The following is a 288,358-nucleotide window of genomic DNA, read 5'->3' on the forward strand; positions in this document are numbered from 1 at the left end:
GATGACTAAAAGTATTTGGCTTCCTGTGTGCGAATGTAAGACTTTTTAACCTCTGGCACGAATGAAAGTTCTGTAAGTTAAAAGGTCTTGATGTAAGTTCAACCCCTGGCATTGGGTGTAAAAACCTTGTAAGTTGGACATACATCGCGATGAGTGCCATTATCGAATTTCAAGGATTTATGACCAGCGATGGAAAATTTATTGTCAAGGAATTGGCAATCATCGCTGTCCAGAACAAATGTTGTAATACGTGGCTATTTAAATCGCCGGCGAGAATTCTTTATACTAAAGAGGCGACTTGGCTGCGTAACAATTATCACGGCTTGACGGAATATTCTGGAGACGTGGATTATTCTGATTTGGAGAGTGTATTATCCAATTATACGAGGCCATATAAATATTTATATACCAAGGGTGTACAAAAGGCATCTTTCTTAAACGGTCTTCTTCCCGAGGGAATTTGTGTTGCTAATCTCGAACTGTACGGCTGTCCCTCGCTCAAGAAATTAACTACACATGAGGGATGCTTATTACCTGCACACCAGAATACCACACAATGTGCAAGAAAAAACTGTTTCAAGTTGGCTGAATGGTGTATTCAAAATAAAATTTGTAAATAAAAAATGTAAAAATTATTATTGTTGTAATGAAAACCAGTAAAAAAATGTATGTATGCTTTAATAAATTGTGTAAAACCCGTATCCGTGTTTTATTTCTAACCTTATATCCCATAAAATGAGTAATAAAAAACAATGTTCAATAATAAACTTTTATTTACTTTAATATACAAACATTTCATCTTCAAATTTGAGTACAAATTTGATCACTCTCAGACGGGTGCCTCGGATATGGTCCGTGGTACAGTATCGCACTTTCGATTCTTTATGGTCTGTGTAGCAAACTGGCTTCACTCCGTCAACTTCCACGCGATCTCCTTTGCTAACAAATTGCGATCCACCGTCAAACTCAGTTCTTCCTCGACGCTCTAGAACATATCCTCCATTTACTCTCGATTGCGGGCGATGTGCTTCGTACACGTCCAGCCAAATGAAGGGAAGCTGCTCCTCGGCCTTTAGACGCCTCTCAGGATCGGAGATGTCAGATGCCTGGGTGATGTTGAATCTCACGACTCTCCCACTTCCATCTTGAAAGCCGGAAAATTTCACTTTTTGCCCGACGACATCAAACTCACGGTTCTGGTGTCGGAACACACAGTAGTACGTAGTTAGGAAAGAAACTGATAGCATAAAATCGGTATTTTCAATTCTTTCTCTCGGGATGTATATTGAGTACGCATCCTCATCTTCTATTCGCTCCATGCGCAGATATGCGTCACCCAAGCGAGCACATAAAAAGTCAATTTTCACGCTCATGTTGACGGAGAATGAGCTTCTTTTCGGAAGAGGTTATTTATATACATAAGTGGGAGGAGTCACGTTGCAACCTCACTTGTTAAGATCTTGGTAACTGCCAATGGGATATGGCAGCATTAGGGTAGTAGAAGCCGTTCCTGAAACACGCCATCTTGGATTTTCTAGAAGCCGGGTCCTATGCCGGATGCTGGGATGGTTATCGATAGGACAGAGGTGATGGCCTGTGTCCTATGTTTTTATCTGCCAATTCTATTTTACAGCACTAGGGTATTTGATAGGAAATTAACGAGATAATTGATGAAATCTATATATTGTTCAATTTAAAGGGGACACTTTAAGGCATTATTCTGAAGTATAATTACCTCTTCATTCACTTGGCACCGTTTGTTGTACTCTTCAATCGATAGTTCTGGAGATATAAGAGGCGATGGCCTTGGGTCATGATTTTTCCTGCATGGGTTGGGTTGACGTTATACAACTAGATTGCATATGAAGGAAAAATGCTCCCTCCCGCCCTCTTTCACGTGACGTTATTTGTTTTTCTCTACGACCCATAGTTGTTGATGTATCCGGGTTTGAGTTTCAAGGTGAAACTTGCGCCAGGATGATTTTTCCTGCGTGGGTTGGGTTGACGTGATGCAATTATATTGCCTGTGAAGGACAAATGCCCCCCTCTTTCACGTGACGTCATTTGTTTTTCTCTACGACCGATAGTTCCGGGTTGGAATGTCAAGGTCAAACCTGCGCCAGGACAAACATTTTCCCCCTACTAATTGAGACAAAAGACGGAAAGATGTCAGTGAAACTAACTTGTACATATCCTTGAAAGTTCTTATTAGTGCAACACCATTGCTTGGTTGTACCTGTTCCTGTCACAGATTAACGTTTTACGATTAGATGAAAATTTGTCCTCACGAAGTCTGTTAACATTGATTTATATTTGAAGTTTAAGGTTTAAGTAAATGGTGGCAATCAGTTCTTTACTGTTGGTAGGTTATTATTTAAAATATGCATAAATGTGGGACTTTTAATTATAAATTATGATTTTAAACTAGTCAAACCTTAAGTGATAATGAAGTGTGCGCCAAGATTAATGTTATCAAATATATTTCCGATTTTTTCCTTAAAATTGTTAATTTCTGGTATTTGATGTAAATGTGCTGTTTTTGATCTCTGTAAAGGAGTCATCATTATAACAAACTGTCTAGATTCTCGGTACCCTGGAGAATTGAGGTTTACAAAAATATCTAAATTTCTTCGAGAATGTGGAAAAAATACTCAGATATATTGCCCAATTCCCATATTATTCCCCTGAATTTCACCCTAAACATAATAGTGCATGTTATTTTTATCAGTAATATATTTTTGGGAATTATGATATCTGAAACTCAGGTAATTATTCGTTAATTACGTTAAACTGTGTTTCAATCATTCAAACATCACCATTCTGGTATTCCTAATGCCGAAACAGGAATTGCGTTTTTGAAAGCAGCAATTTCTGATGTATTTTTGAACGCGGTATGTGGATTTAATAGTTGTTTGACGGCTTTTAAAATCTCCAGAGGCTCCTAAATCAACGTTAAATTTATTTTGCTGCAGAGTAATGTTTAAGTAAAATTACAACAATGAAATATGTGATTAGATGTATATTATATAATATTACAAAAGTACTGAGTAAAGCATTCTAATCGATTCTCGTTATTAAAATGTCACGCAAAAAATTTACTTCCCAGCTCATTTTTTTCTCTTTTCTCATGTATTTTGAGTAAATGTCTCGCCCTTAGCATAAAATTATCATAAATATATCGGTGTCATTATGGCTTTGATGCTTGAAGTGGCAATTATTTTATGCAACGGAATAAGAGTTTAGTTCAGAGATTTGATTAAGAAGTTGGTGGGCGACATTTTGATTTGTTAAGCCGTAGTATAATCAATCTAAATTTTGTTCACTCTGAAGCCATTTGATCCTAAGTGGCCTAAAAAAACTTTTCAAGATCAAGTAGCTTAAAAAAGACACTTGTTCAGCCAGTGTGATGCAATGAAATCTGATCATGACAAGTATAGTGATAAACTGAAAATATCTGCGCCTTTAAAAATTAACGCGCTCGCTTCGTAACTCATCAGTGTGACTGCGAAGCCGTAAATACTTTCCAGACTCATGTCACGATTTATATTGAATTACTGCCAGTTTTTAAACCAAAACAACTGATTTTATTCATTATACTCACTAGGTTTAAACTAAATAAATGCCATGCTGTTTGAAAAATGAAATTTTTAGCATCTAAAACTTTAGTTCAGGAATTTAAAAGTATTGGATAATAAAAATGTTAAAAAAATGCAAAAAAACAGCACGTGGGAAGATCTAAAATAACTAATTAATAAATTTAAAAGACTAAGAGAGGGATTACAATCTGTTTCACCTGTCTGTTTTATTGAGATATGGATAGAGGGGCACAATGCTCGCTAAGTATTTTCCTTTTTTGGTTTCACGGTATGAGACGGCAAATCGATTTTGTTCAACTTTGATGAAAATTCATCCCCACATTGAGCAGAATTTATAATTGAACGCTATATAGTATTTATACTCAAATTATCAGTATGAATGATTTTAACAATCTAAAATTAATGCATATCAACGCATATTAGGGATGACTCCGTTAAAAGTTACTGTCGCCGCAACTCCCAGAGTTCTTTGAATAAATAGTTTGCTCAACCAAGAGGGTAATATTGCTTGGGAGTTTCGTTATATTTTCTCTAATCTAAATGAATAAACGGAGATTAAATATAGTTTTGTGCGTATACTTGGATGATATAACTATGCTTCGAGTTGATGGTTTATATATATGTATATATATATATATATATATATATATATATATATATATATATGCTTTCGTAGACGTAACACGGAAGTGCCGAATAGTACAATACACAGTAACACACAATATAGAAACAAAAAAAGAAGAACACTCACACGTTATTTCTTGATATTTCGACGGAAACAATCGGTCTTCATCTGAAGATATAGAAGTAATGACCAATATATATATATATATATATATATATATATATATATAATATTGTTAAACGAAAAACAGGTTTTCATAGATTAAATTTTACCCTTTGTCTGAGTTGATAAACTCCTGATTTCCCCACACAACATTGCATTATATCAATAGGAATAATAAGTGAGTGGTGGAGGAAACATTACTTATTTCAAGGAGTAAATATATTGTTAAAATAAATGAAAATATAAGGTGGTGGTTCATCATAGGCAGATTTGTTATATTGTTTCAGCGAAGTAGACTCGAGAAAATGAAGGAATTACTTGAAAGACGGAGATGAAAATGCTCCCACTCACCTATTCAGTGCGAATTTCGCATGTGTGATATCATTTTTAATTAATATTTTTTTACTTATCAATAACACAATAACTCCTCGTTGTTAAACTTTAGGGTTTCAGGACTTGTAGAAGTATACACACCCCTCTTGGGAGGCATTCACATCATTAACTGTGCCTATATGAGAAGTGCGTTTCCCTTTGGGGATTTCGGTATCCATAGAAGATACCGCCACCTCCTTATTTCATAGAGCTTTCCGCATGGTATTATGGCTTCCCATTGAATGGGATTTATTTTCACTGTCCTCATTCAATGAAGCTTCTTGCGTAGATAACCTTTTGGTTTCCAATTGTGTTACCCTTGATGGTAATTAATGGATTTTTAAAGTTCTCATGGATGTTCTCAAATTCGCAAATCTCCTTATTCTGTAAATTGCTGAAATGTATGAAAGGTATATCCTACCCACCAGAAAGAATCTCGAATAATTGAGGCTTTGCGTCTGAGTTAAAAACTAAAGTTCTCTTGTCTGAATATAATTTTCCAAATCATAGTAAAAAGAATATGGCTTTTCAATGCTTTTCAAATGTTTGCAATTTTATTTATATATTTCAAAACACAAAGTTTATTATATTTAAACATTCATTGATTAATAGCAAAAGTAGAAAAACTTTTTCCATCACTTTCCTTGCTTTCTTTTGATTAAATTTTCAGAGATAGCTTTGGAATTGACGAGTTATTTTCTAAGAAAGGAAATGTGTACTCTTCCCTGAAGGCATTTATTTTTTTACCCCTCATAAATTCCTAATGTACCCTCCAAATTGAATATTTATTATAATGTTTTCAATTGAAATGACAAAAATTATAATTACGCACGTGTGTTTGTGTCATGTGTATTTATAACAAATGTATAAAAAAATGTACCTACTGTTCAAATAACACTTTCAATGATGAGAAAATGTCGACTTTTGACTCAAGTGACATTTAAAACAGACGCAACGACAAAATATTGATAGAATACCTGTAATAAACTGAAAAAGTTCTAAGGATAACTATATCTTAGGACCACGATGCGGAATTAAAATGGTAGTGTCCAAGGAAAATATAACGGTAGCTTTATCGGCACTATACTCTCATCAGATTTTTGTAAAATTTCGGGAAACTTTGCCAGATGAAATACTGCGCACTCGAAATGGAAGCAGTAGAGTTTAAATGAAGGTTGGACGTAGTTACGTGGGATTTGAAGGAACAAGGGTCTATGGAAGGGGAGGAAGGAGGGTTATAAAGACAAAGGAAGGAAGCCAGGGCGATAAGAAGGAAGGCGGAGGAGACCGATGTGGAGTCGGGGTCGTTGGAATGAGAGGCGCGGGGTTTGAAAATGAGAGAGAGAGAGAGCAGTTTTTTTTCGCAGTGATTGGGGGCGATAGGGAGTGAGGAAGCGACAGCCTTGGGCCGGGCGTGCTATAGGGTATGGGGAAGCACAAATAGAGTGGGGTGAGAAAGAGAGAGAGAAAGGGAAGGCTAGGGGGGAGGGAGAAGGGAACTGCGGTGAGGGACCGTGGAAGCAGTTGAAACGGTCCCACAGTGCCAATGAATATTATTTCGGGCGCACAAGCAAACTCAATTTCGTGTGTTATACGGTTTCGGAGCCAAGCCAAAAGCACTCTCTTCTTTCATTTTCGTTCATTTTTCTTTCTCTCGCCCGACTTTCCGTCTCCCCTTCCACTTTTATCTCGTGTCTCCCCTTCGGCCCTCCCTCCCTCCGACCGGTTTCTCCCCTCTGTACCTCCACTTCTCTGATGGCAGAGAGCTCTGGGAACTCCATGAATCCATAGCAGTCGACTGAGATTGAATTTTCCTTCGATGAAATGACAACACCTCTTGGTCAACGTCGACAGCTTGCGATTGAAACCCATCGCGAGCGATACGCGGAATTCGAATGCGTGGAACGATCCGTGAGAGGCGATTTTCTTTTCATTAACTTTAACACATTTTATCTTTATTTCCCGGGAGAGCGCAATCCGTTACTGTTCCACTTTATAACCGACCTGGTCGTAAAAATAAGACAATATCAAAGGTGCAATTTGTCATGGGGAACTGTATCGTTAAGAGGATGTGTTGCTCCAGCAGGTGCAATTGAACTCCTTACTGAGATCGTGTTATTATTCCATCACTTAAATCACCCATACAGATGCGTTTCGTAAATATTTGTTCAGCTTATATTGGGTTTCGGGGATTCTTTTCGTCAAAATTTCACCAGTACTTAAATGCTTTCTCTGTATCTTGTGGCCACAATTTTGGTTAATCCTTCTCTTAAATATCAGTTCCGTTTGCTCTCCTAAGATTCAAACTCATAATTTTTTAACCATTTTTGACGCCATATCTAAGAAAATCACTTGCACTTCTAAGCGTGTAGCTTTGACTATGAGAGATTTTACATTTTACCTTGCAATGCGCCACTAATCACTTACTTGAACGTCCGTATTACCTCACCTTCTACAACGAATCCGCTATCCGAACAGCAGATTCCTGGAGTTATATTAGATCTACCTCTGAAAGAGTTTTCAAGTTAAACACTTCCTCTTTCATCCTTTTTCTCTCTTCTCCGTCACCTTTATTTCCATCCCTCACCCCTTCCCATTTCTTTCGCCCGCCTGTCCTCATCCGTTTCTCTTACGCTCTCGTTCCACTTTTTCCTCCTCTTACGCGCGCTCACTCTCCTTCGCCCACCCCCCTCGCCTTCCTTTGTCCTTTTTCCATCCCTCCTCTTTTCTGTTCTGCTCGTTAAATTTGCTTCGAGGCAAAGAGTGGTTCTATCCACGTCGACCTCCCTCGCGGTGTATTCCTCCTCCCACATCCCCTCCCCTCCTCTCTGCTCCGCACCCCCCTCAATGCTCCTTATTTCTTCATCCCCCTCCCACCCCCAAACGAGCCTCTACTCCTCTCCCACCCCACGGGTACCTATTCTTTTTCCGAACTTCCAAGGCTTACTCTCCCCTTTCCTCCGAAACGCCTCCACCCCACCCACTCATCTCTTCCCTCACCCTCAAAACCCCCCTCCTCGCCCCCCCTCCTCGCCCCCCCCCTCAAAACCCCGCCCCCGCATTTTCCCCCTTGTCCCTTCTTTTCGCAGTGGAGTCCCCGCGATGCTTCGAGGAGCAAGGGGCTCGAGAGCGGGGCGCCTGGGAGTTCCCAGAGTGCTTCGGATGGATATATAGGGGCGGCGCGCGCTCGCGTGTGGATGTGTGTTGGTGTGGCGAGGAGGAAGGTGGAGAGGCGGAGAAGGCGGGGGTGCGTCGTCCACGACGGGTGAAATAAAGAATGATGCGGGGAGGGAGTGCGCGGGGTGGTTGTTGTTTGGACAAAGGCTTGTGCCGTCGTGACGGAGTGGGAGGGAGAGAGGAGAGAGACTTCAGAGATGCGGAGGGGGGAGTCGAACGAAAAGCAATAAAAGAAGGGAGGACCAAGAGAGCTTTGCTGGAAGGATCGTTGCTCGAGTGGACCCTCTTCGATCCCCCATATCTCGCGCATACGCTCGTCGGCATGCCTACTTCGCTCTTATCTCCTCCTCACTGGCCACTCCCAGCGAAGAGGGTTTTTCGACATTTTCGTTTGCAATCCTTGTATCCAACCAGCAATAAGTGCTCGTTCACGAGAGCATAGATGTAAAGGGGGCCCCATTCGAAGGATTCGACTTGAATAAAGCCACAAAGAATAGAATTTTCGTGCTTAAAGTTAAATATAAACGGAATTAGAATATTTTTCGACCGATTCTGCGGATGGTTGCTACTTTGGCTTGTAAGTTTTCAGTACCAGTTTCTCCTTTGACGAGGGTATAATATTTTTCTGTATTAAAAATTACATTAAGTCCACAGTTTGATATGACCATAGAGCCTTTGCAGTATCTAACATATCCGGCGACATGCTCTAAATGAATTGGTAAAAAAATTGCATCACATTTTAATCTATGATGAATTGAAATCCTAATAAGCTCATTCTAGAAACGGACATTTCTTAGAAGTAATATCGATTTAAGTTTTTTCCTTCAACGCTTGATGTGTGTATTTACTGGCAAGTAAGTTTTGTTGAACATAATGAAATCATTATGTTAGCAAAGTTCTTTCCCAATTAAGGAGATGCTGAGTAGTTTAAAATAAGTCATTCATGGTCCAGTAAATCCAGCATCCTTACCGTAAGACATGGAAAATGGGAAGAACAGAAACTTTATTTCCGTGATTTTGTTTTAATACCGGCCCTGAGAGGAAATAGTACGTTCGATGGCCAAGAAAATTGATAATAAGTGCTGTTTTATAAGCATAATAGGAAAAATCATCTCCGCCAACAATTTGCGACCCGCTTTTCGCTTTCTGTAGAAATGAGAAAACAATGTAGCACACATGATTCATATTTTTAGTTATAATCATAATATTAGTATCAATCATTTAATCGATTATTTTGTATTTTCACAGCTACTAAGAATGTCAATATTTGATGCTTAACCGTGTATAAATTAGTTGGAAGAATTTAAAAGATCTGTTCAATAAAGACTGATCATACAATTTTTATTCACATAATTTATTTAGCTAAAATTTAATTTTATAATCAATTATTATTTGGTTCGTTCTATGTTTTTATATATGGATAAAAAATTCATTGATCTAAAACAATTATTGCGTCCGCGGCAGGTGCTGCAATTCAAAACATGTTCAGTGCGCATACGGCAATGATGGGGGTAACGTGCGAAGCTGAGTTGACATATTACTTTGTTCTGAATAAGTCTTCAGCCAAAGGTTACGCAATGGTACATGAGAATCACGGATATTCTATTTTTCCTAATTGCGCAGCTGGAAAATGGTTCAAAATCTATAAACAGGGGAGACAATCAAATTCAAAGGGACGTGGACCCGAAGTTCCTGTCACTGCTCTTACGAAAGTAAACCATTACCCCCATGCTGCAAATTTTACTGTCACCCACACGTTGTCAACAGGAAATTTGCTCATGAGAAGTGTTTTCACACTGTGTGTTTCACAAAATCCAACGCGATATTGCAATTGTATCACAAAAATCAATGCTGCTTGGAAATAACTAAGGGAATTAAAGATTGGCATAAGCAATGGATCCCGGCAGATTAGACCACCGAGTTAAAAAAAAGCTACGTATGTACTGATTTAAAAGTTTGTTCCATTCACTATATTTACAAATTAGAGAATTGATGTAGAGTTAAAAATATCAAAGGTAATAGACCATAGATATCTTTTTCATTTCCAAGTCCCTTGAACAAATACTGGTGAAAACAAATTCATGAATCCCAGAAATGCCAAGTATAGGATTTAAAGGTTGACTACGTATAACACGTCGTGTATTATAAATTGACTCACTCACTCACTCTAAATGGACTCACATGCTGTAAAAGGGATGCAGTTATATTGCCAAATTAATAGCGGCATGGCAAAACACCCAGGCTATGTATTGATATTTGACTTTATCCTATTCATAATATTAATTAGTTTAATGAAGGAAACGAGTGCTTATATTGGCTAATTTTTCAGTAAAAAGCAATGAATAATAGGAAATAAATAGTCTAGGTTTATTTAATTAAATTCTTTCAGCAATTGATAAATGTATAAAATCTATCTTAGTAATAATCTATGAAGTGTTTCCATCTTCCTGAGTTTTCTGTGGTTGAATTTGAATGCGTTACGATCAAATTCATATATTTACGGTTTTACTTCATTTTAAGTGGATAAGTCAGGATTGGAGTACTACTATATTGAGAAGGGAGTGGTTACACTAGGAGGTGAACAAATGACTGCTGTTGATAACAAATTCTCTATTTGAAATATTTAAATAATTGTGTTTACTCCCTTCCGGGAAATAATGCCATCGAAAATTTTAGCGTTTATTTAAAACAGGGAAATAGACAGATAAAAAGCGCTCACATGATAGCAGATTTAGAAGTGGAATGCTAATTTTTATCCAGTCTAATATTGTGCCAAATGCATACTCACCTTGTAGTAGTAACGAAAGTAATTATGCCGAAAGTGTGTGACTTTTATGCCCGTAGATATAAATAACATCTCAATATTCCATGCAGTAAAGGATGGATATGTATCTATCTTGAGCTTGATCAAACTCACTAATTTTTCACTCTGTGGTTTTTTTAGCTTGTCCAATTCATTATCACTGTGGTTTATAAACTTTAGATTATTATTACTATACAAACACTGTTTAATAATTGAAAACTCGCTATACGGTGAAAACAAATTCAAGGATGTAGGTATAAGGAAAGCGGACAGGTAGCACACCGATAACAAACACGACATTAGTTGGGAAATTGAAAGGATGTGTATTCCAAGTAGAAAAGCATTTTCTGTGGACCTTAAAAGGTCATGTTTGATCTTAAATAGCAGTTGCATTGTCAGTTAGTTGCATATTCATTTGCGTATATGAAAAATCGGAAGATTTATATGGCTTTATATAACATTTTTAGTTAAATAAATGCTTGAGAGAGTTAGCTCATACATTGCTTTATAATGCATAGCAAGAAGTTGAACATACAACATTGCAACTTTTATGAGCTATCCTATTACTTAAATAAAGATTATGGAATATTATTATGACACTGGTGGTATTTTAATATCTTGTTAAAATCATCATGGCTTGTAAATCGAGAGGTAATAGTTTGTATTAACTATCCAAATATCCTTTATCTGCCAAACTTTTTATTTCTGCATAAGTAATGACGTAACAGTTGAAGCCTTAATAGACCCTTAATTCCGATAGCAAACTAGTAGTTTCTGCTGCAAGCGTCGAATTTCGTCCTCCAGCCCTTAATGATGGCAGTGAGTTTTTGATAACCGTTTCTGGATCTTTGCATCCGAATATGAACTTTTGCAACAGATTCAGAGTTTTTACATTGATCCCCGCATTATGGAAACTGTCCCTGAATTTTAAGGCAGCCGACTCTACTGTTATACTCTCCTTGTATATCTTTCCTGTATACTTACGCAATTGTGCTAGCAAATTTGCACTTGTTTTAATTACATCCCTTTTCATTGGACGCCCACTCATGTTACTCGAGGTCGCGCGTTGTCCAGGCAGTCACCATTCATAGGAATCGCCCACTCTGGTATCCATGTTGATAATCATATATCAGGGAGTTTCTGGAGTTGGATTTATTCTACAAAATGAGATGTTATTTGTGCTATTTCCCTACTACTTTTTCAGTGATTAAATTTTTGTTTGCTAACGTTCTTTTCCTTTCGCCTAAGGTTTCTAAACAGCTAGCTTAGAAATCTAATTTAAGCAGAAAAATAAAATTCACAAAAGATGGAGACGACTAGAAGTTAAAGAGTTCAAATACTGATTGCTACGACTTTTAACATGTCTCTTTTGAAAATCGTCGATTTACAAAGTAAAAGTCATTCTTCGTTTGGAAAAAAGTGTGCTCACGAGTTTATTTCTTTAACAAATAAGGGTTCGATTAATTCATAGATATCTTCAACGGTCATTCAAAATTAAATTAAAAATTAAATCCGGCATTGGGTCTAAAAAAGCGTTTGTACATTTTTTCTACAACTTCGGTATAAAGACGACAACATTTAGAAGAAGAATCATCAATTAATTATTCAGACAATAAATTCAATCAAATTAGATGGAATTAGTTACATACGCTCAATTTCAAATATAGAATTCAATCTAGTCCACAGAAATCAACTCGAAGGCTGGCTTCGACGAGTGAGGGTTGAGGGCACCCCGGACTAAGCTTGCGAAATTCAAACATTCAGAGGTCCAGTTCCTTTCTCTGTGACTCCTTTCGGTTCTATCCAAGTTCCAATGATCAGAAAACCACACCGTGGAATGCATTTTTATTCTTGCCAAATAGAAAAAATGCAGAAGAAGATAGGGAAATAAATTCCCTTCATTGAAAATGCTTGTACCCTGGAAACCATAAAGCTAGCGAGTAAATATGAGAATAAGGAATATTTCTGAATAAAAAAACACTAAAACCAATACCTGAATCAAAATAGCTGAACATAACATTAATCAAGGGGTAGAAAGATCTATTTAAATAATTAAGGTTTGCTGTTATAGTTTTACCTTGCAAATATTGCCAAGAGAAACTATAGAAAAATTTGAATTTTATTTTTTGAAGAAAATATAACGTTTTTATATGATATATAGATTTGACATGGAGGGCAGGGGATAAGCACTGGAATACAAATGAGTTCTCATATTCTTAAGGGGGAGGAAACAAAAGAGGCCCATCGCCTTCAAGAAGGAGCCAAAGTACCTCTTTACCGATTTCTTAAAATTTCAATTAATATATAAAAATACATTCAAGTCCAATTTTTTGTTAGTTTCCTACTTCACGATTTTTGTAAATTTATATGAATACCCGAGGGAATATATTTTATGAATCTGAATCATTAATACAATATTAATGATAATATTATTGGTGTTATCCAGGTATCTTAAAGTTACATCATGTAGGTATGCTGTAATCATCGATGTAGATATAAAAAATACGGGCATCTCGAAATATTGGTTTTGTAATCATTCCAAATATTAGTTCACTTCTATCTTCCCACTACATACATATTCGTGAAATAATCCTTTAAAATTTAAAATGAAATATTTAAATATTCAATTGCTCCAGGCTCAACTTTTTGGGAATTCATGTTAACTAAATGAAGAATATAATGCATCTTTCCACTGTCCATTTAAATGGACAGTACATTACACATGAAGGACATTGTATTCTTCATTTAATTAACATGAAATATTTACTTGACTTTGGTAAAACCAATAAATGTATTTCATTACATAATATTTCCTAGGAATTCATATATTATTTTGCAAGAGTAGGAAGAAAAATTTGAAAAAATAATCTGCGTTTCCATAACTGAAATATTTTAAGTCGAAGAGGTACATTGTGAAGGGTTTTCTTATATGCTAAAATTGGAATCCTGCCCTAATGCTTGATTTTTGAACAGCTATCAGTGCATAACATCGCAGTATCCAAATCCCCGAAAACGTTTGAAATATTATTATCTTCAATGAAGCATTTTGTGTTTTTCTGATGCTTTATTATGGTTTATTGAAGCATACATTAGCGCATGAGTTCATTTCTCCTCGGTGAAAGTTAGAAAACTGTTTCATGATATACAATTTTCTTGTTTCCTATGCTGGAAAATCTTGAATTGCTTCATTTTCGTTGACTTTGTTCTTTTATCCGTCCTTTTGGAGCATCTCAGAAAGAGAACAAACGCAGAAAAATATATTATGACAAAATACCAATGAAAATGTCTTTCTTTCAGGCTCAGTGAATTTTTCGACGACATTTTTTCAGGAAAAACGGTACATATTGCCATTTTGAATAGTTTCAACTCAATTACCTTTACTTTTTCTGAAGACATATTGCTGTTTGCAAATTCTACGGTTCAATTACGTGTACTTCTTTTAAAGAAATTTATTTCATGGATGTCACATCCATTATTTTACAACTTATGTGGGCACAATAGATGTATCGATTCGGTATGAGGGATGGAATTCAAGGTTCTATGGATGAGGATATTGTATTTGAGTTTGTCCTTCTTACCGTTGCTGTTTCTTTCTAGCATTGGCTACATATTTTTTGAAAACATTCCTATAATTCTCATAAAAAAATAATTATTATTCTTGCATAACAACTTTCATATATTGTAGTTAAAAGTGTGCGAATTTTATGTTTCACATGTCGTAGGTACGGGAATACTGATGGTTGCTGCATATTAGTAAATAAACTGATGATTGGTGCTTATTATAATGGCTATTTTTAGTTTGCCGGTCATAGCTTCCGCTCTTCCTAAAGTTAATGGCAATAAAAATGAAAAATATTTTTCCCGATATTATTTGCTTTCAAATAACGACAAATGCTCGCAATGAGTGAAATTCCGTTAATCGAACACTGGAATCAAAGTCATAATCAGTTTAATGTAAAACTTGGATCTCCTTCGTATTCATCCATTTGGCTGTAATATCTGGTGACAGTGAATATAAGGAGCACTAGTCTCCCTTGGAAAATACCATTCATTATATTAGTTAAAAAAATTTTATGACAATTTAATCCTTTGCATAAATTATTACATTAGGCATAATTGTTCCATATTTCGTTCGCATGAGGTAATTAAAATATTCCAAATCGATTAGCACCGCCTCTCCTACAGTCAGTTTTGGTGGATGCTAAATACTATTTAGAGGTTAAAACAAACGTTGAATGTTTTATGCTTAAGTTAAATATTTATTCTCCCCGTAGCTCCTAATGATTTAAGGGCGTTTCGTCACTTGCATAGTATTCTTGCATACTTGGTTTGGATGCCAAGTCCCTAGACATGACAAGTGCCACAGGACCATAATTGCGTACCGTTGAAAACGATTCCTCGTCGGGGGAGGATGTGCTCCTACGCACGTACGCATCAATAACACTGGACAATGTAGACACTCATTTCAGTCAGTTTGCCAATTTTTCAAGGCCACGTGGCCCCGTCTTCCCCAACACGTTCCCCCCACAAAACGCCTTGCAGCTCTTCCTCCAGCCGGCTCCCCAAGCCAATCTACTCGACCCCTTCGTCTTACCCCCACCCATCCAGGACTCGTATAACCTCGTCCCGTTTGCCTTCTCCAGAATCTTCATAAACCTCGCCAAACGGCTCCGAGACTTAACCCCCTCCTCCCCGCGCGGCCCTCCAGTACTTGCCCTCCCCCATCGCACTCTTTCTCTCTCTCCCTCCCTCTCCCCGCTACCTCTTAACCACTGGCCTCCTGCACCTAATCCCCGCCGGAGCGCCTGAAGCGCCGCAGAACACCACCCCCCCTTCCCACCCGTCCACTCTCCGCATCGCTACTCCCACGCCCAACAGTCACTTATACCCCCCCAAAATGAAACATTCCATTTTGCCTGGAGACCCAAATGCTATTACGTTACGCTTTTACTCATATTTGTTTCCAAAAAGAAAATTGAGATGAACTCAGTTATGCGAGGGGGTGAGTGAGGAAAAGTGTTGCGCGAGCTGCACGCTCCGGGGGGGGTTGCCGGCGGGGGAGGTGGGTTGCTGGGCACTGGCATGGGGTGGTTGGGGGAAGGGTTGGGGGAGAGGGGACGACGACGTGACGTGGAGCTGCCGGAGGGGCGGATGAGGTAGAGTAGAGCCGGAAGTTAGAGGAAGAAGAGGGTGCGGGAATGGGTGCGGTGTCGAGAGGACAGTTTTTCGAGGGATGGAGGGCGGAGGGTGGAACGGTAGAAGTCTGGGAAAAGAGGAGAGACCAAGTTATATGAGAACGAAAATTGACGAGCGTTAAAAAGCTGGTATTGGGTGGGAAAAGTGGCGTTTTACGTTTGGAGGGTGTAGATCCCTACCGTCATGAAAAACTCTCAAGCCCTTTGCATGGGTATCACGGAGTCTAGGTGCGTCCACCACCTCGGCGAGCCTTTCGTGAAGTATTGAACGTGCACGCCGGCCGAGTTAGCTCCTGGTGGAATGCGGGTGCTCGGCAGCTCTGTCGCAGATCACAGGTTCAACTTCTGACCGGGGAGTGGACGTAGCATTCCAGGAGCATTTTACTTGGGAAATAGTACAGACCTAATGATATGCTTAACTAAAAAGACTAATTTGATCAATTTAATATGCGCTAGCCAGAGGTTTTCAGTACACATATCACTCGTAATGGGAATGGTACTGCGGATCAAACAACGATCTTGGTTGTTCAACCACTAATAATCAAGCACAAGGGCCTATTTAAGTTGAACACGTATATTAATGCATCGATCACGATTTTCTATGGTAGATGTTTTTATAGTGAAGGATGAGTGGTCGCACGAAATGGCGGTAAAGCTTTGATGAACCATTTCGAATTTTATTTACTCAGAGATTTTATAAGAAATTTGAAAGGATGGATAGATAAGGATTCGTGAGGAAATATTTGAGGACATCCATGCCTCGTAAATAATATGCTGACGCTTTTAGAACTACTGAGAACGTCAAAACCAATGGAATGAGTAGTAATATGAACGAATCAGCAGTATTTTTGCAACCAATGCGCATCGGCGTTTCTGAACCCTTCGAATGCTTTCAATGTTCGACGCAGGAGGAAGAAGATGGTAAGAATTACTCCAAAAAACAAGATTATTCAATTAATCCGTGTGTGCTCTAAATTGCTCCACGCACAATCGCGTTGGATCCCCCTCGCAGGGTTCCATGATCCACCGCACAGCGTGCGAGCAAACTAGCGTTGAGCCGGCCCGAAATCGGCCTCCGAGCGGAGAGGACCCTCAAACGTCGCGGGAGAAGCTGCGCGGCGGAAAAGGGAAAGAAGAAGGGAGAAAGAGAGCGGCGGGGGGAGTTGGAATGGAAGAATGGGGAGAGGAAGTGGGGGAAGGGAGAGAAGTGGGAGGAGGAATGAGAACGAGCGACGGATGGAGAATTGCGACGCGGTCTTTATTGCTTTTTCGTCGCGTCGGCGGCTAAATCGCCCGCCCTCGCCGAAGGAGGAGTGGGCGGGGGATGAGAGGAGACCGGAAGAGGGGTGATGGGGAGAGAGAGGGGGTGTGGAAGGTAAAGGCGGAGGGAGCGAGGGGGTTTTGCGTCCCCACGTTTTGGAGCACCCCAAGGAACTCGTCGGAATGAGCTTTGTTTCGTTTCGCGGCGGCGTTTCCTCACCCCGTCAAACAACCCTGCCCCTCCCCACCCTCGAGGGTGCTTTGCGCCGACGAGGTTGGGAAATTGGACGAAATTGATTTTAAAATATTTTCCGTTTTCGTTTTTCTGCGTACCTCTCAGAGCACGAAGAACGACTCTCTAAGCCTCCACCTTTTGTCGTACGTGCCTGTGTTTTAAGGATTATTTGAGTGTGTGCGCGTAAGCTGCGCAGAGGATGCAATATTAATTTTGTGATGGTTTAAATGTTTTATACTTTTTGGGTGAGTCGTGTTATACTTTTTAGATATGATGAGGATGGGTTACATGCTTCTTAGACACAATTAATTCATCCGTCGATCAATGAGTCAATAATAATTCTTTCTCCGAGGATTATGGCTCAAAAAGATTAAAGAGGTAGATATATAAATTTAAGTATTTTATTTTTATTATAGTTTTTTATTTAAAATAGAAGATCATCATTTATGCTAACCCTCTGTCTCAACAAAAAAAGGTTCTCATGCTACAAAAATAAAGCTCCAAAGACATTAATGTTCCCGTTTCAAATTAATAGTAGTGGCTCAAGAAAAAATTGGTTCTGATAGTGAACATTTTATAATGGGTGAAAGAATATCCAAGTATATACTATATAATCTTTTACCGAAATGCTGCATTAAGAGCTGTATTTCAAATATTCACGGCCTTTCCTCCTCATTATTGTGCATTTTGTATTCTTCTCCATCATTTTGAATGCAACTCTCTTACCAACTTCATTCTCGCAATATCATTTTTTTGCTGAATGAGTTAGACGGCAAATTTTCTTTCATAAGTGAGGTTTAAACAGTGGAAAGAAAAGTTTCCACCAATTAAGCATTACTCATTGCATGTTGACTTATTATGGTGACGCCTGAATAACGTTCTTGCCTACCAACCGAGAGATGAAAGGTTCGATTCCCGCCGTATTGAGATTTCCTTCACCTAGAACATAGACGTTTGCAATTGTATTCAATGCTTGTGTAATGCATAGTGGTTAGGTAGATGAATTGATTATATGGTCTTAATCTCGTCCTAATTTAGTGATAAATATATTATACTGTTTGGAGACGACTCTTATCCTTATGCGTACTTGCATATGGAGGCTTTTCTCTTTCGGTTTCTATTACGTACTCTTGTGTAAATCGTAGATAGAATTTTAATTATCATATTGCTACCGGCACACAAAGCTACAATGATTACAGTCGTTGACAAAATGTAGCACAAACTCAACCAAAACATCCTTACGGCGCGAAATCCAGTTCCATAATTTGGCGTGGTCAGTTGTCTAAATCCAAGATTTGATTGGACCCTGGCAACTTTCAAAGAAACGAAGCATCCAAAGGGTGAAAACCGCAGCATTTGATTGATAATTGAATTTAATATCCAGCTCAAAAACAGCAGCCGCCTTATTTTGATTTTCAGTTGCGAATGTAGTAACTAAGCAATATCTGTAAATCGATGCTTATATTCAGGCGAGAGAATTTGAGAGTTTTTTTGTGAAATTGATAGCTGAATAGCTGTACTGTGTCGATATGCCTGTGACTATATCAATATAAAAAAGAATTAAATTGCCAGAAGAATAAAATATACAAAATTGCAATTTTGCTATTATTTCTAGCTATCATTACAACAAGGCCGTGGATCTGCTTTTTCAAATAAAAAAGAAATAATTTCACAAATTCAGGATTTTTCTACTAGTTCATCTCGAGAATTTAAATTTAATTAAGAGATGGACCGTAAGATATTAAAAGTAATAAAACAATTGCCCTTGGCTTATATCTTAATCAATTGATCCACTAATATTAGTTATTACTAAATATTATATTATAAAATATTAAATGCTCAAATTTTCCATTTTATGAATTATTTAAAGAATGAAGAAGAAGTCTTTTTGATTTTTGGCGGAAATAAAGCCTTTTCATCTCATCATACCGTCGTGCACTTACCGTTGAGCCTAATTACCTGTTGTTGTAAAATGTTTTTATTACATCGGTCTAACTTATGGTTAATATCGGAGTCCACCTCACTCCTTATTTACCATTCAAATTACGAGAAAAGATTAGCGTTTTGTCTACAGCAAAACGAAAAATGGTTTGATCACTTAATTAGGACATTTCGGGATAAATTTCAAGATTTACTGAAGGATATATTGGTGGACAACTCAAAATCACAAAATCAGTAATCCTTGAAGCTTCTTCTACTGTTTATTTCTGGACAACGGAAAACTACTAAATTTTTGGCGAGTGTATTTCAGTAATTGATTACTTGGCGCGTTTCCAGTTGAGTATATCGTATTTAGTGCAAAGAATTTACCAATATAAAGCTGGGATGAATTCAAGGTGCACAGCCATGCTTTTCCAACAATATATAATATTTGGTTTTAGATCTATTTCCTAAGAAATATACGACGACGTATCTGACCAATAGCCCTTAATCTGCGTGTCATGCTTAATAATAATCAAACAAAGTGTTTATTTCAACGTTGGATGAGGTTCCTACTCCTTCTTTTAACTTTAGACCTCACTTATTTGCACTGCATGCAGTTCTTAAGAATGCCCATTCGTTTTCTTGCATTGCATTTGAGGTTAGCAGGCTCTTTACCAGCATTTACCTAGTCGCAGGAAAATTTTTGCAGTTGGCCTGTTCAAAAGCAAAATATTCCAATGGAAAAATCAATGGAGTATAATAATCAGAAATCTTGATGCACTGAATGGTTGAGGCCTTAACTTTGTAGAATTCCATTTATAACTTAGGAAAAATAATATTATTTAGAAAGCAAAGATAATATTATTTTTCCTAAGTTAATCAGAAATCTTGGTTTATTTGGACTGTGTACTACATCATTGGCAACACGGCCAAGTTATCTGGAATAATTTACATAAGGGAAGACCAATAAGGACACCGTTAACTACTATTTGTACAACGCGTGTCATTTAGTTAGGAGGATAAATCATACCCTATAATTAGTTTATTTTAAATATTATGTGATTAAGACAAAACAGGTTTAAAGACTATACCTATGTGTTTGCTTAACGTCAAAATAAAAATTTTGAATATCTCTACAATCATCAATCATCTACCTTAACATTTAGAAGCTACTTCTTTATTTGAAATAACTTATCTGCATCTCCAAGAGCCGTTCATCTTAATCATTTTTGTTATTTTTTATTAGCTCAGTGGCTGATACCATGGGAAAACACAGTAGCGTCTGGGTTGCCGTATAAGGCGTATAGTTGAAATTTATTATTCCTTATTAAGATAAGGGTGGTAATAAATCAGTGTTTTTTGATCTAAACAAACATTCCCTTCGTGCCAACAAGAGGTATCACAAACACGTTCACGGGGGATATATTCTTCCGGGTTTTTCGTTCCATGAATCCACGTTGTTCCCTTAAAGCTGGACGGGAGAAAAGGGAGGGGGGTTCCTGTTAAATTTCACCTCATCGTATTTATTTATTCCTCCATTTGATAACCCAACAGAAAAAAATATTACCAATGCCTGTTCCGTGGGGCTCATATCCCAGAGCAGTAAATTTGATTCCGATTCTGATTCGCTCCCACGCCCTCTTCCTCGTCCTTCCCCCTCCCCCCTGCTCTCCGTTTACCGCTTCCTCATCCACCCGTTAGTCCGCCTATCTCCCCTGCCCCCAGTTCACCCAACTCCCCCGCCAACACCCCCCCCTTAAACCATCTCTCTTCCGAGCAATTGCTCCGCAGAGAGTCATTACACAAATTGAAGACGCGAGGCCGCCCTCCCTTCGCCTCCTCCTCCCCCCGCCCCGCCTTCCTGCCCGTCATCATCTCTCCGGATCTGTCCCATTCCCTCTTGCACCGCCCACCCACCTTCGGGAGGGGCTCACCTTACACTCGGCCTTCCTTCCAGCCCTAGCACTCCCCGCTCTTCCCCCTCCCCCTCCCGCCTGCACCACTCTCCCCCTCTCCCCTCACCCCCTCCGCACTTCTCGCCTAAATCTCCTCCGCCTTTATTTACCCTTCTTCCCGCCCGCCCTTCCTTTAGCTCCCGTGCCGGCAATCCCACATCCAAACAAATGTAACTCACTTCCGTTGTCGCTTCAATCTTCTCTCATTTTCACTCTTCCCCCATTCCGCGCAACCGCCCTCCTCATATTCCCTTCCTCATCTCCTCCCCCCGCCCCCCAGTTCCTCGTCGCGATCCCTCTCGTGTTTTCCTCTCCCCAGTCACGCCGCGTATCGTTCCCGCTCTCCCAACGCTTCTTCATTCGCTCCGACGCCCCCCCCCCCCACTTTCTCTCCACATGGACGGCCTAGTATAATTTTTGAATCCGCCCACGAAGGTATGACTTACTTTTTCTTTCGCGACCTCCTGTCTAACTGCCGTGCATTCTCACTCACCCATCACCTGGAGAGCAACTTTAACTCATCGTTCCGCCCTAATGCTGGGCAGTTTGAGCAACTTTCACCTCGCTCCTCTCGCTAAATTTCTTCATTTCGACTGGATGCTTTAAACCTTCCTTCCTTCTCTTCCACTATGCCGAGGAGCTTTGGAATGGGCAAAGCTAAGTGCTAATTTAAGTGGTGTAATCATTCTAATGCTCTTGTAAAGAAAAAACTAATTCATTCGCATACATAAAGTATATGGTTATAAAGTTAATATGTTCCTAATTTGTTTTTAGCCATAGAAATTCTAACATAATGGAGGTTTTGTTAGCATGTAATATTTAGCCTCCGAGTTATTGATCGGTTCGATTAGCAAATTATTGAGAATTATTTATGAACAAAAGTACATTTAGGAAATACAGAGAAATCAATGTCGTTCTTTCACGCATGTCATAAAAAATAGATTAAGGTCAGATTTATATTGTGTTATTAAGATTGATTTATAACTCTTGTCATAATTTCACTTCTAATTAAAAAATAGTTTACGTATACTCTTAACTGTTTTCCCGTTTTTAAACTTCTCACATTCATTGACTCTTGCGTAATTATTCATTATTTTGAAGATATTTTCATGTACAAAATTTGGAAGTTTTTCTTTAAATAATAGTTGAAATATGCGAAACTTTCGGAAAAAATTGACAGGATCAGTATGTAACAATTTACAATACCGTAGTAGCTTTTATCCCGCACTATGATCACAAGAGATTCTCCTCATTATTGTAGAGTAAAATTACACGTATTTAGAAAGATAAGAAATACATCAGAACTGAAATAACCTCGTTCGACAAATTTGATCACTAACTGACAGAATTAACTTATTACCTTAAGAGAGCAGAATCAAATGAGCACTGTATTGTATAGAAAATACCTGGTTTTCAGTGAATTATGCTCAATAAAAGAAAATATCCCTTTTATATACTCCCAATGAGAGAGCAAAACCTTTTGCATGCCCAGCTCTCGTATGACATCAGTCTTTCAAATATGATTTTCTTCAAGAAGACAATATTAAGTCAGTTTTAAAGTTATAAATTGTAAACAGACGGCAAAAATGAAAATAACGGAAAACATTTGGTTAATATATGTCAAAAGAATGAAGTACATTTGGCTTATTGTAGGTAAAAATCTTTGAATGCTCCGAAGAAATTAAGCATGTAAGTATCTATGAATGTTTTTACAGCATGTTCCCTTCACTAGTTTAAACTCCTATTTGACTTACTTTAAGCAGCCGGAAAAACATTACAAAGGAGATTTAGCCCACTAAAAAATTCCACTCACAGAAGTAACTCAAGAGCAATCCTTTCTCAACCAATCTTTTTCATTTTAATTAAGGAAATTCTGAGTATTTCACCACCTCCACTAAAAAGAAGATTAACTCATATCTCTCTTACCGTCCATTGTAACGAAGCATAAAGGATTTTCATGGACTTTCATGAATATAAATCATTTGTATATAGCTTGTATATGCATGTGGAAGCGAATAAAACATAAGCCTTAATAAATCAAATAGAGGCAAAAACATGTATCGTTGGCAGAGATTATAAAATAATAAATTGAGTTGCAGAGGTCTAAGTAAATTATGCTAGAAACTCATGTTAAATTTTCTGAATTAGTCATTTATTAGACTAAAATGAGTTGTCTCATAATATCAGAACAAATGTAATGTATGTTGCTTAGTTTTTAAAACTTAATACCAGCTTAAATAAATTAGGAATGTTTATAAACAATTTCTTAATACTATCTTGAAACATTTTCATGGTATTTTGACCAGTACTGTATGGTCTATGAAAATGTGAATGAGGTTTTAAATATTGGATTATAGAGGGATATCGACACTTGTGGTTAAACCATGGTCCCTTATATGCGATAATCTCTTTTTTTTTACAAAACTTCTTACAACCAGGTATATACTAAAATAAATATATATTCCAGTCTACTAGTATTATGATTAGTTATTTTGGAATATTAATTAACCTCATCTAACACATCCATTCAAAAACTAATCTCGTTTCTTTTTTTCATTACAGGTGAGTACTAAGAAAAAATCCGAGGTGTTATGCCATAAAGTAGTCTGCAGAACCTCTCTACAACCGTGTAAGTGAAAATACGTACTATATTTTAAATAGAAATGTTAGCGATGCTCAAGTATAGAATTGCTAGTGCTCCATTGATATCAATTTTGCTTACATGAAGAAGGAAATTGTTTGGCCACACTTGGCCTATAAATTACATGACATGTCTGCACTCTCTAAAAAAACTCCGATGTTTTTGAATCAATGTCGAACTTACCAACGAATATCCGGTGAAAATATTTTTCTCAAGCATATAATGGAACATTTTTCGAAACATAATTCCTAAAAAAGAATCCAGATTAGTTGAAGGACTTCCTGAATCAAATATACGTTTTTTTTAACGACTTCACTGAAACATAAATAATATATTTGCACTAAAATAATGATCACCAAAATTACTATATTCTTTTATGTACACCATCTTCACAGTACACTGCAAACCACCCATAAGGCATGTTGTTGCAGGCATGTTGTTAGGTCACCAGTAATTAGTAATAACACAATAATAGCAATTGTGTAATACCTTAATACATGTGTTGGAAGTTAGTGGGAGTCGGAGCTAGGTATCGGCTGTAGTTATTTCGTTGCTTAGTTTAGTTTTTGTCGTAATCTTCATTCCTACGAAGAATTCCCTGATTAAACTGACCGATGCTAGGGTTTACCTCCCTTATCACACTCGAATGGTCCACTCAGTCGATATAATGAAGGAAATTAACGATTTAATCGTCATAAATCTGAATGTTCTGTACATTTCTGATAGGCATTGTCTCGCCTTATAGCTTCATGATTGAAGGGATTCCCGTCTCTGTTATCATTGTGTGGCTCGCCTTCTTAACGGAACATCCCAAACCTTGTGGTCCTTCGTTGCTTTTTTTCTTTCTCTTTAATCACCTACTTCTTTGACGGTCCAAATACTTGCCGCGTATTCCAAGTGCGACCTCACCAGTGTAAAGTAACATCTCTTCCTTACTTTCTAAAATGCATTCCTCTATAACTCGTTAATTGAATCCATTTTTTTTTCAAGGCGGATTCACAAATATTCTGAAGTTTCTCGCTTTATGACTAATTTTTAAGTCCTCACTAGCTACGAATATTGTATTTCGACCTAGTTATTTTTTTATGAAATTTTGAGTGTCCTATTTCCTTTTCCCAAAGTTTTAACTTTTCATTACATTTAATTTTAGTATCCCCATTCCCTGTACTAATCCTAAATATAATCTACGGAAGACTAGTCCGAAATCGACTGGTGTCTTTTACTCTAAATAGATCACCGCGGTGTACTACTGGTGCGCCAGGTTATATCGTTGTTGTAGATTAGAAAGAGTTTGGACGTAAAAACATTTCTGCGGCAGGACGGATATCCCAAAACAACATCTTTCAAGCTGATGCAATATACAGCTACATTTTGTTAAATTTGCCATAAGTATTCTGTTATCCAGTTAATCGCATTCTTTATTATACCTAATTGTATCAAAATACAACTTGATGACTAGTATAGGGCCATGCCGAACACTTAATTGAAGCCTAAAAATATTACATCAATATGAGTATTCTTCTATCCTGGATTTAAAACGCAATGAACAAAAGGGCACAACTGGATTTCTCATTTTTTACTCTTCCTAAACCGAAGGCTTTGGTATTTTCCTTTGATTTCTTGGATCCTTGTGATCGTCTCTTTTATAGATTTAGGTAAAAGGAGCCATCTTCCATTATACAAGCATTGATTTGTGACGGTTTTCTATTCCTTACGACCATTTTTACATTGTTATGACCAGAATGCGTTGAAATAAACACTGGGATTCAAGCAATGAAAATATTTCTCAAATTTATCTTTAACTGAATGTAACGATAAAATAGTACTCTTTGAAATTAATTCCATCTCATTTTTTGAAAGTCAAGCTGGAAATTGAAGTCAAAGTTGAACCGGAGGATTTTATGAACGAGAACAAGTAAACATGTTACATTAATGGAAAGATATCTGTTTCAGGCGAACTTATAAATGGGGATGCAAACTATTATAATGATGAACTTAGCTTATTCTGGTCCTAATAAAGCTAAAAGTTTCCAGAATATCATGGAGGTAATTAAACGTAGATAGCACTTTTTCTAAAATTTGTAATTAAATGCATATAATTTCTTTAAAATGATAAGCTTACTATAAACCGATCTTGAAAATTTTAGATGAATAGTTTAATGATTCTTCAATCTTTTACGTTGACATAGAATTAGTATAATTGCTGAAATGACTTCGTTTGCGCGATATTTAAATTAAAACTTTTCAGGAACTCGATATAATATTATTAACAATGAATGATATTGAATGGTTTACTTTTCCGTGGTGAGGATGCAAAAAGTCATTTAGGGACAGAATATTGAGAGTAAGGTTGTTGTGGTCGGCGAGCGACAAATAAGAGGTGAAATAGAAGCAGAAGTGGCAGGCCTGCATCCTCAAAGAGACAAAAAAACACCTCACAACCAACTAGGCTTCGCGTCCATGGACAGACTGAATGTGTTAATTGCCGAGTACGAAGGAGCAGAATCGGTGGCCAGTAGCTTTCAACTGGCGTTGGAGCGACAAAAAGTTCTTGTTTCTCCGCGAATTCAAAACAACAACCAAGAAATTTATCCAAATGATTACGTTTCCTTCCAAGACGGTCTTGCACTCTCATGAAGAACCCCTTCTCTCAAACAACACTTCCCTTGTGCTAACCTTCCACACTCGTACCCTTTCTCAAAGTCTACCGGCATTTTCAATGTGTTGAAGGCTGGATAACCTATGGTCTCAGTTTTCCTCTAATTAAGTTGCTTGTCCCTCTCTCCTCTATCTACCTGGTCCCGTACAGCACCTTCCCCATGGAATTTATTCTTTAATTTGGTGTGTCCTTCCTCGCCTTTTGATTAACCATCTAACTAACTGTTTTGAGCTATTTCCTGGTTTAAGTGCCACATAAAATCAAATAATGATAAAGCAGACAAAATTTCGCCCATATTTAAGTTTATTTCTTCCTAATTTTTTCATGAACATATTAGTTTTTTAACTTATTAACAGGGATAAACCTGGCTCGGTTTGGAAACCGTGGAATAGAGATTTAGAAATTGAAGTTTTAATATACTTTCAAATGCAAATAATTGCAAAATTATTTTTTCCAAGATTATTCGGGTCTCCCACCGTGTCCACGTTCGTAGGTTTGCCGACGTTTCGATGGCCGAGTCGTCCATCGTCTTCAGGGCATGTCGTTACTCAGGTATTTGGCCGCCTTATATACCGGCCAAATACCTGAGTAACGACATGCCCTGAAGACGATGGACGACTCGGCCATCGAAACGTCGGCAAACCTACGAACGTGGACACGGTGGGAGACCCGAATAATCTTGGAAAACATTATTCGCCGGGAAAGTACCAGATCATTCTTCAATTGCAAAATTAGTATACTTATATTTTGTAAGGAGATGATAATATATTACATATATTCTCATCTCCTTACACCAATCATTTTCGTATGCTCTTCCTTCTCTTCAAATAGAACTCTCTCTCTATTCCATTCTATCTCCTTTGAACTTTCCTTAAATCTCCATACTGACAGTTTCTATTACGTGCAATGCCTCCGTTCTTCAGACAGAACTACTTTACCTTTTTGTATTACTATCGCATAGATATGATTTTACTAAAGTCAGTTACATTACGTCCGGTGGAGTTTGACTTTCCTAGAATTGTACAGAAGAGAATTCATTTCCATGACACATAAATAGAATAGATAGCGTATTAAGAGAAGCTAGTTTTCCTTATCGAAGAGAGGCATCTAAAAGTCGATAGTCCTATTTTATACGTACAGTTATAAATGTCTGCATTTTTTAATAATATTTTTGTGGACACAATAAAATTTTCAACAAACCTGCTCGCTGAGCAATTAGCATCAAAATTATTTGGATGATATGCATAAGATATGAGGTCTATTATTTTCATCCAAGTTTTACCATCCACCACTCACATCCCACCATATTCCTACTGATTGTCTAGTTAGCTGGCTTTAGAGAACTCTTTGTTGCGCTTTGTTTTAGATTAAAGGCCGTGCCTTTTGAATATCCACGCCTTCCCTCACGCTCCGTCACAGATTTCTTAATTTCTCACCCCGTCCGTCGGTCCCTTTCGCTCGGGCCTCTCGCTCCGCCCACTTAAGATCTCCTTCCCTTCGACCAAGCCACCCTTCTTCCTCCCTCCCTCCCTGGCCTTTTCCTTCCCCCTCCGACCTGACTCCCGGGGCAATCTCCCTTCTCCTCCCCAACCCTCCGCTTCTAAAAACCACCATTTCACTATTCACCCCTTCCTCCGCCATGGGGGATCCCACCACTCCTCCATCTCGGCGCTCTTCTCACCCCACCCCCGCTCCCCTTGCCCCCTGGAAGGGATTTCGATTCCTTTAAGGGTGACGTGAAGAAGATTAGCTCAAAAGTTGGCAGAGAGAAGACTTCGTGGAATGGATAAGGATGAGGGCGTTTGAGGGAAATGGGGGAGGGGGTGGACTCTTAGGGAGGGTATGGGTGACGACGTTTAGGGTAAGGTGAGTGGGGTGGGGGGAGGAGAGGGGGGGTAGAGTGGTAAGAAGGGATTTAGGTTTGGGGGCGCGGAGTTTGGAGGATGGGTCGGTGGCCGCTCCGAGTGGGGAGGGAGGGGTGCGGGTCGGTTGGCAATGGTGGTCTCGTAGGTTTTTGAGAGAAAAGGGTTGGATGGCTGGAAAGGGAGGGCGAGGGGGAGGTAGGATTGGAGGGGAGAAGCGGGGTAAGTGGGTTCCCTGGCAAAGGGGGGAAGAGGAGTGGGCTCGGTGGGTTTGTGTGTGAGGGGGCTGGGGTTTTGGGAGGAGCAAGAGTAAGCTGAAGTTTGTGTCGGCGAATGTCGCTTTAGTGTGCGGCGCATTTGGATACTAAGGGAACTTAGGTGTAAGCTCGAGGTTTGAGTTGGGTTCAGAAATGGGGCAAGAGGGGGTGGGTGGTACGGAAGGGGGCAGGAGTTAGGTGAGGATCGTTTTTTTGTCTGAGATGAGTGGTTGGGGTAAAGATTTTTTTTTCTGGCATCGTTTGCCGTTCCCGGCGATGCGTTCACGCAATGTAGGCGAGATTGGCCAAGTTTGGTACTTGAATGCTCCATTTTTGTCTTATTATGCTTTGATAAGCCCTAATCCAAAGCACTAACATAAATACGTGTCTAGGACATCATATTCATGTCAAATGATTATGAAAACATTTTAATTTTGTTACAAAAATGGAATTCTATTTTCTTATGGTGGCTTCTTCCTTTGATTGCTGTGATGAAAAAAAATCGTTATTTTTCACTCCTTAGTATCTTTATGCTAAATGAATTGTTGATTATACTCAAGAAAACTAATTTGTATTAAAGTATGAACTTTAAAATTGTGTATTTTTTGACATGCAATGCTATTTTAATATGCTGGGGAAGACCATTGATAATCCCTGCTATCATAACTTTTATCTATCTGTAAAATTCTCTCCCTAATAACATACTATATATATAGATTTTTTCCTCACAGAAAATCTTTTGAGCAAGAAAACAAGTTAAATGACGAAATAGTGAAAGATTTATAAAATTGATATTAATGATAGAGTAAATATTATTAAAACACAAATTTCCTCGTATCAAAGCAAAGTACTCGCATACTTTCGTATCATATATCTTTGTATCAAATAAATTTTAGCGTTGATTACCGCGGCTATCTACGTATCTTGCTAGTGATTGTGTCACCTTAAAAACACTATTGAGGAAGGCAACAGGACACCACCTCAAGTATTTATCTCAAGGTTTTATGAAGGACATAAGTTTAAGAATGAATCCTGGCGGCTGCGATAATCTGGGCTATGAGTCATACCCAACAGCGAGTTGGGCAAGACTTCTGCAGTTGTCATTACACCATATAATTGCAGAGCTAAATTGAAGGCAGCAACAGGCGACTGAGTGAAGAAAAGGTGAAGAGAAAGCCAATTAGAATAGGAACTTGTAATGCCAGAACAAAGTTGAGGGCAGGGAAAAAGGACAAAATATAAACTGGTAGATTGAAAGAGGACATACTATATGTTTTATGGGCATAAAATTATATGCATATTGTGGGTAGAAAAAATCGTTAAGAAAATAGGAATGCAGCGATGAACGAAGAGAAAAATAGGTGTTTTAGGATTAAGGAATGACTGTAGGGAGAAAGCATTAAAGTTCTACGGAAATGTTGGATTGAAAATAGCGAAAACCAACTTTACACACTACAGTAGACGTAAATATGGAAGTATAGTGGAAGATGCCCGAGGATTCAGAGAGATGTTACTTACACTATATTATTGTTAGGTACGATTTAGAAACAGCGTAATAAATTCACGCAGTTTCTGTAGATTGAATGCGGCTTCTAATAATAATTTATCACTAATTAAGTTTATTAGTGCCAAATTCAAAAGGATGCAACAGGGGAGAGAGACGGTTGACGAGATATAATAGAGAAGAATTAATTGGGACGAAATAATGTAATACCATGGTGTATTAATTAGAAATTACAAGTGAGTACAGAGTAAAAATGTGTGCAATGGAGAAAAATGTGAACATGTCAAGAATCGAATATGATAGTATATTCTAACTCGAAAATAAAATTATAGGAACAGTTAAAAGGAAAATAACAAGTAAATCATGAAATACTGTGGAGATGTTGAGAAGAGAGATGAGAAAAGTAAATAGAAGAATGTAAACGGAGAATTAGGTAGAAGGAAGTATAAGAAGGTGAATAATAAACGGAGGTGGCATATTTACAGGGCGAAATAAGCGTGGTGGGAGAGACAGTGTGAGAAGATGGAGAGTTTACAAATGAAGGGTGTAATGAGTGCGCTGTGCAGAAAGCTGAAAGATATGTCAGCCAGTGTGAAGAGAATATTCGTGCGCACTATTAAAACCACGGCAGGAAAATTACAAATTTCGTCCAGAAAGTTTCGAGAGAGATGGGAAGAATACAAAGATCAATTTGCTAAGGCGTTAGGCCAGTAATTTTAGACATAGATATATACTACTATAATGTGGGTTAGGATAGCTTAGGACCAAATATACTTAATGATGAGATAGAAAAGGGATATGAAATAAGATAAGGCCGTATGGTTTGATAAATTTTCATTTAGCTAATCCATGGTTTAGAAAAACGTGAAAGGAAGAATTTCTATTGGCTACTTTGCAACAGGATGTATTTGGCTGGAAGATTTCAGCAGATCCGCTTTAATTTCCAAGTCAAAAAAGTTAAATTGTGCCATGTATGATAACTACAGGACAATTAGTTTGATTTCGCTCACAGAAAAAGTGGTGCATACGATCATCAATGAGAGGATGATGAGAGGAGGGTATGGCCACTTAAGAGTGGATCAATATGATTCGGAAAGAGAATGACCCAAGTGATGCGATAGCAATAATTAGAGATAAGATCACTAATAGGAAGAGAAATAGCATACATTCAGGGGGTACTTATTTTTGGAGATTGCGAGAAGGCGTTTGATGGAGTATATTGGATAGAAGTACTGCACATGTTGCAGAAAATAAAAATAAGTAGGAGGGAAAGGAGAGACTTATCTGTAACTTACAGATGTGCCAAATCTGATCCGCTGCCCCCTTGGCGCCTTTTGGGTATGCTAATGCCGACGCCGGGTTTCTCTCCACCCGTCCTCCTTTCCCTTTCATCCCTAATGGTGCAAATGAGCTACGCTATCAGTCGCCTCCCGTGAAAACTGCTACCATAAGCTACTACCTTGGTCTATTTCCACTGAGGGCAAATTGAAATTTAACACTATAAAATTTTCAATCTCAATTTAGACATCTGAATGTTTAAATACATAACGAGACTGAAATTTGTGTAGTGATTTTCAATGCCTTCTTTAATTTGTCACAATTGTCATATATGATTATGCGAATTTCTGCTTGTTTATGATCAATTTTAGCAAAACAATAGATTTCACAATTACGTCATTAATATTTGTACATTACTTATTGCGAAAAATTAGGCTAGCTGGGCATATTTATATTTCATGTGATCAGGATAAAATTTTTAGTCGTCACAAATTAAAAAATGATCAAATTAAGGGTACTCGCTTAGGAAATCAATACAATTACAGTAAATTTGCTTAAATTTTGAGAAGGTTTTATATTTTAATAAAAAATAATAAATAATAAAAAATAATAAAATAATTCATTCATGTCACATTTTCAAGATAAAACACCTAGAAGCTCGTTAGGTTAAAACAATGCAATCCCGGAAAAAATATCCCAAATCTACGCATGAAGAGAATGCAATTATCTCTCTAAAGGATAATTTATTGAAGATTAAGTATGGAAATGCACGTAGATGTGGTGTTCAAGCTCAGTTACGAGCCCTCCGGTGAGGCCAACTATTTTAAGACAATGGAAATGGAGCGGATCTCACCGGAGATGGGTACAGTGGGCAACGGGATGAATTACCCTCAGTAGCACCGGGGGTCGCAGCGATAGCCGAATTTTTTCCCAGAGAAAACACTTAAATATCATTAAATTGGACAAGAGATATTTCCTTCTTGCAGGAGTAGAAACAAATTTTTAGATAAGGTATGTTTCAAATTTTTATGCAGGTTGAATTTCCTGATATTATGCTTTTGAAGCAGCCATTTGGCTGTAATTTGATACCTAGAATAAAATAAAGAAAAACATTCAATTTGATTTAACCTAATGTAGCGCTGAAATGTACGGGTGCATGTTCTAGGTACTCAGAATCGTCTATGACTAATGTACATGGAATTTAATCTCGCACATACTTTATTGCCAGTTTTATTTATCTATCTAAGTTACAGCGAAATGAAATTGTATAATTGAAAATTAAATTTTTACCTCCTTGCAATAAAGAGGACTTAAAATGCGTAAAATGTAGCACAGCCTTATGTAAAGCAGAATGATATGTCTTTAGTTGCTCCGGTGGCGTACGCATGCCTCCCTTTAACACTCAGATTCGTTTCTCACATCACCTTCTCGGTCTTTCGAATTATATATTAATCAAGGAAACTAATCCTGGAATTGGAAAAAAAAACTTGGTGAATGCCTGAATTTGTTTAATATAAACCACTTTTCCGAAGTGTAAATTTTTCTTCCGGTACCAAAGTGTTCATACCGTATTAGTAGAATTTTGTTTTTGTGGAAATTTTATTTTAAATAAATATAGCAATTTGATAAGCTGTATTTATATTCATGAAGCTTTGAATTGATGCAAATCAAGTGTCTCTGATGCATGAAATCACTCGGTTAACTGCAAAAGCGCACTTCTTCGAGAAACTCTTTTTGGATAACCGTGGAATCTTGGCAGATTTTTTTTGCGTAAGCAGCTGAGAATTGAGAAGATTCCTCGTTAATGACTCTCTTCTTCTCCATGAATCAATGTTATTTACCGAAACCACAGAATTCCATTTTGGAGTCTCATTTCGCATTTACTCGTATACATATGTGAATTCTCCAAATATATGTTTATATACCCTACGATAATCGTTATGTCCATTGGATTACCCCAATGACGACTGGAACTTGAGATGAAATTTTAACATGTCTTATAGGCGTCTCCTTAAACGTACCCTTGCGCTTATGTGCTTTCATTTCGTAATCTCCTCTCATTTTAACGACCCCCTTTCCAAGCATCCCACCCCCCTGCTCCATAAGACTTCCCTCCAACCCCTTCATTCCCGTCACCCCTCCGCGTGTCGCCAGCCACTTCAAACGCCCTCACATCACGCACCTCCCCCCCGTCCCGCACTCGCTTCCCCTTGGCCCCACCAACAGCTCCACGCCCTCCTCCTCCAGCGACCCTCCTCTCTCTCCACCTCGCTCCCTCCCAACCTCCCCATTTCCATCCACCCTTCATCCACACTCCGAAACCCCAACCTCCCCCCTTCCTTCACTTCCACACCTCCGTGCGAGGCATCCTTCTGAGAGATCTCACCTATTGTCGCTGTAATTGAGTTCCCTTTGCAGCGCGCCACGTTGCCTTTTGTCACCTCAATCCATTTAACCCATCCCCACTCTCTCCCACTCCTCTCCCGTCATCTCCTCCACCTCCCCCTCTCCCTCTGCACAGACTCAAAATGTTTCTCTCTCTCCCCGGCTATATTCCGCCTCAGCCTCTCCTCCATCCCTCGCACTCACATCTTTCCTCTCCTATCCCTCCCTCCCACTGCTCAAACTCTAAAACTCGTGCCCCCCACTGCTCAAGGCTACCCCACCCTCCGCGAGATCTCCTCTACCCTTCCCCCCCGCAACAATTCCAATCTTAACGCTCCTTCCAGGCCAGGCCCTTCCTACGCCTAGTTCCCACAATCCTCTGCTTCAGCTGCCGGCAATCTTTGTTCTCCCAACCCCTCACCCCACCGTCCCCGGCCCCTCCCATCGTCACCTCAACCTCTTCATCCATCCGCCCCCCTTCCTCCCTTTTGCATCCCTCTCTCCGCGCTCCGTTTCCTCTCTCTCACTCAACCCCCCCCACCCCCATCCACACTTTCCCGCTACAACCCACAGTCACCCACCTCTCCCATATCCGGGTATTATTTGCTCTCCCCTCAGCCCTCCTACGCGACTCTTTTTAAAAGCGTTTATCCCATAAAACACGCATACGGCTTTACTCGGCCTGTTTGTGCACTTACTAAAATTAAAACTGTGGCTAAACCACTTAGAGTGGAAGCCTTCGACTCAAATCGACGCAGTCGCATGATGTAATCCCGCAACTGCAGAGGGCATTGTGTTAGTTCTCCGACACTCGCGGTGCGGTGGCTGGGGTTGGACTGTGACTGCGTTCTCTTTTTGTTGCTCCTTCATGAACGCTCTTAAGACGTCTGTGGTATTCTTATAACTGTTTCCCTTTAACCTTTTGTCACAAACACATTTCCCCAATCATTCCTTCCTACAATGTTAATGTTGTATGAGCTTTTTCATAAGATATTTTCAAAGAGAGAGAGAAAAAGTATTCGTATCACCTGTAAACCACATATTCTGCTAATAATCTGTTAAATATTTTCAGGGTACACCCGTAGGTCAAGAGTGTCGAATGTCGAACAAATTTTTTTTTAGTGTGATTTAGTGACCATCACCATAGCTTATCTTTGCATCAATTCCTCATGATGTACGAGTACTATACTCTTTAATAATTCCTCGACGGTAGCGCTGCCTATCATATTAATCAGGGAATTTTGTGTTCAAAAGGAATTATGTAACTAATAGTGGCACCCATAGACGAACCAATTAATAGCGACACAATTTATTTTCTCTTAAAATTGCCATAGATTAGTCAATAATAAAAGCTTCATGCGCGTAGTAAATTTCCTTCCTAATCTTCTCGCTTAATTTCAATGAAATGGTTGACTACAAGAATTAGGTATGTTATTAACAATTATATATATATATATATATATATATATATATATATATATATATATATATATATATATATGAACTTCAGTCTAGATTCCCTATTTTGATTCTTCAGATGGATGGAATGCCAAAGCTATAGGAAAATGATGTTAATCTTTTTAATATCGAATTCCTAACTTTAATTCGAGGACCCGGTGGAAAGAAACTGAGGAATCGAAAATATTAAATTGAAAATAATGAAATAGTACAAAAATATACTAAATTAAATGAAGAATTTTCATCCCTTTGCAAGTTTTAAAAGAATTTCGGGCTCCACCACTACCAAGATTAGAACTGCAGGAGAATTGACTTCATTTGTTGTATCCTTCACCCTTCGAGAGCACGGACATATTTTAAATGAAATTCTTGAGGAGCGCTCACGGGATAAGAGAAAACCTTCCGCTTCCACTGCGGTCGCTGTCGGGAATTCCGAAAGAATTGCTTGGTCCGAAAAACCCGAGAACAAACGGGGACGGAAGGAAGGGTGTAAGCCATCAAACCCTTCCTCGCCCCGTTTTCGGATCAGGCAATTCCCCCGAGGGAGCAGGACTACCTCCAGCCATGACTAAACTCACTCCTTCCTGTCGTTAGCGTGGAGGAATCCGCTCGTGTGCTCATTACGCTCATTTCGCGTCTCCTCGCATTTCACCGACGATATTCTCTCTCGATATCCTTCCCTTTCATATCCCCGTTTTCCGGCTCATTCATGTCAAAGTCCTACACCATCCCTCGCCTCAAACACCTCCCGGGGCTTCCTTTCGGCCTCGATCGCCCTCCCACCCCTTTCCTTCTCCCACGCACCCACGACGAACTCACTCCGCTCGATTTATATCTGCACTTCCGCCATTTATTACAGTGTGCCTGCCACCCTGCTCAAACCTCTCACGTTTCACTCTCCGTCCATTATGTGAAGTTTTTCTCCCCAAGCTCCCCTTGTTCTTCCATCTCGTCCCTTTTCCGTCTCCACCTGCCAGTCTCCCTCTCGACTCTGAGGCTTTCTCCTTCACCCTCCCTCCCCTCCCATTTCTCTTTCCGGAATTAATAACCGCACTTCACTCATATCTTACAATGTGTACGACATTGCCTTTCACGATTCATTGGCTCAGATTTCATCTTGCCTATTATCGTGGTTGTTTGCATTTCATAAACTTGAATCGAGGTTTCTAAGACGAATTTATGTTTCTGGTCTAATATTAATTAAGTTTTTATGGGCTGGTTCTAACAATATCTGTTAACTATGAAAAATCTTAATTTTTTGACTGATAATATCTCTTTGCAGACCAGTTACATGGAAGTGTATGCAATCAAATGTTTTCAGTCCTTTCTTTGATTCCAAATCTGGCGTTTTCCTCTTGTAAAGGAAACATTAGGTATTCTTGTTAATACTTTTTAACTACGTAGATTGAAGAGCTGGGTAATAAATTAGAATGATGAGATGGCTAAATTTAAGAAATCTGAAATTGGAAGCAGTTTTCTTCTTGGATCACGGTACAATCTTGCATTTATTTTTAATATGGGAAAGAGTGTGTTATAGACGGGCATATTTTACTTTAAATGATACTGAATTTTTTATATTCGTTGATGACAATTCATTTTACTCAATATTTCAGCTACTTTGACTCAACTAAATTTCCTTCACAATGTCCAACCTTAAAGTAGAATGTAGAACAATACGTACATTAAGATGTCGCTGTCATTCGTGCGTCTCTCCGTGTCTGCTTCCGCGTCTTCATTTCCACCTAATCGCACGCTCGTAGCTCACTTCTCCCTTCAAAACCTCTTTGTCTTGCGTCTGCCTTTCATTTTCATGCCACATCTCCGTCCATCCGCTTTGGTTTACTCCTTTACCCACTCTACCCACCCTATTTACGCCGTTATTTCTACCTTCCAAGTATGCCATCTACATCTTTATCCTCTCTTGCCATATCTTTCTCCATCAACTGAGTTGAATGAGAGAGCGAGTTAAATGTATGAAGGAACCATATAGTGTCAGTTCGGCCTGAAATATAGACTCTTTTGTGTCCGCTTATCTTTCTCTCTTGTCCTCTTCTCCGCTCCCAACCCCCTTCATTTCGTCCACACCCCCTCCTCCTCCCTTTACAACTCCCTGATATACACTCAGAACGCCCGTCCCACACTCACTCTGCTCACTCTTCTTGATTTCATCCCCTTCCATCTCCCGCACTCCCCTTTACCCTCCTGGTTCTTCTCCCATGTACTTTGCGGGACGTATTTTCCCCCAAAATTCCTCTCTGAATCGCACTTGTGGAATACGATTTCAGCGACTTACGTAATTGCGGATCGCTGTGAGCTGTCTTGCAAAAAAACGTTATCCTCTTGAGTTCCCTGCGCCTGGTTCTGACGGAATCGGAGTCGAAAAGAGGCTTTTCATAAAATATTTATTTCAATCGTATAAGAAGTAGGTAATTGCTTGAATATACGGAAGTTGCGGGGTTAATTTACCCTCAAACCTCATCCTGAGTGCAAGATAAGGTTGTATCTTTTTTATCAAGTGAAATAAACGGACATTTATCCTTATCGTATTTTTTGTCATCATGTAATTAGGACGCTTGAAGATATAGGTAGCCCTCAGAACTGAAATTATGACGCTCGCAGTAGTCACCATGCCTTCGTGCAAAGCGTTTGCTGTTGATAATTAGTGAGAAATGGAAGTAATGAAAACATGCCATTGACTAATTTACAAAAAACTAGCCAACCGTTATCGTATAATATTCATACATTTATTATTATACAAAAGGGATAATACTACACTCTAAAATCGGAAATTTGGACCGATAAGTAAAGTTAGAGTTCACTTGATGCCAACTCATGTTTATTGTGGATTTCTCTCACATTCAAAGCTGACTGATTTCTTTCTCGGTACCAAAAGGGGTTTACCAGGAAGATCTGGATCCCGAAAACATCAAACTAATTGAACTTGGACGAGAATTTGTAGGGGCAGCGTCCGAGTTTTAACCAAAATCATCCAATCAGTGGCCAGCTCAAGATGGCAAATTTCATCGCATAATATCTGGTAATTGTTACTTAATCATTCCCTTTTGCGTAATTTTACTTTGCTACAAATGTACAGTACGCTCCTATACATTGACTTTTGGCATATAAAACGTTGAGAAAAAATTTTCTTTTTAATTGATAGGGCATTTGCGCGTCTGCTTATTTGACATCATCTCTTTCAGATATATTTATTGGAAAGGTTACTATCTTTTTTATCCTCGAACACCGAAATTCAGCCTGATGTTCAAGAACGTCTATCCCTAAACTCTTCTTTCTTCAATCTATTAGGCCTTCATACATTTCAGACTATTTATCACACCTACGCTTACTTTTCCTCCTCGTTTCTCTTGCTGCCCCCCCCTCTCTCTCTGTCTCAACAGAATCAGTTCCAAATGCTCCCCTTATCTCCGTAACTAAGTTCCCTTCCTCTCCGACCGTATTCAATCATTCCTCATTTGATTTCTTCTCTCCATGAAATCGTCTCCATTTAACACCACGCCCACATCTCAAACTCTTCTGGCCCAATCAGTTCATCTTTAATCGTAACTGATGGATCATTTCCAAACGTTCACCCCGACTCATTCATAATTTTCTTATTGTCAAAGTTTCACCTAAGCTTTCACACTTCATCCTTAAGATTCAATTATCACCCCTCAATCCAAAGGCAGGGGTTTTTTGAAGCCTTGTTCCCAAATCAGTCGCTCATATTATACTATTTCTTTAATTTTGGAATATACGTATAGTTCACTGTAATGTGATCATGGGCGTTTGCAAATATTTTCCATAAAAAATATGATAACATTAAAATTAACTTTTAACCTGTACGAATCTATTGCCATTTTTAAAAAAATCGGGCAGGGTTCGTCTGTTGGAACGGTAAATTGACCGAATAGAATGTTGCATTTAAGTGATAGTTATCCCTCTGTCATTTCTAATTTCTTAAATGAAAATTCCATCGTTGATGAGTCTTATGACATCCCGGAAACTCTAGAGTCTAGGCAGTTTTTTCAGCTTGTTTGAAAGCTCTCTCTCTATTACGCTTTCGTGGATTTGGACTGGAGTGAGGTGGGCAAGAGAACTAGTCATGAGGAAGAGGGAGGCTGAGAGGAGGAGAAAGAGGGAAAGACAGTGAGATGGGTATACGTCGGAGATAATCAACTTGAGAGCGAGGCTTGCGGCGCAAGCAGGGGGTGACACAAGCGATTCGAATTACTCGCTCGAATGGGAACGGTGCGGACCCATTGTCGGAATCCTGCCGCACCTTACCCTGGCCGCCGCCTCTCCCTCACTCGAACCCCTTCGCCGGCTCCCGTCTTCCTTTACAGCTCCCCCAGCCCTTCCATCCACTTCCCTCCCTTCTGCTCTCTCTCATTGCCTCACGGTCTAAACTCTCGTGTCTCCCCAAAGTAACGCCCTTCCCCAACCTACTCCAGTCCCTTAACCCCTCCACCTCCTTCCCACCAATCCCTCCTCCCACTCCGGTCCGACCGACCATTATACCGCGTGCCCCCTCCAATGAGTACCCGGCACTCCCACGCCTTCGCTTTGGGGAGAGTCTGAAGGAACGCCTACCACGTCTCCACGTCCGCACTCCCCATTCTTTTTATCGCGGCCCCTGAGCGAACGCGTAAATCTCCTTTCAACCACTTTTCCGCTGGAAATATAGGTTAACCGAGAATGCGAATGTAACTTTTAAGATTAGCCCGATTGAAATGCTTTGGGGAGAGTAGGTAGCCGACCTCATCCTTGCCACCTGCAGGTTCGAGAAACTTACTTGAGAGGGAGGAGAAGTAATAATGATCGTTTAATTATGGCCTTAATTACTGTGTGGAGAGGATACTGAGACATGAGGCCGCATTAACCTGACCAAATCAGTGTATTAATAAAAATGTTGTAGGCTATGCAATATAATGCTATATATAATGCAATATTGGCTATTAAATGCGTAAACTACAGGATAATTCAATAAAAATAATGTGAATCGCAAAGAAAGAAACAGCCCTGATGGTCGTGACGTTGGCGAATGTAAACCAAAAGGATACATTTAATGAGTATACTGAAAATGGAGACTACCACTAGAATAGATAATCCATAGATTGAATATTCTAAAAAATCAACGTAAAATGTTTCATCTGAATGCAAAGGCTTACGGGTCCTAGGGGAGCACACGAAAGTTATTAAGTCCGATGCAGGTTAGAGAAAACCCCTGACTCGATAAGGGACTTGCGATGTTTTCTCCTTTTTGCTGAATATTCGGAGGCACATTAGTGAAGCAGATTAAATACTAACCGAATGTCAACTTGATCAGAATATAATTTGGAAGAAAAGGAGGAACACTAAGGTATTACTACGGGTTCTAGGTTTTTAGATGAGTGAATTCCCTATCCTAGAATACTCCTCCATAGTATGGGATCCATATGAGGTGGGACATATTAAAAAGATAGAAAAAGTTCAAAGAAAGGCATCAAGATATGTACTCGGAAGGTACAAAAAACAGATAGTGTCACAGAAATGTTAGATATACTGAAATGGGAGAGTTTGAAAAATAGAAGAAAAAGGAGTAAGTTAGGCGCGATGTATAGAATTGTTAAAAAGGACGAAGCGTGGGAAGATTTATGGCAAGGGATAGAAAAGCCTAACTTTAAGGGAAAAACGACCATAGCCTCAAAATAAAAATAAGGACTCAAAAAACAAATAAGAAAAAATACTCTTTTTTAAATATAACTATTATTGATTGGAACCAGCTGCCTGGAGGTTTGTTTGAGCCCTTTCCATCCAATTTTAGAAGTTTTAAGTTGAAATGTAAAGCAGCCACTGGGTAATAAACTTCGTTGTAGTTATGAATTTATTGTTTGTATGTGATGTGAACGGCATTTTGTATGTGATGTGGAAGTTTGTTTGTATGTGATGTGGAAGTGTCATTATGTAAAAATATTTTGTCTCTTATCTGTTTTTATGTGTTCGTATGTAATTTTCGTTGTTAGTAGTTATCTTTGACCTAACCTGACCGTTGCCACCAGGAAATTTGCCTGATTGCAACGTAATTGTGTAAATAATAATAATAATAATAATTATCAGAGAGTAATGGAGTAAACGATAGCAAAGGGAAATTGGACGGTTACAGTCAACCTCTTTTGAAATACTGATAATCATCATGACTTTCAGATTCCTTTCGGTTGAAAGATATGTCCAACCACGGTTGGTCGAGGACTTGGCGAAATTATATAACTCAGTTCATTGACCATTTTACATTTATTTACGGCGCCTACCATTTTTCAATGACTCAATAAAAAATTAATAATTACTGAAGCATGAGCATTTGTTTTCCATAATAATCAAAATTGAGCACTTCCCTGTTTCCATTTAACGTAGTGACGCTATCAGGTGCCATTTTCAAATCTTTACACTGAAAATATTCTGAGTGTTTGGAAAAAGCAGATTCAGTTTTTCATAAAGGAAACTCAATATTTTTTTATTTTTATTTAGATGGTAGAGAAAATGATTAAAATAGCATAGTTGTTTCCACCTTGCAGTCAAAAACATAAACCATTGTTAATTTTCCATTGTGAAGCACCCATACTACGAAATGATACTGCAATGGTAAATGCTGAGTTTTGAGAATTTCATGCCATCGGAAAAGTTATAATGAAAAATGATAGATACTTGGGAATTCGTTTCAATTTCTGCGCCTATCCTCTTAGCCATAACCAGAACAATGGAAAGATGACGTACATAAACGGCATCCTGTACGTCTGTGACAATATCTTTCCTTACGATAGTACATTTCGAATGAACTATAGTTCCTTAAAAAGACAGTCTCTTAAATTTAAGTAGAGTTACTTCCTGAATGCTTTGCAGGAGAAATGAGGAATGCGATGGCGCTATTGTCATCCAAGGATGAATTGCCCAAGAGCTTAACTTAAACATCATAGTGAATTAGGTCTATATTATAATTATAGTCTTGAAGCTCTCAGAATCTTCTACGTCAAGCATCTTATTGGAAATTTGACTTTAAAACGACTATCAGATGCGTGAGACGATTGTTACTATGGCCATTAATAGTGAAAGAAAAGTATCCTCCACTTTATGGATGATGGAAGCAATTCTATTGTGGCAGCCGTCTCACTGGATGAAAATGCCACGTTAAGATTTTGTGAATTTTCTTCTGTTTATTTCAAACGATTTCCCGAATGCGGGCGTGTGCCTGATAAAATTGCCTAAGAGATATGTTGCTTATTAACGTCGACGTATAGAAAATTATACTCGTATTTCCAGTAAATTCTACTTAAAAGTTATCAGGAGCAAATTTTATCAGAGAATGAATTTGTCCGTTATTACCAGAATAAATGGTTCATAACGCCAGCCATGCAGGGTGGCGTTATGACCCATTTATGCATGCGTTGGGTAATTAAAGAAAAGAATAGAGGTTTATTTGAAATGTCACACTCATTTGAAAGTCATGCTCGTTTTACTCAGCAGTGCAAATCTGACTGTAATCTCATAAATACTCCTAAATTGAATCATTGGATTCACAAAATGGAAAGGGATTTAATATACTATAAAATGAGTTGAATATTTAGAGATTTTTATTCAACATCGTCTTTCCCAATGTGATTTTCTCTTTTCAAATAGAAAATGTAGTTACAAGTTAAGCGGGAGAACATGATTTGGAACTCGGGGTTTTGTACCCCTGTCAGATCCATTATCTTGTTTCTCATTTTTTGTTGTTTTCCAATCACAAGCATTTAAGTTTACATAAAATCTCATATATTACTCTCATTTTTTGCTTGAAATATATCACTAAAACCATAAGGTGATACTGTCGAGTAAAGTAAATTTCGTTTGCCACCATTCACCAATGCTATAGCAGGTTCTAGGGGTGTATCTTTGAGTGTTAGTGAAGTCCACTGAGTATTCACGATCATCGTCAGTATTTAAACCCGAGGGTTGCTTGACTGCACCCGCTTGCTCTCCACTGTCCAATGCTAATGATCTTGCACCCTGATATGTCATAGAGCATCCCTAACAATTTGGCTCACGTATCGGTGTCCCTCGATCTATTTCAAATAAATCTTCCCTCCACTATTTTACCTGCTATTTTATTGTGAAATTTGCTCTCTCAATGTTTGTCCAATCCAACAATTTCTTCTTTTCCTTATCTTACTCCAATTTTACTAATCCTCCCATGATGTTCTTTATTTTTGCTATATAATTATCATTTTATATTAAAAATTCTCCTACAGTAGCATCTTTTAGGGTCATTTTTGTTCTCTTGCAATTAAAGGTGTAAATGTATATGACCCGTAATACCATACTTCAGACAAACGCTTCAGCGTAATGCTTCCTAATTTGTAAAATAATCTGTGTTAATTGTAGTTGTCTCTTCGAAGTAAACTCCTTCTTAGTTTAAGATAATCTCCGCATGGTATCCGTCGAGCTCCTTTCATCGCACATTAAGATATTTCAGGTGTGTGGATTTTATTACGCTTTTCGAATTTCTCCCCTCTTAATGTAAAATCTGTTTGTTTTTTCCTCTTCTACACCCTAAAGTTTTAGCTTTATGTATATTAAACTTCGGGTTGTAACTCTGAAGTACTTTTAAAACTGTGTTTAGTGATTCCTTTAAGCTTTTCAGAATTTCTGCTGTTATTATCATCTCATCTGCGTAATAGAGCAATTTCTTCCCTTCCACTCTATTTCCTTATAAAAATTTTATTTTTTACCTCCTTTATTTTCTGTTTCATGTACATTTTTAATAATTAGTGCTGGTACTTCTATTTCATTTTCGCATAAGAGTCACACTGCGGCGAATCAGTGCTGGTGTTGATAGATATTTCTTCAGTCTTGTTAATCCATTTCTAGGTCTTCGGCCAATTTAAACACGTTTTTCCACTCTATATTTCCGAAGGCCTTCTAAAAGTCCACAAATGTCACGCGCCATGGCTCTTTTGTTTGTTTTTTCAAACGGTAACGTTAGGTAGGGTATATTTTTTTATTTACCAGTGGGTTGTCTTCTGTTATTCCTTTTATCCCTCGGATGATTGTCCGAACTATTGTTTGGGATTCACGAAAAAGTAGACTACACACTCAGTGGTCCTCATATTTCTCGACCGTGTTCTTTTGTTTTCCCCTCCTGAAATCTTCCACTTTCCTGGATACCTTTCATTATTTCAAACAAGATCTTTTTGGTATTACCTTTAAAAATATAAATAATTTTTCAACCGATTTCTTTGCTCAGGGTATCATATGTTTCTTAGTTATCACTGCTCTGCCAAAATCACTTTCTAGTATGTCCAGGCCATGGCCGTATTGGCTATCCTCGATTTCAACTCCCATTAGGCAGTCTTCTAGAAGTTCTCGTCCATGATCCATTTTTTGTAGGTATACTATATATATTTTATTTTCATTTTAGTCAATACGCATATTCTCATTTGTAGCTCTGTAGTACTTAATATAAGACTTGTTTGAATGTTGAGGGTAAATATCAATAAGGCATACATTGCTAGTAATATTCATATTATCAAGGTAGAAGGCGGGCAGGTCTTTTCCATGTACCGTCTGTAGCTTTCTATAAGGAAAATCACAAAGCTTGAGGGAAAATAGTGATGTCTAATTCAACTAGAATTGAATCTGGGCCCTCCATTCAGGAACTTCACGATCCATCCTCTATTCTACTGTTTTCCGTTCACATATTTGACGTTAAGGACCTTTTTCATTCCCCAAAGCGACCTTCTTGAAGCAAATTTTTCCTTCTTTACATTGCTATTGATTTCTTTGCAGCAGTTTTTGATCCATTCTTCCCTGGTCTTAGACTCTATGAACGTGTTGCGTAAATTAATATTCAGGTATTCCTCTTCTTCATTTCCAGGTTTTTGTACTCACTTTTTTATTTTTGATAACCATTATCATTTACTTCGTTACTTGCAATCTGTAACCTGGTGTCATATAAGAAAGCGATTTGCTCTTTTGTAACCTCTGTGATTTATTTCTGCAAATTATTACATCACTATAGTCCTGTGATTCTCCCTTTTCCTTTTTCTAATTTTTTATCGATAGCGGCGATAAATCATCCACCCTGCGTATTTTTCCTCCCTCGTTATTATGTTTCAAATTTATAATTTTAAAAATCTTCATCTTATAGGGGCATGGTTATCCGTCCATTCTAACCAGGTTTTGTTTAATGTACATGCATACCTTTTATGTGAATGCTCAGAGTCCCAATCCAGAGATCCAACCGTAGGACTATTTTACTTCCGGAATACGAGGACAAATTATTGCGTAGATGAAAATCACAATGGAATCTTTAAAAATATCAATGGGAAATTGCTTTAGCTTTCAATGGATGGTAGGAATGGATTTGGATGGCATAATTTGATCTGATGTCAGTTACAAGAGTATTTTACTTGTATGAAACGCACGCATGGAAAGGTGAGTTTATCAGTAGCGACCTGGCTCAAGATTGCACGGTGTCTCATGCTGCTTTATAGGCCTTATTTGGCTCGATAATCCTCGGAGAGGTTTGATGATTGACGGTAGCAACTTCTTCTATATCCATCTAATGGCCCCAACTTCACCCTAAGAGTTTCAACAGTTTCATCCGCTTAAAATTCTCCTCTCAGGCAAACATCTCCTGGATAATTAACAGATTTTGAACGTGAAACGTGAATCTTAGCTGAAGCAATATCAAAAGGACTTATATGGAATAGGTTTATGGGAGCACTGATGAAGCGACGAGATGTGTCTAAATATCAATGGAGTTAATGTTGAAGAATAAAAATAGTTTTGGAAATTTTGATTCATAATGTGCAACAGAAAAGTGTTCAATTTTGTTTAGAGTAACTCATTATAGGCTTTTATTCTTATTCATTACCAAATTTATGACTTTATTCAAATTTAGGAGTTGTATACTAGAATGCCTTGATTGGGCAGTTAAGCCTTCCTATATACACACATTTATCAGAAGAAAATAATTAATTCTAAGATATTTGCTACAACTTATGCATCTTGCCGTTATAGGAGTTTACATGTTTGGGCCATATTAATCAATCTGAAAATCTCACTTTTGAGGTAATATTAAATTTAATTGAACTGAACAGGTTTGGGGAAATTACGTCGATTGTTTATCCATATTATTAGTATTTTAGTCGTTTCCAGTTTAGTTTATCTTATTTGAACTTGAAAAGTTGGCCGAAGTTTTAGTACCTTAGATACTTAAATAAGAAATTTCAGTAACCATTGGGTTACTTCAGTATTAGTAGATCGCTCCAGTTTTTGAAATTATTTAAACTGATTTTTTAAATGTCTCTTTCAGTATGTTGATGGGTGGGTATGCTGTCTACACGCACTGATATTTCCACCTTTACGTAGTGTCTTTAAACCTTCCTTTTGTGAGTTGTTGATACGCTCTTCTGGTATAGAACTTTCCTGTTTAACTTTATTCTATTTGCAGGCTGCAAAATCGACTAATATTGTCACAACAAATATTGCTCGTCGCGTGTATATAATATTGCCCACCATTCACAGCCGAAAACTATAGTTAAGACAATTTTTAACAAAAGCACACTATTTTGAAAGCAATGCTTTCCTCATTATCTCATAGACATTGACACAATAAATGACTCCAAGTAAAGTTATTGTGTGCAATTTTTATCGTCGAGAACTATAACCATATAAATTTAGAGAAATACTATAATTTGGAATATTCCGATAAATTCATCATACTCAATTTTTCATGTAAATTGTAAAATTGATGAATTAAGGCAAACGGAATTGACATTCCTACTGGTGGTTTCCATAAAAAAGAGTTTGCTTTATTCAAATTTCACTAATAAATCAATCTAGTTATCATGATTAATTATCCCTAGATGCTGAAATTCTTTTCAGTATTGCTGAGATATATTTAATAACCTTCATGAAGAAATTAAAAAAAATAAATCGAGGGAAAATTTGATGGTATATTGGCTCATTAATCATGTGAAAAAAAGAAGCCAAATATAAAAGATATTAAAATTTGAGCAAACGTATTTGGTGACGGGTTATCACATTTTATTAACATTAGATGCAAGTGTTTTTTCATAACTCAGTAACTGTAACTGCAGTTTATATTACTTTCCCGGTAATTTTATGATATTTTTAGTGTACTGTGTTCAGCCATGCTATCAGAGTCATCCTTTAATACATGAATCAAATTAACCAATTATTAAAGAAATGGTTTAGAAATAATTCGTGTCTTCACTGGGATGTCTTTTAATGTAATTACTCACGATAAGTTAATTTTCTGAACTTTTTTCATCTCAATTAATTTTCTGGCCACCATACTTAAACGTGTTTACCGGCATTTATCGCTGACTTCCAAATTATTGCATTGAAGGACATTCATATAGCCTAGGCTGTTCTTTAGATTTTGTCACTAATTCTTTTCAAAGATCAATAAGCTTTCGATTAATATAGCGTGGAGAGGTAAGAGACCTAAGCTGAATCATCATTGATTTAGAGATTCGGCCTTCAATGGAAGAGCATAGTGACGGAGAAAAGAGCATGCCATTAGAAGGAATATAAAACTGCACTAAGCTGCATGGGTAAATTCCATACTTGTTCCTTATTTTGGCCTTAAATGCAGTCATCAGTAACACGACATTTGGTTTCATTTCACATGCTTCTCCATTCATTTGTTTTGAAATAAACCTGTTAATACTAAGTAAATGGTAACGGCGAATAGAGGATGCGGGTTTTTCAGAGCTATGGCGAATTACAAGAAATGGTGATTTAAGCTCTTAAATGGTATTAGCGACGGCTTTTATTTCTCACGAAAGACTGTTGACTATTTTTGTACCCACTCTGGAAGAATATTTTGGGCATGAACAAAACATTTTCCACCTTTATGATCAATTAATTCATGACTTCTCATAACCAGTGCCAGGATCAGTTATCCAGTTGGTATCGCATTAAGTATACTAATATTTTCTTATAACGAACGATTCGTCCTTGCAGAAAGCCATGAGTAACCATTAAAATCTTTGAAATTGCACCTAGGTATCTCCCTTTATTCTAGCCGACACACGTTCAAAAGGCCACATTTTTCTGGCTCCATTTGTTTACCACGTCAAAAACTCCCAAACAAGCAATTTAAGCGAATCGTAATTTGATCATTTTGCGCTTACATCATCCTGCTCACCGACGTTATTCATGGGGAACATATTTGGCTCCAATATTTTGTTTCGTGATTCATTTCGCAGCAGGGCTCGTTACAGAAGCCTTTAACGTATGCGATGCGTGTTGAGTTATAAAATTAATGCTCTACTTCATATTGACCCCTCGTATATATATTCTCCCTAAAGGGGAATTTTATTGCGCCTTACGCTTTCCTTCCCTTCTCCCTCCCGCCACCTCTCCTCTCCCTCAAGATTAATTAACGTTCCCACTCCCGAAACCCCCGCACTTCCATCTCCCTCATCCCCGCTCTCGTGCATCCTTATAAAGCATAAGCCATTTCGCCATCGTACTTCTTTCTCCCACCCCCCCACAACTCCCATCTCCCCACACTCCCAACCCCCAAACCTCCGACCGCTGCTCCGACCCTCCCCTACCCTTAATCTCGCTAAAATCTGCCTCATACTACTCGTCCTCCTCTAGACTCTCTCCCTCCACCTCCCCCGCCGCCAGGGTGCCTCGCATCCATCACTACCTTTTGCCATCCACAACTTCCTCGTATTCCCTAACGCCCCTTCTCTCCCCACCCTCGTTCTCCTGCCCTCCTTCCCCTTTCTCATCCCCCCCTGGTCCGGCCCTTAGTATTCTCGGCCGTCTATAATATCACTTCTCTCCCTCTCCTCCTATCCACATCATACATACATATCTCCCACGTTTGCACACGCCACCGCTCATGTTTTCCCAGTGCTCGCTCGCCTTCTCCTTCTCCCGCCCGTTCCACGTTTTTCCCCATCCATACGGAACGTCTTGAGAATGATGACCGGCAGTAGAGTGAAATTTCTTGAAGTTATAATGATAACAGATACCACTTTGAAGTCGTAGATTCTGCGAGCAACAAATGTGAAACATTCAATGATAGATAGCAGTAAATTCAATGACATTGTTCCTCACTCCTATGTCTCTAAGTGATTATACAAAGTGTTAGCTCGGTGCTACTACAGGCAAAATAAAAGGGCTCCAATTGATGCAGGTAGATAACGCATAAAAGAAGTTTTCTAACAGATAAGGCTTCAGTTTTCGTGCCACACCGTTAATGCACATGGCATGGTGTCAGCGCCTATGGGAGCATTCTCATTTAGCATCTTATTTTTCGCTGGACGTCTCAAGCATTCTCTTTCATGCCTTTACACCCTCCTCCTCTCTAGTTTGTTAATTTACGACCTGTTTATAATTTAACTTGGGATTTAGTTTTCCAACGCCTTTGACCTCGCTGGAAGTCTGAAAAGATTCAGCCGAACTGGCATTCTTTTACGCATAAATATCTCCCACTGCCTCTTTTTTTTCTTTTCCCCTCCTCCCATTCCATTTTCACTTTCACCCCGCCCTCTCCTCCCCCTCCTCCCCGCTGTTCTTTCCTTTGTCGGCGGCACTCTCATCCAATGCAAATCCTGCCCTCAACCGCGGCTGCCTCGTCCCCTTGCCCAGGAAAACTTTTCGAGAAACAGACTACAGCATCAGGTGATTCCGGAGATATTAGATTACCGCCTTGATGTATTTTCGGAGTCCAGGCAAACTACATTTGTTCTCGGCGCTATCATCTCGGGAGAGGCCTCCTCCATTTTCAACGACCTCCTCGTCTCCCCGTCCCACCACTCCACCCCCGACGCTCCATACCCACCCCGTCTCCTCCGCCCCCTTCCCGTCCGACCTCGTCGTCCTCCGCCTCCCGTTCCATTCCACGTCGTCAGCCTTTTCAATCATTCCCAACTCCCTCTCACACCTAATCCTTCATCCATTCACCTCTCTTCCTAGTCCTTTATCACCCAACTTCTATCTTCCTTGTCCTCTTTAACCGCCACCTCCCGGTTTTTCCTCATTCTGAATAACCATATCTTATCCTTGTTTCCTCCCCTATGCGTTTCTATTCCCTCTTTGTTCCCCTCTTCCTTCCACCTTTCCTTGTTGACCTCCTTTATCATTAAATTTCTCTAATCCTGATAAGAGTTAAACTAAAAATATTAATCACAATCTGTCCTCACCATTATGCCATTTATATTATCGCCATTCAGTGAATATCGTAATATAATATAATTTGTGTTACTTTAGATATTCTGCTATGTGCACTAATCAGCGCAATGTTCTGAGTTCAAAACTGAATCCAAACATTTCCCAGAAGTATAATTTCGAGTGTTCCGTTTCTCTATTGGAATTCTATGTAAGTTTTCTTCCATGCTTGAATGCATTTGCTCATTATATCGGCTCTATTATTCCAAGAAAAGTATATCTTGCTGAATCAAATCTTAAGAATTCAGGTTAGGGTGTGCTGAATAACGAACAAAATCCTATTTTCGTCTCACATATTGTGATTCGTGTAGGTTCAAACACGTGGGTTTATATGGCATGTTAGTTATAAGCTATAAATGCGGAAAAAACCTTTTGAAATCACTCCATTTTTTTGTTTCTTGTATTCATTTACTTTGTTAGATAGTATGATACGATGTTTAGATTATTTACCCGCCAGCTAATTTTTTTCACGACCACATTTTTTTTCCTCTCCCCTTAATTCCCATTTTTGAAATTTGGAAGTATATATGTATATGACTTTCGTCGCCAATTCATATCTGAGCTTGAATTGACGGCGACCAGGACTCACTTGATGGTCGAAGTGCTGCTGCCATGAGCGATCACTTCGGCGTCCCAATTCTTCTCCTGGCGAGTCCCTTAGCTAATTCAGGGAAATCGCCAGGCCGCTTCGAGAGACACTTAGGCAATACGGCAATCCATACCTCGCAGTTCCACCTGCAGGTGGGAGAACTCCCGCCCACATTTGAATTTTCGAGATGATCCCCGGACTTTATTCCTCACAACCGTCTCGTCTCTCCTCTCTCCCCTCCCCCGACTTCAAAACCTCCCTTACTTCACCCCTCTACTCCTCTCTCGGCGAAGACCCGCATAAATCCTTGTCGCCCACGTTCAACTTTACGACCACTCTCACGCCCATGTATCTTACACCTTATTCCCCAACCCGACGTCCCCGCCTCCCCCAACCTCCTTTCCTTCATACCCTAGCCCTCGGTACCTACCTACCTACCTTGCCAACCTGCTTTCCGCCGCTCCAACACCCTCTTCTTTCCAAGCCCCCCCCCCCGCTCTCATGCCAGGCAACCCCGCATTTCCCTTCCTGACACGAGTTCCCATCCTTCAGCCACCCTCTCCTTCTTACCCCTTCCTCCCTTACTTTTTCCCTATCTTCAATCCCCTTCCTCCTCACCATATTCCCACTCCTGTCACTACTCGCCCCCCCCTCAAATTCCCTCTCTCCTCATCCCTAACCCCCCTCCCCTTATTTCCAACCCCTCACTACTCTTCACCGAACCCCCGTCTCTCGTCCTCCTGCCTCCCAACCCACCACCTCGCTTTACTGCCATCCACCTCCGGCCGGATAATTTGAAATTCCTCTTCTCTCACAGAATATGCCCTTGGTAAATTTTCCCTGAGGCCTGGGCGAGAAAGGGTAGCATATCTATTTTTTATCGCGCTCGTTGTACGAGGGATGGAATCATCCGTTCAATGTAAACAACTCGCTAATGTTTTCATTAAAACAAAAGTGCATTCTAGGATGAAAAGTTAAGAAAAGTCGAGCCTCTTGGGACGATGTCTTGTCTCATCTAATCAAATTTCGCCGTTCATTTCAGCGAAACTTCTATCCAAATTTTGTCACAGGTAAGTATGTGGTACCTAAATCCACTGTTCAAATACTTAGTTTCGTATTCTAAATTTCGACAGTTTCTACATTATTTAGCTCTTGGGACGAGCCTTGTTCTCTTTTCTCCAAAGTTCTCCAAAAATTAGATGATGAACCGCCAACCAATTACTGTGCGTCATAATACATATTTTGGAGTAACAATACTTTGGGAACTTATGATGAAATAAGGAAGGTGAAATAAGGATGGTCTAAACATGTAAAATAGTTTACCTTTGCAAGGGTTATTACAGACCCTACCAGCAAAATAATTTGAGGCTGTATATATCTCCTGAAATATTTTATTTATCTAAAATTAATTATTATCGGAAAATTGGATTTATTTCTCTCGTTAAATGTAATAAAAATCATTTATCCAGTAAATGAAAAGCATTGGCGGAAGTTAATTGAAATATATTTGCAGATACCTGATGGATACAACTATCAACCATATGGGCTTGACTGTGTAATTTCATTATGGCTCAATGGCTGAAGCCCTTTCACTCTACCTTCCCTCTGAGAATGCAATGATAGTAGTTGTGAAATGAAGACTCATTTACATTACGTCTCTCTTTAACTTTAACGTACAGAGCGCTGGCAACATTTTTTATTTGGGACTCCTATGTGGGCATCTTAAAGTGGGCACTTTGTTCATATGTGTTTATATTAATAAGGGATTGATAAGCACGAATGTCAAAGTTATGTCCCATTCTTATTTTCAACTTGCGCGGAAGTTTTTCAATGAAACAGTCGAAAAATAGTTAAAACATCTCGAATTAAGCGGAAACGAATAATAAATAGTTCTGTTTTGGGTACATTACGTGATATGATTTAAAACTATCAGCATTATTCATTTGAGGTTTACTTATCCCTCGAATGCTTCTATTAACCGAAGAATTGAATCAACCCTTACGGGATTGGTCGCAGCGTGTCTGGGAAAGACTGACACCTAATAGCATTGTTAGGTACTCCGAGTCCGCTCTCTGCCTCTCTCTCTCACTTCTCCAATTTCGAGCTTTCAATGTCTCTGTTAGTTCATGAATACAAATGCGAACGAAACAAATGGACTCATGCGTGGAACTAATTATTTCTCCGCATTGCTTACTTTTCCTCGAGCATGAATTGTGGCGGTTAGCCTGTAATTGGAAAAGTGTGTGGTTAATTTCTCTTGATGTTATGTTTAGATGGTCGATGTTATCTTAGGTTTTGTGGGTAAATCGTACACTTTTCATCATTGCCATGTATGCAGATGGAGACAACTCATTTCACTGAAATGAAAAATATAAGTTAATCGTAAAGCCAAATAGCTCCAGTTTCAAATACTCACTCCTTTATTTGATTAGATATATAGTATGATCATAAACAATTTTTTTACAAACCATAGCACAGTGCTGTAATTATTTTAAAAACAGCTACCACAGTGATTGCAAGCAACGGATTTGTTAATGTTTTATTTTGGTAGAAGACGATTCAACTAGCCAGATCGTCAGAATTAGTAGTTTTCTTCAATAAAAAAATCAATTTAAAGCAGCTTAAAATAGTATAAAACTTTCGAAGTACTAGATTGTAGTTATTCTTTTAAATATAAATCACTGCGGATTGGAAATCAAGTTTAAATACATACTGAAGGTAGAAGGAGTATTAAAGATATTACTCGCTTCACATCTTGAAATAAATTTATCTCATCCAAACCATCTATATATTTTTTACCTAATAATGAGTATTAAAAACTTCATAATCGAGTTGGCATTTTTTTTTCAAGGTTATAGCCTCCTCCCTGGATTCTATATCGTGCTTTATTGAGCACCGTATTCGTAGCTACGTCCTTCATGTAGTTACACATTTGGTGTGCTGCCAATATTTTTGATCTTATAACTAATGGTTTCTAAAATTAACCATCTAAATCTATGAATTTTCCAAAATTTGTAATCACCTAGATAATTTTTACCTTGATATGTAGCTTATTTTTGGCTTTATTCTAATGACCAGCTCTACCACAAATAAATATTGTGTTTGAATTTATTCTTATCACGGAGTATACTTTGGTTAAAAACATGTAACTAAAAGCACCATCCAATTTCATTTGCTGTGAACCATTCTCTGGATTGGGTTTTTAATAATATATGTACCTTAAATAGTTCTCCGTAGTCTATTGTAACTACTATAGTTTCTCCATCTAACTCTTCTTATTTTTGAATTGAATGCCCCTTACGTTTTGTGGAACATCAGTCGACAGGCTCACTTTTAACTACTTGCTTTGACTTAGAAATATTTTGCAACTATTATCCATAGGATTAATTTCAGATATTTTGCGTCAGATGTCCAGGAATGAAAAATGTTCTCTTAAATTAATTATTTTTGATTCTTGTTAATTTTGTGTCACTTAAAATATACTTGAAAAATAATTTATTTTATATTTAACAAATAGATGCTAAGTGATTGACTTTGACCGGCGTTTTTGTAACGAAGCAATGGCCTTCCTTGTACAGCAATACTTGCGATATTTACGCTTTACCCTTTAATTTTATTACCTACAAAGGTGGTGACATTTCTGTCGATGCTAGAGAAATTGATAACTAACTTTTGTATTATCTGGAGCTTTGCAAAAATCCATAAAGGGCCGATGGATATCCTGCGCGACTAACAGGTTAACCAACAAACTCGCACTGTTGAGAGCGATCGTGATTCAGTGAACTGTTGCGGGCGGAAGAGCACTTGTGATATATATATAATTATATATATATATATATATATATATATACTACCTTGATCAAAAAGTTCCCGGAATAACCACCGTGTGGCGCTCCCATCGTTCCGATTTGAGTTCTGTTTTTTTTGTTAAATTGGGACATCTGTTGTTGATATTCCCTTTAAATCTTAGTGTCATAACTTGACATTTGCAAAAGTTACGTAGCCAAGAGTACATCTATCTCTGTGTGTGTTGGCGATTTTTTACAATTGCAGAAATGGATTTAAATTTGCAACAACGAACTGGTATTAAATTTTGCGTAAAAAACGGATTTAGTGGCGCACGGACGTTGGAAATGTTGGAAAAGTGTTTCGGCAACGATTCTCTAAAAAAAACGGTCGTTTACCAGTGGCACGAGCGGTTCAGAAGTGGTCGTGAGTCAATCGAAGAAGATGAACGCAGTGGCAGACCATCGACATCGAAAGTCGGTGAAAAAATTGATAAAGTAAAAGAAATGTTGGTCAATAACCGCAAATTAACCATCAGAGAAATAGCAGAGGACTTGAACATTGCCTATGGATCCGCCCAAGACATTGTGGTTAATGATTTGGGTTTCCGTCGTGTAGCAGCAGCAAGTAGCAGGTGCCAAAAGACCTCAATTTCATGCAAAAAAGAGACCGTGTTGACGTCGCAAAAGACATGATTTGTGAGGCTGAATCCGATCCCACATTCATCAAAAGGATCATTACTGGAGACGAGACGTGGGTTTATGAGTACGACAAGCAATCCAGACATCAGGCAAGTGAATGGCGTTCACCAAATGAGCCGAGACCAAAAAAACCACGTCGTTTTCAGTCAAAAAAGAAGGCAATGCTGACGGTTTTCATGGATTACAACGGTGTAGTGCATCATGAATTTTTGCCAGAAGGCCAGACAGTAAACAAAGAGTATTATTTGGGCGTTATGAGACGTTTGCGTGAAGCAATTCGCCGAAAGAGACCAGAAATGTGGGCAGAAAACTCGTGGATTTTGCACCATGATAACGCACCGTCGCACAGTGCTATCATTATTCGTAATTTTTTGACGAAAAATGCAACAAATACCATCCAACAGCCACCGAATTCACCTGATTTGGCTCCCTGTGACTTCTTTCTGTTCAATCGAGTTAAAAAACCATTACGGGGAACGCGTTTTAGCAGCCGAGAGGAAGTAATGGAAAAATCGCAGGAAGCACTGATGGACATACCGAAAACCGAATATAAAAAATGTTTCGAGGATTGGATCAAGCGCTGGCATAAGTGTGTTGCAGTCGATGGGGATTACTTTGAAGGGGACAATATAGATTTAGATGAATAAACTTGTATTTTTAATTTTCTGAATAAATTCCGGGAAATTTTTGATCAATGTAGTATATATATATATATATATATTTATATTTATATTTTTTTTTAAGGTAATCTACCAGTTAAGGTAGGTTTTTGGATGGACACAACTACCAAACAAATATTTTATTGCTCCTAACAAAACACAAAATCCATCATCCTACTCTATATCAGAAGTACATCCTACTCTTCATCTCTGAGTACTTTCTTCCTCCCTTCATCCCGTCCAACATCCCTATCCTGTTCCTTCCCTTTCCTCTTTTGCCCAACATTCTACCCTCTATCACAGTCTTCAACATTCCACTGCCGGTCAACACACCCTTCATCCACTTTTCCTGCCTCCATAGGATTGCTCCCAACAAACCCCTCTCTTCGCCCACCATACCAAGTACTTCCGCATTTGATTTCTTCTCTGTCCATTTCACCTCCTCCATTCTTCTCCACACCCACATTTCAAAAGCCTCGTGTCTACGTCTATGCTCCTGCTTCAATGACCACGTTTCCGCGCCGTACATAGCTACGCTCCATATCAAAGTTTTTACGAGTCTTTTCTTAATATCCTTACTGAACGTCCCTGTCATCAACTCCCTCCTCCTTGTGAAAGCCTCTTTGCCTAGCGCAATTCTTCTCCTTACGTCCCTACTACTTTGACCGTGTCGGTCCAAAACACTACCGAGATACGTAAACTGTTCTACCTGCTCTAGTTTTTGCCCTCCTATTTTAATGTTAAGCTTGGCCTTTTTCTTTCTAGATCGCATAACCTTTGTTTTATTAATATTGATTCTCATCCCATACCTGTCGCACTGAATTTCCAATTCACTCAGCAATGCTTTAAAGCCCCTTGGCTGACTGACAAACTATATATATATATATATATATATATATATATATATATATATATATATATATATATATATATATATATATATATATATATATATATATATTTATTTATTTATTTATTATATATATATATATTATTATATATTATTTATTATATATATATTTAATAAACAGCCCAGTATCCAACCTTAATATATGCCTGTTTTCAAATCTGCATACTTCCTTCCTCCATTCATTCCGTCCAACATTCCTGTCCTACTCCTGCCCCTTCCTCGCTTGCCTAACGTTATCATCTCTATCACGGTCTTTAACTTCCTTTGCCCATCAAAACGCTTTGAATCCATCTTTCCTTCCTCTTATTGATTTTTCCCCAAAATTCATTCTCCTACCCCACCATATTGAGCGCTTTCTCGTTAGTTTTCTTTTCAGTCGACTTCACGTTTTCTATACTTATGCACACCCACATTTAAAAAGCCTCAAATCTACGCCTATCAACCTGTTTTAATGACCATGTTTCCGTGTTTCCCAAAACAACGCTCCAAATGAAAGTTTTAACGAGCCTTTTCTTAGCATCCTTACTGAAAGTCCCCGCCACCTATTCCTTCCTCATTGTGAAAGCATCTTTGCCTGACACAATTCTACTCCTTTTGTCCCCACTACTTTGATCATTTTGGTCCAAAACATTTCCAGGATAAGTAAACTGTTCCACCTTATCTAGTTTTTGCCCTCCTACATGTATTTTAACATTTTGTTTAGCTTTAATCTTCATAGAAAACTGCATAACGTGTGTTTTAGGTACATTTATTATCACTCCATGCCTATCGCACTGACTTTTCAATGGATTCAGCTGAGTTTTCCACCCCTTGGAAAGCCGGTGGAATGGTTACGTTTGAGATTACTTTTGGCAAGAACTATGGGTGATGAGAAGCTTATATTGACTCTTGGAGAGTACCTAGGTTAAGTAGAGAGGGAGAGGGGAATGGAAAACCCACTTATTTCACGATTCATTATACCTCTTTTATTCACTTTCACCATCTGCCCATTTAATCCCGCTGCTTTCAATCATTTCATCTCTTTTTCAACTAGCCGCAGTCAAAAAGCAAAATACTACTGCTTCTTGTTATTAATATTCTCCAGGCGAATTTGTTATTCATTTCGGCCTGAACTGATGAATAAGATGTAAGCAAGCTTTAAAGTGGTCTTAAAACCAAAAGCTGATACAGCATTATAGGGTCACGCGTTTTGATTCACTTGTGCTTATGGAGTACATATGTGAGCACCATATTTACTTAAGTCCTTATTTTATGAATTTCTTTTTTATTACACGGTGCCCCAAATGATTTGATTTGTGCAAAAATGATAATAAATTTTTTGAAGGTTTTTTCACATTTTTTGAACTACTAAACATTTTCTCGGGCCATTTTGGGTGGCATTTTTAAGCTGTTCGTAATTTTAAATATTTATTACTATTGCAAGCATTAATTTCTTCAAAAATTTATTTCATTTTGCTTTTTCTCACTAAATCATATATTGGGCATTTCTTAGAACATACCCGGAGTGATTTAATGAGGCTAAGGACGGGTGGTACGGGACCTGGGAAATGTCTGCCAATGAATAAATTGCTATCGATCTACCCTACGTAATCGATTACCATTGAAGGGCCCAATGGTAGGGTCGTTCTCTAGTAAAAATGTGTTGCATAAAGTTTCAGAAAGGAAAATTTATTTCAGATATTGCTAAAATGCCTAAATATTCCTCAAAGTACATTCCTTGAGCGTTGGCACACTTTCTCCAGGGGTTTTAACACGACTCGGAGGTTGCCTGGTTAGGGGATTTCGGAATATCGTACAGGGGACGCATGCAAGCTTTTTTGACGCCAATTAGGGTCCCATGGTGGTATCCTTAGAGGGGTAACTTAACTTTTGGGAATAGAAAATAGTCTGCTGTGGCCAAAGTTCCCCAATGCCCTTGCGGTCCGCAAGGGCATTGGGGAACCGCCGTGTCACGTTCCAAGTCTTCGCAAGCAAACACTTAGCCCTGCTTTTGATCGTCCGTCAAGATCTTCGGGACGAGTGTATCGCAGATCTTCCGCATTGCTAAATTTTCAGTGATATTGGTGTGCAACTGTCATATTATCAATGCTAATCCGAACCGTGATCATGCGCACACTTGACCAACAATCTAAATTTAGCACTTTACGCATGTAAGGAAAAATTGCTACCGATACTTTTTATACAAACCTTGTATGTGTGGTAAAAATTATTTTTAATATCCTCTTTAAAAAAAATTATAACTCAGAGTTGAAATTCAGACTTGTATGTTATAGAATATTTCTTCGAAAAGAAACGGTGGCATATTTGGAAGTAAATAAAACAACGATACCTCTATTGTTTAATAAAAACTTCGTTGCAATTTTCCACAGTTAAAACTTTATTTCCGACCATGGCTTCGATACACTGTATCATCATCAGGTGATGATGATACAGTGTATCGTATGACCTGATGATGATACAGTGTATCGAAACCATGGTCGGAAATAAAGTTTTAACTGTGGAAAATTGCAACGAAGTTTTTATTATGTCTCGATTCCACAACATCACGCCTGACTCTTCACTTTTCGTCTCTATTGTTTATTTATTATCTTTCTGCTCCAGATGTCCATTTTCAACCTTTTTGCACACCGGAATCAGTTTTTGGTCCCAATAATGCATGCCCACCCCCTTTTCCCAAACATAAATTTGAATATTCACCCCATACTTACTATCGACAGGATTTAACTTTATTGCATTCAAAGAATCTGAAAGAATCAAATGCAGTCTTTTACATGCGTTTTTTGACCTAATTTCAATGTTAATAGTTTTAGTCTTTTTGGCAATGAAGTAAGAAAACTCGACATACTTCTCTGAGGGGGGAATTACTTTTTCTACGTTGATTATGTGTGGGCGTGCATTTATATACATACATACATATGTGAACAGATATTATGTACAATGCAAACCAAATGTAACATTCTGGATCGAATGAAATAATTTATAATATGCTTGAGTGGTTAGAGTATCGGTACGGCAAGTCGAAAGATCCGCGGTTCAAACCCCGGTCAAGGAAATATTTTTTCCCACTTGTGATCTGCTTAATTCCGCCTTCCCCACCTCTCCTATATCTATTTCAATGAGAACGAATATTTGTTCACTAATTGGCGGGTTTTCGTTTTTGAACACACACACACACACACATATATATATATATATATATATATATATATATATATATATATATATATATATATATATATATATATATATATATATATATATATAATGAATTGGACGGCAACAAACAATATAGAAAACACAAAAAGATTACTCACACGTTATTTCTTGATCATTTCGACGGAATTCCGCTCAGTCTTCATTGGAAGATTTTATATATATATATATATATATATATATATATATATATATTCATATATATATATATATATATAATTATTATATTTATATGGTCATATGTCCATAGTGTCATAATATCTACGACCTGAAGTGATGAATAAGATACAAGTAAGCTGTCTACATTTAAGATTATTATAATAAGGACACTCACTAACATTCGAATACACTAAGGATATAGCACTAATGAATGAAGCACAAAATAAAGTAGGTTCAGAATGTGGAATTCAAACAAGCACCAGCGAATAAAAACGCGTAGCCCTTTCATTTTATGTCAGGTTTTGGTTTTAGCTAGGTCACATCTTATTCTTAGTTAAGGTGGAAATAAATAAATGAATTGCTTGGGAAGTATTTATAGTAAGGGACAGCAGAATAAAGCTTTTAGACCAGAGCGTGAGGGAAAAAGAAATGGAAAGAGATAGAGCAACGGTATTAAATGCGCAGATGATGGCGGTGAAAGTAAGTAGCTAGCAGCAGAAGTAGAATGACACGTGAAAAAGGCGGGTGAGCCACTCCTTCCTATCTTCTTACCTTAGGTACTCTCCAAGAGTAAATATAGGCTTCTCACCACTCATAGTTCTTGCCAAAGGTAAGCTCAATCGTATGCAGCACAGGGGAGCAAAAGTAGAGCAGGTTAAACTGTTTACTCATCTCGGAAGTGATTTTTTATTCTAATATGTGCGAAGGAAGGAAAATTATCAATTTTTGATCATGAATTTTCAATATTATTCTACCATACCTGGTTTAAGCGCTTTGTATTGCTTTATCCATCTAATATGCAATATTGGATTAAATGGGCAACAATCCCTTTAATTAATCAATGATTATGTTGTCTCGATGAAGTGTATTTGATCAAATCATTAGATTTGAAAATCTGATCATCCATACAATTTGAGAAGTGGAAGCATTTATTATTAATGCGTGGATCCGGGTTTCCAGGTATTGTTATAGCATGTATGGTATTATAACCGATAATACATTTGTAGTTACAAACTGTTGCAACATGGAATGCTCTACAATTTTGGATTTTATTGTCTAATGCTTCGTTAAAAAGGTGTAAATCGTTTAATGTTCTATCAAATGAAAGTTGGGTAATTCGGGTCAAAAATATTAATTTTTCACTAAAGATAACAGTACTTTTCACGTTATCTATAAGATAATTTTAAATTTCTCAAGTATATATATATATATATATATATATATATATATATATATATATATATATATATATATATAGAGAGAGAGAGAGAGAGAGAGAGAGACAGAATTCGTTGGATTTATCTTCGCTGTAGACTCAATTGGCCCTTAACATTTGTATTTTCCTCAAGTCTATGGAACGAGGCTATATTAAATGCGCTGGTGCGTAAAGATTATTTACGAGATCAAAGAAAAGGTGGAGTACGCGGAGAAACGATAGGGTGATTTGCGAAGCATTACTCTACCTGCAGAGAAGAAAGAAGACCAGAAAAAACTGATGTCCACTGAGAATAATGCCATTGAAAAGTACAACCTCAAGATAAATAATTTCAAAGAAGATTTTCATTTTATTTTTCTATGATATCTACATTATAGCAGGGATTATAATCAAGTGGTAAATATAGGGAAAAAGTTACTGGAATAAATGGAAAAGTTTTGCTAGTTAGACAGCGAGATCACCAGCGTTGGAAAAAGCACCAGGGATATGGCAAGCACACTAACAATGGCGATGAGAGCTCTATCTGAACAATACAAGTACTAACGGAAACCATTAATTGAGTAATTAGAAATAAAGAATCATTTATTCAAAAATATTTAACAATTTCTCGTCGGTGCAACGTATAAGATTTGGTCAGGATAGAAAAAAAATTGGAGGCCCTGGAAATTCGATACCACTGAAGAATGATGAAAGTAAAATTGGCAGAAAGAGTAAAAAGTGATAACGTGTTTTAAGAGAGAAATTTACGGAGGACACTAATAATAAGAAGAGGGGAATGAATTGGAATAATTCTGTGGAAAAATAATGTACCGAGAGCCATAAATGAAGTGAACAAAGTAGGAAACAGTATTTCGGGAGGGCCAAGGATAAAGAACAGCAGGTCGTTGAAAATTACAGTGTAAGTTGCTATGTGAAAACAAAGAGATTGATAAGGAAGAGAAGGATTTTAAGAACTATTTCCCGTATTAAATGAGGTAAAAAAATCCAGTTTAAATGTTAATATTTAAACAAAAATCTTATAAAATGAATTTGATTATTAAAATAAAAGGATACTGCACGCAACCTGGCAAACTTACATAGCATAGCAGAAAGACGTCATGCATGATTCAGATAAAACCTCCTTGATTGCATGGGTAAAACAGCAATTAGGTATAAAACCTTTACACTGCGAAGTAAACCTTTATATATGAGTGTGCCGTACTTTCGGGATATTGAAATCACAATATATTTGAATATTTTATATAACTATATATATTTACAATATTATGATTTCAAATTCCTTCACAAGGTATTACGCTTTCTGAAAACCGCAAATGAAGCAATCTTCTATAAACATTGGTAACGGCCACAAAAATGAGTTTCGATTCAAAAGATAGTTCCTATCATTTGAAATAATTGCATTATAGGATATAGGGCTTGCGATGCAAAAACACCTGAAACTGCATCACTTCTGTATTAGCAATGATATTGAAGAAACAGTGACCAAGTTAGAAAGGAGTCGGACTTAGAGGAAGTTCCAACTGATTAACCTTACGAGGTCTCTTGGATTTTTAAATTTTTTAATGAGTGAAACGTGAATGATATCGATAATACAATCGTACAAATAATCTGTCGGAAAATAATATATGCTAATCTCTTACCAATTTCCTTTAATTCGTCGTTTAATCTTCCACTAATTGTAACTGTTGATTGAGCCACTTTTGTGATTGACAGCCTCATAAATGAATATTCTGGCCCTGTCGATATGAGGAAAATTCAAATTTTTCCGAAAAAATGTGGAAGACGGTGACAATATCAGATGTTTTCTCCGTATGCCAATGCCATGCGAAGGAATCAAAGGAGATTAATAAGCCCAAAATGAAATGAAAACAAGAGAATATCATAAGCTTGTATGAAATTGACTGTGGTAAAATGAAAATGATATGAAAAGATGTCATTGATTGAACGAACAAAAAAAAAGATTATGGAGAATTTTTAAAGAAAATGCTATCACACGGTTAAGGGGAACTTGGTGGAAGGGAGGCCAGTAACAATCTGTAAACAAATATAAAATAATTACCCTAAATAACAATGTACTGGGGAGCTGGAATTAAAATTAACAATTTAATAACTTTTTGCTATGCAAATACAAATGTGAACATCTATGTATTTTTATATATTAACAGAAATAAAAATTAGCATTGAATTTGTGAGCAGCTGGATCAAATAAAACAAGCGAACGATTTTAATTACGAAATAGCTGGACTTTATTATAAATTTATATTATTAACATTAGCATACAAAATATACAAATTAATATTTGTATTAAATATATACAAATACAACTTATGAATTGTAATATACTTGGTTTTAAAATTTAGAAAATACTGAATTGAAGAGAATTCAGAAAAATGAAATATTTGAAAGGTGGAGGTTAATGATCGTGAGTAGGGATAATATGTTGAAATTCATAAGAAGGACAAATTAAGAGCATTATTGTTATGGATAATTTATCAACTACAGCTATATTTTGATCGGCATATGAAAAATATTGGACGATACAATGGGTTTCTAAACCAATTTGTTTGTTAAATTTAATATCTTTTCGGTCGCAAAATATTTTTACCTATTACTTTATTTTTCTGTCCCCATAATGTCGTACAATAACACCCGCCTTACGTCCATTCTCATCTTACTTTCTTCCTTCCGCCAAAGCCGTCACCTTTGAACTATCTCTTAATATCTACACCAATTATTTTCTTCGAATATACTCAACCAACTAAATTTATATCTACAAAGTACCCTGCAAGGCGCCGCAAGGGCCTGCGGGGGGGTATTGTGTAACTACCTTTCTTCCCAACCATATCCATAACATACTCCTTTGCCTTTCTCTTTGCATATAATACATACTCTATCAAAGCCTTCTATCCTTCTTCTTATCCACAATTCAAAAGTATTGATCCACCACCCACCATCTTTCCCTATAGGAAAGTTTCCCAGCACTACCTCCCAATCTTTTGACCTGCCTTAACTTTTGCTCTTTTTTAAAAGATAAAATCAACCACCGAAATGAATCCCAGTGTTAGTTGGGTAAGTTACGATAGAGCTCACCTAGCTCTGTATTCAACGGTGTGTTCAATTCGTACATATGGTAAGAGGGTCAGTTTCTTTCCCTAATTTGTCCACGGTTTCTCATAAGGACTTGATGCTAAAAATAATCTCATCTTGTTTAAAACTGAGGACTCTTAGAAGAGTTACCTTTACATGATCCCAGGTTCTCTGATTAGTAGTCCAGCGCTCTACCCTGTATACTTTCATTACCAACTAAATTGAAAGAAATTGACCATCGCCTTCCTCCATTTTAAAAGGCCACAGCAGTTAACCCCGGAAAAAAATAAAGGACTTAAAGGAGCAGGAGTAAGGGAAGATGGCGAAAATCAATTTAAGACCTTCCACTTATATAATTAACTTGGTCTTTCATTTTCTTGAGATTACAGTGATGTACTTCGATTTTATATGATGACCTCCCTGTCTATTTTCTGCAATTAACACCTATTTATTTTAACTTGAATTAAATACATCTTGGTGTTCATTTTTTATTCCTAGTGGACACTGTAAAATATTCATCGCCATTTTTACCGTTTTCTTTTAGTTTCTGTACATTTGAAAAGCGGTTTGCTAGTATCTTTTTTTGTTAATATTCTCCTGGCAAGCCGTCCAAGTAAATTATTCAAATTCTAGACCTCCGTCTGTACATAATATTTGAAATGCAATTGATATATTCTTATACATTTCAGTATTTTTGTTACGTGATGTTTCTTGAACCTAGTATTAGTATTCGATTCTTCCCTACTACCTGATACTATTTCTCACAAAGCTATTCCTTGTACTTAAACTATTATTTCCTATTTCACTCCTGCTTCACTTTTCTTCGAACACACGAGTCTCTTCTTTCCGGGTTCAAGTACACTGTTACTCTCGCTTCAGCAATCTCCTCCGGATTTCTATTTTACATCTTATAAACCAAATATAGGAACCTTATTTCATTTTCGGTTTGAAAATGTTCATTTTAACTCTGTCGTCCTCAGTATCGTCCTGCCATTGAATGAAACATTTATGTTTACTAATGAATCATTTTTATCTCTACTTTGGCTTGGTTTTGTGTAGATTTCATGCAATGACAGCGAAGAATGTTCTTACCCCGCCCCATCCCCACACTGCCGACCACGGAGCTCACACCCATGGAACGTGTTTCCCAGATCATTCATTCTATTTCCGTTCATCATGTTTCATAGAAGATAATAGGCACGGTTTCCGTTGTCATATTCAATAGTCTAACTTCATTTCGTGTTTTTAACCTTACATCAACACTTAAAACAGTTTTTGAGGGAATAAAGATGCTGGGCGCGACTGACTACCTGTGGTCTTGCTCGTAAACTCCCATCCGTTTGGCGGAGGAAGCGGTCCTGACTGCTCACGACAGAACAAAGTCTCGCGGTCTCTAGAGCGATCGAATCCCACCAAGTCAAGAGTTTATCGCCAATGAAGAACTATTACCGAGATAAAACGAAAAACTGGAAATGGGGAAATAGGAAACGAACAGTGAGAGGCTGAACTTGAGTCGAAAGAGAAACAAGAGTTGTCACTGCATAAGAGATCCGAGAGGAAAATAAATATGGCAGAAATATTGCGAGGAAGTAGCGCGGCGGAGAGTTTAGGTGACTCGCAGCCCGCTCTATCGATTCTCATAATAGACGAAACCCCAATCCCTCGCATCCTGGCTCTATGCATGGCGGTGGCGAGTACTTTGGGGGTGGGGGCGAGTAAGAGACGAGAGAGAGAGAGAGGGGGGGGGGAGTCGTGGAGGGGTTGAGCGTAAATGGACGCCGAGACGGCCGCCTCTACGATACCCATCTATCCTCCATTCCTTCATTCCAAGTAGGGCATCGCTCCCTTAGGCGAGAGCCACCTAGCGGTATGGAAGGCGACGCTCCAGCCCTTCTTCCCTCCTCCCTTCTTAACCCTTGACGCGCACACACACACGCAGACGTACGTGCACAAACACACGCACACACTCATTATCTCGAGCCGACCTTTGACCTGCCTCTCTCTCTTTCTCCTCTCTCGCCCTCTTCGCCCTCCGCCGCGGCCCGTTGGAAAACAATGGCGAACCGAACACGTTTAATCCTACAAGTGGAGATGGGGAGGGAGGGGAGCGGGAAGGAAGGGAGGAAAATCGAGGGCCGGGGGGAGGAGGTAGGAGGGAATGGAAAGGGTGGAGGGGCAGAGAGAGAGAGCCCGGCGAGGTTTAATAAACACAGAGTGGCGAAGCTGCAGCCACGACCCGCTTTGAGCTCTCCCGGCAAACAACCCCCGCCCTACTCGAGAGCCCTCCCTAAATTCCTATCCCGACACTTCCCCCCTCTAGTGCCTTCCCCGCCCACCTACGTCCCCTTTCCTCTCCGCCCCCATTCCAAATCCCCCTCCCACTCTCCCCAACTACCCTTCCCTTCCCTCTCGCTCCTCCTCCTACCCCTCCGTCCCCCTTACGACCTCAAACCGTTCCATTTCCTCGCTTCCCATTGCCCCGCGCGCTTTATTTCGCGCGAGGAGTGGAAGGATTATCGGAAGGCATCATTTTGAATTGTTGGAGAGCTGAAGGGAAGAGCAAGGGGGGAGGTTCCTAAAGAGGGATGAGGAATGGGTGAAGGGGGTTGAAGGGAGGGCAATAGGGAACGAGGAAGTGGCATGGGAAGAGGGGGCGAGTAGTGAGAAGCGGACCTTGTTTAGCGTGCCCGATTGCATGCCGGGGCTAAGTATTCCCAGGGATCTCAACAACGGAAGGCATGCTGCAAAGTGAAAATAATAAAATATATTGAAGAGCACAGAGGAAGGAGTATCCAAGACTTGAAAGGTTGGGTCTTAATTAAGTTGGAATAATACCTGAATTTATTCCGAAGTTGTAAAAGAGGAACTGGCAGTAAAAATTAGTTGCAGTTCCATTTCATGTTATATTTTCTCATTAAATAAAAATTTACGATAAAATGTGACGGTGCCACTTTCAGGCAGCACGAATATTCTTATAATTAAACTGCTAGTAGCAATTATTATTGTTATTTATGCAGAGAGCGTGAAACTTCTTTAAGTACATAAGTATGCAAAGCTATTAGAGATAAAATTCACTCTAGATTAACTCTCCTTCTATTTCCCAACAAGCGCTTAGTTAATAATGGACTTTTCATAATTTAATTGATTTCATTATTACTGTAATGGTGAGATGACATCACATTCCAGCTTACAAACCTGAATCTGCTAGTTATTGGTTAAAGAAAAATAGCCACGTTTTAAAATTGTGATAGGAGCCACATTTTTTTCATTTGATTAATTAAAGCACATCTCACTCATTAAAATACAAGTATATGATAGTAAAATATATACAAGAAAATAAATTTAAAGATAAAACTTTGCATAAGTCACTGTTGAGAAATTATATGGTATCGGTTTGCTATTTCATTGTAGCAATCTTCCGATAAATAAGTTCCTCTGCTTCTAGTTCTTTGATTCAGGATGTAGTATATAGCATTTCTATTTCCTGTGTTATAAGAAACAATAGTTGCATATTTAGGTGTAACTCATTTAACGTAAATTTTCCAAGATTAAACTTTCACTGCAGATACCTCCGGGATCAGGGAATTAGTACAAATGAGTTTAAAAACTGGAAATGAAAGTTATTATACTGAGGAAAATAAAATTGATTAGGTTTCCTGAAAGTTCATAAATCGTAGTGGGATAGTGGGATATAGCTCGTGAGAGATATAGCTCGTGGAGAGATACAGCTCGTGGACAATAACATGGATAACAGCAAGTGAGTGAAATAGATGTGGTGGATTTTGAGAGTAAGAGTTAATTGTTGAGAAACTATGTACTCCAGATATTTATACTGAGGTAAATTGGGCATTTTCTTTAAGTAAAGAAAAGATATTGAGAAGAACAGGAATTGAAATCCAGGTTTAAATTAAGTTATAGATCGCTATCATAGGGAAATGCTTGAAAATTAGATTATAATTAAACAGCTAATTATCAGATATTATATCGTTGAGTGTTGGACATGCCTATTTACTTTTTTAGCACAATACATATTGAAAATTTAAGGAAAACGGATCTATTCGTTTACTAAGAATAGTTTTTTACAGCCTGGGAAGAAATACACCGGCATTCAATATTAACCATTAGGTAAGATAGTAAAAATGCTCTGTGTTTGAATAGGACGATGTTAATGAGTCAATATTTTAGAAATTTTCAGAATATAATGAGTTAATTCTATAGTTGCCGTTATGTACTAATTAACTATGGGATGTAATCTTCAGCTTTATTTCATTTCATCAATAATAAAGAGGCATTTAGAATCCACGGAAGAAGTATTTAAAGCAATTTACGTCTATGACTCAATTTTTTCCAAACGATACGTGGTAATGATATTTAATCGAGTAGATTGTATTAGTAAGAGTATTGTATCTAGTAACTTAAAAGTGGGATTTAAAATAATTCTTTGTAAATATTTCCTTTATAAGAAAATATAATTTAAAATTACTGAGTCACTATGATTACCTATGGGGACTCATCTTCAATTACTTAAATGCCAGGATTAATGTATTGAAGAAATATAATACTTACATTTACAACCAATCCTACTCATTCGTGAGTTATATTCGCTGCATAGTTAAATCGCGCTCCATTTAATATCAATATTCACTTTTAATAATTTTAAGGATAACCTCAGTAGAACACGTAAGCTTTATCAACCGTATGTGGAACAAACAAAGATGAATTAATCCTTGTTTAAAAATTATTTGACTGTGAATCGTCATTTCACTCTCTGGGATAGGCGGAATTCCGATTTAATCTGAGCAGTATCCATTAACACCAGTGGTTTATGCAGTGGATTAAGTAAACCAGATTGGGTGATCTATTCTCTATGCTAAAAATCAAAATTCTGTGAATATACCCTTCTACCAATGTGCGTGTACCATGTAAGTAACAAACTTCTTTTATTTTCCATGAATGGGTGCGCTAAAAATATTCTGTCAGTTTATCTTTGTCCATTTCCTTTTCCCCTGTGGGAATAATGAAATGGACAAAGCATAAACTGTGTTCTTCATGAATAATTCTGAACTGGATCGTCCACAGACGGCGATAGAAAACTAAACGTTTGACAATATATATTTAAAAGTTGAGGGCAGTTCTCTTCCATAGCTGTACGACAGAGAGCTACACCAAAACCTACGGCTATTTTCGCCCTCCACCTCCTGCTTTCTTTCATTCTCACCATCCTCTTCTCTTCCTTCCCTCCTCCCTTTCCTCCGATTCGAGCCCAGGACAGAGCCCTAGCATCCACCTCACACTGCCGACTCCACACTCCTCCACCGAGGTCACCACTGTCGTTCCTACGGAGTTATCCATCGGCACGCCACATTCACGAGCTCCATCAATCACAGCGCGCCCCTCCTCCATTTTCCTTCGCTCCTCACTCCTAACCATGCCAACGCCCCCCTCTCCCGTAAAACCTAACTCCCCATGCACGTCCCATCACTGTCATGTCAATATCCATCCCACCACCTTACTCTTCACCCTCAACCTCCCCCCGTCCATATAACGCGCCCGGCAGCCCTCTTGAAAAACATTGAACGTAGTGAAGAAACAATATGTAATAAAAATAATTCATGCTTTCCCGTCGTTATAACAGGCTTTCTATGTATAAGAAATTCTATGTCTGCCATAGGAAAAAGCTTGAAATAAAGAAAGATGATACCTATTTTTCATAAAATATCATTTAAAATAGCTGTAGTTTGTATTAGTTGTAGTTTGAAACTCAATTCATACAAAACAGACATAGAAATAAACATTTCGTGTTTATTATGCGTTCAATCGCTATTGCAAATATAGCGACGGTCACGCCACAACTCTTAATTTTCAGGGATTTTTAATTGAATTCGTGCTAAAATATTGAATGTAATTCACATGAAATTCATTTCCTTCCTTTCTTGGAAATCCCTTTGAATAGTGCATCAAATTATCCAGTGGGAGAGGAATTATATGTTCTCTCAATTAAAAAATAGTTTTTATAGTGATTCAGTCTGATATTTTCGGGTCGCTTTTAAGTCTGAAGTAGATTTTATATGTAGTGATTCAATAGGGACTCTTGAGTTGTATTGTTAACAATTCAGCAGCACAAGCAAACCTCTCGTACCATAATTAGATTCAAATGTTAATCGATCTTGTTTGTGGCTCCGTCTCTGTTTCAAATTACATTACGCTCTTTTGATCATGCCGATCCTCCCCGTTAGACATCATAATTTTGCGATGGGTTATTGTTCAACTGTTTCCGCCTTATTAATTCTGCAAACACGCGTAAGTGATTGGAGGAATTCTGGTAATTTGCTTTGAAGTAATGGAAGTGCTCATTTAATTAAATGAAGTTGACATGATTCATTACACAAAAATTTTAATTGATTAGTGTGAAGCAGTAACACTCCAGTATGGTTCCAATTTCAGGCTTTGTGACTAGCATGCAAATTTACTTAATCGTTCAACTTGATATTTTTCATACGAAACTTAAGGCTCTACTGTTTCCATAGACTCTTTTTTTAAAGCCCAAATTCATTTTTGGATGTAAAAAGTTTTCTTCTATCCTCTTTTCATCATTAGCTCGTTTAAATGCAGATTGGTTAATTCTGCAATTGCAACCTAGATCTAATGTTATATTTTTCCGATATGGTCTGGTGAATAGATTACGCACTTTTCATTCACCTGTGAGAATTTTATGTTCATTGACGTGTGTGTGTGTGTATGTATGTATATATATATTTATATATATATATATATATATATATATATATATATATATATATTTATTTATTTATTTATTTATAAACTGAAAAATGGTGAACACATATTTATTTGCATGGATATTTATATAAGGAAAAGGAAAAAGATATAAGAAAGAAAAAGGGAATCCCTTTTCCTTATATCTGTACCCATGTGAATGAATAAATATATTATTTTGTACTGGTGTGTCTATGTTTGTGTAATTTACGTTGATATACCAATGTGTATTAAATAACTGAGTACAAGTATTTATATGCAGAATATCAGCGAAATTTCAAAAATACTACTTTTCCAGCATCTCATCTACTCATTAACTTTATAGGAAAGTTGAATTCATTTAATGAAATGCACCTGTCATGTATTTTATGATCATCAATATAAATATTCTTATGTCACACTTAAACTGGTATGGATGAGTATAATTGCCGTATCTGTTGACTTCGTATTACAATGGGGGAGCGTGTCATTGCCTAGTTTCTCAGCAAAACCACACGGCAGCAGTCCAATGATCTAACTCGTACGTTAAATATTTATAGCAAGTGATTCCATTCATTCTTTAAATTGATAGGCAATGTACCCTCAAACGCAGGGATCGGAATAATTTGTCCAAGTGTCTGTTCGTCCATTTTTCCACCTCTCGGATGGACCGATGGCCGCTCCGAAGCGTGGCCATTAGGCTGCGTCGAATCTCCGCTCCCCCGCAGACACGCGTCGTTATTTATCCGGGGCGAGGCGTCGGAAATGTTTGGAGGGCAACGCGTGTCGCTTGGCCACAGCGCTGAAATTGATGGATGACCCCGCATGGCGACGGCGCGCTTATCGCAGTGTCGTGTGCCCTCTCTCCGTCGTGCATCCCGGTCACGCCGTCACTCCATCCAAGGCCTCTCTCTCTCTCTCTCTCTCTCTCTCTCATCCCAGCAGCATCCAAATTCCCTGCTGCCCCCCTTCCCCCCAGACCTCATACAAAAAACCCCTCATCTTCCTTTTCCCGATCCTTCCTTGGTCACCAACGAGGATTTTTCCCCATCGGTTCGTTTACTCTTCCAGTCAACTTCCCTTGACTCAGCGAACGCATTCCTTCATTGCTATCTTTTTTCTTTCGCTGGAAAGTTTGATTTTGGCGAAGTTTTTAGCATAAGGTACGATCATGACTCGTTCTCCTCGCCGTCTATATTTTCAGAGATAATATGTTCTTCGGTGACGGTTTGATGCTGAAGGACATACGTCATTTATGATATACGTCCACCCTATTTTCCGCAAAAGACCCGTTGGGACATACTGTAATCTTGGAAACTCCCGTTGACCCAATTGCCGAGGCATACAAAGCATTCGAAGCCCCAAATGGATTGAAAAATAGCTAGAAATCATTTCCTGTTCTTTCATACAAGGGAGTAGAACTTTTTCCCTATTAATGTAGAAATGTTTATGCTTGACTTTGGATGCGAGAGAAAATTTGAAATTGATATTCAAAGGATTTTGGGTTTCGGTTCATATCCAGCTTTCGGAATCCCTATAAATTCCTTTTGATGGGTTTTGAATGGAGTTGGAATGGTTCTTTCTTTTTCCAGGGAAGCCTCTCAATCCTTTTTTTTGTTTTCAAAAGTGATTTATTCCGTAATTAAAAAATTAACAAACATTAATTTTTATATAGTCTGTATTGACAGTCATTATCTCGGGCAAAGCAGGCCATTATTTCTCCTTTCATGCATATTCCTTCCTTCCTGCCATAACCTAAATAAACTCATGCCCTCATGCATATCAACTATCCATCCCTCTCCTACCTTCCGGCCTAACAAGACACTTTCTCTTCCTTCACCCTTGTTCCCCTTTTGTCTCCTGTTGTCATCTCATCCGCAGGCATCGTCCTTGGTTTAGTCCTCCTTCCTCTCCATCGTCTCAATTATTAGTCTTTGCCCCTTTGTTTTGGTTTTACCAAAAACAGCTTTCACGATAGAATACAACTAATTACGGCATGAATAGAAGGCCTAAATGTGTTTCGAACGAGCGAGCGTCCGCGTTCATCCCTTCGTCTACTGTTCAATACACCCTCTCCCAAACACCTACATTCTATTATGTTTCCTCCTCCATTGCACTGGCATGCCCAACCCTGTTAATTCCTCCTCTAATCTCTCCACGCTCCCCTTTCTCACTGTCAATTGTTTAACATGGTGAAATACCGCAGGGACTTAAGTTCGATTCATGCAACCCTTACTTCTGTGTTCCCTAAGGGATTAAATGAAGCGTAAACCTCTTTACTCGTCTAATTTTCACCCAATAGTTGAAAAACACGCCAAAATGTTCCCTTTCACTTAAATACCGATAGAAATGAGGCCTAGACAATAGGTCAAAATCACTTGGGGCTAAGGTCCTCGGCATAGGAAGAAGCACGGTGGATAAAAATAGGAAAATAACCTTGCCGAAATATATTTTTGCAAATCAAAGCAAGAGCTCACGAGAAATTGTGCCATAAAATAAGAAGAATACATATGAATCGTTTCATGGGACTTAAAGCTCTTGAAATCCGTCAAAACCTATAAAAACCCGAGGGAGTAATATGGAAGAAAAATTTGCAAAGAAATCAATTGGCGTAAAACCAAAGGGCAAGAGTTTTAAGATAAATATTGGCGGATATCAATAACCAAGCAACTCGTATGAGTAGCAGACTCTCCGGAAGTAAATTGATTCCTATCAAATAGTAAATAATCCAGGACTGTGACTATTATTGATAATAGTAATGCCATCAGATTGTAAAAGCGATGAAGAATAGTTATTCACGTTGTTTTATGCTAATAAACTGGTAATGAGGGTACATTTAAGCTGGCTCTTTTATTGTTCAATAATATGGCAAGCACTGAAACGAACCGAATTTTGTGTGCTCGAGCATATTTTTTATTTAAATCTCGCCCTTTTGAACTCTCCTTTTTATTTCGTAGCCTCCCGGTAGCTCACACAACGCCAGCTTTTATAATCGAGTAAGAGAAGGTTTCCATAGTGGAAACGGAAAAAGCTTAAAGCTTCAACGAGTCAACCATGTTGTCTCACGGTCGTTTCCTTCCCAACACACATCTGGTCCGCATATTTTACTTTCGTGGGAGCTACATATTCTCCGTAGTAGGGAAGCATCATATACTTGCAAATGAGGGAAAGGTCTACGTTAGAAGTAAATATTTCTCGTTTTTTCTTTCCGCGAAAAACAGGCTCAGGCATGGAAAATTCAAGATGCTCTTACTTTTACTGATCCCTGTAGCTGTGGGATTCAAAGCACAAAGTGTTCTCTCTATTAAGATATAAAAGAAAAACGAAAAAAATCCAACTCTTTACACTACGCGAAGTCATTTGAAAATACTAAATAGTTCCTAGCTAATGCTGAACTATGAAGGTCGAAATTGATATTGAACGCAATACATGTTACGAAAATACTTAGGTATGGGTTCAATATTGCATCTGGCTATGTAATTAACTTTTATTTAGAATATTTAGTGAACCTGTACGGCATTACTTTAACGTTATTTTATTGCTATAGTATCAGGTAATATGTTATCTTGGAACTCTCGTTTTACCAACAGTACACCTAATTCGCCATTGTATATACGTAATATAGCGCTGCCTATTGATAGCATTACCCCGAGGGATGATGAAATTGGTCCTTCGTATTGATCCATAATTTTCCTCGATGAAATTCATGGAATTGGTTGATGACAGTAGAACTGTGTTGCTGCTGAAATACCTTGGCATTAAGTGAACACCAATAATTAACTGTTGCAGTGAGTTGCCATTAATTATGGATTATCATTACTTCTGAATTGGTAATGGAGAAACAGAAAACACTTGAGAGTTTTTTTATCTCTGACGAAGGGCAGCTCCTATTGTGGCCAGCAGTCAGCAATGATGTAAAAACATTTTCAGCGAAAACTTTCAGTCTCTCATTCCAATTCAGGAAGTGGTAACGAAAATCATTCGTCAAAGTTGAAGAAGTCTTCTTCGCCTGCGCTACGCTTATCACGAGATGAAATATCGGGAGCCGGATTCTCAAGTTGCGGCTGTCGCAATTGTTCTCGTTGACAGGGCTTAGGAAAAAGTCGTTGGGGTTCTTGACGGTATCGCAAAATTGGCAACGCTGCCCGGAATACAAGCCCCCTCCTCCCAGGAAACTCTTACCCCGACCCCCTCCTCACCCTCCATCGCCCAACCCTCGCTGCTACCCCCTTCCTTAACTGTAAAGTTCCCCCACCACCCTCTTCTCCGCCCCCCTCCTGCGCATTCACTCCACAGACACCGCCCACCTACCCTCACCAACACCGCCTCCATGCTACTTCAACTACCCCTACACCTCCCTCCTCTTTGATTAATTAATTGCAATCGAATCGGCGTTATAGCCTCCTCGCCTCCCGCTGAAGTGGCAACAAAATGCACACGGCATCAGCTGAACACACATTTAAACGCGGTCCCACCCTCTCTCCACTCAGCCCTTATGCCTTCCTCTCCTCACCCCCGCCCATCCTCCCCCTTTGTTTAAACCGCAACTCCCAATCTCCTCGCTCTCGTTTCCCTTTTCCTTCTTTCCATTTTCACTTCCCTCCCATTTCTGTCTGTCCTGCCCTCCGCCTCTACGTACATCTCTTATCCATTCATTCACCCTTTTTCTCTCGCCTCATCTTTCTTTTTCTCTCCTCATTACCTGTGTCTTTTTTCATTTCAACTGGGTAAAATTATTTTTTTTTCTTTCTTTCAGAGTCTGTTAGGATTTCTAGAATCTTAGGTTCCAATTGCGAAAAAATACGGGATATGGGGGTTAAACGTATACTCTTCAAACGCTAACTTATTTAAGTTTCTACTATGAATTTATTTTTGGGGTTTCTGGTATATTAACATGATGATTTTAATCGTATTTCATAGTTACGATACATGTTTATGTAACAAAAGTTTTGCTGTCACATGCACGACGAGTGGCGCATTCGAATTCTAAATGTCATGGTGCGCATTACGGATCGAAGCTCCTCTTTCCTATGTAATAATATGAGTCATCATAATTCAATATACCTTGGTTATTAATTTCACGGTTTTTAGCAGACCGAGGGCTATAGTGTCCTTCTCCTAATAATTTTGTAAGGTTTTAATTTAATTTTACTTCCTCCAATTCCTGTTTCCTGTCTCTTTATCCTAGATTTTACTAATGAAAATAATTTTTTATACCTTAAGTCATGATATATTCTATACTTTAACTTTCTCCTCCGAAGCACTTTCACATCATTCGCCCGGTTGATTCCTCTTTTACGCCCTCAACCTTCCTCTTTATCCTTCCGCTTCCCTTCCCTTCCACACCCATTTTCGCTTCTACCCTCAACAAATGTCTCTTCAAAACCCTTTTCTACCTTTTTTTATATTTTTATTTCCTTTTGTGCCAGCATAAATGTTTGCTCACATTCATTTTTTTTATTCTTTTCAGGTGAGTATTATTAATGCAGCACTTCTTTTGGCCGTTTTCCTTTCGTTTTGAGAGTTGATTTTGGATACCGTGAGTACATTCGTTTGATATTAAGTCACCCGCTTTAATTTAACTTCAGTTTTATTTGCTTTTATATAAGTTTCCTGCAATTCCATTAAATAGAAGATGCTTTCAGACATATCCCTTTTCATTTTTCACTAAATTTAGTAGATTTTTCACCAAGTTCCAAATGTAATCCAGCAAATTCAATGCTTCCACAGGGGGTAATAATTTATAGCGCTGTAGTTGTAGTGATAAATAATAGTGTTTTCTATGATATTTATCCCTTTTCTGGCATGATGTTTCCAATTCCAATATTTACGAGAAAAACTCAAAAATTAAGGGCAATTTCATCATAAAAAATGTGTTTGTTAAAAAACGTTCATGGACGGTTTTGTTTCCTGAAAACCTACTTCACTTTTAAAAATAATCGTCCTTCACTTCAAAGCACTTTCGTAACACTGCACCAGGTTCTTTAATCCCTCAGCATAGGAAATCGTCGTCTGGCAATTTAACCAGTCGACAACGGCAATCTTGAGTTAAGCATCGTGTTCAAACTGTCATCCATGAAGCCACTATTTCAAGTTCAAGAAGGGGAAATAACGATTAGGTTAAGGGTATAAACCGGGGGTAGCGGTCTAAAAACGCTCTTCCACTCAACATTCTTTGCTCTTTCTGGTGATCGGTATGCATTTTCGGTACCCACTTTACACACAATTTGTGATAGCCGAGGTTTCCCGTGTCAGTCGTGTAAATAGCGGTGCGTCCAATAAGAACGGATTTATCAACCAGAGTACAAATCTTCGGCCAGATCGCTGTTAAGATGGCTAACTTGTCGAACGGTTTAATCGGTCTATTTACTTGGCCTGTCCCTCTGCTCTTCATCATGCAAATTTCTGTCATCGTTTTCGAAGTCTCGACACCATTGTCTAACCTTTCCGTCACTTATTATTGAAAATCAATGATTTATTAGTGTACTGTAGGGACAACGTCTTATAAATTTGGGCAGTTTATGATACTTTGCACTCTTTTACACAGTACACACTTCGCAACTGGTGGGAGCAACGATGTTCGCGGACATTTTTATCTGCATTCACCGGTAGGAAAACGAAAAAAGTATCAACAAATTAATTTAAGTAGCTTTGGAAGTAATCAATAGGACTTCCTGCAAGCGTACCACTTTGTTCTGACCCGCACGTATTATAATATGAGAAAACGAAACTTAATTTTCGAATATTTCTCGTATTCAAAACTCTCAACACAATTATCGGGACGTTTAATGACCTCTGTAAAACGTGAGATACTTCGGCTGAATCACAAAATCTTTCTATTGGAGCAGTAACTTTATTTTGGGAAACATTCTTTGCTAGAATAACCATTTTCAGTAAGTGCGGATGGAACAGATATTTTAATCCCCACCTTGGCAAAACTTCATACGCCTGTTTGCCCACGCCACAGCTGGCGATTTCATGAATTAGACCTCACCTCCGTTGGAAAAGAGAAGCTTTCTTCGTTAAGTAAGATGATATAATGATAGAGAATACAGCGGAATAATTGCGCATTGACGATACGGGCCTCGAGAACTTAAAGATGAAAAATCCCGCCAACGGCATCAGAGAGAACTATCGACTAAATCTTCACCATGAAGATTTTGTGGCGGAATTTTATTGGAAATAATAATGCTGAATGACGCCATTTGTCTATCGGAGCATCCATTGATAAGATAGTAAGCCCGTAGCACCAAGTTCCGTCACTATAACGATACGGTATAGTCAACATCGTTAAATTTTGATCTCAGTAATCGAGTACCTTTGCCAGCGTTATGATAATGTCGCCTCAGGCGCTAGAACGCTGCTTCTCAATGCTGTATAAAGATTTATCGCTACCCTCTTCCTTCAGTTTTGCTAACTGCTTCTTGGGTTTATGCCTCGTATTCTTAAATTTTTTTACCGGATAGTTATTTCAGCTTCGAAGATTTGCATGACGACACTATCGCAGGCAGAGTGCAATAACTTAGATTTCGTGGCGTCATCTATGCTAAATCAGAAATTCGATTGCCAAACTTCGCACTAAATAAGACTGAAGCTTCGTCGTATGTAAGCACGGTTTGGTGTTGCCATTACTTTTTTGCCAACTCTCATGTTTACCAAGAATCGTAAATATAGATTCCCAGAATCATAAATATAGATTGAAATGCTTTCAATAAAACCCCTTTTACACGATTTAACTAATAGTACTTTTGTCCGAAAATTCGGCGTATTTATGGTTGGAATGTATCCTGAAATAAATCTTCTCTGTCGTTCATGTTAGTGTTCATGTAAACCTGTAGCATATTGATAAGGGGAAAAGAATTTTCTGTAATCCCTAACATTGGATATTTTTAGGGTAAAAAGGAAAATTATATTTAATATTATGTTGTAACTGCAGCCATGAAGAAGCTACTTCAAGGTAGAAATCAGAGTATTTGCTTAGACATAAAGAAATATCCTTTGGCAGAATTTATATTAAATATATTTTGGGCCTGTGTTTAGCCTAGGAGTAGAAACAAATTATTGAAACCACAATAAAAAGTAACTGTATTCAATTCAGCTAGTTTAAACTCTGCTGAAATGCAGCTATTGCTTTAATGCTGGATCACCCCACTCCGTGCCGCACGCCTATTGGCCGCATTAGTAACAGGATGTTTATATAGTAGAGTTATTCATGGCATTTTCCATGCCTTTATATTTCCATCATAAAACCATAAACACAGTAATCAACCCGAAGGTCGGTTTGGTAGTTGATGGCAGAGTTCACCCAGTACTAGGCCCGGCGGCATGTGAAATTCACACATAAGGGTATGGGGGCCAGTTGCTTTCCCTGTGCCGGTTATGGTTACGCAGGAAGATCTGGTACCCGAAAAATCACACAGACTGCGTGGAGCGGAGGGTGCCCAGAGAAGCTTGCCCGGGAATCAAAACCGGGCCCTTCGGTCCGTAGTCCAACGCTTTTCCCCTAGAACACCGCCCCGCATCACATTTCCATAATTAAAGTAATCATTAACCCTTTATTGGTAGAAACATTGAAAGACCCCTAATCATATACACCAAATGTCATTATTTCACCAACTCATACACTTCTGTATCCTTGAGCGGAGGAATTTACGTCATTTTTTGCTGCATCGCTGTAGATTAACAAAGGTCGTTATCGAAGTGCTAGGAAAGATGACACGTAAAACATCGGATTTCGTTAATATCAAAAACATTTAACTTAAAGCTGAGATTAAAAATCGTTTTCTGAGCAGTGTTACAATATGGTTATTTATTTTTCTAAAATTTCTTTGTAACACGAGAAAATGTTTCCTAGTCTAATAAAATTTAATTAGTATAATTGGCAATTGAATTAAATTCAGAACGATATGTAACTCTTTTAATTATTCATAAGGAAAAACCTTTGGCTAATTTTTAAAATAAAATCTGTTTTGTTCGTTATAACATTTTAGTGCCCGCTTTTACATCCACGCTTAATTATTTTGAATTAAAAACATTACTATTTTCTTTACTTAGGGACTCTGTGCTACTTGAAAAATAGTTTTTCATTCATCTCAATTTATTTAAAAGGTAAAATAAAAAAAAATAGTGAGCGACGGATTTTATGACTGAAAATAATGAAATGCTTAATGAAATTTGAGAAAAAAAATTCGAGCATCGCGTTGTAATACACGGCAAATAGAATGAATATCCATGTTTTACATGCCTGAAAAACTTTATCAGATTAATTGAATCACTCTTTGAAAATAAACCAATCAATGGTTTCTTAATTTAATTCGCATTCTATAAATACTCACACCACTGTCCTTTTATATTCAATAGTAGACAGTTTAGATATTTTCGCGGGAAAGGCCACTATCACCACAGTAATCAACCCTTAGATCGGTTCAATTACTGTCGTGACAATAGAGCACCACTTGCTCTATACCCTATTAAGGTTTCCCAAAAAGTCCTGAAAATCTCACTGGTCGGGTTTCAATGGAGGCGTCCTAAAGCATTCTCCTTTGGGATATGAAAGGAAAATTTTTGTCTGCAGTCGAACGCTCAATGCCTCTTTGCAAAGGTTTGAATAATTTAATTTTTTGATACGTTTAAACACAAACAAGATAACAAAAAACAATAACTGTTAAGGAACCTTCTGCACGAGAATCATTGATCATCGAGAACAGTTTATAATTGGACATTTCGTAGAAAAAGATTTAATCTTGCAGTTTTTGTGAAATTTTAGGGTTCACTTATCAAGGCAGATATTTCACTTCAACCTTTTTTCAATCCATATCTCCGGGATTTCATAGCAACTACTATTGCTACAATTTCATCTAATCACAGCATTGTAAATGAAAAGACATTTTTCCTTTCCTTTATGGAGTTATGTTGGTAAAAGTTTCATTTTCATATATCAACCCAAGTAAATAGTATTAATATATTCTGTAATGGCAAGGGAGTAATATGGCTACATTAATACCGTTTGATGAAATAATAAATCTCTCGAAACACAATCTGTGATAAATGCAATTTATTTCGGATAAGTACGCGGCCATTTAAGCGTTCAAACGTAACGTTTAATTCTTATTGAATATATTCAATAAGAATTAAACGTTATTCTGCCCCTCCTTATTTCTCGTTAAACAGCGTTTTAATATGAACACGCTAAATGGTGTTAAAGAATGATGATGGGGTCAGTGCTTAGCAAAATTTCGAGTAACCAGACGATTGATCGTTTGAAAGGAGCGTCTGCTCTATTACTGAAGCATGCACATTTCTTTTGATATACCATGTGGTGAAATCTTCAGTGAGAAAGTTATTTGAGAATAATTATTCATGATTTTAAGACTCTGTGTCGTTGTGCCTAGTCATAGGTCATCTCCAAGTATGCCCTGTTCAGGATTTTGTACACTATTATGAATGGTTTTCATTGAAATCTCTCCAGTGGCGGTACTGAGTTGTACGACGGCTGTGGAGTGGCTAGAGCTTCTCTCTTCATGACAGAGTACAGTGCTGTTCAATGAGCATCGATTGATGATAGAGGAGAATATCGATGGCTGTTATATGGCCTAAACTGTTGGTTGAACCTTTGCGGATTGAGAGTCTGTTCAACTATGAGGTACGCGCAATAATAACACTGTTTTTAGCCCAAAAATGAGCTTGAAATTTATCATTTAATTTTGCAAAGATTATTAGGAAAATATGACGATTGAAGGAAGTATGTACGTATGTTAAATTGGTTTAAAAAATATCTTATCAATATAAACTTTTTATTCAGAGAGTATCATCATTGAAAAATTCAATGATTCTATTCTTTACGGAAAAAAATATTTGTGGAAAAGTATGCTCTTCCTTAATACAAATTGGCATGTGAAGGAGTTGATCTTGAATTTACTTTGAGCGATATAATCCTTCTTCAATGATACAGCATTTTCGGTCCCAACGAAGTGTAGGATTAAGTCTCTTCCTCGTGTTTAGTTGAATTAGCTCATCTCTTCTCCAAGAAACTCTGCCACCATGACGCGTGTGTCTCAAACCAACTCTTAGATCTAAGGCTCTCTTTTTCTAGGCAGGCCTTCTGAGCGTGGCAGTTAGTCTGTGCCTCTACTTTCAAAATGGCTCCCGGTCTCTGGCTGCATCTTCTGCTCCCCTTTCCATGCCATACAGTCACTCCCCTCTAATCATATTTGATTTCTTTAAAACACTCCTCATCCATTTCCCAGTTTCTACCGCCTGTCATTTGCCTGACTCGGGCCTTCACGCACACGATTGAAGTTCATTTTCTTGTTACCACTATCGCTGTCTTCGAATGGCTTGAAATCATTATGTCTAGTTCCTCTTGGAGTAAGTTTAATTTTAGATTTTATTCCTTCAGCTTCAGCGATGAAACACAAGATACAACGAGTCACGCACCGCGATAAAATTTCACAGTGGTCCTTTTCAGGCTTTTATTCCTTTTGTCTATAATTCGATAGGTGTTACGTCTGCTAACATATCTTTCCTAATTATTTCTTTGTTGGATACAGTGCTTTTTTATAAATCCAGTAATTTTCTATGATAACAAAATTGAAATATTTTTATGCATAGTTTGTTCACAACATTTTATAATGAGTTTAAGTTAATATGGATAGATATAAATAGATCATAGATGTAAATAAATATCTCTCACAAAGGCACTTTCTGCATGCCTCAAAATATTTTTGGCTTCTACATTATCAAATTCAATTTGGAGATAAAAAATCATTGTTGTTTTAGCAAATATTGCAATTCAAGATTTTCATGATAACCCTCTTATCCTCAATATTTCATTTCTCTTATACCTACCTCCCATTTTAGCGTCGTCCTATTGGTACATAAAAAGTCTGCACAAATTTGACTCATATTTCCACGCGTATTACAAGCTTACCGGGTGCTTGTGCGCATAAAGAAATTTTTTTCCAACTCCATTCTTATTGTGACGTGGCCATGATTGGAAAATGCAATAAAGTTCAGTGCATTGCGGACCGTCTCTTAATTTTTAGCAGAAGAAATGTAATTTACGGGGACATGGGGAACTGTAAATGTATTTCGGTCGCCAAATTTTGACATCGTAGAAGATCTCCCGATTCAGGGATAAGGGAACAACTTGTTCCGGAGTCATGTTCCCTAACGACATACATGCAACTCTGAAACCACACCCGTCAGGGAAGCATTAAAAAAATTAACCAGGAAAAAAAATCTCGGCCGCCGGACTACCTCCTACCATGTCCCACCCCCGGCATCCTTCCTACACCCTTCACATCTCCCGGGACACTTTGACTCCATTTATTCTCCACTCCTTTTACCATCACTCCTACTCCTCTCTCGCACATCCACCTCCATCCATCTCCACTCCCCCCCGCAGCCCTTGCCTCTCCCTCACTTCCTCCCCCCGTCCACGCCGCCTTCCTCGTACACGTTTGCTGCTTGCCTCGGGGTGCGGATTCCAGCCGCCAAGGGGTTTCAGCGCATGGGGAAAGAAAAAAGCGACGCACCGCGTAATGGACGCGTAACCGCATTAAGCCCGCTTCCACGCCTGGAAATCACGTTGCTCTCGGATTTCCCTCCCGCCTCCCCTTCGCCCTCTCGACCAATCCCCCCACCCCCCTTCCCTTGTCTCCCGCTCGCCTTTCTCCACCGTCCCCCGCCATCCATTCCCTCCCTTCCACCCCCCGACCCAACTCTTGCTCAGTTACCACGAGCGCTTCCCCCCTCCCGTCCCCACGCCACCGACCCCCCAGTCTCTTATCGCGCCTCACCCTCATGATGCTGCCCGCTCTCCCCCTCCACCCCCGCCCGCCTCACGCTGCTATGCTCGCTTCCCTGGGAGCGTTCCATACCTTCCGAACCCCTCCCAGAATTCCTTTCCTTCCCTCCCTCTCCTCCCTCCCCCCTTTGCTCCTTTTCCCTCAATCCCCGTCACATTCTCTCTCACCCTCCGCACTCATTCCCCCCCTCCTATGACTTTTATTCTTCTTATGAGTTTTACACCTTTACTCGCTTCCCAACCCTCCGCTTTTTTTCCCTTCCCCCGTTTTTTCTCATTCGAAACACCTTTCTGAAGACATTTACGTGATGTTAGCCTGATCCATTACCATACAAGTTCCCTTTTTTCCTCCCGGTAGCGCCACCAATTGCGATACGTTGGAGACGCCATTACTCCGTCGTGCTTTCTGGAATGACTTAGGCTTCAAAATGCTGTGTTATTACGTGATTTGTATGAATATGCACACTGCACAAGCATTCTCTAGAATTCTTTGGTAAAATGTTAGAGATACACTATTGCGTGACCGAAAGGTTATATGAGGATATTTATTCGGCATAAATGTCAGAGTAATTGAACCTAAGGTTGTTTTAATAGATGAGATTCGAACACGACTCGTGCTCAGGGTTTAGCAGTGTAAAATTAGGATCAGGATTAATGAGATTTCGCTATGGAGGTTTCTACGATGGTCGGGAAACACACGTCTTCAGATATTGAGCTTCAGATATCTCCGGCTTGCTTTACACACCGGTGCAGCTCTCATTAGTAACACCACATTAAATGAGTATAGTGACTGTTGCTTTTGGAGAATGTAATTCCATTAATATATATTAGGTAACAATACTGTGTAGGGGCTCAAAATTGTATAGCTCTTACGTCAGTTTACTCTGCAGGATGTTCTATTTAAATTAAGTAAATTCTTTGTAACAATTTCACTTTCTCGTATTCAAAATTTTACACACACTATTTCGTTCAAAAACAAAACTAGCGAACCCATATTTTGTGTTTTCGCCAAATATGCTAGATGATAGATGGTACACCTTATGGAACTAGTTAATATTTCATATTTTTCACAAGTCATTTTAGGAGAAACGAAAGTACCTGTACGCTCATTATTTACGAGAGATTTCCTTGCAACAATGGTGAGTAATGAAATGGAGGAACCTCCACTCCTTCAACGAATGGTCATCTCAGTTTCCCCAAGTCTGTGTTTAATTCCCTCCCTACTTTCCTCCGCCTCCGTCCAAAATATCCTTCCGTACAACCTTCCTAGCATTACGCTCTCTCTGCCTCTCTCTCTCACTCAAATTTATGCCCATTTCGTCTTTTATGAGTTCTGGGCGAATCCCTTTGCTCCCCCTAAACCCCCAAGCGGCCCCCTCCTTCCGCGTACGAGAGGGAGCATTCAGAGAGTCTGCCATCGCACGGCGACCGGAGTGACTCCTCTAATTATCATCAACGTGTGCTCTCCGCCATTACTCCAAAAACTGATCCGCGTCCCACCTTCTAATAATATTTACTTCACGGTGACGTGGGCCCTCGATGTTTGGTTGACCTTCAGCGAGCGGTGTTCATGGAAAAACAGGTGAATTATCCACCCACTGTGGGCCACCCGGAAACTCACTCTTTTTTATGTCGAGAGTGGCTGCAATCGTTGCTGAGGCACGGCGATACTTTCAATATCATTAGGGGCGACGTGAAAGCCAGCGAGTCGGAGCGTTAGTCCGCTCTTTGGAGGGCGGGGAAGGGGATTGCGGGGTGGACCAGGGGGAAGGGGGGTCTTACGGGGCGGGTGAGAGTGCACGCAGAGGTTGATGAGGTTGGTGAGGAGAGAGGTGGCGGGAGGGTGGCAGTGGCTTTGGTAGGATTCGCCGTGTGTGGACCGGGTTCGGGAGGGTTAGCGCAGCGGGGCAGTCGCGGGTGATGTTATGCCTACCTCTCCCACTCTCTCTCTCTCTTTCCCGGCCATTCCCACCCACCCCCTTCTATTTTGAAGGGAGGTGAGGGAGGGGGGCGGAGGGCGAGGTGTGCGGGGGAGGACGGTTGGTTGATGAGTGGAAAGTGGACTCTCCCCCCGTAATTGCATTTGGCCAGCGTCGCCTCCCCCACCCTCCCTCGTCGTCCCTCTAACTCCCCAGCGCCGCTTCTCTCAATCATCTTTTACGAACGCCATTTCCCTCTCCGCCTCCCCCTCTCCTCTTCCTCACTCTCTCTCTCTTCCTCCACCCACACCTCTCCCTCTCTTCCCTCCTCTCTCCGCCCGTGCATTCGTCCCATTCCGTCGGTCACCTTCGCGTCCCGCTTCCCCCGGCCCTTCTTTTTCTCTCATCCGACCGTTAACACCCGCTAAATGCAGATGGTTAGCGCTGGATGAAATTCGCGAAACTATAACTCATCGCCGCCTTTTCACGAGCTTTAGACAAGTCGTAACAAATTATGCGCATAATTTTTGGCGTGCTCGGATGCCTTGCAACCGTGAGTTAGTAACGCGAGTGGCATAAATAAAAACGACCTCCCGCGGCGGATCGCGTCTACGTGCGAAATATGGAAAAAAAACTAGGGTATAACCGTTACTTGAGGGAGGATTCAATGTAACCATTATAATTTGAGTAAAATATGAGGAGAGTAATGGGAAAAGCGATAAAACTAGGCTTTAGAATTAGAAATGGTTGAACACCTTTTGTCGCCCGAAATTGATGTTGACTTCTCGATAGCGAGATAGCGGATAAATGCACAACAGCATTCTTTAAAATTTGAAAATTTTACTGTCACTAATAGAGGATTAGCTTTGATTTTGCCCGTGTTAATTTGTTCATTAAAATTTTTAGACGCACAATCTTTCTCCATTTAGGGTTTTGGGCTGAATAGATGGCGTAGTAACTACTATCATTCGATAGCAATCGAAGATTTTATTCCAAAATTGATTTATTTTATAGTCATTATTGCAAGAAGTTTAACAAATGAAAATTCAGCACTTACTCTTGTCAGTAGTATTTTGGAAGTATTTCATTCTAATTTAACTTCTAAAAAGAGATGAATTTCTGAAAAATAAAAGCAATAAGCTATGCAGATAATTCGAACATTCAATAATTAAGTTTTAAAAACTTGTGATAGAAGGAAAAGTGCGATGAGGAAAACCTAGAGGTAATGCATTGGGTATAGAATAATGGTAGGTGGAAGGGCTAACATGGCACAAAGGAGTTAGCATTAGGTAAAATGAAAGAAGTGGAAGGCTGAAGATCAATTATTTGGACAACTGAAATTTAAATAAATATTGATGGTGAATTCATTTGAAGAAACTACATTCTCATACTTCAACACGTTCATTAAATACCGACACCATATCTGGCTACTAACTACGTCACCTAATATATACCACAGGTTATTGAATACAGCATGTATAAATAAACTACATTGTTTTTCCTAGCGACATGTGATTTGAAAATGATTTAAAATGTTAATTTTATATTTTCTGCATTTTACTTCAAATTCAATTACAATATGCTTCATTAGTATTCTTCAAACATTAAAATTAGGGGTAAAAGCAGGGTAAAATAGTTACCACATTAAATCGATTTACCATATTTTCCTTCACTGCGGCTAATCAATCATCTGATTAAAGCGATTTGTCGTTAAAAAACTTCGTTAAATGAATTTAAGAATATAAACAACATAATCATTTTTTCCCTAAAGAGGAATTATACTAAATAAAACGCATGGCCATCATCACTTTTCGAGGCTCACAAATATCACTTGTAACACATTAATACTCTGTTAGGAGCAAATTTTTGTTTGTTTTGTCTTCACCTCCTGATGGCGGCGGGAGTATCCTGGTGCTTTGTGTAAGAGACATTATGAATTAGAGATCAAGATAGTTCGAGTTAATTTTAATGTACTACGTATCAAAATATTTGATGCATAAAGTATGCAGAACTGAGAGTTCGCTCAAAAAAATGTAGTGGAGCCGCCTGAGTCATGTACTTTATCTAACATTCCGTCTAAAACCTAGCTATTGATTTTCTTTTGCTCACTCCTCGTGCTCTTGTGGGCATGTTAGTATTCGTTTGCACCCGTGAGCACGTCGCTCCTCCCCCCCCCCCCCAACCCGGCTTGATTCGAACTGTAGGATTGCCTCCTCCATACACCCCAACCCCTTCCCCCCTCCTCCCTCCCTCCACCTCACCCCTGGCCCGTTGCCTCGTTGTTTGACTTTCATAATTTTTACCCATGCATGTATTTTTCTTCCTTTTATCTCTGTTATTCTTTCCACAATTTTAGCAGCCTGAAAATGAATTTTCATGTGATGGAGATGGAAAATTGGAAGCTTTAGCCGAGTCGTAGTTTTTAAACAGATGCTGATAACTAAAAACTCCAGAGTGATTTCCAGCAAAAAGAAAACACTGTAACATCGTCTCAATCCATATGTTTGGCAGACCTTCCCATCTGATTGTTCTGTATTTCCTCCTGCCCGAATTTCCATCAAAACATATCTACTGAGGAAATTTTGCATATTTTATTCTTTTCTCCAAGTCACTAGTTACTTCTGCAAATGAAAATTTTGCTAGCAATGAACAAAAATACATGAAAATGTTGATCCTCACTTAGCCTTTAACCGTTCGGAATATTAAGTCATGATAAAGTGAATGTCTGAATGTTAGCTAATTTCAGTTCTCATTTTTAATTGGCTGTTTTACGGATAATTAATCGTTCCATCAAATAATGCGGTTAGAGCAGGTAATTTAACGCGAGGTCTTAAGATAAAATGTTACTATATTTCTAGAATTGTACAAAGGTTGCAGAAAACTCAATCGCTATACCGAATAACGTGCTGTTGGCATCGATTCTTAAATCGGCATATTTATAGTAATAATAAAAATATGCCGATTTAAACTTTAATATAATATATTAAAGTTAACAGACTCCATTTAAGTCATTGAAAACTAATCATCTCTTTTGACAGCTTACTAACCCAGCGCGTATCCAGTGCGAAGTGGATCCCTCAATTTTTTAAGCTTGCCAGCTTCAAACCAATAACCAATCTAATTTCGTACCGTGGATTTCCTTCCACTTTATCAGCTTCACCAAAGAACGTCTTCGTTTCTATAGCTTAATCCTATAATACATGAATTCAATGTTAAGCCATTCGTAATTGTCGAATAAAGCACTTATATTCCAATCATTAAAAAAAGCCTTGACTACTATTCCCAGTTTTTGTCGTTAAATAAAAAGCAAAAATTCACCTTTCCATCAATCAACCTTATTGCGTCCCTAAACCCATTTATTTTCTAAGATATTAATTATATTTCCCCTATTCTGCGTAATTTTTCATCGATTTTCCTGCAAATTCCCTCTTTCTCACCTATCACCACAATTACTCTCCATTCCCGATTGCAATATAAGTAACTGCATGGAAAGAAGCATTCATGCATGTCAAAATCATGAATTTCTACTAGAGGCTGATTTATTAGAATTACTTAACTGCATAAGAATTAAGACTCGTAGACTTGGCAATAACTAGTGAGAGATCTCCCTTAGATGTATATTAGTTTAAGAATGCTATCATGAGCATGCATTATCATAGAATGTAATAATCTATTCTTATTGTGATCATTTCTGATATTTAAATCTACTGATTTCACCGCTTATCATTCCCATGGGCGTGTGTATTGCCTCAGGTGTACGAGTCAATAAGAGCAAATGGAGAATTGGAAAAAATTGTGCGAGGGTTGCATTAAAAACAGGGATATTTATACCTGTATTACTGATATCGCGTACTATTCGCAAGGGAAAATGTCCTGACTGTATTATCTACGGCATCTTATTGTATTTTTGTATTAGTGATCCGATAGGTCAATCAGATCCTTTATGAATAACAAAATATCTTAAGGTATAATCCCACTCACCATCATTTTTTTAGTGCAGTCTCACCCTCATTGCTGATAGCTTCAGGTAATCTTTCCTTTAATGATCCATAGCAGCAATGAAAAGACATTTCTAGTGGATTACCTATTTTTATGCAACGTCTTCTCTATGTCATGAATGAAACTTAACTCGCACAAATTCCATCTACTGGAATCAAATTCTACGAAATGTCTATAGTTTACCTTTACCTTTACGAAATTATACCAGAGTTTTCAATCACTCGCGTGTGAAAATCACTTTTAAATTTTATCTTCAACTTTATTAGCCCATACGGGACCCCATAATATAATTTTAGAAGAGGTTGTGCCATTATTTTTAATCGTGGAAACTTCTTAAAATATATAACTCTGCGTTGTTAACCACATAAGCTTGGAATTGATATTTTCCCAAGACCTAAAACGACAGAGCTATCTCTTAAATTCACTCTTATTTGCAATTCCCAACACCATTTCAGAACTTCTCTAAATAATTCAGCTTTAAAAGAAGGTCTTATTCGCTAGAAAAAGTTTTTAAAAGAGGAAACGTTTTCAAATTTTAAGGTTAAGTATATAATTCAATGTTAACTTGTATATGTGATTGTTATTTTAAAAAGTCAAAGCAAAAATATTGACCTTTTTACTTCGCATGGTAAATATATATAAAAATTTAAACTACGGAATGTTTAATATCAGTATTCAGAATAGAGCCAGTAGTGTAAAATGTTTTGCTGAATGAACTTGGCATTTTTTCACAGACATTTTAGACATTTCAACCAGTTTCAACGTATAGGCCACATCATAAGGTGTGGATAGATCCTCTATCTTCCATCATCATCAGGTATTTTCGTCTTTGCATTGAAACCGGTAGTAGTTATTAAAACGTTTTGAAAGAATGCAAAATTTACTTATTCAGTGATCGTGGATCTTCACAAAGTAGAGCCTTACACCATCGAATTTAATATTTCAATTTGCTACATTTTATCCCTTACAATTGTCTGTTTTAGGTACCCACCTATCCTTCCCTTCTTCAATTTATAAATGACGCTTTCCAATTGTCTTTTTAGTTCTTCATCTCCCCCTTATATTTCTACATTTTATTATACAGCACAACTGAGATATTAAACGTTGGCTTGGTTTCCTCTAATTAAACCTACATTATGAAACCAACGCTTCAGCCGAATCGTATAAACCTGAGTCAAATCTCCTGGTCATGACACCCCAACACGCGTGAGGGGATAGCTTTGCTATGGAATTTTGGTACAATTAGCTCCGTGTGAAATGGTTGACATGCTTTAGGGTACAAACAGGAAGGGATGGCAATTAAAGGTGGCAGGGGAGGGATGGGGATGGAACGGGAAAGAGGGAGAGGTGAGAAAGAGGGAGTATTGGTAGGGTGGACAAGAGATCACTAGAAAAGAGGGGTATCGCCTCCTCTGTCCGTGCTGATATTATTCTCAGCAATCCCATCTTCCTCTCTTCACTCGATTCTGAGCATATATCTCCCCCCTCTCTCATTCCTTGTTCATCTTCCATTCCATCTCTCTCCCTTTCTCTGTCAGGAGAGAGGCCACAAAATACACACTCTGTGTCTCGTTTGATGTACCTCTGCCATTGATTTTGCTTCACGAGCACGGTTGCCAGCCCTCTGTTCAATGTGTACAAATTGAGAGTTTTTAAATACATCAAAAGATCGAAACCTCTATACAGGATGACTTGTTTCATGGGCTCAATATTACCAAAAACAAAAACTTACAAAATACTCAAATCAAGCGCTCAGAATATCTGAATAGTAATTGACGAAAATGTTCACCGTTCCATGAATTTGAGTTATTTAACACCCCTAAAAATCTCCGAGGGCACTTGCGCAACAGTATACGGAGATAGGTTTATATTTCTCTGCATTCAGAAGCCTGTTCACAATAGTGTTAAAACGCATTCTATGCATAAAAGAATGCAAATGCTGTCGCAGGGAGTCCACAGAAACGTCCCTCCATGCGCAAACAATTAAATAATCCATAATCCTTACACATGTGAATCCGCTTACGAACACCCACCTGGCTTAAACATGTTTTAGGGTAGGTAGGAAACCATGGCCGTTCTTATACGGAATATTTACGCTCATGTCATGTCATTTACGCCTCAAGTGCCCTCAGTGACTTCCCGAGATTCTGTGCCCCCCACGGAAGTGTATCTGCTCACCTTGCGTTTGGATATTGAGACCCATTTTCAGTCCCCGGATAGCAGTTCTGTCACCATTCTCCCTGCCACTCCCCCCGTTCCCCAATTTCCACTTCTCGGCTTCGTTTGTTCGTTCCTCCTCCCCCAACCAATGCTTTCACCTGCCCCCTTTTTTCGCTTCCACCCTCTCACTCCTCCACTCTCCCTGCTCCGAGTTTGCCCCTCCCACCCGGACCCGCGATTCCTCCCGCTCCGCCACCCCGCAGCCCCGCAGCGCACCGCCGTCGCCGCAGCTTGACTGATGGCCTGCCTCCGTGCGCCCTCGCCGCCTATTGATATTCGCCAATTAGGTTTTAGATGAGCTCGCTCCCTCTCTTCTTTCTTCCTCATCCCCGTCCCGTGCAACTCACCCCTGCCCCTCTCCTTGCCCTGCCCGGTTTCCCCATTCCCCTTTCCGTCATCTCCCCTCTCGCTTCTCGCACTTCCTCCCCCCCTTTTGTACTCCTTCCTCTCCTTGACGTGTTTGCTCGCACCCGCGCGAGATCTCGATGTAGCACCGAGTGGATTGCGCGGTATTTCATCCAGCGATCTGTCTCCTGGCGCAATTCAGCGTTTTCTCTTATTCTTCTCCATTGTGACGCCAGTTGACGCTAGTGCCGTTATTTATCATTCCGGGCGAACTTAGGAATCAATGGGAGAGTGCAGTGATAGAACTCAACGCGTAGCTAGTAGCATCTAGGTAGAGGGAATTTTCTCATAAAAATGGAAGTCTACTAAAATCAGGTATTCGACCTAACACATAGAGGTCACAGAGGGTCAATTCGGGACAAGTGTAACATTATTTTTCTAAACGAATTGTAAAAACATTACTTGTTGTATGAATTGATTTATATAGTTGGTACTCCATTTTTTTATTTCAAAGATTACAGAGTGAGTGACACCGGAACAGTGGAGGGATAAAATAGACAAATTGTTTAAAATATGAATTCTCCTGAATCTTCGGTGCCCGTGATAGCATTTGATATATTTACGTGTGAAAGACTTAGAAACCCACATTTTATGTATTTATGGTGCTTTGTATTTTGAACTATGACAGGCACTTTGATTTTTCTTATCGAGGTCGGTTTTTTAACTTAATTCTTAATATACATGTGTTAACATCAGACCAAGTTCAGAGCATTAGTCACCCGTACTTTATATTATTCATGTAGATATACCATTTGTCACTTTAATATCAGGAAAATTATTAACATTTCATTTATCAGATCAAATATCCAGATTTTTTAAATGTTTAACCCGTTTTTAAGACATAATATGTGTAATCTATACAATTTAATAAATGAAAAATTGCATATATGAGCTGTATAGTCGTATACCTGTGTTTTTACGGCAATAAATTTCTGTAGAACATTCGTAACACGCCGATTTGGGCATTTGCAGTATTTTATGAATACGATAAGTAAAGAAAGAAATATGTAATGAGAAATTTGCCCATGGCTGAATATATTAAAAAAATATTTTATTACAAAATCAGTAAATGGATAGCTCCATTATAAGGTATTTAAGGTCGAAATCCATACCACAGTTATCAAGCCGAAGGTTGGTTTGATAGGCAAGAATACGGTTCACCTAATTCTAAGTCCAAGGGCATTTAAGCTCAAGCATCAGGGTTGAGGGGACAGTCTCTTTCCATGTGCCGACTATAGTTTCTCAGAAAGGTCTGGTAGCCGAAAAATCACACTGCTTGAGTAAAGCTGACGGTGCGCAGAGGCGTCCCAAGGAATCAAACCCAGGCCCTTCGGTTATTAGACCAATACTCTACCTACCACCATGTTCTATTTTAAGGTAAATAAGATGTAAATATAAAGGCAGAAGTTGATATTTTATGTAGCACTAATATGTTTCCCTTAAAGTAATGTATAACCGCATAAATGTTAAATGGGACATTTTTTTACTTCGTTTAGCCTTAGATTCAGATTTCTGTCATTGAATTCAATTTGAAAATTGTACTTTATTATATTTTCCTATCAAAAGTTAAATATTGCATTTTTTAAATCTAAAAAAAATATTCGTGAATTTTATCTGCTAACTTATATTTCTTTCTATGAAGATACGTAAACCTTTCTTTGTTTTCCATTCGCTGTAGCATATTGTGCTGGTAGTTACTTCACGTCTGAATACGTGTAGCTGCCCGAGTAAGAGAACTGAAACTAGCCTTAACCATTATATGGCCAACCCCCCAACGACCTATTGTAACGACAAAAGTCCCCAAACAATGGCGGAGGAATCTAAATACATAAATTGAAAGATATGCCTAGAAAGTTTTCCTGGAGCCCTTAAACAAATGCATCTACCATTGTTTTACAACAGGCGACCAAAGTTTTCCCCACCATTGAGGCGGGAAAAAAATAGTTGAGAGGCATGCTACTTCTCTCCCTCATGCAAAAGTATCACCTCACACCTCTCGTATCAGCAGTCGAATGCGATCCGGGCAATACATTTTCACGTTTATGCGTCGAATGGAGGAAAAGACACGCTCCTCAAACTCACTCACCTACGAGGAAAACTTCCTTGGCGCTGCCCCTTGAGCCCCCTCTCCCCGCACACACTCCCTCACCCTCTGGTCCCTCTTTCCACCCACCCCACCACCACCTCGCTCCACGAGACAATAGGAAACTCCATCTCCCCCGCTTCAGCGACGGCGGAGCACCTCGGTATGATTTACGCGTCGGACTGAGCGACCCCGTCCCGTCGGCGGCGGCGGCGGCACCAGGAGGCACCGGACTTGGGGAGAAATATCATTGAGGAGGGGTGCGCACGCGGAAGTAGGGAGGAGTGCTCGTGGAGTTGGGTTGCTCTTCCCTGATTTCCCCGAGGGTCAAACAAGAGCGACGAGGCGGAGTACGGAAAGGAGGAAGAGTGGAGGGGGGGGAAGAAAGGGCTGTTGTAGGCTGGCCATGGGACAGAGGGACAAGTAGATAAGTGACCCTCCATTTTCGGGTAAATTGGAGGCCCAAATCATTAAGCGTGAGGATTAATTGCTCGTACATTGGCATATATTATGCTCCAAGCTAATGCTAATTACGCACTAAAAACTTCTAACGCTGCTCTCTCGTGCAGGCATCGTAAGATACATTGTGGAATCAAATCACTTCACTTCTCCGATGGGAGAGCACTTTGACGCGTTCGGGAGCAGATAATTACCCTGCCGTATTTGTAGCACTCGAGTTTCGTCCTGTCGAAAGAAAGCGAATGAACTCTGATTCTACGTCAATTATCTCATTTGCGAAAAAATATTAAATGGCATAACTCTATTTATCGTTGTATAATCACCACAGGGTGTAACGTGTGGTATTTGCAATATGAAAAATCGCTTTGTTATGCAAAATGGTTTTTAATTAATTTTAGCATAGTACCCTCCTTAAACGTGCAAAATGGTAAATTTACGAGGCATATTTGAAAGGGAGGTACCGTTTGTTTATTAAAAAATAGATTCATTAAAAAGTTTTTTATTGAGGGTTTTAGTATCCTACAAATTTACTTTACCTTTCTTCATAATCGCTTCGCATTAAGTTTACTTCTAATCACTTTTTTTAACGCTGCACCAGCTTTTAGTCGCCGAATGAGGATTGAACCAGTGGACAAAGGTCGTCTTGAGTCCGTCGTCGTCTTCAAATCGCGGTCCACGAAGCCACTGTTTCAAGTGCAAGAAGAGGAAATACTCGATAGGTGTAAGGTCGAGACTGTAAGTGGGTGATCAAAAAGTTCTTAAGTAAATTCTTAAATCTTCTCCTTGGTTAAGGCAGCGGTGTGAGGTCGCGTTTTGTCGTTCAGGAGGACTATTCCGGACGAAGTTTCCGGAGCTGTCGATTTTAAATCGCACGTTTAAGTGTGATGAGCGATTTTCAGTACAATGCAGTGGTATTTGCTGTCCCACGATCCAGGAAATCAAGCAAAAGAACGCAATTTTCGTCCAAGAAAACGTTAGACATCATTTTTCGATTCGACTAAGGAGATCGTTAGAATTATTTTCGATTTTGGTGAAGTTAAATGGCGTCAATACACTTACTGTTGTTTTGTTTCTGCATTTGGTGAAGGATATCCATCTCTCATCGTCTGTAACAACGTGGGAAAACAAGTAATCTCCTATCTTGTCAATAGCGGTCTAAAAACGCTCGTCTAATCAACATGCTTTGATTTTTATGTTGGTCGGTTTGAATTTCCGATACCTATCTTATATAAAATTTATTATATCTTAGCTTTTCCGCAATATTCGTGTAAACAGTGGTGCTCCCAGCAAGGGTAAATTTATCAGCGAGAGCAGTAATCGTTAGTCGTCGATCAGATCGCAGTTCTTGGCCCACTTGTTGAACGACCTCATCGGTCTGGACACTGACCCTGCCACTCCGCTCTTCATCATGCATCATTATTGAAGTATCGACACCATTGTGTAATATTTCTTCAACCATTACTCTGCGTACATAATCTAGGCACAACTCCCGATAAAGTTGAGAACCCTATTGTTCACGAAAATCGAATCACAGCACAAGTTCCGCAACTGGCGGAAGCACTGTTTTCGCGGACTTTGTTATCTGCATTCGCTGACAGAAAAATGCATAACTAAAATGACTAACTAAGCAAACCATTAAATTTAGTGTTTCTGGAAACAATTGATTAAAGAAAGAGCATGCGTACAAATTTGTTCTGACCCACCAGTATCAAAAAATAAGAAAATGGCTATTCCTTTTCGATTATGGCTCTTCGTTATCTAGCAGCTGCTTTCAAATCGATCATTGGCTTTAATCGGTGAGAGTAAAGAGTCCCTGGTGCAGCCTATTTCGAAGGCGAGTGGATTCACACATTGTCCCTTCACTCCCTCCAGCATCTCTTTTCCATCCCTACCCCAAATTTGCTTGTTTGACGTCCTATCCTTCATCACAGTCTTCAGTATTCATCGCTATCAAAATACTATGCATTTATCTTTCCTCTCTTGTGGATGAAGGCTTCTCGGGTTTCGCACCAGGTCAGGTTGGGTAGCACCAACGTTTCGACAGCTAACTCCGCCATCGTCTTCAGGGTGAAGTGACATTGCCGGGATTGTGCCCAGTATTTATGTTTGGCGTGGAGTCCGCTGTCTCGTGATTGGTCGAGACGCTTGTTCTCTCGATTCCGTGATTCCGCGATCTTTTTGAGTACGGGTTTCCATGCGTTACTAATCTGGAATCCGTTGTCTCGATTTACCAGGTTCTTGTTCAATCTTATGTGGACTCCTTCTTTGACAGTCCGGTCCCAGTATCCATTGGCCTGACCAAGGACCTTTGTCTTGGAGGATTGTACTCTATGTTCCTTTTCGATGCAATGTTCTGCCACCGCCGATTTCTCGGGGTAGCACAGTCGGATACATCTCTCGTGTTCGATGAGTCGCTTTTCCACTGTTCTCCCGGTTTCCTCAATGTATGATTTCCCACACTCGCAGGGGATTTCGAAAACTCCAGCTCTTTTTAGATTCCGGTCGTCCTTCACGGTGGATAAGAAGGGTTTCAACTTGCTCTGAGGTTTATGTATTGTCTCCACCTTATGTTTCTTAAGGATCCTGCCAATCTTATTCGATATGGTGGACCCATATCAAGACATTTTCAAGTTACATGAGCTGTACCAACTGTTCTAGTTATGACATTTACAATGTAATCTGGAATATAACTTCTGGTATCTCTAGATACAAGCACTTTTAACGAGAAAACATCCAATGGTAAGGGAGTACGGTAAAAAATATTAAGCCAAGAGTTAGAAGCTAAATAAATATGTACTGCATAATTTGGCATATAAGTGTGTAAACCTACAGGTGGTTTAGGTTTTTGCTGTTACAAAAGCTCTCTTGCGTCTCAGTGCCTTTACCGGTCAGGTAAATCATGACCCTTTACAAGCGACTTTCCCAACCATTTTAACTGTTACAGTGGATTTGCGAAAATTTTAACGTCGCAATGAATTGAATATTGATGCCGGTAGCGACCGCTGGTATAGTCATATAATTTACTTGGGATGAATGCACTAATTCAACTGAATTCAAAATCCATCATGATTAAGAATTATGATTCCATTTTCATAATTGTTATGACATTCATATCTTCGGTTGAATGAATGCATTAGACCATGGCACTGCAATGATATTAATTCCTTCAGTTTTTGAAGGTATATTCGGAAAACTTGTATGTATTTGGCAACCGTTCATGACATTACTCACAAAGTCTCCCAATTAAGTTTATTTTTTCATCTTATCTCAGAGCAAGTATTGTCTTTTGGTTCAACCAACATTTCTCAAGATAATTATCATCTTCGATCCTTTAGTATCACTATTAAGACTGGATTTCACTACGAACAAAACGAATGGAGGAAAATATTGATAGAAGAAAATTAAAATATTCTCATCTAACTTTATTTAAATGTTGTCAACTGCAAGGTATTTTTCACGTTAAATAAAGGGTATTTAATATTTCACCACGAAAAAACCGTTTTGGTATATAATTATGAATACATAAAATAGTTGTACAAATTTCACATTATTTATCAAACTCAATGAAAAATTTAAGTGAGATAAATATGTTGGTAATCGCTTTGAAGGTGACTTTGACTTATTGAAAAGTGGCATTTTCTACATCCAGAAAATATCACCCAAATGATATATATATATATATATATATATATATATATATATATATATATATATATATATATTAACATTTAATAAGCGTTCACACTTGTCATGCACTTAAGCAATAGACCCTTAGAAGTACAGTTCTCATCAAGAGTATCAAAATAACTCATGTACCATTTGTAATTGAGGGGACCTTCGCGAAAGGAGAACGCCTTACAGTGAAATTATTCTAACTTTATTCAATAGATTCCCGATTCATTTCATCGAGTACACGGGCATTAAAACCAAGCTTTCCGATCGATGCATCAATAACAATCAACGTCACTTAAGCTAAAAGGAACATGCGTCTTCCTCCCCCATCTTTTCGGAATATCCTCTCAGAATTCTTCGCAGAGCCCTTTATCATCACCCTTTTTCGTTCAACTCACCATTTTCTCACCACCACCCGCCACGGCCCCAGCTATCTTTCTCCCTCTCCTTTTCCCTCCGTTCTTGGCGCCGTTGCCAAGAGACACGGTCGGAAGGGGATGAAAGCATGTTTGCTCGTCTCTTTCCTCCGCGGCCGCTGCTTCGCCCGGCGGCGGCAGCGCAACAGCTCCACCCCCTGTTGCTTCTTCGCCTTGCCTCCTTCTCCCTTTCTTTTCCCTCTCCCCGTCTTTCTCTTCCTTCTCCCCGTCTTCCCTCCTCCGTGAGCACCACCCTCCGTTCCCAACTCTCTCCTGCCTCTCTCCCTCTATCACGTTGCCCCCCGTCCTCAAACCTTCCCGCCGTTGTCCCCCTTTCCCGCCTCCCAAACCCAAAGTCTCCCGTCTCCCGGCCTCCAAAGACAACGCTCTGTTGCGTCACGGGCCTGGCGCTCGTCCAGGGGTGAGGGCAGGGCTCCCTATTCCTCCTCTTCCCCTTTTCGCCAGCCAGTCGCTCCCTCTTATCCCTCCAGAGGGTGGCTGCGGATGGGTTTGGGTGGGGATGGGGGTGGGCTGGGGGACTGGGGAGATTCCCTTTCCTGGCGCTTCGCCCTCGCCCACTCGAGAAGGCGCTCGCTCTGAAAGCTATGGAGGGGAGGATGAGGAGGATGACGGGGATGTTTGGAGGAGGTCGGTGAGAGCGTGTGTGGGAAGGGAGGCACGAACGAGCTCTCTGACTTATTATCGGACGAATGGCGTTATGGGATTTGTCACACACGTGGTAATTGTCCCTGTAATCGCATAAGGATTTCGTTCCCCAGAGGTTTGCTTCCCGATGATTCACGGCTCGCTGCGATCGAAGTCTCCCTGAAATTGGGACAAAGTACAGCCAGTAACGGGAAAAAAGTTTTTTTATCGGGATATTTGAGGGTAGGAGAGAAGCTTACTGGGTAATAAGAGTTAGAAGGAAATATTCATGCATCGACATTTTTAAATACATTGAAAATTGCCAAGCCTCGACGTCAAACATCGCAATTTCAGAAAAATTATAATTTAGATTCATTTAGATTAATACGCAGTTGGTACGGCAAGATAAATGATACCGGTGAAGTGGGAAAATCCTCCTTTGGTACCAGAGAGGCGCAAAAGCATTCAGCCTAAAAGAATGAAACTCTCTCATAGCTTTTCCGTTCCATCAGTCGTGATATACAAGTACTTGTATACATGTTTGTGCCTCGCATCACATTTTAAAATCTTTATATCGCTGATAACAAACGATGGTCCATTTCGGTAAACCGGTTTTTACAAATAGATCCGATGGATAGTTTCTATCTCTAGAACTAAAAATAAGCATTTTGATCAAAATATAATTATTATTAGTTTGAACTATGAGGTAACCTGAAAATTAAAATTATTATTTGGAAAAAAAACACTGCAATCAGTATGAAGGCTTGTCATGATAGGTAAACAAAATGTTACTTTGGATATAAACTGAAAATACCCACTCGATATACAAAAATATTGGAGTACAAAACATTCGGAGCATAAAAATATATATATATTTCCTCCCTTCTTCTATTTGAAATTTACCAAAATGTTCTGATACCGAGAATAATGAATTTCTTGCAATTTTAACTAGAAGGGTTTGAAAGCATGTACAACAGAAAACAAACACAGATAGCCCAGAAATCTATATAACTATAGAAATCTATAACACACATCGAAACTTGACGAGCACCGATGGCGAAGGATATCATTTCTTGGCCACATTCCACTCAGGATACAACAAATACTCTCTAAAAACCACATCAAGACAGCTTTTTAAAACACACATACTTCAAAAACATAATATGTTCACCAAAAGAAAAAAATGACATAATGCAACAAAGCTGGGTTTATAAACTCAATTGCAACAACATCTATATTGGACAGACAAGGAGGATATTCGACATTAGGATCAAAGAACACCGTTCATGCTTCAGAAAGAAAGACAACATATTCCAATTCGCCAAATACCACTTAGATAAAAATCACAGCAGTAACTTCACAGCAGAAATTCTTCGCACTGAAATGAAAGAACGCAGGTTGAATGCTTTGGAGGAGTTGGAAATTTGGCAATCCCTTCAGTCTGATAGGTTTGAGGTGGTCAATGAAACATTATACCTCTCCCGTTCCTCCCTCCTAAAATTCTTAAAAGACTCCAATATCTTTCCCCACCAACCCCAACCCCACCAAGGCAGTGATGATCATCGACCGTCCCTTAATAAAGGTCAAACCATTGTAAGTAAACAACCCCCCTAATTAAATGTAGAAAGCATTGTATTTGTTCTTCTCACGCCGCTATTTCTAAGAACGGTGGAGTGTTGGACTGTGTTCTTCAATTAATGAATGTAAACTTTCACAAATATTAGCCGATAACCTTCCAATACATAGCCTCCCCCTCCCCTTGACCACCAATAGGTTGCTGCACCTAAACTCAACTTATCCCCTCTCCTCTCCCTTAATCCCCTCTTGGAGCCGAATTATATAAGTTGAAAAAATGTTGATGTATGTTACCTGATGATGATGCGCAGCATTGAAATCATGGTCGTGAAATATTAAATCTTTATTGTGGATGTGTAAAGTTTCTATTTTTACCCTCATAGATGGGTTTGTCCAAAACTATCTCTCCTTAGCAATGACATCTGAATCCTCAGGTAAGTTGAAGGAAATTTGTTTTATTAAATATTGTCAATGTTATTCCATTTGATTCGCTTAATAGAATATTGAAAAACTGACACTATGATTAAATGATTTCATACCGAATTATTATATTATATTTTTATTGCGGTTCGTAATGATGGAGCGTGGGCTGCGCTCAGAACAAACCAAGCCCAAACAGGTCAAAAAGATATTCTACCTTAGTTTCTACCTTACGATATACATGAAGATATCTTATATGAAAATATCTTTCAATTGTATAGATTATGGATTGGGTTTTACAGCGGAAAATGCACACATGGGCAAGACTTCTGATTTTTCCAAGAGGTGTCTTCTTTTGCATGGCGTCCTAAGACATTCCAGCGGCATTTCGTTGATTCTCAGAATATTTTCATCGCAGTGAAAGATTTATACGTAATATCCTCTTTATGATGGAGAAAATTTTTAGGAAAACATTTCAGGTTTAATCAATCAAATTTTTTATTTTTTTATGGGTCTAGAGAGAGGACCCATGTGGCATAGTTGAGATGAGAATTTCTTAGACCTGTGACATATCCCTAAAGGTTGTAATCATTGTTTTGCCTGCTATCTCCTTCCGGGCGGTTACTAGGAAAATAGTTCACGATCAGTATGTTATCCCAGCATGCTGTGCCGTCAATAATTGAAACCCTCATAATTTTGAATATTTTCTGAGCTGATGGTATTATGTGATCCTCCTTTGAGCTATTGGCTATAAAAATGAATAATTGAAAGTTTTTGTCACCATAAGTTTTGTTTTTTGCAGTTTCTAAAGCTAACTGACTCAGCAGGTCAATACTTTAACTCTCGCCGTGTTGCATGAAAATGCTTTATTTCGAAAAGAAAGGTATCGGATAAATTGCACTTTATGAAACTCAGGATATTCATGCATGTAGCTCTTGCCATAAATGCATCTAAAATCGGAATGCCGATTATATTGTGCTTATAGCATTGAAATGATTATCTTATGGCATCCGTTTTAGTTCTGCATTTTAAGCAAACCATTATTCAATGGCTTGTGTAAGACAATCTATTGCTATAAACGGGAAGTTGAATTTAGTTTTTTTAACTGTAGCTTCATGAACGAAAAACGTTGGGCAAGTGCTTCTTACTTATACAATGTAATGTTATTCATACCACAAAAAGGTCCTTTCGTCAGTGGAATTTTAAAAAATCTCCTGGTGCGTTTACCGAATAATTTAACATTAAAACAACCTCAGAATAAGCTACTAAGCTCTTTAGATTCAGAATTTAAGAGTTTCTTAGCATTTGTGTGAAATACTTGAACACATTTTAAACAATTATATTGTAGTCATATTCGCACTTTATTTAGTTGAATTAATGAGTAATTATCTATAACTGCCAAAATTTTGATCAATAATCCCATGCTAATTGATACTGTTATGAGTTGCTGATTATTGGGTTGTTGTAATATGCGTTGTTGAGAAAATATACTTAATTAAAATACTGCACTGGGTGAAAGTTTTACTTTAGTAATAAAAAATGGTGCATTTGAATTTGAGGATAAATATTACTACTTTCTGTCTTAATTTATAGAAGCATATTGCCTATTTATTTACCTCTTTTGCATATTTTGCCGAAGCATAATGGCATAGTTGATGCATACGAATATGAGGCAATATAATCTCTAGTCTGTCACATCCATCCAGTATTACTTACCATTTGAAAACTACTAAAATCAGCTTCTAAGTTCACCTAGGTAGGGGAAGTTGCAGTCATACTTTCGGTTCGACCTTGACCCCGACCTTCAATCGTTTGTCACTCAAGCATAACACATTGGAAGTACAAAATTGGCAAAATTCTTCATTTAAGGTGGAAAACTGTATTCGTTAGCCTCCAGCTTTCATCTCTACACGTAAATCATAAATTGCCCCCTATCCTGAGAAAAATTCGTTGACGCAAAGGAAAATGAGTAACGTATTTTTATGCCCGCTAAATAAGGTTGGGGAACGGATGCCCTTACGGGTATGGGGACTACGTAGAAGTTTTTCCAACCTATTTACTGGCATATTCACCAGTTCTCGATGTCGCAAGCCTAGAGAGTTTTTTGTTAGTCTTGCTGTTTATTCGACAACAAAATGCTTTTTTAAGCGCCCTCAGAACTTTCCAAGCCCTCCCCATCCCAGCGTAACTCCCCATTCTCTCCAGATTGCTTTCCCTTCCGTCATATTACCAGCACCCTTTCCATACATCCTCGCCCTCCCCATCCTCCCTTCGCTCTAATTTCCTTCCTCCCTGCCCTCATCTCCATTTATATCCCCATCGCCCCGTTCCCAAACTCCTCTCAATCCCGGTACTTTTTTCCTTCTCGAAATGTGAGAAGGGAAGTAAAAAGGGAGTGGCAACTCCGCAGGCTAAATCAGAAAACATCCAAAAACGCTGACCTTACCATTAAATTTAAGCGGTAGTGAAATAAACGTAATAATTCCATGCAGGCAAGATGGTTCTTAAGGCTGTGCTAGAAGAGAACTACATTCCTGATTCATGTCAAAGTTTCGGAGTCGATGTATTTCCCTTGTATCTAATACTATGTGCTAGTACTTGAAGTGTAACCAACAGCAACATACAGGCATGCTTTTAAAATGCAAATTTTCCCAACAATTACGTTTATTGAATCCGTTTATGGAATCCAGGTGCTTCGGCTACTTTTCTTTTATGGAAATCAATTGGATTCTTTTACTAGCGTACTAAATTTTTATTACTTTTGGATATGGCTTTGAAAATAGTGTTTGTTTCAAACTCTATAAATTGAATCATTAAAATCAAAGTCAATCCCAAGATTGGCTTGTTGCAGTCGCCCGAGGTTTTCTGTTCCTTTGCACAAACCTTATTATTTTATAGCTCTTCATAGTGAATTCTTATATATTTCGTTTTTCTCAATTCGTCTTTGGTGTTTGTCAGTAATTTTCTCTTATTTTTGTGCATGCATTTGACTTTTGTCTCAAAATGTGTCCAAACAGTTTTCTCCTTCATTCAATGTTTGAAAGGTTGTTTCATTAGTTTCACAATGTATTCATTTTATTTTCACACGGTGCTCTATTCTCTCATTTCATTCGTTACAGTAGTTTTTTGTTATTCCTACCGTTATCTCTCAAACAGTCTTAGGAAAGTGAACATCAAATTTTTCCCGTTAGGCATTAGAATTTGCCGCTGTTAGTCATTTCTTCGAATAGAAAATTTTCTCTGACGCTACCCTCATTCTAAGTTATCCATAGTTTCAACTTTTCCAATCTTCTTACTTTTATTCTTCGCGTTGATTCGACAGTGGACTTATAATTTTGTTTATATTTTTGAAATAAACGTTTTCAATTCTTTCTGGACGAGAATATTTGCATGTGAATCTTTGGATATTGAAGGGCGACTAAATTACGACTTTACCTCTTAAAAGTGTTTGTTGGAAATTTTAACTTATTAATTCATTCAATTCCCTTTAATTTTAATGACATTATTTTATACTTAGGCCTTAACTATGAACCCGAAGAATGGTTTAACTAGAGCTGCCGCAAACTTATTCAGCTTGGTAGATAGTTGAATAATCTACTGACCAAAGGGTCTCGGGTTCAAATAAAGGTATTTCCTTCTAACGTTGCCACCTATGTAAACCTAGATCTTATGAATATCTGAACACCAACACTTCCTGGGAATACTTTTGGTGGCACTTCTACCCTTAAAGCTTGACTTCAATCCCATTTAGTCCCAGTGTTTAATGTCGAATGAGATTTACATTAACCTTCCGCACTGAGTTTTGGTTTGCAGACTGTGTTGATGATACACTATTGAGCGTACATTTCCTTTTGAACTTAGTTCTGCGTTGAAATCACACATCCAAGCTAGATGAGGCCCATTTCTTTACATAAGCCTTGCCAAATCAAAACTTCCAGGAATATTTTTCCTGCAGAATGTCGCAAAACTTTAACTCAGTTTAGTTTAACTAAAGACCACATCCGGATTTGAAACGTTAGCCGAGACGTCAATTGACATATACTTTAGGTGGTAGGCTGCACTTGTGAATGATCTCGCTCAAAAAAAAATTTTTCCGTGGAGTTCTTTTCGTGAAGAAAAATGCAGATTAATATGTACAGCTATATATAGTGGTCTTGCCGTTATGAATTCGTCTACGTGAAGAATTCGGAGCGTAAGGAACTTTGTCTATTTTATCACGTACGGTTTACAAAATTCGCTAAATCAGATTAAACAAAACATACCCATGCGATCATGTGTGCATGTCCCAAAATACTGTCCACGGCAAAAAATATTGGCCGTGAGAGTTATAGGTTGGGAATTCCTTTGCCTCTGTAGGGATTCGAGCACCGAGTGGGGATCCCTCTAAGCCTCCGAAACAAAGGCTTATTCAAAGCTATGCTTGCTTCTACGTTTTCGGCGTGCATTCCCATTCCCACCCCCTCGATCCCTCGCCCAGGACGCCTCCGTCCCCTTCGCCATTCTTCACTCACCGTTCCCACCTCCTCGTCAGCCCACTCCTCACCTGCCTCCTCCCACCCTCCTATGACCCCATCCCTCCCCCTTCTCTCCCATCGTCTCTCCCTTCTCACTCCCCGCGGCGGCCAGGAGCTAGGAAAAATAAAGGAAGACGTCTTTCAACGAGACGCACCTCCCTCACGTTCCTTTCGTTTTCTCGCCAGGACCAAAAGGAAACGGTCTCGTTCATTATTTTATTTTTATTCGCTGCCACCGAAATGAAGATGCTGCCGAATATATGAATTGGAACTAAACGAGAGAGAGAGAGATGAGGAAGGGGAGTGAAGGATGGAGCGGGGGTAGGGAGTCGGGATAGGGTGAGGATGAGTGGGAGGGAGGTGGAGACCAGAGGGGAATACATGGGTGGGATGAGGGAGGGGTTGCAAGAGCAGGGCCCGGGAGGAAGTGGGTGGCGGAGTCGAGGAGAGAGGCCGGGGTAATGGGGGTGGGGGAAGCGGAGGATTGAGAGGAAGTAAGAGTTAGCGACGCCGCAAACTTCGCCATCGATTCTCGCCGTCTCCCCCCCCCCCGTCCCCCACCTCCCCGCCTCACCCCCCCCACGGCCTCCTCCCTACCACCCACCTCTCTCTCGCCTGCCTCCCCATTACTTCCCCCCGCCCTCATTCCCGGCCGCCTCTCACTCGTTGAAACCCCCAATAATTTTTCACCCCACCCTTTTCTTATTTGCCCCCTTCAATCATCCACAGCCTCCCGCTCTCTTCCCTCCCTCCTCCTCCGGCCCTAATACCTATCCCCCGAAGCCCTCCCCACCATCTCCCTCCTCCACCTTGCCGTAGGCCCACGCCCACCCTCCCCCTTCTTCCCTTTTCAGCCACCCTCCGTCGACGCCACCAACCCCTGAGTCACTCTCATTCGGGAAATTTTGAAAATTTTAATGAGCTTGAGAGCTCCGAAATGAAAGCGAAGGGACAGCCAAGTGGGTGTGCGGGGAGTGTGAGGGGGGCGGCGAGACCCTCCTCTACCCCTCAACTTCCCGAGCCTTTCCTTTCCCCCCTCCTCGACCCACCCCCTAAACCCTCCCTCCCCTCCTCCTCAATTCTGCCTCCCGCCCCCGAGGGAGATGCCGGAATGGAATCGAGGAAGGGAAGAAGGGGGTGGGGGAGAAAGTGGGTGGTGGGGGTGAAGTAAGGGATGGGGGTTTTTGAGAATGGATCGTGGAAAGGGGTGAATGCTTCGCTCTCCTCAAACTCTCCCCTAAAGCTACGGAGGAGTTTGGGTGTGGAGGGCTATGCAAGAGGAGCCGGAGGGGAGGGGGGAAGGGGTTGGAGGGAGATATGGGGGTGTTGTTGCACGGAGCGGAAGGTTGACTATGTGAGGACGGAGGGATGGCGACGGGGAATCCTAGGTGGAAGACAAAAATATGAGGAACGCGCCGAGGAAGCCAGGTGAACGCCGGGAGAAGAAAAGTGCGGGAAACTGGGAGTGCGGTGCGGGGGAAGAAGTGAGTGTGAGAGCGGGAAAATGAGAGATTGAGGTGGATTGTGGGTGTGGGGTAGAAGAAGGAGGTGGTAGTTTTGGTGGCAGCCTAGGTGTGCGGTGGGCGAGAGGTGGGGGAGGAGTGTCGTGGGAGCGAAGGCAGAATTGGGGGGGTCGGTCGGGAACGGCGGCGGAATATTTGGAAGGAGTTTGGGCAGAGTTTGTTTGCGTGTTTCAGTCGGATTGCATTCGAGGATAAATGAAGAGGGAGGATTGAATGTGTATGTTAGGAGAGTTTTGTGGGGCTTTTGCGGGGCGGGGAGGGGGAGTGGAAGCGGGGAGAGAGAGGCGGGTTTGCGGGAAGTGAAGGGAGGACGGTGGGGAATTGGGGTGTGGGGAGAGTTGGCATAATTTGAGTGTGTATATTGCGGAAGGATATACTTTGATGGGAAAGGTGAGGTTATAAAGTTAAATTACATTAGCAGAGAGGGATTTTAGGCTGAAAACACAGATCATCACCATTTTAATCGTGTGCCTTGACATATGCTTGTAGAGAATCCCTTTTGGCATTTGCTCACAATTCAAATTGGAAAAACACACTTTATGTTTCGTATGCTTTATTATATTTAATTTTTACATGAAGGGATAAATAGGGATTTATGATGAATTTCGATCTGCCCCTCCAGCGTTTTATGGATCTTTGATTTTTAAAGGTATAAAAACAGTCTTTCGTCATCGTCATGTTTCGATGGTGAAGGAAACAAATACCGTGTTATATTTAATTTCCACATTCATTTACCGCAGTTGCTGTAAGATTGCTCTCTCTCTCTCAAAATTATATTTGCTTGCACATTAAACTTAGTGGGAGGCCAGTTTGTGATAAATATAAGTGTCCAATGCTTAATTTGTATTGATTCATTTCTGTAGGGATTTACTGATGCAAAGTTTAATTCTTCCAGGCCAAAAAGATTTCCCAATTTAGCATTAGTGACGCCTTTTCCTGAAAATAATTTCATGAAAAATAATAGTAGAAAATAGTAATTTTTGTTCAAGTTTGTCCAACAAAGTGGAAATTTCATTTTGCGGCGTACGCTTTACCAACATCGTTTTATTTCTGCACTGTAAATGTTTATTAGCATAAATCGTGAGTGCTTTCCTGTAATGAACATTTATGTGCTGGAAAAATGTTTATTTACGGTCAACAACTTCATATTTGTAGCCTCGAACGTAAACACTTTGAACTCCAATGCAAAGTTGTTGACTCTCCATGAATCATTGTTTTTGTGCGGAATTAATGGTAAATTATCCTTCTCTATCCCTGTTAGAAATAACACCGAATATTGAACTTTACGGAAACATCAGAGCTAAAAAAAAGGCATCAGCTGAAAGTAGTCAGTTAATTCATACTCCTATTCAGAGTACTAGAGCCATGAGTTAATATTTACAGCCACACCGGATACTGTCGAGGCAGAGGATATTTATTTTTATCATTTATTCGGATGGTAAATTAATCTTGTAAAATGCATTTTGCCCCGTATATATTCACCTGTATGCTCGAAATTTACGTTTTAATATTTGCTAAAACATCACTTCAAATGTTGCATGTGCTTAGAAAATACATACACGAGGTTAATGCGGGTTTATAGTTATATCTATTGAATGAAAGTTACCAGCTATCAAGTATTGATTGATATTACACTTAGCATTAAATTATTTAACCTATTGTTGTATCACAGGTATTCATTTATCGAAAACAGTGTTAATAGGATGAATGAAATTTATAATAATATTTTTGAGGATGGAATCGTATTCAAAAAATTTGAATCGTCTGCTCAATTGGTCTCCTATCACTTGGTATGTTACCCATTTCCGCATGGGCCTTCAATTGAGTTTTACCACAATTATAAATGTCGATCTTCTCGAAAAGTAATGTAGAAAGCGGTAAGAACCGAGGAATAGGGGCATATTTACGTGTTGATTTCATTTATATAAATATTTTCAGTACAGTAACTTAAAAATGATCATATTTATTAATACTTTTTAATAAATAGCTGCACGAAGAAAAATGTTAAAATTTACATATTTTCACCACCTTAACTAGGACAAAGTGATCAAACAATGATTTTTGAAACAAAATATTAGAGATTTATTTGCTTGCACTGATTATCTTCTGCGGTCATTTTTTTGTTCGGACACAAAAGAGAGATTAGAAGCAAACGAAACTCGTTTCACAAGTCACTTACTGAGAGCTTTCGGCATTATTTTTTTCCAGCGGCACGGTAAGAAAATAGTACGGCAACGAAACAAAAATTTTCATTTATTTGAAGAGAAAAATGGAAGAAATCCTCGGGGATTCCAAATTATGAGACGATTTTAACGTCCTACTTGCCACCAAAAATCTCCGTCTCTTCCGTAAGGGCGCCATTTCAGAAAGCGACGGTTCAGAGGATTGAACCAATAATTCGGGGCGCAAACGGAGACTAGGAAAAGCAATTCGACTGCTGCGTAATTCAACAGCCTTTTTATACGAAATTACCGAGGCATCTTGGAGAATTTAGTTCCATTTGCAGTGATGATGGACCCCTACACCGGTCCACGCGCACCAAATGAAAGCAGAGCGTGGAATAGTGAATAACAGCCCGTCCGTTAAGGACCAAGGGTCGGATTCGGCTAAGAGGCGAAATTTTCATCTCCTGTTCGACCCTTCGCACAAATAATAGTCGAAGGAATGCAGGTACTGGCGGAACTACGCTTGGTAGTTCGGAAGCGGACTTTTTCCCGCCTAGCTGCCTCCGTGCATTCTCAAAAGAGTGGGCCGGCACCAACGACGCCTGGGGAGGGAGAGAGGCGAGAGGTTTCGAAGGGATTGACGTGAGCGGGAAAGCAAAAAAGGGTGGAGGGGAGCCTTTGGGAATAGGAAGGGGTTGACGGTTGCCAGGCAACTAAAGGCGACGCGCAAAGGGTGGGTGGGGTGGGGAGGTACGAGGGAGGTTGAAGGGATGGTGGGAGGTTGACGGGTGGGCGGACGAGAGGGAATGGTGAGTCGGTGGAAATTAGAAAAAGCCTGCAAATGCTACTTTTTCCGACTTCGAAATTTCGAATTTTTACGCTCTTAAAAATGGCAAAAACGTATTGTACGCGTTTGGATATTCGTTCGTTTGTTTCATTTTTGATTGGAAAGAAGCGTCAGCAACCGCCACACGCTGCTAATCGGACCCAGCGGCTCCGAACACAAAGCGAACGACAACTCTCGCGTGATCCTAGTCGATCCTCTCGCGCTATACTCCGACAGTACCACAGTCGCTCAGGATGCGACTCTCCCCTGAATCTCACCATTCTCTAGGCCAACTAAAATCCTATCTCTCCGATTTCATACCAGATCCCATCCAATATCGCTTCACGCTGCTGGGCCCATTCGGCTTTCCCCTAATTCAATTTCATTTGAGTTGCAAGTAAAGTAATTTTTGACCCTATTTGAAATATGTTTTATGTCAAATTTTATGATTTGTCTTTCGAAAGGAATACTAAAAAGTTTTTCAATCGTGTCTTACTTCACTTAATTTTTTCAGATCAATGGAAAAACGTTTTCTTTTAACTCGTCGTTTAACGATAATCTTTTAAGTTTTCTCGGTATCCGTCACAATACTTGTTTAGCTCAAGGGGAAACATAAGTTTTCATCAGATGCAAAGCCAGGAAGTTTAAATATCACCTGAGACATAGATCCCTTTTGGCCAATTGTTGTGTAATAAAGATAATGGCAGGTTTTGCTAAGAGACTAACGTCCATCCCGTAGTTCAGTTTCATGTGCATAATGTTTCTGTAATACCCAGCAACTTGTGTATATGAAGCTCATAACTTCTGAGGAACGATCTAAACTTCATTAAATACTTTTTTTGTCACTCGTTTTCAGCCCAGGAAAGAAATTTTACGACTCAGTTGCTCAGATTCATATTATTCTTTCGGTCAACAAACGTATTTCGTTGCTTTTGGCTCAAATATGTTTAATTAGTACCCTTCAGTTGTAAACTCTTCCGAGTCAATGTAGAATTTACTCAATATTTTAAATATTCAAATGCCATTTTATTCCAAATAGGAATATCAAAACTTTTGTACCTAAGAAACTAGTCACTATATCTTATGATTGAACAATTTTCCTCTTAAAAATTAGAATATCTGAGACTAGCAGGATTTTATGCGTGATTAAAATTTTAGGATTTCCTCAAAGTTTCTCAAATAAAGAATGTGAGATATACCATTGAATCCAAATAATTAGGTATTTGGTTTATATGGACCCAATCAACCTAGATTTGAAATTTGAAGGCAACTAATCTAAGTAGGCATTGTCGACAAGTGGATTTGGGAAATATTTCCAAGCTAAGTTTGAACGCTGGTTTTGAAGTCCCACCTGTGTAGGAAGGAATTTTAAAATTAAATACGGAGCCTAGATTTATATATATTATATATATATATATATATAATTCTAACTATAAACAAAACTATCAAATCGAATGAAGCACTTATAAGAATGATATGCCTTTCCATGGTGATATACTGACACTATTATCATTTATAACATGATGGTAAAATTCTATATTGGTAATGGAAGAGTAATGAGAGAAATGGTACATCTCAATGTAATAAATGATTTTTAAAGTTGAACCTACCGACCAAATCAATTCAAAAAAATTGTGAAACTAAATTGAAATTATTTTGGAGTGGCATTATCTTTTTGGTTTATATTGATTCGATCTTCTATGTTATATATTTATAGTTTACTATATTTAAATTGAAGCATACATCCTTAAATTTCGGTGACTTCTATTTACGCAGATTCCGTGATTTCAGCCAGGATTCCATGTCATATTTCTATCGCTTTCCGTGTGCCGTCTTATTCGTTTCACCCCCTAAAAATATGAACCCCCTATCCCCCGAAGCGCTTTGTTTCTATTTACTATTTAAGTATGTATCGCTCCCTCCCTCCTTCTCACATCCTTTCCTGTCTAGCCTTCATCTCCCTCCCATTCCATCCCACTTCTCCCTCCCTTCACAACTCTCCCTTCCCAACCCCTCCCTTCACGCTCACCACTCTCCTACAAAGCCACCCCTTCGATCACCCCCTCCCCTCCCCATCACCACCCTCTCCAACCGGTCCCTTCCTCTCCTGACGACACCCTTTTGTTACGCATCGCCTGATTGGCATCATCACCCGGGCAACGGGCTCGGCGGTGGAATCTGACATATGAAAAGGGAAAGGAAGGGAAGATAGTGTAGGGAGGAAGGGGTGGGATGAGTGGGTGGAAATGGATGAGTACCGGGGGGCGCGGGACGGGAGGGGGGGATTGGTTCCCCCTCTCTCTCTCTTTCTCTCTCGCCCTCTGACGGCGGGGGGGGGGCGAGGGGCGCAGGAAAGGGATGGCGGTGTGGTCCGGGAGGAGAGAGAGGGTGCCGTGGCGGGGGAGGCGAAGACCTCCACGAGATCGGATCTCGAGTTCCAACTCCTCTCACACACCCCCCTTCATCCCCTTCCCCTTTTGATTCGCCACATTTTCCCCGCCCCACCCCTGCCTCCTCTTCCCCACTCCTCGCGGAGCGGCTCTCCTCCTAAAAATCCATCCTCATCGCCCATTCCGCTTCGCCGTTCCCTCCCCCATCATCCTCCCCCCCTCCTCGCCCCGCTCTCTCGGTCGTTCTACTCTTCTCCACATTTCTAGTTTATTAGCCCCGTCGCGGTGATGGGAGCTCGGAGCAGTAGGGGGGCGGACGGGGAGGGATGGAGGGCCCGGATCGGGGGGTGGGCGAGAGAGCGCGAGGGGAGTGCGATAATAACTCCGGCAAAGCACCGCGTGGCTTAGGCCGGGCGGGGGAACGGAGGAGGTGATGTGGAAGAGTGCAGGCGAGCGGTGGCGGCGGGGGGCCGCCTCTGGGATGGGATGGTGGAGGGTGCTCCCGTCGTTTGGCGGAGAGAGGGAGGTGGACGTGAAGCAGGGCCGGACATAAGCCGGGGAGTTTTTGGACTTGCGAGCCGGAGCGAGTTGAATGGTGATGCTGGCAATTGTGTGATGAGTCCGGTGGTTTTATTAGGTATTTTTACAAAGGTGAAATACATAATGATTAGTATGGGGATCTCAAATGCAGTCCACCCATCAGATCTCATAGGAATGGCGCGGACCACCTAGACAGTTGATTAAATGCGTGCGTTTGAAGAAAAGCTTTACATGTATATTTAATTTGGATATTCCTTGTCCGATGTATCATTAATGTTCTTACAATTTGAGCTCGAAGTAGGGATTAATTTTATAGGGTATTTCTGGCTACTGATGCTAAAATGAAAAAATTATTTTAAAAATTATCCAGGTTCTTCCCTGATTTCAAGTTTTCATAGAGCATACTATTCCTTGTTAATGTTGCCCTTCCTTGATGGGGAATTAAGTCCGCTTAAATTTATCATACCTAGTGTTTATCAAACCCATATTTAATTAGATGTAGACGAGATAATAATAATAAAATAAATTTTGCTCATGTAACTTGAGATCCTAATTTGTATTTGTGTACTTCGTGTAAGAGTCATTAACCGGCTCAGATGAGTTTCGCTGCATATGCTGGAGAAGACATGAATTTTTAAGTTTTCCTGCAAGGAATTTCCAGGTCGTCTAAAATTGATAAAGTATCAAATTCATTGGTTGCTAATGATTGCCAGTCAGGCAAACGTAAAAAAAAATTGAGTTGAATAAATAAAACCAAATGCAACAGGTAAAAAAACTTGTTACTTGCGAAAAGGTATGTGCTATGTCTAAAAATTTTAGTTCAAATTGCTTCAGCCTGCCAGTCACACCGGTCGCCAAAAATTACGAGGTCTTTATACGAGGGTCATCCGGAAAGTAGTACCCGTTCGTGCCGCATGAAGTGCTGACGACGCGAGTAGCCGCTGGACGAGGTCAGATAGCTTCAGTGGCTTGTCTGCCTTCTCTGAGCCAAGTTGCGTGACGCTAGCATTGCCTGTGTTGTTTCTGTGATTGTTTACAATGTTTAAAAAAAATTGAGAACGCCGCCAGTTGTGAAGTGAGGGCAGTGATTAAATTCCTCAATGCAAGAAACGTTCGCCCATGTGATATTCATCGCCAATTAAAGGAGGTGTATGGAGACAATGTAATGGACGAGTCGTCTGTTCGGCGGTGGTGTCGCAACTTCAACATGGGGAGGGGGAACACACACGACGATGAGCGTTCGGGGAGACCGTCTGTCATTACAGACCAACTGGTGAGCTCAGTTGACGAATTCGTGAGGAACGATCGGCGCGTCACAATTGATGACATCTGTGAGCATTTTCCCAATGTTTCTCGAACAATTGTTCATGAAATTGTTAAACACCATCTGCATTATGCAAAAATTTGTGCAAGATGGGTCCCTCGCGTATCTCAATGAGCTGGCGGCGAAGGACTATGCAGCAGGAATACAGAAACTTGTCACACGTTATGACAAATGCCTTAATTTGCTTGGAGATTATGTTGAGAAGTAGTTTAAAGTATCCTCTTTCAAATAAAATTTTTTATGTTTGTTAATATTGACTTTTGTGTCTTTATTTCACGAACGGGTACTACTTTCCGGATGACCCTCGTATGTAGGGTATCCCTTAGGACTCCTGTGTTGAGCTTCTGCTATATTGAAAGCGATGAGAATGGAGGATAGCTGACAATGAAGAATGAGAATTTTGAGATGGAACGCGGTGAGCAGGGGAGACAGAGGCTGTGAGAGAAAATGGAATGAGCTGTGTGAATTGAAAGGGAGAAGCACATGACGCCGGAGGGACGGGTTTCAAATGCGATGGAAGCGATGCGGAAGAGTGTGGCAATGCAAGGTAGGATTACGCCTTCCCTAGAGTAATACCTTGCCAAGCAGAAACATCCCTTTCCTTACAAATGAATTTCGGTACGGTCTTCCAATGTAATTCGTAGCAATGGATGCAATTAATGCACTTGCAGTTTATTCATGGCTTAAAGGCAAATATTATTGCAAAGAAAATACGCCTTAGAGAAAAATAAAACTTTCTGTAGATCAACAGTCCCGAATAAATTTCTATAGTCGCTCTTTATTCACTCGACACATAAATGAATATTAAAATTGAGTGTTGATTTAGAATGCATTATTTCTCCTTTCCCAGCATTTAATTAGTAATAACCAACGCTGAAATTTCAAATTCTTGGGAGATTTAATGTGCATTTCATATATTTTTACTTAATTTTTTCAATGTTCACATAATAATATGAGGATTTGCCTTTTTTATTTTCATTTTATTCCGAGAACATTATTTTTCGTCTAAGCATTTGAGAACCTACGTACTAATGTGAAATATAACGTGTATAAGTCTTGCGGATTTTTGTAGATAATTAGGACACAATTGCACCCAGTTCTAGCATACTTTGAGATAGAACCTTTCTAATAATGTGTAGGTATGTATATATGTCAAACATAATGCATGTGAGTGTTTGAATCATTTTAAAACAAAGATTATAAATTAATAATATGCATAAAATAGAAAAGAAATTCTAACCAATAGCTGCATATATCTCATAGGTGTAAAATAAATAAGTCGTGTCAGTCAAATTAGGAAAATTTTATTTCGAACGTATACATAGTACCAATACTTTTAACTTGCCAAAATATAATTTTAATCAAGTTTATTTAGGAACATCAGGTCCTTGGATTTGTGCTGTGTATTTAAATTAACTGGGCTTGGCTATTTCATTAGGGTGAGGCATAATAGAAGTTTTGAATCCAACAATACTATCACACCAACATTGCATCACAGTTCATAATTTTTCAAGAAAATATGATATTATATATTGAAGCATTTGAGCTTACTGATCATTCAAGTGAAGTTTTTGATGGTGATTCAACTGAATTTAGGTTTTACAGACATGAATAGCATATTTGTGAATTTTCTTGAAAGCATTTGGTTCAGCAGCTCGAGTGTAATATAGCTAAATTTTTATGAATTAATGAAATTTGACATGAGAAAAATTCTCGTTTCATACGAGAGTGAGAATAAATCTTTCTGCATATCCCAAATTTCCTCAGGTCCATTCCGATTAAGGCAGAAGCGAGTGGTTAAGTTTCTCATGTTTTAGAATACTGGTCCTTGGTGTTTCCTAAAATCACGGCGAAGAAGTCAGTATATAGAAGCGGGGCTTCGTCGAATGAGGTGTCCCTGGAATAGCGGAGCCGAGTGGGGCAGCGGACGATTCCCCAGCGGCGATATAAGAGAGGGATAGAGAGCAAAGGGCAACAGTTTGTGGCGGTGAAGACCGGTGTGGAAAGCCCTCACAACGCCGACGGAAAGCCCCTTACACACTCGCCTCCCATATCTCTTTCCCTTCCTCGTAACTCTCCCCCTTTTTCAATTCGTCAGCTTTCTCTTCCCCTCCCCTTTCATTGGATAGCAGCGGCGTACAAGCGGAGAGCACTCCTGGTCGGGAAGTTGCCCGTCGGTGGGACTGGAGCATTCCCTCTCCGATTTCACCTTGGACAGCGCGACATCCGGAGGGAGAAAGGGAGATGAAGGGAGTAAACAAGGGAAAGGTTTAGGGAGGAGGAGGTGGATAGAGGCAGGGGTGGGGGCGGGGGGGGTCGGTGGCGGGGATGGGGGGACAAAAGAGAAGGGGTGCGGGTTGCCAAGGGAGACCAGATCGTGGCGACTGTGTCCCATCCTCCTTTCGCACACTCCTCCCTCCACCCTCGCACTCACCTTCCTCTTCTCCCAATCCCCGTCTCTCTCCAACTCTCCATTGCCTCCACCTTCGCAACTCCCCTTTTCCGTTTCCATGGAGACGCATTCGGAGAGAGGGTGGGATCCTTTCCCCCTCCCTTCCCCTAATCCTCACCCACAATAAGATTCCCCCGACCCCCCCTCTCTCCCCCCCTCACTCTTCCCCTTGCCGAATCCATCCTCCTTCGCCAGGCCCACCGGGTCGCCTGCCGCCGCCTTCCCCTCACACTTTCGTCCTTCGACCTTCACCCTCTTCTCCCTCCAACGCAACTCTCCATTCTTCTTTTGTCGTCCCTTAACCCTCCGACCCCTCTCGCCGCCATCCTCAACGCCGCTACTACTAATACTGCTCCCTTCTCTCTGGCAAAACCCTCCTGTAGGACCCCCATCCTTATTCCCCTTTAAGCCACTTCAACCCCCTATTTTCTTTGGTTCCCTCTCTCGCGCCCCCGTTTTTCCCTCTCGCCCCCCCTGCCATACCACCCTTTTCCGCTCCACTCATTTTTTTCCCTCTTCCTTTTCACTTTCCTCCGTGTCCCGCTTTTTTCTTCGGGGCTTATATATTTTTCGGTCCTCTTCCAACCTCCTCACTCTTCCTACCAACACCGTTCTCGCCTTATTTTTTCACTCCCTCCCTCGCGGATTATGAAAAAACGCCTCTTTCATATAATGAGTGTAGAATGTGTGCGAGTCGGCGGCTCCTTCCTCCATCCCAAAACCCTCCCTCCCCCGCCGCCCCTCTCTCTCACTCTCTCTCTCTTTCAACCCTCCCCCCCGCGCCCCCCGGGAAGAAAGAGTGGGAGGGTTTCGGGCTGGAGGGGGGCGGGAGGGAGGGGGTTTACGAGGGCGGGAAGGATAGAGAGGGGGTGTGGGATTTCCGGCTCGTGGAGGAGGCGGCGGGTTGGGGAGGAGTTTTGAGGCTCGAGGTGGAGGAAATGCTCGCCTCGTCCTCGAGGAGTGGGAGGGAGCGGAACGGGAAGGGAGGGCGAGGGGATGGCGGCTGCGCCCTCGGAGGGACACCTCGCGCGCAGGCGCCGCACCTCCTTCGCCTCCCTCTCACCTCACGTCACCCGCTCGCTCTCTCTCTATCCTCGGAACGTGGAGGGAGGAAGGGAAAGCTTGCCTCACCATCCCCTTCCCCCGATCTAATCCTCTCCGATCCTCCCCCTTCCCGTCAAGTGCCCTCCTCCGGCTAGAAAAACTGTGTTCTCTTTCGCCTTCCCTCTTCACGTACATGCATCTCCGTACATAAGTATGCATGCACACATACGTACACTGGCATATATGTATATATATCTCTCTCTCTTTCTCTCGAGGTGAGTCACGTGGGAGGGGGTGGGGCGATTAAGAACGCACCCCCCCCTTAACCCGCTCGGTGGAGGGAATATGGGAGTGGAAAGGGGAGGTCCACGTCGGGAGGGGAAAGGAACAGGCGCCGGCGCCACACTCGCGCCTCGATCTCCTCTCCGGCGACACGGCCCCTCGCAAAGCGGCGGTAGCGGCTACAAAAGGAAGCATCGAGCAAAAGCCCGGCCGTGCGACGCAGAGCACACGCCTGTTGAACGTGGTCCGTGCATTGGCCGCTCTCGTATCCCCCAACTAGAGAGAGAAAGAGAGCGAGCGAGAGATATCGGCGGGGAGGAAAGAGGGGCGGAAGAGGCCCGTGTTTCCCACTCTCTCCCTTCCCTCTTGTACATCCTCTCCCTCTCTCCTCTTCTCTCCCTCCCCATCTCCTCTCTCCCTCCTTCCTCGAGGGCGCATCTCGGCTGAAAAGGGGGCGGGGCCACCTCGGGAAAAGGGGGCGGGGAGGAGGAGGAGCGAACAAGTGAGTGTGCCGGGCTGAGTGAGAGGAAAAGAGGCCGGCCGCTCCGAATACACACGCTCGCTCACCTCCTCACTCGTATCTCTCTCTCTCTTTTTCACTCTCTCTCTCTCTAAACTCTCCGAATCAAAAACGCCGCCCTCGAAAAAGACTCGGTCTCCCCGATTCGGCGAAGGGAAATCGGGGCCCAGAGATTAAACTGAGGTTTTTTTCCCCGCGGCAGGCCCCCCCCTCATTCCCTTTACCCGTGCCGGTTTACCTTTCCACGAAGGGCAATGGATACACGGTGCGCCCACATCGGACCGCCACCGTTTTGAATACCCTTGCCCAGGTTCCGATCGCGTGGATAAAATACCCCTCTTCCCGTCGCCCGGCCGTCCTCGCTCCACTTCTTCATACCCGGACGCGATCATCCGCGGGAGTCCCCTCCTCAAAGTTTTATCCCGCCCCACTCTTTCCTCCTCTGGTCCACGATCCCTCCCCCTCCACCCCCAGCGAGCCATTCACCACGTGGACCTTTTGTTTCTATCTTCCCCTTCCACCCTCCCATCTCTCTTTCTCCCTCCGGAAAAGAGTCATTCGTCGAAGACGACCCCGCGACCAAATCCCACGTCAAAAACACCGGGATTCTGCGATCCTCGCCGGCTCGACCGTTGACGCTCCATCTGCAAGAGAGAACGGTATCTTCCTCCGAGGGGACTGAGCATCGAAACTTCTCCGATTTGGCGAACGCTACGCTAAACCCTCGACCCCTTTCAATTGTTCCGTCCCGCTCCTCGCTCCCCCTCCCCACTGTACTACCCTCCACCCGGCTCTCTCCATACCGAATCGCCCTTCCCGTCACAGCTGAAGGAAGACGTCCCTTCGCCGTCCAAAGAAGACCCCCATCACGTACCTGCGCCCTCATCTCTAGCCGCAAACAAGCCCAATCGTCGCCCCATATTCGTTGGCGGAAGTAGACGTTGGAGGCCCTTTCTTCCGAGATCACCTTTAAAGAGACGTCCGAAACCCGAAGACACCATCGTCGGAGTCCTAGACAACTAGCGGAGTCGTCGACCTCAATATCTCGCGCCATCCATCTATGTTTCCAGAAGGCCTCAGGTGTGTGAGACCCTAAGTCCTCCTCGTGTGGGAATATCCTTGGTGCATTTATTCCTCATGTTACTAAGGTAGTTCGCCCGCCACCCATGGTTTTATTCAGTTCAAAACCATTTGTGCGAATAGATGAAATTTATCTCGGTTGTGACTTGTATTAAGTCGTAGGCATATGGTGAATGTAAATGCACTGGATAAGTTTCCGAATTTTTATCATTTTGAAAGTAATCTTTGGTTCAATTATATGTCTGCTGATGGTGTTTTCAATGGTGGATCACCAGGAACTACAAGTCGTGATATGGTGAAAAGCAATGTCGCTTCCAGTTTTTTGTAATTGTATGAGTTAAGGCTTCGTAACGAATCATTCCAAGCGCCGTTGGTTGTGATAAAAATGAAGCGGAGGAATAGTGAGAGCTTAACTTATTTTTTTTACACTTTTATAAAATTTCTTTTCTGACGATGACTTTCTTGTGAACACGACAGTTCTATGATTTTTCCGCGGATAGAAACTGTTTTCCGACCGAATTTGCCAAATTATACCATTTCATCTCATGCTTAGCAATCGCAATCAACTTCACTGCTTTCATTGAAAAAAGGATGGCGATAAACAGTATATGCTATTAAACATTGTTAACATCGCGAAAGAGGAAATTTCATTTCCGGAGAACCACAAAATTGATACGAGTTTTTTCCCGTCCCAGTCACTTGGAGTAAGAGAAAATATTTAGTTTTCTTGCCCGTTCATAATTCATCTTAAAAGCAAATTATATGAACAAAATAGTCAAAGAATTTTCCTTAGTCTGAATTTTCCATGAAAAACTTTACAACTGACTTTAGGTTAACAGGTTTGCAGATATTTTAAATTCCTCCTTCCTGCTAAATTTGAATTCTATTAGACCTTTATAAATCACTCTCTAATCCCGAAATGGTTAATAGTAATTTTTCCTGATTGTTAAATATCACTGTCTTTTTAAGCACAATTAGTATTTGTTCCTCATTATTTTCGTTCTTCACTCGCTCTACAACAGTCCCAGAGTATTGAGCTTTAGAACACCTTTAAAAAAATCGCTGTATATCTACGTTCAATTCTCTTTTCCTAGTATTAGCTCCAGGGCGCTCGAAATCTCATACCGGCTATTTTTCTTAAACCCCCTGAAAATCTCCGACAATGCCCTTACGCCGCATCTCTGCTGGACCCTTCTCACCAGCCTTCCAATCGAGCCCCTCTCCTCGTCCCCCTCCCTCGCCGCGTTCCACTCTATACCTCTCTCACCTGTACCTTTTACACCCTTCCACCTCGACTCCTCTTCCCATCAATCATGTCCCACCGACCTCCGCCCACCGACCTACATTCTGGGCATTTCCCGCTCTCTGCTGTGGCGTCTCTTTCCGCGCCTTCCTTCAGCCTCCACCACCACTCCTCCCCCCCTCTCTCTGCATTCCTCTTCCTTTCCCTTCCCTTTAATCCTTGCGCCTACAGTGGCATCTTTTTTGCACTTTCATTTGCGTTCAACTATCTGCTTTCATCCTCATTTGTTTTTCATGACACGTAGCCATCGAAACTTTCTCGAATGCGTTGAGAGATTTTTTTAACATGAGATGGTGTAACACAGCCGAATGATGGAATTGACGAAATGATTGGCTGGCCAGGTGTGAAAACTATTTTGCTATATTCACTACACGTCCGAAGCTTCGGAACAATGATATTTTTAGTTTTTATGATTTTTATCGTCGTGAGCTTTGCGTGCCCACAATATATAGCTTCAGGAGCTTTTGTAAAATCCTTTGTATTCATTCGGTGGGTAACCGATACCATCATCCCTCTTACATCTGAAGAGAATGAATATTAAATTATACGTGTAAAAATGTGTATCTTATTAACTTTTGACCAAAATCAAGAAAGGGAAATTGATCATTTATTCAAACTATGACCATCTCTCTGAGATCTTGCCGTTTATGTGGTCAATAAAATAATTAAATCCAATACATATATCATAGTACTACTTCCTCTCTTTGGTGTTTCTATTGATCGACAGTTATGAAAGTGACAAAAAAACCGCCTGAATAAATTTAAGATATGTAAAGCTGAAAGATGGCACGAATATTTAAGTTTCTCCTCCAGGAAATTTTCGCAACACTTTCGTCCCAATCACATTGTAATTTCCTCGCAAAGGCCTAAAGTTTTCGTAGCAATTCACAATTAGTTTTACTCATCGGAATATTCATCGCATTTGCAATTTTAGGGAAAAGTATCTCGTACCAGTGGCGCAATCGGCTGCTCTATTTTGGAAATTTTTTATTCACTTTCATGCTGATTCCATCCTTAAGAGACATGCTCACTCACAATTTTCAGTTCATTTCGAGTATATCGCTAGATATTTAAATACTGGGAAATAAAATGATGATTCCAGGAAAATGTAGTAAGCTATTCGGAAGACAATTTTTTTTCATCAAATGTTCTTTCTATTTCCCCTATCCGTGACGTCTCCTACTTTGAGTCAGTCTGAATAGTTGAAGCCTCCATCTTTATCGCCATGCATTCCTCCACCGTCACCGAGCCTCGCACGTTCTTTCCGTCCGTGTGTGCTCAGGTCGCTTCCCGCCGCCCTCTCACCTAGCAGACCGCGCCCGGAATGGCCCGCGCCCCGGCATGCCCCGAGGCGGAGGCGTGCCTCCGGAGCACGCGTGGCATCCCGCACTTGCTCACTCGCACCTGTTAGAACCCGCACCCTCTCCCCTCCGCTTCCTCCCACCCCCTTCAGTGTCTCTCCCTAAATATATCTCCTCCCTCTATCTCTCTCACCTCCCAGGGAGTGGCGCGGATAAAGTGTTCAACTTTTTAAGTACTAGTTCAGATTGAATTTTTTTAACTTGCGATGCTTATATCTCTAGTGCTCATGACATATTAATCATAATCAATGGCGAGTTGGTAACATCGTTATCTCTCTTACTAAATTCATCCAAAGTGTGTGGATTTAGTTGCAAGCGTTTCCATCATTTGCGCAGCTTTATATAAATCCTGCCCATATATATTTTACGCGTTATTAGGTCAGATCGTTTAAATTCTCCTGTAACACCTTTTTTTTCTCTTTGTTTGTGGATAGGAAAGGAGATTGTATATTTTTTCGGTTTGTGGTACCACGACTCTTATATAAATTTAAAATTATAACCTTGTACCCAATGAGTGGCTGGGACAGTATGAGATAAAGGTCGAATATTATAATAGCATTTCAATTTCCACAACTTTCCTTTCTTTCACTCCACCAAAACACTTAATTTTGAAAAAAAACACCAAAATTCTGTTTCCATGAAATCTATGTTTCAAATGAAAGCTTCAATGTACTGATATTTCTGTTGGTGAAATAATCCTTCAATTTCAATTAATTTACCTTACATTTATAATTCATCCCCCTGAGAATTTCGGCTGCTTCTTGCCTTCCATATCTTTTTCATTGAAACAGAGACTAAAATTGTTGAAAGCATTCTAAAAGATTCCCGCTATATGAAAATGCAAAAGATATTTTCTCTTGCCTGTAGTAGCTATTACTCTTGAATTTTTCAGTGGCTACTTAATCTAATGCATATATTAGGTAGTTTGCTAACCAACGCGTATCTTTAAAATGTTGTGAACATGATGAAGTATCGACAAAGAAAGGTTATTTGATTTTTTATTGGACTCGAAGACATAAGAAAAGTGTGACTTTAAAAGCCATTAAAGGAAATTTAGCTCATCCGTATTCCAAACAGTTGACAGCAACAAAAAACGGAGAATATGTGCTCCAAAGAAACGTGAGAGCTTCTTGAAACTTCCATCTTGTTAGCTGAGTTCGGTGTATAGTCTCCTCCATCCCTACCGCCAGATCCCCATGAGCGCCATTTGTGACCCCCGAAACTCAAAAGCGGATGGTACCTATGGGTGTGTGAATATTTCAGGTGAAACACTCTTGATGGGGAAATAATTTTCAGATCTTTATCATGCCTGAGTAGAATGGAAAAATTCGGTGGCTGAGGGAGGTCTGGGTGGAAGGAGAGGTCAAAGCAGCAGTGTCCCGCTGTCACCGCCGGCCTTATTGCGAGGGCCAGCCGGCGCTACCACGCGCCAGTGCATGCATATCAATTAGTGGGCAAAGTTATGCGGAGTAAGATAGGGAGACAGAAACGTGTTACTAGATGAAAATTGAGTAGGAGCAGAAAGAAGGAGTCTGCATTTTTATTATTGGAGAACTCACTTGAAAAATGAGAGAGTCCATAGCGTGCCTGGTGGAGTTTTGTTTATTGAAATACTGATATCGAAATTTCTCCTCAAACTTATGAAATGAAAAGTAGTGAATCCCGATTGTTTTAGAAAATTCTTTCAATAAAAAAATACGGACGTCGTTCAAAAACCAGAGCTGGTAACTAAATTATATTTGTTGAAAATTTAACTTTACTGGGACTGTGTTAAACTTTGTAAAGTAAGATTGTAAACAGTCATTAAGATACTGAATTTTGTTGTTAAAGTTTCTCAATATTACGGAATTTCGCACATAAATTTCATGTGCACCATTTTTGCAATTTCACAGCACCCACTTTACATATCATTGAAGCAAAACTTAAAGAAACTTCTATTTAAGATTTAAAAGTTAAATATTAGGATAAAATATTTTAACAGATATTTTGTGTTATCTAATGGTAGCATATTTAGAGTAAAATAGGTAATGTAGCAGTTGAAATTTGCAAAAACGTTTTCCGTGGGCTATCACGATTAATTGATGCAAATATTCCTGTGAAATTAGCTTACAATTTTATGAAATATAACCCTTAATTCGAATGCTAGTGCTTCCATAATATTAAGGCCTTATGTTTAACATAATTATTTTTAAAGTCAATTTTTATGGAAGAAGAGTTTCGCAGAGCTAAAATGAGGATGATGAAGAGGTATCCACGAGAAAGGGATTTAGCTTAAAATTAATATAACTCTTTACTATGAAAGATAAAGTATAAATGTTTTTCTTCCATTTTAAAATTTGATTTAATCAACGGGCGTAACCATATTTGCTAAAATTATATTAATAAGGGCATTTGAAGAATACTATTGCACTTTTCTTTTCATATTAGTATTTATATCAATGAACCAATAAATAATTTAATAACAATAATTTAAAATTAAATCAATTCTATGGCCCCGGTGAATCTCTCATTTTTAGGCAATGTTTTTCCGCATTATCAAAAATATCAGATTTGATTATTTACAAAAAAACGCAAACGTTTTCTATTGCATTAATTTTTTAAAAAATTTCCGCTTTATGATATTCATTCTAATATTATTTACAATTTCTGAAGATTCAATCTATAACACTTGATGCGTGTAACAAATTTCATTAAAGAAAAAAAAATATAATTCCTAATTAGCTATATCGAGTAGCAGTTACGATATATTTTTTACATAAAGGCTTCCTTCATTTTTATTGAAATTGGTAAAACAGCTGTTTTTGTTGGCCACATAGAAACAGAATAAAAAGCGAAAGAAATCTAACTTTGAATTTATAAATCAACTGTTTCATGTACATGCACATCCTTATTGTTATGTAATATCTTTAGGAATATCCTCATGCATGTTCTTTGAAATGCTGTAATATATATTTTGGCCTTTTGGTATTCACAAGCCATGAATTTTGTGCGTTCTTATTGTCGGATGCAATATAACGGAGCAATTCAGTAAGGATGGTAAGGTGAAGTAACAACTGCTTCTTTTTATCGCTGGAGGATAGTGTTCTTCGTAATTCTCTAACAATAATTCACCCACGTTATGTATTCTGCTGACGGAATATATGGAATCCATAGATCCCCAAAATTATTCTTAAATGACAGCAATTCATATTCGCCAAAAAATTAATCCTCGTAGTGCTTTGCATCTTATCTTAATGCGACAAATATTGAAAAATATCGACAAATATCTACCTGCTAATAGACACTGTGGTCTTTTTTTGTTGGGGTAAATATTTCGTTTACTAGTTAGTTGTGCAGTAAACCCAAACAATCTATAATGAAATCTTGTTAACTCAAATGCTAATGTTAATTTTAGCCTAAATGTGTATGCTAAACTAAAACAGGCATGTCATTTAAATATTTATGAAAGGGCACACACTTTCACAATACTTAAAATAGCTGTAAGTTCTGAATGCCCATAATTATGAATGATAAGATACTGCTTCCACCGTCTACGTATTCAATTTAATACAAATTGCTCCAGTTATGTATTCACCTTTCCACAGAATTAATGTGTGTTTCGTTAGCTCTCCCAACGTTCGAAAAATTACGGCTGTAATTTATTATAAGACGAAAATAGTAAATATCAATTACCTTAATAAAAAATGTGTTAATTAGTGAAAGGTAGTGGTTCTTCCAGATTCGGCATGTTAATGGTTGGAAATTTTAGGCTGATACATACCAAGTTGCATAGCAGCGTATGCATGCACGCTGAATCTGAAGATTTTCTTCAAGTATGTACTAATTTTTGAATGATCACAGTTTCATACTTCTTTTTCACGATTCAAAATTTAAATATAGATCGAAATTTGCAATTGGATATAAGATGCTCTCTTTGTCAAAATTAATGAAGTTAGAAAAATATACCGAGGTATTTTGTTTTTCAACGTAAGTAATAGCGTATGGTTCATTTGCTCAATACCCACTTTGATGAGCGCACTAATGAGTCCAATACAAAAAATATTAATTTCACCCCTGTAATCCAACAGTAGTATATTAAAATTTAACCCCTCTTGAAAAAGGTTTTCACCATGTTTGTAGTTATTTAGGCAAATATCACATTCATATTATTATGGAAAATTACCTACCAAAAATAGGACCTAATGGATAAATTTGTCATAAAATTTGGGCTTTATCTGTATGCACCAAAATATATTACCGTTATCATGATTTCTTTGGAAAAATTATTGCGATAGTTCCCATTTCCTGGTTTTCTCAAAAGTGATTTTAAAGTATCATGATCAATGAGAGGGCATCTCTCCCCCCATCTGGGCCTTTAAAACAACCTAACAGAGAAATAGATACTCTAAGAACCTTATTTATACTAGAGTTCAATAATTAGTGGTGACATACTTCATCAAAACATATTCCGAATTGGTAGAATACTGCTGATATTAATAAAAATAATAATTGTTATAATATGTTGACTCGTGCTTTCCAGATCATAAGCTAATTAAATATGAATTTTTAATGATTCCTTTCTGATTTATTATGGCTTATATAATGAAATTACTTTGCAATACCATTTCCGATTTTCTATAGTTTTCCTTGGTTTTTGGGCGCATATTATAAACCCATGATGTTCTGAAAGGTCATCCTTTACTGTGTCTGTGAGAGCCATGATTGGAGATATTTTGAAGTTTTAAGTGATCACGTTTCATTGCATCATATTTTATAATGCATGATTTCAGTTTGAATGTATCGCAAAGTTTGTGACGCTAATCATAGATTACTCATTAATAAATTAATTGTTGTCACCCATTATTTTGTTTATTTATTATCCGATAGTGACTTTGAAATTAATTTCAGTATCAGGTTAGAGAATGAGTTTCAAAATGATGGGTATAATTTTACCAGGATATACGCTTTCTTGCTATACATATGCTATCTGGTAATACAAATAACGAAAGGAAAAGATCATGTGATAAATGATATCTAAACTCAAGTCTATTTAGTGTGAATTTATCAGAACAACAACTCTAACGGCAGCAAAGATATTATATTTAAATCTCTTTGTGATGAAAGATAAATGCCGGTTATAAAGATGCGTACTATGTTAAAGTTTTGCTCACTATGTTTCCTGATTTTATGAATTTGACGCACTTAATAAATTTCAAGAAAAAATGTGCGGCTGGATCAAATAAAATATGACCAAAATTTAATCCATGATATAATTGACAGAAAGATATGAGGTTCGAAAAAAGCTTGGTCTAAAAAACTAAGTTTTGAATGAAATAATAGCACTTACTTTCCTGTGTTCTCTCTATTTTTACCCAAATGGATTTTACATGAAAAATTCTCATCCACAATACTACAAATATCCAAAAGTTTTTTGCTATTGGCTTTATAGTTCAGCTAATGAGGTAACAAAAGGGAGATAATTTGGAAATATCTACTATATTCGAGGAATCTTCCGTACAGTTATACTCTAATATTTGCAGGATTGTTTTTATTGCTATGGACTTATTTGAACAATACTTATTCAGTAATGATGTAATTATAATTTCAGTAATGGCAGGTATATATACTTAGGTATTAGCATTTTGGAGGAGTTTGTGAGCCATTCATTCTGTGAGTAGATCTGTTCATACGAACAACTCTACATCTAGCTTCTTTTTGTCCCTAATAGATGGTTTAGTACCTTTTGTCGCATGGGTTTAGCGCCCCTAATCTGCATTTGAGAATCCACATCCGGGGTCTTCCAGCCGTGTTAGCACTCCCTTCCTGAAGGCTGCGCTGCATTATAAACGGCACGACCTGTTGCGCCTTTATTTAAGTACGCAGTTTCCACTGAATTCTTTAATATTTCATTCCGGAATCTAATTGACACCTTAGGTCTAAGTGAGAGTCGGTATCCCTCCCTGCCGCTTGTCCTTCATGAATGAGACGCGACCCTAATATGGAGCAAAAGTGTAGCCAGCACTTTTTATTTCTCGCACACAACTCCAGGTTGATTGTTTCCAGTGTTTCAGATAGTGCTAAGCATTCTGAAGATCACTTCTAAGTTACGATATTATGGGAATCAAAGTGGCTTGCTGATATAGTACACGCAGCAGAAAAACGAGTTTTCTCGGCAAAATTCTTGTCTCAGTCGAAATCTGCGTATATTTTCCCCAAACGTTCTACCTTTCACACTGCACGTCCTCATCATTATGATTCTTCTGTTTATCTATGCTCAACTATGGTCTTCAGATCCACCAAAGTCCACCAACAAATCACGCAGCTGAATATTCATAATCACAATCTGACTTGGTTATTTCAAACAAAACCTTTAAAGACAAAATATTTAGGGAGACCAGTTGACGCAAAACGTGATAACTTACTTTGCAAATTTTTTATAAAATATTAGCTCAGTCGGATTTATTTTTATGATAGAAATATTCTATGCAAATAGAGATTAAAGTTATTTGTTGGCATAATTTATCATGTAATTGTTTCTTTTTAGAAATTAAGACTAGGAATAGAGTGGGTAAGGGAACATTTGTGAAGTAGAAGCAAAAAAGAAAATATGAGAAAAAATAAAATAAAGATTATTCAGGCGCATTTTAAGATATAATTGGTTCGGATTTTAAAGGGAGGAAAATATCAGGAAAACCTCAGTAAGGGTGATGGTGTTAAAATATTATAGGGCAAATAATGATAATTTTATGCCTAAATAATATCAGAGCTCAGAGAGAATTAATATTGAAAGGCTTAGATTATATCGACCAACCTTTGAATACTAATCTTTATGTATAGGAAAAGTATATTCAACTATAATGTCTATGCAGTAGAATCTGTTGATATAAAAACGTTTTTGCAAATATTAATGGTACAGTATACAATCAAGTATCTAGAAGATGGAAATTTTTACTGCAGTGAAACATTTACTTTACCTTATTCTGACGACAATTCAAGAATAATCGAAAAAACATGAAAAAATATTTTATTTCGGTTATTCACGCCAATATGGCCGCTAAACATTCAAAATAGCACAGAGAGGCAATATTCTGGTTAAGAGCACATGAATATGATAATGCTGCAACACTTTATGAAAAATTGAAATCGGGTTGAAATATACGGGTTCGCAGTTCCGACCCATGGATTTTTGCAAGGCAAACATCCTGGTGCAACTTGGAGAGGGCAGGGAGGACTCAATAACGAGGATGCAAACATGAGAAGAGCAGGGTACGTGCTCTACACTCTTTGGCGTACTTGAAGATAAGACTAGCTGAGCTTTCACATTCTCCTTTACTCTCAAACAGTTCAATAGCCCAGGGAAAATGGCCCAAAGGGGTGGAGCTAAGTTTCTTCTCACCAGGATACCTCAATATCAATGGCTTCACTGGAATGTCTCGGATCACGACGAGGGATGTCATCTTAGAGTATCAGTGGAGAGATGAGGGGAGAACATGATGGAAGTAAATGCACATGGATTCATAACTGTGTGCCTAAATTAATACTTTTCCGAAATTAATACTTCTGGGTAAAGGTTGAAATAATTACTGAATATTATCCAATCTAGATTTTACTTTCCTGTTATTCCTAAATGGGACTATCCAGATATCCCTAGTATTGAAATATAAATATGTATGTGTGTATATATATATATATATATATATATATATATATATATATATATATATATATATATATATATATTCATAAGTACGTGTATATTTTATTTATTTATTTTCGAATTTATTGCCTGCTTTTCAGTAACATAGAACATTTAAACCACTGTAACACAAATATGTTATTTTTATCCCGGAATTAAATATGGATCAAACGTATCAACCCTACTGCTCAATGGTTTGAATTTAAAAAGTTTCACATGCACCACAAATTTGAGTATACAGAGACGTTTGGATTTCAAAGACCATTCCTTAAGTATATAAATCTACTGCATAAATAATGTAATATGAAAAGAAATTGTTAATAATTGGTATTTGATACAATTTTCCAAAGTAAATTTTGTATTCATCCCGCATATAATGGCGACTGTTTGAAATTAATTTATATTATGATGAGGGCAATGAACACAAAATCATCTTGTGGAAAAATCATTTGATCCGTATATATTTCGTATCTTAAATTTAAAATAGCATGCCATATACTATGACTGTTAATCATAACTGTTACTTCTGCTCACCACCCTTTGAAGCTATTACTTTGCCTATAGGAAACCTATTGAGCAGTTGCCGTGTACGTACGGCACACCGTACATGTGCGGGAAGCACCGAGAGGAGAGGATTACTCTCCTCTCGGAGAGTAATCCTCTCCTCTCCCCTATGTGATTTTTGGGTACCAGATCTTCCTGGGAAACCATAACCGGCACAGGGAAAGGAACTGGACCCCCTACCCTGATGTGTGAATTTCACGTCGGGCTTAGTACTGGCTGAACTCTACCATCACCTACCAAACCGCCCTTCGGGTTGATTACTGTTTTTATGGTTTTTTATATACACACTATATTGTTACATAAAATATATCTGGATTTAAAGGGCACATTTAAGATAGTTTGAGCTTTCGACCTTCTTCAAGTAAGATACCATATACATATTTGCGCTTGTTATCTACTTGTTTCCATATATATATATATATATATATATACTACCTTGATCAAAAAGTTCCCGGAATAACCACCGTGTGGCGCTCCCATCGTTTCGATTTGAGTTCTGTTTTTTTGTTAAATTGGTACATCTGTTGTTGATATTCCCTTTAAATCTTAGTGTCATAACTTGACATTTGCAAAAGTTACGTAGCCAAGAGTACATCTATCTCTGTGTGTGTTGGCGATTTTTTACAATTTCAGAAATGGATTTAAATTTGCAACAACGAACTTGTATTAAATTTTGCGTACAAAACGGATTTAGTGGCGCACGGACGTTGGAAATGTTGGAAAAGTGTTTCGGCAACGATTCTCTAAAAAAAACGGTCGTTTACCAGTGGCACGAGCGGTTCAGAAGTGGTCGTGAGTCAATCGAAGATGATGAACGCAGTGGCAGACCATCGACATCGAAAGTCGGTGAAAAAATTGATAAAGTAAAAGAAATGTTGGTCAATAACCGCAAATTAACCATCAGAGAAATAGCGGAGGACTTGAACATTGCCTATGGATCCGCCCAAGACATTGTGGTTAATGATTTGGGTTTCCGTCGTGTAGCAGCAAAGTTGGTGCCAAAAGACCTCAATTTCATGCAAAAAAGAGACCGTGTTGACGTCGCAAAAGACATGATTTGCGAGGCTGAATCCGATCCCACATTCATCAAAAGGATCATTACTGGAGACGAGACGTGGGTTTATGAGTACGACACGCAATCCAGACATCAGGCAAGTGAATGGCGTTCACCAAATGAGCCGAGACCAAAAAAACCACGTCGTTTTCAGTCAAAAAAGAAGGCAATGCTGACGGTTTTCATGGATTACAACGGTGTAGTGCATCATGAATTTTTGCCAGAAGGCCAGACAGTAAACAAAGAGTATTATTTGGGCGTTATGAGACGTTTGCGTGAAGCAATTCGCCGAAAGAGACCAGAAATGTGGGCAGAAAACTCGTGGATTTTGCACCATGATAACGCACCGTCGCACAGTGCTATCATTATTCGTAATTTTTTGACGAAAAATGCAACAAATACCATCCAACAGCCACCGAATTCACCTGATTTGGCTCCCTGTGACTTCTTTCTGTTCAATCGAGTTAAAAAACCATTACGGGGAACGCGTTTTAGCAGCCGAGAGGAAGTAATGGAAAAATCGCAGGAAGCACTGATGGACATACCGAAAACCGACCGTAACTTTTGCAAATGTCAAGTTATGACACTAAGATTTAAAGGGAATATCAACAACAGATGTACCAATTTAACAAAAAAACAGAACTGAAATCGGAACGATGGGAGAGCCACACGGTGGTTATTCCGGGAACTTTTTGATCAAGGTAGTATACATATATATCCCCCTTCCCAGCGTACCCTGTACCTCCTCCGTCCCAGACATTGCATTCCCTCCCCCCGAAACCTTCCGGGCTAACCTGAAGATGGCGTTCGAGAAGGCCGAACACTTAAACTTTCTGAAATTTGAGTGTCCTTCTACCTGTCATCTATTTTATTGTTTTGCTCTATTGTGCCATGTAAGAGGACACTCAAATTTCAGAAAATTTAAACTTACGTCCTTCCCTTAGGCCTTCTTCAGGTCGGACTGGCAGGTTTCGCATGGAGGGAATGTAAGGTTTGGGGCAAGGGAACTGTAGGGTATGCTGGGAAGGAATTTAGTGCTGGTGGCTTATGCCGGGTATTTCAAAAGATTGAAAAGCTGATATGTACGTACTAGTTCTCGCCTCTATATTGGTAGCTGAATCGGGGGCATGCATATATATATATATATATATATATATATATATATATATATATATATATATATATATATATATATATATATATATATATATATATATATATATATATATATATATATATATATATATATAAAGTGCATTGCAAAAAAATTCCAGGAAGTAAATCAATTAGCATCAGATAAGATAGGATGGATAGCTGAAGTTAACCAATCTTAGGAACGACCAACCTATTGCAATTGTTGAGATATTTAGATAAACCGGGGAAGAATAGAACCAAGATGACACTATGAGAGAATTATAAAGGTTAGAGGAATAAATAAACAACTGCTGAAAAAACTTGCATCAGTCAGGAATTTATTATTTGCGAAATTTTATTGCAGGACTCCGATTTCATGGTGAAAATATTCAGCCAAAGACCATTTAGAATACGGTTTAGTGTAGCATTGCTGCATTATTTTAATTGTGTGTATGCATCGTTCAGCCCTTTAGTATCAATAATATACAATTGCAATTAAATAAATATCAGCCATCTCATAACCCATTTCTTCCCAGTTACCTATCTAACCTTTTATGCTCCGACTTTTTGTCTCAATTGTAATTGGTCCACGGATCAATTGAGGGACCAATGATGCGGCTGCACGCCCAAGTTGACCGAAACTGAGCTGATAGGCAAGAAAGCGAGGTGCCACGCGCTTTCCCAAGTACCATGGTTTGCAATATAACTATTTCAGAGTTTAAAAATCATTCGCCTTGACCGGAATCCTAGTTAAGGCGAATGTTGTACTCAGGGTAAAAGTTTACCTTAATGGTAATACTTCCTTAGTATAAAGAGTTGTCCGTGCATCAAGAAAAAGGCAAAATAGAAAAAATTAAATTTAAATAAATTGTTTAAACAAGATTGTTGTAGTTACCCACGCCCGGTTTTCCAACAAGCGAAAAAATATTTCACGCGGACTCGCTGAAACCTATCTGTCAGATGTAATTCAAATTTGTACCATTAAATAAGGAGAAAACTGAAGCCTTAATCATACGTAATGCACCTAAAATTTTTCATCGCGAAAGATCTCATTATTCGGAATTTTTTATAAGTCTGTGATTATTTTTTTTAGTTTCCTGGAATCTCCACTCATTTTCTAGATAGTTAAAAGTATTGAAATTGAAATTCTACAAATAAAAAACGCGATTGTACTTACCATTCTTCAAAATTACTTTGGCGGAGTCGGTTAAGGGGAGGTGAGTTTAATGTTTGATAGTGTACATCTTTTTGTAATTTAATTATGAATTGGGGGTTAATTAGGCCATAAGAACATTATTGTGAATTTGTAGTTACCTATTTTAGTATTAGCTGAAGTATCTTTGCAATTATCACCTGCTTTCCTTCCAGTATGTAATATGTTTAGAAATTTCTGACTTCAATTGAAATCAGACTCTTGGTATTGGCAGAAGCACGTGTGTTTTTCATTTTCATGTGTCAGGCATGTGTATATAGTTTTTAATTATTTCTTTCTTCCTTTTAAATGAACCAGGTTTGCACTATGAGCTTTCGATGATAACACCATATATTCGAAGAGATTTACTTACCAGATTATATGTAGATGATGTCATCATGCCTTAATATTTATATAAAGATCAACTCATAATTTGATTATGCTTAAACTCAATGGTTAAATACGTGGGTAAAAATATTGTTTAACGCGGTCCCAGTACGAATGTAAACAAATTATTCAAAAATGACACGCGTGCATCATTTTTAAACAATTTTATTTAATTTGTATTTGTAAACATATTTAGTACTTTGGATGAATTTGCCTCTAGTATCAACGACCATTGTACTCATATTATTTGGATTTTTAATCAAGGACAGGGATTTATATGCCCTCATCCTGGCTTTTATATATCAAGTATTGCCATGTCACCGAAGAATATACCTGTGCCATTCCGTCAGATGTTACATAACTAACCCTTATCTTTTTAATTGCATTAGCTGAATTCATTTTTACTCAAATTTTTTATGCATATGTATCTGTCAAATCTTAAGCTCCATAAATTTTATCACGTAATTTGATTAACAAATTTTTGGTAAATATATTTTTAACGACTCATACATATATACTATAAGGGTGCGGCATCATAACTTGTTGGTTTGCATATAATTTATCATTCAACTCGGCAAATTATGCTTCCGCACCGTGTATTATAAAATAAGGTAACATTTTCATGTTTAGTATTATATATTCGTGAGAAAAAAATTGCTGCCTACAAAAATTAAAATAATTTTATGCAAAACATTTTCTGATGCATACATAAAATTTTATAGTTACTAAAGATCTGTCAGCGAAGGCTCATAGAGAGAACAGCGTTACAGAATAAGTTTAAACACTTTGAAATTTGCTAAAAAAACTTTCGGTAATCAGAAAATGTACCGCAATTTCTCATGAGTAAGATTGTTTATTCGTTGAGCTAGTAGCCACAGGCAGCTGATTGGAAAATATAGTTAATTATATTTGAAGACTTCTATAGTATAAATGAAGGTTCAGGAAATAGACTGTCGCTCTAGGATATGAATATGATAATATGAATGGTTCCTTGTGGACTGAGAGAGGTATATATTTATATACCTTAACCTAGACATTACGCAAGTAACAGGCAAACAATTTGGCTAGTGGCTGCGCAAAATATATCAAATTGCTTCTTGTTACATTTAATTAATTGCAATTTTCGGTGATGGAATTTTCTTGTATTTTTTCGTTTTCTATACCTGTCGTAATGATAACCGTGTATTTTCAATTTTATGACTATTAAGTCAGACTGAAAATGTAAGATAAATTTGAGTCATTCCATTGTATGCAGAGAATTTATGAGTTCTTAAAAATGGTGATTTGCGTTCATATTTTTGTTTCTTATACTTCATATTTACGACCGCAATACGATAAATAGGAGGGGTGAAATTTGTCATCAGACACCTGTTCGACCCCATATTACTCCGGATTTCGTTTGTTTAAGGGTAACGAAAGGCAGAGTACAGCCTTAATAGAGTTTCCTTATTTTAATACAGAGCATTTTATACAGCTAATAACATGTGAGATAAAAATAAAGAGATGGCTTAAGTCCTTTGGATTCAGACAATGTTTTCTGTTCATGGCTAAAATCAGCTAAGGGCATTAGATGATTAGTGATGAGCATTAGATTACAGTTTTTATTTCATTGACAAGTATTAGACGATTTTTGTACAGGTTTTTTCCTATGGTGACTTATTTTTTTGAAAGAAAAGTACACATTGGGATGCATTTTTGCAAATTTAGTATCTATTTAAATTAGACTGAAAGTTTTTTCACTTGAGAGTTAGGTTTATCTACCAGATATTATAATTAATCTTACGCCTCAGTTAAGTTTCACTGTTTGTTTACGTATTTTCTCCTTTTATCTTTTTCATCATAAGGTTAAATGCTAAACTTTTGACAAAACAATGACAAAATATGGAGAGAACATTTGAATAGTTGAAAGAATTTTGTCAAAGAGGCAGCGGTATCTCCAGCAACATCAGAAATAGAATTACTGCTTGGAATAGGCTAACTCAAAAGCAGACTCTCTACATGAATAGTTAGGTAAAGGAGACAGTAAAATAAGCTAGTTATTGTGACAGTGAAGTATGGACAATATCCACACCACATGCAGAACGATTAGCATTGATGAAAATGTGACGACTGAAAAGAATGATGAAAATAAAATTGAATAATAAAGCCTTAAGAAGGTGGATGAAGAGAAATGGAAGGCATTGATTAGAAGCAGGCGGATACTAGGTAAATACTAAGACAGTGGCTATTTACGCTCGTAAGTGAATAAATCATAGAACGGAAGTGCTTTTTTTGAAGACCAAGAATGAAACATGAGACCTAATTGCCGAAAAATGTCAGGGTGGTTTTTATGGTGTTATGGCGGTGCTGTCAATTTATGGTGATACAGGATAAATTGGAAAGCTTCTAAAAATTATCGTTGCAGTTATATTATCGAAATAGGTTAACCATGCAACGCACGTTCGATGGTAGTAACAAGCTGCGGAAAGGGTCATTGTATAAAATGTTTTCATTAACTTCATATAATATATTTTCTGGTGAACCTAAGATCAGGAAACATTTTATTTTTGTGAGGTTACGTTTAACCTATAATCATCATTAATTACAGATTCCGACGATATACAGGTAAGTACCATTCTAGAAATTTTGGATTTGTTTTAAAATCGGCTGTTCATTCCTACTTTAGAATTGATATGATGTTCAAAACTATTTATTGCATAATTTCTTCGTTCCTAGTTTAAGCAGAAATATATTACTTCCCATGACGTTTTTCAGAAGGTATGAATTACACATACAGGAGTGGATACTTTCCTTGTTCCGTTTTGTCATGATCTCCCAGTCAATCACCCAGGTGCTTCACGTTCCGAGCACACTCGACTACCCCCTTACGCAAGTCACAAGGAACGCACCCAAGTCATCTCCCTCAGCATCCTTTCATTCCGTTTGGCAGGCACAACTGCATAAACCATAGCAGAATACTCGTCCGCTAGCGTCGCGGGCTGAATACATTGGCGCATCGCTCCGCCCTCATATCCCTTGGCCGCCGCTCCTCCAGCGTGCGGATGTCGCCTCTCGCGCCTCGCTCTCTTAAACACTGCATGAATTTACCTCCACATCCCCTCCCATGGCCAAAAGTGACCACCGTCACTTCTCTCGTGATCCCTTGATCAGGAGTGGTAAATGTCAGGCGTTTTCACCTTCCAAAAAGCCGACCGATTCAGAAAAAAACTTAGCGAATCATTTACGTGTTGACGAGTGATTAAATTTACCTGTCAACCTGCTTCAAACCTGCCAAAACAAGCTTGATATTCACCATTACCCTGTTATAATGACTAATTTCACCGATGAAAAATCTTATCGGTATTGATTGACTCATTAGTGTCATCTTTTTGAGGTCATAAACGCAATAGATTAATATTTCCCGCTGATTAACTTTTCAATATGCCGTGCCGCTATTAATAATTCAGACCATTTGTTCGCATCTCCTACCCTATAACAAGAGGGAAGTGGAATCTCGGCCTTTCTCTCCCAAAATTAATTCCCTAGTCCCCCATAGTTTCATTTCTCTCACCCCCTACCTGTAATTTTACCAATTTTTTCACCAATCACCGCCTCCCATCCAGCATCCTCACCCTCTTCACCCACACATGCCGAGATCTCCATCCCTCGCGACTTATACGGCAACCCCTACCCGTGGCATCCCGCATTGTCACCCGGATTCACCTCACGATCCACGGCTCTCTCCAGCCCAGCCCCAATCGCAAGCGCCCCGCCCCGGCGGCCGCATCAAACCGGTCGGTCACATATGGGTGCAATCGTGCAGACTGAGGCGATGTCGGGGCGTGGCGAGGGAAAGGCTGTTGTCCACTCCGCTCGACCCGCGCACCGAGCTCCCGGTCGACGGCTGGCCGACACGGTGGTATCCTCGTCGCGTGCGTGCTGGGATCCTTTGATGACGGGGGCGTTTCGTTTGGAGGGGGGTGAGGAGAGGAGTGGAGAGAGGAGGAGGGGATAGGGAAGTGCGAAGGCGATTCGGGTCACGATGAAATGTTCCTTTAGACCCTGTCACTATCCGATCACCGGATGGTGCTACGGATCTCGATGGTAATGCCTTCATTGGAGAGAAACGGAGAAGGAGATAAATCGACCGTGGAGCAATCCTCCTGCGCCGAATTCAAGATGTATTTTCTTCCTTTAAAGAGTATTTTATCCTTATCACGTCAGCCATTCGCATAATTTTCGTTACATTATTTCCCCATCACCGATTTGATTTCTTAACTAACTATAAAAATAGACACAAGAAAAAGTCGGAATTTTCGTTATTACCATGCCTAACAAAATTTATTATTACTGTTCTTCATATGATGGCATTTAATGTCAACTGTGAAGTGATGGATATATTTAGCTGAGATACTCATACTATGAAAAATATTATAGTTAACATGGAAGGGGTTTTGACTGTAGCGTTGTGCATAGAGATTAAGCTAATTATGAAAACGTTTGAGTTTGGAATATTTAGAGGGTAAGCAGTTAAAACTATTTATTTTCATTGGCTTATTTGAGGTGTGTAATTTAGAAAAAAATGCTAAATAATATTTTGCTTTCATATATTTTCTCATAAATAGATTGATTCACATGCGATTAAACAATGACTGGAATAGGAAGTGTTCATTGAATACTTTGCCAGGTGCAATTGGTAATATCAATTTTTGTTTCTCTTTCGCCAGGTTTTTTCCATTTTAAGTCCAAGCATTGTTTAAGTTATAACATATCATGTAGTTATAATTATACACTTGAATTGTGCGTGGACTTCCTTTTTGAATCCAGAATTGTAATTTATGTAGGATATTGTCAATGATTAAATGATAACGTCTGTAGCCTTAAAACTGGTGAATAAACCGGCATTAATATTTCGTAAGTATTAAACACCTGGTCAGACTATTCCCCTAATTTCAATTATCGCCTTAGCGCCATTTTTTGGCCAGAATCACCAAGATGTCTGCAGATTTGAATGAAAAATTACTAAATGGAAAAATCTGAAGGAATATCTGTTTGAGGTCAATTGAATTTCGTTTCATTTTTGTTGTGTTTAATCATCCTAATCTATGTGTTCGAATATTTATCTTTACATAACAAACCAAAGTAGGTATATCATGGCTGCAGTATAATAGATCATTGATGTGTTAATGGCAGGCATTCGAAGACTTTAATTAAGATATGTAAATTTTATTCGATTGAATGAGGCTCAAACGTCACAATATCATCAAGTTTTGGTTTTAAAACGTAAAAGATAAGTATTACTTTCTGTGAAACTAATTCAGTAATTTTCCATGAATATGTTTAAAAATATATCGTAGCTGGTATTTGCAACGTTGAATAGAAAATATTTGAAAATTTATTAATTTAGTAAATTCTAAGATTGAGGAGTTTATGATTCCTTTATTTACTTGCAATTACTTTAAGGGCATTTGACTATATACTGACTCTTCCTCTAGTCTTAAATGCCTACATACTGTTCCAAACTCCTCAAATAATCTCACCTATACAAAGTCTTGACATAATTTTCTATCATGAATTAAATGCTATAATAAATTCTTCCTATGGACGTATCAAAGTGTTGCTCAGGAAATTTTTGCGGACACTCCTCGATAACTTTTGGCTCAAAGTAAAACATTCAAAACATTTTCATAAAAGTACTTCGTATTCACAACGATATTAAAAATTTGTGGTAATATTATTTAATATTTGAAAGATTCCGTGATAAAATGGATTACAGATAATACTCTCTTTATCAGAACCTGATTTATAGCATTTATTTTATGTCAATCAAACGTTTATGATTTTGATTTCAACCTTGTAATCGAAATAACTAGCCCGTGGATACTCTTTGTTAAACGGCTAAGTGAAGAATATTAGCTACAAGCAATAAATTTCCCCATTTTGTTCCATTTTTTTCCAGTGTACAATACCATAGAGGCTAATTACCTTCCTCGGAGGAAGGTATCGAATTCATTTATCTTCATTAAATTGCGCTTCGATTTTACGCTCTTTAATTTATTAATTTATTACCTTCATGCTTAGCACTCTTAGTACAGATAGTAAGCGTTAATTTTTAACAATTATCAGTAAATCTCTATTCAGCAGGACAAATTATTGTATTCCGGTTTATTAGATGTGTTGGTTCATATAAAAATAATAAGTACACTAACTTAATTCTTAATTATTTTTTTACTGCCGACCTTTTGGACGGGAACTGAAAATAATTACGCATGTTTATGATTTCCTTTTTTCGCCATTCAAATTAATTTCTATCCTCTTCAAAACCTACCCTAATCATATTAGCCAAGCTTGTCCTTGTTTTAGTTAAAAAGATGACTTCGACATCCATGCACATGCCTTCCATACCAGAATTTTTAATAAGTTCATCTCTGTGTCATTTCTCCTTTCATTCTAGTTCTTATTTTCATTACATAAAATTATAACTATCTTTTTTGTAGAGCTACTTTTTGAAAATATTATATTCTCTCATTTATCCATGTGATTTCCTTTCAACTTGTGTCAAAAATGAAGAAGAAGACAAATGTCTTCTTCGTTTCAACTACTTGTAAAGAGAACGTGAAAGTTACTCCTGCCCTGATTCCATCCACTATAGTGTAACGTTTAACTTAATTTTATTTTCAATTGAAAATCTAATTATATTCCATTTTATTTTGTGATTTATATTTACCTTATACATCTTTTATCGGCCCTCTAATCTGCTCCGAAATAACCGAAATCCCCTGTCTGACTGCCTGACTTAAGTGCTGCTATCATATAGTAAATCGTGCCGCCTTAACCAGTTTCCAAGCTACCTTCCTTCATATTCCCATCCCTCATTCCTCTCATACCTTATCACATAATCATAGAGACCCGGCAGTAACAGAAACCACTGTCCTACCTACCGCGCTACTTATCACTAAAACTTATATTTTCTAACCTACAATGTTCTTGTGCAGAGCAATTAACGGAGAAGTATGAAATAATATACATGTCCTTCCAGTGCACTTGTCTTTTCTGCAATATGTTCATTAATCTTTTCCACTCTGATCTGCTGTCCGCTTCTTCAAATCTACGAAGCCTCCAAGGGAATCTTGATATTTCTGTATTATAAAAAGCTCTTAATATTACCGATATTAATTACTATCAATGTGCCATGCCTATCCTTATCTTTTTTATACCAAAAGTGATGGCCTAGTCAGTCGGTTGCCAAAACTATATATTAGCGCTCTAAGCTTTGCAACGTATATTAAACTAAAATCCCTGTATTTATACAAATAGGTTGTTTTATAACTTCTTGGAATGAAGAACATTATTACCCAAATGTAATTTCCTGGCTTAACTTCCTCATGTATTGTATAAATTCACTACATACCCATTCTTTCATTTTTTTTCCTCATCATTTATGAAATTTTGCGAAAATATAATTTATTCCTATTGATTTTGATGAAATTATATTTTAATTTAAAAGGAATGGTTAAAAAAACACTTCAATTTTACGATTCACGGGAATTAATTTTTACCCGTATTTATTTAAATGCCTAAAATGAGTGCGAGTGCTCATAAAATGTGAATCGTGGAATTGCAGTGTTTTTTAATCATTCCCTGAAATATGATGGAAGTCCACATTGTTAAGCCTGAGACAGCATCCTATATTTTACTTATTCTATCCATCCCAATATCGTAATCCTAGAACAATTTTTGTTTCCATATTTGAAATTCTCCATCTATATCTAAGCACTTTCGTTAAACTTCTTAATGTGAAGTTCTTCAGAATAGACATTTCCCCATTACTGATTTTTTTGTTGCTGCCAATGATACAGTTAATGCGTTATCTCTTAAGTTGTAAAAATCTGCTCTCTCTTCACCTTCAGGGTATTTATGTGTACGGATATTTCATTTGCCTTAGCCATTTCTTCTCCACACCTGCTAATAATTTTATACTTTTTTCCTTTTCCAGCTAGTTGTTAAAGGTCATGATTTGCATATTATGTATTCTTCTTCCAAGCTGCATCAATTTTAAACATTTTTCTCTGCTAAAATTTTCCGCCAGTACAAATATTTCTTTACCTGCAATAATGAACGGCATCATCTTATTTTGAGGTTGGCACAACAAAAGGGAACAGTGAATGCAACCCTTATTTTAAAATTATATGCCTTATTTCTATTCAAAAAGTAATGAATTTACATAAATTGCGACTAATAATAATAACTATTATTTTCTGGACCGTAAAAATAATTTATAGATTTTATTAAAATGGTTCTTTTATTTTTTAGTTTGCATTTTGTGCATTTATTCCACCTTGGTTATTTGTTGTATTAAATTCCTTTTTTACAGTTACAATTTTGTTGAATGTATTCGTATCGAGCATCGTCACTTGAGGCAAACTTTGTTTTTTAGTCAGACACTACTAAAATGTTTATAAGATATCCGGTTTTGTCTTTCATGTTTCATATGAAAATTGTGATTTCTGCTCTCAGAAACTTTTTACTTGTGGAATATGTTCCAGATAGAGTATCATTTGTGAGTTACTTAGCGTTAGCTTGGTAGGTTTTTTTTTCAAGAGTACTTATGGTTGGATATTATGTATTAAGTAAAAAAGGAGCTTCATCTTCATAAGAGAGTTTCCTGATATTCATTTAAATTAATATTGCTTATTTAATATTGATTAATGGAGTTTTAGAATACACTCTTAGAAAGCGGATTATGGGTATGATAAGTGGGATTTTGATATTCAGACAGTTGCGTCGTAAATATGTATGTGTTTGTTAAATAAGCCGCCTTGAACGATAAGATTTGACGACAGCTGAATGCACAATTGTCTCTTTTGTTGATGAATGTTTAGGCACTGAATGTTGGTCAGAATTTGTTCAATTTGTTTCTGTTTTTTTAACTCACAGGCAAAATGGCAGGAAACTTGTCGATAGAAATATTATCAAGGTAAGCCAGGAATATTCCAGTCTAGAGGACCACTTGAGAGTTTTCCCGAGTCAATTGTAAAATATAGCATTTTAGTGTTGACATCTGGGACGTCATATCAATTAGAAGCTCTGGGCTATTGCAAAATTTGAGTATGGAAATCCTAAGATTTTTAACCGGTGTTACTCTAGGCATTAGGACAATGACCTGAGCCAATGATAAAGAGTTTGCATTCACCTTTTATAGCTTGTTTACAGTTAGATTCATGAATGGAAATTCTGGTGTGGAATTCATGGTTTTAAAGAACGTCTGATCCAGAGTTATTTATTTTGTGGAGTAAAAAGTATTTTTGGTATGGAATAGAAATTATATCAATGAACACAGTTGTGAAGAAGAATAAATGTTTCCATTATATTAGCGAGGAAATAAAATTATTTAAGAATGAATAGCAGTAATAATAATCTATGTGAATGGGAACTATGCATAGAAATCAGAGGAGAATAAGACATTGGAAAGAGAAAGTATCAAAATATAGAGTAAGATAGTGAAAAGTAAGAAGCCTGAATTTTGCATCAAATATATTAAAGTAACCACCATATATCGAAAGCTATCTTCAAAGAAAATAAAACATATATCTACATTGTGTAGTATCTGCCAGGGATAGGTATATAGTGTAGCTAGGGGTCCACACCATTCATGCAACATAAAAACTTCATTTTATCACCTAACGGACCTAATCGTTAGAAATAATTTTTACGAACATATTCAAGTTTCTCTCAATCGTGCTAATAAAATCACTGGGAAAAATATTACCCCAAATTGTTAATATACCAACGGCATGGGTGGTTCAAACTCTAACTGTACGCTACAACAGCTACTCAGAAGCAGATATGAGCTATGTTTAAATTTTATAATGATTAAGTGTCAATTTAAGTTTTAAAAATTAAAATAAAAAGAAAAGCCACAAGCAAGTTGAAAGCATTTAAATTCAATTTCATGGGGTTTTTAAAAAGTTCTAAATTGACTAGAGGAAAAAATAATAAGAGTAAAATCAAAGATGGAAAAATTTAGCATCAAAAGATGAAATGCTTAGATAAAGAGTAGTTTAAAAGAAATAATGTAGGGCAACCAAAGGTAAAATTGAATTCAATAAAATAGAACAGAGTAAACTGAAACACAGGAAGTAATCTAGGGCACATCAAGAAAAATATGACCAGAAATTTTAGCCGTATAATTAGCCGTGTATCAAGCTATTCAAGCAGGAATTGGTGGAAATACGTGTACCAATGAGTTCAAGACAGCCTAATTTTAACAAAAGTTGAATACATTTATAGGTAAAATTATAATGTATAACTCTGTAGACAAATTCGTTTGAAAGATAATTCTATTCACTGCGTGTAGGGAGAGGTGTGAATCAAAATAATACGGAAAAAAGTGTAAAGAAATGTTTGGAATCAATCAATAAATTATCCAGCGGGAGAGAATATTGCTGGAGAATTATAACAGTCCATGAAGGTGACATGGATTCTATTTGAAGATCACTGTATTTATATTCAGAATGAATTCTGGGAATTGTTGTTATCCCCTCACAGGTGACATTCAAGATTATTGTATTAAGCAATTGACGCACATTAACAAAAGCAAATATGTGTCAGTAAACATTCCAGGACATGAATATAAATCAAACAAGGAATTTAAATTAATAGGTCATCATCAATGAAAATGCATTTTCTCAGTTACACACCATTTCTTGCAATTTAGGAAAGAAACCTGACTAGAAAGTAATATCATTCAGGAAAGGAATTCCAGAGATGCAACTTAAAAACAAATTGAGATGAAACCACAAAAAATATTTGTTGAAGAAGGTGGAGACCACATAAACGGCTTTGGCTTTTTTTGGTGTTAGTGATGCCGGATATTTTCTCAAAAAATTCTGCTGTTTGATCTTTGGATCAATATTATATTGCCAAGTTTCATCTACAGAAACAATCTTTGAAAGAAACTCATCTTCTGGTAACATTAACTGCAAATGCAAACAAACCTGCATGTTGTTCACGCATGAAAAGTCTCGGAATCCACTTCGAACGAGCACGTCTCATTTATAATTACTGTCTCATTTACAATCTCACTGTTACCAACGATTGCATGGCATCTAATTAAATTTTCAGCATTTTTAACAATGCTTTCAACGTTTTTCGATGACCTTCTCTAACAACGAAAGATCTGGTGCTAATGTCAACTTTCGTTAGAACGGCGACTGGAGCTCTGCGTCGCATCTCAATCAATAATCCCTTCTTTAAACATTTGAAACCATTTATACCTGTGATATAGAAAAAAACGGACAATCTATGAGTTCCTGTGTTATTACATAGACCTCAGCTTTGTTCATGCGAAAGCAAAATTTAAAAGCAGTTTATAGCCCGTTTTGTGTCACCTCCAATTTTTCCGTGAACGGACACAAGTTTCAATTTGCAACGGTAACCCCTGATGTAATGATGAAGTCAAATTAATGAAATATTACCAAGTATGCATTAAACATCAAGCTAACAATATATCATAAAATTAAATTATTGCATGAGATATTTCACGAATAAAAGAATTTAAAGTTAAATTTTTATTGATCAACCTTCACACCATGCCCTTTTGTTTTAATCTCTGTAAAAAGAGACCAGAATTTTAAGGCAACCGCGTGCTTTTCATTCCAATTTCATCCCTCAAAACAATGGAATTCAGCCCTTAAAAACTTTATGGATTATTCTCGGTGCTCAATGAACAAATTATTGAGTCTCTTTTTTAGATTTCCATGGGATTTAAAAATTATGGAATTACTTCCGATTCTTCTTTGTTGGCTTTTACATCGTTTTACCTTGAAGATTGCATAAATCATCACAAAAAATTATAAAAATATTCTATGTTTATCTTAAGTTCTTTCATGAGTTATATCTGGAGAGGAAGAAACTTATCTTTCTACTTAAATGAAGTCTTAGCAGAAATTGAACACCATTATTCTCTCGTAAAGCTATTTCTCAAAACGAATAGCCTTTCTCTTAACAGACGAAATACCCGTATCAGTACGGGGTGCATAGCAGCCAATCAAGGACAGCCATTGAAAATGTTAGGAGTAGGCTTAACTGCACAAGGAGCAACACAAAAGGTTCTTATATTTTACGTAGAAATATGCGTAATTAATAGGGTAATTAAAGAAATTGTTCCTTCCTTAGAGAGAAATTTGTTTTTGGAGGCATTCATTATTTTGGCCTTATGCATGCCTTAAAGTTTAATTATTCATTATATATAGTAAAATTCTTAAAAACTCCTTACTAATCAGACCATGGAAATTGATTTCTATAATAAGAAATTAATTTGTAAATTTCAGCTATAATGAGATAAGTCAAATAAGACGTTCAACTATACTCACGAGACGTTTTGGAATCACGTAAGCTGGATAAACTCGGGAAATTTGGTGTAAAGCCAACGAAGTATATTTTATCGATAAACCTAGTCTCAGAAACACACGCGCACTCGTTCGCCTCATTGATTTTGATATTTTTCAATTGAAACTTCCCAAATGATCTATTTTTTTCAAAATTGAGCATGTCCAATATTTTAGGAGCTAATTCCAAAAGAAACATCGAAACAGTTACATGATAGATATTACCGAAAGTATCCTAGTGACAGAGAACTCTTTTGATAGCACCATACACTGAGCTGACCACAAGACTGGATAAACTTGTGTACTTTTCCGTTGGCGATCGCGTAATATTTCTTGGCTTTGAAAGTAAATGCAATATCCATTCACAAATCCTGCTGTTTTCAAATTTTAATGCCACGTAGCCTACTAAGTATGTGTAAAATATTTATAAGTTTATGGGAGCTTTCAGCCAAGATCAGCACCTTCTGTTACTTACTCGGATTATTTAAGTAAAAAGGTACCTATGCATAGTTTAGTTAAAGATACCTTTAAGTGAGTAATAAAATGAGGTTATAACATAAAATGAATAGTTTAGAACCTATTAGAATATATATAAGCAGAAAGGGCATTTAAACTGTGTTTATTCTTAAAAACTGATCAAATCTTGTCTTGAGGAAGAAGAAACTAAAAAATTCAGATGAAGTGCCAACTTTTATATCTACTACATCTACTTAATACCCCGCAAGCCGCCGCAAGGGCGTGTGGCGGGGGGTGTTAGGACACCACCCGTAATTTAGAAAAGAAAAAAAATACCACATGCAAAAACCACAAATTCATACATCCACAGAAAAACATGGCATACATTCATGCAAGAACATTTACACCCCACGCACATGCAAACACTCAAACTACCAAGTAACATACACATGCACCTGAAAGTATACTTAACAGCTTGGCAATGTTTAATTTTGTTCCGACAAGTAAATTCGTTTGTAATATTTCTAAAGTGACTTCGGTTTCTTACTATTATTATTTCTGATTAATCGGGGAAAGAATGAGTATTTGTACCTATCTGTCCTGGAATCTATCTCCCTTAGTTTATCTTAGTGTGGGGACATTATAATTCCTTCAGTGTCATAGTTAAACTCGTTTGTTCTGAACCTTTCTAAAAGTCTCTAGAGAGCAGCTCACGATCTAGTTGGCTCCTTATTTCCCTGTATATCACCGTGTCGTCAGCAAATAACCTTAGATTGCTACTAACGTGTGTGCTTAAGTCATTTATGTATATTAAGAACAGTAGAGGCCCTATTACACTTCCCTGGGGGACGCCCGAAGTTACATCATTCGGTTGAGCATAACCCACCTATGACTACTATTTGTTTGCGGTTTGACAAGAAGTCTCTAATCCAATTAATTATTTTCTCATTGATCCCATAGTATTTAAGTTTATGTAACAATTTATTGTGTGGGACTTTGTCGAAGGCTTTTTTGAAATCCAGAAATACTGCATCGACTTGTGTGTTATTTTCTCCCGATCTAAGTATATCGTGAATGAAGAGACCAAGTTGTGTTTTGCAAGATCTGCTTTTCCTAAATCCGTGCTGGTTGTGGATTAGTATTTTCCACAGGTATGACTACTATTTGTTTGCGATTTGACAAGAAGTCTCTAATCCAATTAATTATTTTCTCATTGATTCCATAGTATTTAAGTTTATGTAACAGTTTATTGTGTGGGACTTTGTCCAAGGCCGTTTTGAAATCCAGGAATACTGAAACGACTTGTGTGTTGTTTCCCCTCGATCTAAGTATATCGTGAATAAAGAGATCAAGTTGTGTTTTGCAAGATCTGCTTTTCCTAAATCCGTGCTGGTTGTGGATTAGTATTTTCCTACTATCAAGAAATCTCATAATGTTACTGGCAATAATGTGTTCTAATATTTTACAAGAGATTGAATTTAAGGAAATGGGTCGGTAATTGGTTGGTTTATCCTTATCGCCGCCTTTATAGATGGGAGTTATATGGGCTAGCTTCCAGTCGCGAGGCACTGAGCCTTCTATCGATTTTAGAAAAACAATATGTAAAAAATGGGGCAATGTCTTCAGCTAATTCCTTTAATATTCTAGCAGGTATTTCTTGGACCACCATTCACATCAGAAGCAACAGATTAGCATGGAATAAATGTACTAGACTTTAGATGATGGTGGAAGGAAGATAATGTTGTATACATAATATTATAATTGCGTACAGAAGACTATGAAAGCTATCATGATGATGTGACAATAACTGTGCTAAAAGGTTTCAATTACAAACGATTAGGTAGTTCAATCTTTACGTGGATTTGTTACTATTGAAAAATATGAAAGTTAGGTGAAAAATTAGCATGTCTCGTAAAATAGACTCTGAAGAAAACCAAAATGAATTTCATATAAATTGAAAAATGAGATGTACTCAAGGGCGTACGGGAAGAAAGCACTAATGCATCCCTTATATATGAAACAAATAAACGGTTACCGAGTAGTACATAAGACGCAATGAGTTCCTGAGAAGCGTTATAGGAAGACAGTCTTATGGAAGGGCCAAAAGGTGACTAAATGGCTAAAAGATGGACAGGAGAATGGATCAAGGAACGATACTTGAGGGATAAATAAAATGAAACTCAATGGACGAGTTATAAGAGAACAAATCAAGAAGATTATTACTGATGGATATCTACAATGCTTTGATGTTACTTGTATACATTTGGAATAGGAGTCTTCGTTTTTTATCAGTTTTTGTAAACCTAATCTTTATTTGCCAAAAATCGTAAAATACCTTATTATCTCTTATAATAATACTTGAAGATAAAAATATATGCAGTCGATCCTTATGAATTACTTTTGGCCACCAACTTGCTCTCATCTGAAGGGTATAATTTGCCTGTAGTTAATTAAGAAAACTATCAAACTTTATATTTATTAGTAAGGGCTGAAATTCCTTCGCTGCAGATGGTCATTTTTTATTCTACGTGTATGAAGTGCACTGTCAGAAAATAATGATTGCATATAGCAGCAGAAAAACCTAAAATTCTCCGAAAGTGTTTTCGGTTTCGTACTTTGATATAATCCCTCACTTTAAGTACTGTGAACTCTTTCGTATTCCTCCTTTGTAAAAGCTGATCATACCAACGGAATATTTAGATGTGAACTCATCATTTGGCAATTGAATCAAATTTTAATTGCCTCCATAGCAAACAATTAATGATATTAATCTAGAGTACATTCTTATTTTTACACAAGAATGTTAATGGAAATTAAAATTCAACGAAATGTAACCAGAAGCATTTTTCATGTCAATTCATTTTCAATAACCACTTAAGCTAAGAAAATAAAACGATTACCATGTATATTTTATTCGATAATATAATCCTGCTATGTGAATCAAATACGATCTGTGCAGAGTAAACTCTGACACTATATCCCTTTCAAAAATGTCTACCTTATAATATCCTAACAGTAGCGTCCCATTGCATGCTCAGCATTTCTACATGCGATTTTCTTCTTCCCAGTACGACCCCCGCCCGCTTCAAGCTTGGACCATTTTATTGCTATCTTGTTCCAAGGTCATTTATTTCTGGCACTATAGGGAGTAACCAAAGTTTAACGACTTGGGAGTAGGTAAACAAGGAGGCCTGGTAACGTGTACGTGATGCAGTACGGAACCCTACCTTACCTCGTAGATACTGGCGAAGGGAGTGGCCCTGTTAGAAGATAAGCTATCATCACCACGGCACTCACCGTTCTCACTACGCTGTAATTCAACTTCGAGGGCAAAGTACACGTCCTTGTCCTGGGCATAAAAACATTATGGACAACTGAGGAAAAATACAAAGGGCGGCACTGAAAAAAAAACCATTGGCATACCATAGAAACCTCACGGTGAGTCAGTCGTAAAGTCGGAAATTTCTGTATGTGATGCGAAAGATGTCAAGAGTGTTACGTGCTGAAGGGACGATGCGTAAAGTGAGAGCAAAGGGAGTAAAAGTTCGGTTATGTATTTGGTAGCGAAAGAAGGAGGCTGTAAGAAGTTTGAAGTCTGATCCATTCCGAAGGTATTCTGGCTTTAAGGTGCTGAGTGGATTTCATGTATTCAAGGCAAAATGTATTGAGGAGGAGGAAGAGAAAAGTTGTGAAAGCATAGTGCTAGTAATTATGTTTGACGCTGAAGTTCCAGGATGATGATTCTTAATTTTCAAGTTCCGCAAAAAATCTAAATCCTAGATATATATGTTAAATTTACAATGGATTTTATTTTATATTTAAATTGGATTCACTGGAATGAATTTTTAAGGCGCGTTATTACACTTAACGTGAGAATTTTTTGCACCATTGAGGGCACAATTATATTATTCCCTCGGTACATATGATAGCGCCAATCAGTTAAGTATACAAGCCTGTATATTATCCTTTTACTGAATATCATTCCATTACATTCGGTCAAACATCTTGTGCAGCTAAAAAGCCAATGGCGGATACTCATTGGCCTGCGTCATTGCCTCTATTTCCTCTCGCTCTTGCTCCAGATCCCTGCTATCATTTATACCGTCAAAACCGAGCCATGTCATCCTAAAGGTAAAAATTACCACTGCTAGCGCAAACGTCGTCATGATCTCCTCTTTCAAAGTTTCAAAAACATTCTTGGCAGGACTAAAGTGGCGTCGATGCCAAAAAAAAGGACCTACAAAAAAAAACCCTCCTTAACAAGTAGGGCTGCTTCCAAGCCCACCCAAGATGGTTTTTAGTGACTTAGACAAAGCGCCGTCAAATACAAGAATCACAAAAAAGCACCTCTCCAGTCACGTGTTGAGCTCGCGGAAGCGGACGGCGATCACGTCCACCTTCCCGAAGATGCTGGCCCATTCGAAAGGTGTTGCCTCGAGAGAGAGAGAGAGGGGGGCAAGACGAGAGGAAAGGAGACTCGACAGGGGAGAAGGGGGGGTCGAGTGTGAAGGCGTAAAAGCCTTTTGAGCAGGGAGGGGTGCGCCACACCGAGAGGGATAGAGTGATAAAGGTGAAGGACAGAGCGCGAGGCTTCGGTGGAACAACAGGCCACCTCCGAGCCATTCGTTCCAGGATGGAATTGGTTTTTGCTGCGGAATCCACTGACAGTTTTCCCGCTGGGTTCAAGGATCAATCTATGGCAACGGGTGCGATCAAGTCCTAGACCCCGGGCCTCGTAAAAAAAATTTCTGATTCGGGTCCCGTTTGTAGAGATTCATCAAACGACATCGATGAAACCCGAGGCTTTCATTGGACGTAACCGTTAACAGGCAACTATTTCGATATTACTCGGGTTTTTTAGCGGCCATAACCACTTCAGGAATGTCGTAACGCCATAATTCCTTCGGAAGATAAGCGAACGCGATTCGAATCGATGTAGGCTGAGAGAAACTGTCTCCGGCCTGTGTCGGACGGCGTAAACATTGTCCGGACCGGACCAGAAACTCCGAATTGGGACCGGCACCGTATCTTACTCGACTATCCCTCAGCGGCTGAGGAGCGGCTGATGGCGAAGGGAGGGGAGAGGGGGTACCGGGAGCGACGGGAAGGAGGTTGGATGCGATGGTCGGGGTGGCAGAGGAGATGGCGCTGGCTGGCGTTGGACTGGCGAGGGGCGGCGCGGGGGTGGAGGAGGGGAGGGAAGGAGGGGCCGGGAGGGCGGTGGGCGGTGGACTGGAGGCGGGCGCTGGGCGGAGCGAAAGCTCAGTTGCCTAGGTTACGGGACCTGGCAGCATCACAAACACGGGGCCGATCAATCATTGGTGAAATTACAGTCCTTCCCCTTCCCTCTCGCGTCCCTACCAACCTTGAAAACCCTCCTCTCTTCCATCCATCCCTTTCCCTCTCCCCGGCCCGCTCCCTCCCTCTCTACTCCTTCGCGAATATTCCTCCTTCTGTTCATTCTCTGATTCCTCTCCCTTTCTCCTTCCCCTCTCTCCCACCATCCCCAGCGTTCGTCGCGCCGGCCACGAAGTTTCCCTCCCCACTTCACAGCCTTCCTTCCCGTTCTCTTTTCCTCCTCATTCTGACGGAGGAACCCCTCCTGCCCTACATACGCACCTACCGCTCACACGCTCTTCTTCCCTCCCCACTTCTCTCTTCCTTCGCGCAACTTAAACCGAGGGCCAACACCCTTCCCGAATCAACCACTCTGAACTCGACCACTCCTCCCCGCCACCTGACCACTTCGTCTCCCCGCCTCGCTCTCCCCCTCCGGCAACTTCTCCTTCCGCGCCACTCCTTACTTAAGGCGGCCCATCGCTCCGCCTTCTTTCGGATACCGTGAATCATTTATGCTTCGGGACTAATCGGAAGCGCAGTCAAAATAGAAGCAGCTCTCGGGGAGCGGGTGGCGGGTTGGGTGGGGAAGGGTGTTTTTTTTCCTCCTCTCTATCTTTCCGCCGCAAGCTCCGTGGTAATGTTTTCAACTTCCCCAAGTTTCGGTGGTGTTCAAAAGTGCATAAAGTCTTGTGCATTTTTCATCACAAACTTTGAGCCGGTAATGCGATGGCTTAAACGTACAAGGAAGGTAGCAACTGCCGACATTTTATTTTTCTTGGCGTTCCACTCGCTTCATTTTTTTTCGAATTAAGTTTCCGTAAAATTGATTGGGTGCTTCAAGGAAATGAGTGTTTTGGAGCCGGATTCAAGTGATGCAGATTATTATGCAAATTATGTTGATGCAAACTCATTGTTGAGAGCTTCTTATTCGGCGCGACGGTACGTTAATTAGCATGACATGCTGATGCAGTCATGTTCGCATTCACCTGGAAAATCCTCACCCGTCAAAAGAGTCTCTCTAATATTCTTGCGGAACAGGTGAGACTTTACGTTATCCTCGGTTTCCATGTAAATTCTGTTTTTCTTCCCGCCGACCCAAATCCAGGATAAACCAACGGTCCGAAAAAATTACTTTTCCGCTTATTAGAATCGCTCTCTCCGGCAACTAGTGCCAATATAACGAGCGAGGGGCTTTAACTGCTGCGTGCCGAGTGGATGCACCGCTGCCTCCGCCTCTCTCCTCCCTGCACTCACCCTCCATCCATTCCCCCTTCACTCCACCCGACACACCTTCTCCCTCGAGAGTTCCTACATCAAACCTATCCCCTCGCTACCTCCACGTCCCATCATCCAAGCACACCAACCCCACTCGTTCTCCCTTTCCAAACCACCCACCCATCTCCACCAAAGCCCTCTCTCTCCCGATCCCGCTAATTCGCCCATTTCGCTCAAAATCCTGTCTCTTCATTATAAGAAACCCTCACACACTGCAACCCCTCATCCCTCTCTCTCTCTCTCTCTCTCCCCCTCTCTACGGATCACACACACAACTATTTCCTCCAATTGGCAGAGCAACGCCGCCACCACACCCCTCCACCTCTTCGAAGCAACATCTTCAATCCACCCCACCTCACGTGTCCGATATCATTATCCCAGTTCAAATTCTCCCTCATCTTCCCCCTCGATCCTCATCCCTCCTCCTCCTATGCCCCCCTCCTTCCCACATGCATAAACACACACCCGCGCACACCAAATCAACCGAGCCGCTCGCACGTGTGCCCGCTTTCCTTTCACCTATGCCCACTACCTCTTCTGCCCGCCTCACCCCCAAACACCCTTCGATTCCGACCCTCAACCCACGCCTCTATACTCCGCCTCCCCGGGCAACCTACTCCCGTCTCTCCCTGCCGACCGGTCGCTTTCCCACCTGCTGCCACCTGTGCGACTGTCTCTATCTCTCCCCTGCTTGCTTCCCCCTCTGCCCTTCCCCCGACAACCCCCCCTTTCCTCCGCACCCTTTCCCTTGTACCCCCCTCTCCACACTCACTCCCTTCCCCTACCACGACGGTGATCCCCCCGTCCCCAATAGCCGGCTATCGGACCCAATCGATATCCAATCGCTCTCTCGTGATGTGGAAAACGACGATTTCTCCGCGATGGGGCACAAAAGAGAGAGAGACGGGGGAATGGGGGGGGGAGCGAGCGCGGGTGATCGCAATTCGCCGCCCGTCGTGCTCTCCCGGAATCACGGATCGGCAATGCATCCTCACCATTTCAATTTTTTTCTCGATTGAAATAACAAACTGCACGAGTGGAGCTAATAATGGAAAGATAATATTGTACTTTCATTTTGAGCCGGGTGAGCTTAATTTATGCGTCCGAAAACATTTCGGCATCCAGTTTCCAGTCGGGCCAAAACTTACAAGTATCCCTCGAGCGCCGGGTGCGACTGTGTGTGAGAGGAAGGGGGAGAGGGTCGCCGTGCGGGAGAGTGGGCGGGCGATGAGGGCGGGGGGGTGGAACGGGAGGATGCAATTGGAATAAACAGCAAATGTTATTTTGCTAAGTGAACATCGAATGAAGACGGTTTTCATAACTCGATAGTGGAGCTCATTCACCCCTCCCTTTTTCCGCTACATGGGCGTGGCAAAAAACTCATTTACCGACCGTTTGGTGTGAAATGAGAATATTTGGATACGAAATTTTCAACGCTTTTTCCAGTACCGGGCTCTTCGATTTTGTATTTTTTTAATTTGGTTCCCTCTATGAGGACGGAATAATTCGAAGGAATTTCCTGCTATTATTTCATGCAAAAAAAGGTGGGGGGGATATAACACTTGAATATTTGAGCTGAGTTTGAGCGGATGTTTGAGTTTTTTTATTGTACTAGAATGCTTTTTATTACCTTTTCATTTTTACTACTTTTAAGTTAACATTAAGTGGCACTAAATATGTTTTTACTTGGTTAGTGTTCCTTTTTAGGCATCAGTTTTGATAAATACCGAAATCTGAATTGCAAAGGACTAAAGATACGAATATAATGTAATAATGTCTGCATATAATGAAACCTGAAGAATGTTTTAAAATTTAGCAATTAAAAAAACATTTTAAAATGACATTACGTGTTGCGAGCTATCTTTACAATGATAAATATTTCCCATCATATATATTTATTGTGTACAAATATGTTTTATTCCTGTTTAACATAATTCTTTTTTTTATTTCCAGGTGAGTACTATTCTGTTGACCTACAACCTGGAAATATACTGCTTGATTAACCGAGTTAAGCAACACTGGAGGTATGGCAATTTAAAATGACTATTTTTATTAGATTCTCGAAATAGGGGAAATTTTTGCATTGCTAAATAAGGAAGTGTTTTGGATTTCCTGTGCAGAGGAAGAAATGTCCATTAACGCGGAAAGTATAAGATGTCTAAAATGCTCATTAGAGCTGACAGGTCATGTTGTACTTTGGGTAAGCACATACAATGCGAGAGATCCGCGCTGAAAGTACTTAGACTAGTATAGTCACATGGAAGGTTGGGTTTCGTGGACAAAATTATAACTAATGGCCAGAGGATAGGCGAAAGGAAATCCAGAGTTGACTTTCAATCTGAATTTAAAATTAAGCGTATTAAGAGAACACATTTTGATGTTTTACCCGGTAACTGACGGTATAAAGACATCCTTATGAATATAATACCATGTTGCATTTACCTAAAGCTGGGCGCCAAATCTACTACTAATGGCAAAAATTAGCGTCAATGATGGTATCTATTTTTTGAGCCGACGGCAAGTGCCATACGAATAACAATTGTTCACAGTCAAGTTTCAGAAGTGTTGAGAGAACATATGAATGTTTTACACTTTGGAAATTCTCATGAATATTCTGTTAAATTTACCGTCCAGTGAACGTTGATATAATTGATGGCTTGTCCGTAATTGCATTGATTTACTCAGCAGTATTTCTTTTAAAATAACATGATAGAGGGTGTGTCAAAGACCTATATGAACCATAGGTTCATAGAGGTTAGATCTATTTTTGTAAACTATGAAATTATCAAACAAAATTACCTTTTCCTAAAATAGTGATCTCGTCCTTCATCCTCTCGATTGTTGATTTCACCCATGAGTTATTGTTTTCTTCCCATAATTGACGATAAAAATTATCTCATGACGGACGTCAAGTGGAAAACAACTCTGCTAAACACTCGTTTTATCCTAAATTCACGCTGGGTGAACCTTGGCTGAATCCTGCGCTACCTTTCCACGAAGTGCTGGAAGTATGGACGGAACTTATTGAGTAAACTCAGTCGAACTTTGTCATGAATATAGGTTAATTATGAAAAACTTATCTGCGTTAGTTTCCTTTATAAACAGAGATCAATTTGAATTAATTGCAGTTCACAAGACTGTGAAGCAGGTTCGGGGACACCTACGAAAACCCCCATCCTCACCGATAAATGGCGCGGAGCCCACGACAAGCACGCAAACCCACCGCACCAATCCGATCCTCCAACTGTTTTGTGTGTGTGCAAAAACCTCAACACCAATGGACCATATTACTGATTTCACCTTCAGTTCTTGACATGACGAGTATAAATTCCCTAATAAAGGTTATGTAGAAGTCAAATTACAGCTGAGAGCACGACGAAATATACATTGTGCATTATTTAACTTTGCTTTCCAGTTTGTTTTTAGCCCGATAACATTTATATTTGTTAGCTAGTGGCGAAGAGTAGATGCAATAAATGGTCAATAAATTAGAAATTCAGTGCATGTGCTAAATTATAAAGTAATTATCATCATCTCATTTATTCGGAACACTTGCGTTTTTGTAAATGGAAAATTATGCACTCGCTACTTCATGGCGTTTACTGAAGTGATTTGATGATATTGACTTTCCGTCCAGCTGAGTAGCGATTGGATGTTTATTTGAGTTTTTTGTAGGATTTCTACTGAGAAAATTGATGAGCAAGGGTGAATGAAAGCTCTGTCGAAGGGAAATTTCAAACTGTTCACTTCACAGCGATTGACCGAGATAGGTTAAAAATATGAACGCTTGGAGACTTTATTTAACAATCACTGTTGCTTTTATGGTCTTTTATTTGAAAGCGTATATCCAAGATGCAAGTGATGGCCTACGTAAGTGCCTCCCTGTTTACAGCCTTAGCGGGTGGACAAAGAGTTGGCAGATTTGACGACACCTACCTTGCTCCTTAGTGTATTCTTATAGAACTATTTTTGCCCGAGGTAAAACAGTGGCTTTCAATGCAAAATTATTGCGTTGTTATCATATCGTGAATGCAAATTCGTATAAAAACTATGAGGTCTATTAAAGATACCCCTGAGGAGGAAGTATGTTTAATTTGAAATATTGTAGCTTAACTATTTCGATAGAACAAATGAAACTTTACGCCTTAATATTTAGTTTAAGCAGTGTAGGGTTGATTATCATAACAGAAGTAAGTTCAAAAAATTCCTCATATTTAAGGCGACTGTACAATTTTCGTTTTTATTGTTTATCCTGATTACTTATTTTTAAATATGAAAAACTGCGCGTTGCAATTGAAACATGGACTTAAAATTAATACTCTACGTTCATCTAATGATTTCCCTTAGTGCTTTTTAAAAATTAAATCTCCATGGTGGACAGTAAATTAAGTAGTGGAACAGCTTAAGTTAATTTTGTTCTTTTATGATTCCATTAAAAATAAAAAGGTAATTTATATTTAAAAATATAAACTACAAATAGAAATCATTCTTTAAAAAAAAGTCATGTAGTTTATGAACGTGTTCACGTTTAATCCGGAAACCATCTTTGGGGCGTTAATAGAGTCGCATTCAAAGCCACCCTTTAATATCATACCCACATTTTCAAAAATATTACTGAAGTACGTGAGCGCTGAGATGTCTGCGTAAAAGTGTAGATTAAGTCGGCATCACTTTTCCACGGCTGAAGCGACCAAAAAGCGATTACTTCTGGATATTTCTCAACGGACTTGGATAGCTTTTGAAGCTTCAACGTACGTTTTTTTCCTCTTATTAATGTATCGCACTCAGTAATTTCACTCGGCGTGAAATAAGGAGGGAGCGGTTGCATTGAGGGCATAATTCGTCGGCGCTTTTCATTCCTCTTATGGAACGTTATAAAATTCGCGACGGAAATTTACTCCCCAATTCAAATTATTGAGTCGTACCCAAAGGAAGTAGCGCTTCCCTCTTTTCGGCCAAAGGGAAAAAAAACAGGAAAGAGCACCCTACATTGGGAGTGGGAGGAAGGCCTGAGCAGAGATTGTCAGGATTATGACGTTATCACGCTGGTGACTGGAAGAAACGAATCGACATAACGGTTTGGAGAGCACGTTTTTAATGGATTGTGAAAAGTGATGGCTCGTCGTAGTCGTCTTCGTCTTCAAGGAGAAAATGTCGCCTTACTCTCGCTCCCGCTTGTCATTTTCCTTCCCCTCTCTCTCTCTCTCTCTCCCTCTCCTTCAGCCCTCTCCCTCCCTCTTTCTTTATCTCTCCCCCCCTCCTGACCCCCATAGCTCCTTATCTCCGCCTTTCCTCACTTCCCTCCCTCGTTTTCACTGTGCTCGCCAAACTCCTCCGCCTCCCCCGTCTCTCCTCCCCGCTCCGCTCACCTTTTTGCCGCTCCCACCCTTTCCGCGCCCCACCCTGCTTGCCATCACTGCTGTTGCTCAACTCCGTGCGTTCCTCCTGCACCCACTCCCGCCGACTCCTTTTTAACTTTCGAGAGAGCCTCTTCCCATTCATCTGTCACACTTCTTTTCATCGTTTTCTCCCTTCTTCTTCTTCCGTCCATCCCACTTCGGTTTTCCGGGACACGCTCCCCAAGTTCCTTCTCCACTCTTCCATTCCTTTCTTTTTTTTCTGTTCTTCACATTCAATTCTCATCATCCAACCCCTCAACTTACACTCCGTCTTTGGGCTGTTCACCAAACCGTATTTTCCACAAATGGCACACACATCTGCGTTCCCTTGCACTTGGTTCTTCTGCTCCCAAACTTTTTTTCTTTCCTCTTCCACACGATTCGCCCTTTGCGGTGAGTTTACCCTCAGAAGATATGTTTTTCCACACATTTATATCGATCATAGTTTCTCTTGTTAATTCGTTTTTTTTCATTCATCCATCGTAAAGCATTAAATTTTTCTAGCGTTTAATTCAAAGGAGAGCTGTATTATTTGCGTGGAAGCAAAATCATACTTATCATTTTGAGTTCCTTCATTTTGAACCTTTGGCTGTTACAAATTGTAAAAGAAGAGTAATGTGAGCTAGAATAGTTTTTATTGACGAGATGTTTGAGTTGACAACGTCCCATTATATTGATTTCGTGGCAAACGAGTTACAATGGGAGACTTCCCCGAGTCCAACTCCGTTGGAACGTGAAAACCTTGGGTATTTACTTCTTCTATTCTTCGTTCATTTATTCTCCTCCAACATACTTCGTTGTTCTCGTTTCCTTTCAGTCTTATTCAAACCCCTACTTCTCCCCTCTATTCGACCTTTGCTTGAGTTCTCCACTTAGGTACCTGCCTCCCTTATAATTTACTTCCTCCTTTCATCCCCCCTTTCTTCTCACTGGCAAACAAAGCCCGTTCTCCATTGTCCTCTTTTGATTTACTGACTGATTCCTCTCCATCCTTCCTTTCATTTCTTTAACAATCTTCTCAAAAACTTCCTCACAGACACACACACTGTTTGAGAGAGCATAAGTTGAGGCGATTTTAAAAGTTTTTCTCAGTGTAATATTTTTTTCCAGACTCCGTTAGTTATTCGGGTCCGGTTACATGGTCTATATTCAATCAGCATGCGCTTTCTTTTCAACATGAATACAACTCAATTTATCAAGAACCAAATAGCTAATGGCAATACGCTATGCTCATTAATTGTTGTACCTCCCTGTAGCCTTATATATTCTTTAATAATGCACAAGTGGATATGGAAATATTTGAAGTGACGAATAATACTCAAATTCTCTATTGCGAAAATTTTGGAATGATAGCCAGAGGTAGCGCAATTTGGGAGACATAATGATGGCTTGTAATTACTGTTTAGTGCTTTCTATTGTCCGTGTTTTTGATCTTTTGTTTTTTGTTTATATTTAAAAGTTAATTGTTCAATTACTTTTCCAGTAATTTTAGTTTTTAACACTCTTTAATGGCCCAGGCATAAAAGGTTGGCCTCTGCTCTCAGTTTATCCGATTCCAACCATTCGTCAGTTGGAATGTCCCCTTGTTCTCCTTTATTTGTTTTCGCTCAACGGCTTCCCCCTCCCGTCCATCCTCCCTTCCTTCCACTCCCATTTCCGCCCCTCTATTTTCTCCTCCTCACCCCTTCACGTAAGCATTCCACCGGCCAGCTCACCTTTGGAAGACCTCGGTCCCCCGCGCCCTCCCCCAACCCTCGGTCTTTGTCCCCCCCCCCCGCCTCATCATCTTCTCATCCTTGGACTTCCTTCCCGTGTCCGTCCTCTCGCTCGCCCATTGCTCTCTTATCCCTTCTCATCCCCCCTCTTCTCTCGTCTTTCCTCCCCCGCGTCTTATCCTCCACTCTAAAAGAATCCACTCTTTCCTTCCTCTCCAATCCCACTCCTTCCCCCCTTTTAGTGCTCCATGTTATTGGGGTTCTGCCGTCCATGTCATAAAGGGAAACATCCTGGGATGGACTTTTTCTTTATCGCTTCGCGTGGATAATGGCTGGCGCTCTTAAGCGGTTACTAAAGCGATGTTTGGCGGCACTTATTGCTCGGGAAATTGAATCGGATTCATCGCTGTTGCCGCGGCTGCATCTTCTGCAAGTACCATTCTTTTATGGTCCTTTTCCCTCAGATTCCGAAAGTTTAAAAGTTGCTCTTGTCTACTTGCGCTGAATGTTCAAAACTTTCATCGTATTCGCTAAGTCAACTTTGTGTCATATTTCTCCAGAATACTCTCGTAATTCGAAGACCTCCAGACGGTAAGCTACCTGAAAACCGATTGCTTCGTCTACTCTTATCGCTACACTCAAACTAGTACGTTTGTCATCTGCTCCACATATATTGTGTCGAGTACTACTTATAAAGTAATCCATAGGAGAAGGAAGTATCTTATGTTACCCATATAAGTAAGTTTGGCTATTTTTGGATGTATATTTTAAGAAAAGTCTCTGATTCATATTTTAAATTCTTATATTTAAGAGTAAGGGCGAAAAGAGTATTCTGGCGAGTCCACACCTACGTGTTTTGCCTGCCAATTAAAGTAAGCTAATATTAGGCAAATGGGAGAAATAATATTCAAATCAAAGCTATACATTTTATTTGTGATATCATCTCAGTTCAAAGCAAATTTTTACGAAAATATGAGGTGACTCTAGTAAAAAATTTATAAATGTTTTTAGTTCTTTACGCACTTACTAGTACTATCAGAAGGACGGCGTTTCAATTCTAAACGATCTACCATTTTTATGGTAAATTAAAATCCCCTTTCTTAGTTTCTGAACTGAGTCAACATATAATCAGAAAATAAACATCATAACTACACCTGATAAGACATTATATGTTTTAATCCATTTGATGCTATGTCTTCATAGATTATGGTAGATTGTTGTTTAAACAATTATGAACAATGGACAAGTGATTTCAGCTTTGACCAAGATGAAAGTTATTGGTGGTCATTTGGAAAAATACCGTTTTCCCTTTGAAAATAATGGATACAAATATGATGGATTATCTCAAATTATCTAAATATAATTTATTAATTATAAACATAAAGTCATATAATGAATACGTAACTGATATAAGCCCATTGAATATTTTAGCATAGTATCTTAAATCTCTTTTCGCACAATCATGAAAGATCACAATGCCTAAACCTATATCTATTTATAACCAAAATATTGGGAGGAATTAATAGGATGATAAGTTCTAGTAACGGTGAAAGCAGGAACACCGGCTGAGACGTGGCAATGAGGTCTCTTGGCTTACCGAGGTATTATGGTCTTTAGATAAGTGGCCTTCTACCGTTGTAAAACTTACCACGGAACAAGAAGAGATTTCGGGAATAAATGAAAAAGAGTAAAAGAAATAAAGACCGCTCTCTCGGTGCCGTTAGGAGGAGGAAAGCTTGTAAGGTCAGTACATCTGATAAGAATGGACGAGAAGAGGAAAATGAAAGAAATTTTTAAGGCTAAGTCAGGGCAAGCGAGGGATGAATAGAGGCATGTGGGCTCGGCGAGAGATGAAGAATATTTTGTGAGAGCCGAAGAGTAAAATCCCGGGGAAAGACTTCACTGAAGATCAAAAAAGTAGCTAAAGATAGGACAAGGGGGTACTCTTAGTAGCCCCTCTCCTGCACCAAAAGGCAGGTATAATTAGATGAAGAAGACTAGTTTGCTTCCTTTATAGCCATGCCACTGGCAGACGTCGTACCGAAAGACCGTTGCACAGTTTGACCCGGGGGCGTATTTTGCTTAAGGTGTCCTAACGATTACTCAGAATAACCTCCCCTGTTTTAGTTTCTCCCTTTTCAATTACTGCCGGCGGAGGTTGATTTAAAAATTCCAGGGAACAATTATATTAATTCTACTTACATCAAAGGAGAAGTATTTGCATAATATTAGACTGCTTATATTCCACTAAATTTTATTAAGGGCGAAGTCATCTCCGAAAAGAATTGTTGGAAATCCTTTTACTTCATTGTTTCCAAGAGGAATACTCACCCATGTCTTCATGCTTCCCGCAAGAATTCGCTCATTTGGTGGTTAATGAAATCATCCTTTATACCCTTGCTTTAAAATTATTATTAAATCGGAAAGTTTGTGCGATGGAGGAGGGTTTTAAACATAAAATAGATACTGATGTGTTTCAAATACCTATCATCAGAAAAGATGAAAAATTAATAATTAAAATGGATAGCGTAGTACCAGCTTATGTATATTTCGAGCTTATTTAAATTTTTTAAATTAATTATAATCCAGCGAGTGTGTGATAGAGTGCGTGGTGGGCAGACATGAGCTACCCGTTGGAGGGTCCCGATTCCTTGGACGATATTCATAATAATAGGAAACCCTTGTTTAATACAGGAGGCTCACACGTGCACTGTGGTTTCCTGGGGATTACAATTTTATGGAAAAACTTAGGCTTCAAAGAAAAGGCTGGCCTCACCATGATATGTGAATTTCAAAGACCGAGGGGCTTGGTACAGTCTTCTCTTCTAAAACCCTCTTTTCGGATTGATATCTGCTAAGGGGGTGATTAAGAGCATTATGAAAGAGAGAAATTGTATCAGCATAATTTGCACCAAAGTCACTTCGAAATTTAAATATATTTACGATTAGCTATGATTGTTTCGTTAACTAAGTAGTAACATATGAGTTTTTTCTAAGCACACACTTATTTTACTGTCTTGAATTATACAACAATTTGCATAGCATTTGGGCATGGTGTAAATATTTCGAAACATCCCGGCATGGGATGACCAATTATTTGTAAGGTGATACCTGACATTGACGACTGTGTAATTAGTTTTGCAGAATTGAAATTCCGTTAATTGTAAAATAACATCATAATTTGCTGAAGATAAATAATTATATTAATGTTCATCCATCAAAACCAATTGCACAGATGTGTGCCTACACCATATACAGATCGATTTATACAACGTTTTCACTTTCTGGGGTTGCAATAAGAAAGTAATTTGCAAAATGAAATTGGCATTACACGAAAGAAAATTCATTTCGAATAATCGCAATGGAAACTATTTAATGTTTCCACACATTTTTTTAATAAAGGCATTTTTGGCTACGGCTTTGATATTTCTGCGGAAAGATTACAGGATATTTATTTCCAGGGGTTTTATAAGAGGAGGATAAAAAAGAACTCGTTCACGAAATTAATGGATACAAGTGGGGTGAGGTGAGAGAGGGGTGGGAGGAAATGTAAGAACAACGAGGAAGAAGGGAGGCACCGAGAGGAGTGTGGGACGGGGAGAGTTGTGCGACAGGATGGGCGCAAGAATAGGAAAAGAGGGGTAGAGAGAGAGAGAGAGTGAGGGTGGGGGACTCGTGGCCGAATAGGAAGGAGGGATGAAAAACGGAAGGGAGGGAAAGAGAAGAGGGATCAAGGAGGAGGCGGATAAAGGAGGGAGGCAGAGAGGGAGTGAGATTGAGTGAGTGTCGGATGAAAATGTTTGCCGAGGGTGTCGCGGGTGGGCTCGCCTCGAGGCGAAGGAAATGAGTCGAGGGAGGAATGGCGGGGGAAGGGGGAGAGAAGGGGATGGAAAGGAAGAGGCATGGGGCGTGGGTCTGGGCACGCGGGACGAGTTGGGGGAGGGCACATATTGTACAGGAGGCAGGGGAAGGAGGGAATGGTGGGAGGGAGAGAATGGGAGGGAAAGGCCCGGAAGGGGGATTGGAAGCGTGGGCGAGGTGAAAAAGGCGGGGGTGAGGGAATTTTTCGAAGGGAGGGCATTTAGGGGAATGAAGGGAATGCGCGGAGGTTGGTGGTGGTGGAAACGGGGGGTTGAGGGCATGAGGGAGGGGAAGCGGATGGGTGTGGAGGCAGGATTTGAAGCGGCGTATGGCTTGTTCTGCGGGCGTGGTGGCGGTCGGCTGCGAACGACGGCTCTTTCGGAAAGAAATGTGAGGCCGCAAAAAGGGAGCGGAAGGGCGAAGGTCTGGTGGGGGGAGTAGAGCATGGTGAGGGGGATTGGTTTGCCCACTCTGGGCGGGGCGGGAGTGGAAGACGAAAGGGTTGGTGTTGGGGAGGGTTTTTTGGAAGGGTGAAAGATTCCGCGCGAAATATTCTCGTCCTAGAGATGGAGCGATGGTGGCCATAAGAGCTGCCGGGGACACTGCTTTTCTTTCTCGGCAGCGGCGACGCCCAAGGAGCTTACCCGCTTATTGAAAAATGCCCCCTCTTTCTACTTCCTCCCCTGCTACGGTTTGGTACGTCCCGCACTGTTCCTTTTCCTACGTGAACCCTCTGCACCCTCCTTTCCCTATGTATCGTCGTTTTAACCTTCCCATCTTCGCTTTACCTTTCCCTTCTAGCTCCGACATCCATCGTCTATTTTTGCGCAACCTCTGCACTCTGCTTCTTCTCTCTTTCATTTCCCTCTGCACTTGAAAGTTTTTTCTCATTTGCTTTATTACTATCAAACTTGTTTCTCACTGAAACTTCCCCTCTCTTTGTTGGAAGGCTTACTCCGTCGTGTTTGTGCTAATATCTGGAAACTTGGATTTTGATTTCCTCTTCCGTCGAATTTTCTACTTGAAAACACCATTTCAGATGCATTTTTGATTGAGTTTAAAGAAAAAAATGCTTTCACTGAACTCAAAGTTGTTTTTCATTTGTATAATGTCATATTGGGCAAAAGGAAGTATTGTTGCGTGTGGACGTGGTTCTTTGGTAGCGAATTTAATTGAAATCCGCGACAATCATAATTTTTAAAGATAGATAGTCGTTTTAAAGGAAGGGTATTATGGAGAAAGAAATGTTAGGGTTGCTGGTGGGCAGGGTATGGGATCACCAAAGTATTCGTAAGAGGTCACAACAACCAAGAGGCAGAAATATGTCCTGTTCCGCCCAATGAACGGTGTGCACCGATAAACGATTTTCTTACATCTATTATCCCGAAAAGAACCTTGAATAATAATGAACACTTTTGCAAATACTAGGGAAATATATTTAAATCACGGTTTTGGTTGAAGGGCGTGTATACCATTCGATTTATTAATATCAACATGGACGTGGTAGTCAACCGATAGAAGGCTGGGCTACTAACCCGAGGTCCCGGGTTCAATCCCGGTGACGCCTGAGAGTATCCTCAGCCTCACTCAAGCATTTTGATTTCTGGGAAACCACAAACGGTGCTGGGAATGAAACTGGCCCCATGCCTTGATATTTTACTCTCCGTTAGGGTTAGTATTGGGTGAGCTCTATACTCACCTATCTGACGAGCATATGGGTTGAATATTTTGGTTTATCAATATGATCCCATTTGACGAGTACGACACTATAGCCTCCTCTTTGCCTTCTGCTTTGCATGGTGTCCGTTTTTGAATGACTCAACTAGAATAACTGAAAATATCTTATTATACACTGTCCATGTATTAAACCCAAAGTTGACATATTTTTTCATACCAATCTAGTGTGCATTATGCCTTACTATTACTAGAATAATTTAAAATTTCGACCGCATATGGAAACAGAGATTAATACGAGTGTTTGTAATTGGACAAAAAATTAACTGGAAGTCTTCTGACAAAATATACCTTTCCCAGTAAATTTTTCATGTGTCACTGAGTATTCTATCCCTTCCATATCATTAACTTCCTGGATATCGCATTAATAAAAGTTAATCTTATTCTACGTTATGCTAGGGTTTTGATTTGCATTGTCGGGTCATATTGAGATGTGATAATGTCATAAATACAAATATATTGATGTAACATATTGATGTATATAAAAAAATTCCTTTTATGAAGTAGCTAACGTCATCAACAATAATAAACTAATTTTTTCGTCAAAAATTCATTTTTATATCACCAAAAATATTCGCTAAAGGCAGTGCTTTAATTTTGGGAAGAAGGGTGATGTAAATAAAAGTGGCGTAATCCGTGTTCAATGCGCATCAGTCAAAAAATAAGCCGCAGCACATTGGAATGTTGCTCACGTCAATAATGCTCGTGAAGATAATCGAATTTTTGTAACAACCGCGTTAAAAAAAAATGCCCCTTACCGAGTCATCGGTGCTTGACTCGATAATTGACTTTATTATCATTAAATGTGTGACCTCTTTTTTTTAAATTTGCATCCGTCACTCGAGCGCATTTCTGATGCTACGTCAACGCCATCGTTTATTTAAGGTTGGTTTTCTTGTTTCTCAATCACTGGATGGCTCTCCCATCTGACTCATTCACTCCGCACCTCAGCACAGCGGCGTTGCTTCCCCATCCGACGGAACCCTTCGTGCGTTCCTTTTCCTCCACCCAACCCCCTTCCAAACCAGTCACCCCTTCAAACCATCACTAAACCCAACCCCGTCACATTTCACCATTCGTCACCCTATCAACCCACCCCTCCCCCTCCTCCGTACCCTCGCCCCTAAAATCCTGAAATGGTACCCCCTCCCCTCCACATTTTACCCTCACCCACTCGAGCGTCCCCCCCTAGCCCTCCCAACCCCCCGCTAAGGCCACACACCATTGTTCCGCGGACCGTGTTTGCTTCCCCGCACACCCTAAGCGAGGCGTGGTTTTGGAGCGACTCGGACGGGTGCGGCATATGGGCCGTCCATTTTGGGGCCCGCCGCACCCTTCTTCCTTCGCATCTCCTCCCTTCACCCTCCCGGCCCTTTCTCTAACCCTCCCCACCTTCACGCGTCCTCTTTTTCGCTTCGGAGGAAGGGATTGGAAGGAGGCTGGACTGTGGAGACGTGGGAGGAGAAAGAGAGTGGTGGACGACCGTTGAGGAGGTTGTGAAGAGGAAGAAGGGGTAGGGTGAGTCAGGGGCTTAGAAGAACGTTGTGATGTCAAGGGAAGCAGGGGGGTTAGGAGGAAGAAGTAAGTGCGTGTGCGTTTAAGTGTGTGTGTGTTTATGTGCGCACGTGTGTGTAAGGGAAGAGAAGTGATTTTGCAGGTGGATACTGTGAGCAGGAGCGAGGGAGGAGAACTCGGAGTTTTGGGAGGAGGGAATGAGTTCGGCTCTTTCGGAGACGTCCTTGGGGAAGAGTTTAGAGTTAGGCAAGAGAGGGGAATGAGAGCGGAGGGACGTGGCGATGGTAGGGAAGAGGAGGAAAGAGGGAGTAAAATCGCGAGATTCGGCGGGATATTGGGGAGTAAAATGGGGAAAGGGAGGGGCAGAGAGGAAGCCGACGGAGAAAAATGTGTTAAACAGAGGGAAGAGAGTTATGGAGGGAAATAGGATGGAAGCGAGGTGGGGATAAAAGCCATATGAGGGGGCGGGTTGGGAGGGACGGGATAAGGGGTGGTGGCGGGGGCGTGTGCGGGTGAAAGGCGGAGGAGAAGCATGGGAGGGGAGTAAGTAATAGATGGGAGGGAGGTGGCGCGGTAGTAAAAAAAAATGAGGCAGTGGATGAAAGGTCGGGAGGGTAAAGGGTGAGAGGGACTGCAAAAGAGCGCGGGGAATAAGGGAAGGGTTGTGTGGTGGGAGGGGAGGGATTGCATGTGAGGCTGCGAGCGAGGATGACGAGGCGGGGAGCGGTGTAAAGGTGCCATGGGATCGGAGTGGGTCGGGAAATAAAGGAAATACAAATCGAGTTATAGTAGTATCTTCACGGGCCCTCGGAGGAACCTGCTCTTTGCGACACTGAGTGATGGTATTGATCTGTGCCTTTTTTGCCCAAGGTGCTTTGCGTCCGGTTGTGATTCATTCGACCCCATTGGAATTAGGCTTAAAATTAATGTCACCTCGATGTGGACAGTACGTTGTCACTTCAGTAATTACTTATAATGGTTTCTCTTATCCTTGACTCCAATACGCTACGAGATATAGGATTCCATGAGCTATGTGACTAATGGATACTTCATTAATATAAATCTTACATTTAACGTATTCGGGAGAGTTGAGTCCTTACGTACAATTTATTGATAACATTATCTATGTCTTAGCTTTAGATTATACCGATTCGTTGCATAATAAGGAAGTATTGATGCATATTTTCAATGCTAACTACGCGAAACCAAAATATTTTTGCTCGGTATTTCAAATCTCAATCGATATTTTCTCTTTGAATTACCTCGTCTTAGTTTTCATTATATTTATAGTGATATTTTTACTTGGAAAAATTGAAGTTTGAAAAATATTAAAATTGCTTTGCAACTGTGAATTGCACTATCATTTTACGTGAAGGTACTTGCCTTATCACTAGAAAAAACTTCAAAAAGCGTACTATTAGTTAAATCTTTTTATTTCTTTGCTGCAATTTTAGATTTCGATTAATTTAACGACCATCCTTGAGGTCTATAATCTTAGTAAAAATGCGAATATGCGTGGAAAACATTTCTTCTCTTGCATTGGAAGAGGAATAATTACTCCACAAAAATTAAGATGCATAAAAATATTGCGGAAAATTTTCCAGAAAAATAAAAAAGTAAAATAATAATGGCGGGTATTAAGAAATAAAGTGCGTACCAGAAATATGAAAATCAACTTAATAAAGCGTGGTAAATATGATAAAAGGAATATTTAATTAGCTATAAGGAACATTGTCGAAACAATAAAAGCCATTTTAATTTTAATAAAATCCATTCCAAACATGTTAATTTTTTAATCTGAAGCAAATTGTTCATTGGTTTTCTTTCACTATTTCGTCTAAGAAACTACCATCACTATTTATATCATCTAGATCTATTTTTAAACTAAAAAAAACTTCAACTGCAATTAATTAACTTCTGGAAATCTTTCTTAATACGTCATATGTTTTGAGTGCGTAGTCAATGCGTTATATTTTAAATATATGCCATCAAATATTTTCAGTCGACATACGATTGCTTAACAGTCGTTGTGGTAGAAGAAGTTAAATAATTTGATCTTATTTACCGTAAATATAATGAACACATTTAGTTTGAAATTAAACCAGACATACCGACTTAATGTTTCAATAAATGATAGGCAGAAAAATCATAATTTACATACATATCTTCGCCTAATATGTATACATATCTCCACGATATTTTTCTTCTCCTGAGTTAGGCTTTAATGAATGAATGACTAGAAATTATTTATGTATTTCTACAATATAAACACAAAATGGAATAGTGGGATACAGAGAATTAGGATTCATATAGTTTAGGGCATTTCAAAAGTAGTCATTTTTTACAGGAATTGTACGCTTTACATGAAATAATTTTACGCTTTACAAGAAAGTGTAGCGTCAAAAGCCTTTTTTTTAATACTTTGCGTACCGTATTACAGCCTCATTCTGTTTTTCATTTACCCATCGCCCGGTAAATTTTAACGATTCCGCCTCTGTCACGTTTTCCGACTATTTTTAAACGTAAACTCGATGAATATTTGACTGACGGTCCTTGGTGAGTTCCTTTCAAATCGCAGAGCGTCCACTGGATAATCATTTCCTCGGGTACGGACACGCCTTCGTTCTCTCCCCGGAGGGTGGGCGCCCTGCCCCGGGAGGGTGTATGTGGGAGGGTAACAATGGCGTATTCGTCATTGCGGCGTGAAAGAGTGGAGAAGGAAGGGGGTGGGCAAGGTGTGAGATAGGTGGGGGGGTGTCCTTCGCCCTTCCACTCTACTCTCTGACCCCGAAAGGGCAGGAAGGACATGGCAAGAATATGGGGAGGCTGAGGAAAGAGGGAGAGTGTTGTGGAGGTCCCGGGTGTCGTGAGTTGGAGAGGGGATGGCTGAGGGCGAAGGGCAAAGGAGAGGTAGGCTGGGGCCATAGAATCGTTATATTTTCGCTCAGACGAAGGAAACGCGCGGCTGTGAACTTGAGATAGCCTTCGTGCATTTTTTCGTCACCCACTCCAGCCACGAACCCACCCTTTATCTCTCCATTTCTCCGGCTCCGCCGCTCAACGTCTTCTCCCATTATTCCGTTTTCCATCCCTTCCTTCTTCTCAGACCGCGGGGACACTTCCATGCTTTTTTTCATAGTCGATATATTATATCAACCTTTCCCCCCATCTCTTTCTCTCCCTTCGACCCTACTACTCTGCCCTAAATCTTCTTCCTTGGAAACAATCGTGTTCTTCGATGGCCTAGGAAGACATATAAATAATTTTCCTCTCATTTATCGCTACGTTCAGCGGTTGTTCGTTTTCTCTTGGATTCCCCCATGTGGAATAAAGGCGTTCGTAATTTATTCTTTTTTGATGATCACCTTATAGGATCCCTTGACTGCTGAAGAAATGGCAGTCCCGCTGGGTCATCGAATGGCCAACAGTGTCTTTTGAAAGGAGCTGTTTCAATAAATCAAGAGGGTATAAGGGAAATATCAATAATTTTTTGAAGGTTTTTGAGTAGTTGAAGAAACCCTGAATGCCATATTTTACAAATTTAACGCATAATTTACCCGTAAATAAGCTCAATATTTTACCGTTTTCTCCGATTGGCCCTCTTAGAACCAGTTTGTGTGAGAAATTAATGGTAATACTTTTCTCATTCATATTGTATGCCACATTATTTTTTGGAAATTTTAATTAGTATGTGTTATTATTGAGCATTCTTTTGAATGAAAGAGTTTCCCAAAAATATAGGTAATATAAAGCAATATAGTGCTAGTATAAAGTAGTACAACATTTTTGGAACCTCCATTGGGATTATCTCACTTTTATTTGTTATTCCGCGCATGAACAAACAACATTCTGTCGGATTTTGTACATCATTAATTAATTAATGTGCTAATAAAACACTCTACCTTGAGGCACATAATAAACCTTTGACCTTTGAACATTTAGGGGTCAAAGTTCATAAAAGTGAAACAAAATGATATTCGTAATTTTTTGTACTTTTTAAAATGAGAATATAACGGAAACCTAATCCAGAAATCAAACGTTGAATAATTACGGATATTATATACGTAAAATTTGTCCCGGTAACTTTCCGTCAGCTTTCAGTCAGAATAAATATGAACCACTTTCCATGATCCGTGTGTGTAATTAATGTGATAAGAGAGTAATTGAGAAGAGAAACCTACAGATTACATAAATGGATTAAGTATTCAGAATTTTAAAAAATCAGCAGAGGGTGGTGGGGTGATTTTTTCAGGGTGTGGCCGTTTCCCGAATATTTACTTACGAAATACCGCTCGGGAAGATTTTTGAGCGCAGATGTCCATCCCATAGGAATCTCGCAGGCTAAATCATATCTTATCTTTTAAAAATTATGTCCATAAAGTTAAAAATAACCGATTTTTTAGAGTTTGGCATGGTTATTAACAGAAGAGTATAGAATGATTTAGTTGAATTATATGAATAATCCTTATTTGTGTCATCCAAAAAAACTGTCGTTGCAATCCTCTGCTTACGACGTACAAAAGAAAATGCAAAAATGACAAATAATATCACAAGTAATGCCCATAAATATTAGCTGGTAAAATCCTATGTATAATACTTCATAGCCCATTCTGATATTTTGTATTCAGTTTTTGAGTTAGCAATCCGAAATATGATCCCGCAACAGCCTCTGCGTTTGAAAATATAACTACACAGGCAACATCGTATTCTTGTGAATTCATGAGCTTATTCAATATACGAACATCAAGACATCGTTTACCTCTCCGTACTTGATACTTTAAAAAAAATGATACTATCCTCTGGAACTATACAATCTCACAAATAGCGAGTAACGAGCAGCTCATGGGCAATGGAGACAAGGTAGTTTTCGGGCGGGTGGAGCTGGATGGCTGGAGGGCCGAGAGCAGTGAAGGGCCAGCTCTCCATTCATTCGATGGGAAACTCACTCTCTCCCTTCCTATCTCCCTTCTTCTCCATGCCGCTCCCTCCGTAATCCCGTCATCTCTCGCACCGCCCGTCCGCCCACACGTCTCCTCTCCAATCGAGCCAGGGCCTATCCTAAGGGCAACTATCGGCCCCTTAAGGCCTGCTACCGCGCCCGTAATTGTTTCCTCCGGTTGGGTATCGGCGGAGAATGTCTCGGGGGGGAAGTAAATGGCATAGAGCGGGGAGGACGGCGGAGCAGGGGTGGATCGGTGGGGAAGGATGGGGAAGAGATGGAGCGGTGGAAGGGAAGAAGAGGGATTCCAGGATCGCTCGGAGAAGGAAGCGCGAAGAATCCATTGCCGCAATTTTCACCGTCCAGCTGGCCGGTGTTAATGAAGAAGTTGCTGGGTTGAGGGCATGGGGGAGGTGTTAGTAGGGCTGGTTACAAACTCCCGGTAATGCGGAGGTGCGGACAGAGAGGGGAAGAGAGAGGGAGAGAGGAATGGTGGACGGGATGGTTAGGGGTGAGGGTGGACGCGGGTAAGGCGTAAATTACGTGGGCCTTGTAGGTGGCGATGGGGTAGTTGGGCTCGAGGTGGGAAGGGAGGACGAGTTGTCGGGTTATGAAGGTAAAGGTAGAGAGAGAGACCGGTTTATGGGGGACGCTCTGGGGTCGGAGGCATTGATGGGTTCGAAGTGGTGGGCTGACGGGTCGGTTTTGAGGCAATGCAGAGAGATTGAAGGAAGAAATGTTGGAGGCGAGTGAAGCAGAGAGGGTTAAGGCAGGTCTCTCTGTAGGCGGTTATGGAGTTATTAAAATGATAGCATGGGGCAATTTGGTGTGTCATCAAAAAGTGTCCACTAAATTGATTCCGTTTAGAGAAATACGGCCAGCAGTCTAAGGTATGGTGGTCATCAAAAGTGGAACCACTTAGGTTCTATGGATGAAATTTTTAAGGAAGCGCTTAACTCTTATCTCGAGCGTTAAGTTTTATTTCCATTTCAAAGATAAAAATTCTTTGCTGATAAATGAAAAAAAAATGCTGATAAAACTAATAAACAGTTTATCAATTATTCTTAAAATTATTGATGCCATGGACTTTTTGGGGATAAATAGGATAACTGTTAACTATCACTGAAAATTCAGTAGCAGCGTTAATTTGATAGTATTTGTGATATCAAGCTATAGATTACTAAAATATGTGTGAGAAGTAAATTAACTCTACCAATACTATATTTCTAAACCAATTTTTTACTAAAATGTGACGATACATTTTATAAATTGATCGAAATTATTGATAAATGAAAATGAAAGGTGATTATGAGTCAAGTTTGTCTACAAGCCCGCGTGATCATAAGTTTACTTATGTCCTATCTCACAGAGGGACATGTTTCCACCAAGAAATTTCCGCAATAGTCAATTTTCAATCCTTATCCTTTCACTGCTCTCCCACCTGTGGAAAACTGGGAGTTTTATTACTTAAAAATGTTCTTTTCAACATTCTAAACGAAAGGATTTGAAATATTATTGGAATTCAGTGGGAGTGGTCAAAAAGGAATGGAAGAAGGTTTAGGATGTATTCGCAAAAACTTACTGGGATAAAGCAGGACCAAGGTATATTTCTTTCAAACGCGTAGTGATAACGAATTAAATTAACGATGTCAGCGTTTTAAAAAACCTCCTTGTATTTCTTCATTAAATATTTTATAAGATTTACGTAACTATTCGTCCGAAATAATTCTTCATTTGATGTAAAATTAAATTCAAAAATATTTATTTTTATTAACAGAATAATTTTCCACGTTTACAATATACGCATAGGCTTTTCTGGACTGGATTACTGTGATCACATGTAAAGTAAAAATGCAGCTTCCTAGTGTTACAGTACCAGTTCAGATGAGATTCATCGAGGTAGAATATTTTTCATTACGGGTATGTTTTTGCGAATTGGAACGCTAATGCAATCCCTAATAAAACCACTCGTTACTTCTGAAGCATGTATTGGTTTATTCATAGACTGTTTCGAAAATTTAATGCCACCAAGTTTTTAGCACTTAGATCAGCAGTTGCAAAATGTATTTCAAATTTCTACAAAGGCTCAGCATAAAAAATAAAAGCATATTTTGATGAACATTCCTAATTATTTATGGGCTGAATAATTTGAAGAAATGGCACAATGTGGTGTTGAAAGAACACTATGTACCATAAGAACTTGTGTGGGTTTTTTTGTTTGGAATTGTTGAAGCTACTCATGAAATGCTTCGCATTCTCTTTCTCCAGTGTTCCTTCACTCTCTAGCTCACGCCAACCCAATATTCGTCTGAAATATACCCTTTTAAAGAACTTTTAACGATTAAATCATTGTCAAATAATGATGGATATAACTATTTTAATTTCATTTTATGATGAATATTTGCATGTAAATGTAATACATAAGTATCTATGTATATCTAGTTGAAATATGTCCGGTCATCTTGAATTACGGTATATCCTAGAAATAGCCGGGGTTTAATATTAACTATGTACCACTATGATTGACCAATTTTAACTTTCCCTTTTGTGACGAGCCGCTTTCATTTTTGCCAACATGTAGCCTTAAGGGATCGTTGGATCAATAAGCCTTGAGATGAACCGCACTTCCCTGAAAAGGTGATCGATGAAAACTTTTTCTGCGACAGAAATTCGCTGCTTTTACATGGGAATTTATCTGTTTTTAAAAACGACCGGAAAGAAAAAAGAAAAGCTCATCGAAGAAATGATTGGCCAAGGAATGGTGGTAAAGAAAGGACGGTGCGAATAGAGAGTGAGTGAAGGGGAAGAATGGATGGAGAGAGAGAAAGTAGACTGAATTTTAGGTGGAGATCGACGGGGATGTTTTCGGAGTGTTGGGTGCAAAAGAGGATTGCGGTGAGGGACAGAGGGAGAGAAAGAGTAAAGTGGGAGGCATAATGGGAGGTAGGGGGCGAAAAAAACGAGGGGAGGAAAAGGGAGAGAGAGAGAGATGGATGGATGAAGAGAGGAAGGGAGCGTTTTTTTTCGATTTTAAAAGCGAGGATGGAACTTTGGAAAGCATCCTTCGAATGGATCTCAAGTGCAAACAAACGACGTCCCAACGACTCCCTCCTGGGGATCGACGCCCCTCCTCCGTCCTCATCTCACCCCTCGTGCGCCAATCCCCTCCCGGAACCCTTCCCCCGGACCTCATCCCAACCATATCGTTCCTTCTCCTCCCCTGGACCTCCAGGAGCTCTCCCACCCTCCACATCACAAGGGATGTGCACTTTGTTTGCCCACCCTGCCCCCCCTACTCCGCCATTGGCCCCGTCCCTCGCTCCCTCAACCCCCTACCCACTCAACCTCCCTTCCGTCCCAACTCGACACCTATCCCTTTTAAAAACCCTACCCTTTGCTTCCCCTCCAGCAACCACCCACCCGCACCCTTACTCCTCTCCGCGCCAACTCCTCTCTCTGTCTCTCTCTACCCATCCCTCCTCGCCGTTCTCTCAAGGCCCACTCATCAACCCCATTCCCCGTCTCTCCAAAAGCACTTTCTCTCTACCCCCAGCGGCCACACTATTTCCATTCGTGCATATTCTGATCTCTCCGCCACCCCTTTAAATCACCCTCCCCCAGACTCTTTGCCCTCCCCCCTCCTTTCACGTAGCATCTCGCCCCACGGGCTCCCGGCAGTTTCCGCTACAGCTTCATACTTACCATACCTTTCAAACGGTTTTCACGATACCGCGAGATCGTTTCCACGTATTCGTTATTGCTGTGCGTGGCCTAGTACAAATGAGTGGGTGCTTATAAATGGCCGAACGTTGGCATTCGGTGGCACACATTCCTTGTAAGCAATTCACACAATCCTAGTAAGATACTTAGGAATGGAGATATGAGTTGAGGATGCGAATATTAAAAGCTTTCGGGGTACGGAATTAGGGATTGATGACTTCCGCGCGGGGAATAGGTATTATTGCTGTTTCGAGCGGAAAGGTTTTACACACGGTGAAAAACTCCGTCTACCATGTTGAGGCTTTTCCCAACAAAGTTTTGAATTAAAGGGAATGAATGTTGGATCCTTATCTCATAGCCGAATGACCTGGTTAAAATTGAAGCCATTGTCATGCTTATGGCCATTATCAAATTTTGAATTATGATGGTTATCCCTCTTCGTTGACGGAACGTTTGTAAAAGGTATCACTGCAATAATCACGACCACTTGGACAAGGCTCATCACCAATTACAGAATTTTGTCCTTATTTCCTCCGAGCCGCTGATTATTATCTAGCGCTGGTTGTGTAGCGGCGATATCCAATGTGCCAAAATCACATAATTTGTGAGTTCTCCTGTTATTTTGAAGCAATGTAACTCCAAATGTTACCTCGAGGATTTGTATTGCTTAATGGGGGAAGGGGGGTCAGATTACTGTAGGCGTCAGATGGTTAAACTAGGATACAAACGCGCATGCCGAAAATTGTGGGTTGCTGGAGTTTTATTTAAAAAAATATTATCACCATTTGACACGGTGATAGTAGATAAATCATGTAGGTCGAAAAATATTGAATTATATTTCTCTAGCAAAATAAATTCGGTGAAAGTATTTTTAAATATGCAGTTATAGAACCGCACCTATCCATTTTCAATGCAATTACGTCTCTTCAAAAACTTTTTGTCATGAAATATTGTAAATCGTCGTGCAAACTCAAATAATATGGTTCATTGAAATAATTACATGCCTAAGGTGGTAATAGAACGTTTACGGATACTTTCGTTTCATTCTGAGCTGGGGGTACAATTTATCTATTTATATTTTGTTACCAAATGAATTCACGCTCCTTCATAAAAATAGCTATTTCTACAAATTTCTCGCATCACTTGACCCATACATGTTCACAGTTTTTCTTATTATGCCTATTTATTATTTTGCATATTACGATGCCTTATTAAAAACTATTTCTTTTTAATCCAAATTTTTCATGCAAAATTTAAATTTTTCATCAAGAAGTCACCCGTAAGAATTTTCGAAGGGCTATAATGCCTTTTTTTTTACATTTACATAAAACGTGATTCATTTTTATGTGACCAGTTGACCTTGTGTAATTTAATTAGTTTGTTCCAGCTATATAGCTTGGTGTGCCGTAGGCTACGTATCCCATGGGTGCTATGAGCCGATTAATCGGAATGGTTCCGTCATTTTTTTAGCATGCTGCTGGGAAGAATGGGAACACTCTTTGCGAAGACTCCAAGCGGGCTAAAAACTGCTGGAAAGCCAGAGATTTTTGGGAACACTAACTCGCGAAACCCATTTGCGACGGAATCATCGGCTGAAACTCCGCTCTCGCTCCTCGTCAACCTCTCCGCATTCGCCTTCTCTGATTCCTCATCCACTCCCGTTGCCCACGTTCACCCACTACCAACTCTACCACCGCCACCCACCCTCCAACCTCCCTCACCCCCGCCCCACAACCTCGCCCCAACCCTCCAACCCCAGGCGGCGCATCCGTCCCGACCCCCCTCTTTGCTCGATCCCCTGTCGGTCACCCCCTCCCCCCCCACTCCCCCGCTCCCTTTGCCAACCCCTATTTCCATTTCCCTCCGCACCTCTCCGAGTCGCATCCTCCTTTCTACTCCATCTCGGCCCCCGCCCTACCCGCCACCCCTCACTCCCATCACATGTCCCCAACCCTCGCAAACCCCCGTGCTGAACCCCCTCACTCTCCATGTTATACCCCCGCTCGCTCCCCTTCTCTCTCCCGCCCCCACTATCTCTCTACCTCGCTCTGCTCTCTGTGTCCCTGGATGTTCGATCGCCTCGTCGTGGGGCTGAAAAGCGATGGGATTATTCTCGTCGTCGGGGGTGCGTTTGGGGGTCGCTTTAACGGTTATTATTCGTGGCCGCGGTGCCGTGGCTGGGAGGCCGCGGGGTTGAGTCGTGCAAGAGCGACACACCGCAAAACGCTGAGGTAGTTCATGAAATCACCGCGGCCCGGCGCCTACGTGCGAGAAAATATTGTTTTTAGACGTTTTCGGAACGCCAAATGTGTCAAATTCATTCTGGTTAGGTTCGCAATTAGACGTAGGTGGGCGGATCTAAGTTGCACGATTGGCTGTCGAGTTTTTTCACCGTAGGGTTGCATCACGTGGACGACGTCACCGGAACCTAAGTTTTCGATTTCAGCGAACGTCATCCTACGCAACTGAATGATGGGATCGTGGGATGGAGTTTTTTCCTTTTAACTTCCTTCTTTTGTATCACAATCATTGAGCAATTGATTTCGTTTTACTTAATATTTGACATAAAAATTTGATGTGGCCACAATAAGAAGTGTGAAGAGTCAAACTCGAGTTAAGAACGACTCTTCTCATTTTATTGCAAAATAATTATAACTGTGCGAAGGTTCACTCTAATTTAGTCAACTCATTATAAGCATATGACTTGGGAAGGAACATTTATTGAGTGCGCGAGTATCTGAATCATATCATTTGTCAAATTCCATCACAAATAGCCAAAAATGCTTCTGATCGTTTGCCACTTAAACGATATGCGTGTTTGATTGGCGTCAGACTCATCGAGGAAAACACATGCACCTTTGATTTGGAAATAACTCATCACTTAGCCGCTGATTTACGTTGTAAACCACTTCTGTGGCCCCTCTATGCCACCCCAGGGACTACTTGGGCAGCTTGGATTAACCTCATTATCACTAACCCGAAATCAACTCCCTCCCTTCTGTTACCAGTGACAAACCCTCGTTGTCCGAACCGTAATTAGCATATGGACAAACAGATTTGCTCATACTATAGCATATTTTAATGCGGCGACTGCTCGTGATTTTTTTTTCATAAATATATATAATTATAATTTGTTAAAATAAAAAATCTTAGAACTATATGATCTCGATTTTGGTCAATGATCAATATTTCTTTATACCATACCAATGTCCACATGTCACATTTTTCTATCCAGCATTCATTTCATAATACGCCCAGCTTCAATATATTTGGCGAGTTGGATCCTCACGGCCTAACTCTTCGGGCCAGGGTTAAAAATGCCTTCGAGGAAAAAACATAATGAGCTTAAGAGCAAATCACTCTCATTAACCTCAGAATGCCGTAAAATCCATAACATGCCGTTTTAAGCAGCTATTTTATATTCAATCTGTGAATAATTATGTCTAATAAACAGCACAACCTCATAGAACTTCAAAATTACATGTGAGAGGCAGTTGAGCCTTTTTTTACTGTGATATTCTAACATTTGGAGAAAGGAAAATTTCGGTAGATATAATAATTTCGGACTTTCACTATCTCTCGTTTTAGTTCCAGACTTTAAGCTAATCTGCCTTTAAAATGCAAGATTACAAAACATATTAATAGATAGTAAAATTGATTAAGATCCACCTTTCCCACGCCAATCAAGTACGAGTAGTAAATGGCTCTACATCCAATTATGCGCGTGTATTTTTTGGATTCACTCAGATAAGCGTCATGTAATATTTATTATTTATCTTCACATGTTATTATTGTATCATTTCAAAAACAACGAGCCCCATAGCGACGAAAGTGATACCTTAATTTACGGAGAAATAATGGGACGTGCAGATCGTAAAACAATTTTAAGCGATTGTCAGCCCATTTTAAAAGAGAAGAGTACTCGACGATAAAAACGTGTCTTCCATTATCGACTCATTTTCATGGCTTGGGTCCTATAATTCACTAACTACAAAGCAATCGCTGGCAGAGAATGATGTGGATGCAGACGTAGGTGAGTAATCTACGATTTAGAAAGATTAATTAATTCATACTAAAACACTCTATTCTCCAAAAATTTTCCAATTTGCTATTTGGCCCAACTTGAGATGCTTGTTGACTGCCATTAATTAACCATGCTGCAAAATACTCTTCATTCATCCTGCTTATTATGTTTCAGCTCTTTTCGGACTGGCCATACGAAAGAAAAGCTACTTTCACTTTTGTAATATTTTCCCTCTGCATTTCTTCAAGAGATAGTTATTAGACTGCTTTACTGAAGTTTTCTATGCCTATCGATTATAAATACATCAACATGATACCCCGCAAGCCACCGCAAGGGCGTGTGGCGTGGGGTCACCACCTGTAAAAGAGAGCATGACCACGTGCAAAATCAACACATACGAGTACATGCAAACCTATACCTACAGTGGTGTAAGAAGGCGAAAAAATGTTAGATTATAAAGCCAAAGCTGACGTTTTGAACAGATATTTAAAATGCCTGTACAATAACCTTTATTGATGAAAAATCTTAAATCTTCACTTCAATGAATCAATGAGTAAGGTTTATCGTGATAAGTTTAAAGATTGCATCTGTAAAATCCAATAATTCCTGAGGACTATAATGGATTCACTGCGTTGGTACAGGCAGTAATAGCACCAGAATTTGTTTTGAAAAACAAAGACAAAAAACCTTTAAAAGATTAACAAATCACCCAAGTCAGTCCTCTTTGTAAAAGCTGAAGAAAATATGATCTCTTAAATTACCAGTATATAGAACTGGGGCCGACCGGAATATTCTGTTGGGTAACGTGGCCAGAGATCGTGGGTTCAAGTCCCACCTTGGGCATGGGGCTTATATCAACTCTTATGGTTCAATCTATGAGAAATTTGATGAAAAGCCAGAAAGACTTGTATCTCAGGAAAACATGATCTATTAAAGTCCGCAAGGCAAAAATATATCAAGTGAACGTCGTAATCTTAGACTTCAAAAAGCCTTAGATCAAATATCACATAATAACCTAATGTGCAGAGTGATATTACGAAAGTACGAAAAAGTAAATTGGCTTTCCGATTTAGCCTATGAGCGGAAAAAGTGCTAACTGATGGATATAATGCCAAGTATTTTATAGTAATCTCAGGGTTTCCTCGGATTCAGCGGTTACTTCCTGGAATCGTTATCGGTGGTCTTATTTTCCTCATTTACGACCATAACCTCAATTGATAGAAAAATTTTGGGAAGGCAAACTGGAGAGAGGAAAATATTAGGCATTTCCGATGGAATTAAGGAGGGTAAAAGTATGCTAAGAAATGATTTCTTATAATATGTATTTTATGTATGTAGTTATTATGGAATTTTAGGATATTTTGTGCCTTACGAGTACAGGAGGGTGCAGTGATCCAATACAAACCTACCCTAAGCAGTGATTAACGTTAATAACATAAGTGACCTTAATTATAAAATAATCATTAGCATCAGATTATTGTCCGATATGAGGTCATACAGGATACCAAGACAAAAAAATAATTACTCTCTTCCGGGAAACTTAATCATGGGAAAGGATAAATATAATTTCCTTGAACATAATCCCGGAGGGGTAGTCATCAGGATTAAGGTAAGAATAATTATAATTCGCGTTATTTGGCCCTCATACGAGGGTCATCCGGAAAGTAGTACCCGTTCGTGAAATAAATACACAAAAGTAAATATTAACAAACATAAAAAATTTTATTTGAAAGAGGATACTTTAAACTACTTCTCAACATAATCTCCAAGCAAATTAAGGCATTTGTCATAACGTGTGACAAGTTTCTGTATTCCTGCTGCATAGTCCTTCGCCGCCAGCTCATTGAGATACGCGAGGGACCCATCTTGCACAAATTTTTGCATAATGCAGATGGGGTTTAACAATTTCATGAACAATTGTTCGAGAACCATTGGGAAAATGCTCACAGATGTCATCAATTGTGACGCGCCGATCGTTCCTCACGAATTCGTCAACTGAGCTCACCAGTTGGTCTGTAATGACAGACGGTCTCTCCGAACGCTCATCGTCGTGTGTGTTCCCCCTCCCCATGTTGAAGTTGCGACACCACCGCCGAACAGACGACTCGTCCATTACATTGTCTCCATACACCTCCTTTAATTGGCGATGAATATCACATGGGCGAACGTTTCTTGCATTGAGGAATTTAATCACTGCCCTCACTTCACAACTGGCGGCGTTCTCAATTTTTTTAAACATTGTAAACAATCACAGAAACAACACAGGCAATGCTAGCGTCACGCAACTTGGCTCAGAGAAGGCAGACAAGCCACTGAAGCTATCTGACCTCGTCCAGCGGCTACTCGCGTCGTCAGCACTTCATGCGGCACGAACGGGTACTACTTTCCGGATGACCCTCGTATTATTTACATATAGACTGTTTGGGACTCCGAACAAAATTTAGGACATGAGGAAAGTAAAGAATTAACTGCTAGACCCGTAAAAAAAATCATTATGAACGAAAAGAAAGCATGATAAAATAGATGGAAACTCTAGTTTTATAGCATGAAAGCAAGATTTTTAAACAAACAAACGAAATAATGTTATATGGAATACCAAAAACCATCATTACTCTGCTGTCTAGTGACCTTACGATGCCTCGTATACCGTCTAAAATACGCCCCCGTCATTCGAGGGTGGCTATTCTCGTAAAATGTTCAGCCGATCCTACTTCAAAAGCCACCATAAAGAATTGGGGGCGGTGTGTTAGGTAACAAGCGGTTAGAAATTGGTGTAATATGTGATTGACGGTTTCCCATGCAGTTTTTTTTGGGAAAGTTAGAATTTTCGTATGTATTTCCCTTGTTTAAGTGATTTTCTTGTCATGACATGTGATAGGGTTAACAAACTCTCGAGATCACCCTGTCCTACAGCCAATGTTTATTCTTTAGCTTTCGTTACGTTCTCACCTACTATTTCAAGTAGGAATAAAATTATTCCGCCTCTCCCAGCTTTAAAGCCAAACGATTTATATTCATAAAATAGTTTTTCGTGTATATAATCATCGCGTTTCCCTAACTTTTAGTCCCAAACTGTCCAATAGTACATAGTGTGACGATTTCTCTATGTCAATAACTTTTTCTTTAGAGCCTTTTCTCCCTTTCTTGTTTAAATATGAGTTTCGGCCTTCCTGGGCAACGTCCAAAATACCCGAAACATATTCAAAATGGGCCCGAATCAACGCGAAATAACGCTTCTTAACTTGGTGTTGATGCAATATTTGAAAATATGTTTGAAAAATACGATGCATAACCAATGTGTTCTTCATGTGGAACAGATTTGGGGTCCCTTGAACCAAAATATGATTTCATTCGTCGAGATTTTAAACTGCATCTTAGCCAAAGTTGCTCGAACTCGATAGAAATTAGCCCTGAGGCCCCTATAACTTGAGAACTCCAATCTCAGATGAGCTCATCAAGAGTCTTCAACCTAAAGTTGCCGGTTTAGAACACCTCCCCTCATAATGCTAGGGTTTTTCTTCCCTTGCCATAGCCTTCACCCCTTGCGAGGCACAGCTCCTGCGACACGAATATGTATGTGCCCCGAACATTTTCAATGCTAACGCCTCCTCTTCAAACCTGTTTCCATCTCAAAGGCCCTGCCTTAAAGGCACGACTCGTCTCCGAGACCTGCTGCTGCTCCGAGTGGCACTTTGAATGAGGTTTCCCACCCCCGTCGCTCCAACAACCCTCCCCCGCATGCGAAAAGAAAAAAATGTCAATTTCTGATCCGGTCGTCTCCTTCGGCCACCAACACCTTTCACCACCTGCATCCATCCCACAAGCTCCTCCATCCTCCCACCTCCTCTCCCACCCCATCCCTCCGCCCAACCCAAAACCCCCACACCCCATTCCGCAGCACCACCTACTCCCCCTTTTTTCCATTCGTCCTTCATCTTTTCCTTCGACCGCCTTCGACCTCCCTTCTTCACTCCACCACCTCCCCCGCGTTCAATCCTTACCGATCCATCCCTTTTCCTTCGCCTCCTCCTTCCATCCGCCACCACCTGTCACGTCACTTTCTCTCCCATACGCACTCTAATTTTCATCCCACATCTTTACTACATCGACATAGAGCGATACCTTTCCCCCGCCATATGTGACTACGAATATTAGAGCACTTTCCTGGAGAAAGAAAAGAAGTGTCACGCTCAATTTGTATGTGAGATGGGAATAGAATGAATCGGTTTAAATAAAAATTTGATACCCACAGATTTCTCCGGCCATTATAGTCTTGTTATATAATTCCTCACTGATCAAATCAGCCACCACCACGACATTTGCGTTGTAATTGACAGTAAAAATTATTCTACTACACTATATGCCTGAAATAATTCACCATTTGGCAATCGCAAGCGTTGTTTAGCGAAATTCTTGGGTAGTGAGTTTGATAATGCCTTTGAATGAGCTGAAAATTAAAGAGGAAAAATGACCGTGCCATTCAATGCCTATATTTTATGTTATAAAAATGTCCGGTTTTATTGTTGTTTTTATCTCAAAAGGTCCTTTCGACACAACTTTGTCATTTACAAGTATGGCAAGTGATATTGCACTGTGGATAAAAAATCTTTTGAATTTCAAGCATAGGAAACAAGCATTTTATTATATGGAAAGGTTTCTTTTACCATAAAATATTTTTTTAGTTATTATTTTCTCCTTCGAAGCAAAAATACAATTTCTAAGACAATTCTGGAAATATGACAGTGGATTTTTGAAACATATATGCGGAAAATCATACAATTCAGAAGCGACCTATTGACAGCATTCTATTCTCCAAAGTAGGTATTTGCTGAAGAGTTTAAATCTTGAGTTTCGCAACGAATCAGTACTTCATAGCTACTGGCAAACATTTGTTGGTTGGCGACACCGGGAAATAGCATTCTACCTTGTATTTTCAGATTTTGTAACGCACTGAGGCCCTCCTTTATCAGAATGTCTCACTCCTAACTTTCTCAGTGTATTCCATTTACTTTACTCTGCATGCACTTGTACCCCACTCGCAGGATTCCAGGTAAGATTCTTCCATTAACGTTTCCTTACATCCCCTGCCTCATCCCCTGTGGGGGTTTTGTTAGGGGTTCCATGTATATGTAAATGTCTCCGCCCCACTGTACCTCTTCCCTCGTCGTTTCGCTAACCTATCTCCTCCCCCTATTTGCCCTCTCCTCCCATTTCTTCCCTTTTGCCGACAGCCTTCGCTCCTCCCACTGTATCTAGAAGGGGATCTTCCACCTCTCTTCCTTTTCCTATCCCTGTCTCCTCTTTTCTCTCCTTTCCCTAAGGCCTCTCTCCGCTTGCTCCTCCCCATCTCTCCCTCATTCCCTACGCTTCTCTCTCTCACTCCCCGGAGCCAGCGTGACGTGGATGGGTGGCTTGGTCGGATGGTTGGTTGGTAGAGCACACACGTGCAAAACACACACGCACCCACACACGCACGCAAACAGGGGGAGATTCGCTTTGATGGAGGTGGTGGCCTTTTGCCGCGTGTGCGAAAGAGCTTCAGTTGCAGGCTGGCTCCGAGTGAGCCGGGCGCGGTGGGCGTGGTTCCATTCAGCGGGACGCCGCCTTTCCCCCCTCGAGTTTCTGATCGAGGGAGGAGGAGGGCCCGTGCGCAGATCTGGGTGTGTGTGTGTGTACATATATATATATATATATATATATATATATATATATATATATATATATATATATATATATATATATATATATATACATAGAAGAATGTGGTTTTGCCACAGAAAATACGTAAGAGTGTACTGTTTTATGTTTTTATTTATATTCGTGTTTGCCATTGGCTCCTTGCTCCTTTGATTGGTTTATTATTACCATCCGTGAGACGTTTATATATATATATATATATATGTGTGTGTGTGCGCGCATATATGTATGTATATATATATATATTTATTTATTTGAAAACCTTGTTAAAGCTTAGAGCGTGCGTAAGTGCATGTGCCTGGGTATCGGACTCTGCACCTTCGATAGGGTGTACGGGAGGTAAGGGTATCAGTGCTCCAAATGCCATATCATATGGTGATATGGTGGAGTCAAAATAAGTACTTCAGCCGACTGTTCCCTATACCAAGGGAGATGGATGTCAAGGTAATGTTTAGTTCGTATTGACGTTTATGAAAAGAAAATCTGCACCAGGGCTGCCTAAGTCCACTTTAAAATACTCCATTTTGCGAGTTTGTATTATTATTGAGGAATTACTTGACCAAAAAATAATACTATGCAAACTGCGAAAATAATTTAATTCCCTTTAATAAAATTACACCTCCCTTAATTTTTTTAGGTTATATCTATGATCACAATCCATATTTAGAAATTAGTGTCTAAGCGTAGGTGACGCTAAAGGATGTATTAAAAATTCTCCTATGCTCGCTAAGATTGCAGACCACAAAAGTAAATGACAAAAAAGCACTGAAAACAAAACAATCTGAATAATTGTGATTGAAGTGAACGAATGCAGGGAGGAATATGGAATGGAAAAAAAATTATCTTATTCTGTCTGTCAATAATTTAGGAAACAGTAGTGGATCTATAAAGCCCTAATTCGTGGAATTTTAAAAACCAAAGCGTAAAATCAAAACTTAAATTTTAAACTAATTGAACTAAATTTGAGTCCACAACGCAAACCGCAACAGGTAAGTTAAGCTCTGAAGACATCCAACATTCAAAAGTAGTTTCGGACATGTAAGCAATATATTCTTTTTCAATTTTACTAGACAAAAAAGCCAAGGGAAGAGGGGAAAATCCATCCACCTCAGAGAATCCGCCCTCAGTAGGGTAGCTCTGTTGACAGAAACGAGAAAACTCTTAATTTAAAACTACATTAAAATGCTCAATTTATCTTTGCAATTTATAGGCTTATTCTGGTTTCAATGCCAGATTTGGTGTTTTTTTCTCGGGGAAAGACCGCATTGAGAAATATCACAGCTTGATGACATCGTATCAGTGTTTCAGATGAGACCCAGATGCGATATTGTGTGGAACATAGTCATTGTCTTCCTTCCATAAAGTTGCCCAGAAAAAGCAATTCGCATGCGTATTCCATCGTTTATGCCATCGTAGAATAGCCCATTTAAACGATAAAAAGAGTGGTAAATTAAAGTGTCCCTTTCACCTTCCAAATACCCCTTTCACCCGGAATCCCTCCAACACCACCTTTCCCTTTCCGGATTTTTTTTTCACTCGGCAATCCCTAGGACGCTATATTTTCTTCCTTCCTATTCTTTCCTCATCTGCTTTTCCATTCTTCTTAATTGGCGATATTTATTTCAAACGATCCTTTGATCAATACTTGCTAATTTATGATAAAGCATGGTACAAAAATATGATGAAAAACCTTCGTGTACAGATCGAGTATATACAGTCATGATTGTATACGCTCGATCCTGATCTTATCGTTTACGTGCCCGTAGCTCTTTAACTTCGTGGCTGACTGGCAGGAGTCATTCGGCGGCTAAACTGCAACGTAGTCCTCGAAAATTGCTGAATAAAATATCATTTGTTTTCAGACACTCGTGTTTTATCCCTAGTGTACCGAAAAGGTGGCTATGGAAGCCCCTGTTTACTTGTGGCAGCAGACATAATTTCATTAATACTCTTCTTTGCTGGACCATTTGCACTTTTATATTATGGCTCAAGATTTCCTTTTTCCAGAATCTTATCAATGCAAGTAAGCATTTGAAAAATGACCGTGAAACCTATCAAATTTATTTTCAATATTTTACGCTGCAGACAAATTAACTATTGATGTAGTATTGCCATGACCTTTGTTTATCAGTCTTGTACATACATGTCAGGATTGGAAGAGATGTATTGCGTGGAATGAAATATTTTTTTTCAAAATTTCGCTTTCTTGTTGGTTCATTTGCTCTGTAATTTTAAAAATTTCCGGAATATTAGTAATTATGAATCTTATAAATGTCGCTATTTTTCAAATTCTTTGTGAGCCATCGATTATCATACTGGTTGAAAATCCTAATTTTTTCCATGACAATAAAAAGTAAAGTTGTCATATTTTTGCTTGAAATGCTGAATGGTATAATGTTTATTTGAAACTAATAGTGATTGCATACAAGAAACGACATTAAATAAATTGGCTATGCTTTAAAGAGCTATTAAGCAATAGGAACAATGCGTTATAATTGGTAATACAAGTATTAAATAGCTATTTATAGCATTAGCTTTCTTTTATTCTCTTCCTAATAGGAATAAATGTGGCCCTTCTTTTTAATGGGGAAAATACCCGCAAAGTAATTCGCACGAGTCAAACTCATTTAACACGTTACAAATAGTATCAAGTAACATTATTTTTCACCAGTAGTTTCTTCCGGTAACGAAGAAATGGTTTGGATTCGCCGGAAAGCAGCGTCAAACTCTACGTTGATTTTGGAGCTATTCTCGGCAAGTCGAAAATACAATTTCACCATCGATGATAGTTTGCATATATTTTCTCTGAGCTAGCAAATGTTTCCTTAGTGTTTCTATTATATTGGTGAGAGAACCTGTTCAGCTGTAGTTATAAGGCGTCAGTCGTTCAATGACTCCTTAGAAAATTTAAGAGACTGCGGTTAAAGTTCGCAATATCCACCACGTGGTTTCATTATCGTAGTTGATAGAAGCGACGAACTTTTTTTTATTTGATTAAATGGAAAGAAATGAGTTTCATGCGGTGATTAAACACTCGCAACGTATTTAAAAGGCCCAACACCGAAAGAGATCAAAATTGAGTTGGATCGGCGGGGTTATCGGCGCCTGTGTTCGCGACTGTTTGGGCATACCATGAGTTCACAGTTGGCCGTACTTTCACAATTGATGAACATCGTGCAGGACTTTCAGTGAAAATGACTTCCTTTTTTATCTTAAAATTATTGGCAAGTCCACGAAATGGTTTCGAGTGATCGAAGAATCAAATTTGCTTTTCCGTCGCAATCCTGACGAGTTTCTGCGCCGATACGTAACTTTGAACGGACATGGGTACCTTACTTCACCACAAAGACATGTGAGCATTGGAAACGTTGTGTTTCCAAGTGCAATTCGTCTCCGAAGAAGACGAAGATGGTGAAATTGGCCATTAAAATGGCATCTATTGTTTTTGGGTTACGGAATCATCTGCATTGATTACTTACAAAAAAGGTATAGGCTAAAGGGAAATATATTTGGCGTTGTTATTGTACCGGTGTAGCGAAGAATCAAGCTAAAACGTCCTTACTTGGCAAATTAAATCATTCTCTTCCATCGTGATCTTTACGGGCACCTGTGAAGTTTTGGTGGAATGATTTATGAAGTTTAAGTTGAAAATATTACAATATCCTTCGTATTCACCAGATTTCGCACCAAAATCACATTTTTTTTCGATCCTGAAAAAATTGCTTGGAGGAAAACGATTCACGTCGAACGATAAGGTCATCGCCAACACAGATGCCTATTTTGAAAACCTTCCGAAATTCTACTCTTTGGATCGCTTGAAAAAGTTAGAAAAACGCTAGGAAAAGTGTGTCAAGCTAAAAGTAGAATATGATGAAAGAGAAGACACTTTCCAAAATATTTTATATGTTTTACTTAGGACTTATCGATCGACCCACGTGTTAGTATTGAACGAACCACGATATTCCTAGGGAAATACTTAGATGTCAAGATCACTTCGAAAAAATATGTATGCGGTTCCTCCTTTAAGAAGTTAGCATTGGTAAAGTGTAAATTTTGAAAATTACTCAAGTGAATGAGTGGATGGGAAAACATTTGTTTTGTTAAATAGCCTGCAATCGATGGTGTTTGGACCCATCCTACAAAAATCAAGCCCAGGATTGATTGGTCTTGGTTCCTGTCCAAAAAATGTAAATATCGATTGATAAGTATTGAACGAAATTCACAAGTAAGCTGTGCTAGTCATGGAAGAACTTCATGCGTCATAATATTACGGAAAAATAAGGGATGTTTTCGTAGCCTTAAAAACCCAGTGAAGCGTTAAAACTATTAAAAATTTATTTAACGTGAGATTTAACGAGGAAATAGTTAGAAGTCCCGCAGATCTTGGAGGGCTGGGAATGCAAAATAATTTTTCAAGATATGCATTCAAAACTTCGGTATGGCTTGCTGGATTCACAAAAATAACGAAAAAGGTGGGTATACTGAAAAAATACATATTCCTCCACCATTGTGTCATCTCGCCCCTTTTCTTCGCCGGTGTTCTAGCGCTTTCTGATGCACGCCCTTTCAGAGGCTTGTGGTATTTTTAATAGATGCAGGTATCGTTATAATTAAATGTGCCACGTCCATAACAAATAATTAGGCCTATAAAGCACTTGAATATATATATACAGGGTTCGTCCGGAAAATAAGTGTACTGATTTTTTCCCGCCGCTCCAGGCGCGCCCAGCACCGCTCTGACGGGCTGCGATTGGAGGGGGGTATGTTGGCAAGCGACGCTGAAAAAGGCAGTCGGCTCTGAGCTGTGATGTAGTGAGGAGCTCTGTTAACGCGAACCTCCACGCTCGACCCACGGCACGGAACGCGATGCCGAAGTTTTTGGAGCAGCGTTATTCCATCAAATTTGCGGTAAAGCTTGGGAAATCGTCTACCGAAACTGTCGGTATGATTAACCAGGCTTACGGGGAGTCAGCCATGTCCAGAAACATGATCTTTCGGTGGCACAAGATGTTCGTGGAGGGCAGAGAAGAGGTCGACGACGAACCACGGCCTGGACGCCCATCAACGACACTCACCGACGAAAATGTGCGAAAAGTTCGCGATGTACTGAACTCTGATCGTCGCCTTAGTGTTCGGATGATAGCAGAGCAGTGTAATGTGCCAAAAACAATAGTGCACGAGATTATTAGGGAGCAATTACAGATGCGAAAAATTTGTGCAAAGTTGGTGCCGAAAGTGCTCAGTGATGATCAAAGACTCAATCGTTTGGAAATCGCGACACAACTTGCGGATCACTGCAAAAATGATCCACATTTTTTAGAGAACGTTGTTTCGGGTGACGAGACGTGGATCTTTGAGTACGACCCGGAGTCGAAGAGACAAAGTGCGGAGTGGCACACCCCATCATCACCCCGTCAAAAGAAAGCTCGCATGAGCAAATCTCGGATCAAGGCGATGCTCATTGTCTTTTTTGACAAAAGGGGAGTCGTCCACTACGAATTTGTACCTGAACGACAAACTGTAAATGCTGCATTTTACGTCCAAGTGCTCGACAGGCTTCGAAAACGAGTCGCCCGCGTCCGGCCAGCGATCAAAAACATCTGTCGGCTGCATCACGACAATGCGCCGTCTCACACCGCGCTTGTCGTGTCGGACTTCTTGGCCAAGCACGGCGTGGCAACGCTGCCGCACCCGCCCTACAGCCCGGACTTGGCACCACCGGACTTCTTTCTGTTCCCGAAGATAAAGAGGAGTTTGAAAGGAACGCGATACGGGACTTTGGACGCCGTCAAAGAGGCCGTGACGACGTGTCTTCGAGAGGTTCCCGATGATGCCTTCGCGGGAGCGTTCCAGGAATGGGAACGCCGCTGGAACAAGTGTATCGACTCACAAGGGTCCTATTTTGAGGAATATTAGCTTAAGATATGTAAAAGTGTAATAAATTTTTTTTCCTGAGCTCATTACACTTATTTTCCGAACGAACCAGGTATATGTATTAATACGTCATTTAAGTACGTATTTACCAGAGGTTTTTAATTTAATTTCAAATCCATAGGTCATTTGGAATATCAACCACCCTATTAGGAATGCAAATTGAACATAGTGAATGTTAATTGTTTACGACTTGTACGTTGCAGCTACTGAACAAAATGTACCAACTGATTTCTTTTCCGGATTTTTCTGCTTATTTAGTGACACGAATTTCACACGTTCATACAAAAAGTGTTAGCTTGATCTAATTGCAAGTACGTAAATGTCTAGCCGTCTAAATCAACGTAAAGTTCAGGATGTAAAAATAGTCAATTCAAAATACGTTCCAATTAATTCAGAAAATATGTAATATTTTACATGACTGGTAGTTTGCAAACCAGTTGAGGCAAGCCAATGAGCAAGAAAACAAAAACCGAAGTGGTGAGCTACTTCATTGCAGAAAATTAGGTGGTTATTTACGATTAATATTTGCATCCATATTTTTCGCTAAATTTAAATTCAATATATTTCATAAATATATATGTTTGTCAAAGAAATAATACTTAGCTATGGTAATATTCCTGTTTCTTTCAAAGACCAACATGACCACCTCATTGCCATGAAAACCGTGATTCTTATAGTGGATGCGTAGATAAATGGATTTCAAAACATGCAATGACTACGGTTATTGCTGCCTCTAAGTAAAGTTTGGTACTTATTACTCAACAAATGATTCACCTATTTTCTTGCTCAATAAGGAGTACGAACATGGAAAAATGTTAGGCTAGAAAGCGAGTGTTGGTCATAACTAAAATAATCAACCATCTGGGCTTTGGTCTCTCTCTTGCATATTTATTTTTCTCCTTCTTAACTTCGGTGATCTCCTTAGTTTTAATGTTTTACCAGCGGAAATGAAAAATTGCAAATTAATTACTTTGTCTATGCGTTGCTATTTTTAATCTCCGTAATAATTAGTACATGTATATACGTAGTTTTTGGACCTTCAAAGAATAAAGTACGCAGGATGGAGAAAAGAACAGGAAATATTGTAGATTGTTTTGCCTACGAGTTCCATTAGCGTTTGAGCATCTGCTTCTGATTTTATTTTCACTCAGATACTGGTAATTTTCCCTTTTCTGAAAACTCCATTCAATCTCTTCAGCTAAATCTTAGTCTCTTTATCCACCTCTTTGCTCTAGTGCCATATCTCCAAATTTCCAGTCATTCATTTTCATAGCATGCTATCCGACCCTGAAGTTTCTTCTTCTGTCTTTTGTATTATTATCCTTTATTCCCACCGCCGCCTCCTCCTCCCTTTATCTTACCGCCATACGTCATACCTTTTCCACCCCTCGGTCTCCTCTTTACCTGTCGCCTTCTCCACCCCCCTACATCTCCCGCTCATCTCTCCTTCTTATCTTCCTTTTCTAACTCGCCTGTTCCCTCCAGCTCGCCTCCTCTCCCGCCCCCCTTCCCACATTTCCATCCTCCTTATTTCCACCTAGCCAATTTGTCTCCCTCCTTCATTATGTCCTCTCCCCCTTCCCTCCTTCAGCTCCCCCTCACTCGGCTCTCTCATCCTCCCCTCCGGCACTCTTGGCTCTCACGTTGCGCCTAATATCACGCCCGCCCTCCTCCGTGTTCGCACCCTCCTCCTTCTCCACACTCCACTCACCTCCACCCTCCATCTCTTTCCGACCCACTCCTCCTGCTCGCTCGCCCTATTCGCCTATTTTCAGGGTCTCATAACACCTCTCCCGCTCGCCAATCGGCGTAATACCCCCGGGTGCTCTCCACGGAGCAACCCTTGCCGCTACCCTGGAATCTAATCTCGAAATATATCGCGTCTCCATGCCCCCGTCGGCTTCTCCTCGCCCTGCTCTTTAATGCCCCCCGCTCCCGACCTTCCACCGCCCACCCCTCGTCTGCGCCGCCGTCGCCCCACAGCATTCCTGAGTCTCTTCTCCATCTTCTTTCGCCCCAATTTCCTATCCGCATCCTCTCTCCTCCGTTCTCCTCTCCCACGCCCTTCCTCTTTCTCTCTCTACCACCCACAGCCGTCTCATCCTCTCCTTTTTGCAGCTCTCACTCTCTCTCTTTCTCTCTCCCACCCTTTTGCTGGCTCGTCTTCCTCCAGTCTGAGCGAAATTACGGGTAGTATCCTTAAATCCTGACAAAGAAACTCCATCCTCTCCTGCCGCTCACGTGCACGAAATCGTCCTTGGAGGCACTGAACTTTCATCTGCGCTTAATGTTGCCACTCGTGAGTAGCGGGTGTTAGCCTTTCTTCCTTACCTTTGTATTAATATTAAAAAAATAATATTTGAGGCTGGTGTCATTATTAAACACCACTGACGGAGAAAGTTGACTTTTTTCGGAGGAGGACACAGTTTACCCAGAAATGTCCGTCGAATGAAGGATTCGGAAAAAAGGTAAACGAAAAAAATATAATAATTTGAGTAACAATGGTTTTGCCATTAAAGTGGCAGTATTTTGGGCCATCTTTCACTCATTTTGGATCAATACACTCAATAGACGCTCTTAGGCTTCATTAAACTTTGAGTGTATTTAGTAGCGCCTTTTGAGCAGCGTCAATCTATTTGCGTTTCATTTTTTATTTGGAGCGAATGCGATGTTTTCCTGCGGGGAAGGACGTACCAGAACTCTGACCAATCTAATGAATGGCGTTAGACTGTATCCTCCATTAAATGTTTCATAACCCTATGGTGATAAATGAAGATGAATATGGAGAAAACGTGTTAGAATATTGCTGCAAATTTTCTTTTCAAATTATTGCGGAAATTAACCTTTTCATTTCTTATAGTATTTTTTAACATAATTTGAATTTCGGGGAAAGCGCGAGATTCTATCTCGTCTTTGTCATTACTACACCGAAGTCCCCGCATGGAGAACTTTTCCTTTTCCACGAGAATCCTTTCTTTTTATCCTCCCCTTGCCTTTCCCATATCAAGGTTCCCCCGTCTCATCGCCCATTTCACTTCCACCCTTCATTCTTTCATTTGCAGAGCTGCGGAGGAGTGTTTGGCCAACTAACTTCCCTCCCGGGAAACCGATGCTGTTGATTCCCCACGGCGGTGTGATTTCATTTTACGTTCCAACCACTTTCCGAGTCTTTACACCATAGAGGGCGCACCAGATGTGGCGTTGAAGCTCTTCCAAAGAGCGTTAAGGACTAAACGTTTTACTCAAATATTGCTATATAACTGGTTACTAGCACCTAATTTTTATCCCGTCGCTGTTAAATCTCATTTGTTGATTGTTATCCCTGGCACCTAAGCTATGCAGGCAAGATATTATGAACAGTAACGAATATTTGACTAATTTTTTTGCTATTTGTATGATCGCTAATATGATGCAATAAATTAAGCAGCTTAGGAAAAAAGATTCATTAATAGAAACGCTGAGTATCTCAGTCTGAGATACGTAGGGTTTCTAGTTTCTAAAGAGGTTATTGACATTATTTAAATGAATTTTAGCTGTTACATCTTTTTTGCTGGATACTAATTAGTAATAACTCAAAGGTATTTAAGGTGCATAGTATTTGGCGATAAGGTATCAGCGGATGCACGAGTATACACAATCAGAGTTTTTAATTATTGATGGTCCTGTAGTGATCCTCCCAACAAACGGAAATCCAAAAAATTGTAACATGTGAAGTAAAAACTAAAAATTGATATTACAAGTAACACATTTGAATTGATATTTTCAGGTGCATTATTTTAAACGACTCATAAAAGAAAATTTTAGTTATAAGGGAAAAATCTGAGCTCAAATTGAGATCACTCTGTGTTTTTGGAAGTTTCCAATAAAGAGGCCTGGTAAATGGTAAACAATAAATTACTGTCAAACATTGGTGCCATAAGTTTTTAGGTGTTCGATGGGTTTTGTCTGTACGAACCATAGCCTCTCCTATGGAAAGACCAGTACCTGAGTAGTTTGCAAGCATAATAAATGCAAGAAATAAAACTGCTACTTTAAATTTATTCGAAGTACGCGCTACTCACATTTATCATGCTCATCTTATCACATGAAATGAATTTTACACATTAAATATATTTTAAATTCTAATTGTGTAGTTAAAATTCATAAGTAAAACAACTTCAATTGATAAACTAATTCATTTAAGTTGGTAATGAATTAAATCGTGGTCTTTATACATTTCGTAGCTTTAATTAGCAAATACTTACATGAGAAAATTTACTAAATTCATAAAGAGTATTATTCTAGAATTTGCATACAATGTTGCTAAGCCCCCATTTTAAGCCTTTGTGCAAGTGTGCTAAAACGTACAGTAAAATTCTTTGACAAAATCTTTCTGATACAAATTCCGACTATTTAAAAATTTTATGGTGTTTAGTTTGCATTTTAACCTAAAAATAAAGTGGGAGAAAATGATAAAACCACGATTTTTTCAAAAAGTCATCGGAAACGTACTTTTTTCTAAAATCCAGAGGTTTATTACAACTGAAACTTATACGTGTAGTCACCCATTATTGTGGTGTAGCCTTTCCATATAATTTGATATTTACTTTATTCCACATTACGTATGCCCACACAGAGAATAAAATATGAGTCATTCAGAAGCCTTTTTGTGTTTGATCTTTGCTACATTATGCCATTTATTATTAATATCACGGTCTTTTTTCAAATTGATTTTTACTACTCTGTTGTTTCTTCAAATTATTTTTCATTTTTAGAATCTTTTATTTTGGTTAAAAAAATTCTAACCGAATTCAAATGATACGTTTGATATGCGTTATGGCACGTTCGAATTTCCAGTCCATAACTGAACGCGCAGATGTTTTCACATGCATCTCTTCCTCTGTGTACTTTTTTTTAAATTTGAAGGCATATCAATATAAAATTTGTGACACCAGGAAGGGTCGCATTGATCTTAAGGGGAGTGACGGTTGTGACACACACTCTAACCAAGTTCAGGATTCGAAAAGCGGGTGTAAACGGAGAAACGCCGTGATTCTCAAGGATGCCAGGCCACTATGACCACCTTGGGCAAGCTGTTACCACGTGGAATAGAGGAGGGAAAGGGGAGAGTTTATGGAGTCAAAGGAAGGGATAAGTCAGAGAGGAGAAGGGTGTTAGTTTTAGGGCGTGGGGACGGAGGAGATAGGTGGGCGCGCGAGGAAGCCGGTAGAGGAGGAGAAGGGAAGGGGGGTGGGGCGGCAAGGAGAAAGTAGTTTGCGGACGTGGGTGATTCTGGGACGTGGGTGTTTCTGGGACGTGGGCTGGAATGTGGAATGGGACTCGGTGTGGATGGATGGGTTTGGGCGGGCCGTGTTCGGAGATTCCGCTGGGACTTCGCGCGACTTCTGCAGACTATTCGGTGCGTGCCTTGCCTTCCATTGCATCTGAGACGGCATCCCAGGGGTTGTCCGCTAATGCACACACCTCGCGGGTGGAGATTATCCCGTGGACTTTTAATCTCCTACTCCTTCCCATAATCCCGCCATGATATCCTTTCTGGCGAATACCGGGGAAGTTTTCTCCCGTAGCCGACCCACCACTAGGGGTTATGCTCCGAGCTCCCTTCCCCTTCCTGCCAGCCTTCATTTCCTCTACTTCGCCCTCATTCCCTCCTTCTCGCCCCATTCCCATCTACATTAGGACCTTTTGCAGTTCTACTTCGTGCTGCCTTTACCCCACCTTTTGCTCCTAGTCTACCTCTCTTTCTACTTTGGCGCCCATCCGTATGTATGTTCTTGTCCACCGTTTCTCCTACCCTGTTTTCCCATAATTATATAAAATGATAATATTTCGATGGAGTTCCCAAGTCAATTCCACAGGGAACAATTTTTACCTATTACGTGATCTGGAACGATTTTTTGTTCATTTGAAAGTCGAGAACATCAACAGCTCTGTTTATTTCCTACCATATTGAAAGTTACGTTGTTTTGTGAGTTATGAACAAATAACAGCTATGGCGAAATAAAACTTTATACCACCGATTACAAAGGTAACTTTTCAATATGTTTTTGTAGATGTTTCTTTCTCCTTTAGGCCAGGAAATACGACGGCATTACTTTTAGATACGACGGAAATTAGGCCAAGCATGGCCTAATTTCCGTCGTATCTAAAAGTGTAATGCTCTTCAGAGGCATCCTTTGATTTTTTCATTTAACTAAAGCTATATTGTGTTCTAATATTCTTCTCTGCACTTCTATATATTTAGTACATTCTATCGTTAATGGTAAAAACTCGGGAAAACTTTATCATGGATTATAAAGCAAATGATGCGGTATCGTATCTTTAATTTGATGAAAATATCCCAACGGAAGTAAATTTACTACTCGTGTTCCCTTTAAAATTATAATGGAGGCGATTATTTAATATTATTTCAGTTTTCCATTTCGTTAGTTCAAACTTGATACTGCAATGCTATCCGTAGCCTTTGTGCTCTTATTTTCAAAAACTGACTGACAAACTGAATGGTAAATTTTAATGCCGTGATAGCTGGACATATTTAAGTTTATATTCAATCGAGAAAACTTCCAGAGAGTAATTTTCTTTTGATTGCAGTATTATGATATTCAAGTCACTTTACAGTAAACTCCTTCTCTTTTGCCGAGGTAACTAATCAAAAACACTTAAGAGGTAATTTCTATTCTGCCATAAAGGGGGATTTTGATAAAAATATTGAGATTAGTTTATCTCAAGGAATATGCTTCATTACTTAGTTCTTCCAAAAAGTATTTAACTTAAAAGTTTATGGCATTCATAAAATTGTCTCATTAGTACGTATGCTTTCTTTTAAAACAATAGAATTTTTTTCCTGAAGTAAAACTTTTTGAAGTCATTTGAAATATTATTTGAAATAGGAAACCTTTCCCAAAATTCTATGACAAAACTTTTGACGAATGTGAGGGCTTCTGCTTTTATAAAATGTTGAATCAACTTTTTTCCTACTTACATTTAGTACCTTAAATAAGATGTGTAGCGGCTTGAGCAAATTCCTAAATGTACCCATATTGATAAGGTGGAAAATATAGCCTAATTAGTTTATTTTTAAACATATGTGCGTCCTAGTAATATTTTTTACGTTGAAGGATAAAAAATTGTCGGTATAAATGTGGTGTTTTGTGTGGTGCATATCTTTGTGAAAGATGAATACGTTTTTTTTTTCTTCAGAGGGCATGGTGAGGGGATAAGAAGCTTCGGAAGGAGCACCGGAGATAACTTAAATTTTAATGTTTCCCACGTTTTTATATAATAGCAATAAGTTCTATGTAGAGTTTCGTATTTTTCTTCACCCAAAAGAAAGAAGGAATCAACTTCAAGTTAACGATTCCGTCTTGTAGTCTTTATTTTTACCGAATAAGATCCTCTGCTTACTATTTCTATCTGTTAACTGTGCCCTCAATTTGCATTTTCTTCTATAGGAACTCTCCTGAGCCTTCAATTTTATCATCCCTTCGGAGCATTCAATAAGGTACTCCCCCGTTCCAATCCTCTTGCGCCCTTTTCGCTAACTAGCTTGATAGCTGCCACTTCAGTTCTTTCAGTCATTAGATTGTACGCAAATGGTCTCTGATATATCCTTTCAATTCCTTTCTAGAGGTGATTCCTATCATACGCCAATAACTCTCCGGATTGTTTTCAGCTTTTGATGATTAATTCTCTTCCTCCTCTGTCTTTGATTCTACTTGAGTAGCTAAAGGGAGATGTGTTGAATTCCTGTAAGATTCTTCCTTTCACAAGCGACATTCATATTTTCTCTTTGTTTCTTTGAAATGTTTTCGTCTCCCAGTGAAATCTTCCGTTAATGGAAGACGTGATGCTTTCATGTTAGGATAAATGATATTTACAATAAAACAATTTGTGACTGAATTCATCAGTGGATCAATAGATTTGGATCTTGAATTACTTTAGGGTCTCAGTATATTTTGTGCTCGCAGTTATCTATTGGCTCATCTTTAATGAAATAAATAGTAGAAAAAAGGTTCATATTTTATGAATTCCTTAATTAAAGCTAACCCCTCTGTGCACTATGCTGGAATGTCAGTATCTTGCGGGTGAAAATTACAAGACATCACTCTATATCTTCTCAATTGTTGTATACATAAATCCCCTTCGAATTAAATGAAGATCTAATACGATATAATGTTTCAACTACTCCATTTCATATTTGATGGGCAGTTTCAGATGAATTTACAATCGGTGTTTTGCCGGTTTAAGATTTTCCAAATGCCTATTCAATGATACCATGAATGATTTGAATGCTTCTAAAAATCTATTCACTAGACTGTTTATCATTAATATTATTTTAGCTTGTCATTCCTCTCTTGATAAGAAGATATACTACATGTATCAAATATGAAGGATCTCAGTTTTTCCCGGCGTATTGTATTCAGCCTGCTCCACACTCCCTAAGATTTCCAGGTAAGGGATTCTCCGAGATGTTGGAACGAAATTCAGACCTTTGGAGAGAACCAGGTTGTCCGGAATCTTCCCGTTGAAGCAGCGGAAGACGTCAGAGGGGAAATCTCTATGGCCCTTAAAAGGGCCGTTCCGCCAAAATCCAACATTTCGGGAGAAGAACGACGAGCGTTGAACACCTTGCGCAAAAACATTGCCATTACGGTCCTGCCAGCAGACAAGGGTAATGCCACTGTACTGCTGAATGCTGAGGACTACCACAGAAAAATCCAAAAGCTCCTCCATGATCCAACCTACCGGACCATACCCCGGGATCCCACGGACTCCATTGTAAGGAAAACGATTGCCCTCGTCAAGAAATCTTTGCCAACGTCAGAGAGGAATAGCAGCCTGGTGCCACAGGCGCCTGTTCCACCAAGATTATACGGTCTACCCAAGATCCATAAGGAGGGTACTCCCATAAGACCCATTGTGAGTGCCATTGGGGCTCCAACATACCATCTGGCGAGGTACCTGACGGGTGTCCTTGCACCTTACGTGGGGTCGTGTGAGCACCACATCAAAAACTCCGCAGAGTTCGTCCAGACGCTACGGACCATTAAGCTGGATCAGCATGACATTCTTGTAAGTTTCGACGTTGTGTCCTTATTTACTAAGATTCCGGTGAAGGACACCATACTGCTGCTGGAAGAGAAGTTTGACAGCAAAATCGTGGATCTCTTTCGCCACGTGCTGACCTCGACGTATTTTCAATACCAAAAGAAGTTTTACGAGCAAGTGGAAGGCGTCCCCATGGGCTCTCCATTGTCTCCGGCCAATTTCTACATGCAGGAGTTCGAGGAGAGGGCACTTAGAACGGCCCCACTAAAACCGAGGCATTTCTTCAGGTATGTGGACGATACCTTCATCATATGACCGCACGGACCGGACACCATCACCAACTTCCTTGGCCACATGAATAGCATTCATCCCAGCATCCAGTTCACCATGGAGATTGAGAGCAACGGTCGGCTGCCCTTCCTGGATATCCTAATTGAAAGGAAAGCGGACGGGAGCTTAGGCCACAAGGTGTATAGGAAGCCTACCCACACCAATCTCTATTTGAACGGGAAAAGCCACCATCACCCTGCCCAAAAACGAGGGGTTATGTCAACGCTCATCCACCGGGCAAAATGCGTGTCAGACCAGGAAGGTTTGGAGGCAGAAGTTCATCACCTGAAAAATACTTTCCTTCAGAATGGATACACAAGCCGGGAGGTCAATTTGGCCCTTAAAAGGGCCTTCACCAGAAACGACCGTCAGAGAGAGGAAAGAGAAAAACCCGTTGCCAGGGTCAGCATCCCCTTTGTTTCCACGGTATCCCATAAGATCTCCAGGATACTAAGGAAACATAAAGTGGAAACCATCCACAAGCCACAAGGAAAATTGAAGAACTTCCTTGGCACGGCAAAAGACGAACGGGGTTTGAAGGCGCCGGGGGTATACCGGATCCCGTGTGAGTGCGGCCAGGTATACATCGGGGAGACTGGCCGCACAATTGAAAAGCGACTAACGGAGCATGAGCGATGCATCAGACTCCATTACCCTGAGAAATCTGCAGTCGCCGAACACAGCATCACGCATGGTCATCGGATTGACTGGGGGAGCACCAAAAGACTTTGTCACACGAACGGCTACTGGGACCGAGTGGCGAAGGAAGCCGTGGAAATCCGACTGGAAGGACAGAATACCTTCAACAGGGACACTGGCTTCCAGATCAGCAGCACGTGGAGACCTGTGCTGAGAAAAATTGAAAGTACGAGACGTCACCGGGGCGGCTCGGCACTTGGGAACACATCGGACCAATCGGAGGACACCTGACCCTACGACAGGGTATAAATACATGGCGAATTCATTGCTCTGCACTTCACCCTGAAGACGATGGCAGAGTTAGCCGTCGAAACGTCGGTGCACACCACGCTGACCCGGTGGGAAACCCGAGAGAACTTCCTGAATGTATCAAATATGTGTACGTGTGTAAATATATAAAAATATATATATGCATATATATTAGCTATATTTACCTTGTTACATAATATCGTGAAAATTATTACGCATAGTTATACAACTAATAAATTTTCCAAAAAAAGCAATAAATTAGCACTTCTTTTGTTGTCAATTTTAATTCTATTTAGTAATCGAGATGCTTTGCAATAAATTTAAAATAAAAGAGGATATATGATATCGACTCAAAAACAATAAATTTTCTGGTCTTTGAAATCAAACGTATTCAAAATTCAATGTAAAAGAAAATAAAGCTGTGGCAATAGCTGTTAATAAATATTTTAAACTGCCGTTGATATATATTAAAGCAAATTTCTGTTGAATGTAAAATTAAAAAAATACATTTGCTCATTTAACTTTTAATGCAATACTTACTTTGTTCGTATTCCAGCGGACCTACAACTTTCAAAATTTTATCCAACAATTTGAAATGCATTTTATTCGTGAACCTTTTCCATTGGATATAAAAAATCTAATTACATTTAACATATTACTCCGGCCTTCCATTCACTCAGTATCAAGGTTGACGTTGTTTGAATAAATCAAAGAGACGCATGAATTTCATCACATCAGCGATATTGGAAAACATTTGGTATGATTTCACGGTAATTATTTGCGATTTAAACTGAACAGCTCCATTAAATATATTGCTAAAAATTTTAATGGGGGGAAGTTCCAATAGTAATATTGAAGAACTGGAAGCACGGACTCAACTTTTGTGCACTTCCTTTGCTCTACATCGTCTTTGGTGAAAGGATCAACTTCACTTCATGAGCACAAAGCCTTTCACAATGGGTAAAATCGTCCATGTTGCGTAAAATTATTGCACTTGGAACAAGAGTATCAATTACAGTCGACTTTGCGAGATTTCCAACCCCAGATGATGAATGCGAATGGATATGTTTATCCCCATAAATCCTTGGCTTATTAATCTGAACTCACTCCAAGGGGACAGGAATTCAAGGATTTTTAATTACATCCTGCCAAATTTTACGAAAACGCATTCCATTTCGGGAATCCGCTCGGGTTCATCAAGGGGAATTCAAAATTAGCCAAACATCGCCCATTCCATCCACTTGTTGGCCCCAAGCTACACTTGGCCTCCCGCCTTTCTCACTCATCCCCCTCACGACCTCCTCCTCCCTCGCTTCCCCCTTGGACCCACCACCCTCCTACGCCCATTCCATTACCTCCTACTTCTCCCACTCACTTTCATCCCTCTGCCTGCCTCTTCCTCTACGCCCTTTCTCCCGTTATCCTTCGCCTCCCCCCTGGTTTCTTCCCTCCTCCTCCTCCTCCTCTCCTGCCTTCCTCCCTCTATGTACGTCGTTTTCTCATCCATCCTCCTCAATATACTCTTTTCTTTAATTCCTCTCACCAAACAGTAATCCTTCCTCACTCCTCCATTTCGTACCTAACTCTTCTCCCCTTCTCTTCCTTCCTCACTTCATATCAACCTTTTCCCCGCAGTCCTCACACCTCCGCCCCACCCAAATAGTCCCAACCCCTCTCTTCCCCTTTCTCTCTCTCTCTCCTTTGATCCCGTGGACCGAAATCCAAAATGGCCGCACACATCAATCTCATAAACCCAACGCACTCCACGCTTTACGACTCCCGCAGCCAGCGCCCAGGTTCTTTCCACGGTCGCTGTTTTATCACCGATCCGCCCGCTATCCAGTGTCATTCTTCTTATATCGGTTCTCTTGCCTTCAACTTTTTTATTGTTTTTCCTTAGCAGCATTCGTGCAAAACTCGATGATCGGATTTCAATCCAGCGTCACCTATTTGCTCCATTTTCCTTTCTAAGATTATTTGTTTTGGCTTGGGCTGTGCTAAAAAAATTTCCTTCCCCTTTATTGCCGTATCCGTCTCATTCAATGGCTCTTTTTTTTGTTGCTTTTTACTGTATCCATGTTTTCAGCACGTTTTGCATTAGGGCACTTAGGGCCTGGATCTTAGTTTTTGAGACTGATTCATTGAGTCGCACGGCTACTGACCTTCTTAAAAGTCAATCTACTTATCCTCAAAGTTTGCTTATAAAGGGTGTTTTAATTATATTGAATGTATTTCAGAACTTGTCTATATTACTGCTAATACTATACAAGACTATTATCAGTATTAGAAGCCTATTTAAATGTTGAAACGATTTATGTTCTCATTTTAACATTATAAGAGTAATAGGTGAAATACAATGTTGAAAGAGCATCGCCATGTGAAGAACCACATGAGTTGTTAGAATATTTCAAAAGTTTTGAAATACACGATATTTACGACCCATATCTGCAGAAAATATCTCACCTTAAAATTAGTGAACATTATCTCAGGTTGTATTTAATAATAAAGTAGCATCAATATTCGCGTGATGCGGGAAATATCTCTTAAATTGGCATAACGCATTTTGCAAAACTAAAATCGTAACAATAGTAGTTATCTAGGCAGCAATGGACTAATTTCAATAACTCGATTGAAAATATCTTCCTGACCTCTTATTTGATTACATTATTATTTGGAATTTTCGATCAGATATATCATCTAATGTGAGAAATTTTCTGTTTTTTTCAGGTGAGTGTCATATGTCATTTGTACGCCATTCCGAAAGGCGATAATTTCGCGCTGAAAAACCCGGTTGACATTGGTAAGAATTAATATATTTTTCTTATAAATCTGTAGTATAAACATTCCATTTTGCTACATTTGAGTAGGATTAGCTGTTGTAAGCATTTTATGAGGACATTTTTGTTATTTAAGTTTTCAAGACGTATATTAACTAATATTTACGTCCATAGTAGTGTGTGGAAAATCTTTTTTTTCATTTTTCAATAAAAATGCTTTTATTTTGCTTTTCCTAAATTGGAAAACATATTATATGGTACCCTAAATAATATTGGATTATTTGGAAAATCGCATAAAATTAGAAAATATGTGTATTAGATTATATTGTAAAAATATCTCCATCTATATTATTTTAAATAATAGATAATGATGATACATTGAACTTGTGATTTATTAGCAAAGTCTCTTTATTAAAAGCATCAAAATAAATTACTTGAGTGATTTTAGAAGAGACATATTCGTTTTTCATTTAAAGTTGCGTTATGCACTGAATAAGTACAATTAATAGCGTTTGCACGAGACAACGAATTCTATTCGAGGAATAACAAAATTTTAATGTGCCAATTTTTAAAGCTATTCAGCTTTCAAACCATGGTATAAAAATATTTACTCCATACTCTTCTATAACCATTGATTGATTTCCACCAAAAAATTTGATATTTAATAAAATATTTAGTCTAATTTTATATATTATATGACATTTATCCCCATATTAATATAATACATCTTTATAATAGTATAATAAATGATTAGTAGGTAATATTGGGTTTTTAAACTAAGGCTTTTATAGTTTTCGTTTAAGTAGCTCCATGTTTAAAATCGACGCATTTAATGCCATCGACCATTGCTGAAATAATGCCGTCTTAATGAATCTTTATAAACGAAAAACTGATATTGCTTTCAGGGCTGAAAGCCATTTTGATAATATTAACAAAAATATGGTGGAGTTATTTCCCATGAAATATTATACTATAACATATTTTCATGTCCACAGTCAATAATTAGCTCCAAAATTAAATGTTTTAGATCAAATAGAATAAAGGAATGTACGCAGATTAAAAATTAAAAAATAAAGGGAGTAAAACGTTCGAACGCTGGATATGTAAAGACCAAATTACGAGGGCACCCAAATTCAAAATACATGATCACGAAGGAGAGAGATTACAAAGTGAGGTTGAACAACAAAAACTCAATAATCGACTGCGGTAGCGAATAAATGCTCTGCTTGGAAAAGCAAAAGAGTTTTAAGAGTGGTGTAAGTAATTGAATTGGTCTGGGTGCAAGAAGGAAGGCACATAAAGAGGATCAAAAGGAACTAATAAACGGATAAAAGTAGACGAAATTGTCAGGAGAGATTGAAGTGGTGGTAAATTATTGGATAAATATAATAAGTATTTGTCTCTAATATATGAGTACAAAATTATATTTTACTCAGGTTGTTATTCGGTACGAGATTTTTTTTATATTCCTGATGCTAATATTCTCAAGATCAGAAAATCCCAAAATTCTATCCTCCCAGTTAACCAAGCATTTTCCAAATTTTCAAATTAAGATTTTCCTAAAGATCTATGAGTTTGTCCACATAGACCCGCGTAAGATCCAGCGTAATAATCATTATCTTAAGATGGCATTAGCTGGTGGATAACATATTTGATTTAGGAAACAGGCATATTTTATAGGTCTAGGCAAAAACAGTCAAAATACCTTTTCATTAATGAATGGAGAAGTAAAAGTATAGGTTCAAACAAGGGCTTTCATTTAGGTGGAATTCAGTTCATCAGTGTAATTCTTGCTCACAGGGCAAGTGTGGACAGTAGTGTGGTGTGTGGTGGGAGGGTAGGAGTTTTGGGAGGCGAAGAGAGAAAAGAGGAATTTGAGAGAAGAAGAGACAGGAATTGACGCGTGGTAGCGAGCGAAAGAGAAGGGAGAGGAAGAGTGGGGGAAAATTCAGCCTGGATACACTTTTGTAAGCGATGAAGCGGAACGGAATTCCAAAGCCAGAATCAAAAGAAGCAGCATTCCAATCCCTAATTGAATCCAAATGGAGAGGGTAAGTTGGTGGGAGAGGGACCAGGATGAAGGGAAAATATGCTTTGGAGGAAGGGTAGCAGAGAATTTGTGGGGGATGGGGAGACTGGGTGGAAGGATATGGTTTGGTTTTTGGTCTGTGGGAGACATGGGATATTACTGGCATGAGTGGTGAAAAAGTGTTTATTATCTAATTTAGTGTCTGCGAGCAAGAGAAAATTTCATTTTCAACAATTCAATTTATTTATTATTCATATTATAGTATATAAATTCTGATCCCTAACCGAATAGAGCAAGAGTATCTTTTAATGATACTGCACAGGTTTTAGCCCACAAAGCGTTAAGGTCTAAATTATTCCAGCTTTGTACAATCAACCAAGTTTGGTTTCTTCTCTTTTTTGGCAAAACTATTGATTTCGCTTGTAGGTTCGATGCCATGAAGGAATATAGTATATTCCACAGTGTTAAAGTGGCATATTTTCATCTTGCTGCAATTCTTTCATAAGGTAACATCTTGCATTTTTCACGAGGAGGTTGGCAAAATAACTCCTATGCAAATAATATATCATTTATTTATGATATATTTATTGCAAACTATCACGTACACTAAATTTCAGGGTAGTAGAACTATGTTGTACAATTATTTGATAGAGTCCTGTATTTTGAGGTGGTAGTTTTTCTGTAAAAGTTATATCTGATATTCAAGCTACTGTGCGGACGAGTATATTGTAAAGACAGTTTCATTCTAGTTTTTCTCTCTTTCCTAATAAGTTGCTGAACTCTCTCTGAGAATCTATTTCGGTTTGTTTTCCGTGGTATACTCTTTCTAGCTCCTACGTTATTTTCGCATCTTTCGCCCAGCCACACTCTTCCCTGAAGCCTTGTGGAATCCTACTGCTGGACTAAGCTCACTCCTACGGAACACTCCTTTAAACTTCTCGCTTAAATCCTTAGAGTGCTTTGCACTTTGCCTGGCCGCTTGAAAGACGAAGAGTGAGTCTAAAGAGGTTGGAAATAGGTCTTCAAGACGAGTCCCTCAGGAGTCAATCCCGAGACTACTGCAAGTTGTAGCCATCGTAATTTCACCAGCCTAAACTCAATTTTGTATCGGGAAAAAGAATTGAGGACTTAACATAAAATAAGTGAGAAGTAAGAGAGAATGATTGGGACCCAGAACACAAAAATTTCATTTAACTGATGCATACACGTTTGCTTAATTTTTAAACCAAAATTAAAAGTATCGTAAATGGGTGATTTTCAGTTGACGTCAGTAGCTGTCAGTCGAAAGTCCTCTTTTAACCTAGCCGTGCAGGGACAGTTTATTTAGATGATCAACTGATTTTCTACATGCGCCTATAATCTGCTTTTTGCCGCCACTGTGCAGAACTTTTAGCATCACTTTTTTGCATTTGGTGGACTCTAATGAACTTATAAAGGAGAATCGGTTTGAAATAATTCAACTTAAATAATAAAATAAAACTGGAAGAAATAATTTTATATAAAAACACTAGTACTTATGTATGGTTAACACTGAACCTCAAATAATTTTTGCTAAAAAATACGAGCCTGGAGTGAACGGCGCAACAGAATGAATGGTAGCAATAGTCCTTTGGCTGCAACGTTCAAAAAAGAAAAAAGGAAGAGGAATATTATAATTTCAGGAATAACTTCATTTAATACTGCGTTTGATAGCTTCTGTAGTAATATTACACTGATCTAAATAAAAATAGAAAGTAATATTAAAGTAGGGTATTTGTGGCACTTAGTAACCGTGTTAACTATTAAAATGTGGTTCAGGTTACTAAGAAAGACATTTTTATACCATGAATAGTTTGTAGAAATCCTTAAATATGTATTTCCTTAATATGTTAATCTTCTTTTCTTCCAATTTCTCGCTCCCCTTTTAGCTCCTATAACCAATATTTTCCATTTTTCGCTTGTCATACGCGTATTAAATTCCTGGTAATTCCTTCTTCGTATGTTCTCTTTGACTATGCTCTCCAACAGACTATCGTTCCTCATAATTCTCAAGTTTCCTTTTTTAGCCTTGGCCATTGATTGACAAGTGATACAATGAATATTAGACCAGGTGGATAGTTTGATTATCACGCAGTAGGCTCCTTTTATGAGCTGTTGATAAAAATTCATGATTTCCATGTATTCTTGAATGGATTTAAAATCATTTTTCCCTTTCTCCTTGCTCCGTGCCGTCGATAAAAATCCGCGTCGGTAGAATTTAATATCTTGCGTTATAGGGTTGTAAGATTTAGTTTGGAGGATTCGCACCTGCTGAAAAACATCCTCGAGGAGCCTTGAAGGATCTTAAAGAGGACGGCAGCTATTCGAACCTGAGCGAAAAAAAAGAAACAGCCACAGCAAAGACGGCATAAAAACCTGTGAAACCTCAAGATAGTTCATTGAATTATGAAGAAGGGAAGTGACGCGACATGGAGTTAGGGCTGGGAAGAGGGGGTGGAAAAAGGTTGGAGAGGGTGAGAGGGAGAGAGCAGGAGAGGCATGCAGGCTTTGAGAGGGGAGGGAAATGCTGGAAGATTTAGCGTGGGGGGGGGGCTGGAGAAGTGGGGAGAAGAAGGAGAACGGGGGAGAGCCCTGGAGAGCAATCTGCATTAATCGCGCCCTTTCTCTATCTCTCGCGAGATGGATTCATTCGCTCCCTCGTTATTTTTTTTTTGCTAAATATCCCCAGTCTTTCCTACCCTTGCTCCTCCCCTACCTCCGTCGTTCTCTCCATCCTATCTTGCCCTCACATGTGGCCACTTTTTTCTCTTTGCTAACCCTCTCCCTCCCTGGGCCTTCCGCCTTGATTGCTGCCCGGAGGATAGATGTGCTTCTCAGCGGGTCGACATTCTGAGCCGGAGTTATTATTTTAAACCAAGGCGTGATACAAACTAGCGGCAATTTATAAATCCGGCCAACATTCTTTGTTTTTTATTTTCCTTTCCCTTCTCCTTATAATTCCTGAAATGAGGTGCTTAACGTGATTGCTATGCAGTGCCCAATTATTCATGCCTAAAGATTTTGTTATTAGTTCTGCGAAATATTATTTTTTCATGGTACGCTCATGTAAAACCGCAGTATGAAAGGAACAAGAGACATGTTTGTGGTGAGAGAACAATCGTAGGACTATTTCATAAGCTCAATTGTCCACAATGTTGGATGTGTGATTTTATAAATCAGTGATTGCAACGTTTTTTTAAGTTTTATAAATGTTTATTATCTATGTGTAGCCCTGCAATGTTTTATTGTGTGATTTGGATTGTAAATATCATTCGGGTTTATTGTTTTTTGACTATATCATATTATTGTAAATACTTTAATATCAGTTACCAATCACTTGGCGTATTGGTCCCCTTTTAACACAGACGTAAGCGATGCTTTATTGATAAGAGGCCACTTCCTTTATTCCTTTGCCATTGCGCAACATCCCTTCCAAAATTACTTTGTCTCAAAGAATGCAAGTAGTCATTCACGAAATGGAATTTTTCATGTTTGAATGGCTATCATTTTCTTGCATATTGAAGAATGTTATGAATTTGAGAAGTATGAGGTACTCTTCGTATAAATCATGCTTGCAAGTGTTTATAACCAAGATGTATGTCCTTAGCCCTACGCTTTTTTCATTATTATAAAATATTTATAAGAAAGCCATAAACACACTGATCAACCCTGTTTGGTTGGTGATGTTAGAGACCTTTATAAATTATAAACACAGTAATCAACCCGAAGGTCGGCTTGGTAGGTGATGGTAGAGTTTACCGAGTACCCGACGGTGTGTGAAATTCACCCATCAGTGAAGGGGTGCCAGTTCCTCTCCCTGTGCCGGTTATGGCTTCCCAGGAAGATTTGCTACCCGAAAAATCACATAGCTTGGGTGGAGCTGCGGGTACCCAGAGAGGTTTGCCTTGATATCGAACCCGGGCCCTTTGGTCAGTAGTCCAATGCTCTATCCCATGGACTACCGTGACTATGCTGCAGCAAAAGTGCTTTGAAGAAATGATACGCTATTAGTAGTATTATCCTGAATTTGAATCTTAGTTGCTCTTTGGTTACAATTAAGTGTAGCCATATCAAGTGATATCGTTCAACTTTTTTTAGCACAGTGATTTTGTTTCTCCTGCAGAGTAGAAGAAGGTGGAATAGTTATCATTAATCTATTTTAAAGGCATAAGCTGCACAGAACCTATAGGAGAACACGAGTAACGGGGATTCTAGAGAAATATTGTTTCATTGATCGAGCTATTGAGATTGAGGTAAAACTTTTTGTCATCCAGTAGGATAGACTTTCTTTTCCTCAGCGTCAAACTGCGACGGATACAGATAGATTTCGAATTTCGATTCTATCTGGAATTCGATACGACATCATCCTGGATTTTCGAAATCTCTATTGTATTCCTGGCTCGTTTCTCGGTACTTTTCATTCTTTTTTGTATTTCCTGGTCACCTCTAGGGGCTCAGAGGATCGAAGGCTTCTCTACTTCTCTAAAACTCTTAAAAAAGGTTTTTTTTTGTGCCCAGACGTCCCTCTCTTAAACCCACTCCTTTCAGAGACCCACCAGATGTTTGGAATCGAAGACTCTTTTCTTACCGGTACAAAAACCGTGCCTAATCTTTTGTGATGCTCAAAACATTGAGTGTCTCGTGAGCACAACTCAGAGGCATTTGTAAGGAGAAGAGGGTCACTTAACTCATCTTATCTTATCGATCCTGTATGATGGGCGAAAGATGGTACACGCAATGCAGATCAAAGGTGACTCCATGGGTTTTTTTTCCGCAAGCAAATGTTGGACTCTGTGCATATCACCCGCTAAAGTTAATGATTGATTATGCCCATTGTCGAAGTTGACCAAATTAAGAGATTAAATGCCAGACTTAGCAGCTAGTCTTATATGAGAGACAGATGACGATAACTGCTTGTTTATATCGTTTCTAGAGTTTCCAAATGGGAAAAAGTAAATTTGAACTATCTATTAGTTTTATGCGTTAAAACAATTAGCAGCAGTTATTGAACCCTGTGATAAAAATAGCCAAATTTTCGCAGGTAATTGCTTTAAGTACAAGTCAGTTTCAAGCTTTTGCTGAAGATATTTCTTATTGCATTAATTGTTTTTAGTCTCTGAAATTCTCTAATATATGGTTAACTCTAGCTTAAATACTAGTTTGGAGGGTGAAAATTGTTCCTGAGAGCATAAAATGCTTTTTTATTGGGTTGTTACTCAACTCAGATGTAAATATCTGATAAGGAAGTTTACTAGGTCCTAGTTTCAATAATAATTTAAGCCTAATTTATAATCCAAAATCTCTAAAAATTTCCATTTGCTTAATACAAATTCAGAAACTACTGTAGCAGCAACCTAGAGAATACCAGCAGTCTGAGTGAAATTAGGAATGCCCACGATGTTTTAGGAGAGGAGTGGTTTGGTATATTCAGCTACTTTTAAAATTTGTTCTAAAACGGATTTAGAAGTATGTGCGACATTATTCGTGTTGAAATTTTAAAAATGAGGAATCTGAATATTCATGATTTTGGGCCAAGGAACTTAAAATTGGTACATGTTCCTTTAAGCTCTTTATTTTCTATCAGTCGATTCCTTCACGAGAACTTCCAGTTCCACACTCCGGACCGCATTAAAGGGACAGTGGTGCATTTGGGGTCCGGTCAGCGAGGCTTAAAAACCGGCGCCGTCCTCGGGCAGACAGCACACTGTGAGGAAGTGCTGCGGAGGGAGACTTTAAGGCACGGTTTATCGGGTCTCCTCGGGTGGTTTCTTATCTCTTGGATGAGACGCTGAAGCGGAGAAAAGAAAAGACGATTTCGGGGAAACGAACGGGGGAGATCGGGAGGGGAGGCAGTGGGTCGGGTATGGCGGAGAACGAAGGTCTCGAGTCGATATATCCACTGGCGAAGGATTAGTCGTGGGTGCCTCCACGAGGAGTCTTATGGGAGGAGAGAGGAAAATGGGGATATACCATGCACACGTGTGTGTGCGTATGTGAATATGTATATGTATATATATATATATATATGTGTGTGTGTATATATATATATATATATATATATATATATATATATATATATATATATATGTGTGTGTGTATATATATATATATATATATATATATATATATATATATATATATATATATATATATATATGTGTGTGTGTATATATATATATATATATATATATATATATATATATATATATATATATATATATATATATATATATATTTTCACGCACATTTAGAGAAGGGGATGACAAATGAGCGGCGAAAAGAAAATGAGCAGGAGAGTGGTGGAACGGGAAGTAGGGTATCGAATGGGCGAGCGAGTAGCTGGGGGAAGAGAGATGGGGATTAAAGAAAGATGGGGAGAGAAGGATGTAGAAGGGGGGTCAGTAGGAAAATATATGGGAAGGGAAGTAGAATTAGAGGGTGTGTGTGTGAGGGATGAGGTGGAGAAGGGAATGAAGGATAGAGAGAGAGAGAGAGAGAGAGGCGAGAGGAGGATTTGATTTGATTTTTGAAATTTTATTAGGCCCGTCGCTGGGTGGGACGATATTCTGGATGGAAGGAAGAGGGTGCTCAGAAAAGGGAGGGAGAGCATAGAGGAGACAAAGGGAAGGGGAGTTATAAAGATAGAGAAACAAAGGGAGCGTTAGTAGCGTAGGGTGGGTAAGGTCTGGGGGAGAAAGGCCTATTCGAGTACTATATGAAGGGATGGAGGGCGAGAGTTAAGTTTTAAAGCGTTTATTGGGGTAGATGGAGTGACGGAGGAAAGGGACGAAGTGAGACGGGGTAGAGGTTACAAGAGACGACCCTCTAGGATTTAAAAATTGAAGGGGAAGTGTGGTCCGGAGGGTGAGGGCGGCGGGAAGAGAGAGAGAGAAGGGAAGGAAGTCGGTAAGGAGGAAATGAGGGAGAGTGAATGGAGTTGGGAGAAGAGAGAGAAAAGATAAAAAGGGAGAAGGGTTGTGAAAGAATGGTGGTGAGCGGAGGACGGCAATTGAGCGGACGAAGGAAACAGGGAGGATGGAAATTTTGTCGGCGGTATCGCTTTTATCTGATTCGAGCTCCAATGCTAGTATGCTTTAATTATGTCTCGAGTTGCATTCGCTGTAATCATCTTAGTTAAAGTTGGAATTTACGAGGAAAAATTATATTGCCGCAATATATCTTAAGTTTTTATAAAATATCTCTACAAGAAAGTACAAGGGATTCAATCCAAGGAACTGGAGGCAAAACTAAAAGAGAGAAATGTGGAGCACATCCGGGAGCATCATGCTAGTTTGCTTAAAAATGGTGCAATTAATCTCAGAACAATGCGAATCATTTGTATGCTTACTTTTAATTCACTTGTGTTCCACAGAAATAGTCATAAAGGTCAATTAAAGTTCTGATTAAGAAAGTAAAATGTCCTTCTGCTGAATTTATGTCCAAAGTTTAGAATTCTTTAGTCTCTATTTCCTACGTTGCTGGTCTTGGAATTAATACAGTCACAGTCTTTCCTGATTAAAAGTCTTCCATCTTGGTTTCAGACCAAGCTGGGACTTATATTAAGTTCTTCAAACAAGCGCTCAAGTAAACTATAAAAACACTTTAAAAACTTTTAGTTCTAGCGTATTCAGAAATCAGCTAAACCAGAGTTTGATGAGTGTCGAATGATAGTGTCTCTGGCGCCACTGAGGAATTAAAACTTGAACTTTAGCTGCAAATCCTTGTTTCTTTGTAAGAACCATAATTCGTCATTTATATTTTTTTAGTGAAAAATCTAGAGGGAAAAATATCATTTAACCTTTAGTCTATTTATCATTTGATGTAGAAAACTACCGTGGATTTTTAACTGGGTCGCTTTCGTAAAGTTGTTGGATTCTACCTGTTTTTCATTAAAAGTTACCCCGCATTTTGTGTAAACTTTCTGGCATAACCTGGGCCCGGTGAGTTATTTAATGAGTGCGCGCGTGGGTACGCAAGCAACTTAATTAAAATTCATTTAAGTAGGAATCATTGTAGAGAATCGACACTAAGTTTTAGGGACTTCTCCGACGAGCTTAGACGTGGGGCGCGACAAGGCTGTGTGGTGCGCCAGGCTGTAGGCCCTGAAGGTTTGGAGAGAGCATCTGAGGGTCTCTTTTGAATGATGGGGGCGGGTGGAGGCCAGGGGGGGGGCCGACAGTTTGCATATCCGTCGGGGGCCCTTTTTCGCGCGAGCGCCACTGCCCTCCCTTAGGGCCCCTTTGTTTCCGCTCCCGACACACAACCTCCACCCCCTTCCGAGCACCAAGTCGCCTCGGGCTCCCCTTTCGTCCACCTCCGTGTCCCCCCCACCTAACTCCATAACCAACCCTCGTCCCTTACCCATCCCCTCGTTCCAATTCCCTATCTCTTCCACTCACCCTTCTCTCACTTTCATCCCTCCTTTTTTTTGCTCCTTCTTCATAACGTTTGGAATGTTTCCTCCCGAAGCCCCAAGCACATCATAAACAAACCTCGTATGTGCCCCTCCCCGTACTCCCCCACCCTCCCTGCAAGACAAGCCCCCTCCCTTTGCCGTCATTCACCTCCTATCTTCCCAGGAGCCGTCTTCCTCCTCTCCCTCCCACACTTTCATTCCCGTAGCCTTGATCTCACCTGACCCGTAGAGCTACCCCCTTCTCCTTTCCCCTTCTCCCTCCCTCCCTCTCGCGCCACTCCCTCTCGCCCGCGCTTTGGAAATCGCGGCGGAGGACGATGCCCGACGTTCATGGCTCGAATTATCTCCTCCACGGTTCCACCTCATCCCACGCTCTTCCTTTCCCCACCCTCCATTTGCCTTCCGACCCGCTCATTACTTTCATCATTGCATTAAAAGATACGCGATGCCATAAAGAGCTTAACGCTCGTGCTACCGAAACGAAAATCCATGCAAAACTTTCCACTTCGTGTCCCAAAGGCTATGAAATGACCCACCTGATAACTTCAAGGGTATAAACGAATTACGGCCATCAGGAAGGTGTGCTTTTGTCTCTTTCTCGGAGAGATAGTTGGCGGTTGATATGAATCGACGTGGACGTTAACTTTATCGTCACTTTGGGTTGGAATAATGAAGTGCTCTCTTATCCAGGTAGGTATTATCGGAAGGTTTGCATGATGCAACGAACGATTTTTTCCGACAAAATAGGTGAGATTGCTCCACGGTGTGATGAAAACGGTTTTTGTAGTTATTCAAAAGTTGTGCGCGGAGCGTACACGTTGATGAAAACGAATGCAACGGACATTCCACTGTTTTGAAGAGAGTTCTCAGACTTCAACATTTTCTTTTGAAAAGGAGTTTTTGGCTTTCCTCTCATAGCTTCTCCTTTCCTCTTAATTCCTCTCGCGCGTCTCCTCTTCCCTTAAGGCCCCAAGGCGTATCTATATGCATTTTCGTTCTAGGATCTTCCTTTCTTGCCTTAGTTTCTGTAGAAGCATGACAATTGTGCTAACTGTTCTCTTAATTACCGACAGCTTGTTGCTCTAAAACTTTAGTAATTCAAACTAAAACGTCAGTAATTCTATGAACGTTTTTGCTATATAAGACAAGCTTTCAACATGTTTGCCATTTTCAACGTATGTAGCAGTATACCCTCATTGGTATCCTTGGTGAATTATCTAGTAATGAAGCAATATTGTGATAGCATTGCCTCATTATTTTTAATACTTTAATTATATTAATGTCATTAATATACATAATGAGTGTTTGAGTATATTTTTCCTTCACTGTTTCCACACTGATTACTAATATTGTGAATAAAACAGTAGCTGAAGTTGAACCTAATACCATTCTCTGTCAGCGCTGATATAATAGGCTGCTTTATTTAATTAAATTACCGTCATTGCAATCAAATGCACTCTATGTTTGCAAGTCATAGGAGCTTATTCTCGATTAATTAACTACATCCAATTGTCTCAGAAATCAACAAAAGAACACAGGATTACATATTTTAATATTCATCCTGATCGCATTGAAATGTGATGGCTCATTCAAGTCTAACCACTAAAATTAATCCTTGGTTTTCATTTTCTAAAAAATTATAACTCGCTAAAACTTCATTTTGATTATTGACAGTGAAATTTCCATGACTAATGCCAATATTACCTCATTGATATTCGCTCTACCTAGACCCTCTTCGCCCTCCATTCTCCCTTCTTCGCTTGCTTCCTCCTCTTCAAACCCTCTCCCTCCTTCTTGCCTAAGCTCTCTTCCATTTGCCCCTCGACCGCCCTAAACCCCCGAAGCATTCCCTGCCTCTCCTTCCACTCCGCCTTCCTTCCCGCGGTATCTTCCCTAAACTCATCTGCGCGTGCTGCTATTCAAATTTCCCACAACTCCAAAGCTACTCACTCTACTTAGCAGCCCTTCAACCCCCTGGCATTCCCTTTCCCCCATTTTTCCCTCACGTCCTTACAACCCCTCTCACTCCCTCAGCACCCCTCTAAACCCATCCCACCCGCACTCTCTTTTCCCTCCTCACTGTGGCGACCAAAAGTGCTTTCGAGCATAATCCCTGGACCTTCGGCTTATCCGACCCGTACACTTGGTGGGCGGGAACGCACCGGGCTGAAAAGTGCAGAAGTGACAATTTGAGTGATTATATTAAATTCACCTCTTCCATATTCCTGTGATAATATATTTCTAAATTACTACCCAGGATTAATTAGTTACCACCAATACATACATCTTAAAGTTACATGCAATACTTTATATTCTACATAATATGAATAGACTGGATTAATATTAATAATGTTATAAATGTTAAACGTATGGATATTCGTTGATATAATTTATTTGATATTGCTAAATTTTGGAAGCTGCAGGTTGACTATTGATCCAAAAACATTTTCGCCAAGCCTTAGGTACTATTTAAGAATCCGTCCTAGAATTCAAAATCAAAGATCGCTGGATTGTTGATTCTTGGTAATTTTTCGACTGTATCGACGTTGAAAATTCGACTTCAGCATTACTAGCCACCAAACGAAGTTTTTGCAATAAAACAAAGCATGAAATCTATTCAATTCCTAATTCCCGATGTAAAAGTTCGTCCCTGCATCATTAAACAACTCATCGACCGTTTTCGATGTTTCAAGGAGCCATGCGACCCGTTTTCGTCAATTAGGATTGAATTTTAAAATAAATGCTCTTCTGTACGTGGCCTCGGAAAATATTTATGGATGACTACAAAGCGTGTATCATCGCCACGGGAGTAATTCTAATCGCTTTGTAGCTTTTCATGCTCCTATGAATGATTTTCATCGTGGATTAAAACAGCCGAGCTTTACGCGTAGTGTTCCTTCGTTTCCACTTAGTCACTGAAGCGTCCCGCGGCTGCCTTACGCACCGTTGCCTTTGGAAAACACAGTATGTCCTTCTCCCACTCTCCCTACCCTTGTAACTTTACTTACCTCAGCACCCCTCCTCCCTCTCATCTTTCCTCGTTACGCCTCCTCCTTCTCCTGCCTCTTTCCCTTCTGGGAAGAGACCTAACTCCTCTCTCCCTCTCATCACGGTCGCCGTCTTTCACGCTCACGCCGCTCCATCCACGCCGACTCCTCCCGCTCATTTTTCTACCCTCTTCTTCTTCTTCCTTTTCCTTTACATCTCAACTCCGTCCTTCTCCTCTGCCCCCCCCGCTCCCTCCCCCCCCACCCGACCCCCACCCGGCCTCTTCAGCCAGCATCTGATCCCACGGCATCCTACCTCCATCTCCTCTTATCTTCCTCTCCTCTCCCCGTCTTTGTGTCCTCGCCTTTCCAAGTTCCCAGTCCCGCGCTTAGTCGACCCTCTATGTTCCCCCCTCCCCCACGAGCTATACAGGCAGCCGCTCTTTTATTTTTATTTCATCTTTCTCCTCCCCCCCCCACCCTCCGCCTGTGGTGAAAGAGGGTGCTTCAGTTTGGTGGTGTGCATAAGAATGGAATCCGAGTTAAAGAATTAAATGAAATTAGTCCGCGGCGAGGGTGGAGGGAAGGTAAGGGGTAAAGAAGTGTCGGAGCGGCGTTCCGTGCTGGTAAGAGGAAATGGACGAAGGGACCTTTTTACGGGGGACGGGGGGAGAGGTCCGGCGGGTAGGTGGCTCTCGCGGCAGTGAGGACAGGGCACTGGGGAGGGGGGAGGAAAGGGGAGCGAGAGGGGGAGAGAGAGGACGGAAAGGGCGGATAAAGGCGGCTGAGCCGATGGCCAGGATGCGACCCCGTCCGGGGCAATAAAGAGTTCACTCCAAGTACGGCACCCACCCACCACACCTCACCCTCTTATACTCCAAACCCCGCCCTTCGCCTTCTCTTTCCTCCTTCCGCCCCACTGCTAGACCCCCCCTCCTCCTTCTCTTGGTCCTCAAATCCTTTTTAGCCAAGGTCTTCTTTGGGAAGCAGCACTCTTTGCCTTTCAACTTGATAGGAGTCCCCTCCTTCCCTTCTACGGCGGTTTTGTCCAAGGGAAGAAAAGTCCGGCGTAGTGAGAGAGCAAGGTGGTTGGGGGGGGGGGTAAGGGAGGGAGTTGGGGGTAGGTGGCCAGCGCTGGGTCATGCGAGAGTGGAGTGGGGGATTGGGGGATTGTGGTCAAGGACAAGGAGAGGGTACGGTCGAGAGGTGGGACAGGGGAGATAGAGAGAGCAAGGGAAAGTTTTTGCGGTGGCATGAGAGATTCTGCGGGAGGGGTGAGTGGGTGGAGGAGGGCTAGAGATGAGAGTCCGGCGTGGAAAGTGGGCTGTGCGGGATGAGGGAAAAGGGGGTGGACAAGGTTGGAGATGACCAGGGGGTGACGCGCGGAACAAGTGTTATTGTGTGGTTACCGCGGTATGCGTGTGAAAGAGATAATAGTTTCTTTGGGCGTATGCTTTGAATGAGGGCGGTGCGTTTACGGTGGCGTCATGGCTTGGCGGGAGGAGGTGGGATGAAGGAATGATAGAAGTAAGAGGTTCAGGGAGAGGAGGTGGATCTTGGAGTGCTGTTGTCTTTTGGGGGAGGGGTCGAAGGTAATCTATGGGGAGACACGCTTCCAGTGAATCACTCCGACGCCTCACTGGGAGAAGGTACTCCGATGTTTCGTGTTGCTGCATACGAAAGGGTTCCTTACTCCAGATGATATTTTGGGATTCAAATTGGAATGCACGAAACAGTCGTACGGACCATAAAATATCAAAAAAATCGATTTCCATTGTTGCCTTGAGTGTACATCCTAAACTATTAGCGTTTCTCTCAGTAGTATTCGTGAGCTAACAAACCTAACTTCTACAGATTCCCTTTCGTTCTTCTTCTGCTGACCTTTTCGGTAACTCTTAACTCCCTAATTTCATTTCTACCTGGTGGGTTCATTTCATGAAATGTGTAATCCATTCATAATGATTCGTGCCTTCTATTTTTACTTCTATGATATAAGTGAATGAAAAGGCTGCGATTTTAACTCAAATATAATGTTCATCCTATTTCCATATTAATAATTCTCTTTTAATTCTTACTCCGCTATCGCTTCCGACTGAGCACTCTCTACCCCGACTTACGTAGTGCTCTTTCTATCCGATAATATGGCACCGAAAACTTGTCAAATATTTAGATTGATAAAAGTAAGCAAAAAAATTATAAACTAAATTTTCTGTGCCAAAACTATATTCAGAAAATAGAGTTTATTGAGATGTATTTAGGAAGGGCATGTAACTGTCATTACTAAACAATTACGACGTTCTGACGCTGTTTCCTCACCGAATCACGATATTCATCAAAAAACAATTGGGATTTATCCGGACTGTGACGTTACAACCGTGATATTGTCGAGTAACGACAATTTTGAGACTATACTGAATGACCATGCAGGCAAAACTTATGTGAATATTCTCGCTTTTTGTTTCCTTTTATTCGATTTTCTTTAATTTTCCTTGATGCAGCTTTCCAAATTTTATATCATTATTCTTCCAATATAATCTCGTATATCATCAATATATTTCGACGTAACTATGATATAGAGACCAATATAAATTTGTGGCTGTCCAGTTATTATTAGAAATAAATAGATTTTGACTGAAATCACAAGTTGATTTTCTTTGACAGATTTTTCAACGGAAGTAGAGCGGTAAAATGTCACCTTACCGACAGTGGACAATATTTTTAACCTTTCATTGGCCACAATATCACGCCGCGTTTAGTCCCGCCTCCCTTAAAGGGTTAAATGTATTTCCTCAATATTAGCCAATGAGTTTCAGGTTACCTGGAAGAATCTTCATTCAAAAGGATGGAGTTGTCGTAACCATAAATTTGCGGCTGCCCAATCACTTCGTTTCGTTTCTACGCAACGAAACAACCCAGAGATGAGGTGAGCGGAGGATAATTTAGTGAAAACTCGGAGCTATTATCGGGGAGAACAAAATAAAATGCGAAACACGAAAAGAGTTTGCCGTCACTCACCACAACTACAATATACTGGGACAAGGGTCGCCCCTCAGACGCTGCGAGGGTCGTGCACGTAGCGACGATTGAAGTTCCCTAGCGCCGCTCCTCTCTCTCTCTCATCCTCATTCGCTCTCTCGAGAAACCAATCAAATAAAAATATCCCCGCAGCAGTCGGGGAGCATTTATTTGTCTGTCAAAGGGTCAACAAACTACTCCCGATTGATTGCTCAGGCGAAGTGAGGTTAGCTATGAACTCAAAAGCTTAGTGAATCGGCAGACGTCATCATTAATCCGTGGGAAGTGTAGGGTCTCGAGCCCCAGAGACAAGGAGGCGGTCACGACGACGGGAGGAGGGAGGGAGGAAAAAAAGGAGGGATTGGAGAGGAGAAAGATGAGGGGGGGAGAAGAAAGGAAATAAAAAAAGAAAAGAGTGGATGGGTCGGAAGGAAGGAAGGAAAGAAAAAGAAGTTGGCTGGTGGGAGCTGCTATGGGATGGGGAGGAAGAAAAAGAGGAGGATCTTGGGGAAGTAGAGTGGGAGAATGAGCACACACGCACATACACACATATGTATATATATATATATATATATATATATATATATATATATATACACACACACACACACACACACACATACATATAGAGAGAGAGAGGGATAAAGATAAAGAGAGTGTGGGGGAGAGGTTCAAGGCGAGGGTTATGTGAGAAAAAGAAGGGGCCAAGCAGGAGACAAGAACGAAATGGAGGTGGGTTCAGAGAGAGAGGGAGAAAGAGGAAGGGAGGGCGATATATATGGAGAGGGAGTGGGGGAGAGATCTCGGTCGACTTCTCTGCCCGGCCTGGATCGATGGGTAGTCGTTAGTCTCCAACCCATTTCCAGCGGCAGCCAAACCTCCGACCCCCGGTCTCCGGAATTGCACTCGACGGGGTGAAGGAGAAGCCTGGGTGGCAGTGGAGGAGGCGGTACGAGAGAGACGGGGAGGGAGGGAAAGAGGTGGGGGAGAGGGAATACCGAGCTGGATAAGTTGGGGCTGGAGGATGATAAAGGAAGTGGGCGGAGGAGGGCGGGAGGAGGAAGGAAGAAAGGTGAGCGATGACGCGAAGGAGGTTGGGCTAGATGGTGGATGGGGGTGGAAGGGGTAGCAATGGGAGAAAAAACTCACAGGGTGAGCAAGCGAGGGAGGGTGAGGCGAGAGGGGGTTTCGGTAGAGCGGAGTAAGGAGAATTTGATATCTGGGAGAGAGAAGGGAGGGATCTTGTGGACGGGGAAGGCACATGGCTAAGGGTCGGGGTAGGGTTTTTGGGGGTCGGGACGGATGCTGACGAAAGTGCGCGTATGGATGGGAACGAGAATTGCGATACGATTACTTCGGAAAGCCGTATGAAGACGGCGGATAAGAAAAAGGGGGGAGCTTGTCGTCGTGTTTGATTAAATTCTCTCGAAACCACCTTGGTGATCAGTTTTCCATCCGGAGTATTTTATTTGCTTGCTCGCCGTATTCTTCATAATGAGAAACTCAGTAGAGCTATATTCGTTTCAAATGTCCTTGCACGTATTGCGATTATAAGGTGTCCATAGGAATCTATATAGGCTATAAAAAGTTTAACTATATTGAATATAATAAAATGATTTAGTTTACTTATAAAAATCTTTAATACTTTTCCCAAATGACTGCTTGACATAACATTTTCGCATTTGTATTTGGATCAATGAGGTTTGTAAGCAAAACGAAAATGAAGATTTGTGTCGTACGTTTGTAAATTATCCATGAATATCTCTCGTTATTTCAAAGGTCTTGTTTTATCTCACATACCAATTTTTAACAATCTTTTAAAAATCTTGCAAAACAATATTGCACAATTGCAAGATTATATTCCCGGATAAGTGAATGAATATTAGGCTTGAAGGTATTGTTTAAAGTTCCTTTTCCGGAGGATCTTTTTCAGGCCTGAAACTTATTTGCATTCGCAAAAATTCTTCGGAATTTCATTTATGCGTGTCAGAGGTATTCATATATTTGCAGTTGCATAAGAGTGTCTTCATACGGCGAATAATTAATTTTAGGCTCATTTTTTTAATCTGTTGAAGTTAAGAGCCACAATCCTCCTTGAACGGCGTTCATCTTGGCTAACATTTCTATATGGCTATATGTGCCGCTATTATCTTTCACATTTGCTAACTGAAACGGAATATCAAACTGGAGGAAACCCGGGAATATAATGGGAGCCAGTAACCAAAAACTAGAAATATGAGAGAAAAACAACCGATTCAGTTAAGCTCAGGCAATAACTGTAGGCAGGGTGACCTGGATTCTTCTTGCCGAGAAGATATTGCCAAGAAAAAAATTACGCATTCGATGACGCTGTCCTTCAATGCAAGGGAGCGTGGTGATAAAATTATGAGGGGGTGTTTAAGAGAGTGGTGAAAGAGAAGACCCCGATGGTGAGAGAGGCGGGGCGCGTTCGGAAGGGAGAGATTTGGTGGCCGTGCGGTGAAGGGGAGGGAGGGGTGAGGGAGGCGTGGTGCCCAGGAGAGACGGACGGACGGATCCCTAGCCCAGATTCCCGTGGCCTGCAGAGAGCGATGTCGAGTAATCCCATAAGATCGAACCCTGTCCACCGCCATCCACCCACCCATCCATCCCCCGCCTGGAAACCCCGTCGCAAAACCCCTCCTCCCTCTCCCGGCCCACGGTCTCGACTCTCCTGCAGCCCGCAACAACCATGTTCCAGCCTCTCTCTCTCCTCCCCTCATCTCTCCCCAGCCTCCCCTAATCTCTCTCTTTCTCCCCTCATTCCTTCCCTTCTTTCCTCTCCTCACCCCACCGGCGTTCGTGGCATTCTCCAGCTCTCTTCCCCAATCCTGCAGACTCTCCTCCCTCCCATCGAGGGTATTTCAAAACCCCCTTTCACATCATCCTACTCCTTTTTTTTAGTGGTCGGCTAAGAGCTACCAGAGCCACGCCTGGTTCGCCTTAGAGGTTTTCTCAAATCCTCAGGAGTCTCCTCATTTTCGCTGTATATCCCCAGTTTCCTCTCGAATTAATTTTAGTGGGCAAACAGGGAAATGGGTCGCACCCTGAAGCTCTACTTGACATGCATTGGACTTTTGGCTCTAGCTAAAACATGATTGTAAATTTTATGGTGTAGTTCTTGGCGTGTGTCGGTAGCAGTAGATAAATATTTTAATTATTTGAATTATCCAATTTGGTTTGTAATTAATCTGAAATCGGTTATTCATGTTGACCAAGATTATTTTTCGGAATATCGTTTAGTGAACGATATTGTGACGATCAGGCTATCAGTATTTTTCAATAGAAAATTAGTTTGATTACTCATTTATTCATTTCTTTGATCTGAAATACAAATAATACAGTGCCTCGAAAAGTGAGAAATAACCTTTATTAACGTTTTACTTTCGATAGCATGGAAATTAGTAATTTAACTATCTAAAATTGTTAACTTAAAAAATGTCATTAAATTTTCACTGATTTATCGCAATTATAGCAGATATTTGCCAAGTTCTTTTTTTAGAATTAAAATGGTCAGTTTTTTCTTATCATCATTAGTTGATTTAATGAAGTAACAAGCCTTGATAAATTATTTTGTATTGTGTTGAAGAGAATGTGGTAAGAGTAAAACTTCAGGAAATGATTATATTTAATCTCTACTCCTTCTGTTCTATGGGTGGTATATTTTCCTTCATCGGTTCCTTATCGTGTGGTAAGGAGGGCTTTTTTTTATCATTTTTAATGTTCGGGCCAATTCGGCATTGATATTTTCTACCCCACACTCCCGCTTAGTCACTACTCTTTCAACTCGTTTCCTTCCTCCCCTAATTCCTCATCTCCTCTAACCTTCCATCACCATCCCCTTTCTATATCCCCCCCGCCTCGTCCACCTCGACAGTTATCCCTCGAGTCTCGTCCCTGCTCCGCTGCCACCCTAATATCTGCCTCCCCCGTCACTCATTTTATCTCCCTTAGCACTTGTCCTTATTCGCCTACCACCCCCTCATTCTCTAATCGTCTTTTCCTCCCCAACCCTTCGCAAAAGCCTTAATTTTCCTCACCCCTTGTCTCCTTTTCTTTCCTTCCCACTCTCTCCTCCTCTGTTTTCATTTTTAAAAATTCTTTTCCTCTCGGTCCCTCCCCAAGACTTTCCAAACTATTTACTTTACTTTGTTATATTCAAGCTTTCTTGCCCTTCGTGTGAACGGACTTCTTTCTCTCCTTCCAAATCTTGTGTTTTGGCTTACAATCATTGAGGTGGCGTCAAAAAGTCATTTTCTCCAAGAAATGGAAGGTAAACTGTAGGTTTGAATTAAATTCACGCTCGAATCTGTGTTCGGCTTGAGCTCTAGGGATAGATATGGTGTGAACTGAAAGGGCATTACAGATGAATTGGTAATGTAACACATTCAAACCCTTCTTACGTAAATATTGCTAAGAATAATGCTAGGCGCACCGGGCCTAACAATGTGTTTTAATGAGTTCTGGCACCAAGTGATAATGATTTGAAAATAAGAATTGCAAAATGTGTAAAAAAATCCTCACTGCCGTAAGAATCTCACCAATTTCATCTAAGTTGTTAATTGAGGTAGATGTGCATATAGGAATATATTGTTGGTATCAGTTAATTAACTCATGGGATCTATTTTCATACATTATTCGTGCCTAATATCAAATCTACGGTGGAGAGGACTAAACATCAAGTTGTGTCAAGCAGTATTCTACATCGGAATTTTTTTTGCTGGATGAATGTGAAGCATTACGCTGAGAGTAATAATCCAAAGCTATGCTCCCTTGTTTGTGTGCGGGGCTCGTTTTGTTTTTATTCAACGAGGACATGTGTAACAAGCAGTAGGACAGTTTTTACACACACTTTTTCACCCTACAAAGAGTAATTCAACGACTGCAGTATGCCGCGCAGTGGAGATAGAGATGTGGAGTAGGATATTGTTTTCTCCGATGGGCGCGACAGAGATTGGGGAAAGAGGAGGAGGGGGAAGGAAATGTAATTTGTGATGAGACTGGATGCAGGTTTGCGCCGAGCATTGAAGTGTGTCGAGTGGATAGCGTGCCGAAGGACAGGAAATGAATGGAATTGAATGCGCAAATGCTGTCGGCGGCAAAAGCGATTCGCGGATCGAAAGGAAATGGAGCAAAAGGGAGAAGGGTGATGGTTGGTAGTGGGTTGGGGTGTGTCGGGGGACGGAGGAGGGAGAAAGGGAGGTCAGGAAGAAGGAGGGGCGAAGGCGGGAAGAGACGACGATAGTGGCCTGTCGGTGCAACGCCAATCGGGTGTGCGTGCTAGGATGTGGACTCGGAGACAGCAGTGACTCGCCGGAGTCACGTGAGAGAGTGGTGAGGGAATGGGGCGTCCGAGCCGTTATTTATGTTTCGTCCCCCGAGAGAGCCCCATGCCAAAAGAGGGAAACGATTGAGATGTGACCCTTATAAAACCCGTGAAACCACTCTTGTGTTTTCCCTCCGGTAGTTCAAATAAAAAAAAATGGCAGAGCGCGAAGAAGTTTGAAAGGGATGGAATCCGGCACATTATTTCACGCCTCCGTGATCGAGAGTGCACGTATGAATGGATGGGCAAAGCGCATATCCCCGTGTGACTACCAATTCTCTTGATCTAAATATGCCTCCTGCGTCCAATGCTACGGTATTTTGTTACCTAATTCATTTGCGATATCCGATAAGCACTGCCAATGAGCTTATTACAAATAAACACCCGTTAATGGAGCCGAAACCGGGATTTATGCTAAGCTTTCGGCTGTAAGCTTTTTTCGTGTAAGTCTTTTGGAAAACGAGAGGTCAAAGCTCGGATGTTTATCGAAAATCGACGGGTCGCCAACTGGAATGTCCGTATTCAGATCGTGGGAGAGTTGGCAGCCCTAGTCTGTGGGCGTCCAGGGTCATGTATGGGGGGAGCGTTGGAGGGGGAGGGATTGTCTGGCGGGAGGGAACGCCACTTCCGCGGGTGAGCGATTCAGGGCGTGTCGTGCGTCCGCAGATGCTTGTTCGCTGGGGTTTGGAGGAGGCACTGGGGAGAAGGTGGGGAGGTAGGCACTGTGATTTTATCTGCCCGCTACAAGTGCAATCAGGTTAAATCAGGTCTCGCTATCCTCTGTTAATGCGCTACTGAGGCGAGGCTGCTATTCCTCTGTGGGTACCGTCGGGGTACGAAGAGTTTGACAACGCCAACCAGTTGATATCAGTTGCAAGGGGGAATGATTGGCACATTTTCGAATGAATTTAAATTTCCATTTTATGGAGCCATTTAAAGTGCTTTTTTTGCTTCCGTGTATAATCCAAAATCATAAAACTTACACATTTTGCTAGTGGCATTCCGCATCTCAGTAGTAATTTTGCTTCTTTTTGGAATCAGAACACAACTCTGGAAGTAGTTAAAATATATTGTGATGGGCATTTTCTTAGAGAAATGTATGTTTTGGCCACACAGCTAATTCTCAAAACATGAATGTTGAACAGTGTGATGAAAAGTAAATAATAATTTATTCTTAAGTTCATTCTACATCCTAAATGATAACTTATATCTGTTTTTGTAGGAATAATCAAAAATTTATCAGTAGAAGTTTAAAAGACGTACACTGTATTTTGCTCATGCCCACAAAAGTTATTGTTGCCACCTGTACGAATTACAGGGCAATGGAAATGTATTATGACTTGATAAAACACATTCTAATTTTCATGATAATTTGAGGTCTTAATGGGGTTATTTTAATCTAAAACTATTATGCCAGTGATTTTTAAACTACACCTCCTTCGTTTAATTTATTCTTGGCTCAATACATTACTTGGAAAAAATGCCACATATAATCATTTTTTAGCTGTATTAAAATGTCAGCTTGATTTGACTGTAATGTGTTACCTCAGTGAGCTACGATATGACATCAATATCGTAAATTATAGGTGATCTTTTTACGAGGTCTTCCTAATCCTCAAATAGTAAGCAAGCTTCATCTACATGCACCGTCGTCAAAATAAATGGAAAGGGATTTAACTGCGGTTAAACATCTACTTCCTTTTAATTTAGCAACGCGCCTTTCTTCAGATCCCCATTTCAAAAAAGTAGGAATCGCTCAAAAAAATAATGAATGACCATAAATACAAAGATGTGTACGAATCCGCCGGTAAAATTTAACAGGCAAGTGATTAATGATGGCCAAGCAGAAAAGGGAGAAGAAAAAGTGAGGAAAATGGCTGGAGGTGGAGAGAACCATGGGGCATTTGGAGGGGAGGGAGAGGAAAGGAAGAGGAAGAAAATGGTGGAAGAGATCTTGTCCCTCTTCTACGTTTCTTTTCCGTCTGCTCTGGACGGGTTGATAACAAGAATGCCTACCTCAGACAGAGAAAAGACCTCAAATTTTTTATCAAGCCATGCATTATTGCCGTCAGTTTGGTCCATTCTCCGTTGTTATTGTTTTAAAAATATTGCTTTTATCGCTGCCAAAAACCATAAATAATCTGTGTTACATAATTGATAGCAGTAAAATTTCTGAAAAATTTTACCTGATTAGTAAATTGTCTGATTAATTTTCCACATTTATTCTTCCCATTTTCTTCGTCTAATTCAAGTGAGTTTTTAAATTTAAGCATGATTACTCACCTATTTTTGTATATTTAATTTTGATATATTTTGCGTTCCATTCTGTCGAATGTGTCTCCCTGTTTCGACCGATTCTATTGTTTTATTTGCCTAATTTTACATGCTTCTAGTTCATATTTCTCATAATATGATTACCTCGTAAGGATTTTATTTTTATTTATTTCTAATTTGATTCTATTATGTATTTTTTTGTCTCACCATCGACATTTGAAACCATCCCGCTCTTCTTCTCTGCACATAATCTCCATCCACCTGCTAAAAACTTCCGAAGTCCTCCCAAGGTGAGCTAAATTCAACGGACGGCGGGACCAAATTCTATCCCAAGTAACTGTGTCTTTATCTCTAGTATAAGATAAGCAAGATTAGGTATGGAGATGAGTTGTTATATTCAGTGAATGTTACGGATGAAAAATTAATCCCAAATGTTACTTCCTATTTATGAAAACAAAATAGCGATGCGAGTTGACGACCCAAATGCTTATATTCACGCATGTTGTCATGTTTCAAGTAGCTTCCTTTACGTGCTCCAAACGTCATGATGCGCTCAAAGAATGACTGCAATTTGCTAACTCACATGAATTTCGTCAAGTGCTAATTCATGCTGTTTCCCAAATCTAGTTTAGTTTCGGTAGAGGATTCATTTGCCGGACAATAACCGTCGAGTGATTGCTTTCACGTCGGCTTCTGCTGTGTGGGATATTTTTACCTGTGTACGTCAAGGGGCATGCATTATAAATTGCTGATTGGTGATTGTTCGCACGAAGGGAATCGGCCACATGGGGGCATATTGGAGAAATGGTTGAGAGAAACGACCATCCCGCTCTGTGAGAGCACACCGCCCGCATGTTCCGCTCCTCCCTTGACGATCCTTCTCAAGGGATTCGTTCCAATTACCCTAATGTCACCCTCTTCTCAATCGCAGTGGGGAAGGTCAGACCGGGAAATGGAACGGGAGTCTTCCGCGACACTCCGTATCCGACTTCTGAGACACCAAGGCGGCCGAGGCGACAGCGGAGGGGGTTGTACTTTCAACCCATCCCTGGGGCGCACTCCAAGCCCTCCAACCTTCCTCCTCTTTCCTCCCTCCTCATAAAACACGATTCTGATTCATTGTGCATTTCTTCCGATTGCTATTCCGTCGGCGACACGCTTAAAATCTCTGCCGTTTTTATTTCCGGAGCGTCTTCTGCCTGATCAAAAGAATCCACCCGAAAGATCGTTACCGGAAGGCAGCGTTGTAGGAAAAACGCGGTGCATGAATATGAAATGAGACTCAAGGGAGGGGAGGAGTGGGTGGGGGGAGGGACGCATGATGGCGAATATTGAACGCATCGAACGCCATTAGCATTCGCTTCTTTTCGTCGAGAAAGAGTGAGAGGGGAGGGGAGTGGGAAAGGGAGAGAGGTCGGAAGGGCTTGGTGGGGGAAGCACGGGCAGAAGTAAAAGACCTCCCTCTTCTCTGTAGTCTACTGTGTGTTCCTTTAAAAAAAAATTTATGTATAAGAGCGGCGGTCCGCGTACCTTAGTTTTTAAGTAATTTTATGTTATATACAGGGTTTGATCAAAAAGCAACATTTTGAGAACTGAAGTGGTATCAGAGGCTGTGTATTATTGTAGATGTACGAGTTGTCGTTTCATAGACATTTATAGCGTGAAAATCTCTTGAAAAGTGGAAATAAAAAAAACTTGTGCACATGGTAGTTGAATAAAATTTATAAGTGTGGTGAAATTTGAGAAATATTTATTTTATATTTAATAACAGACACATGATTTAAGTTAAAATCCCTCATTAAATAGAGAAAACAACTCTTATTCGGCTTTGTCGGGTTGAACTCAAAGATGCTTTTAATGAACGGTATTGGATATAATTTGGATTGGTACCTGCTTCTGACACGAATGTTCACATTGGAATTTTCGGGTTAATAATAATTATTTTCAATGTTATGTTTGCTCATGCTTAAGTACTGTGTGAAATGTACGTTAAGCAGTTGCAACATCAAGCAAACGTTGACGGAATCGAAGTTCAAATTGTCTCCGGCTCCATTCGTTTGTAGTCACCTGCTGGCGATGCAGAATTTCTCTTTACTACTTTCTGTCTGAATCACATTTTATAGCCAACTTTCCTTTGTCGACTGCCTATTCGAAAATACTCTAACAACCTGATGGATCGCACTCCTCCCACATTATCTCCGACCGCAAAACAAACCCGTTTGGAGACTAAATTTATCGGCAATGTCAATCGATATTTTCCCGCTCACGTTAATATGGGGAACTAATTACGAAGATTATTTCGTTGTCAGAACGTGACCAAGAGACTGTTTGCTTTTTCTTCCAGGAGAGGAAATGGCATTTACCTGCGCAAATTAATTAGATTGAAAGATAAAACAAGCTTGGTCACGATGCAGGTAATCGTTTCAAGTAATTAGCAACGCCCACCTCCAGGACTCCGAATGTAGTGGCGGGTCGCCCCGGCGTTTTCAAAACCACCATCTCGCGTCCGCGTCCCCTGTCGACGCCCTTGTAATAGTCTCACCCTTCCTCGCGCCCGCCCCCGCCCTTCCTCCTCTCTCACTCTCACAGATGCATTTTGCTGGTGCACGACCGTGCCGTGCTCAACATCCCCCCACCTCTCGCCTCCGCATCCTCCTCAGCCCCACCCGCTCCACACCGATCCCCGAGCCTCGGCACTGCGTCCCAAGAGCACCCCCCCTCCCACACCCTAACCCCTCCGCCTGCCCCCCCAACCCCACAGTTGTCGTCCCTCCCGGGACGCCACGCTTCCTCTCCCTCCCCCATCTTTCCATCTCGCTCCCCAAACTCCTCTCTTATTTACCCCGATTAAATTCGCGATACGCGATTGGCCGATCTCCCCAACCTCTCCCTCACCGTACTCCCCCACCCTGCACAACCGTCCATCTGGCTTCACTCCCCCCATCCCCACCTTCGAGTCTCCCTCGCCACCCCAAGCCACGGCCCTCCCCATTCGCTCGCTGTCTCTCCCGGGCGAAATGTTTATAACTGCCGCCCCGCGTGCTCTCTCCCAAATCATCGACCGTATCAATAAATTCGTAACTTGATTTGGTGCGAGGGGAAGACGAAGCGCTTTGGACGGCTGAGGGGTCGTAGGCCTGGGGAGAGCGGATGGAAGGGCGGGGGATGTTGGTAATGGCCGAGTTGTGTGGCAGACGGGCAGAGATTGGCGTACGATGAAATGGTTGACAGGCAGGACCGAGGAGAGGAAAGGATTCCGTACCTACTGAGGACAACAATAATCGGTGCTTATCGCGTTAAAATGATGCGGATTGTTTTATAAAGTAATGCACCAGTTACAAACCGTTGCATTTCAATTTTAACTAATTGTTAATTATAGTGAAAATGGCGTGCGTGTACGGTACAGTCGTCATCATCAGAATATCTGATGAGGACGTCCGTGCCGTGGAAACGTCAAAACTATATATGTGTTTGTCCTGTCTTTGGTTTCAAAATCTATATTAATTTATTTATATATTTGTGCGTCACCAAACAGTGTTCTGTTTCGAAGATAACCTGGTAAATTAGTGTGTGTGTTTATATGCATATATTTATTTTTTATATTCAGTTTTTTCCCTGCGCGAGCTATGGTTTCCAAGGAGTATCTAGCACCCGACAAATCACACAGCTCGGTTGAACCTGAAGGTGCCCAGAGAATCTTTCCCGGGAATAGAATTCCGGCCCTCCGATAAGTAGTTCCAAAAAAATCAATCTGTGCTCAAAGTACTTGCCTGGTAGACATAAATTATAATTTATACTTAAAGTACGCAATAACAAAAATTGTGAATCACTTACTCCCTATTCCAACAACCCACATAGCACTTCTACATCGTTGAAACGGTCTGTAAGCGTAAAAATTACTTAAAATCCGCCAACCCATTGTCAGACCCTCTCGTCATCATGCACCGGTTTCCGCCGTAAACAGTACCCTCTCATCCGTTCTGTTCTATCCCGCACTAATCCCTTACACCATCACGCAATTATTCACTCCACTCCCACACAGACTGTATCTTCAAATATGTTATCTACATCCTCATAGGCACCTTTCTCTCGCCTTTTATATTGCAGAATGTACACCTTCACTCTCCCATAGCATAAATAATCACGGCTTCCAAACAAACCTGCAGCCCTGTCCACCCTCTCTTTCTTTATTTATCCTACTTTCCAAGAATTACCTTTTGATCACTTCTCCCTTTCCGTTTCAGAATCCCTCTCCAATTCCTCTAACAACATAAATGTAAGGACCCGCAAGTCCGCATATACCTGGGAGCTCCATTCCTACCAAACCCCAGGTCTCAACAAAGTAAACCAAGTGCTTCCTTCCCCAATCTCAACCCCTCTCTTGCTTTTTAATCCATTTCCTTTTGCTCTCTTCAGTGTTCTTTTGGCATAGGTGGGGAGTCGATATCGAAACAGTGCAATAACCGTGTTAATGTTCTTCATGTATTCTATGGTTGGTATATGTACAATTTCCTTTTCATACTATCGAGTTCGTACTACGTGTCTGAAATTTTTCCATTAGTTATTATATATATATATATATATATATATATATATATATATATATATATATATATATATATATATATATATATATATATTACATACATATTTACTCTTGTGAATAAGACGGCTTACTTTATTGTGTTCTCTGCTATATAGTAATTTTTTTGAGATTTGTTCCATCTCTGATTATCGTTACTCCAAGTTTTATTCATGTATACAGGTATATATGTGTATATATATGTCTGTATATATTACTTCAAGTTTTATTCATGTATTTGTATATATATATATATATATATATATATATATATATATAATTATATATATATATATATATATATATATATATGTATATATATATGTATATATATATATATAATTATATATATATATATATATATATGTATATATATATATATATATATATATATATATATATATATATATATATATATATATAACGATTGTCCGGAAAAACTCATACGAGCGGCACAATAATGGGCTGACACAACATAACACAAATAGAAAAGAATAGACACATATAAAAGAACACTTACACGGTAAATTGTTCGAGCTTTCGGCCCTCTCAGGGGCCTTCTTCAAGAGAGACTGAAAATATGCTATGGATCAGGAGAGGGGAAAGAGTTATGGGCGTGGAGGGGAGGTGTGGAGGGGAGGTGTGGAGGGAATGCTGGGAGGGAAATTAAATATGGCGGTTAAGGGTGGGAATTTTGAAGGAACGGAAGGATAGTATGTAGGCGGATTCACGAGTTCTCACCTCTATGTTGGTAGCTGAATCAGGTAGGGATTCTCGGATGCTGAGGGAAAAACACTGGTCGAATGAAAGGTTGTGGGAATTAGCGTGTGAAGGGATAGGAAGAGAAGAGAGTGAGGCAGAATTATAGGAGTACCGGTGATTATTCATTCGGATGGATAAGGGGGTAATGCATTCACCTATGTAGAAGGAAGTGCAATGTTTGCATGATAAAAGATAAATAATATTTTTTTTTGAGAGGCAATTAGCGTGGGAACGAGGTGGGGGGGCTATGAGGGGATGTAGGGAGAGGGGAGTAGGCATAATAAGAGGACAGGTTTTACATCGGGGGCGGTTGCAAGTTGGGGAAATATTGGGAAACTTGTCACGGGGGGGCGCCAAAGGGTTGGTGGATCTCAGAAGGTTTTTGAGATTGGCGGGTCGTCTGTATGCGATAGATGGGCATTGGGGTAGTAAGGATGAGGTCGCGTCATTGTCATGTAAAATTGGAAACAGTTCTTTAAGACAGTGTTTTTCCCTCAGCATCCTAGAATCCCTACCTGATTCAGCTACCAACATAGAGGTGAGAACTCGTGAATCCGCCTACATACTATCCTTCCGTTCCTTCAAAATTCCCACCCTTAACCGCCATATTTAATTTCCCTCCCAGCATTCCCTCCACACCTCCCCTCCACACCTCCCCTCCACGCCCATAACTCTTTCCCCTCTCCTGATCCATAGCATATTTTCAGTCTCTCTTGAAGAAGGCCCCTGAGAGGGCCGAAAGCTCGAACAATTTACCGTGTAAGTGTTCTTTTATATGTGTCTATTCTTTTCTATTTGTGTTATGTTGTGTCAGCCCATTTTATATATATATATATATATATATATATATATATATATATATATATATATATATATATATATATATATATATATTATACACACATACCTATACATGAATAAAACTTGAAGTAACGATAGTCAGAGATGGAAAAAATCTCAAAAAAATTACTATGCATGTGTTTGTGTGTATATATATATATATATTTTAAATTTTATTAATGCATTTCATATTCGCTTAGTTTCCAACTATAAAGAGTCGCTTGGGATGAGATCGGTGACCTATATACCACCGCCATACGAGGCGTGTTAGTTCCTCTGGCGTACCAAATTAAAAGGATTTCATGCACAGAAAAATTCCAAAACCACTATATTCTGGTTCACTGCAGTGCCATGAAGTCCAAAATGAACCGCAAACACACTAGTGCTTCTAGTTCAGATGTATTCTAGGTCTTCTATTATCGATGGAGCGCATAGCGGAATTCAAATTTAGCATGTATTTGGGTTTATCGTCTACAATAAAAGGCTGAAAGTGCTGCCCTAATTGTAAGTGATCGTACTTAAACGTTATATACTGGGCTATAAAAGCTCTTGCTAAAGCGGCTTTGGGGCTTTTCAATAATGAAAAAATGTTTTATTTGGTTCTCCATGGAAACTGACACGCCTCTTGGCCGCGTGACAGCAGTATATATCTGTCACCGATCTCATCCCCAGAGACTGTATACTAAAGGGAAATAAGCGAATTTGCAATTTATTCTTATTTTTTTGCAAAATCAGTCTTGTCTTGACGAAATAATATTCATATTATTCCTCTCGTATTCGAATTCACGCGCTCAGGACCAACCATTGAACTCTTCTATAGCCAAATAATATTACTCGTATATAATTGGCACTATACGTTGGACTAGGATTACACGCTACAAGATATTAGTACCTTAACCTTTTTCTTAGAGCGTTTGTCGCCCAGATACCTACGCGACCTATTTTTATATCGTAGGATGAATTATTTATTTCTTCAATGCTTTAATTTATTTTTCCTACTAAATACTCAATTACAATTTTATCCAGCAGTGATGAACTTAATAAGGGCGGATGGTCCCTATTCCTTGCAAAAGGGCTATCGGAGCATATTTTGTAGGTCAACAAAGACTCCACTTACTACACAGATTCTACTTCCCATTTTGTAATGGAATGGTCTCAACACGTTTGTCCGACGGTGCAACAAGAAATCAATGCATATTCTAAAAATCAATGCATTTCTATTTCGTGTATATTTTACACAAAGCCTATCTAGCCAGAACACCTCCATTAACTCGGATATTTTACTCTGCCCGGGGATCTTTAAACAAAATATTCCTGTGCTGCAATCCATTATCCAATAATTTAAGCGTATTTACGAACAAATTCTATTTTTCAACAAGGTATTTTTTGCTGTACGATTATATCTGCTCATCCTTACCCACAGATAAGATCATAATTATAACCTTTTCTGAGGATAAGGATGTTAAATATCTGAGGGTAAATATTATTTCACACAATTGGAAGACTTATTGGTAAATAAAATCCACGTTTTGTACTGCAGTTGAGAATACACGGGGTCATTAATTAAACCCTAATTTAATGATAAATAAATAAATAAATAAATAAATATATATATATATATATATATATATATATATATATATATATATATATATATATATATATATATATATATATATATATATACATTCAAACACGAAATCCCGCCAAACGGCGAATAAATACTCATATATACAGAAACAGATATAAGGAAAAGGGATAGGAACACATATAAAGGACGAACACAATAGAGGTGGGGAAGGCGGAATCGAACGGATCACAGGAGTAAAAATTTTTCCTCAACCGGGACAGTCCCGGTTGAGGAAATATTTTTACTCTTGTGATCCGTTCGATTCCGCCTTCCCCACCTCTATTGTGTTCGTCCTTTATATGTGTTCCTATCCCTTTTCCTTGTATCTGTTTCTGTATATATGAGTATATATATATATATATACACATTCAAAAATACGAAATCCCGCCAAACGGCGAATAAATACTCATATATACAGAAACAGATATAAGGAAAAGGGATAGGAACACATATAAAGGACGAACACAGTAGAGGTGGGGAAGGCGGAATCGAACGGATCACAAGAGTAAAAATATTTCCTCAACCGGGACTCGAACACCGGATCTTTCCACTTGCCGGGCGGATGCTCTTAACCACTTGAGCTATCGAGGATAGTCAATTTACCCTGAGATCCGTGGGTCTAATATGTCGCCAAGCGCCCCGATTCTTTCAGCCAAGAGATGGCGTCAGGAGGCAGTTTCACCCACCAAAGGAGAAATAGACAATACACAAGGAAAGGAAAGGACAGTGGGTTAGAATTCATACAACATCATACAGGAAAGGAACAGTGCGTTTCGTGGCACGCATAGCCAGAAGGAAGAGATGAGCCACATAGGCCAAATACACGCAAATATCAGTCATGTATATATATATATATATATATATATACATGTATTTTTTTTCGAATACCAATTTAATACCTTAAGAATTAATATGACGGAATGGAAAGTCTATGCAGCATACGTGTTACATGCACAACAATCATTAATCATTATCCTATATCAAAATTATCAATCTATCAGTAATTATCTTATATAAGTCTACATCCCTCTTCCATGGTAGCTTACTTTTTCATGCTCCTAATCCATAAAGAACTTTCCTGTCGCAATTCAGAAATCCGAAGTAAGTTGAAAAATCTAGAAAATTATCATTCAATTTTTAGACGGAATACATGGGACCTTTTTTGACCTAAACGCAGTTTTACGTTTTACCTTTCAAGGAATCGATTAGAGGTGTTTCTCGTAAGGTTATTAGGCAATGGCGACATACAGTGACCAGAAAATGGGCGTAATTGAAAAGAATAGTGGTGCGATTTGAGGTGGAGGAGGGCTGGATCCGCTAATGACCTTATCAGTCAGACGCGACCCTGAACAATGCAATATACGGAGGTTAACGATTCGCCAGCGCCAGTGTTTACGTCGACCGCTGACGAGGGAAGAGGAAACGAGAGGAGGGCGGGGGGTTAGGAGGCCGGGGACGAAAATGGCAATCGGAAAAACTGGTAAAGTGAAGTAGGGATAGTGAGAGGGGAAAGATGGAGGGGAACTAACTGCCATAGATTGGGAGGAGTCCGAGTTATTTCAAACGGGCCGAGATCGAACGGCTAAAGGGAGGGGGTTGGTGGCTGATAGCGCGATTGCTACATTGAAGGATTGGGATGGAGGAAAGGAGCCCTGGAGAGTGGCAGAGGAAGATAGCGCCGGGCGTTGGATGGATTTGGTTAGTTATTGTGGGAGGGGAGGGAGGGTGGTGCCGGAAGAGCGGTGGCGGGCGGGGTGCGATCCGGGGTCGGGGGACGCGAGAGTGGCAACGGGGGAGCACGGCTGTCACTTTATGGAGTGTGTGCGGGTGCCGATCGAAAATCGGGAAAGAGATGGGGCGGAGAGGAGAAATGGGAAAGAGGGAAGGGGTGGCGAGAGAGAGAGACTGAGGGACTGGGTGAGAGGTGGGAAATGTAATTGAAAAGCATCGGGCACCTGTCGGGTGATGGAAGTCACAAAACGCGTCCCAGTCGGTGATTACAGAACAAAGATAACAATTCGAGTCCGGGAGCGTGTTTCTCAGTTACGTGAAACACTGACTAAACGCCACGAATGGACAAAGCAAACATTTTCTAGCTTCGTATGATCGTTTCATATTGGTTTCTTGACCAACCTCCTTTTAATTGCACAGAATATTTTCTTTCGAAATCAATCTATTTCTTGTAACTTGCTGAGCTTATAAATATTTCATATTACTTTATTTTGAAATTCCAAGCCATCCTACAAGTTGTTGTGTGAGCTGTCACTAGTTACCTGTACATAATAAAGTTGATGGTTTCCGGCGGTACTTTATGGACTTTGCTGGAAATTTTGGTTGAATAAGGTACACTTTGCTATTGCACAATTGAATTTAATAGCTTACGACCATAGTTTTGACGGTTTACGTCTGACAATGACGTTAATCGTCAAAACCATGGTCTTAAGCTATTTAGTTTTAATGTGGAAAAATAAAGTGCACCTCATTCAACCAAAAAAAGTTATATGTTATTATTAGGACGAGATCCTTATCGCCAATAATTATAACCTTTCTGCCATCAATAATACATAATGAATTAAGAGCTAGGATCGTTGTGTTAACGTTGTTCTGATTATAAATTATGACAAAAGTGTTAATGACATATAGTTGCTACGTTAACCTTTTAATATATCCGTTCACATGAGAGGAAAATGGTAGTTGCTGCGGCCCCTTGTGCAGCGTTGTATCGCAATTGTAGTTGTAATGTGAATGCCAGGATTGGAATGGCATTATCATCCGCATTTTAATCTCTTTTCAGCGCAACTGTAGGCCTCGTACTTCCATTTTGCGCTTGTATGACTTGACCCTAAAAAAATGTCACCACGTCCGCAGTAAAAGGAGGATTTTCGAAATTTGAGGGTATGTGAGGACGGGATCGGCTTTATTTTTTAGGAAAATCCTCGTTTTTAGAGCTTCCTCCCTCTTCCCGCTAATCCTGTCCTTCCATCGCCGAGCAGCCCGGCTCCTGTTCTCCCACCACGCTTCCCAATCTTCTACCGCTCCCTAAATCCCACCGAGATGTACTTACGTTCATCCTGCTTAAACGAACGTGGCATTAGTGATAGTGAGTACGTGATGAGATCTCCATCAATGACGTTAGACCGCATAAGGGGTCGATCATTTGATTTTAATCCCTAAAGTTCAAATACTAAACTTAATGGGTCTCAAAAACTATTCATCTTATCTGTTCTGAAGTTGTTAAGACGTAATCTGGCGAGTGTTGTATAAATTTCAGAAAAAGCACTAAAAGTGTTTAATATACTTTTGTAGTCTGTTTATCGCAAGTGTTTTCATTTTGATATCACCTAATTTAAATACTTTTAAGCGTGTTAATCAAAAGAAATAATGTCCAGCTTGGTGGAGGTTCTTGGATCAGTGGCTGTAGGGAATATAGATTTTATGGGGAAATTCTTATCCGATTGCAAAATGAAAATAATTAGTAAGTCGTTTGAAAAATTTGCTGAAGTACTTGATAACGTCTTTCCTCCTCTCGTCAAACAAAGCAAAATTTGCATGACATTAGATTGTACGAAATGAATTGCATTCTTAGTGATTTGACAGCGTGGACACTCTGGATGATTGAAGAAAACGCATTCCGTCAAACGGAGAAGTTGAAAAGGGAAGTAGATGTAGGAAAACATTTAACAGGAGAGAGACTCTCCAAGAGTATTGAGTGGGTTTTAGGTAAACGCGGCAACTTGTTGCGAGCAAATTTCCTTCCTCGCCCTCCTCCTCTTCCAATTCCTCCACCGTCCATCTCATGCCCGGCGCACATTCACCGTCAACACATTTCCCTTCTTTCGTCTCTCAAAATATCCGCAATCACTGCACTCGCTACAATCCCACATCCACGCTCACACCAGCACTCAGGCCAACCGAGATCCGTCCCCATTCGCCCCAAACCATTTCATTCCCATTCTACCCATCCACCCTTCTTCCCTTTTTTCACGCGAATTAGTAGCGTGTTAAAATCATTGCTGAGCTCTCCAGCCAATCTCTCTTTCTCTCCTCCCACTCTTCCATCCCCCGCTCTCTCTCTCTCCCTCTCTCACCTCCACGAATTCCCATCCGCTCTCCCTTTCTTTTATTCTCCCCCCCCCACCCTCTTAAGCCTATTAATTCCGAGACTTTGAATGGTGAGGCTTGAATCAATGCTTAAGGATTGTGGAGTGGAAATTGCGCCGTCGGTGAACGTATCTAGCCAAATGCGCGAGAAGGGGTTCGTGGAGCGAAGTTGAAGTTGGGAGTGTTGGGAAAGGGGGGGACGGAGATGAAGAGGGAGGGGGGATCAGATGGTGAGAGAACGGAAGGATTTGGCGGAGAAGGGTTTCTAGGATCAGTCCCTACGAGGGCAGCAGGGTGTGGAAAAAGGAGAGGTGGGAGAAGGACGGGCTCGATAAAGAGAGACAGAACGTCCCGCGAAAAAGCACTTTGCCCGGCGAATTCAAGATGACATTTGACCTTAAAGCTTTGAGCCCAAGTAAGCGCTTAGTGTAAAAAAAAGTCTGTTGACTGCTCGTACTGGACATTTACCGTACCCTCTGCTCTGGCTGAGAAAAGGGATAAGAAATTATTATAAAAGAAGCTAAGATTTTTTTAGATCCTCTTTGAAGGCGGATTCAGACTTAAAATGTATTGTCCCGCATCACATCCCGTAAAGGGGGCACACAAGGTTTACATGTATACGAAGGAATATGCGATTATTGAATTCTTCTTCCTTGGCATTTTCTTTGTACTCAGCATACACTTTCACCCATGATTTATGTTTAAGTCTAAAAACTAAAATAAAAATAGATGGAGACAGGCAGAAAATTCCATTTTCATGTGTCAGCTTGTGCTTCTCAGCAGAGTCATGTACTTAAAGAATAAATGTGGTGTGAACATCCATCCGAAAACCTACACTTTCTTCTTCTTTATCATTTTCAGTTATTTTTGTTTTCATATTTGACATTTAAACAAAACGAATACGGAATCCAAGGCGAAGATATCATCAAGTCACAAGCTTCTGTGGCGGATTATGAGAACTGCGTAAACGGCCAATTATTTTTCTATAGGAAATAAATTACGAATTCATCTAATTTTACATAGTTAATGACGTAAATCAGTCAACTTTTATTTTAATTACTGTAGTTCTATAAGTATGGCCATCTGAATCAACCGTGTCTATTGGATCTTTCGAATGAATCCCATTAATGAAATTTATTAATGGTATAAAATAATGATGAAGTAAAAATCATCTAGAATGGAAACAGCTACCAGATAAAATGATGGCATCATGTCAACCAATCAGGAGCTAATTTCTGCTTCGACGATTCGGCAAAAAGTGTGATTAAGACTATATTTGTACATGATCGACATGTTAATGCTAAAACTAACTGGGGTAAAGTTTATTTGCGAGAAGGTAGCATTTAAATTAGCAAGTCAATATTATTTCCCTTGTGAATATAAAATTACGTATGCGATATGTGCACCTTAAATGCTATTTAAAGTATTTAGACTATAGTAGCCAATACCAAATACTCCATTAGAAAATAATTCATTTAATTGAGGTAGAGGGAGGTCTAATTTCGTAATAACCTGTAATTTTTAATTTTGTCATACATGTCTTCCGTTACAATATATATTGTTTGAATAACGTATATACGTTACCTATTGCAAATTTATGACGAATTTCCCTTATTAATTAGTGGGAATTAATGATTGTGACTTTTTAATGAAATATTTTAAAGAGTCACTTCATGGAAAAACAGCATTTGTGAGTTTGGAATGGAACCCGCTGGCCTTGGGAGTCGTCTGGTCAGCTATGAAATGCAATTGAAGTATAAAAAAGCATAATCGGATTAATATCCTGGCATTTGGCTACATTGGGTCATCTATGGCATGCCACTGGAAATTGCCTGGCATAATTGGATATCAAAATAACACGACTAATACCTTTATTGCGAGCATACCACCGATTATCTAAAGGAATTATTGGACATACTACTACTACTATATTTTCCAAATTTCCAGCATGCGCATTTTTCATTATAAAAATCCTGAACAAATTGGACCCAATGATGAGCCTGATTTTTTTGATTTTGCTTGCGGGCTCTAATTTTGCATGGATGTGAGCCTAACTGTTGTGGCTGATTCAGCGATGATTGTAGAAAATGCGGCGGATCTGAGAGGCTGAGTGCAGAGCAGTTAAAAAATACTGCCGGGGGGAGAAAGCGAGTTTAACACCGGGTAGAGGGAAGAAATCAAGAGTGGATCGGAAAAATAACAGATTAGTGCGAGTTAGCCCAAATGAGCTGACAGGGAACATTCCCTGCAAAGTAAAAACTGGGGTAGTATAGTTTAGCTGAATAAACAGTCCCGTGACATGAAGAACGATTGTAAATCAATTTTAGACCTAAATCCATCTCCTACGAGTCGTACTCGTGCTAATTACGTATCACGTAAAATTATTTTTTATGTTTTTTTAAACCATTAAATATCCATATTTAAGCAACGCTTAAGATCTTCGAGAGGGATCAAAGGGAATGAGAAATCAGTGGGGAATAATGAAAGGGTAGAGAGGGGTCTCCGACGGGGAAGGGATGAGAGAGAGAGAGTGAGAGGACGATTTCCATCATGCGTGGAGGCGTGGGGGCAACGGGAGAATGGGGGCAACGGAGGGAAAGGATGGTCGTCATGGGACTTAGGAAATAGAGATTGATATAAAGAGTTAGTGTGGAGGGACTCCAGGTTCAGCAAGGGCGATGTTCGCATTTTGGTGTTAGAGAGGGAGGGTGAAGAAGGTCTGGGAGGGAGAGCGGTGAAGGGAAGAGGAAGGAGAGAATGACCTTATTAGGACGAGATCGAGGCCATCAGCAGCCGAGCCTGCACATGATTCGAAGTGGTGCGATAAAATTACTGGAATAAAAGGGAAAGCATTCCTCTTTCTGCGCTGCACAAGAATAATAATGGGTGAGTAGACATTTCCATCATTCGCGCTCATGACGGGGGTGGCAGTTAAAAATTTGAAAACATACCCGCCGCACGAAAAAAAGAAGTTTTACTTTTTGAATGACTTAATTTCTTTCTGAAGGGTGGGAGTGCTCGATAGGTATTCCTAATGATTTCCGAATGCATTAGGGACACAATCGGCGAAGATAGTACGCCGTAACGCCCACGATATAAAGAAATCGTTAATTGAAAAAGTAATCAAACTGGAAAAAAGCCCAATCAAGAGAATTTACTTATTGGTGGGAAGGGTAGAGGAGAGCGGTTCACGGTTAGAGTGCGGAGATAGAGCGGGGAGGTGGGGCCAAGGGATGTGGAGAAGGGCAAGGGGGAGAAAAGGGAAATGGCGGACGGATAGATAGAGGCTTGGGGATGGGATGAAGGGTGGGAAAAATCGGCAGGGAAGAAGAGGGTGGTTGGCTGGAAAGGGTTTTGGAGGGCAAGTTGGGAGGGATCAGGGGATTGAGGGGAGGGAGGATGGTCGTAACTCGATTAGGCGCGGGAGGAGGGAGGGTAGGGGCGTGCCTAGTGGGCCATGTTAAAGCCCCGGGCTGATTACCTCGCTGTACTCAATTTTCATCAATGTCATTGTTCCAGCAAAAGGAAAAGGAATTTGAGTGTGCGTGGGAAGAGGTAGGAGAGGGGTAGATGGAGGAGTGTAGTGGGGGAGGGAGAGGCAGATTCGGCGTCTTTTTGATGGTAGGGGGGGATGAAAAGCTGCGGGGTAGGGGGTTGAAAAGGAGAGCGGAGGGGAAATCGGATATCGCTGGCGGCGGCTTGGGGACCAGCAGTGAAAAAAAAGCGTAACGAGCCGGGGCAGTTTTTGCGGGGGTGTGGGACTCGGGCGGCGAGAGGAGGCAAAAGGGGTCCGGATTATGGCGGAATTAGTCGCACGGCTGCTGCCTTCCCTCCTTATTCGCACTCTTCGGAAGCCGGGACGATCAGTCCTCTGCGCGAACGTTTGGCGTCCTATTAATTGATTTAAGCTACATTTCCCAAGTTGTTCGTGAGGGGGCCGATGGGGGAAGCAAATTTTAATCCGAGTCTCCCCGTTTGCTCGCCTCACCTCCGTCCGCAGAGAGCTTGACCGATTCGCCTATTTTCCTTTGCGGGGATGGATGGTAAGGCGTGGTGCGCGGCGTCGCCCCGTGAGGTTTCGTGGACAGGCCGACGGCGCCCAGCAAACTGTATGAAGAGGGAGAGGGATTCGTGGACAAGGTCCCCATCATCCCCCGGTGAAACGCGCATGTAGTTATCACTTGTGATATCTCTTCATCAGCTGATGAAAGGTAAAATCTATGAAAGCCAGCAGATTTTTTCCAACAATTCGAAAACACTTCCCCCTTGAGCCCCATCCATACATTTCAATGTTTTCCCTCAAGTGCATGGAAGAAGTATGTCAGAGAAATGAAGGAACGGCAAGGTAGAATCTCCTCATTTCTCAGAATAAATACTCAACGTAGGAGCCAGTAACATAAGTCATTTACCTACCCACAAGTTCGCTTTTATCAATCGCTGTATAGTCTGACTTTGATGATTATATCTCTGAGTAACCAATACCTCAGTGAATTAAATCGTCACATAGGCATCTCGTCTATAAATTGCAATTGATACAATTTTGGATCTATTTGAAACTCAAGCAATTGCAATTTGATTTGCTTTAGTAATGATACTGAGGCACTATGTGCCAGGTTTCCTTTAGCAGCTTGAAACATTTAATGGAAACGTGATTTAATTTATAAAATATTGATTTGAGATTTTTTTTAATGTTTTGGTAAGTATATCTATTAGATACTTTTATTTTCCTATGATTTATTGTCCTACATATTTCCAATGCAGGCGTAAAAAAGTGAAAAAATATCTAATTTAGCGAACAAAATGATTTTCACCCTTATTTTTTCAGGATTTGACAGTTTTTTTCAAAATAAAAATATTTAAATGTCCAGAATCAAGCTTATGCTAGATTTGTTTTTCACACCTGTTATATTTTAAACAGTACATGTAGAAGTCTTTCAAATAGACAAAACCTCGACTCTAAATAGCTGTCAACTCAGAGTATCCTCTAAAGAACACAGTCAATAGCCTAAAAATAGCGTCCTAACTCTTTCATTTCACTGCTTAAGAACCTTCCCTTCACCAAATAAAATACATTCACCTACCGCAGCTTTACAAAACTTCTTGTATTTTCTTTAAGATATTTCTAAATTTTAAGGCCTGGTTATGCTTGTAGAAAATATCTGGTAAACTACTCCCGTTTAAGTGTAGACGTGTTAAAAGCGTGTTCTTTCACGTAATGGCACTTAAAAAGTATCGCAATTAAAACCTTCATCCATGTTATTAATATTTTACTTCTACTCACAATTGTGCTTTTAACCGTTTTATAACAAAAGCCAGAATGACAGTATATATTTTTGTGTGTTCAGAATATTGTTTAATATTATTGAACCACTGAACACCTATGCATACATCTAATGATATCAGGCTGCTCTAGGTGGTGGGGTAAAGGTGAAGTTCAAACTGGAAATAATTTTATTTTCAATAATTTATGAATAAAATGTTAGACACTACGGATAGATCTAATTGAATCCATGGGAGTAACCATAGTTACAAACTGCTATACAAGCGTCCCACTATTAATACTTTAGTTGGTACTGTATACATAAGGGGCGGGGCAATAGCAATATTCATGGCATAATAAGAGTTGTACAAATTGTAATAGAAGGAAATTTTGCACTTTGATACAATGGATTATGTCCTAAAACTCGGTGGTAACTTTCATGATCCCATATTATTTGTGGAAGATATTAATGTAACATCTGTGCTTTCTGAAATGTATCTCTCTATATTTGCTTTCATGATTCCTCCTGCCACGTTATGGTGGGGTTTATGATGCACTCGTGATATCTCCAAAACATAGGTCTTTTTTCCAATGATATGTTTATTCTGAATTTCATATTGACTGATAGTGATAGCTACGTTAGTCCTGGTTTCATTGCAGTCACGCTACTGTACTTTACATAGTATATTTTTACGAATCTAAATTCTCTTCATTGAGATTGTCTGTAAATGCAAGCTAAGCAGTGATTTATATCATATAATGAATAATAAATGACTATTTTTTGCATATTTAAGTTTTTACTTAATAATTTCTAAGGAGTTATATTAAAGAAAAACACAGTATAAAACGTAACATAACCAATGTCATGTAATCTACGCATTTTCAGAGAGTATTACACTTGGATAGCATGACTGATCTTGAAAATACTACTTATGCATTAATTTTATTTTTGCGTGGTCTCTTGACTGCGTATATTAAACGCATTTTATTTGTTATAATCTTTGGAATGGGTGGAATGTTCTATTTCTGCCTCAACGTTTGGCAAAGGGGACAATTTGAAATTAACGCCTCCATTTTCCATCTGCAAAAGGAACTTTTTGAGCGTCATGAATGCTTTAAACGGTCAAAGAAATGGACAAACCTGCTCATGATAAGAAGAATTCCTTGTGCATACTGTGAGAAAATATTTCTTTACTTCTTTCATCTCCCTTTCCTTCTGGCAGAGCGACTCTTTGCCATCTCACTCTTTCTCTCTCGTCGTCCTATCTATTCCAGTCCCACGCACCACCTCCCACATTTTGCTGTTTCTTTCATTTTGACTTTTTCCGCGCCAAAAGCTCTCCTTTCGTCCACTATCATAACCTTCTCGCCCGTCCTAACGTTCCATCTTGCTCACTCTCCTTCCTCGGCGTTCGCTTTCACCCAAATATTCTACTCTCTACCGCGCCCCCCTTTACGTCGCTTTGGGTATCACTGTAAGGGCTGGAATTTTAGTTTGCGCTCCATTAACTCCACTTCATTTTAATAAATCCACCTGTCTGTCTCTACTCTCCTCTTAATATTTCTCCCTTTACTCCCCTTTCTAACACCTCCCGGCCATTCCCTCCCCACTTCCCCCTTTTCACTGTCTCCATCCTTGCATCCAACGTCTTATTCTCTCTCTTTCTCATCCTCCAATTCCCATCCTAGCAACCCCACCTTCCCACTCCCAGCTGCCCCTTGCGTCCTTCCTGTCCCTTGACATCACTTTCCTTCCGTCAGGCGCTGCGTCTACCTCTGTATTTTCATAACCTTTCCTCTTTTTACCCTCTTCTCAACCCACCCACCCATCGGCCTTTTTACTTCCACCTTGTCTCCTTTTCCTGACTCGACGTCCATCCCCACCTTCTTCCCTCACCCCAACCTTCCCCCCAACATCCTCTCCCTTTACCATCAACCAACCACCTCCAGGGCTTCCCCTCTCCTCTCTGAGCCCGCTGCTAACGCCACTCCACCTCTCATTATCTCCCCGCTCTTTCCCCATAGGGGCCGACACGCTGTCGCTTCCCTACGCCTCGGTGCTTGCCTTCGTTACAAGCCCAATGCAGCGCCACCTCGCTTTTCCAGCTTCGCTTGGCGCACGTATGTTCGTACATACATGCGTACTCACACGGGCCTCGCCTACCTATTTCGCCTCCTCCTATCCTACCCTTTCACTTTCGTCTCCTCTCACGCCCAACTCCCCCCCCCCAAACCTCACCCTACTCCCTCTCTAACTATTCCTGTTCACCCCCACCCCTTTACTTTCTCCGACCCCGACTCCATCCGACCACATCTCTTCCTCAGTTCCCTGCGTCGCACATCCCGTTCAATCTCGCAAACCCTCGCTCTCTTCTCCCTTCTCTTCAAGCCTTAACTTTGCCCCGAGCTCCAAACCGTACCACGCTATGCTTTTGTCCAATATCTCCCCGCTGTCGTCTTATTGCGTTAGCTGGAGTGGCAGTATAATTCGGAATCGAATTAGTTATCTTCGAATCTCCGGCGGAGGGCAGGAAAGGGAATTAAAAACACGACCGTTGGCAAATGGGGAGTTACGAAGTTGCGTGTCTCTGGTGTGGGGAAACCGGGCCAGCGTCACTTACGTAGGGACTTTGTTTCATCTCTCTGTATCTCTCTCGCACACAAACACCCACGGCCGCTGAATTTCAGTACTCAGTGTTTAGATAGCGAATTCCCAGCAATGCAATCGCCTACATCGTGCCGACCAACAATGGAACGTTTATCTCCACTTCATTGAGGGAATCCATATCTTGTTTTTCATCCATTTCATTACGGTTTGCTTTTATTTTTTCTTGTTGAAAAAAAAGTAATGATCTTATATTTGAAATTTCATTTAATGTTTTTAATTACTGAGATATGAAAACTATGAAATTCTTTATTCTATATCATTCCCTTCGGAACTACATGTGAATTTAAAATTTTAATTACGATTTCTACCTCAAATAACACTATTTTATGCATCATCCGCATTTGTGCCCTCATGCCTGGCGAAATCGTCATACTTGGAGCGTAAAATTTGGATATGTATGAATTCGTCTGTAATTCTTCTAACATTATGGTATTTAAATCCTGATATTCAAAGACATGTATTTTGCAAGGTTTAACCTTCAAAATCCATTAACTTCCTCGACCTCTAACAACCAGTCATCTTACAAATTAGCAAAGTAAACGTTTCAATTTCATTTTAACAAATTTTCTGCTTTCTCTGAATGTTATTAACTTATGAAATTACAATTTTAGAGCTAATGAATTGTTTTGACTATGCCACGTTTGTATACATGTCATTACTATGTCTGAGCATATGTACATTGGCATGAATGAAGTAATTCAACTTAATAAATGTTTAATATTATAAAAAATGAAGGGTTTAAAGTATAATGTTAAATTCATTCTCATTGTTGTGAAGGGGAATTTTATGTGATTCAAATAGTTAAAAAATAGAGAATAAAGAAGTATACATTAAATACTGAAAGTCTAATCTAAACTGACTTATGGTGGACAAAGATTAAAATAGTTGTACACGTGCAAGTATCTGAGCTATCCGAAATAATTATTAAACTTTTATGCAATCTGTTGTGCAATACTACGCATGTACTTGACAGCATTATGTCACTTACGTGTTAAATTGAGTGTGGTGTATTTTCTCCCCGTCGGAAAATATTAAGTTTTGTACTGAAATACATGAATGCATAATGAATATATCATGTATCGTTCGAGGAAACCTTTGAGTACCCACCAGGAATACATTTTACTCTTCTCCTCATTGAAGGCGTTCAATTGGGTAAGGGAACAGCCAAAATCATTTAAGGGAGGGAAAATGATTCACCTAGCTTCTCTGTACGAAAAACGAAATAGACTCTGAAAAAGCGTATGACGGACATAAAAATAAACAGCAAAGCAGACACCTAGATAATAATCACGAGAATATTAAGCACGAAACATTCGCCCCTAACGATTTTTTACTTTCTCTAGGCGCCCCACGGAATAATCGTTGCACGATTAAGAGTGAGTGGCAAACGGGTGAGGGATGAAGGCATAGGAAGTCGAACCCGCAGCTCTTTAACCCAGAAGACCGTTACCTCGATCATGCTAATCCGCTCCCCTGTCCTCATTATGAGGCACCCTTTTAAAATAGATAGTCCTCCGCCTCTCCCCCGATGGGCGTGGCATACACCGCGTTTACGAGACGTATTTACCCGTAATCAAAAGAAACGAGTCACCAAAACGACGACGACAAAGCAAACTGCGTCTCCCGCAGCTCGTCATTTTCCACCGAGTGGAGAGGACGAAGTGGGCGGCGAAAAGTGGGCGCTCTTTAAAAAAAATATGCAAAAAAAATAATGCGAGGGGAGAGGAGGCATCTCTTTCCATTCCTCCTTCCACCCTTCCCCACGACGTCCCTTGAGCAAAGAGGGCGCTCAAAAAAAAAGCCTTTCCATCCTACTCCTCACAGGTGTCCTTTATAGGTGTGCGCGTCTCTCCTCTCTCTCGTCCTGTAAAGTGAGAGGGGTGCCTTTCTTTCTCTCTCTCTCCCCCACACCCTCTTCTTTCGTTGGTCCCTCCTTCCACAGACCACCCTACCAACGAGCTCACTCCCTTGTCCCCTCTCTCTCCGTTCACCCACTCGTGACTTTATGCCACTAATGAGCGGGAAAAGGTAGAGGGGGAGAGTGGGTATAGGGATGGGAAGGAAGGTCGGGGTGGACGTAGGGGGTGGCGACGGCGCGGACGGAAAGAAAAGGGGTGAAGGACAGCTTGGGAGAACGCAGAGGGGAGGCGCGGGAAGGTAACAGAGAGAGAGAGCGGGGGATCGGGGTGGGATGTGAGGGAGGGTCCGCTTGGAATATGGATAACAGGGTGTCGTCGAGGAGGGGACTAAGGGGCGAGAGTCGTTTTGCTGTTGAGAGAGCACACGAGGTGTAAGGGGTGAAAAGGGGTGCGGGCCACGGAAGGGGAGAATGGTGAAGAGCGAGCCTTAGGGATGTGGGTGGAGTGGGGAGAAATTTGGAGAAAGGAATGGGAGGTGGTGGCTTCTTCAACGCGGCCAGGAAGAACGTGGGGCCGTCCGAAATTTCAAATAATTTGAACCCGTGGCTTTCTTACGTGAAGAGATCATCTGTTGAGCCAATGCTTTTTCTCTGAAAACACATTTATGCGATATGATTCACGTGTATCAAAAAATGGTTTGAGGCCTCCAATCAAATTTCTGTCTCCTAAATATCATATTAAACACCGTCTTTTTTTAAATCGTTAATATTTTTTGTGAAATAATTTTCTAATATATTAATCTCATTGTGGTATTTATAAAAAGTATCTCTGGTAGGTTTATATGGTCCCTGCATGGCTTAAGAAATAATCATGTAAAATATTGTAAAAATCACTAACCTTTTCATGTAAATCTTTTAGTTTTAGTTTTCTGATTCGTTTTCCTACTTTTAATGAGGCACATGATACCTACGTATTAGTATTTACTTCAAACCACTTCTGGAGTTGCGTACTTAAATTACTTGTTGCCAGCAGCCAATATCATGAATCTTGAATATATCATGTTATTGATTATTATGCCTTCATTCATTGAATATTCGTGCATTTAGGTAGCTTCTTTCGTGTAAATAACTTTGAGTGTATGATCAAACTAATATCTGTTTAGAGGTGGTGTGATATTTGCATGCATGGCTGATAACCTAACACCCCCGCCAAAGGCCCCAGCGGCGGCTTGAAGTGTATCACGTAGATGAAGAAACTGTCCTCAGTTAATTTTTCTCTAAAATCCAACATATCTTAGGTATTGATTTTCCATCTATCTCTCTACACCCATTTAACCATTTATTTTCCCCAAAAGTCACATTTGAAAAATAATTCGACTTTCAGTTGAGGCCTATCCTTTTTTCTTAAACCCTTGATTTCAATTACCCAAAGAATCGAAGCTGCCTATTAGTTTTTCATTAGGTATTGCAGTCATAATGTTCGACCTGATTGGTATAATATTTATTAATGCTCTTATTCTCCCCAATTGGTTTGAGCATTTTCATTTAAAGACAATGCGTTACATTTTTATTACTTGCTCTTTTTTGAATACAATAAGCACATTTTTAATTATCTCCCAACAATAAAATTTGTGACAAAAAACTCAGGAAAAAAAATTTTGAAAATATTATTTTCTATTAACTTAGCTGCAGTGGTATAATACGCGTAGTTTGTGGACTGGACAGCACACCTGGGAAACAACGCACGAAGCATTGAGTACGTACAGGAAAACGTCAGCAGTTGTGAGGAGATGAGGTTGATTCAAGGAGACGAGGAGCATCAAGAAATCAGAATAGGATAATATTCTACAAAAAAACCACGAGACCTTAGGGGTAAAGTGATCTAGAGATGATATTTTCTTATTCGTCAGTTATTCATTGTCAAAACAAAAAATTCGCAATGCTGATGATGTTTTTTCGGACTATATAACGAGGTTTAAAAAAAAATTATAATTAATTATTCATAAATATTCGTCAAGATTGGAGTTAAGATGCTCCACCAGCTGGATTTATTTCTACTGTGGAGACATCGCAATGTATACAATTAAATTACTTTTCAAAGTCCTTGCCCGATTTAGTACTGTGTACGCTACCTTAGTTAGCTATAGGGTTAGCTTATTTAAAAAAAAGGATATTATTTAGTCATAGTTATTTATATATTAATATTTATTAAGAGTTAAATAATTTATTAGTATACCATAAAAGACTAGAAGCCTTCGAAACCTGGTGCTGGAAGAGGATGCTTAAGATCAAATGGACGGATAAAATTAGAAATGAAGAAATATACAGAATAGACGAAGAACGGACCCTATGGAAAACCATAGGGAAAATAAGAACCAGATGGGTTGGCAATACCTAAGGCACAATTGATTCGTCAAGAATATAATAGAAGGAAAAATAGAGGGAAAAGTCCAGGGGATAAATACATTGGGCAAATCAAGAAGAAAGTACATTTTCAAAAATACCAGGAGGTAAGCCAATTAGCATCAGATTGGGTAGGATGGAGGGCTGCAGTCAACCAATCTTGGGATTGAACGACCAATGATGACCTGGGATTATAAATTGACATAAGAAATGTCATGAACTTTGAATGAACATCAGGCAAATTCATCAAATGTACCATCAATTGAACAATTAACTGGTTAGAAGTACTCTGCATTGTCGGGTTTCACCGCGTCGTTGTTTGATTCAGACAATAGTTTCGCCGAAGTTGCATTCGGCGTCTTCAGGTCAAAGATGAGGGACTCGGAATTTTGCCACCCTTATATAGGTGGTCCCGTCTAGTGGCTGCTCGCTGATTGGTCCGTTCCCGGAGAACTCTCTTCCACGCGTTGTGGAGATGGTAGCCTTCATCTCTGTTAATGTTTTCCGGGTTTTTTTGCGATCTCAATAGCTTCCCTAATTAATCGCGGGTAGTATCTACTCTCCTTGGCTATGATTAAACTGAATGAATTATCTGGTCACAAAAGCTGTTCGAAAAACCTCATTCAATGAATCCAAGTAATCAAGAGACAATATAACGATAAATTTTTCAACGGGATACAAACTTTCCCTGGATATGCCGGCAAATACATTGTAAACGAAGCACTTTTTCTTGGCAACTGTTTCATACGATGCTAATATTGAGTTTCCCCACAAACAAGTAATTCTACACCTTAAAGAATAAATTGCTAATCAGGGTGGCGAAAGATTTATTTATTTCTCACATGGGCAGAAAGCAGTTGCAATGACATTGGTGTGTAAAATAAATGCAGTTTGAAGAAATGTATTGCAATATTATTGATATTTACTGGCCTGCTTCAATCATAACATTCTTCGGATTAATAATTGAGGCGAAAGTGCTAAACAAACGAGAAAGTGCTGTGCATGGTGTGGGAGAAAAGTATTTTATTGGAAGAAATTAAAAGGAGGTATCAGAGCTGAATACAAATAATTTTGATTGGTAATGGGGAGAACGTTAGGCACACTAGGAAGGGTTAGTAATAGGATAAGCATATTGGCCAAAATGGAAAGAAGAGGGAATTTTGCACATTTTAAGAGGGCCTTAGTGTTATATGGCCGGTTGTGTGTTTTGTTAGGAAAGGCAAGGAAATATATCGATTTACCATTGTGTAGGCTGTGCCCATCCAAAGTCTAACTTAACACGTCGAATACCAGATAATAAGTCGAAATATTTTTATTTATATAATAGGTAAAATGCGATTGATTCGTGAATTTAAAAAAATATTCATTCATATTTCGATTGTCTGACATGAATTGATTTATTTTTAGCAGATCATGATGAAAAATCATGTCCTGATCGAAACACCCACGCGTTTGAGACCTCGTTCAGGAATATTATTATTATTAGGTAATCTACCGGTTAAGGTAGGTTTTTGGATGGACTAATTAAATGATTTGTGACCCCTAGCAAAACAAAGCATCCAACTCTACATCAGGTCCCTCTTCAGCTCTAAGTACTTTCTTCCTCCCTTCATCCCGTCCAACATCCCTATCCTGTTCCTTCCCTTTCCTCGTTTGCCTAACATTCTCCCCTCAATCACAGTCTTCAACATCCCACTGCCGGCCAATACCCCCTTCATCCACTTTTCCTGCCTCTATAGGATTTCTCCTAATAAACCCCTGTCCTCGCCCACCATACCAAGTACTTCCTCATTTGTTTTCTTTTCTGTCCATTTCACCTTCTCCATTCTTCTCCACACCCACATTTCAAAAACCTCCAGTCTACGTCTATCCTCCTGCTTCAATGACCACGTTTCCGCTCCGTACTTAGCTACGCTCCATATCAGAGTTTTTACGAGTCTTTTCTTAACATCCTTACTCAACGTCTCTGTCATAAACTCCCTCCTCCTTGTGAAGGCCTCTTTGCCTAGCGCAATTCTTCTCCTTACGTCTACGTCCCCACTACTTTGACCGTGGTGGTCCAAAACACTTCCGAGTATACGTAAACTGTTCTACCTGCTCTAGTTTTTGCCCTCCTATTTTAATGTTTAGCTTAGCCTTTTTCTTTCTAGAAAATCGCATAACCTTTGTTTTATTAATATTGATTCTCATCCCATATCTGTCACACTGAATTTCCAATTCACTAAGCAATGCTTGCAGCCCCTTGGCTGACTGACAAACTAAAGCTTGGTCATCAGCAAACCTAACTGATTTTATGAATTCCCCGCCCACTTTCATTCTTACCTCCAGTTCTTCCCATGCCTCTTTAATCATTTCACCTGCATACAGGTTGAACAGGAACGGTGATAATGGGCAACCCTGCCTTACACCTCATCCTAACACTGCCCATCCGGACTCCCCGTTCCCCACTCGCACCTGAGCAGTCTGAGACATGTACAAGTTGTGGATTAGCCTCCTTTCCCTCCAATCTATTCCTAATTTCTGCAATATACTCATTAGTTTTTCCCAATTCACTCTATCAAACGCTTTTTCGAAATTTTCGAAACAGGCAAATACCTCCTGGTTGTGTTCTATATTCCTCTCGATTAATAATCTCATTACTGCAATGGCATCACGCGTACCTCTCCCCTTTCTAAACCCAAACTGATCATCCCCTAAGTAATCATTTGCCCTACTCTCTATCCTTTTGCTTATAATCCTGAGAACAACTTTAGCTGCGTGTGATATCAAACTAATTGTCCTGTAGTCCTCACATGACGTAGCCTTTACCTTCTTCGGAATAGGAACTAAAACCGATCTCACAAAATCTTCCGGCCAGATTCCTTCCTCATAAATACAGGTACTACGGATCAGCCCATATAGCCTCTTCCTCCCAAACTTTCCTAAACATTTTAATAGTCCCGCGGGAATGTTATCCACCCCACGGCCTTATTTAGTTTCATCCCCCTTAATGCCCTGTTCAGGAGTATATAATGGTCTTTTTCTTTTTGATAATTGCAACAGTCAATATTGCTGTATTTCATCTCTAAATTAGGGCACCCATTTTTTGCCATAACTTAATTGAATACATGATGAAAATTTGAGATTATTAAGTGCAGTATTTTACTGGATTACCTTTAAAATTAGTAGAAATTATTCCAACCTAATTATTGCTCTTCAAATCAAGCTTTAACTGATTGAAACTGTATATCATTAATTTATAAATTATGGATGCATATATTATTCGTACTACTAGTCAAGCTTTACTTTTAATAAAAAAATACACAATATGCATGTGTATAAATAAATAAATGAAAAAATAAATGTAAACACAAAACGTGTAATATATATATATATATATATATATATATATATATATATATTTATAATACAGTAGTATAATAGTACACAGTGGTATACAGTAGTAATATATATGCACATATATATATATATATATATATATATATATATATATATATATATATATATATATATATATATACATACATACATACATATTCCTTCAAGATCTGAATAATAAAAAATTATAGACAGCTCAACTTTGTACAATGTATGATCAGTAGTCTTTTCGTCCCTTTTCTCCTTGCATTTCATTTTACGTTCCCTATTTTCTTACTATTAAAATCAATAGAAAACCGGTCTCTTGTCTTTTTTACAATCAGCCCACATTTATCACTGCTGTATCATATAAGTTGTGTGTGTTTATATATATATATATATATATATATATATATATATATATATATATATATATATATATATATATATATATGGTTCGACGCTTAAATCCGGACAAATTTCAATTTGAACTTTCCACCATATGGTTGTTCCATTGGAGTCGCGATTGGCGTTCTTGAAAGCTTTACGATATAGTAAACAGTCATAACCTTAAAATGGCCGAGATGTTACCTAAACGTTCGGAGTACGGGCACCTCAGATCAACTGATGACAATATTGCGGCTAAGCATAATGCTTCGGAGAAGTGTGGGGAAGGTTCCGCTAACCCGATGAGGAAACCTCATTCGAGAAAATGCGTTTCACGAACTGCGACAGTCGTCGAGGAGGCTCAGACCTTATTTCAGAGGACCAGGGGCGATAGCTGAAGAAATTGTCGTCAGAATTGAATGTTAGCGAGCCAACAATGCATCGGATGACAGAGAAGGACCTATAATACCAGTCGTACACAATAAAGGTGCTACACATGCTGTCTGAGGCTTCCAGAACAAAGCGGATTGCTCGCTGCAGCCTGCTATTGTGATCTCTATAAAATGAAGCTGCGGGGCGACTCAGATTCTTTTCTGATGAAAACAGTTTCACCGTTGGCGTACCGTTGACGCGGTGATCAACCGGAGAAATCGCTGGCTCGCCCACGACCCCGAGGACGTCCCGATTGCTGCTCGAACCAAATTTCCGGCAGGTGTTAACGTCCTAGTTGTTCTATCCAGTGAGGGTAGTATGGTGCCGCCACATTTCTTTAAAAAGGGACGAACTATCACAAAAGAAGTCTATCTGTAAATTTTGAAATATATCGTGAAACCGTGGATAGTAAATGTGGCCTCGGGGAGACAATGTCTTTCAACAGGATGGTGCACCAGCTCATTTGTGTCATTTATTCCAAAGCTGGCTCTAAGGTAACATTGGCATGTTCTGGTCAAAGGAGTTCTGACCTTCGAATAGCCCAGATTTGAACTCCCTCTACTATTATATTAGCAGCGTAGTTGAAAGAGTTACCAATAAGTCGAGGCACCCTAATTTCGCATCTCTACGCACCGCTGTCGTACCAGCATTCGCGAATATGAACAGCGCTGGTTTAAAGAGTGCGTGCGATCGATTCAGGACAATATTTGTAGGTGGTCATTGCAGCTGAAGGGGAATACGTTGAGTAATGTTACTCATGACAGGTACTACTTGTATGTAAAAGGATTTTAATTTTCATTTGTATTTTTTGAATAAATTTTCCTTTAAACAAAAGTTTCATTTGTTCGGATATGTATGTATGTGTGTATATATATATATATATATATATATATATATATATATATACACACACACATATACATACATATATATGGCAGACCAAAATAACGTTATTGGAGCCTTCTGTGTTCCATGGCTATAGGAATTAACTTCACGTTCACCCCCAATAGCTCGCACGTATTCTTACTCAACTACTGTACTGGTCGTATTACTTCGTAAAATTAATCTTTAACTTACAGAAAGATGATTGTTACATAAAAAACATTAGGATTACATTTCCCAAATATCAATTAAAATTTGGATATTCTATTTGAGAGAGGATTATGAATTATATTTAGCGTCGTTGAAACGAACGTTATGTTTACGCCATTTGCATCTTTCGTATATTATCCACTAAAATCCATAGAAGACAATACTTAAGGTGTTAATCCCTGCCAAGTTCAAGACGAGCAATATGGCAGCATTTTCCACTGATTATGCTTTCCCCAAGCATCAGCCATTATCTTACCCAAAGGTCTTTCTAAGAATTTCAAGAATATATCGTTATAAATTATATCTAAAAGATGTTATTTGAAATGTTATTGAAAGATATAAATTCCCATTTCAATGCACTGCACATTTCCCAATGGATAAATTCCCATTTCAATTTTGAATTACATCGTGCGGCCTAATTTTCAAATCTGAGCAAAATATCAATGTGAAATCTTTAACTTTAGAAATTTGGTATTATTTTTTTTCGCTTTGCCAGAAGAATAACTGTATGTTTACATAATATTTTATTAGTTAACAAAACCTATTAGTGTTTGTCATTTTTTGTGTATATGTGTTTATTTCTCTCTCTTTCCATTTATTTTTTTAATGCGTTATATTTTGAAATTTTTTGGGTCTGGTGTTGTATCTTTTTGAGTTTAAATATTTTCTTTCGACTCCGAATCTAAAGCGCAATATAAATTTTTATTTGTACCCTGTGACTAAGTAATTCAAGGGCATTTAATAACCTTTGCTAATTTTTTCTATCTTGAGTAGAACCTTTTTTTCTTGAGAAGCCACATACATCCACGTAGTTTTGGCAAAATATTAGTTACTAAATGAAATATCTTCAGTTTAGAGTTCGGTCTCGGGTATTTTCCTTTTCAAAACGCAAATTAAATTGTGTCAATGTAAGAATTCAAACGAATGCCTCAGTCATGCATTAAGTATAATGCAATTTTTGTGTCATTTTATGTTGAGATTGCCAAAACCAATTTCATTAACCTAAGTCTTAGTACCCCACCAATATATTCTAGGTTTTTATGTTTGGATATTTATCTTCATAAAGAAAAAATCACAATGAATTATGATCATATATTTTTTGGACCAACTTTTGACCAGGTTCTAAGATTATAAAATTATATTTCTATCCTCACGCATGCGCCCTGATAAAAATTGTGCCCATTTTTGCAAAAATAAAAAGGATGTTAGTTTTTTAACCGTATGAGTAATAATAGATTTGTGACGGTTTAAAAAACGACCATCACATTATCGTCTTTATCTTATAAAGCTATTTTTTTTATTTACAGGTAAGTCGACCATTAACAGTTATAATATCTTCAATTGCAGAGAGCAGCCAAAGTGAGTAGTGCTGAAAACCTTTTAACTCTTAAGAACTTTGTCACAATGAATTTTCAAGTCCCTTCGTAGACCGATGTGAAAACTATTTCATAAAGGTCCTTATCTTGGTGCAAACGATTTGGCCTGAAAAACCCCGAGGAGTATGAAGGCTCTGGTACGACCATGACCTTAAAGGCAATAGTCAGTTTTGCTTTTTTTTTGCGAGACGAAGTCAACCTAATCTCGTCCTTAACTCAGGTCCTCGTGTACATTGAAACACCCTGCATTCAAATATGGATCCTCACTCCTACCCGTTCTCCCTTTCCGTTACGACTAAACAAGCAATTACCTCGTCGGCACGCTCACTTCCGTCTCACTGACGCCCACCATCCACCATTCTTTCTCCACCCTCTCCCGACAATCCTTTCTCTCTCGCACCACCACCCCACTCCCTCCCCCTTCTTAATCTCTCCTCACACCCCGCCCCCCCCTTAAACACACGCTGACGACACTCTGGCACTTTTTAGTTTGCAACACCTCCCTCGGTCCTCCATCCGCCCTTCCCTCTCTCCCTCCCTCCATCACCATTCCTCCGCCTGCCCCTCCATCCACGAGAGGCGTCTCGGTGAAAAATGTCCTCCTGGCATCTCGCTCGTTATTGCGTAACTGCGGAAAGAAGCCAGCGTTTCAATTCGGGGAAAGGAGATGGCTGCCGGGCAGGAGAGCGTGTTGAGCATGGGGAAGGGTGGTGTGGGAGGGGTCGGTTGTAGAGGAAAGAAAGAGCTCGTTGTGGGGGAGCGCTTTTGCGGAAGGGGAGTGAGGACGAAGTGGGCAGGGAGGGCGGGAAGGAATCGCCCGAATGAGAATATCCTTCCCAGAAACGCGGGGCCATTCTTTACGTTACAGTTAGCCTTCGCCTAAGAGAATGAAGAAAATAATCAGTCAAGCCTTAGTGGAGGTTATGTTTTTTTTCTCTCTTCTCCAACATCGTGTTCCATTTAGATAAACCCAGGTTCGGATTCAGAAACAAAGCCTCCCCTAAATTGGACGGGCCTATGGCTTAAAGTGGTTAGGGCTCTATTACAAGGAATTATGCTGTCAAGCACGTAATAGATTCGCAATGAATGGGCAAATCGAAGGTCTGGAGTGTTAAGAGCACCGCCACCTGATGCAGCGAAACTAGGAAGCGGTAAATTTGACGACGACAGCAGCCATGAATGCACATTTGCATCTTCCTATGAATCGTTATGAATGTAAATCCTGAACAAGGACCCGGGAAGAGCAAATAAATCGAGGCGAAACGAGATTTTTATATCGTCCCGAGACAGAGTGAGGATGAAATTTTATTAATATCCCACGGGAGTCCCAGAGCTTCCCACGTTTGTTTTTATGAGCAGTTATTCACTAAAATTCCTCGTAAAGTCAAATTGTAGTGAACTTTTAACACTGTCTACAGGTATAAAAGAGTTTTTAATTAATAGGCGATGAGATTCATGCGTTAATATTTTAAAAGAACGATCCCGTCTCATTTGAGTGTAGGCTTTAACATCTTTCTAAATATTCATATCCTCGTTAAAAATGTGTAGTGCGTTTAGGTTAATATAATTGCCCCGAGGCTTTACATTTTTTGCTCAGCTTTCTGCGGCGGGGAGCGATCGATGCCACAACGCCTCTATCTGCATTTACATATTTTCTTGAGTTGGAGTACAAAAATAGTAAAGGTGGAGTTTGTTCGATGTCTCCACAGCATTTTTCTTCGTGAACACGACGCGCACGTCTCTGGATAAAAAAAGAGCTCGGCGGATGAGATTATATGGCATCTTTGTCGCACTAATTGCACATTATCGCAATGCGACATGGCGTCCTTTCTCGCCGGTCTTGTCAACCCTCCAGCCATCATTCCCTCATACACGCACACCCCCGCTTCCCTCTCCCGGCAAAACCCGTCCTCTCTGGCAAGACAGCGTCGCTGACCTCGCTCCCCCCATTACCTTTCTCCCCGCCTCCACCTACCCACCCGCACTTCCCCTGTGACCCGCCTCCTCTTGTTCCACTCGTTAACGATAACGAAGGGGAGAGGGTGGTTCGGTCTCTCCCCCACCCGCTTACCTCCCCCTCTCTTCCTGTTTGTCTCCATCTCGCCCCAACCTCCTTTCCTCCCCGCAAATACCATCCTCGCTCCATATCCTGCCGGCGTCGACCTCCCATCCCACCCGCACTTCTCCCGCGTATCCCAGGGAGTCGGGCGCTTGAGAGATAAATAAAAACTGCCAAGAGCCCGGCACAATGGCCAAAGTGCGAGCGGCGCGATCTTTTTCCACCGCCACACTCGATGCCTCACCCCACCTTCAATCTCGCCCGCCGCCCACCAGCTCTTCCAAGATTTTTCCCCCTTCCGATATCGTTTAGCAGTATTATGTCCTGGAGTTGACGGAAGAGAGCGGTCATTGAAGATGCTCATGCCACACCGGTGTGCTTTGGTGCTTTTCACTAATAAAGACAACGTTCTGATGCTCTTGGTTCTACAGAAATGACGTTAGAGCATCCTGTCCATCGATTCCTTCAGTTTCTAAAGTTTCTATTTAGGGCTATAAATTAGCGTACGCAATTACTGCTCATCTTATCCGTGAATATGATGTTGACATCTATGATCGTTAGCATCGGTCCAGGCCATTGCTTTTGAAATAATAATGGAACCACCTGAAGGATGCCTTGGAGGTTTTAATTTACACTGCAATTATTATAACGTTTTAAACCTTTTTGTTAGACATTTTCAATAACTTCAGCGCTTTAAAAGTGTCAAAATCATTCATATTGACCGGGCTTATGATTTTTACACTTTGTATTTGTTGAATTGTACTGCGTATTAGTGGATGACTCCGTAAAAAGTTACTGTCACGTTATCCCCCGCAGTTTCTTGGAATTTGATAAATACAATTGTAATTACTGCAAATATTGAGAAAAAAGAAAACCAATGGGAAAATTTGAAATCAGTTCATAATCGGTGGCCGTTGAAAACACAAATATACCCTAAGACTAAGGGCATAAATAAATTCCGTGGATACCCGCAGACATGACGAGTACCATGCTATATTTCGCTGCAAACCTCAAATTTTTCATAGACGTCAGATAAATACCACAATTTACTGAAATGAAAGCCAAGTAAAAATTAACTAAAATTTAAAACATTTCCATAATATCATTAGGTACACAAAGGATTAAAGTACTTCACAAACTCACTTGTTTGATTTTTAACTTTATTTTTTCCTCGAATAAATTTCCAACGTTCTTGCAGCCGCAATTCACCTACATTTTCTATGTAGAAAGTTACCACTCATGATGCTCGAGGCATGCATTTATAAACCTCTCTCCAAAGAAAGACAAAATAGCTTGGAAACGGATGAATAGAGTAAATATGATCTTCGAATCTGCTAAATACTTAAATGTACTCACCTTTGACATTTCGTGATAAAATAAATTCTAGAATAAATGGCTTATGATCAAAGCTAATGATTCTAGACTCATGATCAAAGCTAATTTTTGCTTGTTTTATTAAGAGTTACATGTCCCAGTTTTCCCCTTTTGCTGCTCCTTTCAAGCCATTAATCTACATTCTAAGTTCTTTTTTTATGCTTTTTGAATCTATCGAACCGAAAACTTCACAATCGCCGAAACCCAGGCGCGTCATTTCTTTCGGCGGTCTTTATCTACTTTCACAAAATGCCCCACAGTCCAACAAATGGGAATGTGACATGGTGTGTTGTAACCACAGTAATGAATTTTGAGGACAGGAATCTAAAAACTGTAAAACTTTTTTATGCCTCTTTCCTCTGGGTATGGCCTTCCTAGTATTCCTTTTGTGATCACCAACTACACGTAGGAAGCTAATCCATGAATTATTCGGCAGTTGTAATTATCTTGGTACTTCTGTTTGACCTGCAGATGTAGTGCTGTATATTCATTATTACTTTTATTTCCCAAGATCGGCATGAATTGTGCCTTTTCAGCATCTTTCATTTTACATTAAATGTTTGTGCCTATCAATATATCTTTCAAATGTTTGTGGTAAAAATGAGACGCGTGTGGTTCTTTTGTAGTAGTTTTTTACCGGCATGGTACCTTTTTTATTCAATATTTAACCAATAGTTTCAAAGAATAATTCCAAATTTGGCAGCATAGGTAACTTTGAACTTCAAAAAAAGATTTCCGTTGATTTATTTACTCGGAATGAGTTTGAAAATTTGTTGCTTCTTTAATGGAACACTCGTTGCGTATGCTACGTGTAAGGCGTCTTTATTTTAAGCCATTTAATTACCACTAAAGCCAATCGTTTTCACTATAAAGTATGATTATTCTCACTCCTACTATTGAGAAACGGCTTCGATCTTACCTTTTTGTTTGTTCTTTATATATAAGTATATTTTGAAATATAATCTATTCATATAAAATTGGAGTATGCTTAGCAGATTTAATTAATCTCAAATTTTCCTTAAATACCATTTGACATCATACAGGCATGTATGTACATAGTTAAAGGTGTAAATTGTATTTAATCCTTATAATTAACACATTCTTTCAATGAATGCATCGATATGGCTGTTAAAAAGTTATGACAGAAAATTATGGTGGTAAATGATTTTTAAAGCTAAGTGTCTAGTCTTTGGTTCCTTCTCCTTAAGTTAAACTATTATGAGTAACACTGCAAAATTGTGTCTCATGGTTTAATTTTTCTGAAGTGGTTCTCTTAAAATCCTTGTAAAAACAATAAAATGTAACCGTAAAATACACTTTTATTTCCATAGAATTTAAAGAACATATTTCGTGTTTTGACAATTGGAACCCTTATGTCATACGTGCGATTATTATTTGGGATGTAGGATGCGGCAACATAACTTCCTTTTTAAAAGCGATTTTACCTTATAAAAAGGAATTTATGTTGCTACACTGTGTCTTATGTAAAGAAATCCTATGGAGGCAGGAAAAGTGGATGAAGGGGGGGGGTGTTGACCGGCAGTGGGATGTTGAAGACTGTGATAGAGGGTAGAATGTTGGGCAAAAGAGGAAAGGGAAGGAACAGGATAGGGATGCTGGACGGGATGAAGGGAGGAAGAAAGTACTCAGAGATGAAGAGGGACCTGATATAGAGTAGGATGATGGATTTTGTGTTTTGTTAGGGGTAATAAAATATTTGTTTGGTAGTTGTGTCCATCCAAAAACCTACCTTAACCGGTAGATTACCTTAAAAAAAATGCTTAACCTACAATTCCACGAAGAATGATCTACAAGCCCTCAAACCTCTCCTGGGACTATCCCACATAATTGGGCTTTAAAATCTACTTGGTGGTAATGGCCAGAATTTTTTTAGATTCTCGTGACTTCTAGCCATCCAATATTGGTGTATTTTGAAAATGTAGGAAAAGAGTTTGCTTAACTATCTTCAAACCTTTCGACTTCAATATATTATCATAGTTTTCGTAACTTTAGAGTTCACATTTTCTGGGATTATTCGTGTGTTATTTTTCTTTCGAGTTGATTTTAAATTTCTTGTGCGATTTGGAAATTCCTAAGTAATGTCTTCTTGATTCGAGCCATTGCAGATTTTTTCTGCAATTCGTCCTATTTATATTCCCTTTACGTGATACGTATTTTATGTTTGAAATTGTCATTGAGAGTATTGAAGTCAGATAAGAGAAAAAGGTCTTTGTGTGGTAATTCCTCCAGTTGTATGTAGATACTTGATCATTAAATAGTGTAAGTCACTGTTACACCCTTATGATGACTGTAACTATCAAGGCTCCAGTTACTATTGGATACGTGTTTTACCTGTAAACCTAACATTAATAATATAAAACAAGAATAACGTGCATACGTAGCATAATAAAAAATATCCTCCATTTAGGACGGCCACTTTTACGGGCGACAAGCATTTTGACATTTGAGACTTAATGAAAAACTAATGGTACTCATTAAAAATCTGTATTCGTAAAAAGTGGTATACGTAATTATTCAGACACAAATATACTTTTTTCTTTTTTTCTATGTTTATATATAAATAATCGCAAAAGATAATAGATAAAATCAGGCTTCAAAACACAAATCTCTTAAACAAAACAAGCGAATCCCCATCCCATTTACATTCATTAATCAGCAAGAAAAAAAGATAAATTGAAAAAAATTAAAATATTAGATATAATACAATACACCACACATCAATCAAATTATTACATGTATATCTTAAATATATTCTTAAAAGTATACACTCTGTTAGGAAAGAGCTCGAATATTTTTGCAGGTAAGGCGTTCCAATCAACAATTGTTCTATATTCTATTGTTTCAGGCTTCACTTCGTGGAAGTATTTAATATCCATACTAAAAAGTAAGACTCGTACTTTTCCACAAATCTGTGGAAAAGTACGAGTCTTTCTTTTTAGTATGGAAAACAATTGTTCTATTTAGAAAAGAAATTTTTTTTTATTTGTTCTCTGTGCCCGGCACACATAGAAAAAAAATTTTGTCCGCATGGCCAATGTTAGGAAGAGATAAAAGGCAGGGTTGTCTCTTACCACCGGGGCGGTTCAACCTATATGAGGAGAAAATAATTAAAGAAGAATGGAAAGAACTAGAGATAGGTATGAAAGTCGGGTTGAAATTAGTAAAATCAGTTAGGTTTACTGATAACCAATCTCTAGTTTGTCTGTCATCCAAGGGATTGCAAGCATTCCTGAGTGAATTGTAGATTCAGTGCGATAGATATGGGATGAGAATCAATATAAATAGAACAAGGTAATGTGATTTATAAGAAAAGGTAATTTTAAGGTTACTATTGATGTAGGAGGGCGAACACCAAAGCAGATGGAACAGTTTACGTATCTCGGAAGTATTTTGGACCAAAATGGTCAAAGTAGTAGGGACGTAAGGAGAAGAATTGCTTTAGGTTAAGAGAATTTCACAAGAAGGAAGGAGTTGATTACAGGGACGTTGAGTAAGGATGTTAAGAAAAGGCTTTGATATGGAGCGTATTTATGTACGGCGTGGAAACATGGTCATTTAAGCCGGAGGATGGACGTAGATTGGAGGTTTTATAAAATGTGAGAGTGGAGGAGGATGGAGAAGGTACAATGGACGGAGAAGAAAACAAACGAGGAAGTGCTAGGTATGGTGGGCGAAGAGAGGGGATTTTTTGGGTAAATCATAAGGTGGCAGGAAAAATCGATAAAAGGCGTATTGATCGACAGTGGGATGTAGATGAATGTGATAGAGGGGAGAATGTTAAGCAAACGAGGAGAGGGCAGAAATAAGATTGGGATGTTGGACGGAAAGAAGGGAGGATGGAAGTACACAGGGATGAAGAGGGACCTGATATAGAGTAGATTGCTGGATTGTGTTTTTTCATGAGAGACAAAATGTTTATTTGGTAGTTGTGTTCATCAATAACCTACCTAAAACGATGGATTATTTTAATAAAATATATGTATATAAATATATATATTTTATATAAATAAATTTAAATAAACATTTTTTGCTGCAGCTGGGAGGACTTGATTCAAGCCGCCAACGATGACCTAGGTTTTCTAAAAAAAAAGTCTTCCTGGAGATGAGTCTTGAGCAGATCTTCGGCTATGACCCTGAAGTCCAGTATTCACAGTAGTCGGTCGGCTTATATATATATATATAAATGTAGCGTATATATTCATACGAATGAAAGCATAAGAAATAGGGATAGATACATATAAAAACAAATAGAAGGTGAGAGGAAAAGGCAGAAGGAGAAAAAGTCTCCTTTTCCCGCATTCCCCATCATCCTTCTCTCCAGTGTGCTCGCCTATGTCACTGGCAGTTGGTGAAATAGCTCCCAAGCGCCATTTTTTTGGCAAAGTATCGGGGCACTTGCATAAACCCTCATTTCGTGACGATTCCGTTTCCTCAATAAATTAGCTGGTCTATTATCAGCCCAGCTGGCCCAACAAGTCGAAGGTCCCTCGGTTAATTCTTAGTCAAGGAACATTTTTTCATCTTCAAATCCACACCCTTCTACCTTTCCTACTCATTTTATCACTGTCTATAAAAGCGCCTCTTTCATTTTTCCTTATTTTCTTATGTTAATATCCGTATCCGAATGTGTGTGAGTCATATATGTACATATATACACATATTAGTGCATATATGAGTATATATATATATATATATATATATATATATATATATATATATATATATATATATATATATGTATATATATATATATATATATATGTATATATATATGTTTATATATATGTGTGTATGTATATATATATACATATATATACACACACATTATATAAACATGTATTTTAAATAAACACATGCATAACCGAACCAGTTTCAAGCAATAATTTCACCTTATTTATCGAAATGGGTGTTTTTTTGAAGGATTTCATTTTACTTAGATTTTAGTGACTAAAATTTATGCAAAACATCGCTCCGGTTTCAGTAAGTCGATATTTAGGGATACCTACTCAAGAGTATCAGGGGAAAATTTAAATTTCCGGGCTTAAAAAGTACATAAGAGTAATGAGTTCGAAAAAAAATATTGCATACAAAGGATAATATTAGCGAAAGGATAAGTTTACTTCATCAAACCACGATTAAACCTTCGAACAGGTTTAATTTAATTCTCGGTCGCTACAGTGTTCCAAAAAACCCGAGTTGCAAAAAAAAGACCCCTGCCCTAGGATAGAGACGACGTTCTTTGGTCATTTTGCATCCAAAATTCGGCGTTCAACTCCAGGTTCACTCCAATTTCGCCGCCGCCAATCCCTAAATTAAAGCGCCAACCATTCGCATAATCGAAGGTAGACATTAATCCCACGCAACATGTTCTAGACCACTAGAGGGAGGCATTATAATGCGAATTGCTGGAGCTAAGGTTTACCCTCTTCTTCTTCGTAGGGACGTAGCACATTCGAATGAGAATGAGAGATAACTGAGGTGGGTGCTTTTTGCGAGTCGATATCCAAGAGCGAGGCTCCAGAAACTCTTTGCGACTCCCGTTACATACAAATGAAGGGAACCGCAACTGCACGCCTTCCCGCACTCCCGAGACCAGCGCTCCCCGCTCTCCAACCCCCCCCCCCTTGTCACGCCCCCTCCTACAGCAGTCACACACACATCTCCACCCTACTGCACCTCTCTCCCTTATCCACCATCCACCCATATCCACCCCCCTCTCTCTCATCTCCCCCCTCCTCCTCCCTTCCCCTCTGCCCGCCACTATCCAGTTTCGTCTCTCTCTCTTGGGGACCTTGGAGACGGAAGATCTCATTCGCACGGGAGGAATGAGGGAAGAGGGTGGGCGGAAAGGAGAAGTCTGGTAGGGGGACGAGGAGGTCGTAGACACTGGGTTGGAGAGGGAAGGACCTGGGCTGGAAGTTGCAAGCGGTGAGATGGGAAAAGCGAAGAAACAGAACGGATTGGGAAATAGAGCGAGCGAGAGGTGGGCTGGGGAAATAACGTAGAGGCAAATACGGAGTGATTGCATTTTTATAGAATTAGCTGCCGCGGCAGAAGTCATCGACTTGGTCAAGTCAAAACAGAGATTTATCATTTTGACCTCTATATGAGCATAATATTTTTGATTGGGATGCCTAATATTTAAGGAGCAAGTGAATGTTAACATGGGAACTAGATTTTGAAATTTTCATTAGTTATCCAATTTTAAGAATTGAGATTTTTGCAATTAGAACATGTAGAATTTTCTAAATGATACTACATTTTACTCTGCTTCATAAAATTTGATGAGTGTATTGTAAAATTGTGTCCAGCATTTTTTATCTTAATAAAGCAAGTTACCCCTAATAGGTTCAACAGCGATTTTGCTGGCTAGTAGGTATTTTGTTTATGGCATTTGAATATATATTATGTAGTCATCATGCTTTGGTTTTTAATCGTAGATGTTTTATTCGCAGTCATACCAAAGAGTTCGATTTAAAGAGAAAATATATACCACGTAGGGGGTATGCCAATTATGTTAGTATGCGGTTGCTTTCAATCTAACTAAGTATTAGGATCAGATAGAAGTTAACAGGTCCGCATTATCGGAGGAAAATTTTGATTTTTTTAGAAAGACGCTAGCACCACAGCCAAATTGTATACAAAAACCAATTACGCTAAATTTGAATTCCTTCGTATACCTAGCCTGTTATTAGGAAATATTTCTCCTAAATTGACGAAGAAAATTCCTTCGTAGAGCAGGGGAACCTTTTCCAGAGGCATTTCACCAGAGGAAGACTTCCTCCCGTAAACGTGGCATGTAGGCCCCCGTCAAGAAGTCGCTGGATAGCTGTCTGTTTGGGAAGGAATCCTTTATCTCCTGCTTTGCTAACTTCCCTTTCCTTATCTTCTTCCTCCTCGCTTTTTCTCACCCGCCCTCACGTTTCTCATCCACTTTTTCCCTATCAACCCTCCCACAGTTCACCTGCTGCCTCGGCTCTCAACACATCTCTCTCAATACATCTCACCCTTCCTTATATTCCCATAATCTTCCATCCACCTTTCCAGGCCGCTCACGCTCACCCTCTTTCTTCTTTTCCCCCTCCATTATGCCTTTATCACCTCTCCCCCATACCCTTATACGTCCTCAATTCCTTCCCAACGACCCATTCTCACCTTCGGTTTTTCCTATGAGTTTTATCTCTCAGGTAGATTTCCTTTTTCACACCATTGCTAGGCCTATTTCATGGAAATTGTATTTCTTAAAGTTTTTGACGGCTCAGTTTGGCTGTTTAAAAAAATAAGAGCTCTCTTCTCGCACTTTCCTTTCTTTTATGATAATTCTTTGGGAGGGTGGAACGCTGAAAATGATACGGCGAAGTTGTGAATCCTTGAGTATCTAACGCGGGATTTTACGCTATATCTTGAAATAAGCATGTCAGTATTGGTTTATTTTGAAGTAATTGCGGTTTTGCCTGGTTATCGAGGTGGATTTTCATCGATTTGGGTCTAGTACGAGTTGCCCTTCTTATCCACAGTGTCCTTAGTTCGCCACTTAATGGCGCTGTTGCATCCGTTTTAATGAGCCATCAGTGGCACTTTATGGCACCTATGAATGTGGACCCATAATTTTAAGCAACCCAACCCCGTTGTTAACGAAATCAAGACTTATTCCCATTAATTTGGCCCCCTAATTATTGCATGATAAACGTTCGTTCCCTTTCTCGATTCGTGGTAATGTTCATTATTACCCGGCGCGGTGGTCGACTGATTAAATGTCGAAAGCGGTGGCAAGTGGCTCTCTCTCTCTCTCTCTCTCTCTCTCTCTCTCTCTCTCTCTCTCTCTCTCTCTCTCTCTCTCTCTCTCTCTCTCTCTCTCTCTCTCTCCCTCCCTCCCCAATTCTCTCTCTCTTCTTCTTAACCAAATGAAGCTGTTCATCTTCGTTCTCTGTCTTCCGTCCTCCACTTCCTCTCCGTTCTCGTTTCAGCGTCTTCCCTGCCCTCCTCCCCGCGGTCCTCTCCCCTTCCTAGAGCCGTTCTTAGCATCTGCCGCCCGCTCCCTCCCTCCTCCACCTCCATTCTCCATCCTCCTCGTTCCCTCAGCCACACCTTGCACCTTTACCACTCTCCGCCGTCATACCCCTCCGCTTCCTCCCCTCCTCCGGGCCACTCCTCGCTCCTTCCTCCACCTCCACGCCTCACACTTGCCCTTTCCTCCCTCCGCCCGCTTTAGCGGGAGGCAAGTAATGGGCTACGTGTTGTCGTCATGGCAACGCGGGGCCAATCCTCCCATTGCAGCTCGGGAGACAGGTTCCGTGGGTGGTTTGCAAGAGGATCTTTCCTCTCCTATCCCTCCCGCGCCGCCAGACCAACTCCCTCCTCCCACCCTCCGCAATCCTATTCCCACCCTCCCCACTCTTTTTCATTTCCTCTTCCTCTCTCCCACCCTCCCAACCTTCCTCGCCTCCGCAAACCCCTCTCCGACACTCGTGTCCTAATCCCTATTACCTCCCCCCTCCCTCCTAAGTCTCCCAACCCGCCGAGCTCAACCCCACTCTCATCCCAATTCCTCATGCCTTTAAAACTCCCTCCCGTTCCTTCCCTCTCCCTTCCTTCCATTCTCCTCTCCCGAGTTCCGTGCGCTTTCTTCACCATAGTCGGTTGGCTCATTCTCATCCCCTCCCCACATTCAGTTTCCCCTTCCCCGCTGCTTTCAATTACCCCCTGACTTCCAGTCCGCTCCCTCCCCCCCTCACCCCGCCAAAATTCACCCTCGTATCTTCCGGAACTCCTCTATGTCTCGCCCGCCCCTGAACGTCCCACACTCCTACACCAAGTGCACACCATTAGGCTCGTTCCACCATCCTTCGGCCGGGTAAATAAAATAAAGCCCTTTTCCCAGTCAACCCATCCATAACAACGCACTTACTTTTGCACGAATCCTTTCCCGATTTATTCCATCTCCCCGACCTTCTTCCTCCTCTCCTCTTTCACCCTCATTCATTCCCTCCACTCGCTCCTCCTTCGAGTCTTGCCTCGACCACCGTTTCTCCCCCTTCATTCCTTCTTCTCCAAATACGTCTCCCTCCTGCCTTCCTGAACGTCTGTTCCTGCTCCCTCCACTTTCCTCCTCCACTCTCTCTCTCTCTCTCTCCTTCTTTGCACATTTCCATCCTCCTCAGATCTCCCTCACGGCTTCCGCCTTTCGGCGACCTTCCGAACCGCATGTTCCCCCCTCTCTCGCCATCCCCGTTCTGTCCCATGCTTACTCCCTCCCAGGGTGGCTAACCATTTCCGCCGTCCTTTCGCACTCGTGCTAGCCACATTCCCGCGCCCTTTCCCATGCCCCGTCCGCCGTTCGTTCTCTCCCACTCCACCGCCTGCATCACCCGCCAAGCTTCCTAGTTGTCATCTCCCATCCTCTTTATCCTCACTTCCATTTTTGTAGTCATCATCAGGTCTCAAGTCTTCAAAATATATGCATAAATATCTATATATATTTAAAGCCATAAACATAGTTATCGACCCGAAGGTCGCTTTGGTAGGTGATGGTAGAGTTCACCCAGTACTAAGCCCTATGCGGCGTGTGAAATTCACACATCAGGGTAGGGGGTCCAGTTCCTTTCCCTGTGCCGGTTTTGGTTCCCTAGGAAGACCTGGTACCCGAAAAATCACATAGCTTGGGTGGAGCTGCAGGTGCCCAGAGACTTTCCCGGGAATCGAACTCGGAGCCCTCTGGTCAGAAGTCCAACGCTCTACCCCCTGTACTACCGCGACCCGCAAAAAATAAGCAAGTTTTTAAATTTATATATATATATATATATATATATATATATATATATATATATATATATATATATATATATACATACATACATACAGAGTGCGATGCTTAAATCCGGGCAAGCGTTTCCTCGCCGGGTTAGCGAAACTTTCCTCAGACTTCTCCGAAGCATTATACTTAGCCACAATAGCGTAAACTGGTGATCTTGGGTACCGGGAAAATCGAACTATTTCAAAATATAACACCCAGCGCGAACACTTAGGATAATAGCGGCTTTTCGATTGTACTTGGCAATTGTGCGTAAAATCTCGGCCATTTTGAGGTTATGACTGTTTACTAGATTTCTATAGCTTTTAAGTACGCCAATTGCCACCTTCAGTGGAACTACCATATGGTGGGATATTCAATTTGAAATTCGTCTATGTATTTGTATATATGCACACACTCACAATTATTAATATTGACATTTTAGTAGTAAAAGCAGGTTTTGGATGGGCACAACTCAATGGAGTTGTAAAACAATACATATAGTATTCTCCCTTAATCTAACAAAATAACCTGACATTCGACACTTCAATAGACATGTCTTTAATTCCGCATTCTTTCTTCCTCAAATTATTCAGTCGAAAATTTTTCGCTATCTTTCTCCTCTCTATCACAGTCTTTAATATCCCATTGTCCATCAAAATGCTCTGCATCCATCTTTCCTTCCTCATATAGGTTTTCCTCAACAATTCCGCATACCTTTCATCCACTTTTACGTATATGTTCCGAATGTTCATTCCATCTTTTCCATTTCCGCTACAAATACATTTCAAAAACCTTCAATATATGCTTATCATCCTTCAGTGACAATGTTTCCGCACCGTATCAAACTACACTCCATATCAAGGTTTGGCGATCCTTATCTTAGTATCCTTGTTTAAAACCCCAGACATTAATTCTCTCCTTTTGACAGTTTCTTTGTTGTAATATCATTTTTCCTCCTATGTTCCTAATGCTTTGATCATATTGGTATAAAATACTTCTGAGATAGATAAAACGTGCCAACTACTCTAATTTATGAATCTCTATTTTCGTATTTAACTTACCTTTTCTCTTTCTCGAACACCTCTTTTTTATTTATTTTATTTTAATTTATTTTGGAACTGAATTTCCAATGTACTGAAGAATGCTTGCAAACTCTGTGCTGAATGGCAAATTAAAGCTTAAACTTGCGCAAACTTAACTGATAAAATGAATTGTCCTATGATTTTCATTCTCATCTCAAGTTCTACCCATGCCTCTTTAACCATTAACCATGCGAGACTAATGTACCATCGTACATTAGTTCGTGCATGTGTGCGTATTTTGGCATTTTCTTTTGTTGGAATATCAAAGTCGTTGAGCCGCACAGGCAGCACGATTGGCGTTCTCATTTGAATGGGCTGGTCTCAAATTTCGAATTATAGATTTGTACAAATTTCTATAGCTCTTTATGACCGCGATACTTATGCCAACATTTTCAAGTTTGCATTAAATACGTCACAAATACAAATTTTAGTACCAAGACTTCACAAATGTTAATATGTCATTTCAACAATCAATCCTTAATTTAATTAATTAATTATAATTGCCATATTAACAATTATATATACACATTAAGTTTTTTTACTGTTAATTCATGACACATCATCATTTAAAATGAGGTAAAATGAAGATCATTCTCTTCGATTTACCTGAATCACTAAATGGATGCGACACATGCAACATGTTTTGACAGGTCCAGCTTTTGGTATGATGTCAATCCTATTCATGCTTTATTCATTTTCTAAGCAATTTCAATAGAATCATAGCTTAGGCACGTTCTTACTTTTTATGAAAACCGGTTTGCTTCCCAACTGGTTCGAAATCTTCACGATTCCCGAGATATTTCCCACATTCAGTGACTCCCCGTCCAAGTGCCCTCTTTCGCAGGCTGATGTTCATTCGACCGCGACCCTTTGCCTACTCCCAGAACTTTAACAGCCCTACAGCCTACACACTTAAATGCGCCGTGAAAACGCTCATTTTCCCCTCTCGCTCGCCCGCCCTCCTTTCTCTGGCGAGGTAAATATGCTAATGTAGTCAGAACGCGAGCGGGTGAATTGAGGTTTTGGCGTAGGAGGCATGATGCGAGATAGGAAAGGAGGTGATGTTGTATGGCCGTATGCGTAGAATGCGTATATGTTGTACGTATTGTGTTCTCCCTTTTCTTTGAATTCCCTTAGGACGGAATCTGAAGCTACCCAGAGATGACAGACCGCGCATATATAAAACGAGTGTGTTCATGCGGTATGACATGGCTTCGGTTTTGACAATCAGACGCTTTCCATTTATTTCATAATTGAAGGCTCAAGAACTCTGTCAGAGATTTGTTGATACTCTAATAATAAGAAATCAGCTGACATATAAATATCGATTATTAGCTCATGAGTGATAGGATTAAAGGAAAAATTAAAAATTATCAAAAATGGAATAAAGACGATTCGCTGGAGCTTGTGTGTTGGATGCTTGGTTAAATTTAGGTATAGAATGCGACACCTTGTTTAAGTTCGAGAAATTTCCCACATTTTTTCCATCACAGATTTTTTTCCATATTAAAATCTGTTTTATTCTGCTAGTAATCACCGCATTGCAATACAAGTTTTAGAGGCAACATGGCCATATTTACCTTTAATATAGTGTACTTTTAGGGTGCTAGTCGGGTTCTAGTCAGTTCTAGTCAGCTAGTCAGTTCTCTTTTAGCAGCTATGTGTTCCATGCATATAAGAGTAGGCTTTAAACCCTGAAATTAGTAATACCTAAAACCTTATGATCATAACTCACTAAAAATCGTAACGTATTTAAACTGATACATATTTCAGTGTATATTGACGTGCCAATGTTAAATGTACATCAGTATGTATGTATGTATATATATATATATATATATATATATATATATATATATATCAATAATATGAAAAAGACATCTGGCATATTATCTCATCCACTCTTGTAATATGGGTATGGTCGTATAGTGAGTGCTTTCTCGGTTATTTAGATTTATTTTCGGGAACCTATATGATGTGATATGTAATGCCTCTGCTTTTGTAGGAAAACGTATGCACAGAATGCAATATCAGAGTTGTAAATGCAACGTAGTAATAAATCAGCTGTAGTAGAGAATGGCCGTTCACCGAGTGAGGGCGTCTACGATCAAATGCCCTGGTAACATGTTTTACGATTCAGGGTAATAGGCTAAAGGACTGCAATGGCCCTCCGTTGCCTACAAATTTCTTTAAAAAGACCAAAATAAAAGAGTGATTCAAGGCTTTAGCTTGGCTGCATGCGAATGGATTTGGGCGAATAGACGCCTCAATCAGTCTAACATATTTTACTCATGCATGTAGCCTCTGACGAGATCTTAACGCCTATAATAGGTAAAAATACGGCGAAATACAATTTCATTGTAAATTTTAATATATGATGTTAATTATGACTGCATGAAATAAAATATAAATAGTCACAGACTCCACTCACAGTTCTTATAGACGTGGATGGAGGGGAATTACAGTCACATCACTTGATTCCTGAACGATACCTCAGAGCAATGATAAATTGTAGGAATCATTATTGAAACCATTATTTCAATTTATATTAAATTATCTTAGGTTTAACATATTTTAATTATAATTTAAATAATAGTTGGCTTATAGTCAATTTATAACTATTTAGTTTGAAAAATTGGTTAATGCCATCATAATTATGCAATATAATTTTACAGAACTCAAACCATGAGGATATATTCATATATTACTATCTAATTTTAATTTCACTACCACTTGAATGAGTATATAGAGCAGTAATTAACTTAGTTCATCATATACGTTTGGCAGTGGCAGGTTTCATTTAATTAAGTAGGAATACACCACTTTTCTAAAAAGCCCATTTTTATCTATCATAAACTTATAAAATCAATTTTGTATTATTTTCCGATTTTTCAATTTGTTACAGTTCTAACTTCATATATTTTTCAAATAATTATACATAACGTATGTATTGCTCTGCATTCATATATTTGAAAATTTCAATTTAACGTTTTAGAGGGCATATAGAAGGCATGGTAAGGAGCGCTACCTGATGTCGTGCAATTTTTACAGCAATAAATATTACGAGATGATGGTTTTTACGTGATTTCTAGTAAAAAAATTGAATACTATTTATATGCATCCAACATTGTAAATAATCTCGTAACATTCGGGATATTTATTATTAATTTAATAATTTTTTTATAGAAGTTTATAAATGCATGTTGTTGCCGAAAGTGTTACACCAATTTGAATGTAATTGCTGGCCAATATTTTAAGTGATTAATAATTATTTTTCAAGTTCATTAACTCGGTATGGATTCATATTGAGGTGTAATGTACTACTGGTGTTTTTTACAGATATCGCCGAAACACTGAAACTTTAGTTGAAGCAGCTTGAAAATATACGTGAATTCCGCCCATGGGTGAAGCATTCGTATGTGTGTAGCTACATCCAAAATCAGGATCCTGTGTTGCACACTTTTCTTCGAATTGCTCTCGCTGTTCTCCCCACCCGTTATTTCTGCTGTCATTCCGTCCCAAAACGAGATTTATTATTATTCGACACAAAAAGGTCACTCTTTGTTGCTGCTGTTGATCCCGAGTCACGCGCTGCACCTCCGCCGATGCGATAAGGCCTCCTTAGTACTCCTCATCCGTCTTCCATCCACACATCCAACTCCCACTCCTGCCCCATGCCCGCTTAGCATTAACGCCACCCAGCACATGACCTCCCCGGAAACATCCGACCCCTCCCGCACACACCCTCCCACCCTCCCTTCCTTTCAACCCCGACCTCCCCGGGTTCACCCTTCACATGTTCACTTTTCTCATCTCTCGCTGCCGCCTCTGCCCTCAACTCTCACATCCGCCCTCCCACCGACGGCGGCCCTCCCCCCCCCCCCACCTCGCCTCGGCTCTCACGCCCGCTGCCCCATTTCTCCGTCTGACCCCACGTCCCTGACTCCTTGCCACCCGCCCTCCTCTGCAGTTCTTCCCGCCCGTCTCCCCACCCCTATGCAGTGCCGCCATCACAAAACGGCTATCCAGAAAATAGGTGTATTATACGTATCTTTTTTTCGACTTCCCTGCGTGAATTGAATGGATCTGCGAATTTCCTGATCAGATGCTTTAGAGCTGTTTGAAAGGAAATTAATGGCTGGGAATACAACGTGAGAGAAATCGCGGATTTAAAAGGTTTCCGTGCCACCAATTTTAAATGGAGAACATTTGAGGTTGGTGTTACTAATTAAAAAGGACAAGCAATTTGGAACTTTGCCTAATTTTTTGTGAGCTTAAAGATTGAACTGGTTGAGGACTTGAGGATAGATAATTTCTTGGTCAATAGACAGAATAATGCGGTCAAATCATTTGCAGCATATTTTTAGGGATTTAGGGTATTTGCTTCTCGCGCCCGTTCATATGAATATTCTTATTAATGATTTGATGCAACCTTTGCGATCCCAATGATTTACATACACTCGGCTACATTTTGTGTATTTTTTTCGTATGTATTCTATAATATGTTTTCTTAATGGAACATGTACTGTATGAAGGAAACACTCATGTTTTAATTTTGTACGTTTTTTACGTTCATACTCTTACTCGTCTATCTCCTAACTTTGGGGTTATTTATGTATTTTGAGCTTTTTATGAGCTGCGTGCCGGTCTTGAATTTATTTTATCCATCGCATCATTTTGTTTATCTTTTTAATTGGTTCCACAGAAAATATAAATCAAAGTTAAAATCTTCGAGAGAAAATTTCTTTTCTCTAGTAGTTAGACTTGCCATTCGGATTGTAGATGACTCTATAAATTATATTTCCTTCCACCTTTTACGAGTACACATCGATTTTAAATGCAATCCGGTTGTGAGAGAGATGGTGGAAGAATCACACATCTCAGCGAAGATGAAAATGCTCATTTCTATGAAATCCCTATTTGTGGCACAAATTTTACTCACACTGAATTCAATTCTCTTATCGTTTTAAATGGATTTTTTTTGCTCTTGCTTCCATGGAACGTTTTGTATTCTGAGGAATCAAAACGGAAACGGTAAATGACTAACTTTCAGATGAATTGCTAAAGCGTGAATGAAATAAAAATTATTCTTTTCTTCCCAACAAAAAAAACACTCCCTCCCGTATTTGAATATGTATATCTTTCTACAAACGGCGCGACGGAGTCCGGACTAGATTCTCCCGATGTCCCCAAAGATACTACATCCCGGAGTCTCGTCGCTTTGTGTGTTCGTCCTTGCATACTGAGACGGCCGCCAACCCCTTCCCTCTCCTCCCCCATCACCCGCGCTCTCGCCCCTCCTCCGCATCCCCTTATCTCGACGGTCCCTTCTTATAAAACCCCACTCTCTCTCCCTCTCTGCTCCACCCTCTCACCCCCTCCACTAGCTCTCCCCTCGACCATCCTGCTTCCAACCACCGCTCCGAAGATCGTATCCCGGGGGCGGGGCTTCGAAACCCGTCGTACACACCCCCCTTTGACGTCACCGTGTTCCGGCGGTAGGAGAGGTCGCGGCGAAAGACTGCCATTGGGAGATCCCCCCTCCTTCCCCTCTCCCGCGGAGGTTAGAGGGGTGATGGGGTCTACGGGTGGAGGGAAGGGGGAAGATTGAGTTTGCCGCGTGGCGGTGGCGGGCGGCCAAGCCCACGGGGGAGGGAGCGAGGGAGGGGAAGGGGGATGGTGCAGGGTGGTAGAGGAGGGAGGAGAGGGAGGGAGGGAGTCGGGATTGCGTCGCGAGTGAAAGAGAGGTCGTCAAATCGTAGTAATGTACCGTGGGAAAGGGAGAGAGTGCAATAGTTCAGGCGACATCCATCTCGATCGCGATGGACAGATATACCTACATATTTATATGTGTGGCTAGTGACGGGGCCATAGTAGTCGGGGTAGACTCGTGGAAGCTTTTGCAGAGCAGAGAGTGCTGTTTCACAACAGTGAACTACTTTTTCCTATCAGACGATCTCTATTTTTTTTAATAGTCAGCTCTGTTTTAAATGACCAGTCTGGTATCAGTCTGGTTTTAAAATAGGTTGCCTTTACCGAAGTGAGAAGATATTTTTCTTTGCAATGAAGCTTTGTGTTTTAGCAATACATAAAGTGATGCAAAACCGTTGAATATGTTTTTCACGCAAATGACGTCAGCAGTTTCTGACCATACATGAAACTACCCTGAGGGATGAAGGTTAAACAGATATTCGTTAGCATTTAATTAATTTTTGTATGAAATATAAATTTCAATAGTGTATTTTTGTTAATATCTTTAGCTATATATAATCCATTCAATTGATTATTTCTAGATATTAATAGTCCTGTTAAATAATGATGAATAAACAATTTTTTAGCATGTTTGATATATAATGTATATGATATTTGGGTTTTAATTCTTTTCTGCCTTTGAAACACTTAAAACTTTTATTTTGATTAGAGGCTATCGCTTTTGAAAAACCTTCCCGCGATCCAGTAATATGATTGATGCCCTTGAGATTCGATTTTAGATGTACTTATTGACATAAAATATTGATTTATGTTTTCGGAGAAATAGTGAAGCTTGCATCAGGGCTGAAATTTTATAGGTTATGCATGTATAACAACGATCAAGTTAAAATTCGGGTTTTGTGTGCATAGGCCATCACCCTGGGAGTACACAGTCATTTAGCAACTTGACAATCTTGCTTGAGAATGATCTTAAAGAGTCACTTTAATCTTACCCTTTGTTATTCAGGTTATTCTTGTACATTTCTCTAAACTGCACAATCGGGGAGGAAGAGCGTGATTAGTAAGTTTTCATGATTTACCTCCATTACGTAACTCTAAAGTTGATTTCTAAATCTGGTCGGTTTGCAAGATAACATAACACCTTAGAAAACTTAAGTAACTTGCCCTCGAAAAGAAGTGTTTGGATCATATACGAAAAACGAAGATAGATTTATAGGATAGATTTAGAAAATATATTTTTTGAAAAATCCATTTTCGATAAGGTATGGTTCCTCATATTTTAAGTTCATTTAATCTCTTATTAGAGATTTGTCTTTTTTCTCAGGCCAAAGGTTTAAGAAAATTCTCAAAATGGACATCAACTTGTGAATGAAGCACTTTGAAAAATATGCTACATTATTTTCAATGATTTTTTGTGGATAAAAATTCCTTAAGTTTTTACCGCAGCACAGCATGAGTGTCCTTCAAAACCATTCGATTTATGAAGTTTGGGAATGGGAGTTTACTTCCTACGTTATATAGGCAATGCTCATTTGAAATTATACAATTATAATGGAAGCATATCAACACTAATGATCCCATATCCTGTTTTATTAGTATTTAAAGAAGAAAACTGCCACTAAACGGAAGTTTAGTTTGATAGGTGAGGGGAGAACTCATCTGTTGTTAAGCTGAGCGGAGTGTAAAATTTATGCATCAGAGTACGAGCCTCGTTCCCACCCCTTTTCTGCCTGTGCTTTCCCCGAAAGTTTCATCAGGTCCACGAAAAATAACACAGTTTGGGTAAATCTGTGGGTTCTATGAGTTGTCACCAGGAATCGAACGCGAACCCTTCTGTCCACAGCCTATCGCTCTATCAATTGGAATACCACATATTTCTAAGGATTCTCATAGAACAGTAAAAAAATGTCTTCCTAATTTAAAAACTTCCTCATATATGACATCACGTAAATAAATAAGATGGATGCCTTTAGGATATATCCATTCAAGACTGATCATGTTTTTTTCAAACATTTTCAGTGGCTTCGAATGTTTTCAATAAAACCAAAAAGTAACCTAAAAAATAGTAGTTAAAAGGTTTGAATTAAAGAAACAGTACTAAAACGGATTTATAGGATAATTCGGCTTAAATTACCATAAAGGCAAAGTCAGACACGTTAATAAGCTTCATACCGTACGTACCCCTTCTCGTTCATAAAAGACTATTGTCTCCTGTTCTGTCCTGCTACGTATTCTCCAATAATCATAAAATAGTTCACTTGTCCGTTATTGCTGACGTTTAAATTTAACCCCTATATTTTAACTGGAGACGGGGAAAACATCATTTCTTAGTTTTAACTTAAGCTTTAAGAAATAAACTATTTTATTGGTTCAGTCACTGTCATCAATAAAGTATAGTTTTAAGTAAGTTAACTCAGGATTGTTCCATTGAAATCCTGATTATTAGAGCGTTATTTTCGGCTCTGTTTAAAAATTAATATGCTTGTATGATTTTTTCCCTAACTTCAGTTGTGCCTCAGCTATTAGGCGATTCTGTCATTTTTTTAAATCTCTGACTAGTGAAAAATGTTTGAGTAAATCTATATACCTATCGTATGAGGAAATGACAACGAGACACACATAATTTCTTGATGCTTTTTTGAATATTGTGACACTCAAGATTTATTCTAGTAGATACAATAAACAAAAAGCGTCATGTTATAGGCCTCCATGATCAAATAAATAAGGCTAATACTTTTTGCCGCTAGACTACCACAAAGTGTTGTAAAGCTGATTATTTGTAGTTCAATTTGCATTCATTGCTCTAAATTTTAGTCCTTCGCATGGTCCAGATAATATCCGTGAAACTATGGTGTAACTACGGGTACTGATGGAAAACCGAATGATAATAAGAGAAAGTATAGCAATGAGAAACGTTATGCACTGTCTTAATAAATGTGAGGCTGTAGTGTTTATTTGATAGAGAAGGCAAAAATAGCTAAGCTATCATCAGCTAATTCTTTTGCGTTAATTACTGTACACGTTCAACCTGATTTGTTTCTAGAAATAAGTATCTGTTAAAATACTTTGAATGACAATAATAACTCATTAAAGGTATTATTTAACATTGAATTATCAAGTATAGGATTTGAATAATTTATCCCTGTTAGTTAATTTCTTTCGTTTTGTTGGAAAACACAAAAAAAATATATTATTTGAAAAAATCTGTGCGGTTTAAATATCGTATCAATACTCTTCAATAAAGGAACTCTGAAAATTCTTATTAAACTAATACGCATTGCCATTTCAGAGTGGATTACTTATTATTATGATAATTGTCAAAGGTCATAATTTAATTCTTGATTAATATGTTATGAAATTTGCTGCTTACGTGTAATTTATTCCAACACTGTTTGTATGTGACATTTACGTCAATATTGCTTTGATAAGTTTATGTACAGAATTTGAAACAACTCGCATGATTAAAATCAAACGGGTCAGATTAATACTATCCACTTAATGCTCAAATAATACCGTTTCCTTCCATATCACTCTTACCAGGAGTATACATGTATGTAGTTGACCTGAAATGCTTTGTACAGTGTTGTTAGTAAATGTATCGAAAAACGAAAAAGTTACTCATGCTCTCGATGAATGAAATGGCTATATCGACACATCAGGCATATTCCTAGTTTCAATGGACCCGAAAGAAGTTCACTAATTACGTCACGAACTGATTTGAGGAAACCAATCAAAGCTTCGGGCTCTGACTCATTTTTGCGAGGGCCGCGCTCGGATTCAGGCACGGAATAGCGCCTTTCGTACGTCATCGCGAATTATTTGGCCATTTTTCCCCCATGCCGCCACCCTGTGTGAGACATGTATGGCTTCACGGAGCGATTCACGCGCTGCCACTCCCCACCGTGCGTGCGTGGCTCTGTCCGTGTGCGTGAGTTATCTAATGCGTCCTTTCCTCGGCTTCCATCCCGCTCACTTCATTCCATTCGTATATCGGTTTCGCAGCCGCTCTGGACGTTGGGTTAATTAGCGGTCGGCCGTAATGGATCGCCCGCCCCGTAATGGAACCGCCGGCCAGCGGCCAGGGCTCCCGTCGTGCCTGGCTATACCGCAAGAGTTGGTTCGGAAGCAAAGGGACCGGCGATTGATTCCACGATATGCGAACGCCTCTCAACCACCTCCCCCTCGATCGCCCCCTCTCCATCCGCCCGCCTCCACCCCCCCGTACCCCCAATACCTCCAGGCTCTGAACCTCTTCCTCCTCCTCATCCCCTTGTCCCACCACCCACGACCGAACGTTACTCTTCTCGATTCACTGCAACCCTTCCGGCACCCCCATCTCGCCCTACACTTCGCCCTACTATCCCGTTTCTCTTCTCATCTCTCATTCGTTCGTTCTCCTAGTCCCCTCTCAACCGTCGCCCCCGAAAACCAACCCTTCCATCCCGCTGCCCTCCTTTTCCCCCAAAGTATCCTCCCACCGCAGCACAGCTTTTGCGCCCGATCCTCGACCCTTCCCCCGACTCTCCCACGGGTTCTTCCATTGCTTCATCCCTTCCTTCCCTCCCTCTCGCTCCCACCTACCCGCTCCGCCACCCACCCCGAGCAATCCGCTTTCCTTCCATGTACCCTCTCCCATCTCTCGCCCTTCCTCTCTACCCTCACTCAATCATCCCCTTCCGTTCACCGCACTCACTTCCCCCTTTTGTTCCCTCAAATCCCCCTAATTTCCTTTCTTTCCCTCTCCTCTTTTTTAAGGGCTCTTTTCTTTATGTCCACCCAAATTTCTCTATGCCAGCCCGCCCATCAAGACTTCCCCCACACTGCCGTCCTCTCATTAACCTCCCTCCCGCGATTCCTTCCTATTTTTCATTTGGGTCCTCCTTGTTCAGCCGGCAACACCTCCCATCTCCTTGACTGTTTCACTTTCATAAAATGGCACGTCTGATAGTTCTTTATGACATTTATTGATTATAACTGTGCAGACTCAATCCTGTTTCCTGTAGCTGAAAGGAAATTATAGTATTTTCCGCGAATCCATTTCATTGCTCTCACTTATTACTTATAAAAAAAATGGCGCGCCAGGTAAAACATCAAACCTTTTTGCATAAGCACCATTACGAAAAATTACAGTGGTTGTGTCATCATACCGCGTCATGCCCCGACATCCCTTTCCTCCGCTCCCCATTCCTGTTACCTCTTCTTTTTTTTAGAAATCCTTCTGTCCCCACTCGTCTCCCCTCGCATTCCGGTCCTTCCCCTCCCCGGTCCCCTTTCCCGTGCGCCCCCCTAACCCTCTCCCCCGCCCGCCCATGTCAATTAACCTCCGTGGGCACGGTCACCCCTCCTCCTCCGCCCACCCCCCTGCCGACGCAACCATCCTCTCCATCCCGCACTCGCCCTCCAACCCTTCCCCCCCCAACAGAACCACCCCCCCATTCCTGTTCCCATCCACCCGCACGGCCTCCAATCCCTCCCTTTCCATCTACCATCACCTCTCCGACCCCTCCCCCCGCCAAGTCTCGCATATAACTTGCGCCGTGGTCTCATGTGCCGTTTGCAGGGCGCCACTGTGCCATTACGGCCTCTGCAAAACAATGCAACCAGACGCTGCCCCCAGTTCCCCTCGACCCGCCGTTCTCTCTCTTTCTCTCCTGACCGAGTGTATGTGAATGTGCTCCGCTCCCCTCCGTATTCTCCCTCCCTCCTCCGCCGCCTCCCTCGTCTCTGTCTTTATCCTCCTCCCCCTCTCCGCAGTCTCCCGTTTTTTCCCCCGCCGCTTACAGAGCCGCGGTACCCGAGAATAGAACAAGCCTATTTTTCCGCAACGGTTGGGAATAGGCGCGGCTAATTGGATGCGCTCTTGCTCCCTCGCAGTCGTTGTCGGCGCACCCCGGTGATATCAAGTCGAACCACATTTATCTCTGTGTTGCACGCAGCGCTTCAGGATTTTCCCTTTTATATTTTCAAATAACGGTTTCATTTGGAGTCTGGCATCCGAGAGTTTACATGCGGGAAATATGTATTTTCAAAACTCAGCAGCATATAGTAGAGAATGGAGAATGGAATTTTTATAATTTCCAAATAGTAGTGTTTAGTAAATTCATCCGTTCCCCATAGCTCATATGGAATGCATAATTAGGGACTGATGTAGAAATTAATGAACGTAGCTAGTATATTGAAAGTTTCATGAAATGTTTGTAAAATAGTACATATAACGGAGAGCAGGTACAGTTAGAATCGAAATTGGATACGTAAAACTAGATATGTGGTAGCATATAACGGTGAGAATTCCTTGCCTAACTAATTGAACGTCATTTTGGTACTCTTGTGAAGGACCTAAAATTCCAATTAGATTCTTTAGATCCGTATGCAAATCAGTTCACAACATTTATTTATTTTTGGAATAAATAATATGATATTAACTCATCCAATTTAAATTTACTTTTTCGTCCCTCAAGGAAATTAATGGTGTTTGTTTGTGTTTTTCTGTACTTATTTCCCGTGTAGTACGTGAAAAGAATACTATTAAGGTTTGAATAACATTTATAATGGCATTCAAAACTTAAAAAGACTTCTTACAAACTCAAAGAAATGGTTATTTTATGCCTCGACACGGTTGCGTAAACTTTAACTTCCGAGATATAAGATTAAATATTTCCCAATGAGGTTGGTAACTTCTTTTTTTGTCTAATTATTTGAAATAATAGCTTTTTTATATTTTTACTCTTAAATAAAAATACTAAGCCACTAATAAATAAAACTATTTTACGCATCCATTAGTTATTAATAAGTAAACTACGTATA

Source organism: Hetaerina americana, unplaced genomic scaffold (assembly GCF_022747635.1).
Source record: "Hetaerina americana unplaced genomic scaffold, ioHetAmer1.1.p SCAF_3, whole genome shotgun sequence".
Classification (NCBI taxonomy): Eukaryota; Metazoa; Arthropoda; class Insecta; order Odonata; family Calopterygidae; genus Hetaerina; species Hetaerina americana.